Consider the following 222,983-nt stretch of genomic DNA (forward strand, 5'->3'; position numbering starts at 1 on the left):
AGATTTATTTAGATACATGAATTACACTTGTGTGGAAAATAGCTGCTTTTATTTTTCAGGAATTTATAAATAATATTAATTGCCATGAGAATACCTACAAAAATAAAGACCAGCATAACTTGATCAGAATAGGAAAAAAATCACTATAATGGCACTTAGCAGGGTGAGTTGAAATTATCTTTTTACCCTCGTTTTACTATGACACAAACTGTATCCCACTTATCTTTTGATCTTCGGTGTGAAACAGTAAATTCTTGACATGTTCTTTTAAATGAATTAATAAATAAACGGCAATAGGGAAAACCTGTTTATTCCCGACTTCTAATTTATTTGGTTATTCTGCTTATCAGCCACCAGGGGGCATTTGAAGCCTGTATGTTGATCCTCTCTGGGGCTCACTGAAATGTGTTCTCATTTCAACAGGCCCAAAAGCAGGCCAGTCAGCTTTTTCAAGATGAAAGTGTAATTGAATTAAAGCTTAACATGAGGACCTCAGAATGTGCTTCTAGTATAAATTAAGATGAAGCTACACTGAGATGTTATTTTACTGGGATAAGAATAATAATAATGTAGATATTATTTTACTGGGATCATTTTCTGTAGCCAGTTTAGTAATTCAGGCAGCAAATTGATTTAAATAGCATACACCACAACTGAAATGATTCTATTTCAGCTATTTTATCAAGAAAGAAGCACAGTATGTACATTAATAAAATAATTTCCAGTATATTTTCCGTCATGCTCCTCTCTCAGAACGCCCTTTTTTAAAAGGTAATAGTATTCATATTTTCCTTTTTCTTACTATGTAACTTTGTTAAAAAAATATACATATGTGCATAAATGGAGCATTATATAGTTCCAAACCCTGTGGACATTCAATGAACGTTGGCTTATGATGACAGTGGTGAAGAAAGCCAACAAATGAAAGCAGGCAGAACCTGCACTCATGGTGCAATGTTGCTCATAAAAAAGTTTCAAGTACAGCAGCTGGTACTTACCACATCTATAAATGCTTTGGCTTTGTGCCTGGGATCACCAGAATTAAGTGATAATAAATGCCTTTCATTTACTTTATACCATCGTATTCTAAAATTATTTGTGGAGGGCACAGCTTTGAGAATTTATCCTTCCTAGGCAGCTAATTACATCAAAGTTGGGCTTTGGCAGGGTAAGAGGCACTAAATAGAGTAATTGAAATAGAGATGTCCATTAAGCCACAGCCTGTGTGACTGGGTGATTTAGGTAGTGATATACATTGTGTCATTTGGGGAGTGTTCAGTGTGGCTAGTACAGTATGTGAGTGCTGTGGTCTTCTCAGTTCTACCACTATTGTGCTTAAAGACTTCATTAGTCACTTAAATGTTCTACGTGCAGTTGCCTATCAATAACACATCTCCTTTCCGCTAGGGATGCTGGGAGTATAATAAAGTATGGGAATTATGGGCACTCCTCTTCGGAGGTGTGACATAAAGTCAAAGTTATGGTAAAGGACTTTACAAGTCCTTATATATATGCTGTACTTTTCTCCTTGTAACGGTGCTCATAAAACAGTTTTGTGTATGGAGTCTATCTCCCATATTTTACCCCATCCATAAACATCGGGCTTTCAGCAGACTATTTCATGAAAAAGCACTGAGGCTTTCACTGATCAGCTGCATTTCCTATGTTCCTGATACAATTCTTTCACTTTACAGAGACTTTGTAGAGACCTCGTCAGTTATCTACATTATTATCCATCACTCCCTTCATGTTCTCTCTTCCCTCCCTACCCGCTTAGATTTGATGGTTTATCATTAGAACTCCTATACAATTACCCTGAACTTCTCTCTTCTTTTTTTCTAATCTCACACAGTCGTGCTTAAACCTAGTTACCCTGAGCGCTTCCTCGCTGCGTGCACCTGATCCCCTGAACTCTGTTGAGGAAAATCACACAACCCTTCTGTAAGTTCCACTCTAAAATAACGACATTCTCAAAAACAACTGGCAGGAACTTTTCAAAAATGTTACTGTCAAGAAAGAATGAAAGACTAAAAAAAAAAAAAAAAAAGACACAAAGGTCAGGAACCATTCTATGTTAAAAGAGAATGAAGATACATTAGTATTTAAAGCAATGTGTAAATAAAGAAATAAACAACTGTTAAGAACATTATTAGGGTAATTGGAGAACTTTAAACATGAACTGTGGCACTTAAAATTCCTGAATGTTACATTTGTATTCAAGTAGAATGACCTTGTTCCATGGTGAAGCACTTAGGGGTGAAGTGTCACATTGTAACTAACTCTCCAATGGTTCAACAACAGAAATGTATATATATTTAATATGGAGAGAGAGAGAAAGAACATGTGAATCTAACAGAAGAGGATGTAAATGCTTATTTCAGATAGGTTTGAAATATTTCAAAGTAAAATTTTGAAAAGAAGAAATGATCACAAATCTCAATGAACACTTTTCACTGCTTAAGAACTCTCCTGCGCTTTTCTAGTATTGAATATATACATTTTCCCACCCCCATGAAACGCTTATTTCACACTCCTCCCCTGTACTAACAACACTGCCTTATGCTTTATCAAGGGACAGCTGCAATCAGACAAGAACCCAGCATCACCAAAACTACCAGCCTTCCTGAATCTGCACCCACACATCCAGCCTTTCCTATGCCTGTGCTCTGTGCTTCTCTCTCTTTCTCGATGATTGCCCTCCTGTGGTTGTCCCCCTCTTCCGTCAGAAGTTTCTCTCTAGCAGCACAGTCACTTAGCGCAGTAGTGTCCCTCTTTTATAAAAACCATGCCTTGATCACAGATCTCCATCAAGGAACCGCCCCATTTCTCTGCTCCCATTCAAAGCAAGGAAGGCGGCATCACTGAGTTGTCTCTAGGTACTGTCTCCACTTCTTCACCTGCCACTCATTCACTCATGGAAATTACATTCCAGTGAAACTATTCATGTCAAGGTCAAGAGAGACTTACTACCTTAATCAACCTCTTGGCAGCACCGTAACAAGTGACCACTCTCCTTCCTCAGACACATTCTTTCCTTGATTTCTGAGCTACAAAACTATCTGACTTTCCGCCTAACTCACAGCTGCTTTCTGTCTTGTTTGCTGACTTCGGCTAGACCTCTAATTGTTAAGAGTTTCTCAAATCCTAATCACGTGATTTAGTTTTTTCTCTATCTGCACTCTCCCTAAATCAAGGGTTCTTAGCTGTTTTTGTGTTACTTTAGCAGTAAAGTGAAGCCTATGAATTCTCTCCCAGAATAATATATTAAATGCACAAGATAAAATTCTTAGAATTATGCAGGAAAACTATACTAAAATATAATTATAAGATATTTCCAAATAAATGCATGATATTCCTCTTTATTAACGCAAAAATAAGGCAATGTATTTCAAACACAGGTAAGCTTCATGTATTATTATTTTAAAATATCAGTGTAAAGGCTTATTCAAGTTATTTATTAACTTGTATAAGAACATTAAATTGTGAGATGGTATTCAACAGGACAACATATATACATCATCTATACATGGTATGTTGGACATTCCATCAATTTCAATTTTTTGTTTTAATGGTTGCAAGTATTGAAACTCTTGATTGGTTAAGATATATATATTTTTGCAAATGGAGTTAAAGCTTCTTTACCTTACTCTGCAAGGCCAAAAATCTTATCTCAAAGAACACCAGAATTCTCAAAGGCTTTTTGTGTTTAACTCTAATATGATTTGGTTCTAAGATCAAAGGTCATAAGCTAGGACAAAATCTTTTTTTTTAATTAATTAATTTATTTATTTTTGCTGTGTTGGGTCTTCGTTTCTGTGCGAGGGCTTTCTCTAGTTGTGGCGAGTGGGGGCCACTCTTCATTGTGGTGCGCGGGCCTCTCACTGTCGCGGCCTCTCTTGTTGCGGAGCACAAGCTCCAGACGCGCAGGCTCCGCAGTTGTGGCTCACGGGCCTAGTTGCTCCGCGGCCTGTGGGATCTTCCCAGACCAGGGCTCGAACCCGTGTCCCCTGCATTGGCAGGCAGATCCTCAACCACTGTGCCACCAGGGAAGCCCCAAAATCTTTGATAGAGTTTATATCAGGAAGAAAAGGGTTATAGATCTGTGGTTCAGCTTTAATACAATCAAGATAGAAGTAACTTCTGAAGGAGTCCTCAGTAGTTCCTAGGTGTCCATAGATTTCTTTTTTTAGAAAAATTGATAGCCATCTCAGGGTAAAGCACCTTCTCCAGCATTTCAAAGTTTGGAAAGGATGTCAGTCTCTGTTCTGGTCTTCCCAATCAGCTGCTAATCATAGAGAGATTACAATTTTTTATTTTAAAGTAGAAACCATAATGGGCTTTAAATGAATGCTATATCCCATTCATATGATTAAAAACTGCCAGGTGAGTCAGCACAAGGATAAATCATTATTTTCAAGGTATTGAGTGCGGAATTTCTTTTCTTTCAGAAAAACTAAAGCAACTGTCTTTAATTCAAACAAGCCCTTAGGTCTTGTTCTCTGGGAAAGCCAGTGAACTATTTGGTAAAGATGGACTTCCTAACCCGGTCCTCTTATTGACACTCTTAAAAATGCAATGATTCAGAGGAATTATCAGAGGTTAATGTTGATGACTTTTCTGATGGTTGGCAAAGCTTCTCCCAAGATTAGAAGAAAAGTTTTAATTCCTGGTGCATGTCTGTGTAAAAAAACAAGAAGTGATGACATCATGAGGTGCTTCCTATTCCATTAAGGTGGCAATACCAGATATATTACCAAGCATTGCTGGGACCAGTCATGTAAGGAGTATAATGCTTTTTTTCCAGTTGAAGTTTTATTTGGAAAAATAACTTTTAAAAACTAGACCAATAAAACAACTTTTCACCATTTCCAACATGTCAACAGCCTTGATAGTTTCCAAAGAAACTCACAAAATAAGAATTCTTCTTCCAGGTGCATACTCAAGGGGAATGGTGAGGCTGTTAACTCCTCCATTGCTTGTTTCAAAATGTTAAGATATTTCCATAATTCTACAATGTATCAAAACATTTGACATTAGAACCTTTCCTAGATTTCTGTTGGTTTGAAACCTTGGGAGCTAACCAGGTGAAATTTGAAACTGGCCCCCATACATGGAGGGCAAGGAGAGACTGAAAAAAGAGGCAGATGACTCCAGATTGGTAGGTGGAAGGTTTAATAAATAAGGGAACTTTACATGTGAGGCTTATCTTGGGTGGCTTCGAGACAAGTAGATTTCTGCACCTGCCTCCCCCCACCCCCTTTTTTAAAGTTTATATGGAGGCCTTAACGGCGTGCAGTCACATATTCAGTCCAGATGGTCTCAACAACACCTTACTTCTCAAGGCTGCATCCTTGAAAATGGCTCCCACTGTGGGAACAGTGGGCAGAATATATATTCCAAGGACAGGGGTGGGGTTGAGGAGCCTCTGATTGCTTGGGTCCATCTTGAGGGTCAACCAATGGTCATATTCTTGATTCATTGACCTCTTCCAACAATTTCTCTTCTGTTCCAGTCCAAAAACCAACTTGAACATTTTCAGTGCACATGGTTGAACTGAAGTCTCTCTTTAGTTTATAGGATGTTAGAGAAAAGAAATTTGTTAAATGGCAAATCCAAGTTTGGGGAGTATCCTAGCTCTTTGTCTTGAGATTTTCTTGCATGAAAAAGCCTGCTGTTTGCAAGAATTTTTAAAAATAAAAACACTGTGTTGGCACACAAACCATAAAAGAACTAATCGATAAACTGGATTTCATTCAAATTTAAAATTTCTGCCCTGCAAAAGACACTGTCAAGAGAATGAAAAGTTAAGCCACAGACTGGGAGAAAATATTTGCAAAAAAATATTTCCAATAAAGGATTATAATCCAAAATGTACAGGGAACCCCTAAAATTCCACAATAAGAAAACAAACAACCTGGTTTTAAAATGGGCCAAAATCCTTAATAGACACCCCACCAGAGATCTATAGATGGCAAATAACATGTGAAAAGATGTTCTACATCATGTGTCATCAGGGAAATGCAGATTAAGACAATAATGACATACCATTACATACCTATTAGAATGGCCAAAATCCAGAACACTGACAATACCAAATGCTGGGGAAGGTGTGGAGCAACAACAGGAGCCCTCACTCATTCCCGGTAGGAATGCAAAATGGTAGAGCCACTTTGGAAGATAGTTTGATGGTTTCCTACAAAACCAAACATACTCTTACCACATGATCCAGCAATCACACTCCTTGGTATCTACCCAAGGAGAAGAAAATTATATTCTTATAAAAATCTGCACACAAGGGCTTCCCTAGTGGTGCAGTGGTTAAGAATCCGCCTGCCAATGCAGGGGACACGGGTTTGAGCCCTGGTCCGGGAAGATCCCACATGCCACGGAGCAAGTAAGCCCGTGCGCCACAACTACTGAGCCTGTGCTCTAGAGCCCGTGAGCCACAACTACTGAAGCCCACATGCCTAGAGCCCGTGCTCCGCAACAAGAGAAGCCACCGCAAGGAGAAGCCCGCGCACCACAACAAAGAGTAGCCCCTGCTCGCCGCAACTAGAGAAAGCCTGCGCGCAACGACGAAGACCCAACGCAGCCAAAAATAAATAAGTTCATTAATTAATTTAAAAAATCTGCACCCAATGTTTACAGCAACTTTATTCATAACTGCCAAAACTTGGAAGCAGCCATGATGTCCTTCAGTAGGTGAATGGATAAATAAACCATGGTACATCCAGACAACAGAAGATTATTCGGTGCTCAAAAGAAATGAGCTATCAAGCCATGAAAAGACATAGAAGAAACTTAAATCCATATTACTAAGTGAGAGAAAACAATCTGAAAAGACTGAATACTGTATGATTCAAACTAAATGATACTCTGGAAACGGCAGAACTATAGAGACAGTAAAATGGTCAGTGGTTGTCACGGATTTGGGGGAGGGAGGGATGAATAGGAGTGCAGAGGATTTTTAGGGCAGTGAAACTACTCTGTATGAAACTTTAGTGGTGTATACATGTCATTATAAATTTGTCCAAACCCATAGAATGTACAAGGGTGAACCCTGAACTATGGACTTCAGGTGATAATGTATCAATGTAGATTCATCAGTTGTAACAAATGTACCACTCTGATGCGGAATGTTGATAACAGGGCAGGCTTTGCATATGGAGGGGCAGTGGGTATATGGGAAACTTCTGTACCTTTCATTCTATTTTGTGAACTTAAAACTACTCTAAAAATAGTCTATTAAAAAATAACACCACTGTAGCCTTTGTGTACCATCACATTAACTAATGCACAAGTGTCTGAGACAGGAAGAGTGTAGTCATGTGTGGTCTTATTGTGGGTCTAATAATTCCCTTAAGTAGCGATGAGCGTAAATGATGTTTTAAGATACCTCCAACAACTGTAATATCATATGAAAATATCTATGCTTTCCTTGGGTGATACTGATGTTGCAGATACTGAATAAATACTGTGGTTTGTTGTCTACATTAATAATTAAAGGAAATGGAAATTTTCACTTAGAGGAAAGTGAAAATAAAGCTGTAGTTTTTTCCCATCTAAGTTCATGAACATCTGCCCTCAGGGATCTCAGCCATTTTTGTGTTTTTAAATTCCATCTATATGCTGATGAATAACTCCCACATTTGTTCACTTACTTGACATTTACACTTGGTTTGTAAGAATAGTTAGCATTTGTTGAGAGCTTACGATATGCTAGGGACTATTCTAAACATTTTACACTTACTAAGTCATTTACTTCTCAAAACAACACTAATCAGGTAAGTTCTGTTATTCTCATTTTACATAAAAATGTTCAATAGCGGGCTTCCCTGGTGGCGCAGTGGTTGAGAGTCCGCCTGCCGATGCAGGGGACACGGGTTCGTGCCCCGGTCCGGGAGGATCCCACATGCCGCGGAGCGGCTGGGCCCGTGAGCCATGGCTGCTGAGCCTGCGCGTCCGGAGCCTGTGCTCTGCAACGGGCGAGGCCCGCGTACTGCAAAAATTCAAAAAAAAAAAAAAAAAAAAAAAAAAAAAAATGTTCAATAGCTTGTCCAAGGTTTCCCGGCTACTGAGTGGCTGGGTGAAGAATGGAGCCCAGGCACTCTGCCTCCCAAACACGTACTCTTAGCCTCTAAGCAACCCTTCTCCTCATTGGCACCTTGAGCTCAAGTTGGGCAAATCAGGAGTATGGACCTTCTACCCCAAAACAGAACCTCCTCCAGCCTTTCCACATCATAGTAAGTGGCACTGAAGGGCTATGTTCTACTTTGGTAGAAATAGGACTGAATTGATGCCCTGCCATTAGGCCGTAGCGCTGCTAGGATTGCATCGATCTTCCTGTTTGTACTGTTTGTAACTATGGCCCCATCTTAAGTATTCCTAATTGAAAAACAAAGCCTCAGGAAACCGAAACTTAACCAGCCGCTCTCGCTTCTGTAACTATGCTTGCTGAACCCCCTTTTGCAACCACCCAACCAATCAGACGGTGACTAGTGTCTTTGTTTAAAAGTTAACCAATCAGTGACTAGTGTCTTTGTTTAAAAGTTAGCCAATCAGTACTCCCCACCCCTGGAAAGCCCTGCAGAAGGTCCCGAGCTTGTTTGTACCTGTCTATAAAAGAGCTGTACTAAACTCCATCGGGACCTCTTAGCGTCACCAGCAACGAGTGCGCGGAGGTCCAGGTTCGAACCTGCGATAAATGACCCTTGCCGTTTGGCTTTGACTCTTGTCTCTGGTGGTCTTGTGGAGGGGTCTCGCGACCGTGGGCATTTCAGCACCACCATCCACCAGGCATTAACACCCAAAACCTAGAGCATCCCAGGCTTCCCTTACCCTGTGAATCCATTCCAAAAGTTAATAGCAGTGCTATCTCCAACCCATATCCAGGAATCTGCCCCTTTTTTGACAATTCCAGTACTGCCATTCTAGTTCCATCTTCACTATCTCTAGTCTAGACCACCACAACAGCATCCTAAACTGATCTTATTTCCATTCTTGTCTCCAATTTAATCCCTTAACATGTAGCAGCAAGAGAGCATTTTCTGAAACATGAATCAGTCAAGTCACCCACCTCCACTTAAAGTTGGACAACTCCTTACTTGAGTCCTAAAAGCTTTTCTGATTTGCCCCTGCCTCTCTCTCCAAACTCATCTCGCGCTACCTTCCCTCCAATTTGCTATCACCAGCTACACTGGATTTTTTTTCCTTCCCAGTGTTTTTTTTCTCACTCAACCTTCTTTGCCATTTATTTTAAAAGGGAGGGAAGAGGGCAATAGCGACAAATTACAAACCATTAGCACTTACTTGATCAGGAAATACTGTGGAATGTTTCATAATATAAAGTCAAGATTAACAGCTTTTTGTCTACTTTGAAGCATTTGTTTATTACCCTTTGGCAAAAGCTCAAAGGAGGCTGACTTGTTCTCAGTTCTGTACTAGAAAAAGTTTTCTCAGCTAGGATTACCCTACCATGTAGATAGTTATTTGAGGAAGGGAGGCTTAATAACTTTGTGTCTAAAAAAAACTGGGGGTCAATATAGCTTCCATATGTAAATTTATGTAGGGTTTTGGAAAAAAGAAGAATTACCAAGTGATTCAGTCCTCTGAGAACATTGCTTACCTTATTAAATCATTTTACCCAGTGCTGTGTTTTTCAAAATGGTCTGTCTCATTTTCCAGGGCTTTTAAACAAGTTATACTTGTAAAAAGTTTATTTGTTTCTTTCAACTCATATATAATAAAAAGAAATAAGCATGCACAAGAAACTTTTGAGCCACGATACAGGGCTAATTTCTACTATCAGTCCATGTAGCTAGGTACCAATGTGGCTCATTCACTATTACTAATGTTATATTTTTCCAAAATTTGTTCAAGAAAAAGGTACTTGTACTGCTTGCTACAACCATCTAGAGTTCTTCTTTTACATGCCTTTTAATCAAATATTGCATAGTGGTTATAATGTCAGATCTTTTCCATCCTGTCAAATAACGAAATATGAAAATAAGAGAAATAAAGAGAATACAAAACCTCCCCTCCCTCCCTCTAAAAGCATGATTTACTGATAAAAATGTTTTCTTAATTAGAATTTTGGGGGGTTGCAAACAACCGTAACTGACTGGCAAACTACAGAACTATGGAAATTTATAGGAAGAATATCTAAAACTTACATTATCATTGGGAAACCTGGCAAATCAGAATGTGGAAAACAGGAAGGAACTAAGGCATTTTCTAGGACTGCAAGGAAAGAACCTCTGAAACAGTGCTTGTGTGAACAATCTGGTCAGGTCACTTCCAAGGCAATAAACAAACTCCAGCATTCAGACTCCTCTGTTCCTCTGCTTGAGATTCAAGTTCCAGGGAGAATCTGATTGGCCTACTCTAGGTCACCTCCCCCAACACCACACACACACACCTTGACTCAACAGACTATATCTAATGGGGAAGAGATCATTCCACAAAGGAGAAATTGGGATGATATAAAAAAGGGAGAAATAAGAGTGCCCCCCCAAATAACAACTGCCTACTTCAAACAATGGACACAAAAATTCCCAAGGCAGCAATAACCAAAACCAAACCCACAGGCTTGCTCGAGAACAGAAGTTTATTCTATCAGTAGGTTTTAGAGCCTCTTTACGCCTTAACATCTTTCTAGTTTCCTGACTTTTTATCTGAGAATGCTGCTGCTGACAGTGTCATCTTAATATAGGAAAGCGATTTTAAAGTCTAGTGAGTAAAGCCACTAGCTTTCCCAAAGCTGCCTACTCACTTGCTTGTACTTGCACATTTCAAGTAGCTGGAGAAAAAAATGCTACCATTCTCATTGATTGCACTTCAATTCAAGACCACCACCCTTGGCTCCCTGCAGTGACTATTTTTCCCTGGGCTATTGATTTTCCACCTCTTCTAGCTTATCTTGGCAGGCAGCCTCTAAAACATCCCCAATTATCCCTATTCTTTCAGGAATCCACTCCAATCAGGATTTCACCCCCACCACTTTACTAAAACCACTCTTATCAGTTTCCAATAAGCTCCACATTGTTCAATCCAAAGGTGCTCTTCTTGCTTGACATGGCAGGAACAATTGATGGTTATTACTTCTTCCTTCTTAAAATACTTCTCTACTTGGCTTCCCACAATACTCTCAAGTGATTTTTCTGCTGCCTCTTTGATCACTCCTCCCCAGTCAGCTTTGCTTGTTTTTCCTCATCTTTCCCATTACTAAATATTGGAGTTTCCCAAGGCGCAGGCTTCTGATGTTTTCATGTTTCCATCTATATTCTACTCTCTAGGTGATTGCATTTGGTCTCACTGTTTTTAAAATATATGCTCATCATTCTCAGACTGATATCTCCAACCTGGATTTCCCCCTGAACTTCAGATTCAAAACCAAACTTGCTATTTTACATCTCACTTGATGTCTAATAGGTCTTAAACTTGATATGTCCAAAATGAGCTCTTCATACACTCACCCAAACCCACCCCTTCAACATTCTTCCCCTGCAGTTGACAGCCCCGGTACTTCTGGGTGTTGAGGCCCAAACCCTTGCAGTCATGTTAGACTCCTATTTTTCCTCTTACCCTCCATACTCCTTGTCAGCAAATCCTGTTAACTCAGCTCTCAAATATATCCATAATCTGACCACTTCCCACTACCAACACTGTTCCCATCCTGGTCCAAGTGACCATTATTCTTGCCTAGATCATGTGCACTAGCTATTTAATTGATCTTGCCGCGTTTGCCCTTGCCCCAGTGCAACAAAATAGCAGTTGGTGTTTCTTTGAAACCATAAGTTAAAGCATGTCACATTTCAGCTCAATATTCTACAGTGAATTCCCATCTCACTCAGAGTCAAATCCGTGATCCTCCATGACCTGCCCCTCTTCTCATTACTTCTCTGACCTCACATCTTATAGCACCTAGCTTGTTCTGGCCACTCCGGCCACTCTGGTTTTCCTGCCCCTTACACGCCAGGCACACTCCCTCCTCACTCACTGGCATTTGTTCTCCCAGTTGCCTAGAATGCTCTTCTCCCAGATGTCCACGTGGCTAAGCTACTCACTTCAGACATTCAGAACTTTACTCAAAATTCACTTTCTCCACAACAACTTCCTGTTCATCCTATCTAAAACTCCATCACACCCTACACACACACATACACACACTATTCTTCCCTGCTTTATTTTTTTCTCTCTAGCATGTATTACTTCCTAACATACTGTATATTTTACTCATTTATTTTGTTTATTGTCTGTTTCCACTAAAAAGTTCCATGAGAACAGAGATTTTTTTAAAAAAATTACTGCCATATTCTTAATGCCTAGTATACTGAATAATTGTTGAAGGCAAACTATTGTTTTGTAGGTACTTCATTTTGTTCGCCATCTCTCACAATTAGGTGCAGATTCAAAATCAGGCTCCAGCACACAGCTCATTTTCCAAGTCAGTGAATTCCTTATTCATTCTAGTTCTGCAAGAGTTATCACTTTTTCTTATTATGTTTACACTGAAGGATCAACAAGTTAAAAACCTGTCTTTTTTTTTCATCATAAGGGCAGGCAGGACCATCTATATAATTGTGAGATCCCAAACAAAATGAAAATAGAGATTCCCCCTCATTCAAAAAGTATTAAGGATTTCAGGATGGTGACAGCAGAGAACTAAACCAAACGTGGGGCCCTATGAGACTGCACAAGTCATATTCCCATGATGCTGGCCTTATAGGCAGGTTTTTGTTAGAGCTAGATTTTTAAAAAACTTAAAAAGAAGCACATAGTTTGGTAGTTAGGATCCTCTTTTCATGTTTCCCCATGTCCATGTTCCATGGTAAGTCTGTATTGCAAAGGTTTAAAGATTCTAAAGATGAATACAATTTAAATCATTAGTCATGTAAGCTACGTAACCACTTTTTGTGGTTCCAAGTTGATGTTTTAGTTATACAAATTTCCATCTAGTTATTATTTATTGTCACTTATGTTAATTTAAGATAAAAAATCTCACTGCTGTATTTTTCAGGACATTGATTTATCATATAAATACACACTATTTATAATAGAAATGTTAAAGATATTCATTCAAGAAGAATTGAGTAAAAATCTAAAAATGTAAATTACAGTGCCTGGCTCTTTAAGAAATTTACATATTACATGACAGGAAAGCAGGCTATTTGTTGAAATATCAGTTTTCCTAAAGCCAATTAGCCAAATGATCAGTTTGTTGAATGACTAATTTGCCAAGTTTGCTAAATTAAATGAATGCAGTTTAACATAAATACTTAGCAGCTTGAACAAGACTATTTGATTTTGGTTACTGATGGTGAAATATATAGAAAAACTATACACACATTTTTCATATTACAATATGTACTATTCATAATGTCATATTATATATGGATATGTGTATATATTATGTACATATACACATATATAAACGTATGTTTGTATATATATTTGTACATACGTACATATATAGCTAACTTGTTACAAGATTAGGTGTACAGGAAGTAAAAATATCTGGAAGGGACCATTTTAATCTAGAAGGGACCGTGTGGTTAGTACAAGTTAAGTAGAAAAATGAAATAAAACACAATAGGAATAACCATCTTATATATTATGCCATTTGCTGGTGGATGCCATTTGCTGATGGATATACTCAAAGAATTTTGTGAAACAATCTTAAAAATATCAAAAGTTTGGCAAAACAGAAATCAACATTAAAAAGGTCCCTAATCGGGCTTCCCTGGTGGCGCAGTGGTCCGCCTGGCGATGCAGGGGACACGGGTTCGTGCCCTGGTGCGGGAAGATCCCACATGCCGCGAAGCGGCTGGGCCCGTGAGCCATGGCCACTGAGCCTGCACGTCCGGAGCCTGTGCTCCGCAACGGGAGAGTCCACAACAGTGAGAGGCCCGTGTACTGCAAAAAAAAAAAAAGAAGGTCCCTAATCACTTTATTGATATATCCAAAACTTAAGAAAAGTTTTCCTTTTTGTTATAAACAATATAGATCCTTTCTTTAAAGAAAGTCTACCTATTTCAATAATTCCTGATTAGAAATCATAACCTCAGTATATGTCTGTGACAAGATTTTTCACCTACTTCTTTTCCATAATACTTTTGAATGACATTTTCTACTTTTTTAATACTAAAAGAATCGTAAATATTCTTTTTAGTATCATTTAGCTTATGTCTTTTTTTTTTTTTAGCTTATGTCTTATATTCAATTTAAATTTATAAATTTAAAAGCATGTGCAAAAATCAGGATTTTGAATAAAATTGAATTCACTTTTTAGTGAAGTCATCTAAAATTTAATTTAGATTAATTTAACTTTAATATGAAAGCACCAGAAATAAATCAAAATTAACCAAACAATTCCATATAGAAATTCCCACATTAATTTTTATTTTGGTTATTGATATTGAAATATATACTTCTACATATTTCACAGCTAATAACCTAAAGTGAATATTTTTGTTAAAGCTGCTTATTATTTCTCTACAACACTGCAATCTTTAAATTTAGTAAATTTGGCAAATAATGAGCAAATTGGCATTCAATTAGCTGATTTTCTGCTAATTGGTCTGCTTCTAGATAGCAGAGTTCGGGAAGGGTGAAAAAAAAACCCTGCAGGTATACCAATTTCCAAAAGAAGATGGAAGAGAAAAATATTAGAAGTGACTGGAGAAGCAGGAAGAAACCCAAGGCTATTAGGAGGGATGGAATTTCAAGAAAGATGTCGACAGTGTCACATGCTACGGAGAGTTCCAAAAGAAGTAAGGAAGGTCAGGGTACCTTTGCTGGCACTGCTTTCAGTAGAGTGGTGACAGTCCGTTTGCACAAAATTATAAGACGACTATAATTAACTAAATCTAACAAAAAAAATTTAACCCCAATGAGGTAGATAAAACTTCTGAAGAGCAAGGACTTAATTTTATTTATTTCACTGATTTTAAGTTCTCTCTTCTATTTCTTCTCTCTTCCCTCCTAACTAGAGTTGTCAGACTTAGTAAATAAAAATACAGAATGCCGAATTAAATACGAATTTCAGATAAATAATGAATAGTTTTTAGTATGAGGATGTCCTAAGCATTGCAAGCGTTCGCTAGAAGTCTGCCAAATAGGGGCCAGTGGCGGGCGTAAGAGCCCTGGCTCTAGAGTCATTCTGCTTGAGTCCTCGCTGTACACCTATGTATACGGCCTCGGGCAAGTTACTTAACCTTCGCCTCAGTCTACGGCTTGTAACGATGGGGATCATAATAATAGTAATAGTCATTTTGGAACTATTGTGGGTTGAAGTCTCTAAGGCGCGTGTTTGGGGACGTGCCCAGAGACCAATAAACCTTAGTATGATTGTCAATAAAAGGGGGAGCACGAAATTATATGAATGGGAAGGGGGAAACTGTGTGGGGTTTGCGTATTAGGTGGACTTTGAGGCTCACCTGGGGATGATTAATAACCAAGGCAGACCGGCAGAGGAAAGTGTACAGGTCCAGAAATGGCCGGGGGCGGGGAGGAGGGAAGAAGAAGAGAGAATGGAAGGAAGGGAGGAAGGAAGGGGGTGAGAGGAGGGGAAGGACGGGAGGGAGGACAGAAAAGGCGAGATTGTCGGCAAACTTGCCTGTTGACCTCTCTCGCCAAGAAAAAGTGGGGCTCTTACACCTGCGGAGGCAGCCGTGGGGCGTTAGCAACCAACTCTTGAGTGTGGAGGTTCCATGGTTACTGAGGGGCCGGGGCCGGCTGCGTTCCCGGGTGAGGGGGGCGTGCGTCTGCGCGTAAAGCCAGGGGGCGCCCGGGCGGGCGAGGGCGGGGCGGCCCTGGGGCGGCCGAGTCCGCCTGCGCGCGTGGGACGCGGCGGGCGAGCTAGCCAGCAGAGCCGGGGCGCTGGCGGCGGCTGCGAGCGAGCGGCGGGCGTAGGCTCTGCGGAACTGGCGCCGCGATGAGACACCTGTGGCTCTGGGGGACGTGGGCCCTCTGGGGGCTGCTCCTGTGCGTCGCAGACCCCCGCACAGGTAACCCAGTTGGGACGCCAGGGAGGCAAGCCGGAGAGGTCCCTGTAGACACAACCCCCGCTGCCGGGGTCGCGGGAGAGGCTGCACCGTCTGGCACTGGCCCTGGGACGAGGCTGAGCGTGCGGCTGCATGGCGATCCTGGGGACTAGGTTAAACCCTTGCCACGAGGGTTGCTGCTTGAATTATGGAACCTCACCCCCTCCATCCCTGGTCACTCAGTTGAAAAAGAGACGGAAATTTGGCTGGGGCTTGGGGACGCAACCCAACTCCTCCCTTTTCTCACTCTTGTTGGGTCCCTTCCCCTTTGAAGGGAGGACAGGGTCTCCCAGTAAGATAGGAATGGGTCTTTGTGGCGGGTGTCAGTCATTTCCAAGGGCAGCTGCCCAGGGCCTTCAAAGTAATACCCAAGAGAGGGCTGGGAAGAGACTGATAAGATAAGAAATTGGAGTTGTCCGTGGAGATAACGGGGAGGATGAACCTGAGACAGGTGAGGAACCGCGCTTCTACGAGATAGGATCCAGCTCCCTCGCTGGAGTTTCCTACTCTTGGCTGTGGGCTGCTCGAAGTTACAAATGTGCCGGCAGCATGAGCAGCCTTGGAGCTCTTGCCAAAGACAGACCCACAGCGCAGAGTCCTTGGGTCTGGGGGGTAGTCATCTTTATGCTGGAGAGCTTTTGCTATTGTAGGTGAAGTCCACACTAAACTTTTCTCAGGCAGGAATGAACTCAATCATAATTTCTTTACCTTTTTCTCATTCATCCGTTTCAAACAATTTAGGTGGCTTTTCTTTGTGTTCCCACTTAAATCTTTCCACCTATCCTGAGAATTTGTTACTGGATCTAATAATTACCAGATCTGTACAGTTTAAGCAGAAAATAAATCCTTTTAGCCATGATGTAACTTTGAGTTATTTTGAAGCATTAATTTCAGTTCACCAAAGAAGCTGCTCACTCACCCCTGTGTTTGCAGAGGCGCCTCTTTGTCTAGAAGTCTGTCTTTCCCGTAGTTGGTCCAGTCTAGCTAATTCATGTTTGCTCTCCCAGATGCAGCAGGAACACCCTTCTTTCAAGAAGCAGTGTGGATGAAATGCCCCTTCTTAGTCACGTGGCCCCTGTGCTCTCTTCTGTCACTCTGGGCTCCCTAAGCTGAGCTTTTGGAAAGTTGGGACTGTCACAGATTTTTAAATGCCCAGGAACCTAACACTGTTTGTTGAATGAATTAGTGACCTTTACATTAAGAACTCACTGTCAAAAAAAAAAAAAAAAAAACTCACTGTCATCAGAAGGCTAAAAAGGTCCCAGAACTGATCTTCCCTGAAGTCTTACTCTGTCACAGAAAACAATTACTTCTTAAAACACAACATTCCTTTTTTGTACCTAGACTATTCTTTCAATTTACCTGGCTTTGCATTTCTTATGGGCTTTGATAATGACCTATTTCTCCACAGAGCTATTTCTCCAGCGCTGTCTGCTGCTGTGTGGGCTGATAGCTGTAGTTACGGAACTGCAGCTAGCAGAGCACTACATGAAATTAAGGGTCTAATAAATGTTTTATAATATGATAGGTAAGAATAATGAAAATGATCATGTATTATTCCTCTTCTTTGTAGCATGTAAGACAGTGCTTTGCATAAAGCCAGTGAGTATTAACAAAGTTAATGACTGACTCCCTGTCAAGTCACTGGTTAGTAATAGAACCAAAAATAAAACCTAGGTGTACTTACTTTCTGTCCTATAATCTCCGTGATGTTTTTCTTACACCATTGTAATTTGTGGTACAAAATTTGGTGCTTGAAATGAAGTACTTGATGCTTTTACTTCTATTGTACTTTAATATCTTTCAGATGGCTCTAAAATAATTCCCAAAGTCACAGAAATAATACCTAAATATGGCAGCATAAATGGAGCAACAAGGCTGACTATCAAAGGAGAAGGTATTGTTGCCTTTTTTTTTTTCATCAGGGTTGAGGTATTTCAAAGGCTGTTTTACATTTAGATTTACGGTTTTTTAAAAAAAATCCACTAGAGTTGCTTCTCCATTTGGCCAGAGTAGTGAAACTCTATCCTCTTTGACACCTAAAAAAAACCCTGAAAGTCTCTATCAACCTGACCATCTGAATTTGTATCATAATTACTTGCTGAACTCCAAGGTCTGGAATATAATGATTGAATTGAAAGAAACATCTTTAACCCAACTCTGCAGTTACTTACTTTGTTCTTCATGGGTCTAATAACATTTATGTTTATATTAAATATAACATTTTGGGGGGTTCTGGGAGTAGGATGTTAGTAGGAGGGTATGATAGAGAAATAGAATGGTAATGAATGGAGAAAGACAACTGAAAGCAAAGCTTTGGATCCCTTCTTCTGCCACCCAATCCTTATCATATACTTCATCAAAACATGGGTTATGTATAACTCTCCTTCCCTCGTCTTGGGATGAAAACAAAGTAGGCAATTAGGGAATATATTTAATAAGCAACTATTCCTAGGATTAAATAGAAATATGTGGTTCTTTTAGCCATTAGGCCTTTACGATCTAAATGATAGTAGTATTCAGATGCTTACAAATTTTTGAAGGATGGGAAAGAAAAATTTTTTAAGAATATTAATAAAAACTGTTATTTAGTCTTTAAAATAAGAAGAACAGTGAGAAGTTTTTGGAATCAGAAAATTGACAAAGCAAGATATTTAATAATTCTGTTGTATGTATTGAAATGTCTTTCAATACTTCTAAGTAAAATTTCTGTAGAATTTAATCTCAATGATACACTTGAAATGGTTTGAGCCTCTAAATTGTGAACAATATGTTTTGGATTAAAGTGTGTTTTTGTTTTTTTAGAGTTAGACACCTGGAGACAATGTTTGTTAAAGACTTTTAAAAATGTCTTTATCCATAGCTCCCTTATATTGTATATTGCTGTTAACATTTGGTTAGATAGTGTGTTTGAAAGCTATTGGGTTTCTAACAGAGATTTAAATGCCATGAGAGAAATGTCCAAAACAAACAAACAAACAAAACAATAAAATTGCTCAGCTATTTCCTTCTGCCTCAAGACCTGCACTTTTTCTGATCCAGGAACCATGGCTTGAGTTTAGGTACATAAACTCAGAGCATCCCTAGTTAGAAATAGGAAAAAACAAAACAAACCATTCCATTCTTAAGGCATTTTGGAAGAACATCCTTATTAACCTAGCTATAATCTTTGCTCTTTGGTAGACTTTCTGAGGCTCAGGAGTAATCCTCTTACTTAGGAAGCACAAAGTGTCACAGTGACTTTCTAGTTTTCCCATCAGTTTGTATTTCTGGATGCTTTTGGCAAAGAATTATAGAATAGTTAAATCCTATTTGAATTGCAGGTACCTGCACCCCACCCTGATGTGTTTTCCCTCTTCTTGCTTTAACCACACACTATAGGGACTGAAATTGTGATACCTTATGTCTTTCTAAGAGGCTGAGTCTAAATACTGTTTGGGGGGCCCATGATATATACAGAATGTGTGTAAAGTAATGATAATGAATTTACAAAACACACCAGACCTCCAAAGCTACATGAATGTGGTACTTGAACAAAGTTTATTTGGAGGAACTACATTCACATCATCCATCAGTGCTGTGTCTGACTCATACTCCATGTTTAGAATTGAATACAGAGATAATTTATTAATCACAGAAGAACACTTTCTAAATAGAATTGTAAATGCTAGATCACCTACATGTTGGTCCCCTATGACTTTAAAATTTTTTATTTTTATAAAGGCCACAATGAAAATGTAAAATAAATATTTGACTTGAGTTCTCTGAAATTCCACCCTCTGAAAGATCTATTGTTAATGTTTTTGTGTATTCAAATGTCTTTTGTCTATTTTCACACCTAATGAAACTTTACAGGCAAAAACTTGCTACTGCATTACTTTGTTCTAAAGGCTATCTTCAGGAGCCAAAGGTAAAATTTTACAATTATGTAAATATTATGTATTATGTATAATTTTACAATTATGCTGCCCAAGTAAAAGCGTCTTGAGGGCTTCCCTGGTGGCGCAGTGGTTGACAGTCCGCCTGCCAATGCAGGGGACACGGGTTCATGCCCCGGTCCGGGAAGATCCCACATGCCGCCGAGCGGCTGGGCCCGTGAGCCATGGCCGCTGAGCCTGCGCGTCCGGAGCCTGTGCTCCGCAACAGGAGAGGCCACAACAGTGAGGGGCCCGCGTACCGTAAAAACAAAAAACAAAAAAAAAGCGTTTTGAGCAGTGGCATGACCGTGGAAATCATTGTATTTCCTTCTAAGATGACTGATTGGATGAGGAGTGTTATCATTTTGATAAGTTCTGGAGTGTTTCTAACTTTATTGTGTTTATTACTTTATATTCATGCCTTGTATTTCTCAATTGTCTTCTTTGATATTTATCTTTGTTAAAAAAAAAAATCTGTGAGCCGGAAGGAATAACTTTTTACTTTTGGTTCTTTTTTTTCTAGCTATTTCCCTATTACAATGTCTAGCACATATATTGTTGTTTAACTGAAGTGGTGAGTTATGTAATTTTTGCAATATTATGGAAAGCATATAGACTTTAGTCGGGTCCGACTGGCTTTCAGCTCCAACTTTGCCACTCCCACTGGGGGACTGGGACAAGTTTCTTCTCTAAGCCTCAGCTTCCTCATCCGTGAAATGGGATATTAATTCCTACCTGTTGGGTCTATTATGAATATTGAAAAGGATGATGTATCTAAGGCACCTATACATATCTGCTCCATAATTTAGAGCTATTTCATATTATTCTTTTGCATTTATCTTATACAGATGGTTTCATTTTTTAGAAGTTATGCTCCGTCACACTGCACCATTTTTTCCCATTGTTTTGAATGTTACAGCTTTTAAGTAGGTTTATACACTCTCAACCCTGCTTTTTTTTTTTTAACCAGAGAAACCCAAAACAGCCTGCATTGTACATGGCAACTGCTGGCTTTGACAACACATGCATTTTTCGTGATAGCAGCACAGGCTGCTATCAGGAGACCCAGGTTTGGGTGCCTGGCAAATTCTGTCTCCAGTTTTTCTGCAAAAGGAAAAAAATACATCAACATATCAGGAATTTCCATCTGAAGCCTCGACCTTTTCTGTTTCCAGGGTACACCCATCCCTTCCTGTAATCTTTGTGCTTTGGAGTACTTCCAGAGTTATCTTCTTTATACCCAATTATTTATTTAGAATTATACTTTTAAATTAAAATTATTTTTTTAAAGGTGATTCCTTTCTATTGCTTTTTAACTCTTTGGAGCTAGCTACAAAATTAGAAATATTTCTGTAGTTTTTATTTTCACTAAAATTTATAATGAGAATATTTACAAATCTTATTGATTTGGTTCATATTTTCCTATATATTTTACTCCCAGGAAATATATATAGATATATATATATCACATATATATGAGACACATATATGTATGTGTATATATACATACATACACATATAATATTAAAACAACTCCTAAGCTAAAAACAATATATATCATCTTTTGTTGGCATTACTTTTTTAATTGTTTTTTTCTTAGGAATGCTGAAGAACAGATCTGCTGTTACCATATCACTGATGTGACATATGCCTAATAGGAAAACAAACACATGTATCACTTCCTGAGCCACGCTACAAGTAAAACTTTCTATTCTTTAGTTAGTTGCCAGCAGCCCTTCTGTGTATTCCAAACTCAACGTGAACGCCAAAGATAAGCAGAAATTGGCAAAAGGAAAGAGTGGTTTTACAAATAGCTTGCTTTTCTGTGTTTTCATGTATCTTTTCACAATTCCATTTCAGCAGTAACTGCCTTCCTATATTCAATACTGCAAACTCAATGCAAATATGTTTCACATGTTCAATTGGTATGTTTGTACATTAGCCTATTGCTGGATGAGTCCTGTTCGGTTAAGTTTTAAGCTTAGAATAAGAGAGCAGCATTTATTAAAATCCCTATCTTTTGTTGAGTTTCTGCTTACTTCTATGTATAAAGAATAGGAGAGGAGCTAAGAACATAGGGTCTGGAGGAAGTTACGTTGGATAACTGGAAATAGCTTTGTAATGTGCATTTTTTTTTTTTTTTATAAATTTCTGTTTTCATTTTTAATTTCTAAGGACCTCTTTATTTCTTTTTTGATTAGTATTTGTATGTAGAATTTATTTATTTATTTTTTTATTTTTTGTGGTACGCGGGGCTCTCACTGCTGTGGCCTCTCCCGCTGCGGAGCACAGGCTCCGGACGCGCAGGCCCAGCGGCCATGGCCCACGGGCCCAGCCGCTCCGCGGCACGTGGGATCTTCCCGGACCGGGGCACGAACCCGTGTCCCCTGCATCGGCAGGCGGACTCCCAACCACTGCGCCACCAGGGAAGCCCCTAATGTGCATTTTTAAATATTACTTTTCTCTGAATATCACAGGGATGCCAAGCTGGCATCTACAACCTGGGTTCGAATCCTGGCCACCCACTTATTTGTTCTGTTATTTTTTTAAAAACGATATTAATACTGACTAATAATAACTATTTTGTGACTTATTATATAATAAGGATATATATTAATTGAGCTCTTAACCTGTGAGCCAGGGACCATGTTAAGTACTATATATAAATTCTCATTTAGTCTTCCTGATAATTCCTGCTAAGTAGATTATTATGGTCATTTTCCTGGTGAGGAGACTAAGACTGAGAGAGTTTATGTCTAAAACTAATGCTCAAGTTCATACAGCAAGGAGTTCACTGGAGCTGGGATTCTAACCCAGGATGTCAGGGTCCAAATGCCCTTTCCTGTACACAACACTGTCACCTAACATGCAGTGTTAACCAGAGCTGTGGCACAGGGCTATGGCATTTGATGAACATTTGGCATAGCGAAGCCCTACTTCCAGTCCTGTGTTAAACCAGGCAGTATTCATGTTGTCTCATAGACCTTTGTAGAACATTGAAAATGTTCAGTAATTTAAAAAGCCACACCACAAACCTTTGGCAACCCCAGTTCAACCACTTTAACTAGTAAAGGTTAATGTGAGCACATGTTGTAGTGGTGATTGTTTTGTTGAAACATACTTGAAAACTACTGACAATTTAAGGTAAATACCTAATATTTATTTTTTTCTAACATTAATAATGTAAATACTTAGGATTTAAAGAGTTTAGTGTACCTCTCTGGGTTAACCTTTTTTTCCTGCTGATTTTATTATTGTACTGTGGGACAATGTGATCTGTAGCTAATTAAGTTATGACAGTTACATAGCTTATACATTTACATTAATGACATGGATGCAGATCTTTTAGTGTAAAAGAAAATGTTTCATAATTTCAAAAATATTTTAGTCATCAATGTGGCTATACTGTTTTCTTAATCTTAAGAATTTGTGATATTCAGAGAAAAATAATATGTAAAAATGCACATATTTTTAGAACTCAGAATTTAGGAATTTTAGATTTTGAAGTAATCTGGACAAAACATGTTTATTTACTAATTTGACTTTATTCAAAAAATATGTTATAACCTAGACAACTTTGTAGATTCACTGTGCATACTAGAATAGTATTAAGTACCTTTTTAACATTTTTATTAGAATACTTAATTTTAGGATTTAATCAATAGAACATTATCTGATTATCTTACTCATAGGTTTTATTTCTTGGGTTTATTTCAGAATTGAATGTGGTTTCAGCAATATAACATACTTTAAAAATTATTTTATTCAAGTATAGCTGATTTACAATGTTGTGTTAATTTCTGCTGTGCAGCAGTGATGCAGTTATACATATATATGTATATATACATTGTTTTTCATATTCTTTTCCATTATGGTTTATCACAGCATATTGAATATAGTTCCCTGTGCTGTATGGTAGGACCTTGTTGTTAAAATACTTTTATGTGGCATAAAAATAATTGATGTTTACTTCCAAATCTAGTTTGAATTTTCATATATTTATAGTAAGATTAAAATAATCTTCTGCTCTGTTTCACATCATCCATTTCTCAGTTTCTGTTGGATCATACCCATCAGCATGCAAACATACTATTTCACCCACCTGAAAAAAAGCAAAAGCAAAATCATCAACTGTCCCCTTGGTCCACACCGCCCCCTTCAGCTACTCCATTTCTCTGCTTCCCTTTACAGTAAAACTCTTTTAAAGGTTACCAGTATTTGTACTCTTTACTTATTTTCCTCCATCTTCTCTTGAACCCATGCCAAGCAGTCATTTATACATTGCTCACTGAAACAGCATCTTCACCCCTGCCCCCCGTCTATTCTCACCCTGCCCCATTCTATTTCTGGAGCAGCAGCTTGTGAATCTTGAAAAATATATGTTAGATAATACCACTTCTCTGTTTTAAAGCCTCCAATGTTTCCACACTCATAAAAACAATCGAAATGCCTCCATTTCTAATCTCATCTCCTACTGTTTCTCCTGACTCATACTAATGCAACCACACTTGTTAAGCCTTGAATCCACAAACATGCTCCCACCACAGGGACTTGGAACACCCTGTTCTAACTAAAATGTACGTCCCATAGATATTCTCATGGCTTACTCCTTCTGAAAAGCTTCCATGACCATCTATGACAAGTGCCTTCTTGGCATCACCTCTGATATCATAAATGTTGCAAAGTATTCCCTGGGCTCTTAATTTACTTTCAATGTCAGCTTCCCTGGTAGGCAGAGCTGTGAGTAGTATACATGGTCAGTAACTTTATAAGGAGGAAAAGGTGGTCCAAGGTAAAGATATACATCAGCTCCTGGGCTGTGGCAGATGACTTGACTAGTACAAGATTGGAAAATCAGAAATAAGAAAGTCTTGGAAAGAGACTGGTGAATGCACTCACGACAGTGAGCATGCAAATCTATAGGTCTCAAGTTAATTTCCACAAGAGAGTATCCCCAGCAGAGGAAATGGAACAACTAGGTCGATTGGATAACTTGTTCAGGAGCTTCTCTCCTTGGCCACCTGAGTGCTTGTGCAATGGGCCTCTGAACAGAGGGCCATTGGTGAAGGCTGTGCATGGACCAACACCAGGGACTCCCTTTTACCAACACTAAGCTACCTACCGCTGTTGCTGAATACCTGTTCTGTCAGTAGCAGAGACCAATACTGACTGTCAATGGGGACTGTCCCTCAAGAAGTACACCCAGCCACTCAGTGACAAGTCGACTGCATCACTCTCCTTCCCTCATTGACAAGCAGAGATTCACTGTTTCTGGAACTGACACCTATTCCAGATATGGATTTTGCCTTCTCTTTCCACCATGCCTCTGCCAGCCTCATCTTCTGAGAGCATACATTGTCTGAATTACTGCCACGGGATGCCATAAAACAGGGCCTCAGAACAAGGAACATATTTTATAGCGAAAAAGTAGTGATAATGGACACATGACCATGAACCCTGCATCACCCTGAAACATGTGGCCTAATAGAATGATGGAACAGCCTACAAAAGGCAAGACCAAGAACCCAGCTTGGGAGCAACATCCTGTGGAGTGGGACGCTGTGCTCCATCATGTGCCATATGCACTGAGCCAGTGGCAGATCCACACTGTTGTTTCCCAACAGATAGAATACATGGAGCGGGGAGTGAAGGGTTATTCCCTGTCATTATCACTCCCAGTGATCCAAAAATTGAATCTGTGCTTTCTGCCCTTGCAATTTTAGGTTCTGCTGGATTCTGGGTCTGAGTTTCCAGATAGAGGATGCTTCTGCCAGGGGTCCCAATATGGGTTCCACTGAACTGAAACTACCACTACTAACCGATCAGTTTGAATTGAGCAAACATAAGTAATAGACTGGTAGAGATGGTCCATTCTGATGATTGTGAAGAGGGAGGGTTGCTTTCACCTAATGCAGATAAGGAGCAGTATGTCTGGAATTCATGGTATTCCTGGAGCATCTCTTGGCTTCCATGTGCAGTGATAACTGAATAGGCATAGGTGGCAACCACAACCAAACACGGGCAAGGCAACTTTGGGCTCAGATCATCAGGACAAAGGTTAGCATCACTCCATTAGCTGAAGTGCTGGCTAATGGTTAGGGAAATTACAATGGGTGATAGAGAGGGGACATGCATATTAATTATAGCCTCAGGACCAGTTGTATTACTGTGGCCTGTTGCATGTCCCACTAACCCTCTTGTATGAAATCTTTAGCAGAACTCTTAGGTGGCCACTGCCTTGTAGACCTGACAATGGATTGTACTTAAAAGTAGGGCCTGAGCATATCTATATGGTACAAGGAATCAACTGTGTCAGATGCCTTTCTTACTCAGCCTCACATCCTGGTTCCCGCCTCTTATTCTAGCCACAGAAGTGGCAAAAAGTTCCCCATGTACTTTGACTCCATCTGTGCTTCCAGCTCTAGCCTTCAGGTCCCACAGCATGTCTTTGTCCCAGGGCTTCTTTGATGCAGTGACTTGGGACGTTGGAACCCAGATGGCATATACCTATGTGCAGCCTAAAAGTGCAGGAAAAGCCATGTCCCCCACGGGGAACTGTCAGCTCATGGGACAGGATGTGATGAATAAATGCTTCTTCCCATTGATTCTTTGCTTCTGAGAGGCAGTCTATATTTTCCTTAAAAGTCTTTTCCAGCAAGATTGAACCCCAGCTGTTTTCAGTGGTGTCCAGGTTTTCTTCTTCAGGTTTTCTTCTCTCTTGTCCCTAAGGGATCACCACCCAAATAAACTATCTACTTGCAAGTCCTTACCTCAGATTTTGCTTTATAGGTACTCAAGGTAAGGACCCCATGTCTTATAAAATCGTGTTCCCTTTGTCTCCTCTTTCTGTGCCCTTTAGCCTGCTGTTTTCATAGTAGTTATCTCCACTAGACATAGCATCTGGTGGTATATATTTGTATATTGTCTGTTTCTCCACCCCTCGCCACCCTATTACTGGGATATAAGCCATTTGATTACAATGCACTTAACAACCTGACAAATAATAAGTTTTCAAGCATTGCTTTTATGAATAAATTAATTAAAGGCTAATTTTCATGTTTCCAAAGAGGATTACAATCATAGAGGTGAATATGAAATAGATTAATTGCTGACATCAGTACTATTTCTTATTATTTATTCAATGATGCAATACGAAATAAGTGTTGGATCTTTGAAAACAGAGTTCCATTAATAATAATTGAGTGCTTTCATTATTCCAGGTTTTGCTCAAGCAAACCAGTTTAACTATGGAGTTGATAATGCTGAGTTGGGAAACAGTGTGCAATTAGTTTCTTCTTTCCGATCAATTTCTTGTGATGTAGAAAAAGATTCAAGTCATTCAACTCAAATTACATGCTATACTAGGTATGTTTTAAAGTATCTTTAATAAAATGATTTTCATCATATCAGAACCACAGTTATGCATATTAGTATTATAATAGTTTTATCACTCTGGCTATTACAATAATGTTTTTCTGATTATCAGCTATTTTTTTCAGCTATTATTTTTGATTTCATGATGTTTAGACTATTTTATACCTTTATTATATTCAGTTATAATACTCTTTCCACATATTGGCATGATAAAAATACATTCTAGGGCTTCCCTGGTGACGCAGTGGCTGAGAGTCCTCCTGCCGATGCAGGGGACACAGGTTCGTGCCCCGGTCCGGGAAGATCCCACATGCCGCAGAGTGGCTGGGCCCATGAGCCATGGCCGCTGAGCCTGCGCATCCAGACAGAACCTGTGCTCTGCAACGGGAGAGGCCACAACAGTGAGAGGCCCGCGTACCGCCAAAAAAAAAAACAAAAAAAAAACTATATCCTTTCCCAGGTTATTAAAGCTGTTATCATTATTGATCTTTTTTAGAAGATAAATGGCCACTATTAAATTGTGATGATGCTCTTCAAAATATCAAAATTATGCCTTCCTGTCCAGTTTGATTAATTTTGTTCAGAATCTTGACATAGTCATTAAGATTAAAGATGATCATTTTGTAGATTGACATTTCAAGTTCTTTACTATCAGCTCAAATTGATGTTTGTTATTAACAACTTAGGAGAAAAAAATTAATCATTGTAAATGGCAACTTTCAGTACTGAAACAGGTAGCCCAGATTTCAGAGGATTCCATCTACATTAGGCTGTTTTTCAGCTTACTTAGGGAGAAACATTATTAAAACTTTTTAAAAAGTAAAGCATAAAATAATTGTACCGAGATGATATGTTACTATTTTAAATGATTATTATTACATTTGTTTTCCTTTTCAATAAGCACCAATGCATTAGTCAGAATAAGCATTTGCCTGGGGTCTATAATGTTAGAATTTGCAGTACAGAGTTCAGGATGGAGATCATCTTCTTTCCATAATATAAAATTGAATTTAATTGTATAACAATTAGAATTTCAGACACTTCTTTTCAAAAATGACATGTACGTTAATGCTATATATTAAATAACAGAGTTTTGCATTCCTTATGTGTTCTTCATTTGCTTTCCAGAGCAATGCCAGAAGATTCCTACACTATTAGAGTCAGTGTGGATGGGGTTCCTATTGCAGAAAATAATATCTGCAAAGGTCACATCAACAGCTGGGCCTGCAGCTTCAATGTACGTGGCATCTCCTCTCTAACTTACGTATAATCGATAGTACGCTTTCTTTCTTGCGGAACTGGGTTTTTATTTTTTAATTTTACAGATTGTTATCTATTTCCACATTAAATAATTTACTAGCATGTAGCTAAGTTTAATTTCACCCACTGTTAATTATCTTCTGTAGTAATGGAAGCTCTTTTATCATTTCGTGTTTACCTTTTTAGATTAATTTTATTAATGAATTAAACTGGTATACTTCCAAACTATTTTCTTGTTCATGCTGTTTTTTCTCTTTCCCCATTTCTGCTCTTAGTTTGATTTTCCTTTTTCTGTTTTCATCAGACTCACCTTCATTTTAAATAGAGACATAACTCTTTTCCCTTTCTTTGTACTTTCTAATGCAATGAGATAAGATGTGACTCCATGCAGCACAGAGCCATTCAAAATTTAGTTACCCTAAATATAGGTGTTCACTATAATAAATTTTCTTCTAAGGACCATCCCATATATTTTAAAAAATTGTATTTATGCTTTAAGTTGTCAATTACCAAGTGCTGTAACGTTCCAATGTAAGATGAAATGCTGAGGAAATTAGTTATGACTTCTGTCCTCAAGAAGCGTCTACGATTCCCAAATATATTGCCAAATATGAATCCCAAATATCTCTGGCTCCCTTCTCTCTCCTTAAATGTGGAGCCATCTTTTGTTTCCTAGAATAAAATACCAAAATGGCTCCAAAGCAACCTAAATTCAACAAATCTCAAACTGGACTTCTCGTATTCCTCCTTAGCCCTACTTTTTGTCTGGTATTTCTCACACATCTCAAGCTAGAAACCTGTTACATCCTTGGTTTCTCCCTTTCCTTCATCTTCAGCCCCAAACCATGATGATCCTACCCTGCAAATTAGCTCTAAAGTTCGTTGTCCCCTTATCTTCTTTCCTGACATGGCCTTGATTTTGATTCTGGCCTTGTCATTTCTCACCCATTATCGCTGTAGCCTGTTGCTCTCTCTGTCCTTCTTCATTACACTGTTCACATGCAACATTCAAGACCATGCACGTTATTATTCCTTTCCCCTGTTCTAAAGAAGAAACATATTATTTCTAATGTATGTACAAATAATGTTTTATATGATTTTTTGTGATATTTCTAATAATAGGCTTCTTAATTAGAAATATATTTATTGCTATTTCTGAATAAAGTTTAACTATCAATATTATCTATTTATTGATAATTCTTACAATGGAAGATGAGAATTTAGCACCTATATTCTTACATCTATTAACTTGTACTGTGTAACACAACTCGCAAGCTTAGCTTCAAGCAGCAATAATTTATATTGCTTATGTAGCCATGGATCAGCTGTGTGGTTCTTCTGTTCTGGGCAGAGCTAGACTGATCCCTGTTGGACTTGCTCGTGTGGCTGTGGTCAGCTGCGCATTAAGTAGGAGGCTTTGCTGCTCTCGGCTAGGTGCTTTCACATTTGGGAGGCCTCAGCTGGAACAACTGAGCTGATCAGGCTTTGTTCTATATAGTGTCTGTACCCTCCAAAAGTAGCCCAGAGTTATTCATATGATGGAGGCAGGGATCCCTCAGGAGAGCAGAAGTATGCAGGGAGCCTTTAGCCCTGGGCTCAGAAATGTCACGCTCCTAGAACCACATTCTAATGGCTGAAACAAGTTCCAAGGCCAGTCCGTATTCAAGCCTCCATCTCTTGATGGGAAGAGCTGCAAAGACATTGCAGGTGAGGATGCAGAGAGAGGAAAATTATAGCCATGTTTGAGATGAAACTGCTACCCCTTCCCACCTCCAACACACACAGATATCCTCCCACTCCTTCTCTCAATTAGATTTGCCCCAGTTTTGGTTAGATCAATATTCATAACAGGATTATGTCTGTATAAGTAATATTCATAGCTGAAACAAGTACTGTACTGTGACTACATTTCTCTCTCATACAGTATTTTGTTTTGCTTGGAGTTAATAACTGGGTTTTTATGTGTGTGTAGGTATTTGCCTAGTTTTCTGTGTATCAAACTCTGCACCAGAAATATGACATTTTTTCAATGTATTTAAATCATTAGGTAATTTATCAAATCATCTTTGCCTAAAAGACATCACTCCTGAATTCTTTTGTGCTCCTTCTCCAGTCTGGACAGCCTGTTCTCTAGATGTGCTGCACAGCAGTCAATCATCATGGGGTCTCCCTTCACCAGCTTTCTGGGGACTTCCTGCCTCTCTCCCTCATGTCACTACTTGCTCCCTAAATCTTATGTCTTCCTTTTTCTTGATTTACTACTCCCTCATGTTAGTGGAGCAAAGTGTACTTAGAAAATAAACTCCTTCTACTAATAGGTTAAAATAAAATCCTTCCAATACTAAAACTTCCATGCTACTCTCACATTTGGTTGACAGTTTAGTTGGGTATAGAACTCTAGTTTGGAATTTTGAAATCATATCTCCATTGTTTCTTGGTCCTGTGTCTTAAACAACCCATGGTGAAGGATCATCTTTTTTAAAAGTTCCAGTCTGTTGTGGCTCAGTATTATGTAAAATACAATAAAAATGTCACAGCAATGTCCAGTTGTTTTAAACGTCTCAAAGTGCGTACCCTTACTTTTTGTTCTTATCAGGACCAATAACTTTTGCACACTTTTATTGGGTTGTTTAAAACCCTTTACAAAATTGCAGACTTGTAGCATCTAATTCTCATACTATTTTCTGATTTTATCTTTAATACTTTTTATCATTATCCTTGACTGCTGTTATTATTCAGACTAATTATTCTTAATTTTCAGAACCTTCTCCCTCATTTTCTATTTTCTATAAAATAACTTGCTCTGCCATCTTCATTGATTCTTTTCTTTGTAGATCGTGTATTAAATTGAAAATCTGTTTCTAATCTAGCTCCTCAAGTAATAATAGTAACTAATATGTTGTTTAATATGCACTCTTCAATTATTTTTTGCCACAGATGTAATTTATATGAGTACACTGTGGCTTAGAGAGATTGATTTACACACAACTTGGTAGTTCCTCTAGCTTTTCCCTTACTACTTCTAAAAATGATATTTTGCCCAAAGTCCATTTGACTAGGTATTATATTACTTATTACTTTTACATAGATTCTCCATTAACCATTTCTGAAGTGTGAAAGAATGAGTCTGAAGTCATTCTTAGCCTCAAATTTCAAAATTTATCTCTTCTTGGAAGTCTGAAAGAAATCTGTCCTTTTACTTTAAGTATCTGGGCATCTTTCTTTTAGGTTATTCCTGAATGAGAATTGGGGGAGGGGACAGCTGACATTTAGTGAGAGTCTACTTTGTGTTAGGTTATTTTTCTTATATAATTTTTGTATTCATGTAGAGGCCATCTTTTTCGCCACCAGAAACCTTCCTCCTCCAAAAAGCTTCAGTTATTCCTCAAAATTACAGCCCATGTTTCTGTCCTCTTCTGTTTTTCTGAGGTACCCTTGTGTTTGTGCAGATGGACTGTTCTTGATCTATTTCTAGCTTGTTTTTCTCCTACATTATTTGTTTTTAGGTGTAGATGTTGATCTGCTTGTATCCCAGTTATTGAGGAAACTTTGTCTATCAGCTCTGCTTTTTGCCGGTTCAGAATTAACTTTGTTTTTCAAATTTCCCTTTTGTGGTAATTATTTCTCATTTTGTCTTTTAAAAAGAAGTTGGCATATGTTTACTTGAATAATAATAGCCAATGTGTCAGGTGGTGTTCTAAGTATATTTTGTATAATAACTCTAGAAAATTATCGTTAGCTTAGTTACTAAAGCTTACTCTGATGAACTCTTTCCAAGTTTTGCTTCTATGTTTTTGAAAAATGCTTTGTTATTTTTCCTTTATAATCTTAACCCAAAGTAGGCTTTCTTTAATTTTATTCCACCAAATTCTTAAAAGTTTTTACCAGAGAGCCTTATTACTGTGGTTTGACTTACACTGATAACAAAAGGATGATTGAATTTTAAAATTCCAAGTAGAAACACTTTGAAATGAAAGAGGATTTTTAGGGAGTAAGGAAAAGATTTTGAATAATCAGAGTAATATTCTAAACTTTATTTCTCGTATATAAAAGGAATATTTTGACAGTCATATTATGGATATTGTTCAAATATAAATAATGTAAGAAGCTGAGATATTTCATAAAACTAGGACCAAAATAGAGATGACTGCTTATCAACAATATTATTTTACAGGCAAAAAGTTTCAGAACCCCAACAATAAGGAGCATCACACCTTTATCTGGAACTCCAGGTCTGTTACACGACAGCTGAAATATCTTTTTTGTTTATAATTGTTAATTAATTTTTAGTACATAAACTTATTATGATACCTAAAAATTTATAAATAGCATTTTCTGATTATAAAACAACTAAAAAAAATTTTTAATGCTTTTTAATAGCTGCATCTGAATCTATTATAATGTATTAAACTTTCTCTCTATTAAGCATTAGTTTGCTTCCAGTGCTTATTATAATAGCTATAGTTATGCCAATTTATAATTCCAACAGGAATATATGAAAATGCCTTTTTCTATAACCTTAACAATTCTAGGTACTCATTTTATTTCAAGAATTTATGTGAAAAATTCTACTCCTATACCTTCTTCTAGGGTGCTGGCCCTGGCTCCACCCGCTCCAAGCCCAGTGGACACTGGGTGCTGGAAGGCAGGAGGCCTTTTCTCCTTTTGTTTTTTTTTTTAAAAAAGAATTTATGTGAAGCATATAGTTGGGTTTTTTTTGAATATTTCCAGTTCTTTGACTTATGTAATTAATTTTGTATTTATTAACCATCTGTATTTCTTCTTTTTATAAATTATTGGTTCATCTCTCTTTTTAAGGCTAGTCATTTTTTTTCATATTAAGTTGCAAGAATTCTTTGCATTTTAAGAATATTAACCATATATACGTCATAGAGATGGGAAATATTTTTTGAATTTATTGTTTGCTTTTAAAATTTATTAGTGATGTTTCTGTCATTCAGACACTTAATTTTTATTATCTAATCTGTAGATCTTAACCTTTGTTATTTCTCCCTTTATTTTTATGCTGTAGAAGATCCCACCATCCCGATTATACAAATATTATATAAATTTTCACTTATTTTTCAAGAGTTTGTATGGTTTAATTGTTTATATTTAATTTTTATTTCACCTAGAATTTATTTCACTTTTTGGCATAAGGTAGGGATCTTATTTACATTTTTTTCAAATAAATCACCCATGACCCAAGCAATATTTATTGAATAATTCATCCTATCTTCCACGAAACACCTCTTTAAGCTATAAATACTTATAGATATCTCTTTAATACTATAATTATTTGTTCATGGTTTATTAGAACTTTCAGAACAATGCTAAACAATAGTAGTGAGCACAAGATGTAAGCGTCTGGATGCTTGTTTTGTTGGGAAAACCTCTAAAGTTTTCGTATTAAGTGTATGGGTATATGGATAGATAATCTTACACAGAGCTTTTTCTTTGTTTTGTTTTTAGGTACACTAATAACAATCCAAGGCAGAATCTTCACTGATGTCTATGGAAGTAATATAGCACTAAGCTCAAATGGGAAAAATGTTAGGATTTTAAGGTAAGTTTTCGATGTGGAGACGTATTCTTATAATTCATAAATGAGATATGATATCCCATGAATAATGGGTCCAACGATATTAAAAACCACTACAATGTTATGGGATTAACTAGTGGTTTTCAGCCATATTAGAGGAAGAAAAATAGACTGTTGCCATGATTCATTGACAAAGAAGCAATGGCCAGTATACCCTTCTCTTTTAGTATGACATAATTGCTTATTTTTCTATGATGGATTTTATTTATAGAAGGTACGTGGAAGCAAGTCCAATAGTAATTAAGCTAAAGTCACAGAACTTCATCACTGGAGAATTTTGTTACTTAATCTAACTGCCTCATTTTGTACATATTAAACAAAAACCTTGGAAGCCTGGAAGTCCATCACTTAGTCAAGGTCAGGAGGAGAACACAAGTCTGCTAACAGGCAATTTGGCACTTTTTCTGCCACATGTCATGTGTGGGACAGTGCTGAAACTAAAAACTGTCAATAGTTTATTAACAGGCTAGGATGTGAATCCTGGTTCTTCCATATACTAACTGTGGACCAGATGGTAACATTGGCTGGTTACCTAACATCAAAAAATACTAGTTGTCCACCTTTTGGGTAGGAAACTAGCACTGTCACTAGAGTTATCTTCCTCTAGCATAGGTGGGGTTATCTCAGTCCTGCCTTGAAAGACTGAAAGTCCTGTCCACTTCCTACAGAATCAGTATCATAGCTTTCAAGGTGCTTCATGCTTACTGAATACATATGTAAAATGAATAAATGGATAAATAATAACTCAGACAGCACACATACACATACATAAGCATATATAATTTTGTAAAACATGCACTTTGAAAGGTTTTACTAAATGAAATAAAGATAATTTATCTGGCATTCTGTGGAGTAGAACTCTCAGTTAAATCACATTTGTATAAATCTATAATATTCTAGAAATAGTCATGTTGATCTTATAATAAAAGAACTACTAAAATAGAGAAACAAATATTTAACATTTCATATGGACAGTTTAGTATAAATAAAGATTTTGTGTATTTCCATATAGTTGAGTGTTATGAATATCTTTTTTAAAAATTGAAGTATAGTTGATTTATAATGTGTTAATTTCTGCTATACAGCAAAGTGACTCAGTTATACATATATATACATTCTTTTTTTATATTCGTTTCATTATGGTTTATCCCAGGACATTGAATATAGTTCCCTGTTACACAGTAGGACCTTGTTGTTCATCCATTCTATATGTAGTAGTTTGCATCTACTAACCCCAAACTCCCAGTCCATCCCTTCCCCACACCCCCTAGTGTTATGAATGTCTTATATTCCAATTCTTAATTTGGGTTCTCTAAGTCATCCTTTCCCTAATGATGGCAGAAAATAGAAAGTTTACCTTTCAAAGTGATTCCTTTTCTTTCTCCACTGTAGTTGAAGTTTACTTCTGTTTAATACAAAGGAATGGATAAAAATTATTTCATGAAATCACAACATCACAGTCAGAAGAGACCTCAGAGGACAGGCTACCCAGCTCCTATACTCTGGTAACCCTGAGATACTATACATAAATAGAAAAAAATTCACACACCTATTAATAGGAGGGACAAAGGTTTTAGAGCTGCATTTATCTCATTTCTACCACATTCATTGTGACACTGGGGCCCTCAAGGCATTTCACTGTGCCTGAGTTCTGTTACTAGGAAACAATGGGCCGAGTCCTGGGCAGGACGTCAGGAGACCCAAGTGATCAAGCTGCTTTTGCTTCTCACAAGTCTTGTCAATTTGGCCAAATCTCCAAATTCAGACCAGGTGCAAATGATAGAGGACATACAAATGACTGAAGAACCTAGTGCCTACTAAGGCACTTTTGGTCTAAAAGATCAGATGTGAAAAAAAGTTAAATATATGTATTTAAGGCCGAATAGGTTAGTATTACCATAGAAAGGCAAACCCAGACCACTTTGGGAATTACGGGGTGCGGTTAAGAGCACACATTGGAGTAGGACTGTCTGGGTTTGAATTCCTGCTCTGTCCCTTACTGGCTGCAGGCTTGGGCAAACTACTTAACCTCCCTGCCTCAGTCTCTTCATCTGTGAAATGGAAGGGTAATAGTTACTAACCCATAAGGTAGTTGCAAGGACTAAATGTGGTAAGTGCCTGTAAATGTTTGCTGCTAAATGTATTATTTAGTTGCAGCGAGGCAAGAAGTTAGAAAGAGAATATGAATTCATAAATCTCTAAAATGGTTACAGTAATTCAGTTTACAACCTAATGTAATGATCAAATGAAAGAATTTGTGTGTATATTAAAAAGTTCAAAGTTCTCTGCAAATAGAAGTCCCTATTTTTTATAGTTGAGGTTTGTATCTGGCCTTATTTTCAGTGTGGGATTTGCTGTCCCAGAAGCTGGGGGTTTGTTCTGATGGTGCAAAGAATGTGATAGCAGTCAGTTACCTGCAAGCCTCTGATCTCCTTGGGTTCTATCAGCCTTAAAGCAATGGGTCGACCTAGTCAGCTGGGGAAACGTGAAGGCAGATTTTCCTCTCAGCTTCTAATCCTTCTCAGCTTCTTTTTCCCATTTCATTGACACTGATGCTGTTAGACATCCTCTTTATCCAATTACTTTGTGGGACCTCTGCTGTGGGCCTTGTTTAATTCTTATAGTATGAAACTTAACTAGAAAATTATATTTTGTATTTGAATTAATTGAACTTCAGGTGGAAGAGTCCCCATTATCTACATTTTCTATTCCCATAGTATTTATCACTTTCTAACACACCAAATATGTTATTATTATCATGTTTATTGTCATTCTCCCCAAGTTAGAATGTCAGTCCTATAAGGGCAGGGATCTTTGTTCTGTTCACTGATGTGTTCCAGTACCTAGAGCAAAAACTGTAGCATAATAAGTGGTCAGTAGATGTTTGTTGAGTGAATGAATGATGGATAATAATAAGTGATTGGGAAAAAATATATAAGGTAGCAGTAAACTTGGTGGGAGGAGAGCATTTTGAAATAATGTATTAAACACAATTTGATCATTTCCAATAAAATATTTATACAGAGTTTATATTGGAGGAATGCCCTGTGAACTTCTCATACCACAATCTGATAATTTGTAAGTAATTCAATTAATTTTCTTTAGAAAAATAAATAGTAGATACAAACATACTAGTAAGTAATTCAAATAATTTTCTTTAGAAAAATAAATAGTAGATACAAACATACTAGATTTAAATAGTAATTTCTAGCAATATTGCATAGCTGAATGCTTTATAACATTATAAAGATTATAACATTATAATGCTTTGTAATATTTTTACAGTAAATTATCAATCATTTATATAGTTAGATGTAACCTGATATCTACTATCTCCAGTATAGTATGATATGAACTGCTTTTATTTTTTTTTTTTTTTTTTTTTTTTTTTATTTTATTTTATTTATTTATTTATTTATTTATGGCTGTGTTGGGTCTTCGTTTCTGTGCGAGGGCTTCCTCTGGTTGCGGTGAGCGGGGGCCACTCTTCATTGCAGTGCGCGGGTCTCTCACTGTCGCAGCCTCTCTTGTTGCGGAGCGCAAGCTCGAGACGCGCAGGCTCAGTAGTTGTGGCTCACGGGCCCAGTTGCTCCGCGGCATGTGGGACCTTCCCAGACCAGGGCTCGAACCCGTGTCCCCTGCATTGGCAGGCAGATTCTCAACCACTGCGCCACCAGGGAAGACCCTGAACTGCTTTTAGATTATTTTGAGAAAGATGTTTTGAGAAATACCTTTATCAAATAATTGTTTCACTTGGTAATGTTTTAAATTCTTTGAAAGGAATATCAATGGGGATAACCAAATTAATTACAAAATATTTAATTTTCAAATGAAGTTTTATTCAAATAACTTCAACCAAGACTGGGAAGTATTTTCATTTTACAAAAATTTTTGTTGTAGCAACAGTTTCTATCCTGATATATATTCTGAAATTCATAAGATGTTTTTAAGGGAAACACAATATTTTAAAACTTTAGTGTCAATATAAACTTTGAAATTAACATATATATTTTATTAGGTATGGTCTAAAACTAGATCACCCAAATGGAGACATGGGTTCTATGATTTGTAAGACGACTGGAACTTACATTGGTAAGTGTTAGTCGTCATTCTTCATTGTTCTCAGAAATGCCTATTTCCTTGTTTTGTATTCTCTTAGACCTCTCCTATGGCCTCATCCCTTTTTTTTAAAATTAGCATTTCCTCTTTACCTTGGCTTCTTTTCAGTGTCATGTAAGCATGTATGAATTACCTTTTTCTAAGGTTGACATTGAAGTAAGCTTCTTCAAGTTTCTTTTTTCTTTTCTTCTGTCATCCAGATGATTCCATTACTAATTTACCTGTAGCTTTACTTTTACTGTTTTTTTCTCCTTGCTCTATGTACTTTAGACTCATAAACCTTTTAGTTATTGAATGAGCTTTATTCCTTCTGTCTCAGGACCTTTGCAAACTTCCCATCCTGAGAGTTTCAGATAAAATGTCATGTCTTCAAAAAACCCTGATCCCCAGCTTTACATTCTCAAAGTTCGTTCTCCTTCTGATTGATAGCTTTATCACAGTTTTTAGTTCTCTGTGTCATTGCTTTTGACTGACTGTATCCTCCACTTGGCAGTGTGCTCTTTGAGAAGAGCAAACCGTGTGCTCACCCTGCATCTCTCAACCCGTAGCTGAGTGTCTGACTCAATTAAGTAGCTGTTAAATGAATGAAAGAAAATTGAGGGCAATATGGTTACATATATATTCTTTTCTTCTCCTTCATTCATTATTATATTTTGTCAGGTTTTCCTGGTTATAACCTTGAGACATATTATTCTGTATATCTTAAAGTACTAGGTACTTTAAGATATTTCAGTTTTCATTTCTTTGAGGATTAGTAGACGGTTGCATAATTACAGTGTTAATTTTATATTTCTTTTCTTTGTTTTAAATCAGCTTTATAATACAGAGTTATTGTTCTCCTGTGATTGAGAATTTAATTGATTGCGTATATTAATTAATTCCAGGTCATCACAATGTCAGCTTCATCTTGGATAGTGATTACGGAAGGTAGGTCATTTTGTAAATAATAATTTTCATAATTAATTCAACTGGGTAAATAAAATAAAAGTGTACATTTACTTTGTGCTATATAGATCCCTAGATTAAAAAATTAATCCCTTTCTTCCCCCAAATTAACATTTAAGGGATCTGTAACTCCTGTTCACTCATAATTTGTGCCTCAGACATGGCCTTCCAATTGTTGGGAAATCTAGCATTACCTAAAACAATAACTAAAAAAATCTTTGACTGTGATATTATAAAGTGTTATTTTATGTTTTGTCATCCTTCTTATTTAATTAAAATTGTTTTGATAGCTAAGTAATTAAATTTTGATTTGAACTAATGTAAGAATAAATAAAACCTCATGGTTAATATTACCTGATAATGGTTTTCTCTTAAAGTGTCAGGACAAATAGAGTTTTGAAAGATGGTAGTTATAGCTTTTAATTGTTCATTTTAACACCAATGTTAATATATTTATGATTTTTACTAAAACTAGAACTTATTTCCAGATATCCTAATTTCAGTCAGAAAGATCATCACACGCTTACAGAAATACCAGAATATGCAAGTCTCAACACATGTTGCAAATGTCATATTATAGATAATAATAATGAACATTTAGTAGCAGGCATGGTGTTAGGCACTTTACATATATTATCTAGTTTAATACTCCCAAAGAACCTATAAATTGAATGTTATCATCCACCCCATATTGCACACTGAGAAAATGAGGCTTAGGAACATTAAATAATTTGCCCAAGGATATTCAGCTAGTAGGAAGCAGAGCTAGAATGTGAACTCATGCAGTCTGACTCCAGGGCCTAAGCCTTTTATTCCAGTGCTCTGCCATGACTGATGGAGGGTTTCAGTCACAGAACCACATCTCATCAGTATTTAACATCCTGACTCAGGATTCTCTAACATGGTGGGATCACCCCACTCCTGGAGTATTTGCAAATGTTGGGGGGTGGCATTTGTTGGCAGTCCCACTAACTATAGCATGCTAATGGCGTTTTATGGGCAGGACCATGATGTGCCAAACCTAAATGAATTGTTCTTCCCAAAATGTCATAGCATCTTCCACTGGGAAAGTAAGCTGGTTGATAGAAATCCAAATAAGTTACAAGATTTAGCCATGCAGTCCTAATATGTCAGTAGTAGACCAATGATAAAATAGGTCTATTGATTTCTTTTTTGTCTCTGAAGAGAGACTCAGTGCTTAGAAGTTTGGAAAGAGTGGCAATATTGTAATCAGAGTAGATGTTATTCCTGTTCATTGTTTACAGACTGCAAGAGAAGGGTGAGATTTGGTCTCTGCATGTATGGAAATGCAGTTGAGTCGGTGAAACCAAATCCATTATCACTGTATTTAGGCATGAGCTAGTTCTAGACACCTAGAGGCAATATGTTTATTACCAAGTTATAAACCTGGGCTGGACACTGTTTTTTTTAAATTGTGGGTCCCCAAAGCACAGGGACTATATTTTCTTTTTAAAAAAAATTTTTAACAGTTTTTTGGGCTGTGCCACGCAGCTTGCAGGATCTTAATTCCCCGACCAGGGATTGACCACAGGCCCTGGCGGTGAAAGCACCAAGTCCTAACCACTGGACACTTCATTATAGAATAATATATACTGCTCTAAAATCATGAAGAATATTATAATTCAAGATAAGCCAGAGTGGATGATATGTAAATGGTGCTAAGATTTACCTTTATGATTTACATGGGGCAAATGACACAGTCCCATGACTTAACTGTGATTTGCTGCAAGGACATGGCCTACTTACATATAATTTGATAAGATTAGACAATAGGATTTTATTGAAAATACTAGAGAAATATGTCAGAAGCAACAATTACTCAGTTTTAAATTATTTCATGAACTATATATGGTTCTTTTATGCTCTCAATGTCATTCTTCCTAAGGTGAGAAAAGTGACTTCTTAGTCCTGAGTCTGTATGAAAGGTACTAATTGCCAAATCCATCATATGTTTCTCAGAGAAATAATTACCCAAAAATAGAACATTTGAGTGATCAAGCTTGAATGTGATTAATAAGTATACGTAAGTCAATATGTGGCATTAACATGCCCCCAATTTTCAATTTTAAAAAGTCAGAAAATTTGCACACATATAGGCAAAAATATTGCATAAAATTGTTAATTCTGTGATCTTGACTTATAATCATTTTTTTCCTTTTTAAGCCAATGGATTTCCTTTTGTATTAGTGTCTCAGAATTTAAGAAATTGTGTTTCTATATAAAACAATCTTATGAATTTAAGATAACTGTTAAAAATATGACATTTACTACTTGAGAGCCTAGTTTTAAGATTACATGGCATTTAAAAACATTATCACTTTATAAGTTATAAAATCCATATTTTACAAATTTCAGGAGTATTCCTGAATATCAGATGAACCAATTAGACAGTATTGTGGCACCCATTCTGTATTTCTTTTTTTTTTTGAAGTTTAGTTGATTTACAATGTTGTATGCATTCTGTATTTCTTTTAATAACCAACCTTCTCTCTTCTATTACCCCAAGTTCAAACAACAGCTGTTCCAAACTGATAAGGTTTATATGAGGCTCGCTTAATTGAGAAATGCCTAGTCATTATCAATGAATTAGTGAAAATCACCTCAGTGTCATACCAAATAAATTACATTCAAATTTTATTTCAGGAGGCAATTTTCCCACCAACTTAAAAAGCAGAGTTAATTTTTCAGATGCAGGATCTGACCCCAGACAACATTGTCGGAACTGGCATCATTTCAGATCTTTGAGAAATCAGCTGAAAATCTTATAACATAAAAATATAAAATCTAGTATGAACTTCTTAAATAACTAATTTAGCATAAAATATTTTCAGGGACTCTTTAGCTTTGCAAATGCAAATTATAATGCCTGTGTTAGACTTATAGGGAGTTAACTCTTGGTCTCCACCACAAGATTTGCATTATCCTTTTAGATTCCAGTTCATTGTGTTATAATTATGGTGAATGGGTTTAGGTCTTAATATTGGAATTTCTTAACTTTTCTAATTATGAATTTAATTGAGGTAATTAAGAGAACAGCATTTAATTTTAGGATCAGATTCCTTCCTTTCCTAATCCTCTAGACTATGGAAGTGCAAGTATGTATCTGTCAAAAATATGAATAGGTTCTGTGTTTATTAAGGGTGACTTAACTCTGGTGGACTGTTGTGAACTTGCTGTCATCCATTTGTATTCTCATGTAAGTTAGTGGCAAGAGAGGAGAACTGTGTAGTACCCAGGGCTCTGGACTCAAACTGCCTGGGTTCAAATTCTATTTCTGCTACTTACTGTCTTTGTGATCTTGACTAAGATAAAAATTCTCTGAGTTTTACCTACTTCATGTAATATCAAATTGAAAATTTAATAGCATAATAAATTAAAAGCGTAAAAAATCTTAGCTTAAAAGCTTAAAAATCTTAGCATACCTGATAAGTGTTCAATAATGTTAGTTATTCTGACAGTAAATGGGTTATAAGAGCATAGAGCACTCTGGGGTGGTCATCAGTAGAGCCCAGCTTTTATGAAGGGCAGTCCTCCTGTCTGTTTATTTTTTATGTTAATATAAATTCTTACTTTATTGAAGTATAATTTGCATATAATAAAATGTACATATTTTAAGTGTACAGTTCAGTGAGTTCTGACAAATATATCTTCATGTATTTGTGTTATCAATAACTAAATCAGGATGTAGAATAATTTTATCCTCCTGAAAAGTTCTTTCCTGCTCCTTTGTAAATTATATGATTTCTATCACTAAAGTAAAAAAAAAAAAAGAAACAGTTTCCTAAAATAAAGGTCATTTTTAAAGCAAGAATTTTTACTTTTTTTAAACAGGAGTTTACCACAAAAAATGGCATATTTTGTTTCTTCTCTCAATAAAATTTCAATGTTTCAAACGTATGCAGGTATGTGACCTTTCTGTGTGTGGGGTGGGGGGCAGGAGAAGAGATATTTCATCAAATCAAATACAACAGTGACTGTAAAGTGTACTATATTATGTTACGTAATTCTAAGAAAGGAAACACACCTAAGATGAGGAGTGAAATAGGAAGTCCTGACATTAAGCTACGATCCTGAAAACTACATTTCTGGTGTAAGGTTGATTGAGAAATACACTTATCACACTAAAAGAGACAGCAGGGAAACTTGTGCATCTCAACTTGGGCTGTTGATCAAGGGAGGAAAAAAAAATCTCTGCTGTCAATTGAAACCACAAACCAGCACTCTCTGAGATTTATGCTGTCAGTGTGGTCCAAAAGAATCCTCAAGCAGATCATAATTTATTTTAATTTAATGAGGTCTAAGGTTGGTAGTGCCCCTAGGCGAGTGTCAGAAGCAAACACAACCCCTTCTGGAAGAATAATACTTCCTTCCGGGTCTGGGATGATTCAGATTTCAAAGGTGTTCAAATGTGAAAAAAATGTATGTCTTGGAATCAATCAAATATGATCTATCCTGGCTTTTTCTAGAAACTTATTTAATGTGAAACTTCTATGTGAAAATACATAGAACTTCGATAGATTGAACTAATAAGGGTAAATTTTAATAAGAATCTACCATATGTTATGCACTGGGCTATTTTACCAATATACCTAAGACTTTTATATATAAAGCCACAAGAATTCCAATCATAGTTAATATATTAGTATATGAAAAAAATATAAGATGTTGGCCCATAAATTTAAGGAAGATTCATTCTTCAAGAGCATAGAGAAGAGGCTGTTCTCTTTGCCTTCCTGTTTTCTTTTGGAACCAAACATCTATGCTCAGCCCAGGTTTTCCTTGTTCTCTGGATCCTTCTGTTACCAGTGTCTCTTTAGTACTAGTTACCACTAACGCCTGGTCCCCAGAAGATGTAGGTCTCTGTGAAAGCCATGTTTATAGTCCTCTTTGCAGGATTGCATCAGAGACAAAATAATGAAACACCTGATACTTTCATTTGGTAATCCAGTACCTTCACTGTGTTATGTACTATGGCTAGGTAATTTGGAAAATTGGTAAAAATCAAACATTTGTGTTTATGTGTAATATTCATGGCATTGTATTTCTTGTCCTTGCCCTCCCCCTCCCAGAGGTCACTAAGGTTTCACCTTCACAAGGAAGCATTCAAGGCGGCACCATGCTAACAATAAGTGGACGGTTCTTTGATGAGACAGATTTCCCAGTCAGAGTTTTTGTTGGAGGTAATTTTCATGATTTTTAATAAAAGAACCAATCCTTCCTTTTCTTTAATAACATCTAAGAAGAATAAGTCTTTTCTTAATTAATGCTTAATTTAAAAGCTGTGTATTTTCAGATGGGCATTTGGTTCTGGGGCTTGATGCTTTTCCCACTGCAATTCTCCAGTGAGGACCACTCCTTGCAGCCTTATATGACCAAGATGTGGGCTTTGAGGTCAGCACCGAAGGGCATTGCATGGCAGCATCATGGCTGCCATCAACAAATTCCTCACCACACTTAGCGACACACGTACCCTCTACTTAATAGACTCTTAAATTACCTTTTTGAACTGTTATTATTTCTTAAAGGGTTAGGTAATTATGGGAAATTTAAAGTGGTATTTAGGGATACTCTCCTCATCCCCTTGTCATATACGGTGCCTTATCTGGACATCAGTAATTATAGATGGTAACTGGCCTTAGAAAGAGCATCAATTAATGTGTTGTATGTTCACAGCTGCACATCAGGCTTGATTCTCTGGTTATGCATCACTTTTATATGTCTGGTCCAGATCTGTTCAGAGGTAGGGTGCTAGGCAGCTCAAATAGGAAGTTGGGGATGAATGTAACAGTGGGGGTCTTCCCACTCAGTTATAATGACCTTACCTACCTTGACGTGCAGGGGACAGGATATCTGCCCATGCACCTGGCATGTAATTTTTCTGATAGAGCCTGCTGCTTAGGTACTTTCTGCTTTTAAGGAATCTGCTAATGAGCCAGCCAAGATGTGATTTCAAGAAAAGAAATTCATAGAAAGCAACCTTATGTAACATTCATATAGTGTCTTTCCTATCCCCATGAATCCTCCCTGGCCACCTGCATAGGCCAAAAGATTTTAAACTTTCATATAATATGTTATTCTGATCAGATACTATATTTTAAATATTAGAAGCAGGGACATAAAATATTTTTAATATATATAATATGTTTTACGATCTGATAGTATGATACAGCTGATATGCAAAGATAACATGTTAAATTTTTTTATATTTCATTGCCATTAATGTTACAGCCAGATTTGAGATTTTGAATCCTCAATAATTTCTTGAAAATAATGATCAGTTTTTGTATCTTTGCTCCAAACAAAATGGGTTAAGTTAGTTTAATATACTGTTAAAATGTACTGTTTTCTAGTTCAATGATCTTGCATTCACAAAGCATTCAAAATAGTGAAAGGTTGTGTTGAAGTATCCATTTTCCAGGCCACCAAACAAAATGTGGCAAAGATACTTTCCTCCATTTCCCTTGCTTCACTGTTCATGGGTTATTTCCGTTTCAGTAAATAGTTAATGAGGGCTGGCCTTACATGAGGCACTGTGAGGAATACATGGGGGTGTAAAACGTACACTCTTACTGAAGTCTAATTGTGCTTATGTGTACCAACAGTTATTTAGAATCTTGTCTGTTTTGGTTTCCATCTGTCTGTGGAAATACCACTTACAAGTTATTATTCCTTTTGTTTTCATTTGAAAAAGTTGGACAAAACCACCATTAACCTAAGAGGACTGGGATCATCTACTTTTGTAAATTCTGAACATCATTGATTTATTCAGAAACTTTCTCCAAGGAACAAAACATAAGGCTTTGCTTTGTACCCAGATAAAATATTTCACAGTGACATCATTTTATCAAATTTCGTATTTTGTTTCTCTGAAATTATGAAATATTCTAACTCAGACTTGTGAGATTTTGCCAGCAAAATGTAGCCTATGGAAGTATGACAATTGATGAATGCTAAAGCTTTCATGGAGAATATGTAAAGGAAATTAAGACCCTTCAACTTTGCCTCTTGCTTTTGTAACTTAGCTTTAATTGAAAAAGCACTCCAAGATAGGCTGATGTGATTTTCATTCTGAAGCTCTGTAGTAACAGTTCTGCCCTTGCTTCTCTGTAGGTCAAGCCTGTGATATTTTGAATGTCACAGAAAATAGCATATGTTGCAAGACACCGCCTAAACCTGATATTCTCAGAACTGTATATCCAGGTAAGTCAACAAAAGGGAGAAGGACCATTTCTATATTTGCGTAAGAGGAATATTATTGACAGATATCTTTAGTGTCTTAGTCCGTTTAGGCTGTTATAACAGAATACCATAGACTGGGTAGCTTATAAACAACATTGATTTCTCACAGTTCTGGAGGATAGGAGTCAAAGGTCATAGCACTGGCAGATTGGGGATCTGGTGAGGACCTGCTTTCTCACAGATGAGGCCTTCTCAGGGCTAGGGAGAAGAGACCTCTGGGGTCTCTTTCATAAGGGCACTTATCCTATTCATCAGGCCCTACCTCCTAATACCATCACATTGGGCATTAGGTTTCAACATCTGAGTTTTGAGGGGACCCAAGCATTCAGCCCGTAACATAGTAACAAAAAATATTATTTGAATTTTTTAGAATTTGTAGTGAGAATTATAATAAATTTCTTTCTAGTTTTTTTCTTTATACTTTCTGGATTAGGAAATTTTTCTATTAGCATAGCTGCATCAAGGCTGTACCAGTGGAGGTAAACCTGGCCTAAATTACTCAGATACCCTGTGAAAACTCTATTGATAGAGTATAAGGGTGCCTTTATTTCAGATCAAATGATTATTACTAAATTTTGGTACAGGCTACCTGGAAAAATTTAAAATGCTTTATTCCTGGTTAAAAAATAAACGTCAGAGGTTAAATCCTTATTTGTCTAGAATGATTTAGGCATGATCACAGGGATGAGAGACACGGAACACAAAATTCTTTTCAGAGTTTCACCTGTGACCAGTGAAAGTGCATCTGATGGCCTTGCTATCTGCAACTAGACCACCGTGATGCTGTGCATGTGTGTGCATGGATTCTGTATCTCATCCTGTGCACTCAGTGAAATCAGTTTATAATTGTGTCATTGATTGGTATTTGAAGCCAAGTAAATTCATTTTATTAACCTCTTAAATGTCCTTGTTTTGAACAATATTTAAAAATTGACCGGTTTTAAGAGGAGGATTTTGATATTTATAATTGATTACTTTAAAGAAAGTTGTATATACCAGAGCATGCTGCTGCTGTGAAAGGTTGACGTGCTCAAGCTTTTCTCTCACCAGACTCAGGGGAAGAGTAGTACCCATTATTTTCCAGATTCAGGCACTCCAGACAAGCCTAAGGCTGCTGAACCAAGGCCTGAGCCTGATTGTTGTTGTATTTTAAAGAAGAAAAATAAAAAGTGAGACGGCTCATTATGATTAGGAAAAAATTACACTGGCAAGTGTAAGTTCACTTTAATGAGAATGTTCTCTCTCTGATTCTGTCCAAGAAGGAGGAGAAATCCTAGAGCAAAAGTAATGTTAAAAAGAAGAAAAACAAATACTGACAGAAATGTTAAGGCCAACAGTGTCTGTTCTTTGAGCCATTAATTGAGTAACTTTTATTAGAGAGAATAATCAAGGTGAAGTTTTGTAATCAAATGGTCTGAATCTTGAAGTTTTGAGTCTTGACTATATAAAGCAACATCAGTCATATCAAAAATCATAATTATTATATTATTACTATCTTATGTAAAGCATTCACTAAGTACCAGGTATTTTACATATGTATGATATCTAATCCCCATAGTAGCCATGCCAATCATAGTATTATTCTCATTTTACATATGTAGAATCTGAGGGACAGATATGTGAAACAATAAATTGCAGACTGTCTTAACAGCAGTCTATCCTCTAGGTACAGATACACGTAGAGATATGTGTAATTGTTTTGTTTACACACATGCTGTAAAAATGTGAATAGAAATAGAATACCTATAATCACCACCAAAGTAAAAGACATTGAGATACTGCATGAAAATTCTGATGAAAGCTTTCTTTTATTTTTTTACGTTTAGGTGGGAGAGGCCTAAAGCTTGAGGTGTGGAATAGTAGCCGTCCAGTACATCTTGAAGAGATACTCGAATACAATGAAAAAACTCCAGGGTACATGGGTGCCAGTTGGGTAGATTCAGCTTCCTATCTTTGGCCTATGGGACAAGATACATTTGTTGCACGCTTCAGTGGATTTTTGGTGGCTCCAGATTCTGATGTTTATAGATTCTACATCAAAGGTGATGACCGTTATGCTATTTATTTCAGCTGGACTGGACTTCCTGAAGATAAGGTAGGGAAGCCACAGAATACTACTTGATATTATAGAAGCAATATGATAACCTTTATACATATCCCATTTATTCTACACCAAAACCAGTGAATATGTTAACGAATTTATGTGGTGGGTTCTTGGTTATTTTAACACATGTGGTATGAACCATAAAGTTGTTAGAAAACCCATTGCCTAAAAGAAAATGCTTTACCATACCTGAGTTTTCTCTAACAAAAAAACCCCCACATACATTTCCTTTAAAATTGAAGATTATTATTATTTTTTTTTTTGCGGTATGTGGGCCTCTCACTGTTGTGGCCTCTCCCGTTACGGAGCACAGGCTGCAGACACGCAGGCTCAGCAGCCATGGCTCACGGGCCCAGCCGCTCCGCGGCATGTGGGATCTACCCGGACCGGGACACGAACCCGTGTTCCCTGGATCGGCAGGCAGACTCTCAACCACTGTGCCACCAGGGAAGCCCCTGAAGATTATTTTTATTATGAAAGAATTATGGTCACACATAGGAAATTTGGAGAAGAGTCCAAGTATTTCACTATCCTGCTAGATCTGTTTGACTATTACTTGGTCATGAGATTAAAGTCTATTATCTCCTTTTGTCTGTATTTTGTTTCTTACATAAATAGAATCATACATCCAATTTTATAGTCATTTTTGCCATGTATTAGTATTTTCACATATTATTAAATAACTTACGTAACACCATTTTTGATGACTGAATAGTATGCTGTTACATGAGTTTACTACCTTTTCCCATACTAATGAGTTTTTAACTTACTTCTGATTTTTTATGACCACAGATCATACTCAATTGAACATTTGTGTTCATTAAATTGTTCTGTATTTTATGTTATTTCTTTAGGACAGTTTCACAAATGTGAAACTAATGAATCAAATCATAAGAACATTTTATGACTGTATATATGGCAAGGTTGTCTCCCTAACTGGATGAACAAGTTTAAATTCCTGCCCATAACACGTGAATTCCAATTTTACCATAGCTTTTCAGCATGTTTCCTTTAAAGACAGTATAGTTATTTCTAATGGGAAGCCCAAAGTTTTCTCTTTCTAGTATGCAGACCCAATTAGTAATCTCTGGCATCTTTCAGACCTCCTTTTAATGATCTCATTTGGATTAAGTCCCTCAAAGTTCTCAGTAGAACAAAAGAATATTTTATTTAACAATAACAACCTCCTCCCTGTATGGATCTTTAAATTTCCCATTTGCAGTTCTAATTGTGGAAAAGCTATGTTCTGTGTGTGTTCATGGAATAGTGGAGTTGATGTTAGTTAAGGGTGGAAGGGGTGAAGTGAGCTTTGATAATTTTTTAAAATCCATTTCATCATGAAAAACAGATATTACAAGAAAAATGTGAAATATTTTCACATTTTTCTGTTCATAAAAGTTCTAAGACTGACAGAAAAAATAAATGATAAATAAATGCTGAAAAGGCTTATTAATAAGTTCCTTTCTCCCTCTCTCTCTCTGTCTCTCTCTGTCTTTTTGGGATAAGGTGAGGATTGCCTATCATTCTTCCAATGCCAACAGTTATTTTTCCAGCCCAACACAAAGATCAGATGACATTCATCTTCAAAAAGGAAAAGAGTAAGGTTTTTTTCTTTTCTTTAAATTATTGTGTAATATTTAAAAACTATAATTTTATATATAAAAATATTTTCAATTTGTTTTATTGGTAGAAGTGATACTAGTTTATTGGTTTAATTTATAATTGGTCATTCTCTATAATTTGCTAAGTTTTGTTTCTATATTTTCAAGCATACTGGCATTCAACTAACCAGGAAAATTTGAAATCTAAATTATTCCTGTTGCAGAAATTACAATTTTGTGAAATTTACTTAATCCTGCTTTAGTTTGTTATTAGGACATTTCAGTCAATCCAGCCATCTAATTTCTCTTCTCCTATTTTCTCTATTGCTAGTGAAAAATCACAAAAACCACATGGATTTGTACCATAATTAATATATATTTAATATTCTCTTGATTTATTCCAGACCCTGGACCAGGTACTAGAAATTTAATACAAAGGATATTAAAATATATTCCCTGCCCTTAAGGAGTACTTATTTAGTGCTGAAAGGTCATTTCCAGGGAGAAAATGAGGATATTATTCAAATAGCTAATAATCCCATTCAAAAAGTCAATTCAGGATTCCTAGAAAACAGGGAGGTAAAAGATGATATATGCAAAATAGCTAAGTTACATGGAGAACATCAAAAGTTTCACTGAAATTTTCTTCCATTTACCATTTGTATCTGTTAGGTTTTGCTGCATAAGAAACCATTCCCCCAAATTTAGTAGCTTAAAGCAACCCAGTTTTGTGATTAGCTAGGTAGTTCTTTTGATCCTGACTAGTTGGTGATTAATGGTCCAGGATGGCCTCACTCACATATCAGGAGCCTCAGCTGTCCTGATGGGAACTGAGATATCTGAGATGTCTCACTCCACATGGTCTCTCATCTTCAAGGAGGCTAGCCCAGGCTTGTCACAGTGTCCCAGCAGTTAAGAGGGCAATTCCTAATGCACAGGTACTTTTCAAATTCTGCTTGTGTCATATTTGCTAATATCCAATTGGCCAAAGCAAATGGCCAAACTTAGATTCAGTGGGTGAAAAAATGAACTTCACTTCTTGATGGGAGGAGTTTGTTTTGTTTGTTTGTTTTTTCCATTTACCATGTCACCTTCCCAGATATCAATTAGATTATGCTCATAGGCAGCACCATGAAGGTGTGATGGAGCTGGACAGAGAGGGTTGGGATCAATGGTACCTGAGAGAAATCACACTAAGTGTTCTCACTAAAGTCTTAGGAATAATACGCTTTCCATTCTTTTTCTCCTCCTTCTAGCACTTCTTTCTAAACTTAAGCATTTTCTTTTTTAACCAAGTTCACTGGGCCAGTTCAGAGTAAATGCAGCATCTCGTTAATACCTATTGCTATTAAGTGTCAATACGCCTTCAGGCTTTGCCTTGACCTTGGAAAATGAGTTCAATTTACCTGCTTGGCAAGAGCACAGAGCTTGCATGAAAGTGACTTGTAATACATCTTGCCCCTGGTATCTGTGCTTCTGCAAACTAGCTTGAAATTTACACTGGCACTTATAATGTTGGTTGTGTATTCTGAAATTGAGGCCACGCAGGCTGGTTTATTGCACAGTGGTCCCTGGGACCTTTCCAAAGGTAGCTTGTCTTGCCAGTTCATTTTACTCAAATAATATAGCCTTACCTCTAAGTGCATATCGCTTTGGTCACCCCCTTTCTACTTTGAATCCTACCTCAGTGACTAACTTTTAAATAATTTTTCAATCTTTAAGTTCTCTTAGTCTCTGTTATTCATATGATCAAACAGAATAATAATATATATTTTATAGGATTTTGTGAATATTAAATATAATAATGTCTGTGAAGTGCTCAGTTTAGTGTCTAGCACATAGAAGGTGCCTTAAAATATTTTTAAGCTGCCAGTAAGGATACAGAATTTAATGGTTCTTCTCTGAATCCTGCTCCCTAGTTAGTATTGCCCACCTTGATTTGACAGAGCTGGCAAACAGGTTGTCAGGGCAGCCAAAAGCCTGATGTAATCCTCCAGTATCAGTTCTATGGGGGAAATGACCCAGAGCCCCAGCATCCTTGCCAGATGCGAGGTAATAAATACCCCTCATTCACAGTCTTACATGAACTGTGGATACTTATTCTCCATTTACAAGAGTATCTGTTGAATGATGTGAGGCAATTTAAAGGAACTCCTAGCTGGCCTCTCCAACGATGGGAGCGGTGGTTACACAGACAGAGATTTAGATAGGGAAGCAGTAGCTTTTCACTCACCTGTAACAGCTGATTAGTGAACACCTTATCCTGGATAGGCATTTGGATGATGGGCACGGGGCCTCAGGAATCAAGAATTCCAAATTTAAGGTGTGAATCTCATCCACCTTATTAGAGGGCCATCATCAATCTAATCAGTAAAAGTTTCCTGCGGCAGTGTGTTGTTTCCCAAGTTACAAGTGGAGGCAATATTTGAGGAACTTAGAGTAAGAACTTTCATCAGTGACACCTACAACCACTCAGATACAAAATATATGGTATGTCTGGGTCTGCCTGACATTTTCTTACACACGTTAATGTATTTAACCTCTGTGTGTCCTCTGTTTTATGCCAGGAAGTTTATGTTATAACCTACAATGTAATTTTGTTTTAAGATCCTTGAAGATAGGGGATAGTATCTTTTTTAATAAATATTTATTGACAAAACTGAATGAATTCATCGTTCTCTTTATCTCTAATGCAGATATCTTACATAATTCATTTTCTTTTAGCAAACTGCTATGAAACTTAATATTTTAATTGTTAAAATCAGGGATACTACAATATAAATCATTTAACAAGCAGGTGTTTTATATCATATTGAAATTTTACTCATTGAAAGAAAAATTCATGACAAGTGCTCTGGAGAAAAAGTTACATTCTTTAGTTACACTATTTTCCAGATATTACATTGAAATCTTGCTGCAGGAGTACAGACTAAGTGCTTTTGTGGATGTTGGACTGTACCAGTATAGAAATGTCTATACTGAACAACAAACAGAAGATGCAGTGAATGAAGAACAAGTGATCAAATCCCAGTCGACAATTGTCCAGGAAGTACAGGTTTGCTATGATTATAGATCCACTTTGTAGAAAGTAAATGCTAAAATATAGGAGCTCTATTTGGTTATTAATTTTACTAGGTAAGATACTGTTTTGGGGGAAAACAGTCATGGAAAACTACTGAATTGTGCCTTGGAATATCTGTAATTACAAACCAAAGAGTCTGTTATTTGATGACTTACACATTAAAATAGTTTATCATTTGCAATAAGATAGGGCAATGTAGAGGCATTGAATAGCTGACTTATGATGCTTTTAAAATGTATTTTTCCATATAGTAAATATATGCTTTTTTAAATTGGGAAATAGGTTATAACATTGGAAAACTGGGAAACAACTAATGCAACCAATGAAGTGCAGAAGATCATGGTAACCGGCCCATGTGTGGAAGCTAATTTATGTTCACTTTACCAATATAGATTAATCTATAACAAGGAAAAAACTGGTAAGTTGTAAATAATAAGGGAGATTTTATTACTCTTCATGTGTAGACAAAATTATGAAAAGGTATTTGCTCTAGTCAAATTCTACTGGCTGGAAAATATAGTTTTAATAGTATGCTAGACAAAGAGGCAAAAAAATATATCATGAAGAAAACTCTTCAGACTGGGATAGAAAATGGCATCAGTAAAAACAGCTTTCAGATATATACTATTATTTTCTTCTGTAAGGATCATGATAAATGCATATCTAAACACACATAAGGAATTTATGTATCCGTGATTCACAGGTGTAAGTTAATAGGAATTAAGTTCATCATTATAGAGATAGACATTTCAGTTTCTCAAAAGACCTATGAGACACATTTATCTGTTAATGAAGATATTGCATTTCTATATTTTATAAAAAACCCTGAAAAAATAATTTTGCTATTTCTGTTAATTGTTTCAATGAGTAAGTATTGAAGAGTGCTTGCTGTTTGCCAAACACAATGCTTATTACTATGGGAATATTAAAACAATAAAATATGAGCCCTATCCTCAATAGATCACAGTCCAATTAAGCAGCCAATATTATTGAACTTGAATCAATTTCAGAATGTAATTTCATTAAGTGATAACTGATGGTACAGACTATAGGTGCTTTAAAAAATTCAAATATGAGACATCAGTGCTGGCTGTGATAGTGCAGAGATTTCAACTCTTTTTTTCTTTTTATTAAAACCCCTAATCATTTGACTTTAATTTTTTGTTAATTCATCGAAAAGTCTGGCTACCTGCTGACGCTTCTGACTTCATACTGCAATCAGCCTTGAATGACCTCTGGTCTATAAAACCGGATGCAGTTCAAGTAATAAGAACACAGAATCCTCAGAGCTATGTTTACATGGTAACCTTTATATCAACTAGAGGTAAGCATGTATTTCATTTTGCAATTCTGTGAAGTTTTTTCTAGGAAACAAGTTTGTATCCTGCGCAACTCCACTGAAAAAGGTAAAAGCTCCATAAAATGACAGGGGAAAGTAAATGCATATTCATAGCCTTGATCACCTCCAGGAGAAACAGAAATAAATGGTTAATTTTGTTCTACTGTAATTTAAATTTTAGTTTTACTTCAAGGAGTGTACAACTCCAATGCATGAGGTATACACGCTATATACTACAAATACACTATCAGTATAGTAGCCTACTTTACATTTAGCAAAAATTAGTGAAGATATTAATTCTGGAAATGAAATTTAAGTGAATCAGTATTTCTCAGGAGACACTAGTCTGGCTAGATCTTGTTTGATAAAAGGATTCTCTGGTCAAATCCCTGTGGGAAGCTCTGTATACCACAGCTTCTCCTTGAAGGTTGATAGAGCTCATTATAAAATATTAAAATCCCCAAGGACTCTGGCAATGAGCAACAAACAAAAACAACAATAAAAACAAAAACAAAACAAAAAAAGCAGTGCACCTGTATTTAATACAGCATTTTCCAAAATTATTTGACTTCCTTATCCTTTTCAAGTAATGGCCATTAACTTCTTATTACGTTTTCAAGTCTTACAATTTTTTTCTTTTAAATTTTTCCAGTTTTTCTTCTGCAAGTTTTATAGTTTTATTTATTTATTTATTTATTTAATTTGTTTATTTTTGGCTGTGTTGGGCCTTTGTTGCTGTGCGCGGGCTTTCTCTAGTTGCGGTGAGCGGGGACTACTCTTTGTTGCGGTGCATGGGCTTCTCATCGCGGTGGCTTCTCCTGTTGCAGAGCACGGGCTCCAGGTGCACGGGCTTCAGCAGTTGTGGCTTGCGGGCTCCAGAGCGCAGGCTCAGTAGGTGGCACATTGGCTCAGTTGCTCTGCAGCATGTGGGATCTTCCCGGACCAGGGCTTGAACCCATGTCCCCTGCGTTGGCAGGCGGATTCTAAACCACTGCACCACCAGGGAAGCCCTCAAGTCTTACAATTTCAAGTGTCACATTTTCAAGTCTTAAAGCCAAGTTTAGCAACCAATTTGGGTATTTGGGATATTTAGCTCATGAAATAGGTCCCTGAATATGTGTTTCCTTTCTTTGCACAGTCACTATTTTCCAATTCATATAAGTAAACTGTTACTTCAATGTTTATGTCTCATTTTATGAAGTTGTTAATTTGATTGTTGAGCAGAGAGTAAAGAATTCTATTTAACATGAATTGAAGTTATAAAAATTTCCCAAAGGTTAGATTGTCAAAAAGCTATCTAAAGAAGATATGGTTATCTTTGTTCTCTCAGAGAAAGTTAGTAGGATTCCACTGTTAAAGCATCCTCCCAAAGAAGAGAGATATGTGAGGACAAGGCCTTATTTCTTTCAGTGAGATTGTATAAACAAGGTTCGCAGGCATGGGGCTACTTCCCGGAATTCATCTTTGTACTCCATTTGTAACTAAAGAAAATACCAATTTCCCAGGCTAGCCCTTTATACTAAGATGATGGTACCGGAAGAAAACTTAAATAATTTTTGGAATATTTTATTGCCCATTGATTTTTACCTCATGATCCCAATGCCAACTTTTGTTTATCTTACAAAACTTCCTTTTACGCTACAAAAACAGAACCTTAAATATATAGCACTTTATCTGCTGTTTTGCTGTTTCTACTATGGCTAAATCTCAGATTCAAGGATCTGCATCTTCTCCATTTATCCTTTTTTTTGTGATAATACAATTCTAAATAAAACTAGTTTTGCTACCTCTGAGTTTCTATTATGGGTATATTGGTATTTAATTAATTAACTTCTTCAAATTCTGTTTGGTACTTCATTGCAGGAGACTTCGATCTGCTCAGTTATGAAGTATTTGAAGGGAACAATGTCACACTGGCTATTACAGAACAAACCAAAGGAAAACCCAGTTTGGACACATTCACACTGAATTGGGATGGGGTCACTTCTAGGCCTCTTATGCCGCAGTCATCAGAAGCTGAAGTATGCTCTGTGTTAGTTTTTTAAACAGAAAGCCACTTAAGCGTCAGCCTTCTATAAAAACACATTTTAAGGAATAGTAATACATCTCCTCCTTGTCATGGTGGGTTGGAGCCAACTCATAGTGAGTGGAGAAGGGAGGAAATATCACAATGACAGAGGGAGTGAAAGGGGAGTTCTTGGATCTGTGCCAACAGGATCCAGGTATCTGCATATGGTGCAGCTGTTCATGAGGAATGTTTGCTTGTGAATTACTGCATTTCAACAACTACCTGTACAATGAGTTTGAGTTCATATTTGTTTGATGACTGAAGATTGTGCACTATTTTAAGTCCTTAATTCTAAATATCTGTGCTTTGTCAGAGAAATATGGTATGGAAATTATAGACCTCATGAATGTGTGCCAGTTCCTATATAATCCAGAGTTATTATTTCTTAAATAATAGTAAGAGATTACAATATATGTATCTCTTCTTTTGAGAAACAATGCATTGGAGTATATATTTTTTCCAGTTAATTTTGCATTAATTAGGAAAACTATTCATTTGGAATCTGTTTAATTAAGTGCTAATTCATTTAGGTTTGCCTCATTGCTGTCTTTAAAAAGCTACTAAACCAATATGCCTGCCTTATGTAATAACTAAATAAGCTAAGATCAGCCAGTTGGATATAACTATTATCATTCTAAAATAAAAGTCTTGAAACAGTCATTGGATACTGAAATTATCACATATTAACTTGAAATTATTTAGGAAATGACCTCGTAATTATGGCTAACATGGGAATTATGAAATTATTTTTTTAATTAATTAGTAGAATTAGTAGTTAAATTAGTAATGTTCTAACTCTTCATAAAGAAGTTACTAAAGCTCATATTGTTAATTTAGTTTCAGGCAGCAGTGGAAGAAATGGTTAGCGCTAAGTGTCCACCACAAATCGCAAATTTTGAAGAAGGATTTGTTGTGAAATACTTCAGAGGTTATGAAACTGATTTTAACCTGGTATGGAATATTTAATGAACTGTGAGATGGACCAGATAAGAAATCATATAAATGTTTGGAATTTTGTCATTTTTGGAATTAGCATTAATTCCTTTAACATTTAAAGTCAAGTTTCAAGTATAATTTTGTCATACATTTATTGGTAAGGTCTGTTCTAGCATCTTCCTGCATTATAAAATGACTCATTTGTAAAAACACACCTGAATTTTCTTAATCAAGAGAAAGTAGGCAAGATGGGTAAATGTGAGATCTGTAGGTTTTTTTGTTTGTTTTCTTCATTTAGATGCAGAGTATATTCTTTTTCCTCATTGGCTTCAGAGAATACCATTTGTAGTAGAGCGTTATACAGCAAATTGCTTCCCTTGCTTCTGGTCAGTTAGTACAATGCCTGGTCATTATTTACTTCTTGATGAAATACAAAGATTTTTCTTTGATGTACAATAAATTTAAAGTGTACTTAACTTCCTAATTCTTATTTTGAAGACTTGAGGAAGCCAGATATTCACCATTTCCAAATGAATACCATAGGAATAAGAAATATATAGGCTAGTTATTCAATTCAGATCAATACCCCAGAAATGAGTCCTTAAAAATATATATCATGTCATGCTTTATGCAAACAGATTTATTATTGAAGAAAAGGGAAAATCATTTAATGGGTTACGTTTTCAACCTGTTTCAATAAATATACATGTATTTGGGTTCTCCTATCCTGAATGTAGTGCTTGCAGCCAAGACAATTGAACAAGTAGTTTACATTATACTCCTTTCGTACTTCATCTCCCATCATCATCATCATCACAACACACATTCTTGGCTACACTTTACCTTGACTCTTTGAGTTTCCCAGCACCACTCTCTCATGTCCCCACTTTGCACATATTTTACGCTCTCTCTGATGCCCCTTGGCTGCCTTTTCCTTTTAAACTACTCCTGTTTATTCTTCAAGGCAATTCATTTGTTACTTCTCCGAGTCATCTGTTTTGATGCTTTTATGTGAGTTAGATGTCTCCTTTCAGCCTTGGTTTTATAATCCTTGGTTCCTTTGTCCCAAACTGGTAGGCTCCTGTGTGTAGGGATAGGGTTCTTCACTATTTGAACCCTGAAGATTAAACAAAAAACAAGCAAATGAACAAACAAGTAAAAATGTGGCATGGAATGAACACAAAAAAATCATTTGTGGAAGGAGTGGATAAACATCCTTAAGGAGTTCATAATATAAGGGGAAAGAGAGGACTTGGGAAATAGTCAAATACAGGTACAAGGGATTATGAGTATGTATCTAAATGAGTGTTATAGGATGAGAGCCTTAGACTTTCAAAGAAGAGAGAAAACATTTCAGGTTAAAGCAGTTTGGGAAGCAGTGGGATCTGAGTTGAAAATTGAATGACTTCGGTGAAGATATTGGAGAGTAAAGCAGGGCAATAAATCATGTTTTCATTTGAAATATTATTGTTTCTGTAGGAGCATATTAATAGAGGGCAAAAGACAGCTGAAACTGATGCTTACTGTGGTCGTTATTCCCTGAAAAACCCAGCTGTTCTTTTTGACTCAGCAGATGTTAAACCAAACAGACTACCATATGGAAACATTTTATTATTTCCTTATAACCAGGTAAGCTCAACAAAATGATATGCTAATTAAATTAGTAAAATACCTTGGTAATAAAATTTCATGAAGTTTTAAGACAAGGAAAATTGCTTGTCATGTGAAGTCACATCACGTTGGACAGGCACCATGCTTCAATTCTGTGCTTGTGATTTCCTTGTCTGTTGATACTCAAAAAATGAAATTTTAAGGATACGTAGTACCGTGCACATGTATTCTGCTTTATCTTATAATTTCAGAAAAAAACATTATTTGCACACAAATGTAAATACTAAAACAATTTAAAATATATAATCTCATTATTCCTTCATTTATTAAGAAGAAACAAAAATAGATAGCCGTCATAAAGTGATCTGGGGTATCCAGTCATGGAAAAGTAAAGGAGGATCACGAGCAGAGGAGACGGCAGTTTTAGGATAGGTATCTAAGACTAGCAATCATAGATTTACCCTTTCTCTTGTTTTAAAATTCTCAACTTGTAACACATGTTCTAAAGTTCTAAGTTTCAAATATATCTGGCATTTTTAAGGAGTTGTAGACCATTAAAATTAGTATTTAATAACTATTGTATGGTGACATCTCTAAATGTTCAGCTGCATTCACATCCTAGTTAATCTACCTGAATGTTTCTCTGTCTTCTCTGTGTGTAATGGAGTTTTAAATTCATTGAAGAGTTTAGTTAGAACTGGCCTTAATCCTTATATAGCTCCATGGCTACAGGGAGTGAATTATTTCCATTCTTTTAAGGAAATCATATCTAAGAAAACAATAAAAGAATTAATCATTAATTGTGAGGTCACATCAACTCCTTCCTCTTCTATAAAATCTTCCCCAATTCTTCTGCATCTCATTGTCTGAAATTAATCATTCCTTCCTCTGTGTTCTGATACATTTTGTATAAAAAATGCTCAATAGATATTTATTGGATTGGATTGAATTCATTTGAATTGCTACAAAACAATTTAATGGTAAAATATTGTTACTGATTTTTTTTAATGTTTTCCATGTAGTTATGTTTAGCCTACAAAGGATTCTTGGCAAATTATATTGGTCTAAAATTTCAATACCAAGACACAAGCAAGATTACTAGAAGCACTGATACACAATTTACATATAACTTTGCGTATGGAAACAAGTAAGTTACACTATGAATTTGAAATTTTTTAATTATAGTATGTAAACTATGAAGGTAAAATCTGTTTGTTTGTCTGTTTGTTTTTGAGAAATCGTGTGCACCATGGATCTAACTGCAATTTTTTCTGCCTTCTACATAAGCTTCCTAACAGAAACATTTGTGCCAAAAATAAATCTATAGATTATGAAAATAAAAATTGGTCTAGTGTCATCATCACCCATGACCATTTAAAAGACAAAACAGTGGTAAACTTTAGAATTTAAATTGTATATTATTAAATCTAATAATGTTTCTAGATACTGAAGGAAGGTAGAAAGAAACTGCCTTAGTGCAAGATTATCATTAGACCTTGCTCACTGAAAAACAAAATGAATGTGTAAATGGAGAAAATAAAATATTTTGATGAACATACCAAAGTTAAGGGAGAAAACATATTCTTAAATACTTGGTTTGGTTGCCAAAAGTTAGACACATAAAAATGCAGATAGAGAAATATAATGCGAGAAACTAAATGAGTCTAGAGAAAGCTGTTTAATGACTGTGATTGTCATAACCTCAAGCACAATTTAGTTTTGCAAAACGATTTTTGGTTTTCATTAATTATTATATCTTCTGAAATTTGTCAGTCTTGACTTTGAATTTTCATATACAATACACACAAGAATTGTACTTACAATAAAACAATGACGACACATACACACACATACAACTTTTCTATTTTAAAAAGTATTCCTCGGGCTTCCCTGGTGACGCAGTGGTTGAGAGTCCGCCTGTCGATGCAGGGGACACGGGGTCGTGCCCCAGTCCGGGAAGATCCCACATGCCGCGGAGCGGCTGGGCCCGTGAGCCATGGCCGCTGAGCCTGCGCATCCGGAGCCTGTGCTCCGCAATGGAAGAGGCCACAACAGTGAGAGGCCCGCGTACCGCAAAAAAAAAAGAAAAAAAAAAAGTATTCCTCATAAATTTTAAAGTCATGCTTATTGAAGTGCAATTTACATAATGTCATAATTTACTCTAAGTGCATAATTCAGTAAGCATGACAAATGTATACAGTTATGTAATCATTACCCCAGTAAAGATGTAGAACATTTCCTCTCCACAATTTTAGAAGGTGTTTTTTCATGTAAAGTTTATGTCATAAAATACCCATGGTATGATTTCCATGTCTTCAAAAATATTTCTAATACGTTTCTTTTGTGTTTTTTTCTGTCATAGCTGCATAAAAAATCTTCTGTATCCTGTATCAATCTATATAGTTTTCATTGTACTTTAATACATATCATTTAAGTTGCTGCCATTCTGTAATATATAGAGAGGACTTTTCTATTCTCATCATAGGAGTGGGATTATGAACACTCAGAACTGCCGTGTATGGAGCAAGTGTGAGGCAGTCAGTGCCTCGGCTTAACTGTTCAGACAGAAGGGAAGAGAAAATGATCCAAAGTTAGAAATAGAACCAAATGATACCCATAAACAAAACAAAACAAAGACAAGAAATAACAGGTAAGATGATGAGGGAGATTAGAATAACTAGATGGAAAGAAAAGGCAGTTTTTTTCTTTTCTGGCTGCACTGCACAGCTTGTGGGATCTTAGTTCCCCAACCTGGGATCAAACCCGTGCTCTCTGCAGTGGAAGTGCGAGTCCTAACCACTAGACCACCAGGGAATTCCTGAAAAGGTGGTGTTGATGGGGGAGTTCGCTTCTGGATGAAGAAACTACTTCCAACTCCGCAGTTTCAAGCTTCCTGCTTTCTTGATCATCCCAACACTATTTTCAAAATGCAGGGACCAGCTTTCATTCCATACCTTTAGAAATGTGTATACTCCAAAACTCATAGAAATATGTTGGACTATAATGGGAATCTTATTTGTTAATGGTTTAAAAAACTTTTCAGATGGATCCCTCATGAGTTGGGGGAAAGGGGTAAAGTGGGGAGACAACCAGAGTTGGGGCCTGTAGATGCTCTCTCGGAGCTAGGTCCCTGAATTCCATCAGGAGAAAACAAGATGTGCCCGCTGGGTCAGTGACAGAAGCAGTGACAGGCGATGGAACAGACAGGTGGGTGGGAGCACACAGAGCCTGTTGGAACTGTGGGACCTGGACATGGATATCCTTAGATACATCCCCCTCCTGTGCCCCCAGCCCAGCTTTTTAACCTGAAATTTTTAAAGAAGTTTTGCCAGTGCTTATGGCTTTCTCCCTGAAGAAGTGGAATGACCTTTTGTTAAGGGAAGAAGGGAAGTTATAGTCTTCAGCTTTCAAAATAAAATATTGTATTTGATGCATACCCCTCTGGCATCATCTCCTGAACATGTGGCCCTAATGTCCTTCAGATTTTCTGATCAATTGATAAAGTGAGGGCAACTGGAAACCGATTTTAAATATAGGTGTAGAATCTCTAACCATGAGGTAGGTAGCCATAGTTAAAATATAGATACCCAAGAGATGTTTGTCAAAGAGAATATATTTAAGAAGAGTCTTTCCAAGAATTCTTCAGGACACATGAAAATTCTCCCACTGAATATTCCTCAGATTGTTGGAATAAGCATTAAAACATACTTATTTGTGTTTTACCCCATGAATAAGATCTAGACATGCTTCCATAGGATGTAAAGAAAGAAAATTTTTTTACATACAGAGACAGAAAGTTCGTCAGATACTGAAGTTTGGGAAACTTGGAGTGGACTTCAAAGGACAGAGAGCTGAGTGAGCTCTGTGTATGAAGTGGACAGTGTTGGCACGAGCTATAAGAAGCTGCTCCCTGAGAAAGTTGCAGGACACTCTTGGGTTTTGTTTTCTAACAAAAACTTAAGAAGTCAAAACCGATTCCCCACCCACCGCCAATGAAAGAAAAGTAATCTTCCTGAATTAATGCTTTAAAAAAATGTCCTTTTCCTGGCAGTTCAGATTTCACCCTCCAGTGGCATCTGATTAAGCAGTGTATGGCTCCTGTGTTTGCACTTTTGGCATGTTTTATACATTTGATCCGTCTTTGTTTTCCACAGAAGATGAAGAGGAAGATAGGCAGAGAGAGAAGCAGAGACAGAGACAGAAAGAGACAGAGGAGTATTGAAGAGAGTGTTGATTCCCTCTCCCCATGCATAAATAGATCTTTAGAGGCTATTGCACAGTTTAATCCAATATATAAAATGGGATCGAAGTTAGCTCCTGGAATGAATGAAGTGAGTGGGAACAATTCTGCAATTCCCTAGGGTAATTGTTGACTCAGAAGAGGCCACAACTACTCTCTGTTGGCCATCACATAGGAAGAAACAATGCCAGGGGTTAAGACAGTCCTCTCCGTGTTAATAGGCAAGGAGCATGGAAAGTCTATGCACAGAATGAACATATCCCACTGCCTCATACCCAGTTTGATTCAAATCGGGTAATCCCATGATGGATCATTATGAAGTGAAAGTCCTTCTTGAAGGGACATCCCTACGTGCCCAAATTGAACAATGGAATCACAATTTAAATTTTGATCACCACCACCTGTATGCGTTTCACTCTTCTATTGCAACAGGATTTTGGAAGATTTTACAGATCTCACTTCTTCCACGTTAGTCAAACCATCACTTAACCATATCACTAAGTAGGTCCTTCCTTTAGCCTGCAGTTTTTCTGCTGTGCCGTAATTTGAAGATGCCCTACATTTGATGGAGCTAATGGGCTTCCTTTACCCTAAATGCTACAAGATCTTTCAACAAGAATATCATGAGTTTTAAAAGAGGTTGGTTCTCTGATTAAAAACTATTACCAATCAAGGCAACATAAACTCTCCTAGCTGGTATTTCTAGACCCGCTTTTATGTAGGTCAGACAGTCTACTTAGATCAACTAGGTGTGTTAGCATTAGTTTATTTTCAGTACATTATTAGTGTCAAAAAGCATTGTTCTATAACCCTCCAGAACCAGTGATGTTTGCAGTTGTAAATCAAGCTTCAAAATCCCAGAAGTAAAATCTGGTTTTCCTTTGGAAAATGGAATTATCTAGCCACAAAAGCACCATGTGCTGTGTAAGTTTTTTTTTTTTTTTTTTTTTTTTTTTTGCGGTACGCGGGCCTCTCACTGTTGTGGCCTCTCCCATTGCGGAGCACAGGCTCCGGATGCGCAGGCTCAGTGGCCACGGCTCACGGGCCCAGCTGCTCTGCGGCATGTGGGATCCTCCCGGACCGGGGCACGAACCCGTGTCCCCTGCATCGGCAGGCGGACTCTCAACCACTGCGCCACCAGGGAAGCCCCTGTTTAAGTTTTGATATCATTTGTAGTCTCCATTTCTCTTATATAAAGGGCCCTGCTCAGTGTACCATTTTTTCTAAGTAGTTTTTAGAACTTGGGAATCATATAATTAGTAGCAGAAGTCTACTTAGAGGCCCAAAATACTTTTTTTAATTTAAGGAGCACTTTAACTTAATGTAGTTATGCATATAATTTTCTAACATGATGTCAGTCTAAGCTTTGATGCACTAGAGGTGGATCCCATGATGAGTTTGTAAACCATGAAGTTTCAAAATGAGAATAGAAGGTTCCCAAACTAGTCAGTTAATCAGTACAGTGGTAGCTGATGCAAAGATTATTGTTGAACTGTATTTAGTTATTTGAATGGCAGTATTTATCTCTTTATTGCAAACTCCTGTAACGAAATTGCTTATGTAATTTATGAGGTTCCAATGCAGTTAATATTTAATGGAAACTCTGAATCTAAATTATACGTTTAGAAGGCACTCTGCAACCATTTGAATCTATAAATAACTTAGCACCTTTTGTCCCTTAGTTATAGGGGACAATGCAACTCCACTGAGCTCTTCCAGAAGTATTATCAAGCTCCAGTTTTGCTTCTTAGTATTGGATTGAAATTGCTGCTCTGTCCCTGGCACCACTAAAATGGTTTGCTTCATTCTTGTGTCTTGTTTCTGTATGCTTTCCACCAAGGTGCATGCTCCTTAGTTTACTTACCTGTCACTGCAGAATGTTATTTTACATGCCTATGTCTACTGCCAAGGTTACAAATAAAAGAAAACCTATCTTTTGGATACAACATTAAATCTTTCACTGCCAATGTAAAGTTTCTGCTTGCTGTCCCTTGTGGCTGTTTTTTTGTGCTAATAAAGCTTGCTTATGGTCTTCTTGTGGAAAAAGAAAAACTTTTACTGTTCAAGATTTTAATGCTTTTTATAATGTATTTGTTTACATTGAACATTATAACTGATCTATACACCTAATTAAACAACCATATTTCAGCTGGACCTACACTTGTATAGACCTTCTGGATCTCATACAAACCAAATACACTGGGACCAGTTTTTCTCTTCAGAGGATTAGTTTGCAGAAAGCATCAGAATCACAGTCTTTCTATGTGGATATTGTATACATTGGACAGACATCTACAATTGCAGCATTGGATGGTATATTGTATCATTTCATATCTAAAACCTAAACCTTCTAAACCTACTTTGTACTAAAATCTTATTGTGGACGTTATTTATATTCTGTAGGTTAGATAGAAACATTAACCTCTAAATATTGTTATTCTTTCATCTCAATAATACTATGGTTTAAATCATATATTTTTTTAATGAATAGGACCAGGTGATTATTCTAAAGATAAATGCATCCTTAATGTAAACTTTGTCATTAAAGCAGGAATTAGTTTTATAGTCCTGGATTCTGTTTACAGGTAAACTGTGGCAAACATTCTAATTTTGCCTTGTTTGATTTTTGAGAAATCAACTACCAAGATAGAGATCTGTTCCTGAAAGGCAACTGTTGACATTGACGTCTGTCTAGTAAGAATGAGCTGAAACTTTCCATGGACTTTATTGTGATAATTAGTAAAACTGTAAATGAAAACTTTATTTCTCAGAGTTTTAGTGTTTTTTCTAGTTATGTTAATAGACTCATATATGTGAGATATGCTAATAAAATAATAAAAATTAAACTGCAGTCTTTTTAAAAATCAGCCTAACTCCAAACAGTCACCTTAATAAGTGACTATTACCATATTTCAGAGGAGTTTTGGAATCCTTTCCTCTGGAACAGTTTTCAAGTGCAAGGTCATGATTCAACTGGCTAAAAACTAAATGTTACTGTACTCTGAGTCACTCTTTTTGAATCCACTATCACCAGACCTACATTGTGATTGATGGAGCACGTAAGACAGCTGATCTGTGCTGAGATAAAGGTTGTAGTTCCTTAAGCAACAGTCATTTAGCACCTACCATGTGGCAGGCAATGTGTCTAGTACCAAAGAAAGAACAGAGGACCAGGCAGTCCTGGTCCTAACCTCATGGAACACACATCCTAGGGAGCACCACGTTCAGGGACCTACAACAGAGCAAAACTAACTGGCCCACAGAAGGCTGCATAGAACCCAGAGCTTGGTGGCTTTTCAGTATTTTGTTTTACCCAATGAGGCTCATATATCTAAAGACTTTAAAGCTTTATATTCTAGAAGTGAAGGTTTGCCAAGCTTCACAAACTACTTTCCTTAAGGTCTTCTTTCTAAAATTTGATTTTAAACAGCTTATTCCATGACACATGGATATTATTTGATGCTTTTCTTTTTAGCAGCACAAGCTATGCAATTTTATCTTCCATTTACTTTGTTTATTTATGTTCTTTAGAAATGCCAAAGAGAAGACTTCCAGCATTAGCAAATAAAGGAATATTTTTAAAGCACTTTCAGGTGAATCAGACCAAAATTAATGGATCAAGTATGACCAACCAATATTCTGTCACCATGACATCATGTAATTGCAGTTATAATATACCCATGATGGCTGTGAGCTTTGGGCAGGTAAGCTTAGAATTTTATGAGTAGCTATTTTCAACTTATGAAACATTAGCCTTGACCTAGTAAACTTAAAACATTTTTTTTAATGAAGAACTGACACACAGATTAGACATCCTTTAATAGAACAAGACAGTTATTCTAAGGATGAAATGAAGATTTAGAGGCTTGTTGAACTTGAGCATGAAAATTCACTTTAAACATTAAACATTTTTTAACGAAATATATTGATGGGGAAAAAAGCAGGAGGAAATAGCCTTAAGAATCAGCTAGTCAGATGTAAGTAGAGTTTTCTCTGTTGAGGTAAAAGAAAAATTTGTGGGCTCTCCCAGTAAAGATCTTTGAACAGAGATTATTGAAAGAAAATTTGAGATTCCACATATGTTTTAAAATTGTTTCTGTTATAAACACCATTTATTTTTTATTTGTATCAAAATTGATACAAGGGGAAAGAGATGGTTTTCCATAATTCCAAAAGGATCTGGACAGTATTTTGTACTGTTTGGGTATAAGATCTGTATTAAATGTTACAATTATGAGGAGTATGCTTACATTTAATTTTTTACAAAAATATACAATTAGTTAATATTTCCTACAACAAACCAAAACCAAGTATAATAAGTTCAAGATTAAAGGTTAAATAATAATTAAATATTATAATTTGAGTCTCACAGAGAACTTTGTGTTAACAGTTTTATGATTAAAAAGACTGAAAAACTATAAGTGTTCCACGAAAATTGCTTTTACCCTATCCAGGCCCAATGTTTTAGTCTTAGTATATTCAAGATAAATGTCTTGTAAATGTTTTTCAGTCTCTTAGCTCTCTAACAAAATGTAATAACAAAATGTAATAACGTATGTGCACATATGTTAAATGTCCAGATTAATGAATTGTTTTAAAAACTGTAACTTTGAGATAATTGTAGATTTATGTGCAGTTGTAAGAAATACTACATAAATATTTCCATACCCATCACCCATTATCCCCCAATGGTAACATTTATAACTATAGCATAATAGCACAGCCAGAAAATTGACATTGATGCAATTTACCTAACTTATTCAGTTACCAGTTCTACATGCTTTCATTTGTGTGTGCCTGTGTATGTGTAGTTCTGTACAATCTTTATTGCATGTGTAGATTCAGCTGACCACCACAGAACAGTTCCATCACAAGGATCCCTCATGATACCCTTTTATGTAGCCACACCCACCTCCCTCCCTTCAGCACAGCCCTATGTCTGGCAACCACTAATGTCTCTATAATTTTGGCATTTAACAATGTTGTGGAAAAGGAATCAGACTTTATATAATCATCCTAGTATTTAGCCTTTTGAGATTGGCTTTTTTCACTCAGCATAATTCCCTTGAGACCCCTCCAAGTTGTTGTAGGTATCAATAGTTTGTTCATTTTTGTTACTGAGTAACATTTAATGGGATGGATGCACCATAGTCTATTAACCACTTACCCCTTGAAGGACATCTGAGTTGTTCCCAGGTTTTGGGTGTTATGAATAAAGCTGCCATGAACATTTATCTGTAGGTTTCCATGTGACGTAAGTTTTCATTTTCTGGGTTAATTGCCCATCAGTGTAATTATGGGTTCATATGGTAAGCACATGTACAGTTTTGTAAGAAACTATCGTACTCTTTACCAAAGTGGCTGCACCATTTTACATTCCCACCAGCAATGTATGAGTAACCCAGTGTCTGCACAAATTTGCCAGCATTTGGCATTATCACTGTTTTTTATTCTAGCCATTCTGATGGGGTATATACTGTTAGCTGATTTTGGTGTTAATTTGCATTTCCTAATGGCTAATAATGTTGAACACCCATATATCCTCTTCTGTGATATCTGTTCCTGCCTTTTGCCCATTTTCTAATTGGACTATTTTCCTATTATTGAGTTTTTAAAGGTCTTTATATATCCTAGATATAAGTCCTTTGTCAGGTATGTGGTTTGCATATATTTTCTCCCAGTCTGTACCTTGCCTTTTCATCATCTTCATAAGGTCTTTCATAGAACAACACTCTTAATGAGATCCAGTTTATCAAGTTTTTCCTTTTATGAATGGTGCTTTTGGTTTCAAGTCAAAGAACTCTACTCTTATCCCTAAATCCTGAATATTTTTCTGTTTTTGTCCTGAAAGTTTTATAGTTTTACATTTAAGGCCATGATCCATTCTGAGTTAACTTTTGTATGAGATGTGAAGTTTTAGGTCCAGGTTCATTTGTTTGCCTGTCCCTCCAGTTGCTCTGGCACCATTTATTGAAACAGCTATCCTTCCTCTGTTGAATTACCTTTGTACCTTTATCAAAAGTCAGTTGGGCATATTTGTGTGGATATATTTCTGGATTCTCTATTCTGTCCCATTGCTCTATATGTCCATCCTTCCACTGATACCACACCCTTCTGATCACTGTAGCTATGTAGTGAGCCTTAACGTTGGGAAGAGTGATTCCTCTCACTTTACTCTTCTTGTGAAAAATTATTTTAGCTATTCTAGGTCCTGTGTCTTTCCATATAAATTTTGAAATAGGCTTGTTTATGTCTACAAAAATCTTGCTGGCAATTTGGTAAGAATTGCATTTAAACCTATAGATTGCATGTAAACCTATAGAGAGAATTGACACCTTTACCATGTTGAGTCTTCCAATCTATGTACACAGTATGTCTCTCCATTTATTTAGGTCTTCTTTGCTTTTTTTTTGTCCAACGTATTTTGGTCTTCTTTGAACACATCTTGCATTTTGCAATTTCAGGTCAGATTCAGTACATTTTGTTAGATTTGTATGTAAGTATTTCATTTTCTTTGAAGCCATTGTAATGGGTCTTGTATTAATTTCAGTTTCCGCATGCTTGTTATTTATACATAAAAATGTGATTGGTTTTTGTGTATTGATCTGGTATCTTGCAATCTTGCTGAAGTCCGTGCATTTTTACAAAGTAAATGCACTCATGTAATCACTACCCAGATCAAGGTAAAGAAAATCATTAGACCCCCCCCAAAGCTTTCTTTATGCCTTTTCTTTGTCATGAGATTACTTACCCTACACCCTTAGATAACCACTATTTTGACTTCTACTACCATTAATTAGTTTTGCTTGGTTTTACTCTTTTTTAAAAAATAAATATTAAAAAATATTAATAGTAAAATATTCATTTATTTATTTATTTCCCTTATTTTTTTGGCTGCATTGTTTCTTAATTGCAGCACGCCAGATCTTTGTTGGGCAAGCAGGATCTTTTGTTACAGCACAAGGTCTCTTCATTGTGGCACTCAGGCTTCTCTCTGGTTTCAGTGTGCGGATTTCTCTCTAGTTGTGGCGCGAGGGCTCTAGGGCACGTGAGCTCTGTAGTTGGTGGCTCGTGGGCTTTCTCTTTGAAGCACACAAGCTCAATAGTTGTGGCGTGTGGGCTTAGTTGCCCCATGTCATGTGAGATCCTAGTTCCCCGACTGGGATGGAACCCGTGTCCCCTGCACTGGAAGGCAGGTTCTTTACCACTGGACCACCAGGGAAGTCCCTGTTTTTACTCTTCATATCAATGAATAATACAGTGTGTACTCTTTTGCATCTTCTTTTATTTGATAATGTGAGATTCATGCTGTTGCGTATAGCTAGCTATAGTTCATTCTTTTTCATTGCTATACAATATTCCTTGGTATTAATATACAACCATTTATCCTTTCTATTGATGGGCTTTTGCACTATTTCCAGTTTGGGGTTATTATAAATAAAGCTGCTCTGAACATTCTTGCATATGTCTTTTGGCACTTACGTTCACTCCTTTATGTGGGCAATAGAGCTTATAATTTTATTTTATTTTATTTTATTTACTTTTTATAAAATATTTACTTATTTGCTGCACCCGGTTTAGTTGCTGCACACGGGATCTTCGTTGCCGTGTGCAGGATCTTTCATTGGGCATGTGGTATCTAGTCTCCTGACTAGGGATCGAACCCAGGCCCCCTGCATTGAGAGCACAGTCTTAACTGCTGGACCACCAGGGGAGTCCCCCAGAGCTTATAATTTTAAATTCCACAAAATTAGCAGGGATCAGAAGCAGGAGAATGTCATCTTCACTCTTAGAGTTACAGTCTATGAATTTTTATTGCACATGTTTCTTCTGTCAGTTGACTGACACTCCACATTAGACAGGTATTTCCTGAGTCTGGATCAGTCACTGTATTGATCATATACTTCCTTTTATTGTTAGTTAGGTTTTCAAGCTTCCGTATGTTATTTCTCCAAAAAGGTGTTTAATTTTTTGATAGCCAAGACCGTATCTCGTGTTTCTTTGCCTTCCCATTGTGATTAGCATTGTACCTTGAACAGAATGCCTACTCAATAAATATTTGCTCCTTGAGCGATGGTAGGTGCACTCTGAATTAATGAGGTATTACTGTGGTTCCAGCTGATTGCTGCACGGATGACTGAGTTGACTTGGGCCTCATTATCGCAGCTATATAGGTATAGCCTGTGTTGATTTACGCGACTCTCCTTAACGTTCTGAGGAGTCCTGAATACCTGAGGCTCATTTATGTCATGTCACAGGATTGTATGCCGGTGAAATAGCAATCTGGTAGCCATTGTTATGTTTAATCATTTTATCAATATTTATTTTGGAAACTAGACAATCACAAACGAGACAGAGAATGAGTCTGTTTACAGAGGAAATAATTGGCCGGGGGAGTCAAAGATTCGTATTCAAAGAGTTCAAGCAGCATCTCCACCGCTAAGTGGCAGCTTTGACATTCACGCTTACGGACATATTCTCAAAGGTATATGGAAAAAGTTCATAACTTTGGTCTATGTATCAGTTGGACTGTACTGATCTAGACAACCATCATAAACATTTTGGTGTATTTCTTTTTAATATTATTTCTCTATGTAATTTATAGAGCTGAGATTATGTCAGTAATGTAAAACTAAATTGTTCAGAAAAATGACATTTTCACGTTTTCTTCATCACCTCACCAGATATACCAGGTTAAATTCCCAAAAGTTTGTTTCTCCTTTACATCCATAGCTTACTGGTTATCTATAAAGTTAACTGATTTTTTTTTTTAAATATTTGAGCCAAGGCTCAATGTCTGCGGTACGTTACTCATGTAATTTTTGTTTCTCAGAAATATATAAATGTGTTGCCTAAGTAATATGCAGATTTCATTTTTTCTGTATTTGGAGGAGGACAGTTGGTTTACAAGTGATAAAACACATCTCATATATGTTAAGGGTGGCCATAGGTTTGTGAATTTTTGACTCCCGCTGTTTGCCATCCTTCTGCGAGTGCAGGTATTCCCGCTGCTGCGTCAGCTGCAGATTTGCAATTTGCTCTCCAGAGTCTAGAAGAAGTGGGACAAGTCTCAGTTACACGAGAGGGAAGCTGTGCTGGATACTCATGGCACGTCAAATGGAGAAGCACGTGTGGAAAGCAGAATCTGCTGCAGGTTCCCTTACTTCACCTGGTTTCTGTTTTCTTCTATGTGTTCGTTGCTTATTTGCACCCTGCCTCATTCCAAAAAGAACTGGAGACTGTGTGTATTTTAAAACTGCAAGCTATAGCCTAAACAATAATAAAAGGAAACTGAGAAGAAGATTGTTGTAAATTAAGTTGACCGGGCATTCTCTTTCATGGAGAATAGCTGTTGGTGCTTTATTCCTGATCCCCTATGGGGGAATATGCCGGTTAGAAGACCTTTGACAGAGGCAGGAGGGGCACAGGCAGGGGCAGTCTCAGAACTAAATCTGGGTATACAAAAGGGGGGCCAAGCATAACCAGCATCGCTGTCCTTTAATTCTACCACTGTGCACTAGAGCTGTGTTCTTAGGACCTTGGATACTTTTCTGGTTTCAAAGATGACCTTTTCGAGTTCATAACAGAGCCATACCTTAAGAGCTCATCTAATTACTTTTGCTTAGAGTGTGGTTGGGGGCAGGGAGGGAAATCAGGCTCAGAATATGTGACAGAGAAGGGTCTAGAAGAGACTGGGGGCTCAGATATCAAACATCAAAAATACGATGCTTTGTAGTGATGGTGAGAGTGTGAGATGCACTCTCATCCTCGTGCACTCTTGGTGAGACAGTAAATTAGTACGAGCTTTTGGAAGGATAATTTAATTGTATCTGAATATAGATACCTTATGATTCAGCAGTCTCAGCTGTGTTACTCTCTTCTACTGAAATAATAATACAAATATGAAATGAAATCGGCACAAAGTTAGTCACTGCAGCATTATTTGTAATAGTAAAAAAACCTAGAAACCGAAATTCCCATCAATAGAAAAATGGTTGTTAAAATGATACAAACGGTGGAAATAAATACAGAACTCTACGTATAAAACCATTTCGGATAAAACAGAGGTGCTGGGGGACAGGAGATTCAAAAAAAGGTATATAAACAATAAACATAGACTATAACGTACCATACATAGATTGTATGGATGTCATAAAGATATGTGGGTTATTTTAAGGAAACATATGACCAGAAACTAGAATAAGAAAATTCTGCAACTGAGACAGCTCTAGTGACTGATCTCCTCTTGGTCCTCTGCTGGTGCCTGCACACCTACTCCCTTCACTCTTTCCTGACCAGTCTCCTCTGCTTTATTCATCATTTCTGCTCCTGGTCACTTTGGCTCCCACAGGCCCAGCATGGAGACTCCTGTCTCTTTGCTAGACCCTGTATGCATCTGAAGGCTGCCATATTGGCAGCACGATTTTGGAATGACCAAATTATACATATTGATCTGATTTGGTTTCATTTTTACCATTGACAGAAAATATAACTCCATGAGTGGATGAAAAACCAAGAGTAGTTTTGGTAGAGGCCAAAAATGCTAAAGGGGAAACGTTGACTCTCGGGTGGAAAGAGGACTACATTTTTCAATTATTTAAGAATCATTTATCAAAATGGTCATATTCAGAAAGAGCATAGAATATTTTGAAAAAATCAAAATAAGTAAATTCATGTTCCTTAGACATGTTTTATCCTAAATATTCAAGTTAATTTTAGTCATTTAATTCAAGTTGTAATTGACGCAATATATGATACTGCAATGACATTATGAGTTTTTTTCTTGGGTAGATTATGATCATTTTTGAAGAGGCTTCTTTTTCAAAAATGTGATTAAATGGCTTTGAATTTTTTTCATCCTTTGGCTTTTCACTTTTAACCATGCTTAAACTTAAAAAGAAAAACTACTGTGATCATATTTATTATAACCTTTCTAGTAAAATAATCTCGTCTAAAAATAGATCAATGATTCCAACATTTTTGGAGAAAAGGCTAACGTGATGGTTACAAGGATAAAGGAAGGTGGCTTATTCAGACGGCGCATACTGGGAGACCTGCTTCGTACACCCAGCAAACAGCCACAGGTATTTTTGAAAGTTTCCTCCTGATGTAATTTTAAATGTATAACTATTTTGTAATACATTAAAGACCTGGTAAAACAGAAGAGATGACATCTTTATTTTTCATGTGACTATTTGTTAACGGATGATCAACTCAATGATATTATTTTGTGACTTTGGGGAAAATTATCTTCCTTATGATAAAAGATTTTAAGCTCTACTGTTAGTATTTGAAAATATATTCTTTCATTTAATCTTTATAGTAACTCTGTAAAGTAATTATTAATGTTACCACTTACTGATGAGGAAATTAAATTGTATGGAGTTTAGGTGACTTTCCCAAGAGCAACCTTTATTTTTCTTCATAGCACTTATCACCCCCAGGGCATAATGTGCATTTTCTTTTTTTTGTAAGTTTATAGCCTTATGCAAGGCTCTCTGTCCTACCTCCACTAGAATATACGATCAGTAACAACAGGGATGTCATCTGTTTTGTTAAATGTGCTTGATACGTTTACAACTGTGCCTGATGTGTAATGGACACATTCGCTGAATGAATCAATGAAGTGTCAAAACAGAAAAAGTATAAATAGAATAGACTAATTTTTGGAAACCAACAAACCAGCAAACAAGCAAATTTCCATTACTTTTTCTAAATCCTATGCATAGTCTATTTAAGCATGCTACCCTTGTTACCTCTGTGTTTCTTTATTTGAAGGTTGAAGTCTATGTTAATGAAATCCCAGCTAAATGTTCAGGTGACTGTGGGTTTACATGGGATCCCACAACTACTCCTCAAGTCTGGGCCATAAGCCCTTCCCAAGGTAATCTCTTGCTTTCAAACTTAGAGTATGGGGTGGAAGACGATTAGCAAAAATGTAAACTCTGATAATGATTTTTTTATATTCTAACTAAGGCAAGCAGACAGTTCTACATAGTGAAAAAAATCTATCAGATCAGAAAGCTATGGAAAGATCATTAATTATCTTTGCAAAAAATATCACTGTTGAAGTTGGACTCACTAGTATTCTGCTTCTCCAGTTTCACCAACTTCTAGGAGATATAGTACTAAAATGCCAGTAACAAGAGAGCTGCTGTTTAGTAAAAGAAAATAATTAGGTCCTAGATTTGAGAATAAGAGATAGAAAAATTATTGACAAGAACTCAGTCTAGGGGGACACATTGTAAAATACCTTCATAGTATGTGATTGCTTTAAAAAAAAAAACAGATTATATTATGTCTGAACTCCCAAGGATTGAAATAAACAGCATGACCAAGGATTGTAAGGGGTGGCTTTTTTTCAGTCAGAAAGGTAAGCTCAGATACTATAATCATATATTTAGTCTTGTTGACTAGTATGAAAATTCACCTGCTAATTATAAATCAAACAAAAAGAAAAAACCCATTGAAATCTTTAAAATAGCACAACTTAGTGTTGAAAGAATATATTCTTCAGACTTTTTTATAATTATAGTTCTCTCTAAGCACCATGCTCAGTGTTAGTCCCCTACGAACTTCCCCAGAGGCAATCACAGTAATTAATTTTGTGTGTATTCTTCCATGCCATTTTATTTGTTTGATTTTTTTTTTTTTTTTTTTTTTTTTGCGGTACGCGGGCCTCTCGCTGTTGTGGCCTCTCCTGTTGCGGAGCACAGGCTCCGGACGCGCAGGCTCAGCGGCCATGGCTCACAGGCCTAGCCGCTCCATGGCATGTGGGATCTTCCCGGACCGGGGCATGAACCCGAGTCCCCTGCATCGGCAGGCGGACTCTCAACCACTGTGCCACCAGGGAGGCCCCATGCCATTTTAAATACCTTTTGTGTATAATACACATATGGTAATTTTGCCAGTTTTTTAAGTTTACAAATGAGCTATTACATTGCAAATATCATTTGCACCTTTTGTCATTCAGCATTCATTTTGAGAAATATTTATATGGTTTTATGTATATCTAATTCATCACTAAAATACTTCATGGATACACCAATTTATTTGTTCTTCTGTTGATGGACATTTACATCATTTACAAGTTTTTTGTTTTTACACATGACTCTATTGAGCTTTCTTGTACAAATCTACTATAACATACATGGTAGAGCTTCTTTAGGGTTTATACCTACATGTGGATTAATGGGTATATGTGTATTCAGTTCATTAGGTGACCAAATTGCTCCCCAAAATGGCTGTACCTCCAGTGGGTATGAGAGCACCATATTCCCCACATCTTTGCCAACACTTCATATGATGAGTTTCTAATTTTGGTCAATCTGATGAGTGTAAGAAGCTATCTCATCATTGATTTAATGTTGTCTATTCCCTGATTAGTAATGCACAGGAATATCTTCTTGTATGTTTCTTGGACATTTAGATTATTTCTTCTTCTGCAAATTGCTTGTTAACATCTTTTATCCACTTATCAGGTTGTCATTTTTCTATCAACTTGCACTGTATATTGTATGTTATGTTTGCTGATCCTTTGCACACATATTCTCCCAGTATTTCACTTATGATTTTTTTTTAGTATCTTGTTCATGGATACATTTAAATCACTGATTTATTTTAATTTATATATCTTTTCCTTTATGGATAACCATGGCTTTTTGTATCTTATTTAAGAAATCCATCTCTACATTAACGTCATTAAGGTATTCGGTTATGTTTCTTCTAAAATTTTGAAGTTTTGTTTTTCATTCTTAGCTATTTAAATCCATTTATAATCTGTGTTGTGTGTGATGTTATATGAGTCGGGTGACCGTGTCATTTATCGATCAAATCTGGATACCTTTAAGAGTGAATGGAGAACATTCAGTATAGGATGCTGGGCCAGCAAGTATAAACCTGGAATAGCCCAGGCACTTTAGGATGGGTATCATCCCAGATAAAGTAATCATACCCTATTTCAAATGGAAAGTGTCTACTACACTTATTGTACAGTTTATTCTTTTCTCAGGAGTTTGTGATGGCGGTTCTGTCCTAGTCTAAGTTACCATATGGAAATGTCTGTTTAATTTCTTTGTCATAAGAATGATTTTTCCTTTCCTTACAACATTCTATACTTAGATAATTCTTTCCACTAATCCCTATAAACACACAGATTCAAAACACAAAGCACTGTGCAGTAATTCAATGGAAAAAAAGTACCATTGCTAAATAAATGTCTTTTTTCCCTGCTTGCTTATAGGCTTGTTTATATCTTTTAGAAGATAGGCTCACTTTTCTCTGAGAAATACCTGATTTCATAACAACAGATTCTATGTTTTGTCATTTTAATATTGTTATTTAAATTTATCCTTTTCAGGGTCCTATGAAGAAAGCACAATTCTAACCATATCAGGCTCGGGATTTTCTCCTAGTTCAACTGTATCGGTCTCAGTTGGACCAGCAGGTTGCTCTCTTCTTTCTGTGAATGGTAGATTCTTTTAAAATCATTATTTTTCAGTCACATTGTTTTTCTCTAAGAGAAAGTAGAATCAAAGAGCAGTGTTATAATACTGATTTTCCTATAGAGTACCTTTGGGGTTATGAAATTGGCAAACTGCCCTGGATAAATACCTTACCGTTTTAATCTTTGGTTATGACTACAGACTAATTCTTTCACTGTGGTACAGTGTCTTTATCCCATAACAGTTGATTTTTGTTCTTTTTCCTCATAAAGTGATTACATGAAATCTTTCCTTCTTTAGTGTGTCTCTGGGACACAAAAATACATGAATTGCAGCTCTGATATTGCATGGTCCCTTCTGCCCATGCTTTGAAAATGCCTCATTAGTCATAGCAAGAGGACATAGCCATCTTCCTGGACTTCTAGTCCAAACTTCATAGTCCTCTATGTATTAATGTAGAATTTAAAGATCATATTTTCTATTTATGGAAAAATGAGGACCATAATTATTTGTCTCCCTAAAAATTCTCTTTCATAATCCTAGGTATTTTTATTAATTTTAATAAGTTGGAATTACATAAGCAAATTCACCTTCCATATCATTTTAGTTGTTTTTTGTTTTGTTTTGTTTTGTTTGCGGTACGTGGGCCTCTCACCATTGTGGCCTCTCCCACTGCGGAGCAGAGGCTCCAGATGCGCAGGCTCAGCGGCCATGGCTCACGGGCCCAGCCGCTCCGCGGCATGTGGGATCTTCCCGTACTGGGGCACGAACCCTTGTCCCCTGCATCAGCAGGCGGACTCTCAACCATTGTGCCACCAGGGAAGCCCTAAGTTGTTTTTAATTTACATCTTCTATGCATTCTTGAGATCTAATAGTCAGTATTGCACCTGTATTATAAGTGCACATATGCTGTTCTAAATGAAGTGAAGAATGTTTTTCACTTAGTTTTTATCAGTTTTCTTGTTGAAACCTAATATTTTACTCAGTTTGGGACATAAACAATATATTAGACCAAAGTTTTTAGAATTATTCATATAAATGATCTTATAGCTTAGGATTTAAAATTCTTCTTATAGTAACTTTTTTGCCACAGTGTAGTACTCAGGAGCAAATTGTTTACTCCACTTTCATTATTATTTTACCTTACTCTTTTCTAGCCCTGTCTGATTCGTAACATGAGGTAGTTCGTAAAGGTTTTCCTCCCATTAATATATGAGTAGTCTTCCTTAGATATATTTCTTGGAGTATAAAAATGAAGGCCACTGTTTATATTTGAAAATATAAAATTTCAGTAATTTTATCTAACAAAAGCATTTCTTGACCATTTTCTTCTTCTTTTATCACAAGAAAATGAGATCAACTGCCAGATTCTGAATGGAAGTGCTGGACGTTTCCCAGTTGCTGTGTCCATAGCTGATGTTGGACTAGCACAGAATACAGAGGAGGAGGAATTACATTTCATTTATCAGAGCCAGATCTCACACATCTGGCCTGCTTCTGGAAGCCTAGCGGGTAATAGTTAATTGTTCCAAACAAAGAAAATTGCATACATTTCCATCATTTCATTGAACTGTTTCTAGAACAGGGTGAAGGGAGAGGACTCCAAACCTTCCTCATATAGAACAAAGGAGACTCCTCTTTTAGAAGGCACAGCGACTCAGTGGATGACTAATTCTTTCCTTATGAAGCACAAGTCAGGGTGACTGCTTCTACTTACATCTTAGGTTATTGAATTAATATCATCAATTATTACATTTGTCTATAACAAGCTCATTAATTATGTCAAGATAAGATTTATTAGTTATTATTCTGCTTACCAGCTGCTCCATTTATAATCACAGTCTCAGTGGAGCTACTAGACCCAGAAAAAGTTCCAGAAACAAATCAGGGAAAGGGATGCTGACGCAGAAGATGGAAAGAAATAACACATTTTTCCTGTCCTGCTTCATTTCCTTTGTGTTTTGTTTGTTTGTTTGACCATGCTTAAGTGTGGATTTTGTGCTTTGGCCTTGATCTTTTTGGTGTGTTCTGTTTATATATATATATATATATATATATATATATATATTTTTTTTTTTTTTTTTTTTTTTTTTTTGCGGTACATGGGCCTCTCACTGTTGTGGCCTCTCCCATTGCGGAGCACAGGCTCTGGACACGCAGGCTCAGCGGCCATGGCTTATGGGCCCAGCCGCTCCGGGCCAGGGCACGAATCCATGTCCTCTGCGTTGGCAGGCAGACTCTCAACCACTGCGCCACCAGAGAAGCCCTGTTTTTATATTTTATGTTATTTTTATTTTGTTGGGATTTTTTCTTTTACTTAAAGGTATTAAAATTTGGGATTTTGTATGAGTCTTAATTCACTCTCATTTCCCACTGGTTGAGTAAATAGAAATAGCATAATTTCTCTTTAGGATGAAGACACAAAAACAAATGTTAGTTGCAAATCTGTGTTATTTCATCAAATCACTTAGCCCAACCCCTTTACGGCTCCAGACTCCAGAGCTCAGACTCGGGTATGTGGTGATGATTCTATATATCTTGAGGCTGGTGCTTGATCTATTTGCCAACCTGTCTCTTGGATGATTAGACAATTCTTGAGTGATGTTAGATGACTGCCAAAGTGTCTTTTTGTTATAGTTAATCAAATGTGTTTTTGTTGTCTGATTTTGTGTTTTTACTTATGAAGGTGGTACTCTTCTGACTCTATCTGGATTTGGCTTTAATGAAAATTCAAAGGTGTTAGCCGGAAATGAAACCTGCACTGTAATTGAAGGGGATTTGAATAAGATAACCTGCAGAACACCAAAAGTAAGGCATCTGATTTCAGTCATTTTTCTTCTAAGTCTGAAATTGTATGAATTAAGGAACATCTCAGTAAAGGGTTAAACAAATGCCTTATTTACCTAGCAAGTGCAGAGTTTCAGTTATGCTCTTTAACAATTATTTCTTCAACATTTTTTGCCAAGATCCAAATACCAAATATTATCTTCCACATTCTAGATACTTAACATCATTAAGGAAGACATACATATAAACCAATGTTAAATAGTGTGTTCCATTTGAAATGATAGAAGTAGACACAAAATGAAGATAAAATACAGCGGGGAGAGGGTGTCAGGAAGAGTTTCATGGAAAAGTTGATGTCCTATCAGAGGTGGAAGGATGATGAATGGGAGTTGACAAGGTAAATCCAAGGATGAAAAAAATATAGCAGTAATAAATAGTCTAAAAAATTCAGGGAAGCCATTCTAGACATTTTGGGTTTTTTTAAGGAATATATATTTTAAATATGTTAACGTTTCAGTTTGTTGGCAAAACACACACAGTGTAAAGTTTCCCATGGAATATTACATCTCAGGACCAGTCATTGTTCTTTATTTTTTAAAATAGTGTTTAAATTTAAACCAAGACTCTGTTTTACTTACTATGTGCAAAAGGAGCGAATTCAGTCACTAATATTTAAAAACGTAGTAGATTAAGGGTGGGAATTATTATGTAGTTGATGTAGGAAAAGTGAATTTGAGCATGTGTTGGACTGAATGGTGGAGATGAGAATCTGGCAGATATAGTAAGTTAAAGCTTTGTTTAAATTATGTCATTCAATTAAACACTGAGTGTGCACTAAGTACTAGATGGTAGGAAAACGATTTTTCCTAATTGGGAATTGTATAGGTGCTGTATTGGTGAAAGCACCAAATATTTTTCTTAGGTTTTAGTCTTGGATTCTGGAACTATGTCAGCAAAGTTTATAATAATGTCATTTGTCCATGAAGAGGAACAAAAATTACATTCAAGCCTATTTTAAGAGCAAAAAGCTCAAAACTTTAAGTATCGTATGCTTTATTAATTAGAGAATCACTTGTCTAGGGACTTCCCTGGTGGCGCAGTAGTTAAGAATCCGCCTGCAAATGCAGGGGACACGGGTTCAAGCCCTGGTCCGGGAAGATCCCACATGCCGCGAAGCAACTAAGCCCATGTGCCACAACTACTGAGCCTGTGCTCTAGAGCCTGCAAGCCACAACTACTGAAGCCCGTGCTCCTAGAATCCGTGCTCCACAACAAGAGAAGCCACCGCAATGAGAAGCCCGCGCACCACAACAGAGAGTAGCGCCCCCCCTTGCTGCAACTAGAGAAAGCCTGCGTGCAGCAAGGAAGACCCAATGCAGCCATAAGTAAATAAATAAATTTATTTTTAAAAAAGAGAGAGAGGCTCACTTGTCCAGAATATCTGAACTATATTGCAGAACCCTGGGAAATCCAATACTATAGACGCATTTGAATTGATCATAAATACCCACAAAACCAGCTTTATCTAAAGAATTCAAACATGCAACCTGCATTTGACACCACAACTTTCTAAATATCTGATAGTTAACTCTGATTCATGACTTTGAGAAAAAAACATCTTTGGAAGTTTATTTTGAATAATTCCATTTGTTTTTAGCCATTGAATTTCTGTATCTCAACATTTAATATTTTCTAATTGTTTTATTTTTTTCCTCTTATTTCAGAGAATTGAGGGTACAGTTGATATATCAGTTATTACCAGTGGATTTCAAGCCATGGCAAAGAATGCTTATAGCTATAATTGTTTACAGACTCCAGTTATAACTGATTTTAGTCCCAAAGTACGGACAATACTGGGTAAGAAATTCTTCAGTAAGATTAGTCATTTGATATATATGTATGTGTATACCATTTCTAAAAAAGCTTTTGAAGCAGTTTCTCTGCAGTTGTGTTTCTTAAAGCAAAACCTGTCACAGGTTTTCTTTTTTAACCATAAATTGGTCTGTTTATTATATCACTTTGAGCATGTGCAATAATAAGAAAAATATTAATTTTTAAAGTTCTTTGCCATATTTTTCCCTGTTAAACAATTAACCATGAATTTTATCTCCATGTGGCAGCTATCAACTCTTTCATTGATTTTCTTTTACCTCTGAAAGTGTTAGGATTTCCTAAATCCGTTGAAACATAAGAGATGAGTTGGTTGACTTAATATTCAAATTTTGCACTAGATAATACATTGACTCTTTTTGTAAAACTTTTCTTTTAAAATAATAGGAGAAGTTAATTTAACAATTAAGGGTTATAACTTTGGAAATGAACTCACACAAAACATGGAGGTCTATGTTGGAGGAAAATCCTGCCAGGTCCTTCACTGGAACTTCACAGATATTAGATGCCTTTTGCCCAAGTTGTCTCCTGGAAAACATGATATCTGTGTAGAAGTCAGAAACTGGGGTTTTGCGTCAACAAGGTATGGTAATGACCATAAACTTTGACAGAGCTGTGGAACACATGGTGCTAATATATTGAGACAGGAAGAGAAATAGTCATTAACCTTATAATATTTCAGTTGCTCTCTTCACCTTTCTACAATTCTTTTTGCAAAAGATTCTGAAAATATCTCATAACATGCAGTATGATGCTTAGGTTTGAGACCAATACCATTCAGATTAGGTTGTAAGATTTCTCTGCAGAACTAGGTTTATGTATATGTCACATGACTTTCATTCATTCTGGAAATACTTATCAAGAAGTTACCGGGGGGCAGGCACTTTCTCAGTGCTGGATTTATAGTGGGGAATAAGAGGGATGTGTCCCCCACCTTAATGGTGCCCACAGTTTTGTTGGGGAGGCAGATTTCAAACAGATGATTACATCAATAACTGGATTATAAATGAGAAAAAGGATATGGATAAGAGGTCCCAGGTGCTACAAGAACATATAATAGAGCTAATTTTTCCTGAGGGACTGGGGACTGGAAAGAGTTCTCTGAAAAGGTGACAAGTAAGCCAAGAAACAGGTGGGAGCTGCCAGGTGAAGGAGAGGGTGGAGAGAATCCTCCTCCAACTCTGGCTTTCCTTTAAATAAGTGTTTAGTATTTTCTTCCCTGAAGCTGCTTGTCAACTGGTAAAATTTTAGTTCTGGCATAAGGAAGTTACTGGTTTAGAGCACTTAGAAAAAGAGAAAACTGGAATTTAGGGATTAAAAAAAAGGCAAGTAAAAAAAAAAAAAGGGCAAGTAAAACTGATGTCAGAGTAGAAGGAGAGATCATTGTAGAAGAGTCTTGTGGGAGGTGAAGAAAGAAGAGCAACAGTAAACATAAACTTCAGCACTACATCCCCTCTTAGATTCACAGGGCAGAGCACACATGGTTCTAGAAGAGCTGTTGGCTTGTGCTTTGGCTTGATGATATAACGGGCAGAATTGACAGCATACAAAACTGGGTACTTGGGTGGTGGTTCAAAAACTACCAATTCAGTTATGATGAGGAAGTTAGATAAAAATTAACACAAAGACTCATTTGAGTTATGGTGGGAGCTGGGATGTGGAAGTCAACTCTGTATGTCAGGTCAGAAAAGCACTGTACATTTTGATGGCCTCCTAGCAGATACATTGTAACGAAGCAAAATAAATTTAAAACCCTCTAGTTGAAATAGTGGGAAGGGAGATCATGACAAGTTTTCAACAAATATAGAATGATAAATTCAAATTAATTGCACAAAATTTTACTTATACTAAATGTATGGAATTTCATTACTATTCTTTTTTATAGATAATGCTGCCTTTATGGGGTTTTTGGGGTTTTTTTATGCCTTTATGTTTTATTCTAATAACTAGATAAAATATTTTAAAGGATTTCCTGTATTTCTTGTGACCTCAGTTCTCATAACCATATTTTTCCCATAGTATTTTAAGTTCTTCCATCTTAAATTCTCCTGCCATGGGATTTTCAGAAATGTTATTTTCATATTTAGGGAAACAACTATTATATATGTATATGATCCAACCAAATTGAGGTCATGATAATTATCAGATTATCTAGTTTGAGAAAGTAATGTTTTATTAAATATTCAAGTACTTCCTCTTAAATGAATCAGGTCCTAAGAAGAGTTTAACAACATGACCCCATGGAATGCTCATTGAAATATCTATTAATTTTTCTTTTACAGAGACAAATTAAATGCTTCTATACAGTATATTTTGCAAGTGACCAACATGTTTCCACAGAAGGGCTCCTTATATGGTGGAACTGAAATCACTATAATGGGTTTGGGATTCAGCACAATACTAGCTGAGAACACTGTGCTTTTGGGTAAGAGTTTCATCCTCACAGGAGGGCTGTTATCATTTTTCTCATCTTAAATGATGTGCTGTAGGTGCTGTGTTATTACACAAATACTCTCAGTCATGGAAGCTTTGTTTTTCTATTAGCATGTAAAAGATTAAGTGTATTTGGTTAGGTGGTAAAAATAAACTAAATAACTGCTTTTGATTTCAGTAAATAATTACCAAATGTTTAATGTGTATAAAACACTTTAAAAAAGGAGAGGTCTCTGTTCTAAAACTAGTCAGTACTCAAACATGATTGCTATCAGAAAAAAGTACCAAAGATCCTACTATGTAATGGGGAGCTTTTGTAGGGCCTTGACTATTTACTAATTATACTTCTTCTCTATATTTCACAAAAACTATTTGAGAAAATGTTTTTTCCCCCATCCTTTTTCTTTCTAGGGTCCTTCCCTTGCAATGTGACAGCATCATCAGAAAATGTCATAAAATGTATTGTTCATTCAACAGGGAAAGTGTTCAGGATTACCAACAGTGGGGAAGATTCAGGTATCAGACAGCATTTGTCTGCTGTAAATAATGGAGACATGTTACCTTGGAATTAATTTGATTTTTACTTATAATACTTCAGAGTATTCAGAGAATAATTATTGTTATTTCTTTGTATAAGTTGTTAATAGTTTGTCTAGAATTTATCCACTTGACATAGGGGGCCACATATAGAATGAATCAACAAGCAGTAGACTTGAGTCTAGAAGGCTAGGCTTAGGATTTCCGAGTTCAGGAATTGCCACTTGGTTTTACTGCAGTATAGAACCTCCTGAATTACTATAGTTTGTTTTCCATTATGGGTTTCTAAATAAATATTCAAATAGAAATTATATAGATTTTTGCGTGCCTCAATGCCTGAGAAAATTTTTGTGTTTAAAGAATTGATCAGAGGGCTTCCCTGGTGGCGCAGTGGTTGAGAGTCTGCCTGCCGATGCAGGGGACACAGGTTCGTGCCCCGGTCTGGGAAGATCCCACGTGCCGCGGAGCGGCTGGGCCCGTGAGCCACAACTACTGAGCCTGCGCGTCTGGAGCCTGTGCTCCACAACAAGAGAGGCCACGACAGTGAGAGGCCCGCGTATCACCAAAAAAAAAAGAATTGATCAGAGCTTTTAAAAATATTCCATGTGACATTTCTGAACAACTTGTTTATTGACTCTGATCTTTTTCAAATTGCCTCTCGGTCATCAGTTTTGGAGTTGTGTGGTTTATCTTTTCCTTAGCTTCTCATTATGTTACTTTCCATTATTTCTGTTTATTTTTATTATGTGTTTAAAGTAGACATGTAAAAGTTTTACAATGTTAATTAAAAAGTTTTTTCACTCGTGGCTGTATAAAAAGGAAATATTTTCAAAGATAATTATTAAGAATTTTTACTCCTTTTCCTTTTTTCTTTAAAAATATGACTCAATTCTTGCTCCCAGTACACGGATTAGGTTACGCCTGGTCACCATCAGTCTTAAATGTGTCTGTGGGAGACACAGTGACATGGCATTGGCAAGCACATCCATATCTCAGGGGAATAGGATATAGAGTTTTCTCTGTCTCCAGTCCTGGAAGTGTAATTTATGATGGCAAAGGATTTACCAATAGAAGAGAAAAATCTGCATCAGGTATGTTTCCGCTTTGTTGCGTTTTGCATCATGCTTCTTTTTCCCAGATATAATAAAAAGAAATTTGTTTAGATTTAAAATACTTTTGCATAAATCATATATACAAATACACAGAATGATTTAGCTGGCATTTTATTGCTATAGTAAAAATATTACAAATTTATAAAATATTCCAAATGAATGTCAGCAAGGTATTTTATACATCAGAGATGAGTTCTGATATCAGAAATATCTCTATTCATTCTGGAATAATCAACCAGAAAAATATATTGAAACAAGCGAAATACAAAGAAAATTGAAGTATGTGTTTTAATCATACCAATCTGAAAGCAAGTATGAACTTCTGTTGATTGGAATCAGCTTTAAAATCAGTCTTTCTTCTAGGACAACTTAGCGTACAGTGTGCCTTTTAGACTGCCTGTTTTGTTCTACACGTGTAGCAGTTTGAACTTTTTACTCATGAACACAAACTGTTTTTCATTGCATGTTGAGTTTTTCTTTAAGATTCTGTGAATTATGCCAGGTTTAACATGGTTTCTCTAGAAAAATTAATGCTGGATCTTGCCTTCCTAGAATATAATTTCATTATACAAGACAGTGTCATTTCCTTACTACTTCCTGTTGAAATATCACATGCATGAAAAATAAGAAACCTGTCACCTGCATGCACGTTTGAATGATTATTTCAAATTTCTTTTCAAAGATGCATTAATTGCTTGTATTTATTATGTTCAATCTCATTTTATGGTAGGTTCATTTTCTTACCAATTTACTTCACCTGGAATCCATTATTATAGCAGCGGGTATGTTGATGAGGCCCACTCCATTTTTCTCCAAGGAGTCATTAACGTTTTACCAGCTGAAACCAGGCACATTCCCCTGCACCTGTTTGTGGGTGGCACTGAAGCCACATATGCTCAGGGTAAGAAGGTTAAAGGTAGAAACCGTGTCACTTCGGTGACCCAGGGTATATGCAACCTTTCTGGAGTAGAAGGCAGATGACTGGGGCTAACTGTCTCTCACTAGCCGCATGACCTTGAATAGGTCGGGACTGCTCTGAGGCTAGAATTTATTCTATAAAATAAGGGGATCATGTTAATGTTGTCCTGTCAGTCTCCCAGAATCCTTATGTGCCTCAAATGAGATGTTAATGTGAAAAAGTTCTGATACTCTGTAAGTGCCTGAAAATATATTAAAATGTGAGATGATGTTGTTTTATTTTCCCCAGAGGGTCTGGCCTTAGACAAATTGAAAAATAAATTAATTTTTTATTCACTCTTTACTGTATCATCTTTGTCCAGGTCTTTCTTTTAACTTTGAACCGCCTGGGTCTCTTGTCATTTGGGAAAAAAAGACTTACCAGAATACAAACCACCATCATCAAAATTAGAGTAATGCAGTCTGAAAACAATTCTTGTTTTAGAATTTTATCCATGACTTACAGACAATTCTTTTGTCTAAAGGAGGACCCGTGAATTTGCGCTTAGGAAGCTCTGTGACAGGCTGCCTGGCGACAGAACCCCTGTGTGGCCTGAACAGTACCGGGTTTGCACATTCAGATAGATTGCTCTTTGAGCTTTCAAGTTGTTTTTCACCATCTATAAGCAACATTAGTCCATCCATCGGAACACTAAATGAATTGATAACAATTACTGGACGTGGCTTCAGTAATCTCACATGTGCTAATAAGGTAAGAATATAAAGATCTCCTTTTTACTTCTGTATACACAATAAAAGGAAGATGTTTCATCCATAACCTCGTAGTTTAATTTATGACAGCTTAATTGTGATATAATTCACACACCATACGACTCGCCCATTTAACGTGTACAATTCAGAAGCTTTTGGTATGTTCGTAGACTTGTGCATCCATCACCACAGTCAATTTTAGAACATTTTCTTTGCCCCAAAAAGGAACCCCACAGTCCTTAGATATTACCCCCAACCCCTCCGTACTTCCTGGCCCTAAACAACCACTAATTTTTCTGTCTCTGTGGATTTGCCTATTGTGCATATTCTTATAAATAGAATCATACAATATGTAGTCATTTGTGACTAGCTGTATTCACGAAGCATAATGTTTTCAAGGTTGATCCATGATGTACCATGTAGCAGTACTTCATTTCTTTTTATGACTGAAAAATATTCCACTGCATAGTGTATACATTTTATTGATCCATTCATTAGTTCATGGACATTTGGGTTGTTTTCACCTTTTTGGCTATTATCAATAATGTAACTATGAACATTTGTGTATGATCATAATTTAGTTTAAGATTAATCCAAGGTATGCCTTAATCAGCCCCCAAATTAATTTCATGAAAAAAAAGTTTGCACTTGATCGATTTTTTAAAAATTTATTGATTGATTGATTGATTTTTTGGCTGCATTGGGTCTTTGTTGCTGTGCACGGGCTTTCTCTAGTTGCGGAGAGCGGGGGCTACTCTTCGTTGCGGTGCACGGGCTCCTCATTGCGGTGGCCTCCCTTGTTGTGGAGCATGGGGCTCTAGGCGTGCGGGCTTCAGTAGTTGTGGCTCGAGGGCTCTAGAGCTCAGGCTCAGTAGTTGTGGCAAACGGGTTTAGTTGCTCCACGGCATGTGGGGTCTTCCCGGACCAGGGCTCGAACCCATGTCCCCTCCATTGGCAGGCAGATTCTTAACCACTGCTCCACCAGGTTTTTAAATTTAGTTGTTGCTAATACAAAATTTAAGTTCACACTAGAGTAATGTATTGACTTGTTTTCATGTTCATTTTATTTTCAGGTTACAATTGGTAGCTATCCCTGTGTTGTAGAAGAAAGTAGTAATAATTCCATTGTGTGTCATATTGACCCTCAAAACTCAATGGATGTTGGCATCAGGGAAATTGTCACAGTAACTGTCTACAATCTGGGAACTGCTATCAACACACTGTCCAGTGAATTTGATAGGCGATTTGTACTTTTGCCAAACATCGACGTGGTATTACCAAATGCAGGGTCAACTACAGGAATGACAAAAGTGACCATAAAAGGCTCTGGATTTGCAGTTCCTTCTGCTGGTGTACAAGTCCTTATGGGTCATTTTCCATGTGAAGTTCTGTCAGTGAATTATACAGCCATTGAATGTGAAACATCTCCTGCTCCGCAGCAGCTTGTGAAGGTAAATCTTCTGATCCACGGAGTGCCTGCCCTGTGTCAAGGGAACTGCAGCTTTTCATACTTAGAAAGCATCACTGCTTTTGTAACAAGAATCTCCCCAAACACCGTCAAAGGATCTGTAAAAGTTCTTATTGAAGGAGAAGGTTTTGGCACTATCTTGGAGGACATTTCTGTTTTCATTGGAAACCAACGGTTTAGAGCAATCGATGTTAATGAAAATAACATCACTGTTCTTGTGACTTCTCTTCCGGCTGGAATTTATCCTCTTAGTGTTGTGGTGGGAATGAAAGGCTTAGCTCTGGGAAACCTTACTGTCAGCAGCCCCCCAGTAGCATCTGTCACACCAACTTCTGGAAGCATTGGTGGTGGCACTACTTTGATGATCACTGGAAATGGCTTCTATCCAGGCAACACCACAGTCACTGTTGGGGATGAACCTTGCCAAATTATTTCTGTCAATTCCAGTGAAGTCTACTGCCGTACCCCAGCAGGGACAGCTGGAAGGGTCAGTGTAAAGATCTCTGTGAATGCAGTCGCTTATCCACCTCTGTCATTTACGTATGCCTTGGAAGATACTCCACTTCTCAGAGGAGTTATCCCAAGTACAGGTACGCCAATACCTGCTTTTTTGGTGTCTTGATATACTATGATCAGTAATATTTACTAGCATAGAATTGGAATAATGTTTACAAATGATTTTTAGGATATGTTTTTAGACAAACCCTCTTAATCAATACATAGGATTTGAGTTCTGTGTAGTCTCTATTGTGTGATTATTTTTTGCACATTCTTGGGATAAAATTTTTGGCCAAATTCCCATTTCTGTTTTAAAACAAAATCCCCATTAACTTCACCTAAATTTCAAAATGAGGAAGAAATAGATGGATACCTGTGGACTAAAATTGGTTATTAATTTATGTCACTAATGTTAATATGACAGGCAATACCTGTTAAACTTCGTAAGTAGTTCATCTTATTAACATTGAGAATTTTTTAGAGTATCTTGTTTCCAGGAAACTACAATTGATTTTTAACTTTATTAACACAACAGAATTCCTTTTAAGGGGGTAATTGGCCCATTCAGGTGGAAAAAATATTATAAAATAGGATTTACTTAATTATTTAGTATGACTTGGTCTTCTGAGCTAAGAATAGATTGAGATGTCTTCCTGATCCTTTGTCATTATGTTATGCTGTTTCTGATCACCTTCAAGCTATTGGAATGCTTATCATCTATGTAATGATTTCTGAAGAGGCAGCTATAGTCTAATGGCTGAGAACATGGCCTTAATACCTGGATTCACACCTTGGTTCTTCTACTTTCCAGTGGTGAAACTTTGGACGAGTTTCTTAAAATATCAGTTTCCTTACACATGCAGATACCTTCCTCATACGGTTAAAAAATCTCATTCATATAATGCAACGTAAAAGTTTCCTTTAATAAAGAACTTATTAAGGGACTTCCCTGGTAGTGCAGTGGATAAGACTCCATGCTCCAATGCAGGGGGCCCAGGTTCGATCCCTGGTCAGGGAACTAAATCCCACATGCATGCCGCAACTAAGAGTTCACATGCCACAACTAAGGAGGCTGCCTGCCACAACTAAGGAGCCAGCGAGCTGCAACTAAGGAGCCTGTCAGCTGCAACTAAGACCCAGTGCAGCCAAATAAATAAATAAATATTTTTTAAAAAATAAATAAAATAAAGAACTTATTAAATGTTGGCCTTTTAAAAAAAGTCTTTGTTAATTTACAGTGCCAGGAAATGTATCAGGTTTGGGTAAGATGTATTCTGTGCCTTCAAGAAGTTTGCTATTGAAATTTTCTTTTAGACATCAAATTTTCTCATTTAGAATTTTAAAAAGCAAATATTAACAGTAGCAATGGCATACTTCCTCCCATATATTTGCAATCATTGCAAATGAAGAACATATTGGCATATGTTCCTTATTTCCATGAACCATTTCTGTCTCATCTCTCTTTGAATGTATCTTTCAAAACAATGTATCTGAAGATAGACGAGGGCTTCCCTGGTGGCGCAGTGGTTGAGAATCCGCCTGCTGATGCAGGGGACGCGGGTTCATGCCCCAGTCCGGGAAGATCCCACATGCCGCGGAGTGGCTGGTCCCGTGAGCCATGGCCGCTGAGCCTGCATGTCCGGAGCCTGTGCTCCGCGACTGGAGAGGCCACAACAGTGAGAGGCCTGCGTACCGCAAAAAAAAAAAAAAAAAAGATAGATGAGACTTGTAGACAAGTGAGAACTGAGCTATTGGGTTGGCCAAAAAGTGCCTTCGGTTTTTAAGTAAAAATAAAAAGCACATTTTTCATTTTCACCAAGAACTTTATTGAACAACGTATTCACCCTTTTGTTCCAACTACTTTGCCGTTTTTCAGGCAACTCGTAATTCCATCTTCCCAAAACGTTTCGTCTTTTTGAGCAAAGAACTGGTCCAGGTGCCTTTTACAGTCTTCCAGGGAATTGAAATTTTTTCCATTAAGAGAATTTTGTAAAGATCGAAATAAATGGAAATCCAAAGGTGCAATGTCTAGTGAATACAGCAGATGAATCAGAACTTCCCAGCCAAGCTGTAACAGTTTTTGCCTGGTCATCAAAGAAACATTTGGCCTTGCGTTATCCTGATGGAAAATTATGTGTTTTCTGTTGACTAATTCTGGACGCTTTTCATTGAGTGCTGCTTTCACTTGGGCTAATTGGGAGCAGTACTTGTTGGAATTAATCGTTTGGTTTTCCAGAAGGAGCTCATAATAGAGGACTCCCTTCCATTCCAACCATATACACAACATCACCTTCTTTGGATGAAGACCGGCCTTTGGTGTGGTCGGTATTGGTTCATTTCACTTGCCCCACGATCTCTTCTGTTTCACATTATTGTACAGTATCCACTTTTCATCGCCCATCACAATTTGTTTTAAAAACAGAACGTTTCTGTGACGTTTCAGTAGACAACTTCATGTGCAAATATGGTCAAAAAGGGTTTTTTTGCTTAAGTGGAACCCAAACATCAAAGCGATGAACATAACCAAGCTGGTGCAAATGATTTTCAATGCTTGATTTGGATATTTTGAGTATGTTGGCTGTCTCCTGGATGGTATAATGTTGATCTCAATTAATGTCTCAATTTGATCGCTATCAACTTCAACTGGTCTACCCGACCGTGGAGCATTGTCCAGAGAGAAATCTCCAACATGAAACTTCGCAAACCACTTTTGACATGTTTGATCAGTCACAGCACCTTCTCCATACACTGCACAAATCTTTTTTTTGCGTTTCAGTTGGCATTTTTACCTTTCTTGAAATAATAAAGTATAATATGCCAAAAATGTTGCTTTTTTTCTCCCATCTTCAATATTAAAATGGCTACACAAAAATTCACCAATTTTGATGTCTTTTTTTAAATGCACGCTGATATGACAGCTGTCACATACAGTCTAACAAAATTGTTTCAAATGAAGTTAAAGACAACTAAGTGCTACTAGAGCCATCTTACGGAAAAAAACGTTCAAACCTTTTGGCCCACCTAATATTTTATTTACTGAAGAGGCAAGGTATACATCACACTTAGAACACTTCCATATGAAAGGTGAAAATACCAGAGAAGATTAAAAACTTAAGACCTGAAAACATTTTTTAATCTTGTATCTTAAAACTATTCGTAACTTGAAAGATCTCAATATCTATGGTCTTTAAAATGGCAACTTACATTTCAGTGACACTTACTATGGTCAATTATGTAGTTATTTTTACTGTTACTACTTGAATTAAAAGCAAACTAATACGTGGTGACTCTGCATTTGTAACAAGTTATGTTGATTAATAACTATTCACTTATTATTTAGGTACGTAGGTCTGTGTTTGGATGCCCTGTGAAAAATTCCATGTGTGTAATGCCGTCAATGCTTTTTGTCAAAAGAAGGAAGGAAGGGAACAGAAGGATTGAGATACTTTATTCTATGTACATTTATTCAAGGCATTAACATCAACATTCATCTATAAGTCTTTAAATTAATTCCTTGTTTCTGTATTTACTATCTTAGACCTAATTATTTATATATCATAATTTGTTTATCAAGTCATATATATTGAAAATATTTGAATTAAGAAAAATAGTCCATTCATCAGAAGAGTTGCAAATATCAGGAAAGTACCAAAAGTTTTAAAAAGTAAACCTCATCCCTAAATATGCTCTAACCCACCACCCACTGCTCCAGGCATTCATTCATTCTTCAGACATTCTAGATCTTCTCTCTTTTCCATTAGCCTGAATTATTAGTAACTTACAACTTTCATCTGTAGAATGGACAGATGTGCTAGAAAATAATGGACATTGAGATAAATATCTTATAATCAAGATACCATAGACTGCAATGAAATTATAGCCAAAATGTATATGACATGACATGTACTGTTGGTATTTATATTAGTTTTAAAACACTGGATATTATTTTGTTTATGTAAGTACATGGGTATATCTTTAAATGCATGTGCAAGTATTGGAATTTAGGTATACATTTATATTTATATGGTTTGCTTTTTGTTTTTAAGGTCCTCCAGGGACTGAAATTCAGATCAATGGGTCAAATTTTGGTATTGATATCTTGGAAATTTCAGTGATGATAAATAACATTCAGTGTAATGTGACCATGGTCAATGATACTGTATTGCAATGCATTGCTGGAGATCATGCTGGTGGCACTTTTCCTGTTATGATGCATCATAAGACAAAAGGCTCTGCTGTGTCCACAGTCGTATTTGAGTACCCACTTACTATTCACAATATTCATCCAAGCCAAGGTACGCATGAATGTACCAGAACCTAGAAATATTTTATATTGTTTCAGTAAACATTTATTTAGAAAGAAACATATTCTTCAAACCCTGCTAAAATGTGTAGTTCCTATAACACACTAAAATATTTTTGTTTATGCATCAAATTAATAAGCATGCAAGGGTATCAATCATTTCAAAATATTTGTTTAATGCCTATATTTCTCTTGTGCTATATAATTTATTTAAAATTTAATATTATTGACAATGTCCAGGTTTTATTTGGAAATTGTTTTAAAATCATGTTTAGATATCACTGGCCTGTAATTATGTCTATCTAAATAAGTATTTTTTTTCTGTTTGAAAATTATTTTAGTGGTTAAAAACCTTAAGCATAACCAATGTGCTTTTAACTAAAATGGTAACTTTACATTTGTGTTTTGACTACTCAAATTCTTTGTGACATTTCTTTTAAATAAAATTTTAGTTCCTAGAAGTAGTTTAAATAAATGACCAGATGTGACATTTACTCAGTGAAGGTTTTAAAAAACTACAATCAAAAGAGATTCTGTTGCACTAATATAATATAATATAAATAATTTCAATTCTTCGAATCTTTTCATTTAATGAAACTTGCTTCCATTTCAGGTGTTAAAATAAAGTTAAATATATGTACAGAGGAGGTTTTCTTTTCATTAACTTTGTCTTTCCCTTTTATATGTCTTCACTAGGGAGCTTCGGTGGTGGTCAAACCATGACTGTGACAGGCACTGGGTTTAATCCACAGAATTCAGTTGTATTAGTTTGTACCTCCAAATGTGCAGTCAACAGACTGAAATCTAATTGCACAACATTATTATGTGAAGTTCCACCTAATAATGGTAAGTAGTCAGAAAAAAGAATGGAAGTCTTTGAGAACTGTTCAATTTTATAGAGGTGGGTCTGAATTTCTTTTTTCAATTTTTTGTATTCATTTGGGGCAATTGAATCACCTTTATGAATTTCCTGATTTTAAGCAATTTCTTCAGAATTTTGTTTTCTAGGCTTATAATATTTTCCAAGATTCATGACATTTGGGTTAGACTGAATTGTTTTTAGTAAATTGCAGTTTTTCAGTTTATCACATAAAGAACATGCCAAATGGAGAACATGTTTTTAGTTCCTATTGGAGTATTAACTTTCCCTTAAAGGGGGGATAGTATAATGGTTATGAGGATGAACTCCGGTAATTCATTGCCAAGATTCAAATGCAAGCTATGTCTTTGGGCAAGTTATTCAAGCTCTCTGTGTCTTAGTTTCCTCTTCTGTAAAATGAAAATGATCCCACTAGCCTACTTATTGTGAGGCTTGATAAGTTAATGTATGTGAAGTGGATAGAATGGTATCTGAAACATGATATGTGATTTGCTATTATTATTACTCTTATTTATTTTTACTTAGTGGTTAAAAGTCTGGGCTCTAAGGAGCCCCTGAATTTGTTTTGCCACTAACTGTCACCTCAGCTAAGTAACTTACTCCTGTCTGTTTCAGTTTGTCCATCTATTGAATGGAGACAATATTAACCCTAGTTCAGTGGATTACTGTGAAGTTTAAGTATCTGGTATTTTAAGTACACAACAGATTTTAATCATCTAACAAAATTTAAGAAGAACTAAAGAGAATAATATAGATGAATAAAGGATATGGTTTATGCACAAACATTTTTTTAAAACATTAACAAAATGTGATGAAGCTTTTCTAAACGTTTTTGCTTCTTCTGACTTCTTAAAGAATACTGAAGAAAATGTAACACTTTTGTGACTGGGCTTACTTATCATTTCAACATCAGAGTTTGTATTCTGATTTTTTTTTTAGTGCAGTAATGCTATAAAGATTTGTCAAGGTTTGTTTACCTTAACAGTAGCTCCGCTTCTTTTTTCAGCGTTTTTGTATTGAGTTTTTGTAGCTTTTCTGTCTGTTACCTCGCTTTCAGCTGTCAGCGTGCTTGCTATTAGCCGTTCTTCCTTCCGTCCTCTCTAATTTGCAGTGTTGAATCCTCTAGGACTGGAAAACCAAACAGGCAGGTTTGTAGAATTGTCTACAATAAGAGGCTCTGAGGGAGGATCTAAGGGTTTTTCCCCTGTTGATGATGTGTGTGAATTTTGTGATGTGTTTGCCTATTGCTAGAGATCTTTATTACTTCACGTAGAGCCTGTGAAAGTGACTTTGGGAAAAGGAAGATGTTATTAAAAATATTTGGGAGTTTTGGACGTGAATAAGGGCCTAATGGCAGAATCGAACTCAGTTTGATTCCTCTTATCATAGGCAGGGGACCCAAGCAAGCCTGTGAAGTGAGTGTGGTCAATGGGAAGACTTCATCTCAGTCCACGACTCCTTTTATATACACCATGTCAATGACTCCACTCATCACTGAAATAGCTCCCAGGAGAGGCAGTACAACAGGGGGCACCAGACTTACAGTCCTGGGATCCGGCTTCAGGTACTGTCTTCACATGCATATACATCAGTGAATCTTTCCGGACTCCAGCTGTTATGCCTGCTTTCCCGTGCGCCAGGACAGTGTTTGAATATAGTCATGTAAAGTCTACCCACTTGCTCAAAAGCCACACTACATTTACTGACTACATACTCTGTGTCAGGAACCTTTCTACCCCATAGAAACTTCCTGCCTTACCTTCTTAGGTATTGTTTAATACCATTTTATGGCTAGAAGACTAAAATTAGAGAGGCTAAATAACTTGCCCCAGATCTTAGTAAGTAACATCACAGGTGTAAGTCACTTTACTGTTACACTTTCCCCAGAATCTCATCTCCAACCATCATCTGCTTCATTGGCTCAGTGAAACATCTCTTCATCCATTTCACTGTAACTGTTTAGGTTCCTTCTTCATAAACATATTCATTATTTTGGCTCAAATTTTATGTACTGCCCTATCATCATCCCTCAAGTACATTAAGTTTGACTTCACAACCCCAGATCATTTAAATCACAGCGGGCAATGTTAATTCCTCAAGTACCTGTAACTACCTTGGACTTGCATTTTTACATGGAGATTAAATTCCAAAGTCTGTGAATGTGACAAAAAATGTCACATAGGCAAGATAATCGCTGAAAGTGTCTTACATAGGTGCCTGCTTGGAGACCAATGTAGAACTTCTCAATAATTTGAACCCAAGCAGTTTTTCTCCAGCACTGCAATACTTGCTAGTTTGTACAGTTTTATTTCCTGACCTCTCAATCTCTTTGTTTACTTTTTTCTCAACAAATATTTTGAAGTTTTACTACTGAAAAAAAGTGTCAGTCTGCACTTTGATAGCTCATAGGTAAGATCATTAATTTTACAATAATGCGTATGAATAATAGGGTTTGACAATGGGACCTAGACATTCGAGAAAAACGTCAATGTTTTGTTTTCTTTTTTTTACTTTACAGTGAAAATATACAGGATGTTCTTGTTACCATAGCTGAAGCCAAATGTGATATTGAGTATTCCAACAAGACATATATCATCTGCGTGACAAATGCCCACACTCCTTCAGGGTGGGCTCCAGTGCATGTCAACATCAGAAGCATCGGCATGGCCAAACTGGTAACAGTGCTGCTGGATAGAGTAGTCTCAGCAATAGAAAAACTAGCCTTATGGGAGGTGAAGTAATTGGTAATGGAGTTGTTGGGGTTTTTTTGGCTGTGTTGGGTCTTTGTTGCTGCGCATGGGCTTTCTCTAGTTGTGGCAAGCGGGGGCTACTCTTCGTCGTGGCACGCGGACTTCTCATTGTGGTTAATTCTCTTGTTGTGGAGCACAGGCTCTAGGCGTATGGGCTTCAGTAGTTGTGGCATGTGGGCTCAGTAGTTGTGGCTCGTGGGCTCTAGAGCTCAGGCTCAGTAGTTGTGGTGCACGGGCTTAGTTGCTCCACGCCATGTGGGATCTTCCTGGTTCAGATTGAACCCGTGTCCCCTGCATTGGCAGGCGGATCCTTAACCACTGCACCACCAGAGAGGTCCCATTAATGGACCTTTTACTTTGTTAATGTCTCCAAAAAATAACTAAGATGTGACTATAATAAATTTAAAGTAGGTTATTTTTTTTTGCTTGTTACTAAAATTTTATTATTTCAGATTTCTCATTATTCAGGATTGCAGGGTAATTGGTAATAGCTTTTTTAGTTTTTTATTATTGTGAAATTAATCAACAGGCAGCTCTAACATACTTAAAGTAGGTTATACTTAATGAAAATGTTCATTGTTTTAGATTTCTTCATTTTGAGGAATTAAATGAAGAATTGTGATAAAACCTCTAAATTGAAAAGTCTCTCATTTCTATTACAGGATAATGCTGACTTCCTATATGTTGATGCTTGGTCCTCCAACTTCTCGTGGGGAGGAGCATCGCCCCCAGAGGAAGGCTCACTAGTTGTTATTACAAAAGGACAGACAATTTTGCTGGATCAGAATACCCCTATCCTGAAAATGTTGCTTATTCAGGGTAAATTTCTGGAAATCTGTTTATTAGACTCTGCCTGTGAAATGGTTCTGTGAAGTTAATTTATCTTTTTTTTTTTTTTTTTGCGGCACGCGGGTCTGTCACTGTTGTGCCCCTCTCGCTGCGGAACACAGGCTCCAGACGTGCAGGCTCAGCGGCCATGGCTCACAGGCCCAGCCGCTTCGCGGCACGTGGGATCTTCCCGGAACTGGGGCACGAACCCGTGTCCCCTGCATCGGCAGGCGGACGCTCAACCACTACGCCACCAGGAAAGCCCTGTGAAGTTAATTTAATCAAAATTCATGATTATGAGCATCCATAGTTGTATCAGGTTTTGAATACAGAGTTTAGTACTGAGTTCTTTAAATTGAGTATTATAATCCATTTGTGGTTATGAAATTTTTTATTGCATTGCAACCAGAATCTTTTAATGAAATAGAATAGAAAATATCTGAGTGGGGGCTTCCCTGGTGGCGCAGTGGTTGAGAGTCCGCCTGCCGATGCAGGGGACACGGGTTCGTGCCCCGGTCCAGGAAGATCCCACATGCTGCGGAGCGGCTGGGCCTGTGAGCCATGGCCGCTGAGCCTGTGCATCCAGAGCCTGTTCTCCACAACGGGAGAGGCCGCAGCAGTGAGAGGCCCGCATACCCCAAAAAAAAAAAAAAAAAAAAAAAAGAAAATATCTGAGTGTACTGCATCTTTTATATGGGTAAGCATCTTTTAAAGTCAAGTGTTTCATGAAACTTTTGTTTCAATAACTGTGTGTGTGTGTGTGTGTGTGTGTATATACACCAATGCACATGGAGTGGATTACAACAGTAAAAACGTATTTCCCATTTAGAAAAACACTAGTATAGTGGGTCCTATAGGGGTTATAAAAATCATAGAGATTTGTTAAATTCTATACTAAATGACCCCCCTGACTCCTCTTGGATGCCAGGTTGTGATTTAACCTTTGCCTGTGAACCTGCTTTCAACTGTTACATGAAGTTCTCTCTGCTTCTTAATATCTTATTTTTAATACAGCAAGCTAAATAACCAGAACTGTGACAATTGTGTGTAAAAGAAACAATAATTGGCGAGAGTAAAACACTTGAGGCTTTAGTATATAAACTTTGCCATAATGGTTTTAGCTGTTCATAGGCCTTTGCATTTTGTTTTTGTTTTAACTTCTGGGACACCAGCAGTGTTTCAGTTATTTGAAGTTATTAACTACTGAACCTTTGGATAGGTAAAGTTTCACTGTTCACAAATTTACATCAGTCTCTTAAAAAACGTATCTCAGCACATTCTTTAATAACGCTAATCAGGCTATAGCTGTTGCTAGTGCAAATTAGTGGATAAAAGTTCAGACCTAATGTTGGCATTACAATAGTTTATGGAAAGTGTTTTTCTTTTATTTTAATTTTTGGTTCTTAATTTATATTTTGAGGTCCTGTGCTTGTAGAACTAGAATTCATGTAGCTGCACTACTTAATAACATTTAAAATAACAAATGATCAAGGGGGAATAATCTGCCCTGGGGTTTGACTTCCTAGCAGCTCCCTGGGTCTTGTCTGAAGTTTTTTTTTTTTGTTTTTTTTTTTTTTGCGGTGTGTGGGCCTCTCACTGCTGTGGCCTCTCCCGTTGCGGAGCACAGGCTCCGGATGCGCAGGCTCAGCGGCCATGGCTCACGGGCCCAGCTGCTCCGCAGCATGTGGGATCCTCCAGGACCGGGGCACGAACCCGTGTCCCCTGCATCGGCAGGCAGACTCTCAACCACTGCACCACCAGGGAAGCCCTTGTCTGAAGTTTTTATACTTCATGTTGCCAAAGAGCTGAAGTAAAGTGACATGCATAGTGACAGCAGATAGGAATAAGAAGTTAAATTTTAGTGTATAATTTAAGAAATAGCTTTTAATAAGACTATTCCTTGTGATATATTTCAAAATTGTATGGTTTTTAGGTGGAACTCTAATATTTGATGAAGCTGACATTGAACTTCAGGCAGAAAATATTCTAATTACAGATGGAGGCGTTCTTCAGGTATACGAGAGAACTTGATCTGTATTCATTGCTAACCTCTCCATTTCTTTTTAAAATATTATGTGTAAAATGGACAGTTAATTATGCTAAACTCTCACTAGTTTATCTTTGCGTAGGTCTCTGTTCTTAGCATAAAATCTTTTTTCTGGATTTTAAAAGTTCCCTAGAATACTGTTGTGCTTTTAATGGGAAGATAAAGCATATTTTCATAGAGCAGAATTGTAAATAGAGCAGAAAAAAAAATTAGCTCTGAGATGCGGCTAAAGTCAATCAGTATACTTTCCAAAGGTCTGGCATCGCATATTTAGCTGACTGGAAAATGTAAGGTTTATCTTTTGGAGGAAAGATACTGAGAATGGAACAGTTGATTCTCAAAAGAGAGGGGAGAAAAGAAAAGACTTTCCTTTTGAATGATTAGAGTTGTGGATGATGAGTTTTACTTTCTGAATGATGCTTGTGAAATCCCTCGCAGATTGGGACGGAAGCCTCCCCATTTCAACACAAGGCGGTCATTACCTTGCATGGGCACCTGCGATCTCCTGAGCTCCCGGTATATGGCGCCAAGACACTGGCTGTGCGGGAGGGAATCCTGGATCTGCATGGTACGGGCCGAAAGGATTCAAGGAACTGGTCCAGGAGAGACTAGCCAGGAAGCCAGAGATAATCCTCCTGATAACTCTCTTTAAATGAAACCTCGCCAAACTTCTCCTGTCTTTACGTGTTCCCTCTTTACCCCTCTTTATCTCTTCCCTCCTTTATCTGGTTAGATCAACCCCTACAGACCACCAAGAGTCACAACCAAGGTCACTCCTAGGACGCCCTTCCTTCACATCCTTTGCCTAATTTAGCACTTGAAACAGTTCATACTGATTGTTTTCTTTATTCATCTATCTAAACAAAAAGGCATTAAGTCTAGAAGCAGAAATTATAACTTCTTATATTTGTATTTTAAAATGGGCTCTTTCTAAAATATAACTATAAATTTATATTTGCACTGTTCTATAACTATATGTACTGTGGAAAATTATCAGCAAATAAAAATGATTATGATCATGTTTGAGGTATCAGTGTAGCATTATTTAAAGGAAACATGGTGTGAATCCTTTTTATATGAAGTCTTCTACATTGCAATACTCTACCTCTTTTATAAGTTTAGAATATATAAGGATGATACCCCATTTTGATCATAAATGTCCTACATTATGCTAAATATATACACTAATAGAATTTTCAGAAATTTATACATTTCATTTGTCTCCAGATTATCAATTTAAGCAATTCCTATCAACAATGACAAAGATAATAGGCCTCTGCCCATTTTAACAGTAGTATCACACAATTTATATTGAGTTCATATAAAGATTATCATAAATGGGATATGTCATTGCAGAAGGATTTTTTAAAAACTTATAGACCTATACATGTTATTACAAACCTGATTGTTACTTTTATAAAGCAAGCACTCTAAATGTTTCTCTTTTGAGAAAGGTATAAGATGCTAAGGTAAAATGAACTTTCTCAAAATTGATTCAATCCAGGAAAAGATTAAAATGCATGAAACTCTCAATATCCAAGAAAACACATCTGAGGAAATTCTCGGTTTGTATGTTGGCTCCAGGTCTGCCTGTTCCTGTGATTTGGACTCGTTTGGCTCATACTGCAAAGGCAGGGGAAAGGACTTTGATTTTACACGAAGCAGTAACTTGGAAACCAGGAGATGAGATTGTAATTGCAAGCACAGGACACAGGTATGACGTCTTCTGGACCCGCTAATTTTGAATTAGAATAGAGATTTTTTTTAACTGTGTAAACAAGGGATGATTCAGAAGGTCCACAACTATTTAATTTAAATTTGAAACATAGAATAAAGAAGCATGAACAGCCAAATATGTATTTGACAAATATTAACATTGGGTTGACCCCCAGTGTGTTGAGTTTCCACTGACTGAATTTACCATGAGAAAAAGTATAAATATATACTAATAAAAGATTTTAGTCATTTTCATGGTTAAGTTCCCATGTAAGATTTCGTTTGACAAAAGCATTCTGCTATTAAAAGTCAGTTGAAAACCTCTGAGTGAGAGCTTTAGCTAAGTACATCAGTGCATGCAAAAATGTAAATGAGCTTCTTTGTTTGGCGCCACCAAATGACACATTTGAAAGAAGCTAGTGAACTCTTATCTTACAGTCTTGGCAGTGGCTCCCATGGAGCAAAATTGTTAGTAATGATTGAATAAAAGGGAGGAAGGAAATTACAGTATGAGTGATGATTAACGTGACCTTTTACATGTCTGACATTTTACAATCGAGGCTGCTTATGGCCCTTAATTTGTTTAATTATATACTTTAGCAAATAAGAAATAAAACGAACAAAACTAACACAGCTACACCAAGAATACTGGTGGGGAGAGGAAGCAAGAGGAGCCTTATTTTTGCTTTATTGTTCAAATTATAAGCAATAGCAAAATTGGATATAGTCGATGCTGATCAGGGAACAAATAGTAATTTATGACAAGAAACAGCTAAATTATGTTAAGGTCGTGACTCAGTATAGAATTAGAATTCAAGGTGGCATTTTGGGTTTGTCATTTTCCAAGTTAAAAATAGGCTTACAGACATTAGGAAGTGTTAAATATATACTTAGCTTTATAAGTGCTCTTTTTTTCTCTGCCCTTGGAATTGCATAATGGCAAAATTAAAAAGCAGCAAAATGACAGGGCTTACAAATAGAATAGAAAGTCCTCATTTATAGCTTTTCGGGATGAAATAAAAGAGTAAGTTTAGAATTTAGTTTAGGAATATTTCATTTTAAGAAACAAGAATTAAGGAGTTTCCCACCAAATCTAACTCATTGTTCACTATTTAATTCATAAATCCTATTTCAGAGTTTGTAATGCAGGTGGTTAAGAATACTACTTCTAGGGACTTCCCTGGTGGCGCAGTGGTTGAGAGTCCGTCTGCCAATGCAGGGGACACGGGATCATGCCCCGGTCCGGGAAGCTCCCACATGCCGCAGAGCGGTTGGGCCCGTGAGCCATGGCCGCTGACCCTGCGCGTCTGGAGCCTGTGCTCCGCAACGGGAGAGGCCACAACAGTGAGAGGCCTGCGTACCACAAAAAAAAAAAAACAAAACGAAAAGAATACTACTTCTAAAGTCAGTCTGCCTGGGTCCAACCCCCAGCAATACCGCTTACTAGGCCTGAGGTCATGTTATTTCACCTCTCTGTGCTTCTCTAAAATTGGAATGCTGTTAGTATGTATCTCAGAATTACTGTAAGGACTAAGTGAGTTAATATGTGTAAAACAGAGCAGAACTTGACTCAAAGTTAGTGCTAGATAAGTGTTAGATATTATTACAAAGGAAGAAAAGGTGCATTTAGGTGCATATAACATATAAAAATGCTTTTTTAGAAACTTCTTTTGTTTTTGTTTTTGTTTTTTGGCTTCATTGGGTCTTCGTTGCTGCGTGCGGGCTTTCTCTAGTTGCAGCGAGGGGGGCTACTCTTCATTGCGGTGCACGGGCTTCTCATTTTGGTGGCTTCTCTTGTGGAGCACGGGCTCTAGGCACAGGGGCTTCAGTAGTTGTGGCACGTGGGCTCAGTAGTTGTCGCTCACGGGCTCTGGAGCTCAGGCTCAGTAGTTGAGGCGCACGGGCTTAGTTGCTCCACACCATGTGGGATCTTCCCGGACCAGGGATCGAACCCATGTCCCCTGCACTGGCAGGCAAATTCTAAACCACTGCACCATGAGGGAAGTCCCTGGAACCTTCTTTTCTAAAGAAATCTCTGTTCATCTGAATTCAAGAGAATTCAGGAGAGGCCAGTCCAAATCACCTGAGGGATCTTGTACTATTGATACACCCTATCTCAAGCATCCTTAATCTTCACCTCCCCCTGCCCTCTCCCCCTATAATTCCTTCCCTGGGTCTTTTGGAATTATGAGTTTCCCCATCCACCCACCATCTTGAAAAAAATAATAACTTTGGTCGCCTGTCTCTTGTAGCTTCTCTCTCTTTCTCTCTGTAAATTATTGAACTGCTTAAATATTATACCCATTTCTTCCATTTCATTCTCGCTATCCATGTTTTCCCTTTAAATCCTACAGTCTAATTTTGATCCTCATAAAAACTTTCCTAGTGACCTTCTGACTATCATCATTCTTCGCTTCCTGCATATCACCAGGTTCTCTTGGTCCTTCCCTTGAAATGCCTCTCCCACCAGCTTTCCATGCACTCAGTTTAATTTAGACTCTCAGCCCCTCACCCTGGAATATTCCATCATCTTCCTATTTGGGCTCCATTCCTCTACCTTCTTACCTCAGGAATTCATTCTGCATTGATTTATTCAGTCAGGGAAAAACTGTGATTGAATTGTGACACGTACTGGACCAAGTGCTCAGCATACAGAATGATTTAACGGGTGTCTTACCTAGAGGAGCAGACAGGTATGGGAAGGACAGAGAAGTAAATGCGTGGTAGGACTGCAGTGTGGTGACCGTGAGTGCTGATGGGGCCTCACGCAGAGCTTACTGGGAATCCAGAAGAAGAGTTGGGAAAGGTGAGAGAGGTGCCTTTCAACGTGTTTCACATGCGACATTGTTATTTAAACTGGTAGTTAAAGGAGGAAAAAGATTTGCAAAGGGAGAGAGGAATCAAAAAGGAATGTCAGGAAGATACAGAGGTAACTCCTCTAAGGGCACCTCTGTCAACAGCACCAATCGCGCTTTAGTAGTTAATACACAATCAGCCATAGAAACACATGTCTCTCTGAACTCAGGGGCACTTTCTGCTTGGTATCCCCAATACTTTGCTCTGTTCCTAGAAAACAGGATGGACACTCAATAAGTCTTTGTTGGAAGGACTCAGTACATGAATGTGTATATTATAGGTTTGGCCAGTCCTTTCGCTGGAACTTGGTATGTGTTGAAGGAATGGGTAGAAATGAGAACTCCTGAGCTCACCTCAGTCGTTTCTTTTCCCTGCTTAGGAACCTCCAATGGATTCCCTCTGTAAGGGTTTCTCAGTCTCAGCACTATTGACATTTTGGACCAGATAATTCTTTGTTGTGTATCATAGGACGTTGGGGTACATCCTCGGCCACTACCTTCTAGTAGCAACATAGCACCCCCAACAAGTTGCGACAACCGAAAATGTGTCCAGGCATTACCAAATGTCCCCTGGAGGGATGAAAGCATCCCTGGTTGACAACTGTGATCCTCAAAGTTATAAATGAATAGTATTTTTGAATACTTTATAGAATTAGTCCAGTTCTGTGAACAAGTATAGCACTTGGAAAATATTTATTTAATTGAAATGCATCTGTAAAATTTATTCAGTTACTCTAAGAAAGAGTAAAATACCGTCTTGGATTTCCTCTTCAGAATATTGTATGACATAAAAAGTTTTCCTGTTCTACAGATGAGTGTTCAGAATAGCATAAAACAAATACAGCAAAACACTGTTATGTTAATTTATATTAATTTTGAGAGTTTTTGGTTCAAATTTTTACAGACACAGCCAACAAGAGAATGAGAAAAGGACCATTGCATCTGTATCTGCTGGTGGCAGGAACATAACGCTAACTAATCCGCTGAATTACACACACTTAGGAATCACTGTCACCCTCCCTGATGGAACTCTGTTTGAAGCAAGGGCAGAAATTGGAATTCTTACAAGAAATATTTTAATAAGAGGATCTGACAACGTGGAGTGGGATAACAAAATTCCAGCATGCCCTGATGGATTTGACACAGGTAGTCTTAGCAGCCTTAGTGTGTCGCCTAAAATGTTTATAGACACTGCAAAAATCTTCCCTGTGTGCAGAATCAGCCCCTGTTGAGAACTCATGGACTTGGTTATGCTCTAGCAATAAATAAGCCCCAAATCTTAGTGATTAAAAATGATAAAGGTTTATTTCTCATTGATGCTACACGTGTCCAATATGGGTCAACAGGGGGGCTCTGCTCATTGTTACTTTCCAGGGTCTAGGCTGACGGAGTCTTAATCTCAACGTGGGTTTCCATGATCTCTGAGACAGGAGATGAGAAGGCTGGAGAGTTAAGCACCAGCAGTTTGTTACTTTGGTCCTAAAGTGACACGTGTCCCTTCTTCTCAGGTGTCAATAGTTGGAACTGGTTCCATGACTATAATTAAGTTACCACAGTTCTCGTATATATTATATATATATATATGTATTTATAAAACTGTGTATAACCATATAAATGTATGTGTGTAGTTAAGAAACACAGTGCATTTCACAAGTCTCTTTTAAATATTTTATGTAATCACTACTACCATTACAATCCCATAAGTACTTGAATAATAGCTGATATAGCTTAGACACAGCCTTTTCTTCGATGGGAAGCATAAGACAAAGCTTACTGATCAATGTCAAAAGACCTGCGTTCTGATTCCTTTCATCTGCGTGGTCTCACAATGTCCATTGTGAAACCTAGTTTCATCCTGTTTAAAATAAAAATACTTCCTGTTCTGCCAACCTACTATAGTTGTAAGAGTTAAGTGAGATAATGCATGTTCTAATCTTGTACCAGTGTAAGATCGTATTAGCTATGTTAATCCCAAATCTTGGGGAAAATAAATTCAGCGATAATAAAACAAAATACCTGAGTACTTTAGGGGTTGCAAAGGTGAACAAGACAAGGCACTTACCTTCCTTACTATGCAGAGGAGGAGATAATGTGAACGCAAATAATTATGTTCCAGGGTGAGATTAAAATTGTATGTGAATAAAAAGATATTATTAGGTATGAGAAACAGTCTTCATATAATTAGAGGATTTTGACACGGTTTTTCTTTATGATATCTTAAAAAATATTTTTAAAGGTGAATTTGCTACACAGACATGTCTCCAAGGAAGGTTTGGAGAAGAAATAGGAAGTGACCAGTTTGGTGGATGCATTATGTTTCATGCTCCGATACCTGGTGCTAACATGGTAACTGGAAGAATAGAATACGTAGAGGTAAGAGGCATTATCGTTAGCGCTTTGTCCAAAGTTTTCCATACAATTAATGTGAATTGAGCACCTGCTTTTTGCCAGATGCTACTTATAATCTGGTAGAGGAGACATAAACAGATGATTTTAATACATCCAATTACTCACTCACTTAATCATGCCAAATTTTTGTTTCTCTGCTTTTATCACACCCCACATCAAATTCATTAACAAGGTCTATCCACTCTGCCCACAAAATACTGTATCCTGAATGTACTGTTTTTCTACCGTTTCCACCTGGTCCCTAACCCAAGCCACCAACACCTCTCACCTGGTCTACTGTGCTTTTCTCCTAACTGGTCTTCCTGCTTTCACCCTATCTGCAGTGAAGTCTCCACACGACAGCCAAAGTACAATTTTTAAAATGTGAATCAGATCTTGCTAACACTGTTCAGAGCTCTTCAGTGGCTTCCTATTACACCTAAAACAAAAAGTCCAAGCCTTTTCCAAAGGATTCACGTGATCTGACCCCCTGCTGGCCTCTCTCTTGTGTGATCTACCCTTGGCGCCTGCCATGCTGGCCACATAGACCTCCCTGTGTCCCTTGCCCACGTCAGGCACACTCCCGTCTCAGGTTCTTTGCACTTGCTCTTCATCCTGCTTGGAATGCTCCTCCACCAGGTACTTAAATGGTTCACACTCATTTCAGTCAGATCTCTTCTCAAATGTTATCTCTTCAGAGAGGATGTTCCTCACCACTTTTATTTGAAATAGCTGCCCAAACACCTGTTTTCTTTATTAACCCATAACTCCTGATATATTTTTAATTTGATTTTTATCTCTTCCTCTAGAACATAAAGTCAGTTAGTTCAGATATTTTTGTCCTTCTGGTTTTCTGCTGATTCCTCTGTAGCTGGAACAGTACTTAGCCTATAGCAGATTCTCAATTGACTATTAACTGAACAAATATATAAATAAAAGAATAAATATGCAAGTTATGCCCAAGAGATCAGGAGCTCCTCTGTATCTTATTCATATTCAGCCTATATAATCTGGGTTTAGCACAGTTTCTATCAAGTATTCAGTAAAAGGAAGGAATGGAGGAAGGGTGGGAAGGAAGGTTAGTAAAATCCATAAATCCATTAAATTTGGAACAGCTCACTCACCTGCAGTGAGGGTGGCAGAGTCAATGACTGCATATTGTAAAAAATAAACCTTCTCCTAGGTTATGTTACACACATGTAACATCTGGATATGGAGTGGGTGAGGTTGCCAGTGTCGATCTGTATAGTAAATATTAATAGTTAATTTTTATTTTTAGATGAAGAATGAAAATAAATAGATGCCCTACCATTTATTTCCAAACCTTATGAGGTCATATTCCACACACACGCACACACACGCACACGCACACACGCACGCACACGCACACACACAGAGGCATCTTCTGTATTAGCTTATTAGATCGTAGACCTGTTGAAAATATAGCAGAGTGGTTAATAAGAGCACCAACTCTATAATTAGACCAGTGAGTTTAAATGAAACTTTGTGACCATAACAAGATACTCTAAATTTCACTTTCTTCATCTGTAAAATGAAGCTTATGATAAGTGGCTACTTCCTAAGATTATGGTAAAGACTGTGACCATGCATATAAGACATTTAGCAGAATATCTGGCACATGGTAAACATTCAAGAAGTGTTTCTTCTTATTAAAAAAGAATCAAAGTGAAGGAGAAAAAGAAGTCTTTTACGAGGTATTTTGCTGAACACGAAAGTTTCGTAACAGCAAGGTGAAAAGTAGAAGAGTCGAAGATGGCTTTTGTTCATTCATTCATTTGATAACAAGTATGGGCTGTTATAGATTGAATAAAACAAGGTGGGTTGGGGGTCAGATAACATTTTTAAATGATAAACAGGAATAATATGGGAGATATAAATGCATTAATAATAATTAATGTAAAAGTGGCTATTATTTTGAAACAAGAAAGTATGAGCCAGGCAAACTCTGAGTCTGTGTGTATCACTAAATAGCTGTGATTTCTGGGCTTGACAGATATTCCATGCTGGCCAGGCATTCCGGTTGGGGCGATATCCAATACATTGGCACCTGCTTGGAGATTTACAGTTTAAGTCTTATGTAAGAGGCTGTGCAATTCACCAGACCTATAACAGAGCTGTTACTATCCATAACACACATCACCTTCTGGTTGAGAGGAATGTTATATATGATATCAGGGGGGGAGCATTTTTTATAGAAGATGGTATTGAACATGGCAATATCCTGCAATATAACTTGGCAGTATTTGTACAGCAAAGTACTAGTCTTCTGAATGACGACGTGACTCCAGCTGCATTTTGGGTAACCAATCCAAACAACACCATACGACACAACGCAGCTGCTGGTGGCACTCACTTTGGCTTTTGGTACCGAATGAACAACCACCCTGATGGGCCATCCTATGACCGAAACATTTGCCAAAAAAGAGTTCCTCTTGGAGAATTCTTTAATAACACTGTTCATTCTCAAGGTTGGTTTGGATTGTGGATATTTGAAGAATATTTCCCCATGCAGACAGGATCTTGTACTTCTACAGTGCCAGAGCCTGCAATATTTAATTCACTCACTACTTGGAATTGTCAAAAAGGAGCTGAATGGGTCAATGGAGGTGCACTTCAGTTTCATAACTTCGTGATGGTCAATAATTATGAGGCTGGAATTGAAACGAAGAGGATCCTGGCTCCTTATGTTGGAGGATGGGGTGAAGCCATTGGAGCAGTGATTAAAAATGCCAAAATAGTTGGTCATGTTGATGAACTGGGAATGGGGTCTGCATTTTGCACAATGAAAGGCCTGGTTCTCCCATTTAGCGAAGGGTTGACTGTATCTTCCGTACACTTCATGAACTTTGACCGTCCCAGCTGTGCAGCTTTGGGAGTGACGTCCATCACTGGCGTTTGTAATGAGAGATGTGGAGGCTGGAGTGCAAAATTCATTGACATCCAATATTCTCACACAACAAACAAGGCTGGCTTTCGATGGGAACATGAAGTGGTACTGATTGATGTTGATGGTTCACTTACAGGTAATGTGATGTTTTAATTTCTGATAAAATACTTTGGAAATATATTTTTTTGTTTGTGTTAACACAGAGAGTTGAATTGTCAAAGCAGACTCAGATGAATCACAGATCTTAACTGGTGCCAAACTTTCCTAATGACTTAAGGATATAGGTCAACACTAGGCATAGATGAGATATCCTTTTCTAGCAAAGTCTCAAACTATCAGATGCAACCTCCAAATATGTCCCTTTTCTCCTGCATTTGCACTTGGGTTTTGAATTAACAGCAAATTTTGAGCAATATTTATGGAATGTTGATCACAATAGGAAGCCATTTCATTTGAGAATGCCTCCATTTTGTACTCGGTTAATTACGCAGAGGAAACTGCTTACATGACTACCCAGATTCTCCAGCCAGTCATGCCCAATAAATGTATAAATTCCAGGTTTATTTACATAAGCAACAGACTGGATGTATCCTGCTCAAGTACCTTAGAGAGAAGTAATAAGTCACAGGCCTGCTGTTAGCCTTTTTCTTTCCAATCTAAATTCTGAATTTGGAATTGATTCAAAGAATATGGGAACTCTAGTACAAAATTCAACATTCTTTGTAGGTTAAATCTTTTCTACCATTTCAAGTTCAGAGTAAGTCAAATCCTTTTGTAAATAATCATGGTTTCTAGAGTTTAGCATTTTTATAAAATTTTAATGATAATGACTTGGCAAAATCAGATAGGAAGTGTGTGTGTGTGTGTGTGTATGATTCTGCATAATACTTTATAAGAGAGACAATTGACAAGTAAAGCTACAGATATTTGAAAGCCTTTGAAAGATGGAAGGTTCATCTCAATACTCAAAACAGACTGAATTCTCAACTACAGTTGTTGACTTGTCTCCTGTTCTAACTGTGGCTTTAAGAGGGAGAACATTTAGATGGTTCTAATATTCAGAGCTTTGTGTGACCTTTATTCATTTACTTAATTCAGCTTAGATTCTTAAGTTTGTTGACAGTCCATTGGTTGAGAGCGCAAGCTCTGTGTTCAAACTGCCTGGATTCGTATCCTTCCGTGTGTCCTTGGCCAAGTTACTTATCCCACATTCCATCCCCTACTTTGGCTCTCATGGGTGCTTCAGATCCCATGTTTCAGCAGCATCCATGATAAGCTCCCTGACGGAAGAGTCCACTGCAAAGCCTTTGTAGAGGTCCCCTTACCCCATGACAAAAAAAAACCCCAGGAAACTAGACTTTTAGATTGTATTCGTGGCACTATGGGTTATAGTAAATATATGTTTTAGACTGTTTAGCTTTTTAGTTTTCTAACATGAAATAGGAAGTCGGCTGTTTGTGTTCATTTCCTAGGTCACAAAGGACACACCGTCATTCCACACAGCTCATTGCTGGACCCTTCTCACTGCAGTCAAGAAGCCGAGTGGAGCATAGGATTCCCTGGGTCTGTCTGTGACGCCTCGGTCAGCTTCCACCGGCTGGCATTCAACAAGCCTTCTCCAGTGTCTCTGCTTGAAAAGGATGTGGTTCTCTCAGACTCCTTCGGTAAGTAGAACACAATCATTTAAACCACTCATTTAAATATGTTTTCCTCAATTTTCATCATCATCTTCTTGAGAACACTGGGAAAAGCATAATATTTATATCAGTCAGAAACCAGGCAGGAAACAAATATCACATCCCAAAATGGGCTTGTGAGGAGTGTTGAATAAACGCCTGGACCAGCATGACATTCTGCTGATTAAGGAACCTCCAGCCAATATTATGACAGACAGCAGGAATGTTGACTTTAGGATAGCTTTAGGATAGCTTTAGGATCAAGACAGTAAAAATATACCATTTTTTCTGCCACTGAAAGCAAATTATTTTGATTATCTTTGCTGATTGAAATAGGATGGGGGGAGCATCTGCTAGGTCAATAGCTGCACAGAGACTGTTGATTTACTGATTTGTTTCAGTAAAGCTAATGTACCTGGAACACCAGATGGCTTGACATCATTGCCTGACTAGATTGCATTAATTTACTGTCATTATTCATGATGCATCTGGCATATGCACCAGCCAGACAAGCAAGTTAAATGGGGATATAGTAGTAACCCTGATTCTCACATGTCTCAGATTTTTCACTGTGGTGTTAATATCTGCATTTTCCCCCCTCAAGGTTTTAGAATTGCTTTTCTTTTATCTTCGTAACAGGGTGGGGGAGCATGGTTCCTAGAGTGTTCACTCAGTCCTTCCTGCGTGATTTTCCCTCCCTCCATTAGGAATTCTTCCAGTTACTAAGTATATCTATTTTCATCACATCTGACCTGGCCTACCCTGATTGGCTCAGATCTTTATATCATTCCATCCATCCATCCATCCACACATCCATCATCTGTCTATGAATTATTAGTTAAAATATTTATCTACAATTAATCCACTCTCATATCACTGTTCTGACAGACTGCAGATTTTGGAAAATAGGAAAGGCATTGATGAACCAAACATGTGCTATCAGATGATTCTCAAATACAGTTTTCTACATTTTCTGCATAAATCTAAATGATGTAGCTTCTTGATGACAGCGTTCCCAAATTTCCACATTTAATCATATTTACAAGGTAGAAACTTACAATTTGAAACTAAAATTATGTATCTCAATATAGGCCAAGTGAATTTTGAAAACGTGTAGCATAATTATACCAGCCATACGATAACTGCTAAAATTATAGTTGTGAGAATTTCAACTTCTGCCCTTCTTCCAAACAAAGTTCTATGCCTATTCCCACTATACATTTTGGAACTGGAGGAATAACCATAAGATGAGCCAGTGGCCTCAGTGGACCAGGCATGAGACTGAGCAAAGACTCATTCTAGGGCCTGGCCTTCATAAGCTGCCACTCCAGCTGGTAGACCATGGTGGCATTAGGGTGTCTGAGGGTTAGTATCAGTTCAGAGCCAGAAGCTAACAACTCTTGGAAGGTCTGGATAGTTTCCTCTCCTTAGTATGCAGTAGCCTGATAAATGGCCACAGATTTCTCCCACTCAGTGGAGCTGCTTCCAGTCTGTGAATTGTCTTGGATCTAGGAAATAGGTAAGAGGTAGCAAATTTCCACTTGGGTAACTTGAATTAGATTTCTGTCCCCCCAGATCTATATAATTTTTCTGTCTGCATACGCCAAAGGTCACTACCCACTATTAATAGTGCTACCCACTATTCTCCTGGGGGAGCCTCTTTGCATTGCAGTGACAGAGCCTCAAGAGGGCATGTTTCACCCAGCAAGCACTTTTAAGTCTTTGCAGTGTCAGTTCTGCTAATAGCCGAGGGACCAAAGAAGTCACCCAGTATCCACAGAGCAGGGAAGTCTATCCTGCCCTCAAGGAGGGGAGAGGAGTGGATATTTGCTGAATAATCCAAATTATTATGGTTCTTCTCATACTCTGCAGGTCTTCTTAAAAACTGTGAGTTTTTAGTGCCTCTGGTCATGGGCTTTTCAAAACTTAATGCTAATTCATAAGCCAAAGAATTTGTTCCTCCTAGATACTGGAATTTGTTTTGCCTTATCCCCAAAGGAAAAGAATGACAGTTTATTTTGTAATCTTGCGCCTAGCTTCTTCCACCTAACTTTGTAAGGGAAGAGGTTGCAAATTTAACATAAAATTCAATCAGAGATGAAAAGAGAGAGAGAAGGGAGGGAAAGAACAGAATTAATTCATTAATCACAGATGTTTTTCTTTATATTGTGAGAGATCTTTCCAGATCTTCAGCTGAAGTTGTCAGGCATTCTCTCAAATTAAATTTTTTTCCCATTACAGGTAGTTCAGGTTCCAAGTTCATCATTCACAAAATTTAGGGTATCATGGCCAGTGTTAGAGGTAGGTCTACTTTAGTCTAGTTCCTTAAGGGCTCTGTATCAAAGCTTTCCATTCATACTTGCTAGGCTGATTTTGATTGACACAACCCATATAGGAGAATCTAATAAAGTTCAGGACTTATATTTGCATATTTTGCAGATCAAGGATTCTGAAGACTTAAGTTCTTAAAAGAATAGAAATGGAATTATATTTTAGATCAATGTATTTTAAAAATTGCATTGATATATTTAAGCACTTTTGTCTTAGTGGTCATTATTGTCATCATAGTTCAATTTTATTTTTCCCTAAGGAACAAAGCCTCCATCTCAATTCAGAATTCCAAGTGAGAAAGCATTTTATGTTTCAGTTAAGTGTGATATTGAACAGTGGGGCCTTCGGGTAAACAAAGACATTTAGAACATAAGTAATGAAATACTATACTGACCTCTTTAGAGACTTCCGTAGACTAGAGTAATATTTACGTTTGCACTTGTTCATAAGAGAAGGAATTTTCTAGATGTAGAGATTACTGTGATTTGTTTTATGTTCTATAGGCACAAGCATTGTTCCCTTTCAGAAGAAACGACTGACTCATATGTCTGGATGGATGGCTCTGATTCCAAATGCAAAGCACATTAACTGGTATTTTAAAAGTGTAGATCACATAACCAACATTTCGTATACGTCAACATTCTATGGATTTAAGGTAAACAAAGAGTTGCATAATCCATCTTCTAATAATTTTGATTGCATATTACTCAAAAGCAGCCCACACACTCATCCTTACACCAACTGTGAGGCCCAGAATGCCCTTGCCTCACATATTGACCTGGTAAAGTCTGCACACTTTTCATGACCCATCCTAAATCTCAGAAGCAAGCCAAAAAAAACCCCCTCCTTTAAGAATCAGAAGTAAGCCATCTTTCTGCCACATTCCTATAGTACTAAGCTTGTGCCCTGTTATTATTACCATGATAATAACTAACATTTATTCAGTGCTTATGATGTTTTGGGCACCAGTTAAGGGCTTTATTATTTGTATTCTGAAATATAGCAAGTACAGAAAATAACAGGCCGAGTCCTATATTCCCACCACCTAGATCTATCTGAATCTAACATTCTTTGACTATGTACTTCAGACTTTTTTAAAGAAATAAACATTTTTAAGTGAAGTGGAAGTCCTCTGTATGTCTTGCTCTGAAATCAATCCCCACTCTTCACTGCTAATGGTCACCAGTATCCTGAATTGGGTGTTTTCATCCCTGTTCACATTCTTCTACTTGTACTACATATGGGCAGCAAAAAAAAACAATACCTAGCACTGTTTCAAATGTTTTGAAACATTATAGAAACTAAATATTCTCTGAATGTATACATATATATGTATGTGTATGTATATATATATATATAGAGAGAGAGAGAGAAAGAGAGAAAGAAAGAAAGACTTTCATTACCTTAGTGATAGAGTTAGCGTTATTACCATAGACAGGTAAAACGTTCATAAACAAAATATAAATGGAAGATGAAAACCAAACTAAAACCAAAAGTTAAGTTTTAATATGGGGTTAATTAATTAATGTCATCAAAATTAGTGAATGTTGGGCTTCCCTGGTGGTGCAGTGGTTGAGAGTCCGCCTGCCGATGCAGGGGACACGGGTTCGTGCCCTGGTCTGGGAAGATCCCACATGCCGCGGAGCGGCTGGGCCCGCGAGCCGTGGCCTCTGAGCCTGCGCATCCAGAGCCTGTGCTCCGCAATGGGAGAGGCCACAACAGTGAGAGGCCTCCGTACCGCAAAAAAAAAAAAATTAGTGTATGTTATGCAGGATATTAGCATATAAAACAAGTCACTTTTTTGCAAACTTTTATAGGAACAAGACTATGTAATCATATCTCATAACTTCACTCAAAATGCTGATATGTTTAATATCATTGATATGAGGAATGGCTCTTCAAATCCATTGAATTGGAATACTAGCAAGAATGGAGACTGGCACCTTGAAGCCAACACTAGTACTCTATATTACCTGGGTATGTATTCAATAGGCAAAAGTGATTGTTTTATCTATTGCTTCATCTAAAGGAGGAGAAAAATTGCTTAATGGGCAAATGTGTTATATAGTGCCTTGTATATAGCAGGACTCAATAAATGTTTGTTGAATTAAAGAATGGAGACTAAATTTACCCTGGAAGAGGCTTGAGTTGAATTAAGAACTTACATTTTATGTTTGGATGTAGCACCAACACTCATAATTGGCTCCAACATTTATTTCACAAAATTAGAGGAAATGAGTACAATGAACTGTCATATATTTTGTTTCCATTTTTATTATTTAATTATTTTTGGAAAATAAAAATATTTAAGAGTACAGTTTAATCAAGTTCTAAAATATTTGTTTTTGTCAAGGTATTTTGACTCTGCTTCTTAATCAGACGTGTGCATTTTGTCAGAATTTTTTCATACCTATTCCATACATTTGAATTATACCAAGTTACTATCTAAAGAATATTTTCAAATTGCCATATTTTGTTTACATTCAAGTACTTTGATCATCATGTTAGTTTAAACTGCTTTTACTTCACTTTCAGTGTCAGGAAAAAATGACCTTCATCAGAGCCAGTCCGTTTCTGGGACCCTGGATCCTGATGTGAAGGATGTTGTTATTAATTTCCAAGCTTACTGCTGTGTTCTCCAGGATTGCTTTCCTGTACATCCTCCATCAAGAAAACCAATTCCCAGGAAGCGACCAGCCACATATAAGTATACAGGCCTTTTGTTCGTTAATATACTTAAATAGTTCTTGACAGCATCCTTTTCATACGTCATCCTGGCTGAGACACTGGTGCCCTCCTCCTGTACAGTAGGTCCCAAAGCACTTCCACACTCATTGCTTCACTTGAGCCTTACAACCACCCTGATGACAAAATGGAAAAAAACCTCACACAAATTATGTGTGAAAGTTACTGGGAATCTCATACTTGCAGAACGTTAGATCTGGATTTTTAGACCAATTCCCTTATTATATAGGTGAGAGAGCTGAAGCCTGAAGACGTTAAGTGAATTACCTGAGATCACAAACTTCCAACAGCACCAGAAACTATGTCCTCATTGATCCAATGCTTTCTTAGCAGGTGGCATCTCTTTCTCTAGAATAACTGTCTTTTTGTGTCTGTGTATGTGAGTGTTTTTATTTTTATTTATTTTTTTAAATAAATTTATTTATTTATGTTATTTATTTTTGGCTGTTTTGGGTCTTCGTTGCTGCATGGCAGGCTTTCTCTAGTTGCGGCAAGCAGGGGCTACTCTTCTTTGTGGTGTGCGGGCTTCTCATTGCAGTGGCTTCTCTTGTTATGGAGCACGGGTTCTAGGCACGTGGGCTCAGTAGTTGTGGCTCACGGGCTGTAGAGTACAGGCTCAGTAGTTGTGGTGCACGGGCTTAGTTGCTTCGCGGCATGTGGGATCATCCCGGACCAGGGATTGAACCCGGGCCGACTGCATTGGCAGGTGGATTCTTAACCACTGCGCCACCAGGGAAGTCCCTATTTTTTATTGAAGGATAGGTGATTTGCAGTGTTGTGTTAGTTTCTGGTGTACAGCAAAGTGATTCAGTTATATATATATACATTTTTCAGATTCTTTTCCATTATAGATTATTATAAGATATTGACTGTAGTTCCCTGTGCATACTTGTTTTTCTATTTTATATATGGTAGCTTGTATGTGACAATCCCAAACTCTTCACTTATCCCTCCCCACCCCCTTTCCCCTTTGGTAACCATAAGTTTGTTTTCTGTGCCTGTGAGTCTGCTTCTGTTTTTTTGTTTTCTTTTAATTTTAAAAAAATTTTGGCTGCGTGTGTCTTTGTTGCTACGCACAGGCTTTCCCGAGTTGCAGCAAGCGGGGGGCCACTCTTCACTGCGGTGTGTGGGCTTCTCATTGCTGTGGCTTCTCTTGTTGTGGAGCACGGGCTTTAGGTGCACAGGCCTCAGCAGTTGTGGCACACGGGCTCAGTAGCTGTGGCTCGTGGGCTCTAGAGCGCAGGCTCAGCAGCTGTGGCACACGGGCCCAGGTGCTCCATGGCATGTGGGATCGTCCCAGACCAGGGCTCGAACTCGTGTCACCTACATTGGCAGGCGGATTCTCAACCACTGTGCCACCAGGGAAGCCCCGCTTCTGTTTTATAAATAAGTTCATTTGTATCATATTTTAAATAGAATAACAGTCTTGGTCAAGTCTCATAATACAACTTATTTAATTTTATTTCAAATATTCAATTTCCAAAATATATATTAAGTCTTGTAGTTAAAAATAATTTTTGGGCTTCCCTGGTGGCACAGTGGTTGGGAGTCCGCCTGCCGATGCAGGGGACACGGGTTCGTGCCCCGGTCTGGGAGGATCCCACATGCCGCAGAGTGGCTGGGCCCGTGAGCCATGGCCACTGAGCCTGAGCGTCCGGAGCCTGTGCTCCGCAGCGGGAGAGGCCGCAGTAGTGAGAGGCCCGCGTACCGCAAAAAAAAAAAAAAAAAAAAATTTTTCTGTCTTTGAAACTTATAAAGTCCTTTACCTTTATATCTCATATGAAACATAACTTTCTACTTTATATTATAGTAATTACCATACATGATGGTACTAGTACACAACAGTACTAGTCTTTAAGACCCTTAAAGGCATGATCCTGATTTGATGAATATTTGTGTCCCTTATGGGCAAATAATAACCATAAAAATAACGATGGTGATGATAAAAGTTAACAGTTAGTGGGCATGTAAGAGCCCACTACTGTGCATCAAGTACAAATCAATATTATTTATTAAGTGAATTGCGATTTCAGAATATACAGATTCTGCGATAACATTGCACAAAAGAATAATAATTGAATTTGTTTATATGTTCATCCAGCCATTAAAAAATAGCACCTGCTATGTGCCAGGCACTGTGCTGGGCTCTGAGATTCAGTTGTGGACAACATAGATGTGGTCCCTGCCCCCATAACACTCACATTCTGTCTGAAGAGACAGATGCCAACACACGCAAACAAACAAAAAAGTAAGCAGAAAATAAAGCACATGAGTTTGAGTTGTGATAAAGGTTGTAAAGGGAATGGATAAGGGGCTGGGACAGAAGACAACATGGCAGGGGCCTCCTTTGGGTGGATGGTTAGGAACAGCCTCTCAAAGGAGGGGATATTCTAGCTGAGACCCAAAGGGTGAGTAAGAGCTGGCTGTGTGAAGGTTGGGTTCGAGGCCAAGGGGACAACTTGGGCAGAGGCCCTGATGTGGGGACGAGTGCGGCATATCCAAGAACTGAGAGGAAATCTGCATGGCTGGACCCTTGTGAGCAGGGGAGAGTGGCCTGGACATAGCATTGGACATAGGTGGAAATCAGACCATTCAGGTCATGCAGGCAGTTAGTGTTAAGAAATATGAGAAGCCTTTAAATGTTTCAGCTGATAAGTGACATTACATTTTGAAAAGGCCACTTTTACTACTCTGTGTAACAGAGGGACAGTAGAGAAAGCAGGGAGGCTCATAAAAAAGAGTCTAGAGAACTTCAGAAGAAATATGGGCCATAAAGGTTATTGGCCAAAAAGCCCTAGATAGTCTAAGGTAGATAAAATTATTCAATATTTACTTAATATTTATTATGACTCATTAATAGATTTAGATTGGTGTAGACCAGGATGTGATAGAGGTATGTGTTGATACACTACATGTATATGTCATAGGATATGTTTTTCCTCTCACAATATGAGCTCTGCTCACTGGAAATAGCTATAATTGGAATTATAAATTGGTATTTTGCAAATAGCTATCAGTGAAAACAAACAGAATCTTGATCCAAAACTGGTACCTCAGGACTAGAATATACAGGTCTAGCTACACAACACACAAATGCTTAGTTTAAGAAGTACTGGGCTTTTTTTTTTTTTTTCGATACGCAGGCCTCTCACTGTTGTGGCCTCTCCCGTTGCGGAGCACAGGCTCCGCACGTGCAGACTCAGCGGCCATGGCTCACGGGCCCAGCCGCTCCACAGCATGTGGGATCTTCCCGGACCGGGACACGAACCTGCGTCCCCTGCATCGGCAGGCGGACTCTCAACCACTGCGCCACCAGGGAAGCCCGTACTGGGCTTTTTTGATCGTAACAGCGGGCAATTAGTAGAAGAATGTATAACATGTGGTATAGTGCTGCTGGGGATAAGAATGAAAGGCTTGAGAAAAGCTAGATGAACTCAACTATTGAATCTGCACAATCCTGATCAATTTATTTATTTAGATAGATACAACCTTTAAACAAACCTTCATTGAGATTGCGTCATGAAAAATGTATTACTGTGAATCTAAATAATCCTAAATGATCGTGTAATTGCTAACCTCTCTTTTAAATCCATGGAGACAAAATTTTTATGCCAGGATTTTTGATCAACAGAGTTTTTAGTAATACAGCTTAGTAATTCAAATGTGTGAAAAAAATATACTTTTAATGAAACAAACTATATTGGTTATTTGTAAAATTCCTGCATTAGTATCATAGAATTTTTAAACATTTTTACTAGGTCAGGAGAGCAACCCCTGTGAACATTTTTAAATGGGAAAATGCAATCAACTTTATAATAACATTCTTTGTAACAATTTGCACTGAGATAGTTTCAAGCAGGCATAGTGATGGAAAGTGGAGACCGTCTCTCTTCCAACTGTGCTTTCCATATTTATTTCAATGTAACGTAACCTTCACTCTGGTTATAGACCTGCCGTCCTGCCCACAGCCCAGCGGCTTACCCTCATTGACCCATCCTTGCCTATTCACAGACCATTCTTCCAGCCTTCCCTTCATAGAATCTAGGCAACTATATACCCTCCTGTCCCTTTCCCTACGAAATAGCACCATACGTAAGGGTCTTTAAATGGACAAAGGATGCATTTCTTTTCACTTTTCCACCATGTGAAATCTTAGGAGGAAGTTAAGTTATTTACATTTTAGACAAAATTAGGGTATCACAATAAGGATTTAGTAGGAGAAAATGTGATTCGGATTGTGGGTGGAAAGGAAGTTTTCTTCAATGGAGAAAAAACTATATATGTAATTGTGTGTGTTGAGTACCTTACTAATAGCGTACATTAGCTTGTCTATTTACTGAAATTACAAACTATCCAATTTGCATTCTGTCATCCCTAAAACATCTAGTATAGTGCTACACTCTAAGGAGATGCTCATTAAATATACAGAGATAAAACTTAATGGAAATACTTCTTTTCTCTTTTCAGCTTATGGTCAAATGATTCTTTTTGGCAGTCATCTCGAGAAAATAATTATACCATACCTCACCCAGGAGCAAATGTTGTTATTCCTGAAGGTAAATGCATAAATGTAAATAAATAAAACACTGTGTTTATACCACAATAGTTAGCAGTTAGGGTAGATACCTTTATGCAGCACACCTTGGAGAAAGAGAAAATGTGAAGAGATGGATTCAGTTGTGTCCTGGATGTCAGACGTTGCTTCTGGGTTTTATGTGGATTTAAACCTGAATATTAAGAATAATGGATTTTCTGAGAGAGACAAGAATTAGTCATTGTGTGGAAAAAGGCTCACCAACTTCTAAATTAGGACTCACTGATAGGGCTGTCAGTGTTTTATCTATAGGCTATAGTCTATGGATTATGTTATATTCCTTATATTAACGTCTTGTTTTATAGGAACATGGATTGTGGCAGACACAGATATTCCACCAATGGAAAGACTTGTTATTTGGGGGGTTCTAGAATTGGAAGATAAACATAATGTGGGAGCTGCAGAGTCTTCTTATAGAAAAGTTGTTTTGAATGCTACCTACATATTACTGCAGGTAAGAGTGACAGTCTTATAATTTATAGCCTTATTTGCCAAATGCTAGAATGTTGGAGATTTACTAAGCAAATTATAAGAAAGCATATGCACCTGATGTGATTAAAACACAACTGGCTTTACCGCATGAAATGCAAGCCTAAGTTCAATATATTTCTGCTCTCCTTTAAATATTAATGACACATTCCTAAAGCAGTAATTATCATGCCAATTTTTAGTGAGGTTTGCTCATTTTCAATCCTTTAGAATATTTGTATTATTATTAGGTAAAGTTAAACTCACAGCTTGCTGCAACTAACAGAGAATCCACTGGAGTTCTGAGAAAAAAAAAGATTTCAAGCCTTTTTTTTAAGAAAACAAACAGTGTTTCTTAAAATGAATGGATGTAGGTGGGATTATGAAAACCAGGAGCAGACTAATAAAAATATTTCAGTTGTTTGGAATAATCACCTCATTCTCTCATAAACCTCAGATGGTCTTGAACATGTAATAGTTTAATCAGTTTAATTGTTCTGTCAGTCTTTTATTGGTGTTCATTTAAAAGAATAGCTTAACCAAAAGGGTATTAAGCACCACTAAAGAATAAGTGGGAGCCTTTCTTTCATAAAACTAGGCCTTTAATGCTTTAAAGGTGTTAGAGACAGAGCTTAGAGGTAAATTAATGCTACGATTGAATCCTTACCTCACTGTTTAATAGTTTGGTAACAGGTTACGTTATCTGACTTCTTTCTGCATCAGTTTTCTCACCTATGAAATGAGAATAGTAATTCCAATTCATGGGTTTAGTGTAAAGTTTAAATGATATAAAACATGTAAAACCTTGCATGTTATGCCTGGCATAGAATCAGCAAGCATTTAGTAATAGCAATTTTTATTAACAGTGATGGCTCATGAATAACATAGCTTAGATATAAATAGAAGAGTATATTTTATATATGCCGCATTATTTTAAAGTACAGTGTGATCTGTTCAAACAGCACTAGCTTAGGTTTTAGGAGGTCTCAGTTTCAGGTCCAGTTCTGACAGTAGGTAGATGTTGAATTTGACCTTGGAAAAATCATTTAAACTGCCCATCCCAAAGTGGCTGGGTTAAATTAAGGTCACTTCTAGTTACAGTACTGTTCTTTTTAAAACAAAAATTCATTCATTTTTACTAGGGGAGGCTGCCAGTCTTCCTAATTCCTTTTTTATGGGGAAATTCTTCCTGCTCAGTTTTGAAGTATTAACAATTTTCTGCTTCACTGCAGGGAGGTAGATTAATTGGTGGCTGGGAAGATAATCCTTTTAAAGGAGAATTACAGATTGTTCTTAGAGGGAATCATTCTACTCCAGAGTGGGCTCTTCCAGAAGGACCAAATCAAGGATCAAAGGTCCTAGGTATGTGTTTCCAGATACCAAAAGAGTCATATTAGTTTTGCAAATCTACTTTAGAACATGTAGCACTAAAAGACTTGTTATGAGTTCATGATGTTACGGTTTCAGAAGTTTTTACAGACATTGATTTGTAGTAACAGGTTATAGAAGTTGCTGAGATTTTAAAAAATTAAATCATGTCACATTAAAATAGATACAGATGTGCATATTTCCAAAATGTAATTTATTGCAACACTAACGAATCACTCCATATGTATATTGTTTCTCTAATCTGGTTTTCTTCATAATCTTTCTTTTATATAAGCAATAATATTTTTCATATTTTAGTACTTTTCCCCTAAAAGGTAACTTTCTTATGCATTATTCCTACACAGTATTAAAAATCTGTGGATCAGTTGGCTCTGTTATTGATCTCGGGTGTTGAAGCAGGGTTTTGGTTCCCCGCCAGTGATTAAGGTCGTGTCGCAGTGGTGACAGCACCAAATCCTAGCCACTACACCAGTGGTCAGTAACAAGGCCCTGGCCCTACGGCTTTACAGAAAAAGAATTCCCACAAAGATGGAAAGTAGTGAAACAAGTAAAGTGTTTATTAAGAGAAAAAAAGAGTACAGTACTTTTGGATAGACACACGGGTGGACTCAGAGAGAGAGTCGTACCCTCGTGGCAGTTTGAATCACTTTTATGGGGCATTTCTTCCCTGTTTCCTTTGACCAATCATTTTGACTTGCCTGGTTCAGAGTCCGTATTTGGTGTATCTCAGGATTTTCCCATGTGTGCGCGTGCATCTCTTAGCCAAGATGGATTCTACCGAAGAGGCCTGTGGGTAGTGAGCATTAGTTGCCATCACTTAGAATCACTCCCTTTTGACCTCCAAGGAGCCTTTCTGCTCATGGGTAGTCGGGGAGGTCTCCTGACTTCAAGAATGAAGAATATATGGTCTCTTATCTTCTATCTGGGCAGGACCCAGCCTCCTCTCTTCAATTGTCCTGTTATTCCCACCTCGGAGTATCCGTCCACAAGGAATGAACTCAAACCATTTGTCCTGGGGGCCCTTATGTCTCCTGCCTCGCTATCAGTTATCCAGTCACAACTGTTGCTAAGTTTTAATTTTCCGGTTGCATTTGTGTGGCTGTACATATTCCTATTCAAGCCTAGAAAGCAAAGGACCGGAGAGGGTTTAATTTGGTCCTAATAAATAAATGCTTTTATTAATACCACTGCACATTTATTTAAAAGACACATAAATGTGCTTCAGTTGCTCCGATGTACAATTTCTAAAACAGTGACAATAAAAAAGGGGATTAAAAAGTGGTTTAGAATTGAATTAGCTCTTGCGAGACAGACAAATTCAAATCTTAAAGAAAAATTTCCTGAGGCAAACAAATTCAGTCTTAAAAAATTTTTGTTTGCTTTTATGTGTTTATTTTTTTATTTCAAAAATAACATTTCTAGCAACACAGAACCATATCAAGAGAAAACGTACATCTTCTACTCTCCCCTTGAGGAAACTAACATTAGCAATTTTTACATGTGTTTTTCGTGCTTTTTATCTATGCCTGTATTCATATTACATAAAATGACTTGTGGTGCCTTATACAAAAACATGGTCGAACTAAATATATTTCTGCGCAATTTTCTTGTTAACATATTATGAATATCTTTCCAGATTGATACTTAGCATGTAACACTCTTCATTTTTATAGCACATTACACTACAGTATTAGTAATATATTCTAATTTACTCCTTCATTCTTATAATGATATACATTTGGATTAATTCTAGTTTTTCTAATATTTCCAAATATTGTTGTATTAAACATCCTCATTGATGTATCCTTGTATACTAATTCAATTTATAGAGACCAGATTCCTAGAAGTAGGGCAAAGGGCCAAAGCCTTCTTATATAGCCCTGAGCAGATAACCCCAATTCTTTCCATTCATTCTAAAATGTTCAGTCGCTTATTAAAATATATCTACTAACTGTTTCATTTTATACTAGCACGTAACTCAGTTCTATGCAGTGAATAAATAGGAGTGTGTTTTTCTCCTGTAGGGGTGTTTGGTGAGCTGGATCTTCATGGAATTCCACGTTCGATATATAAAACTAAGCTCTCAGAAACCGCAGAGGCAGGTTCCAAAGTCCTCTCTCTGATGGATGCTGTGGATTGGCAGGTAGAGGAATTACTATGTGGTGGAAAGTGAAAACACGCCATGGGTCAACTTAAGGTTTCTTCTTTATTCCAATGGACATTTATTTTGTCACATGATTAGCCAGTAGAGAAATGTATGTTTTGCAATTAGCTTGCACTCAGAAAGCTGACTTGATAGCAGGCATTCAAAAATTGTGGTGTCAAAGGTTCTTCAGAACATATAAAGAACATTATGTATATATTAGTTATGAAAGGAAAATATGAAACTTTGGGGGTAAAAAATATTTATTTACAAATTCTTGCAAAAGAAAAAAGAATTATTTTAAATACATTTTATTGTTATCTTGGTTATCTCTTTACTTCTAATTTGTGATTTTACATGTTAAGCATTTGGGAAGAAAACAAATCCTGATGCCCAGTGATATTCAAAACATGCCTGAGTTAAATAAGAGATTTTGGTAAAATATGAATGGTGGCAATTCCGATCTCTACTACACTCCCAGGCTTGCATAGGCCACGGACTCACATGTTTTACAAATACTCTTTTTAATGCAAAAGGGTCAAGGAAATGGATGGATTACTTTTCCGGACTCTCAGATTTCAGCCAGTTCCTTTCTGCTGAGAATAAGCTATAAGGTCACAGAACAAAGTGAGGCTTAGTCTGAGTAAATGAATACAAATCATCAAAACATATGGGGTTGGCTCTCTTAATGTAGTGTAAAATCAATAAATAGAAGGAGGATTTATTGAGAGTTATTATAAGCTACTTACAATATATTCATATTTGTGATAGTTGAGGTGTGATTACTTTTTAAAAGGTGATTAAATGATTTAAATATCCCTATTATTTATCCAATTATCATTTATTAGTATTTATCCAGTTAATATTTTCTGCATATTATTTATATAATTAATATTTAGCCTAATGTCAGACATTTTCTAGGCATAGAGGATTCATTTGTGAAGAAATTGGTCAAACTATAGGGGAAATTGCATTTAAGTGGGAGAGGCAGACACTAAATGAACAGATAAATGTGTGTTATTTCAGATTATAATCTTTGTGATGAAGGAAATAAAACAGGGATGATAGAGACTGCCATGGTAGAGGGTGGCAGATAACATTAAATAGAGTGGCCAGAGAAAGCCTCTCTCAAGGATATGACAGGGTTCAGGACATGCTAACCCAAAATATGAATAGTTTAAGGGAAGAAATTTCTGCACGTGCAGGAAGGACTTTTTGGCTTTCCCCTGAAGCAGGTCACAAAACCTTCATGTGAGAGTTGCCCTCCTTATACCCAGAGGAAAGAGACATCCTCAGCTCTGAAGACAAAGTAACACAGAGAAGAATCTGAATGGCCAACCCTTGCTGTTTCTCCCAGTTTCCTACACTTAGCTCATACCTATCACAATTTTCCTCTACTCTCCACTCTTCCATGAAAATGCTCAGGTTTAACCATTTCTTCAGGGCTTCATTTCCCATGTCATGTAAAATTTATATCGAATAAATCTATATGCTTTTCTCTTGTTAATGACTTTTGTTACAGGGGTCCCAGCTGAGAACTTGGAAGGGTAGAGGAAAAAGTTATTTTTCATCCCCTGCAAGTACTTTTGAGCAGAGACTTGGTTGACAAAGAGGAGCTTGTCATATATGATATACAGAGATTCTAAGACTTGACCGTGCCCTGTCACTTATCTCTGCCTTTCTTACCTTTCAGGAATATCCAGTGATAGTTAACTGTGTAAAAAAAAAAAAAATCTGGGGGAAATTTTTTAAGTCTTAAGAGTATTATCCTGACCAATTTTTAATAAAAATATGAATATATTTGCTTTGATATATCTAATTTTAAAAATGTATATCACCTGTGATTTTATTAAGTGACTGAATTCAACTTAAGGAAATGTTGAGATAATTCAAAATATAGAATTCTTGCTATCAAACAAAAGCATATTTATTTTAGAGACCTAAATGTATGATTTGTTCTCGCTGATAATACCATGGTTGTAACCAATGTAAGTTAAATTAGAATTATTTGATAGTTATTAAGAAATATAAACCTATTTTTTAAAAATTGTTCTTGAATTTGGCACTTGAATTTTTCTAAGGAAGGAGAAGAGATTGTGATAACAACCACAAGCTATGATTTCCACCAGACTGAAATTAGAAGTATCGTTAAAATCCTGCATGATCACAAAATTCTCATTCTCAATGATACCCTTTCCTATACTCACTTTGGTAAGTGGCTGTTCTTTAACCAAATAGATATATAAGTTAAATGTCTCGAAATATTCACAGTTTAGTGCTCTCCTCTGTAATTACAATCATTTGATAAAACATCTCAGATTTTTAGAGGAGCATTTCACTTAGATTGGCACTGGTACCCAAAGGATGCTACTGTTTGTGTGTTGGCTGCAAAGAGTCCCTGCTGTGTGTATTAATTCAGTCAGCAAATATTCAGCAGTGACCATTACATTCTATGGGATAAGGCTGACACTTTCTGTTTTAGGGAAGCTTCTAGAGATTCTTATGCACACTGAAATTTGAGAACCCTTGATCCAAGAGCATCTTTGTCCTGATTTGTTTCATTGACACATTCCTCAGCGGTAACTGCACTTAGACAAGCTGCAGCAAAATGGTAAAACTCTAATTCTCAAGGAAAGAAGGAATTAATCAGAATCAACTGAAGATGACCTTTCAATTTGTAGTATCAGGGCTTTCCCAGCACCCCAGCCTTTCCCCATTTCACATGCTACCTTCATCTGAATCCCAGGAAGTGGAAGCAGACAGGAGTGTAACGTTAGAAAAGCCATTCAGATACTTCTGATGCTCCTGAGACCTACAGCTAAGGTGGCATTATGCACTGGTGGATATCAGACCTGCATGAAAAAGAAACTTAAAAGAACTTTTTAAAGCAGTATTTTGATAGAAGCACGTGTCTGTCATTCTATATCACATATTTTTTCTTTAAATCAAAAGAAAAAGGTTTCTTTGACGAACATTTTAATCGTAAAACAGTGTTTGAAGTTCAGCAGTATAGATTCTTTCATTTAAAGTACCAAACACTTCTCTCTGCTTGAAATGTACCTGCTTGTCTTAAAGTTTTGGGTAAGACTTCTAGAAATGTAGAATGTAATTTAGGTTCTGTTTTTTAAATTTTTATTTATTTATTTTTGGCTGTGTTGGGTCTTTGCTGCTGCACGCTGGCTTTCTCCAGCTGCAGTGAGCAGGGGCCACTCTTCATTGCGGCGTGCGGGCCTCTCACTACGGTGGCCTCTCCTGCTGCGGAGCACGGGCTCCAGGCGTGTGGGCTTCAGTAGTTGTGGCACGTGGGCTCAGCAGCTGTGGCTCGCGGGCTCCAGAGCGCAGGCTCAGCCGCCGTGGCGCACTGGCCTAGTTGCTCCACAGCACGTGAGATCTTCCCGGAGCAGGGCTCAAACGCGTGTCCCCTGCATTGGCAGACCGACTCCCAACCACTGCGCCACCAGGGAAGCCCCTAGGTTCTGTTTTAAAATTATTAAGATGTAAATGTACAGACTATGTTTGATATACTACTACATATTTATAAAGAATTGTAGTTGGTACAAAATATGTCACAGGAAAAGAGGAACAAACCAAGGTTTAGGCCTCAGGAGAGGTAATACCTACGTATTGCTGACTGTCTACATGGCCCTGGGCAAGTTCATTTACTTCTCTATCTCATTTCCTCATCTGTTAAAATTACAGTAAGCGTCCCACCTTGTCTCAAAGAGTGTTTTTGTGTATAATTTGAAGTGTTTGCAAAATACCTATGAAGCAGTGACTTTGTAAGTGCTGATTATAATAACCTTTTTGCTGTAAATAGGAGAAATACTTTTGATTATATTTATTTTATAAATAAAAAGGTATAATTTCCGACTGCCATCTGTGTACATTTAAGCGTGTAACTCTAATCAATTCATGCATTTGTGTTGACTTTTGGCATATTAGAAAGTTACGTGGTCTGTGAGCTGCAAAGAAACTAATAAAGACAGGTATTTCTTAGTGTTGGTAATAATCTAACTGTCCTTCCGCTGCAGCTGAAAGATACCTTGTTCCTGAAACCAGTCAGAGCTACACGTTAGCAGCTGATGTTGGGATACTGAATAGGAACATCAAAATACTTGGTGAGGATTATCCAGGTTGGCTGAAGGAATCTTTTGGTGCACGCGTCCTAGTCAGCTCATTCACTGAAAATATGGTGACATTTAAAGGTTAGTACAAATTCAGTTTATTTTTCTAAATGAAATATAGCAGGGTCTCTTCTGTGTTTAGTTCTTAAATAATCCTCACTCCTTTATAGGATCATTTGTGTTAAAAAACAAAATCCAACTGAGGAAATTTTAAAGATCTTACTGGCTTTATTCAAGGATTCATGAATCGGGCAGCATCCAATCTAGCTGATACAAAGGAGCGTCAAAGAGCTGTGCAAAATAAAAGACTTTTATAGGCAGAAGGGAGCAGGAACAAGGTAGTTTTACTAGGCAAAAAAGAGGATTGGTTATTGCAAGGTTACTTCCCGTGTAGGGGGCAGAGGTTTATCAGGCAGATTACCTAACCCATGCTGATCAGGCAATTCGTGATGGACTGGTTTAAGGTTCCATTTCAGAACTGAAACTGTAATTAAGTCTGTTTGATGATGGAGGGTTTAGCACAAGTGACTCCATTTTGGGCCTGATGTCTTGTTTTTAACACACTGAAAAATAAAGGCTTGAGAGGGATTTTGCAGTCAGGTACCACCCTCCAGAACCAAATTCCTAACATTATTCTACTAATTTTATCTTTATAGGCAAAATAATTATCAAATTAACAAGGACCTTAGGTAACAGCTAGCCCAACCTTGCCCTCAAACAGAAATCGTTTCATAACAAGCACACTGATATGTTATTTTTGTTTGAAGGAAAATTTCAAATATATTTCAAAGATAGAGAAATGTATAATATAATGCTTATCATCACCAATTACCACAGGTATCAACTTTGGCCAGTCTTGTTTGAGATCTGAGCTCACCGGCTTTCTTCAAGCCCACGGATTATTTTGAAGCAGCAAGCATATATTTTTTAAGATATATTTGACATATAACAGTATGTAAGTTTAAGGTCTACAATGTGTTGATTTGATACACTTATATATTACAATATGATTACCACAGTAGCGTCAGCAACATCTCTATCATGTCATATAGTTATTATTTGTGTGTGTGTGGTGAGAACAATTAAGAGCTAGTCTCTTAGCAACTTTGAAGTTTATAATATGGTATTTTTACTGTATCCCTAAGCTGTACATTATATCTCCAGGACTATTTATCTACTAGTTACAAGTTTATACCCTTAAACAGCTCCCTATTTCTCCCACCCCACAGGTCCTGATAACCACCCTTCTACTCTCTATTTTTATGAGTTCAGCTTTTTTAGATTCCACATATAAATGAGATCATACAGCATTTATCTTTCTATCTCTGACTTATCTCACTTAGCATAATTCCTTCAAAGTCCATCCATGTTGTCCCAAATGACAGGATTTCCTTCTTTCTCACTCATGGCTGAATGATATATGTATACACACAGTGGAATGTTTTAGATAGATAGATAGATAGGGAGGTATCTCACATCTTTATCCATTCATCCATTGGTGGACATTTAGGCTGTTTCTATATCTTGGCTATTATGAATGAAGCAACCATGTATTACTTCATCTAGAAATAGTTCAGTGTGTAAATCTAAAAGACTTCTTTAAAAACATCTCTAAGAATCAGATTTTAAAATGTTAGTAATAATCTCTAAACATCAAATGATTGTTCAGAATCCTCCAGTTCACTCCTTCTTTCCCTTCCTTCCTCCCTCCTTCCCTGCTCCCCCTCCTCTTTCCTTCTTTCTTTCCTTTCCTTCCTTTCTTTCTTTCCTTCTTTCTTTCACTGTCTTTGTTCAAATCGGGGTCTAAATAAGATCCATGTTGCAATTGGTTATGAATCTTAAATCTCTAATTAATTTCTCTTTCCTTGCAATTTATTTATAAAAGAAGTTAGGTCATCTGTCCTATAGTGTTTCCAATAGTCTGAATTTAGTGATGCATCCCTAGAATTTAACTAGTCCCTGCCTCCCTTGTATTTTCTATGCATAAGTAGCAAATTTAGAACTAGCAAATTGACCAGACTGGGACTCAATTTTTAGGCAATAATTCCTCATAGTTGGTTGTTATTTTTCCATTAATAGGCACATAATGTACGATTGTTTTTCCTTTTGTGATGTTAGCAGTTATTAATTATCATTGCCTGGATCTATTGAATCACTGAGGTTTAAAATGGTGATATTTTAATTCTACTATTCCCTACTCAGTTATAATCTCAAATATTTCTCTAAAGAGAAGCTTCCCCAGACCACTGTTTGACTACCCTGAAGGATAGTTTAGATAGAAAAAATGTTTGATTCTTTCCTGTTATTAACTAGTTTTTCAAAACAATGAGTTGGTTGCCAAGCATCCTCCAAAGGTAACAAGGAGTTTTCGTTTTGTTTTGTTTTGTTATTAGTATCATTATTAGTTCCATGGATTTAAACATATTTGATATGTTCTAATCCATTGTGAACGTTAACCTTATTGATACTGAAAATGCCCTCTCGTTGACCTTCAGAACCTTTTCATGTTGGTGCCTAAGTCCTCCTCCTTATGACTGTTGTTTTTTTTTTTAATTACAAATTTATTTATTTATTTATTTTTGGCCACATTGGGTCTTCGTTGCTGTGCGGCGGCTACTCTTCCTTGCAGTGCGCAGGCTTCTCATTGTTGTGACTTCTCTTGTTGTGGAGCACAGGCTCTAGGCATGTGGGCTTCAGTAGTTGTGGTGCGTGGGCTCAGTAGTTGTGGCACAGGGGCTTAGTAGCTCTGCGGCATGTGGGATCTTCCCAGACCAGGGATTGAACCCATGTCCCCTGCACTGGCAGGTGGATTCTTAACCACTGCGCCACCAGGGAAGTCCCTGACTGTTTGGGGTTTTTTTTTTAGCTTCTTCACTTTCTGATATGACAAGCACATGTTGTAATTTTTTTTTTTTTTTTTTCTTGCTGAGACTGGGAGTAAGTTCTTCCTCCAAGTAACCCTGGTTCCTTTTTTTGGAAGCTGATGTTTCAATCTCACAATCTGGGTACCAGGAGTAATCCTCTATTCTTGACTTGAACTGTTTCAGCAGGAGCTCACTTGGTTACAATACTGCCTATTCCATTTTGCAACAGCTCTCATTTTAGAAAATCTTTATATTGAGCAAGCAGCTGTCCCACTAGAACTTCTACCTATTGGTCATAATCTGCCAACAGAAGCTTAACTGATGAGGAGAATAGTAATGATGATCATAAAGTAATACAAGATTCCAGACACTGTGCTAAGGACTTAACACATATTATGTCATTCAGTCCTCATAGTATTATGGCATAAATATTGTCCTCTTTTTAAAGATAAAGAATTAGATGATTAGAGGGATGAAATTACTCTGATCTTGGATACTTAAAGTCCCATAATGGACCCTATTCACATGTCAACCTTTCCTTGCTCCAATAAATTATTTTGTGATGTAAGTAAACAAAATGCATCAATGGCTTTTGTAGGCCCAGGGTCTGTAGTAATCATTTCTTCTCTGTATCTATCTTATTAATCTTATGTTCTCCACCATACACCTAATCGCTGGCTCATGGATTTCCAGACAGGCTTTTCCCTTCTAGTATAAAATAACTCTTCTCCAATGTAATTTATTAGATATCAGTTTTTGAAACAAGGAATACCCTCTACTGTATTTTTACCAGCCATGAATCTCTGTGCCTCAGTTTCCTTGTATAGAAGACAGGAATTATAAAAGTTCCTAAGTCACAAATGTTGTGTGAGAATTAAACCACACATTGCCTGTTAAGCACTTAGTACAGAGCTTGGCACAGAGTCATGGCTCATGGATAGTTATTGCTGTTCTTAATAATCTATGAAATTGCCTTTTGTCACTTCAGTGGCACTTGTGACAAACTCGATCAGCAGATACTTGGCAATGCATATTCTGGAAAAAATTATGTAAAGATTATATCCATAACAGCTCTTTAGAGCATCAAAATTGAAATGTCAGGTAAATTATAACTTGTGCCTCATGCCATGCATTCTCAACAGGGACTATATCACTACCAACAGGTGAAAATTGACTCTTGGGGGAAAACAAAACGTAACCAGTTTGTGGTCCTCCAAAGGGCCTCCATACCTTGACAGATATGTAGTATATCTGTGGTATTAAAATGTCATGGAGAGGGAACGCTATTCAGAAAGAGAAATGTCTAAAAAGGTTCTTGTGAGGGGCAGTAAAAAAACAAATTCAGAAACATTGCCTTATTTGGATTAAAAGGGCAAAGAAAAATGAATACAGTTTTCATGAAAAAGTTGAATACAAATTTGTCATTTGGAAAATTACAAAAACTTTAGTAGTTTTTCAAAAAGTTTTATTCAGCTTCAAGGGAAAAAAATGTGTAACTCTTTTCCCCACTAGGAAATGCAAGAATAAGTAATGTGGAATTTTATCACAGCGGTCAAGAGGGCTTCAGGGATAGCACGGATCCAAGATACGCTGTAACATTTCTTAACCTGGGACAGGTTTGTACTTTATTTTAATTTTTACATATACCCAAAATTAAGTATTTTGATTTTGATTTGATTTTCATTTAACTTTATTAAATGCCCATATCTTAGAATTGCTAAGACTATAATCTAATAAAACTTTCTTAGATGTATTTCCCATTAACGTTTTTAGACTACAACAGTATTTGATTCCAACCATTTCATGCATTATTTAAGGTCAGTAAAAAAAAAAAAAAATGGAAAATGGAGAACAAAAGGTGAAAGAATTGGAGATCTATAATAGTATTTCACATCTCTACTTTACTTTACAATGACCAAAAATATTTCCAAACAGTTACTATTAAACAAAGTGAGTGTTGCTTAAATTTCTCAAATGAAAAGCATGTCTGTATATCCATGCCTCTTTCAAAAGTGGGAAAATAAATATGCTTAGAGGGCTGCTGATTTAAGAAAAAATGAGAAAGAGCATATTTCTTATATAGAATTTGAAAAAGAATAGATACATGTATAACTGAATCACTTTGCTGTACACCTGAAACTAACACAACATTGTTAATCAACTATACTCCAATATAAAATAAAAATATGAAAAGTAAATAAATAAAATAAGATTAAAAATATATATATTATGGAGGGGAGATAAATTGGGAGTCTGCGATTAATATATACACACTACTATACATAAAATAACAAGGACCTACTGTATAGCACAGGGAACTATACTCAATATTCTTGTAATAACCTATAATGGAAAAGAATATGGAAAAGAATAGATATATATGTATAACTGAATCACTTTGCTACACTTGAAACTGACACAACGTTGTAAATCAACTATATGTCAATAAAGATAAATAAATAAAAATTTTAAATCATGTAGGTTTGTAATTGAAACCCCTAAACTACTCATTGACTGTTTCCTACAGACATTTGAATTGTAACCCCTGCCTTGAGTATCGACTTCCGTGGTTAAAAAAAAAAAAATCCCTGCTCATCATATAATAAACTGTTATGAAAAATAATTTTTAGTTCCTTAGCATTTTGTAGGTAATGATAGAAATATAAATGCATAGAAAAGCACTTGAGAATTTTTAATTCACATTTAAAATAAGCATTTCTTTTTGGCTCTTTTTAATCATAAACCGAAGATATATGGAAATTTCCCAGCATTAAAAGGTCTGCTGGGTGGGGGGAAGCAGCCACAAGGCACAGGGATATTAGCTCGGTGCTTTGTGACAGCCTGGAAGGGTGGGATGGGGAGAGTGGGAGGGAGGGAGACGCAAGAGGGAAGACATATGGGAACATATGTATATGTATAGCTGATTCACTTTGTTGTAAATCAGAAACTAACACACCATTGTAAAGCAATTATACCCCAATAAAGATGTTTAAAAAAAAAAAAAAAAAAAAAGGTCTGCTGGGAAGTCATCTTCTTTCATGGAATGTAAATTGAGTATTTTGTTTATCAAGATTTGTTTTCTGAAAATCACCTACTTCAAATTTTTTTCTTTAAATATCCTTTAACTTTGTTTTTAAAATGTTCACTGAATCCTGATGTTTTATAGATTCAAGAACGTGGCTCATCTTATATTCAAGGCTGTGCTTTTCACAGTGGCTTTTCCCCTGCAGTTGGTGTATTTGGGACAGATGGATTGGACATAGATGATAACGTGATTCACTTTACAGTGGGGGAAGGTAATATGATATTTCGGTCCAATAACATGTCTTCTGAGACAACCTTGTCTGCAAACTCTAGAGCCAGGGTGTCCAATTGATCTTTCTTCAAGAATGGAAATAAAGGGTCTGTGTTTGTGCTAACATGGCAATTACTAAACTGCATGTGGCCATTCAACACTTGAAATGTGGCTAATGTGACTGAGAAACTGGATTTTTAATTTTAATGGTACTTAATTATATTACTTTACATTTAAGTAGTCACATGTGGCTATGGCTGTCATATTGGACAGTACAGCTCTAGAAGAATTATTTACCAGACCATGATCTTATGTGAGTTATTTAATCACCAATAGTTTAAATTACTGACTTTTAACATACTTCTCACATATAAAACAAAAGGATTATTCACAAATAAAGATAATTTTTAAAAAATATATATTTGATTTGATTTAGGGGGTTGTCCTTTCTTGAATATCAGTCTAAAGCATAATACAAATTCATTTAAGGTGTATAAAATTTGTGTGTATATTTGTTAAAATCTAAGGTGGAGCCTGTGAACCCACATATTTAACAAAAGATTTTAATTCAGGTAGTCTATTAAAGAGGTAGAGTATCAAAGAGTTCAGAGGGTTCACTCTCAAATCAAAAGGGTTTGTTTGTCAGGTTCAAATGAGAAAACTAATTTCATGGAAGAAATGAAAGACATTCCCTATAGTACTCATTTGGGGGAATTTTCTTTTTTTCCAGGCATGAGAATATGGGGGGATGCCAACAGAGTCCGAGGAAACTTGGTTACGCTTTCAGTTTGGCCAGGAACCTATCAGAACAGAAAAGACTTGAGCTCAACTCTCTGGCATGCAGCAATTGAGGTAGTGTGAACAAATTTAAAATTATAAGTAGACAAAATTATAATTTGTAATTCCCTTATTGAAGATTATAATTTCTGTATAATTTGTAAATCTCAAAATGTCATTGAAAATGATTTCTTCTTAGATAAAGATTGTGGATAAAGTGAGCTGATTAAAGGAGTGAATGAACTTTCTTTAAAGATGTTGTGAGCTCCAGTAGCCATTGGATTTTTCTCTGTGTTGACGTCCATTGGTTTAAATAGTTCTCTTATTTACTTGCTTCTCCAACATTAATTATTGCTTTCAAGTTCCATTACAGGGTCTCTCTGCTTCTAATTGACTGAATGCCTTACACATTTTACTGTTTAACTCTGAATTTAAATGCAAAATTATAATGATAGACTATAAAATCTCTAAAATCCATTTCTCATCTAAAACTATTATGATTCTATATGCAAGGTTATTTACTCTTATCGGATATTACTAATTGGACCTTTCTTGTTTCCCGTGAAGTTTCTTCAATTACTATAGGTATTTATTTAGATGTAGAGTGAGATTGTAAGCAAGAAAATAGAAAGTACAGAGAGGATTTAGAGGAAAGATAGCTTCCTCTTGTTTTTATCTTACTTACTTATACCATAGGAAAGAAAAGGAATTTAAAAAGCTCTCTTTGAAAGATAGGGTAAGGATTGAATTTTGTTTTTGTACAACTATTAATAATTACCTTAAAGCAAAATCTGAAAGCCTGGAACTTAGTATACATTTATAAGGTAATAATGTTCTCTTTTTGTCTATTTATAGATGTTAGAATGTAATCAAATGTCAATTCCAAATCTTTAAAGTTATCTATATCTTTTGAAACCATTTTTTTTAGTTTTATGAATTCCATTTGACTCTATTTTTATCATAATCTTTAAAAATAAGGCTGTTTAACATGCTTTAAATAAGTGAGATTTGGACCGTTTTGCTGATTCTGTGTAGGCAAGAACTAAACCTTCTGTGCTCCATACTTTTCATTTTCTACCACTCTGATTTGGCTCATAAAATAAATTTGTTTAGTAATTACCTACTTGTTCTAACCCAGTTTTTTATTATAGCAGATTTTCTTTAATGAATGCCTCTACTGAATTTTATGGTCCACTGTAATTGCCTTAGTTGTCTTTTTCTTAATAAATCAAATTGGTAACAGAATATAACCAAAAAAGAGTGATAAAATTTTTGTAGCCTTGTTATAATACTGGAATTTTGTCTATGGCTTGTTAATATTCAACCACGTCCAGTGGATTCTGTGACTGAAATGAAAAGTAATCTCTTTAATGTACTTTTATAATGAAATCTAAAGTATAGTATCTAGTGGCAGGTTTACACCAAGAAGCTAAGGTAATTTCAGTACTTCATTTGTATTATAAATTTGAATGGGGTGAATGTGAATTAAATTTTTACTCCTGGAAGTATCGTCATAATTAGTTTTCCAGTGTATGTTGCATACCTGCTCTCATTGCATAATTGTGTAAGAGCCTGACCCAAAGCATTTTCTTTATCGTTATACTAGATAAATAGAGGGACCAATACAGTCTTACAAAATAACGTAGTGGCTGGATTTGGAAGGGCAGGATATCGCATCAATGGTGAACCTTGCTCAAGTAAGTCTTTGGCATAGAGTCACTAAAATTAGGAAATAACTTGTCCAAATTTGTTCGAAACAAATAATTATTGTTTGTGAGTTGAAAAGTAATATTGCTTCTTCCTAGGCACTGAAAGAACTCAACAAACTAAATTATTTCCATATAATATTGGGTTTAAAGAAAAAATTAAAACCAATTTTCTTCTCATCCTTCACCCCATCACCCTTCTCCGGCAGCCCCAGGATGCCACGCTCTTCCCTGGCCCTAGGACACTGCAGCCCCAGGACCTCTCTTGAGACCCCGTCCCCATCCTCACCCTCCTGAGACCGGGCCTTGCTGCTCCCCAGGCCTCCCCTTCACAGTCACTGCCTCAGGGAGGTCCCTGAGCCCCAGGCTGAGGAAGGTGACCAGCCCTGTCCTCGTGATACCCTCATGTCCTTCTGTCCAATCCCATGCCACTAGCTGTGCCTGCCACAGCGTGTTTTCATTCCTGATCCCACTGGACATGAGCTCTTCCTTGACAAGGGTATCTTTATTCTATCCCTGTGACTGTAGAGGAGATGAGAAGAAAAGAGAAAATCAGAGGGATAACCAGGGAGACAGAGTGAGCCAGAGAGTGTAAGGGAGAAAAAGAGGGGGTAAAGTAGAGAATGGTGGACAGTTGGGTCTGATGGACTTGGGAAGACAAGAGTGAAAGAGAGTAATCCGGCGAGAAGCAGTGGGATGAAAATAAACAAAAGGGATCAGCAGAGAGATGGGGGAGGACAGAATAGGATAAGTTGTGTTGACTAATAGTATCAAGGGAATAAAAGAAGGATAGATCCTTTAAAAACAGGCTTTTAAGATAACTATTTTCTATGTTTATGATCCAAACACTCTTAACAATAGCTTCAGTGCTTGTTTGATGGTGCTGAACAGTGATTATCTTATCCCACCATCACTTTCCCAAAAGCAACTTGTAAGCATAGAGATACATGCCTATAGGGATATGTCACTACTTCATGCTTCCGCTTTAAAGGAATACGTGCTCACTATTCATATGATAAAGCCTGCAAGCATGAAAAAAATCAAAGGACATGAACAGAGGGTTCTCAGACACATTTCTATCAGATTAGTAAAAATCAAGAATTAACTGAACAACTGCTCTCCTGGCAAGGCTGTAGGGAAATAGTAACATTTACACTTTGCTGGTTGAAGGACAAAATGATATAACCCCTACAAAGGGGAATCTGGCAATAGCTACCAAAATTATAGAGGCATTTACCTTTGACTCAGCATTTCTACTTCCTGTAATCTAACAGTTGCCTCTACAGCAGTTAGAAAAAGGGCTGTGAACAAGGTTATTCATCACAGCGTTGGCCTGTACTGGCAGAAAATGGAAAGCTACCCTGTGTCCAGTTACTGTGGGCTAGTTGTATAAAGCCAAACACTGGAACACTGGGCCCCTCTAAAAAAAAGAAGGAAAAAAGATGCATACTATGTATTAATATGGAGAAGTCACCAGAACATTCTAAAATGATAAGTGGAGGTTACTTAGAAAGGGAACAAAAGAATATGTATGGTATATGCATTTACATAAAGAAACACTGAAAGTGTAAAAGCAAAAAGTCATTGAAGGTGAGTAGGAACAGGGTGACTGGTCACTTATTACTGTATAACTTTCTATAAACTCTTGACTTTTAAACCAGATAACTTAATTATTGAATCAAAAAAGTCAAAGAATGCTAGACCTGCTGGCTTTACCTCTTGGGAAACTTAGCTAAAGGAAATGGAATTTTATCTGAAAAATGTATAGCCCTTCTACAGTTGATTTTTTCAATCTCTATAGGTATTTTTGAAATTCTTTGAATAAGCATTTTTTTCTGTAAATTCAAAAATTATTGGACTTCAGCTAATTTTTTTCTTGTGCAAAGTACATTTTGAAGGAATAAAACAACTTCGCCACAGATATAACTGATTCCTTGGTGTATGTTCTTTTTAAATATTTTAGTTCCCAACAGCTTAAAGTAGCTTTTCTTTGACTTAAATTTTTAAAATATAGGGCTTCCCTGGTGGCACAGTGGTTGAGAGTCCGCCTGCTGATGCAGGGGACACGGGTTCGTGCCCCAGTCCGGGAAGATCCCATACGCCGCAGAGCGGCTGGGCCCGTGAGCCATGGCCGCTGAGCCTGCACGTCCGGAGCCTGTGCTCCGCAACGGGAGAGGCCACAACAGTGAGAGGCCCACGTACTGCAAAAAAAAAAAAGAAAAAAAAAATTTTAAATATGTAATTTCTCTTCAACTTCTTTGAAGTATTGTTGTGTTTTTTAATCAAAATATGACCTGTGAATGTGAATATTTACTAATATGTATAATGCCACATAATGCATTTTTCACTGAATATATTGATCTTCCTAAATAATCGGGAGTGTTTATGAGGAGCAACTGAAATATGAGGCATCACAGAGGAACTGAGGGTTTAAGTTCCCGGAATGGGACATCAATTTACACAGTTCATCTCCCTAACAAGGAACAGGCTGGGATGCTGGGAAGGGAGCTCTGCCACACGTGGGTCCAAAGGTGGAGCCATCCTTGTCCATGGGGCTACATTGTGCAGAACCAAGGTGTAGCCATGCAGACAGCTTCTGAGGGAGGAAACAATAGAAACCAGGCCGACGACCGTAGGTGAAATGTCAGTCTCAAAGGACACTAGGAAGAAGGGAAAAGCAATCGAAGATGGAGGAAGTCAGATCCTGGGGAACTTGGACAAGAGAGCTGGTACAAAGTACAGTTTAGGAGGCAGTGCTGCTCTTTATGGGGAATCCTCAAATTTATGCATGGCTGGGACGAGTTTTTAAGGCCACTGATCTGATTTGTACATAAGCAAAACTTTCGTGAAAATCCACTTTAATTATCCTGTATATTAATAATGGGTATAGCTTCCATTTATTGAGGCACTTTATGTGGGTTATTTCATTTCATTTTGAAACAACCCTGAATTAGACATTATAATTTTTTATATATGAGGAAATTTAAGTTATAAAATGCTAAGCAACTTTCCCAAGGTCATGCGTACATTAATTCAAGAAGTATTTGATGAGCACCTACCTCTGCATTACCTTCTAGGCTCTAAGAATCTGGCCATGAAGGAGCTAGACAGTTTCTTCTTTCATGAAGCTTACGTTCTTATAGGAGAGAGGAGATGAATAATTCACAAATAAGTAGTAATTAAATATCAAAGTGAAAAAAATTTTAATTGCCATGTTAAGTAACTGAGGTGCTAACTATGAATCCGGTAGTCAGAGAAGGCCTTCTAAGGAAGTGACACTTAACTTGAAAATGGGCTGACCAGAAGGAACCAGTAACATTTATAGACAGCAAGTGGTATCATTGTGTTTTTCAAGTTTAGCCTTGTTTGAATTCAAACTTCATAATCTTTCTAAAGAAATTCATGTTTAACCAGATATAATAAGTTAAGGGTGCTAGCACTAAAGTAAACTTTTGCAAATGAATATACAATTATTCTGAGTAACATTGAAGAGACAAATTAGATAAGAGAAATACTAAATAGAATAAACTGTAAGTAGCTGAACCATACAAATATTTGATCATGTTATTAAAATTTGCATCAGACTCATATATTTAACTTTTAAAAGAATTTCAACTTTAACTGATACTGCTTATAACTCTATGACTTGATTCATAATGTTAATTTACTGGTTCCATATTTCCTTCAAAGGTCAGTCTTATTCTCTGGAAAAGTGGTTTGACAATGAAGCCCATGGAGGTTTATTTGGTATCTATATGAACCAAGATGGCCTTCCTGGATGCTCTCTTATACAGGGATTTACCATTTGGGCATGCTGGGATTACGGAATTTATTTTCAGGTAAATGGATCCCAAAACAGTGATTGTTTATTTTCTTTTATGATTATATTTCATACGATGTAACCTCCAAGTTCTATTACAGACCACGGAGAGTGTGCGTATCTATAACGTGACCCTGGTTGACAATGGAATGGCCATTTCTTCAATGATTTACACGCCACCTGCTATATCTCACAGAATTTCCAGTAAAACAGTGCAGATTAAGGTAAGAATTGAACGCAGCCACACAAAGCAGAAAGAGCAACTCTGACAAGGGTAGAATTCTTGAATACAGATGATTTTCTTGACCTCTTTGCCCTACTAGCCACACCTCCTGCCTCTGTGCTCATTGCCTTCTGCCAAGAAGCTCTCCGTCCTTCCCTCTCCCCACTCCTTCCCTCAGCTCTTCTTGCTTATCACCTGCTAATCTTGCCACAATTAGTTAAATTTTCACTATCTCTACAAAGTCTTTCCTGAACCAGCTTAGGTAGTTTTGACACTCCCTCCTCTTTTTGTTCCTACTTGCCTTGCACATATTCCTATCATGGAAACATAACATCTCTTTAAATATAATTATTTACATGCCTGTCTCCCCCATTTGACTTTGAATGTCATCCACTTGGGGCAAAAATCACATCTTTTTTAACTTGGTTTAATGAATGATCCACTTCTCAAAGTTATACAGGTTGTGTTTTGCTACAGTGGCATTCATTATTATTCATTATTATGTTTTCTTTTAAGAAAAGTTATTAATAAAGCTTACTGTTTGAACTTTTTTTTAAAATAGAACTCATTAATTGTTGGAAGTAGCCCTGAATTTAATTGCTCTGATGTCCTAACTAATGATGATCCCAATATTGAACTGTCTGCTGCCCATCGAAGCTCTAGACCTCCCTCAGGTAAAGATTTTAGAACTTTAAATTTTGGGGTTCATATGAGTGCATATTCAAATTTCACTAACTTTCTTCTTTTTATAAAAGGTGGGAGAAGTGGGATTTGCTGGCCTACCTTTGCTTCAGCACATAACATGGCACCGCGGAAACCCCATGCAGGGATCATGAGTTACAATGCCATCAGTGGTCTTTTGGACATCTCAGGCAAGTTTAAACACAGTCTTTGAAAGTCTACTCAGTTAAGTTCTGTAAAGAATATGTAGAATATAACTAGTGATGTTTCATTGTTAGTTAAAAAAAATAATGATTAATTTAATCTGCTCAATACGACAAGCAAAGAAACCAGACATCAGAGTCAATTTCAAGAATAGTTCCCTGGCAACATTCATACATATAAAAGAACTGACATTTCATTTTCTTTTTAAAACAACAGAAAAAGCACTGGAATAGTGATTTAATATTAATTAGTTTCTCTAAATTGTAAAGCCCTTTTATATAATTAGGGTTTTATTTTATTAGAAGCTTTTATGACTGCAGAAATTTTAGTTCATAGAACTTAAATGTTTTGCCAAACTCCCACAGCTGCTGGCAGAACTAGGATCAGAATCAAGATCTTTTGACTTAAAATCTGCTGCTTTTTCACTGAACCAGGCTGCATCCTTAAAAATGTAAAATAATTAAAATAGATGTAGCAAAAAAAAAAAAAAAAAAAAAAAAAAATAGATGTAGCAAACATACCAAGTATTTTCGCTTTGCCCATTAAATACACTGAGCCAGCAAATCTCCCTTTCATAACTTTAACCAGTGTCACCTGAAAGAAAGCAGTTCAATAAATTAGACATCTAAGTTTTGACATATTATTTCTCATAACTTTAATTCCCAGAAATGCAGAACAAATTATCATTTTTTAGTGTTACTTGTAATGATACCCCTGCCAAAAATTATTTAACATGCTACATAGGTTTAGGACCAATAAAGGAGATCTACACAGGGAACAAACCGCATCTATTACTATAGTATTTTATTGATACTCATCTACAGGCTTATATTCATGTGTATACAATATTTTCTTAGGAGAAAATACAGTCAAGCAGGGTAGTATATAGCACATAACTAATTTAAGAATTTTTTGGACTCACTTTTTGCTGTTTTCAGTTTTGAGTTACTGGATTTTAAGTGCAAAGGGGATCATTTTTTGATCTAATCAGTTTTATCTTTTGGCCACATAATATATGCAATAAGACCAAGAGAGCAATAATATTTCAGTTAGCCTTTGCTGCATAACAAACCATCCCCAAAATTCAAAGCCTCTAAACAACCGTTTATGAGCTCATGATTCTGTAGATTGGCAATTTGGGCTTTGTTCAGCTCGGTGATTCTTCTGCTAATCTTACCTGGGATTATTCACTGAGCTGCCATCACTTTACAAGATGTGTAGAGGCTGGTTAGTCTGGGATAGTCTCACTTCTATGTCTGGTGGCTGGTGCTGGCCCTTGATGGGGTAATGAGAGTGACTGAGCCAAATGTCTCCTAGGCATATTCACATGCTGGTAATCACAGAATTCCCCAAGAACACCAAGAGAGAGTGAGCCCTAATATGCAAGCACTTTTCAGATCTGTTTATACTACAATTGCTCTTGTCCCATTGTCCAATGCAAATCACAGAGAAAATATGCCAAGCTCAGAGGAAATATGGGAGAGGACTACTCAGTGGTGTGGATACAGTCCACAAATAGTGGTGGACTTATCTGCCACATAAGGTAAGAGTTCCATGTTCAAGGTAATGTTAAATGATTGGTGGAATATACATGAAATGAAACTGATTTTACCCTTTCTCTATAGGAAATAATTGTTTTTCTATTATTTATGTTTTAGGTTCCACATTTGTTGGATTTAAAAATGTTTGTTCAGGTGAAACTAATGTGATATTCATTACTAACCCTTTAAATGAGGATTTACAGCATCCAATCCATGTGAAGAACATACAGCTGGTTGACACTACTGAACAATCAAAAATATTTATACATAGACCCGATATAAGGTAAAATATATGATAACTCAGTTTCTTCTTTTCTGTCATCACAGTTTTCCATTGTTTTCTCCCCCTGCCATAGATCTGAGAAAGCTGCTAAATTTAAAGTAACTGTTTATGTCTATGAAATTTCAATCAACATTGTGAAAATTAAGAGTATTTAATATATCTGTGTCTTCAAGTAAGTTGAACAAGCTAGGCCTTAATATGTATATTTTCTCATACTTTTTTTTCCCCCATGTATCATACATAGCACCATCATTAAACATAAAAGAGAATGGGCCAGAAGTATATTTGTACATTAATATCTCTCCATTAATAGTCATTAGGAATGAAAGTCATGTCTATCATTTCTTCCCTTTCCCTTACCTCTTTTGTTTCCTTTTGCTTTACAAATATCTTATTATATGCATCCCAACATGTACTTGGAAATTAAACGGGAATCATTATAATCATTGTGACTAAAAATATGCAGAAACTTTGAACAGTGATTTTTTTTTTTCAATCACAGAGGTTAGTTGGTGTCAGAATATTTCTAGAAGCTAACCACGTAGATTCTAAGTCTTGAAAGAATATAGCCAATAACTGCTACTCTTCAAAAGACATGCAGACCAGGAATTTAGATATAAGACAATATTGGAGGAAAGAAAGTTTCCATTAGAGCTCTTTGACCATTTTCAGTATAGAGAGAAGACAAGAAATAATGCTAATTAGCTATGCATCTCTTCAGAGAAATGCAGTGTTTCATAAATAGTTTGACTTCATCTGATCTTATTTTGATGACAACCCTATACCTCCTCATTTAATAATTGTTGAACTGCAGTGTTTTTTGGCTCAGTAGAGCTTCTCCCCACTAGAAAGCTGTTACCTCCTATTTAGTTATCATTGAATCTTTCAAATTTAATATATAATTTTAACATCTAGGTCATGAAGAAAATATTACATTTAAAAATATGTCTTTGAGTCCTGTGCTTTTATTGGGATACTGTTGGCACAATCCCAGATCCCTTTTACTGAGTAGCTCACCCAGTCCCCAGATGCTCTAAATGTTGGCCAATAATGACCTACATTTTCCTGCTTTTCCAGAAGACTGCTCTTAGCCAAACAGGAATAGCTGTGAGAGGCTAAAGCTCTCCCTACCACTGCCTTCTTGTAGTCCACAAAAAATGACGAATTTATGCAGAGGACGGAAGGGCCAGCCCCCTTGTCTCAAAGTGGAACAGCTCTGGGTGTAGTTAGTGATCAAGAGATTCTCCTGGGATCAGATTGAAGCTAGTCTATAGACCATAGTCATCTCCCTTTTCTTTCCCTTGCCCTATATGGCTTCTCTCCTTCCCTTTTCTCTCCTTCCCTTATTGAGGACTCCCTTAATAACTCACTTGAACAAAAATCCACATCTCAGGCTCTGTTTCTTTGGAACCTGAAGTAAGACAGAGCCCTAAACCATAATGTAAGAGTGCCACTGGGCAGTCTATTCACAGACTTGCTCACAAAAACACTCTGCACACACTTGAACACAAAGAACACATGACCCACAGAAATATTTACTCAAATCATCTCCAAAACTAATACAGTAGAGTAAGGGATAAGTTATAGCTTCACGTCTTTCTTTGCAAAAAGCTCAGATCTATTAGATAGTATTTTGCTGCTATAACTGTAGAATGAATTTCTATTTCCCCATGGTGTATATCATATAGTGTAAGTATGCTGTATACTATATATAATATACAATGTATAGTACATTGCAAATTAAGCAGCCATTTTATTATTATAACCAGTTAACAGTCAACACTCCAGGTAGTTCAGAACGAAGGCAGAATACCTTCTACGATTGAACTGCATGATGAGTTTATAGTATTTCATCTCTTACAGTTCAGGTGTCTACAAAATGGTTATTAAAATATATAGCATAAAAATCATAATTTAAGTATATCTGTTTGTATATATATGTAGGTAAAAGTCTACAAGAATATATACTAATCTGTAATTGGTGGTGAGCCTAAGAGCTTAGGATAGAAAGGTGAAGGGGACTGAACTTATATTAAGTATTTAGATTATTTTATAAAAAGCATATGATACATTTATAAATCTTACAGACCCATTAAAAAAAGAGAAAGAAGGGAAAAATAAAGACTTCTCTGCTAACACAAGGATTTTGTATGTCTGCACAACTGAGTAATTTACCTGTTCTTTGGGCAATGTTAGTATATTTTGAGCAATGCACAAATACGAAATCTATCATTCGACAAAATACGGAATAGCAAAATGGAATTCTAATTTTATTTCCCACAGGTACAATTTGTCCTTTTGAAATGTTAATGGATTCATAATAATAGACCAAATCAACACAGTGGAAAATCAGGCCTCATTACAATGCTAATTACATATGCTACTTGGTCCCACTTTGAATCCTTTCTGAAATAAGATTCAATCAATTAATTTTTTTGATACTCTTATCAAATGCGCAAGTATATTCAAATGCTCTCTAGAGACAGGGAGGTATACCAAATCTAAGTATTCATGCATTTCACCTTTTCTTCACAGTAAGGTGAATCCATCTGATTGTGTAGACATGGTTTGTGATGCCAAAAGGAAATCTTTTCTTAGAGATATGGATGGCTCCTTTCTGGGGAATTCTGGTTCAGTGATACCTGAAGCAGAATATGAATGGAATGGAAATAGCCAATTTGGAATTGGAGACTATAGAATTCCTAATGTGATGCTCACATTCCCAAATGGAAGTAGAATTCCTGTCACTGAGAAAGCACCTTATAAAGGTTTGTTGGATCTTATTCTGTTAGTCCTCTGGTTCATGAAACAAAATATATCTTTTATTTTTAATGATTGATGTACTCAACTAATTTATATTTTCTACTTATTAATGTTATGTAACAAGCAAAAGATAGTATGTGGAAGCTTTTGTAAGGAGATTCTGTTTCATTTCTAAATGTGTATTCCTATGTTTCTAGGAATTATTAGAGATTCAACCTGTAAGTACATTCCAGAATGGCAGAGCTATCGGTGCTTTGGGATGGAATATGCAATGATGGTTATTGAAAGCCTGGATTCCGACGCAGAAACTCGCAGACTCTCACCAGTAGCTATAGTGAGCAATGGTTATGTTGATCTCATTAATGGTAGGTATTCAATGTAAACAAACTAGAGTTACTCAAGGCATTCACTATTTACTACATTCATGGACGTGTCTCATAAATTATCTATCACATAAAACTAGTATACATAGGGATTTCCTTGCCTTCTGTTTGTAAGATCTATGTGCAGGAGAGAGACTTGACTCTTCAGCAGTCCCCCACATTAGAAAGCCAGGACAATTACTCCAAATTGACCATTAGAAAAAGAAGAGGACATAGGTATATGTATAACAGATTCACTTTGTTATAAAGCAGAAACTAACACACCATTGTAAAGCAATTTATACTCCAATAAAGATGTTAAAAAAATAAAATGCATTAATATCAAAAAAAAAAGAAAAGAAGAGGAGGAAAGTTATTCCTTGAGTAATCTTTATAGGTATGAAGGTGGCATAAATATATTTAAGAAAAAATTGATCCAAGAGTCTGCAAAAAAAACAATTTTCTTTACATAAATTTAAAAAATGATAATATGATATTTGGAATACTTGAGAATGAATATTCTCAGCCTGCTTGTTTTTCATTCTCATGAATACTTGGAAGAATTAATCTTGAATCAGCGTGTTGTGGGGTTTTTTTGTTTGGTTGGCTTTGGTCTTTCTCATTCCTAATTCCTTTAACTGTCATGACTATGTTGTCAAGCTCCACAGTCTAGGTCTCTTCCATTCTGGTCCTTGGTGGCTGTTAGCCCAAGGAGAGGCAATGGTCTCCATGAGTCTTGTCATTCAAGACTTTTTGAATAAATAGGTGAACTTCTAAAAGTTACTGAAAACAGAGGGCAGGGACTCATTGTCTATTCCTGAAGTGCCATTGGGGGCGCAAAGATTAGTCTCTAATCAGGCTTAGAGTCTTTGAAGTGCTGAAGAGGCACATAGCCTGGATCGGAAAGGTCTCTCTGTCCTGACGATGTCACAACATGTACTAAAATATTCTAAGATTCCTAAAATAGTCAATACCCTACAAGTTCATTTTTTTTTAACTTGCTGAAGAGAATAGAATGAGCTAAATCAGAAGTGTCTCAAAGTTACATGATTTTAAGTCACTCCCCACTTCTGCCCCAACATGCAGTCTGCCTGGTTTCTATGACCTATGATCAACCCAATTTCAAATGCTGCCTTTCAGATCTTATAAAGCAGAGACTGTGGGAAGAATTTTAGGCCAGTCGGTGAATAATGAAGATGTTTTCGAATTGCTCTGTTTTATATGGTGGAGAAAGGTTTCATTCTATTTGTTATTACATTTTCCTTTTCTGAAAGGCCATATGAGTTTTCCATTTACAATAGTGATATGACATTTCTCTTTTAAATAAATTTTTTAAATGTCTCAATTTAATGAGAATGTAATTTAATGATAATGTAAATGATAGAAGCATGGCAAAAATTATGTAGGTGTTAGAAGGATTCTTGAAGCTTGGGATGCACTATACTAGGTGGAAAGAAAAATTCCCAAGATAAAATTTGTACATACCACTAGAGTTTCCCTTTAAATTTTAGTACTCAATTTTATTTTTAAAATATGGCTTTTATCAGTCTAAATTTTTCATTTTATACATAGAAATTTCTATTTTCAAAACCCACAATGAAGGTTTCTTCAAAAGTGGGATTTATATTTTGGATAATAAAGGATAGGTTATGCTGTACTTAAGCTTCAGAAGTTTATATTGGTTTAAAATTCAATCAAACTTCATTTATAAATATTGATAATAATTCCAAGCAAGCTAGGAAATTAAGCAGAGCTTATGAATAAATACATCAAGAAAATTCATCATTCCATGTCTCACTCACTGTTTTATACTTTAAAACTGAGTGAAATAGAGAAGTTTTCTACAGCAGTCATGTTACATGTGTTCTGGATTCAGGTGCAAAGCATCCACTTTCTTTTGGTTTTCTAGAAGGTTTAATGGAGTGTTATTTCTCAGATTGCTTCAGTTATTTAATGACGTTGACCCTCCAATAGTACCTATAATCACAGTCTTTAACAAAAATTTATTAAAATAACAGTGGAGGAAGGTTAAAGGCAATAAAAAAACACAAAAGAGTTTGTCGAATTTACAAATTAATGAACAAATGAGTGAAAGAAATAATTAATAAATCAGTGGTTCAGACATACAAATGTCCCTGTTTTCTATGTACAGGCTTTATTTTTAACAAATTATCTCTGTTATAGCATAGTTCTCAGCAAAGAGTCTGAGAAAGTTGGTTCCCCACCCAAAGTCACACTTGTGAAATAGGAGAAAGCATCAAGCATTTTCTTCCTCTCCATGGGGCCTGGACTTAAATGATTATTTAAGTAGAGATACAAGTAAATCTATTTCCTTCAGTGACCTTCCAGCACAAATCCTCAACATATACCCTTCTGACCCTGGGCAGTCTAAAAGTAAGGATAGTAGAGAGGGAGTTGCTTCCCTGCCTTCCTTTTTAAGGCAAGGTTTGAGAAATAGCTTAGATCACTGAATGGATGGGTGGATGGATAATGGCTGTAAATGCTGAACTTGACCACTGCAATTTATTTTTAATACAATTACTCTTCGGGCTTTGCACTAATAATATTCATAGCACAGAACATGAACTTTCATTTGTTTGGATGTAGGCCCACAGGATCATGGCTGGTGTGCCGGGTACACATGCCAGAGAAGACTGTCCCTGTTTCATAGCATCGTGGCTCTGGGCAAATCTTATGAGGTCTACTTCACTGGCACTAGTCCCCAGAATCTTCGACTGATGTTGCTTAATGTTGACCATGACAAGGTAAGGCAAGATAGAAATTATTTCTTAAGAGTAATTGGTTTCAGGTGCACAGACAAGTGATTGATTCAGTTATACTAATACGTGTATCTATCTGAAACTAACACAACGTTGTTAACTACACTCCAATATAAAATAAAATTTTTTAAATAAAAAAAAATTATTGATAGCTATGTAAGAAAATAATAAAAACATAAAAATTATCTATTTCATTTATTGACTGTCAAGAAATGCACTTTGTCATTCAGTGATTCTATGAAGATTATTTCTGTTCAATTATTTGAAGTAATAAATTTTTTAAAATCTAAAAAAGAAAAAGAGTTATTGGTGTCATGTGCATATATTTCTATCTGCTAAGGACTTTATCTCCTTCCCTGTCCTCTGGAACATCGTCAGCCTTACAGCTCATTTTCAAGGACCAGTAGGGTACCATAAAAATACTGAGTCCAGACAGTTTTCGTCAGCCTGAGAGCACATATGAATTCCAAACACCTCTCCCCATATGTACTTGTTTGTGCTTCTACATTTGAGGGGTAAGAGTGATTTCTGACTTGTGTGATTAGCAAGCACACCTGAACCTTTACATAAAAATAGCATGCATCTAAAACTGGTCACGCGGGATTATATTTTCATTCTTCCATGCTGCTATTATTTATATGTGTCAGAAATACACCTTTGGAATTTACTTCAGAGATCATAGCACATTATCTGAAGTATCTTCAATAATGTCAACTCTGCTATAAACAGAATTCAGCCGGGATGATTAACTTTATATACGCTATGTCAGTGGAAAACGAGTATGAGGTCAAGCAGAAGTCTCATAATATAGATTTTCTTTTCTAAGAGTATGAGATTTGAAAGTCCCAGAGTAGAACGTGAAGAAAGGACACTGATAAGAGGAAGCAGAGAGAGGAGTAAGGAAAGGAGACACCTGAGAATGGTGATAGCAGTTCTGTCCTTTCAGCTGCTCAAGATAAAACCTTGGGATCAGTCTTTTTTTTTTTTTTTTTTTTTGTGGTACGCAGGCCTCCCACTGCTGTGGCCTCTCTCGTTGCGGAGCACAGGCTCCGGACGCGCAGGCTCAGCGGCCATGGCTCACGGGCCCAGCGGCTCCGCGCCATGTGGGATCTTCCCGGACCGGGGCACAAACCCGTGTCCCCTGCATTGGCAGGCTGACTCTTGACCACTGCGCCACCAGGGAAGCCCTGGAATCACTCTTGATTCCTCTCTTTCTCTCACATTCCTCATCTAGTCCATCTGCAAATCCTGTTGAGTCTTCCTTCAAAATAACCAGAATCACCACTTCTCACGTCCAGCGCTACCATCCGGTTTGAGCCAACATTATCTCTTCCCTGGATTAAGGCAGTTGCTTCCCAACTCCTCCTCCTGCTCTGCCTTTGTCCCCTCTGCTGCCTGTTCTCACATCATTAGCCACCGAGATACCTTCAAGACATAAGTCAGAGCAGGCCATTCCTGTGCCCCAAACCCTGCAATAATTTCCCTGTTGGCCTTTGCACAAGAGCCAGAGTCCTCACAATGGCCTACAAGGCACCCTGAGACTCTCCCCCAACCCTTAGCTCTCTGACTTCTTCTACTCCTCCAGCCATACTGGGCTCCTTGCTGTTCCTCAATATACCAGACATGCTATCACCGGGGCCTACGCTTCCAATGGTGAGTCTGCCTGGAATATTCTACTCTGGGTGGCTGACTCCCCCACCTCATCAACTCCCATTCTCCTCAGTAGGCCTACCCTGACCACCCCTCTGTGCCTGGCTCACCCAATTACTCAGACTCTGATCTACCTTTTTTTTTTTTCCATAGAACTTATCACCTTCTAACATGCTTCATACTTTATTTTTTATTTTATTTATTGTCTCTCCTTATTCTAGAATGTAAGCTCAAATAGGGCAGAGACTTTTGAGAGTTCCTAAAATAGTGAATGAAAGAGAATCTTTTTAATTTTAAAAATAAAAATGGTAACTCTGAAGTAACGTGACTGTTAATATTCTGAGCCTCTGCAAACAATCTCAAAAGAAGATTCCAAAACTACCTGTAGCTTATTAGATTCCTTATAAATTCCTCCCCACCTTTGCAAAAGCTAAGTCTCCTCACTTTATGATTATACCTGATAGCATGAAATGTGGGGAATGAACATGAAAAATGACCAAAATTTAATGAGCATAGTTTTTTTTTTTTTTTGAGCATAGTTTTTTGACTGACCTTTTTTTAGTCTTATTACCAAAATCAGAGATAAGCATTTTTTTCAACATTAAGTGCCTAATTGTGTGTGGTTGCATTGTACAGAGCACTTGCTAACTCTCCTGTTTCCCCTGCCCCTAGAGTTGAAAGCCTGTATTGAACATTATCTTTTAAAGGAACCCTCTCTTTAATTTAGAGATTGTCCTCTAATATTTTTTTCTTACATTACATTCTTTTCTATGAATGGTTGAATGTAAATCTGTTTAAAATTTTTAACTCAATATGTATCCTGAATCCATAAAAGTTAGTTTTAATATTCTCCAGAAGGCATGTATAAAGGATATTTTTTAAGTGCTAAATTCTAAATATTCTGTTTCATTGCTCTCTTAAGATGCAAAAATGTTGTTTATTTTTAACAGGCTGTTCTGGTGGGAATTTTTTTCCCCACACGTCAACGTTTGGATGTCTATGTGAACAATTCATTGGTCTGCCCCCAGAATACAGTATGGAACTCCCAAAAGAAACACTGTGAACTTAATCGACATGTGTATACAGGTATTTCCTCAGAAAAATACAGCATACATTGTATATGTATACTTAATTATGCATAACATTCTTTATAATGTTTCATTATAATATTTTTAGTTCCTTAGCCCTTGACAAATACAAGAGAAAATAAATTTTTACCCATGGTCCACCAAACACTAAAATGTGTTCATTTATAACATGTGTGTCCTGAAAGATCACTCCAGATGGAATTCTTATCTATCTGCACAGATGCAGATAAAAGTTTGTGCGTGTGATGGATATTCCTTTGCCTCCCGAGAACATTTACATTCTACACATTTAGTTCACTTATTCCTGCGTACAGAAGAGATTTTTTTGCTTAAAATTTTCACCCTATCTCTGCTTTACTTCTGTTTCATAGAGGTCAGAACCTAAGTTCATTGGCAGTCACCAGAAGTATTGCCAAGAAAGCTAGCATAACATTAGTTGAGCACCATGAGGTAAATATTATGACGTAAACTCTGGATTTAAAGGAAATACATGGAAGAAGCTAACTTACCCATTTACCAGTGTTGCAAGACCAGGATTTATCTCTATACATTGAATTTTTTTATTAAACAGGTACTAATAAGGCCAATCCATTCCTTTCCACATGTGCTACTTATCATCATTTTTTAGCTGTGCCCCATAATCTTGGCTAACGATTACATAAATGTGTGCTGTAGATCATAATATAAGCTTGACAGGAGAGTATGAATGGATACCTGTATTCATTACTATCTGCGAAGCAAGTCCTACTTCTACTAATAACATGAACATCTGATATTTCCAGAGACATTACTGTGTGTCAGGCACTGTTCTAAGTGCTTTGTATATAATAACTAACGGTTACTATATCCTAATAATAACACTTTGAGGTAGGCGCAGATGAGTAAACTGAGACACAAGGGGGTGAAGTAGTTTGCCATGCTTTCTGTCTTAGCTTGGGCTGCCATAACAAAATGCCGTAAACTAGATGGCTTAAAAACAAATTTCTTTTCTCATGGTTCTGGAGGCTGCTAGTACGAGATCAGGGTACCAGTATGGTCTGGTTCCAGTGAGAGCACCCCTCCTGACTTGCAGATGGCTGCCTTCTCGCTGTGTTCTCAGGTGGCAGAGATAGGAAGTGAGGGAGAGAGAGAGAGAGAGAGAGAGTGCCCTGGTGTCTCTTCTTATAAGGGCATTAATTCATCATGAAGTCCCCTCCCCACCCTCATGACTTCATCTAAACCTAATTATTTCGCCAAGGCCCCTATCTCCAAATACTGTGACATTGGGGGTTATGGCTACAGCACATGAATTTGGGGGGGCACAGTTCAGTCCAGAGCAGTATCAAAGGTGGTAGGGGCAGAGCAAGGTACCGATCACAGAGAGTCTAGCTCTAGAACCCACGCACTTAGCTATTATGCTACATTGCCTCTTTAGAAGCTAAGAGAGTGTGTTATTTTTACGTACAAATGATTGCACATATTTACAGCTTAATTCTCATAAATTTTAACCTTTTTTAAAACGGTGCTTTTGGCACAAAGTACTCTATCGTTCAAGTCAAGAAAATAAAAATTATCTCAACAGGCAGAATTTAATACAAGAACTGGTTACACAAGGCTGCAAAACAATACCACCACTGCCCTTTTAGAATTATTTTTTTCTGAAATAGCATTGCTTTTGGATAAACATTTTGCTTTGATACTTGGAATGGAAAATAATATCCCTGTATTATGAATCTATACATATCTTTTTAGATTACCCAAAATGTTTATTATTATCTATATCTCTGATTCCTTCCATTACTGTGAAGACATGAGAAAGTTAGCTTGGATACGTGGTGTACGCACCTGTAACAGTAGCTTGAGAGCAGCTTCAATTTATAATACAAAAACGCATTTTTCAGATTCACAGAATGTTTAAGCCAAATTGCATCTAGAACTTATACTAGAAGATATTTTTTAAAATGTAGTAATAATGAAATAGCTTCTTAATGCCATTGCTATGAATGTTTATTACATTAATAAGAAATTACCTCTTTATTCTAAGATTCTAATTCCTTTTTCTTAGTAAGCCTCACCATGAAATGTGGTAAGAAGCTACATGTCACATTCCAGTATTACTATACAGTCAGACTTTGGGCTCAATATGTGTTCGTGGATTTATTACTTCTTGGACGTTGTTTATACTCTGCCCTGAAATCAGTAATATTTATTCATTACATACATATATATGTATATATAATCTCAATCACTTTTACAAAATTCAGTGCCCTAGTAGAATATTTGTGTTGACCGTTTTCAGGCTGAAATGTAAACTTCTTTTATTGATGTAAAAGCCTTCTGAGATGTTTTAGTATATACTTCATTTGTATTACATACTTTTGTCCTTAGTAAAAATAGAAGCACTGAATCATCATTTTTCCTTAAGAGATAGCACTGCATAAACTAGATGGCTGTTAAACTTACATTTTTAAATTACCAAATGCCTTTGGTCAGGGCTTTAAAATTCTGAAAATGTGAATAGTGTTACAACATAGGCTCCTGGTTCATAATTAGATTTTATTTCTCATTTGTACGTGTCTATAGCTAATTGATTTTTAAAATAAATTTCATGTATAATTATTAATGGTATTATTTTTAAAATTGACTTTAATTTTGCATGTCAGTTCTATAAGTGTTTTTGTTTTTAATATGCACATTTTCCTATGAAAGAATGATAATGTTGAACTTTTTCGAAATTTCCTAGATTTAAACAAATATTAAATACTGCATGGTAATTATGATAATGTAAATAAATTTAACTGTGCTATTTTGGCTTTTTTCGTTCATAGAGCAATCCCTTCCTAACCTGAATTCCACTGTCCTTGGTGAAAACTACTTTGACAGAACGTACCAGATGCTTTACCTTTTGGTTAAAGGAACTATACCTGTTGAAATCCACACCACTTCAGTCATATATGTCTCTTTCCAGTTACCTGCTGTAACAGAAGATGACTTTTACAGTTCTCATAATCTGGTTAGAAATCTTGCCTTGTTCCTAAGGATATCAAGTGACAAAATCCGTGTCAGCAAAGTAATACAAGGGGAGAGTCTGCGAAGGAAGAGATCCACGGGGCTCACAGTTGAACTGGAGATTGGAGATTCTCCCCCTCAGTTCATAACCAATGACACTACAGGTATGAAAAGTAGACATTTGAGACAGAGTAATGTAATTCAAAACCACATCCATAAATAACCCTATCAAGGCTTGGTAAACCGGGCCTCAGGAAATCCCACCAACCCCACATCCTGAACCCTATAAGGGCCTAGAGACCCTTCTCCCTGCTCTACTCCCAAACTATTTTGAATTATGAAGGAACTTCAACCTTTTTTTTTTTTGTTATTGTAGCAGTTAATTACTTCAACAGAAGGATTTGACCTAACATAAAAGATCCTAGAGGTGACCTAAGGAAGTGACCTTTATAGCTGAGAGATTAAGGGTGAAAAGAGCTGGTCAGTGAAAAGTGGGAGGTGAGAGGCTGGAGGCTGAGGAAGTAGTTGGTGAGTTTGGTACATTTGAAGAACTGGAATGGACCCAATATGTCTGCAGCAAAGGCATCAGGAAGGACAAGCTGCCAGAGACAAGGCTGAGAAGGAAGCAGATGCTAGATTGTGGGAAACCACAAGAAGTTCTCCCCTTTGTAAGCGAAGAGAAGGACAGTGGATGTTTTCCTAAGGGACATAATAGACGATTCTGAGAGGTCGGGTGGTGGGTTAGATTTCCAGAGTAAAGTCACATATTTATACTAACAAGTGCAAATGTACCAGAATATGTTGTCTTTAATTTCTATGATTGACCTAATCAGCCTTACCAGCCATCACCCCTTTCTCTGTCCCTCACTCCTCATACCCTATTTCCTTTTTTAAAAAATTTATTTATTTATTTATTTATGGCTGCATTGGGTCTTCGTTGCTGCGCACGGGCTTTCTCTAGTTGCGACGAGCGGGGGCTACTCTTTGTTGCAGTGTGCGGGCTTCTCATTGAGGTGGCTTTTCTTGTTGTAGAGCACCGGCTTTAGGCGCATGGGCTTCAGTAGTTGTGGCATGCGGGCTCAGTAGTTGTGGCTCACGGGCTCTAGAGCACAGGCTCAGTATTTGTGGTGCACAGGCTTAGTTCCTCCACGGCATGTGGGATCTTCCCGGATCAGGGATCGAACCCGTGTCCCCTGCATTGGCAGGCAGATTCTTAACCACTGCGCCACCTGGAAGTCCCTCATACCCTATTTTCTAGGTATCAGAGATAAAAATAAACTCAGCTATCCCATCAGAGGAAACTTTGTTGGCTTAAATTATGATTTCCTTAAGGTGACTCAGTTTGGTTGGGCATTTGGGTAAATGTTCAACCCTTCAGATTTTCTTCCTCTCCATCTGTTCAAGTTGGTATCTGAATACCAAGGGGCTTTCCTGACCTCAGGCCCTCTTGTTGCCCTCTTGTTTTCTTAGTCTTTGCGACAGCATGGGTGGTCTTCTCTGCTCTGTATCAGCCTCTCTTGTGGTGCAACTGAACTTTTCTGGCCTCTTGACATGGAATCGCATCCCCAGCTGCTAATTCCCAACTGTACCATTGTTTCTAGTGGTCAAGCACAAGTACTCTCACCTAGGCATACCCCTCTCTGAGAAGATGAGATCTGGGTCTCTGTCAGAGGAATACTACCATCCAGCTAATGAAGCTTAAGATAAAAGACCCTTTACTTGTACAAGTCCTGGGAGGGGCTTTAACTTTCAAGGCCCTGGGAGAAGGGTCCACTTAATAATGTGGTCAAATAATTGACTGTTACTATAAAAGTTGCACAAATAAGACTTGTTCATAAAGAGAGCCTCCACGCTGTATAAATTTCAGACTCAGAAAATCCTGATCTACCCTATTCCTGTCCAGCATCTTTTTCATTAAACTCCCAGGCTCTCTTATGTGTAAACTTAGGTACTGGGTGAAGTTCTCATCTTCTGCCACTGGGGGTCATCACTTATTTCTCTAGGAGGTTTGCTTCTGAGCTTTAACCCCATGCATCTGCCACATTGCTGTTCTGGAATTCTACCAGTTAGGCAGGCAGCAGGTTCTTCCCTTGTGGGGATAAGCCTGTGAAAAGTCTTGTGTGAATGGAATGAGGTGCTCATCAACTCTCTTTGTTGAAGGAAACAGGAAGCATAGGCTTGTGCTGCAACCAGATCTTACAGTGATGTTCTCTGCCCAGTCACAGGTTACTTTCCTTCATCAAACTTGTATTTCCTTGTAGCTACAGAATCAGGGCTTTGGGCTCAACATAGTCTGTTAATTTAGTCTAGGAGTTGTAGCAGGTCCATGCCACATATATAGATTGCTCACTGACTCTTAGAAATCCCTGGTAAACTCTTATTCAACATAGTTTTGGAAGTTATAGCCACAGCAGTCAGAGAAGAAAAAGAAATAAAAGGAATACAAATCGGAAAAGAAGAAGTAAAGCTGTCACTGTTTGCAGATGACATGATACTATACATAGAGAATCCTAAAGATGCTACCAGAAAAACTACTAGAGCTAATCAATGAATTTGGTGAAGTAGCAGGATACAAAATTAATGCACAGAAATCTCTGGCATTCTTATACACTAGTGATGAAAAATCTGAAAGTGAAATTAAGAAAACACTCCCATTTACAACTGGAACAAAAAGAATAAAATATCTAGGAATAAACCTACCTAAGGAGACAAAAGAACTGTATGCAGAAAATTATAAGACACTGATGAAAGAAATTAAAGATGATACAAACAGATGGAGAGATATACCATGTTCTTGGATTGGAAGAATCAACATTGTGAAAATGACTCTACTACCCAAAGCAATCTACAGATTCAATGCAATCCCTATCAAACTACCACTGGCATTTTTCACAGAACTACAACAAAAAAATTTCACAATTTGTATGGAAACACAAAAGACCCTGAATAGCCAAAGCAATCTTTTTTTTTTTTTTTTTTTTTTTTTGCGGTATGTGGGCCTCTCACTGTTGTGGCCTCTCCCGTTGCGGAGCACAGGCTCTGGACGCGCAGGCTCAGCGACCATAGCTCACAGACCCAGCCGCTCCACGGCATGTGGGATCTTCCTGGACCGGGCCACGAACCCGTGTCCCCTGCATCGGCAGGCAGACTCTCAACCACTGCGCCACCAGGGAAGCCCCCAAAGCAATCTTGAGAACGAAAAATGGAGCTGGAGGAGTCAGGCTCCCTGACTTCAGACTATACTACAAAGCTACAGTAATCAAGACAGTATGGTACTGGCACAAAAACAGAAATATGGATCAATGGAACAAGATAGAAAGCCCAGAGATAAACCCATGCACATATGGTCACCTTATCTTTGATAAAGGAGGCAGGAATGTACAGTGGAGAAAGGACAGCCTCTTCAATAAGTGGTGCTGGGAAAACTGGACAAGTACATGTAAAAGTATGAAATTAGAACACTCCCTAACACCATACACAAAAATAAGCTCAAAATGGATTAAAGACCTGAATGTAAGGCCAGACACTATCAAACTGTTAGAGGAAAACATAGGCAGAACACTCTATGACATAAATCACAGCAAGATCCTTTTTGACCTAGAGAAATGGAAATAAAACAAAAGTAAACAAATGGGACCTAATGAAACTTCAAAGCTTTTGCACAGCAAGGAAACCATAAATAAGACCAAAAGACAACCCTCAGAATGAGAGAAAATATTTGCAAATGAAGGAACTGACAAAAGATTAATCTCCAAAATTTACAAGCAGCTTCAATAACAAAAAAACAACCCAATCCAAAAATGGGCAGAAGACCTAAATAGACATTTGTCCAAAGAAGATATGCAGATTGCCAACAAACACATGAAAGAATGCTCAACATCATTGATCATTAGAGAAATGCAAATCAAAACTACAATGAGATATCATCTCACACCAGTCAGAATGGCCATCATCAAAAAATCTAGAAACAATAAATGCTGGAGAGGGTTGTGGAGAAAAGGGAACACTCTGCACTGTTGGTGGGAATGTAAATTGATACAGCCGCTATGGAGAACAGTATGGAGGTTCCTTAAAAACCTACAAATAGAACTACCATATGACCCAGCAATCCCACTACTGGGCATATACCCTGAGAAAACCATAATTCAAAGAGTCATGTACCAAATGTTCATTGCAGCTCTACTTACAATAGCCAGAACATGGAAGCAACCTAAGCGTCCACAACAGATGAATGGATAAAGAAGTTGTGGCACATATATACAATGGAATATTACTCAACCATAAAAAGAAGCGAAATTGAGTTATTTGTAGTGAGGTGGATGGACCTAGAATCTGTCATACAGAGTGAAGTTAAGTCAGAAAGAGAAAAACAAATACCGTATGCTAACACATATATATGGAATCTAAGAAAAAAAAAAAAAGGTCATGAAGAACCTAGGGGTAAGACGGGAATAAAGACACAGACCTACTAGAGCATGGACTTGAGGATATCGGGGAGGGGAAGGGTAAGCTGTGACAAAGTGAGAGAGGGGCATGGACATATATACACTACCAAAGGTAAAACAGATAGCTAGTGGGAAGTAGCCACATAGCACAGGGAGATCAGCTAGGTGGTTTGTGACCACCTAGACGCTGGGATAGGAAGGGTGGGAGGGAGGGAGACGCAAGAGGGAAGAGATATAGGAATATATGTATATGTATCACTGATTCACTTTGTTATAAAGCAGAAACTAATACACCATTGTAAAGCAATTATACTCCAATAAAGATGTTAAAAAAAAAAAAAAGAAATCCCTGGTAAGCCCTTACATGTATTGGAGTCCAGTATTTACTACACTAGCCACTCAGATGTCCAAAGAAACTGTGATTTATTTCCTCTATGTGATCTAAACTGCTTCACACACAACTTCTCCCACTCTCTACTCCCTTAAAGCAGTTTTATCTTGTTAGATTTGTCCAGATATAGGCATAATACAGTCTAAGAACATGGAAATAGGGGCAGGAGGAAGGACAGATCAATGACCTATTTCCCAGACTTAGACTGAAGTAGGGTTTGAGGTCTTGAGGAAAGCCCTACAACCTGGCAAGGAGTGACATCACAGCAAAATATTGGGAAGTGGCAAGAAAGATGTGCATGTATTCATAGTAATACTCCTAACTCCCCATAGCCTTCACATAGTGTCAGGAGATCCAGAAGTTCCCAGATGTCCTAGAAAGCAGTTACTTAAGTACTGAGGGGACCTCTGGATAAAGAGTCATGTCAGGAATAAGAGCTCTTCAAGTTAAGGTCTTTGGTTTCTAGAAGGCAGTCGGCAGAAATGGATGCCTTCACACATCAAATGGTCAGAGAGAACCTGTTAGTGCAGCCTGGTCAGACTGGCCACCCTGCACAGAAAACCAGTGAGGAGAGGTGGTAGTAGTAGTGTATGGACGTGAAGCTCCTTTGTACTGCTGCTACGTGAGCCCTCCTACCTGGGAAGCCATCTTGCAGGAGAGTGTGTGGAGGGAGTGGCGGGGGGAGCCCGCTAGACTGCCATTTACCCCAAAGAGTCTGAATCAACCAAGAGACCTTTCCAAGGGACAGGGACTGAAATTCCCCAAGGGTGTGATTTTGAAAGTGTCGTGTGAGACCTGCTGCCCAAGAGTGTTGCCTCCTTCTTCCCGAGCACACTAAGCTTCAGGGCTTAGCCTTCATGGAAGAAACTCAACGATTGAAGTCCGTAAGGCATGACTCTGGATGTGGAAGGTGCTAGAATCGTAGAAACAGTACACCAAAACATCCTGGCTGCGGTTTCTTAAACGATCACTCTGACTATAGTGTATGGAACGGAGTGCAAGAGGGAGAGAATGGATACAAGAAAGCCAGTTTAAAAGCTGTTTTAGTATCTCTGCTGCTGATGGGTTAACTAGGATTTGCGCAGTGGAGGCAGATTTAGAAATTGAGAACTGATTAAATGGTGTGCAAGAGAGGTGAAGTAGAAGAAGGGTTCAAGCAAGAGTTCCAGGCTTCTGACAAAAGGAGTACAGCGTGTAGAGGTGTCCCTTCATAACATAAGGAGCGTTAGTGGGGCAGTAGGTTTAAGAGGAACTGCCAAACTAGAAAAAGGGAACAGAAACTACCTACCATGTTAGAATTAACCTTGAAAATTGTCAATGTCCCAAGCAAATAACAATTTTTTGTTAGTAATTTAATGCTAACGTTAGCAACTGATTAATTCATACTATAAATTCGATGATGTTAATTATCCTTCCATTCCACAATTAACATTCTATTGTTAAAAAGTGATATGCGGGGCTTCCCTGGTGGCGCAGTGGTTGGGAGTCCGCCTGCCGATGCAGGGGACACGGGTTCGTGCCCCGGTCCGGGAGGGTCCCGCGTGCCGCGGAGCGGCTGGGCCCGTGAGCCATGGCCGCTGAGCCTGCGCGTCCGGAGCCTGTGCTCCGCGACGGGAGAGGCTACAGCAGTGAGAGGCCCGCGTACCGCAAAAAAAAAAAAAAAGTGATATGCGATGATAGACATACATGATAGTACTTCACTTCTAAACAAAAGATGACATAGGAAAGTAGTTTTCTCAGCATGCTCTCACTCATTTTTCTTGAATTTATTTTATCTACCTTTGTTTTTTCTTTAATTCCAGCTTAAGAAACATATTCTACTGAGTTTTTAATTTTCCTGACCTCCTTAGTATGACTTAGTCATGTTTAGCTCATGTACAGTTAGAGAGCTGTAAAATTCTATAATTTGGATGGAGCAAGCAGCACAAACAAAAACGAAAGTGAGATATTCTCACATGTTCTCACTATTCCATATTCTTATAATCCACATGTCATAACACTGTTTCCTCATAGGTCAGATGCAGTTATCTGAACTCCAAGAAACTGCTGGTTCTCTTGGACAAGCTGTAATTTTAGGAAAAACCAGTAGTATCCTTGGATTTAATATCTCTTCCATGTCTATTACCAGTCCTATCCCCAGCCCAAGTGATTCTGGCTGGATTAAGGTAAGAAAATGTGACTAGAAAAATGCATTTTAGCTATTTAAAACGTTGCTTATTTCTTATTTTAACTATTTTTCTATTTCAATACAATAATTTAGAGGGCATGTCTTTCTAATTTATTGTTGATTATTTTTTTACAGTATTACTAAAATGATAAAGTAGTTGAAAAAGGAGCATCTCTTCTAAAAATTATGTATTGGTATAAAATGTGCTTTGCTTTGACTATTTACAACAATGCTTCATAAATTTGCTCTAGAGGAAATATTATAATAATATTGACTTAATGTATTAAACATACTTTTAAATAAACAATGATAAAACATTTAGCCTGGCTAAGACGAGTTTGCTACTGAATGTAGTTTATCATGTGAAAACCACTTCATCACTCGTGACCATTTACAGGTGACTGCCCAACCGGTTGAAAGGTTTGCATTTCCTGTTCATCATGTGGCCTTTTTGTCCTCGCTGTCAGTGATCACTCAGCCGGTGGCAACACAGCTGGGACAGCCACTTTCTCAGCAACCTTCCATAAAGGCAGTAGATTCTGATGTAAGTTATAACTCAAAGATTTATTTAAGTGGAAGAATTAAGCTATAAATTCTGGAGGGTGAACCGACTTCACTAATCCTGGTAGACTGGCAACCTAAGGATTGCACTGCCTCTTCAAAGTTGGACTAATATCTATGACTATCACCTTTTACTGTTTTAAAAATGTTTCTTTTCAGTGAATTTGCTCCAGTGCCCAAACTCTTTGTGCAGGAAAAGGAGCTTCTATAGATTTAAAATTTGAAATGAGGCGTTAAAAAAAATAAAGTTCCAAATATCTTTCTTAAAAAAAGCATGGGAACAGGACAATTGTTATAATTCTCTACTATTTTTTTCTTTAGGGTAATTGTGTATCAGTTGGGATTACTTCACTGACTTTGAAGGCCGTACTAAAGGACTCCAGTAATAACCAAATCAGTGGTCTTAGTGGAAACACAACAATTCCATTTAGCAGCTGTTGGGCCAACTACACAGATCTTACTCTTCTTAGAACAGGTGAGTGTACTATTTTGGATCCTCACATACATACCCAACTTTGGGACAATTATAATTTGCTTTTAATGAACAAAGCAGTCTATACTACACTGGTCAATAAATTATAGAAATCAGAATGTCTGGCTTACAAAAATACATTTAATATGCAAAACAAAGTGAAAAATAAAATAAGCAATTAAGGGAATTAAAACAGGTAACTTGGGCTTCCCTGGTGGTGCAATGGTTAAGAATCCGCCTGCCAATGCAGGGGACGCGGGTTCGAGCCCTGGTCCGGGAAGATCCCACGTGCCGCAGAGCAGCTAAGCCTGTGTGCCACAGCTACTGAGCCTGCGCTCTAGAGCCCGCGAGCCACAACTACTGACGCTCACGTGCCTAGAGCCCATGCTCCGTAACAAGAGAAGCCACCGCAATGAGAAGCCCGCACATCACAACGAAGAGTAGCCCCTGCTCGCTGCAACTAGAGAAAGCCCGTGCGCAGCAACAAAGACCCACCACGGCCAAAGATAAATAAATAAAATAAAATAAACAGGTAACTTGAGGATGTACATCAAAATTCGTATTTTCTTCTTTATCCATGTGTGTACTTTTCTAAATTTTCTCACTATGTATGACATTTATAATAAGAAAACTTAATATATAGATTTTTCAAATTCAAGAAAAGAAAGGATAATATAGTGTCATATAATTTTAATGGCCCATGCAGGAATTCAGAGTTGGGCTGGAAGGTGGGTTCTAGTCTTTCTGAAAGCCAATGCAAAGGAGAAAACATGAGCATTACCATGATTCACAGTCCTCTGCAGATAGACCAGTTGCTGTGGAGAATCACAACTTGCTCTGAGGTCAGAACAGATGTCTCCTATGAGTTCTCATGAAGTATACTCATGATATCGCCAACACGTAAATACATGATATCTTCAACAGTAAATACGGTCATAACTTCCACAGTGAGGTTTCTTATATTATCTTCATGTGGATTGATGGCATAACTCCAACTGGTAAAAGCCTTTCTACCAAGGCAAAAATATGTCCACAAAACAGGTCTCTACTGATGATAGATTATTCAGTATCGAAAAGAATGAAATACACTGGGAGGGAAAACGGCCTTATGGATGATGCTTACCCATGGAAGGCAGAAAAAGCAGGTCATCAAGGACAACACAGAGCCACTGGATCAACCTCCTCTGAAGTTCAAACAGTCCCCAGAATTAACAGATTTGACCTCATCATTAAATAGCTACAAACTGAAAAAAAAAAGAAAAGAATGAAATAGACTCCTTGTACTGGAGACAGACCTCCGTTAATCTGTTTACCTCAACCTTTATAGGCCCTAACTCCTGCAAAAGTTTTATGGTGGTCCTCACTCTTCTAACCACTGTTATTTCAAACATACACACACACTACAGGTGAGAATAAAAGCCAAAGTAAAGAGTAAGAGAAAAAAAAAAAGGAAAAAAAAAAAAAAAAAAAAAAAAGAGTAAGAGAAGTTAAAGAATATCTAACAATAATCTGGGGGGTTTTTTCCATAAGAACTAAATATCAAAAGCTAAAATCATTCCAAAAGAATTTTTTCCTTATTTGTTGTTTCCTCGTGCTTTGATGATGCCCTACACCAGAAAAGTTTGATCTGCCTACTGGGCAACAATATCTCAACCTAGAGTTTGATGGGAATCCAGTGGCAATGAGTTCAACATTGTGCTCTGGGACAAGTACCTGGAGTGTCCAGTAAGCCTGGTGACTAAGGACACAGCCTAATTCGTTAACAGTCAGCCTAAATGGCGGTAGGACTGGGAACCTTTTATGGGAAATGAGGAACTTGACAAGAACCCTGCCTGAGAGAAGGTTACCCACCTCCCCAGGAAGGTGGACTCAAGAGGTGCGCAGTGACAAAGACCCAACCTGAGGATCAAGGTCTCCAAACTACCACTTCCAAAGGCAATGTTCCAAAGTAACGAGGGCCACTGGAGTGCTGAAGCAGTAATGTAGGTTTTGACGTTTTTATAACAAAATAGTGCTCTCCTTTTATCCAGTATATTTTCTTTAAGAGTTCAAAGCTTCCCTTGGAGTGTCTATCTTATTTGCTATGGAGAACAGTCATTGTTTCTAATTCCCTTCCTTCCTTCCTTCCTTCCTTCCTTATTTCTTGCTTTCTGTCTTGCTTTTTTTCCATCAAGCGTAGGGTTTCAGTTCTCTGGTTGTGTATAGTAAGGAAGGTCAAATATAGTTATCTCTTTATTATTTTTAAATCAGTTAGCTGGTTTTTAGATTAACTGTAAAACTGCAGTAACAAAGCAAATGAATAAAGCGTCTTGTAACACTTTCTAGTAGGTATCCCACTTAATTACTGCACTGTGGGAAATCCCCTTGCAGATTAGGCGAGCCTGACTGTGTGGCACCACACCCTCTTCTACTTATAGCTCCGTACAGAGCAAGGCAGGGGCCACTGGGTAGAGAAGGCATGGGTCTCACACAGAAAATAAAGATGTGAGAATTAGGTAAGAAAAAAATGCAAGAAGAAAATAAACAGCTGAGACTGCATCTTTTGAGCAATCTGGATTCAAATAATATTACTAAAGGATAATAACATTGGGGACACGTTTATTTAGCAACCTATGTGATACACAGCACTTGTTTGAGTTTCTAATGCTACTTAACAAACCAGCCCTAAATCTGATGGCTCAAAACAACAACGATTTCATTTGCTCACAATAACGAGGGTCAGGAATTTGGGATAGTTCACCTCTGTTTGATGATGTCTGGGCCTTCAGCTGGGATGGCTTGATTGGAGTCGTGTCACTGAGGTTTTGAACTTGGATTTTGGCTGAGTTCTTCACTTCTCCTCCATGCAGTGGCCTCTCCACTAGCCTACCTTGGCATTCCTCACAATACCGCAGGAGAAAAAAAACATAAAAACAAAGCAAAAATATCTAAATTCTTCACACATCAAAATCTTTAAGAAAATATATACCTGCCACAAAAATTCAGTTTTTTCAAACTGAAAAAAAGGAAAGACTTAAAAACACCATTGTCATGAATTGTAACAGTGGCAGAATATTCTACGGAACAATGTCTATCCACCTTGAAAGTTACAGAATGCATTCCTATAGAAAGCACAATGTGGTCAATACATTCTCTCCTGAAAAAGAAAAGACGAATGAAAACAGAAATTATTTTTTTTAAGATAATAGAAAAAAAACAGAAGAATGAAAACTTTGGAATTATGCCAAGTATTGCACCTTCTGCTCTGTATGGTAACTACTTTTTTTTTTTTTAGTTTGGCAGTTCACTTTATTTTTATTTTATTTTTTTTACATCTTTATTGGAGTATAATTGCTTTACAATGTTGTGTTAGTTTCTGCTGTATAACAAACTGAATCAGCTACGTGTATATATATATATTCCCTCCCTCCCTATCCCACCCCTCTAGGTGGTCACAAAGCACGGAGCTGACCTCCCTGTGCTATGCAGCTGCTTCCCACTAGCTATCTGTTTTACAGTAACCACTATTAATGATAGCAGTAGTCCAAGAAGAAATTACATCATGGAAAAATATATTGGTTAACTGATACTCAAAACTATGGGAAGATTTAACATATGGATTAAGAAATATTTAGATGAGTGTTTCACACTCTAAATATATCTAGCATGTGTTTCCTCAAGCTTGTCTACCTTGGGTAAAAGGAAAGGGATCACTATCTTGCAACACGAAAATAGCATCTGACTTAAAGCAAATGTGGAAAACGGTTAAAAATTGTTGAGTCTAAGTCGAGGGCATATGGGTGTTTGTGGTACCATGCTTTCAACTCTTACGTTTGAAGTTTTTCAAAATAAAAAGTTGAGTGTCCATCCGCACCTACCCCAACTGAGGCTGCAGCTTCTTCACTCCTCAGTCAAGTGTATGGGGATCAGACAGAGGTTCAGCACCCTCACCTCCTTCCCTACTGTCCTTCATTTCAAACAGCCTCTGGGCACTAGGAAAGAACCCCTAAGAAGTAGGTACTGGTGCTGCAGAAACAAAATCTACCCAGAGTCCTCCTGCCCTTAGTTGTTGGGCAGATAGAACTCTTCTGACTCTGAGACCCTCTCTACACTTGTTCATACTTTAATTTATTTGACTCAATTTCCAAAAATACTTCGTTAAGGGTTACACAGTATTTGTAAGTCAATGAAAACCCAACTGGAATTGTACGAAAACAAACAAATAATAAAAGGAAGTCAGACACTGTGATGATTTTTTTTTTGCCCTAGGAAAAAATTTTAAGATTGAATTTATCCTGGATGACATCGTTCAGGTGGAGTCCAGGACTTTCAGCCTAGCCGCGCAGTCTGTCTCTAGCAGTGGCAGTAGCGGCAGCGGCGGTGGCAGTAGCGGCAGCGGCGGTGGCAGTAGCGGCAGCGGCAGCGGCAGTAGCGGCAGCGGCAGTGGCAGTAGCGGCAGTAGCAGCAGCAACAGCAAAGTGTCTACTGTGGGCACAGCTACCCAGATAGTGACTACAGTAGTTAGCTGTCTGGTGGGAAGAGTGTTGCTCTTGGAAATATTTACGACTGCAGTTTTGATTTTGAACTGAATTCTCGGTAAGCACAGTTCACTTTTTCTATGTTTGTCTCCACATACTGAGGTACCAGAAAATGTTTACTAAATAAAGACTGAGTGCAGCATAGCACCACAGACAGAAAGACACGATCTCAGCCATTGAGAAAGTTAGAGCTTCAATGGTAGAGACAAGACCACCCTATGGAAATGTTATTCACACTGTAGGATGGCGTTTTAAGAGTGTGGGGAAAAAAAAAAAAAAAGAGTGTGGGGAATGAGAAATGCAGGTTACATCCGGACTCTTTCAGTTGCAAAGGGCAGAAGCTCAGCTCCAATTGGTTTAGGCAATAAAGTGAACTCACTTAATTGGGAAGTCCAGAAGTAGTCTGATTTCTGCCATGGTGAGAACCAAGGGCTCAAATGACATCATCTAGAACCTGTGTCTCTCCATCTCTCAGCTCCATTCTTCTTGGTGGCAGATTCACTCCCAGGCAGACTCTTCATCAGGCGCCCCAACCCTCATGGTACAGGTACCACTAGCATCTTCATGTTTACAGTCTACTGGCCCAACAGCTAATCCAGAAAGAGCAAACCTCTTTCCCAGCACTTCCAGCAAAAGTCCCAAAGCTATGTCATTGACCTGGCTTGGGCCACATAACCATTCCTGAACCAGTCGCTTTGGCCACGAGTTGCCGTGAATTTGAGATGGGGTAATAATTTAGAAGAATACTGAAGTATTTCAGTAGTAGAAGCCAAGACTAGATTTTAAATTTAAAAATGAAGAAGGTCAGGATGAAAGGAAACAATAAGGCTGGTTCTGGGAGTAGCAGAACAACTGGAGGCTGGGGCTTCAGGAAGAAATAATCCGTCCTTCCCTCCTCATGGTAGAAACTAATTAGAAACCAGCTGTCAAGGGAGAAGGACGGTTTGAAGAGACCCAGCCCTGGCCTCTTGAAGCTAATACAGCAGGGTGGGTTTGGAGCTGAGGGACAAAAGGTAAAGACCAACACACAGTTATTGTATTTTAATGCCTGTTTTCCTGTCTCCAGAATTCTAATAAAAGTAAAACTTGTTGTCTATTTTATAATAGCATGATAGGTATTGCTTAAGTTCATTTGTTTCTTCCCAGAAGCATTAAAATATAAGGTATAAGTACTCCTTATTATATATTTGTTCATTTTGTGTTTCCTCATTAAATGCATTTTTTCCCTAATTATCTTCACTGACTTTCTTCCTACTCGTACTTGACAACTTTGGGATTTTACAAAATTCAGAAAATTCTATTTTCAAGTCATTAGTAAATGATATTCTTCTTGGTGTTTTTTAGGACATTTTTTCCAGATAAAAAGTTAATCAACAGCTTCCCCTTTGCTACTAAATAATCTATCATTCTTCAGTTAAGACATAAGAAGACTTAAACACTATTGTCTTAGTCCTTTCAGGCTGCTATAACAAAATACCAAAGACTGAGTGGCTTAAAAACAACAGAAATTTATTTCTCACAGTTCTGGAGGCTGAGGTCAGGGTGCCAGCATGGTCAAATGAGGCCCCTCTTCTGGGTTGCAGACTTGTCACTGCATCTTTACATGGTGTAAGGCGGGGGTTCTGTGGGGTTGCTTATAAAAATACTAATACCATTCATGAGGGCTCCACCCTCAAGACCTAAGCACTTGTCAAAGGCTCTACCTCCTAATACCATCACATTGGACATTAGGCTTTAAAACATATGAATTTGGGGGTGGAGCATGTTCAAATCATAGCCCATTGATGAAATGAAATTATGGGTTTTTTATAACTTTGCATTCTGAATTAACAGTATTTTACTTTTAAGAGAGTTATGAAATTATACTAAATAAAATGACAAAACTTGAATGTGAAAAATACAATATATAAGCACCACTATTCTCTCTCCATGGTTCCACACAAAAGCACATTAAATTGGTAAACTCTGAAATACTAAGTTTTGCCTTATTAACTATACCATGAAATATTAGAAAAAGTTAAAATTAATAAAACATTTTAAAATCACACTATATTTTCTTAAAAATGTTTGTATTGTTTTCGCTTTTCAGGAAGCAACTGAAGTGCTATTCTGAAGAACAGGTTGAAAACACAAACACAAGAACTGCTTATTTAAGAGGTATTTTGTTGCACAATAAAAAGTCTGTAGCATTTTCAAGAAAATATACTAAAAATATTTTTGTAATATATAAAATGTATTACTTAGTTTTAATCACAAAAATCAAATTTCTTCAAAATACAAATTTCTTTTGATTCCTTATGTTTGTATGTACTTATTTCATCAAAAAAAAAACCTTTTAGAAATTTTTGATTTGTAAGCAGATATACCACCTCCAAGTTGCTGTACCAACAAATCATGAAATACTTTAAATAGTTGAAAGAGCTTTCTAGTTTTGACTTAACTTCTTTAGATCAGATTGGAAGCATTCTGAATTTCTGTATGTACTGGGGGATCTGCTTTTCTCTATCCATTCATAAGACTCTAATTTTCATAGATCTAAGCCATTTTCATTTCTAAGGATTTTGGAGAAATGAGATTGTTTTAGACAATCTCATTTCAGATTGTCTAAATTGCTGTTTTTCAGATCCACAGGAATTCTAGATTATCCTAGATTTCTGGGCCTGCCAACACTGGCCAGTCATCTAAGAAGAGTTTCATTGGTGTCCCTTGTTTGAACAAGTCCAGACTCCTCTGCTTACCCCTCCTTCCCACTCAAAACTGTCACTACTAAGAGTGTGACCTCCTGCAGCCCAAGGCTACACCAGAAGAGATACTTATTTTCAAAAGGATAAAATTAGGGAATGTAAAAAAAAAGCCACAAATTAATGTAGCTAAACTAACCAAAAGCTCTCATACTATAAAAATTGAAAAGAAAAGTTGAAAAAGAAAAATTGAAATAGAAAAGTCTAAAGGAAATGCTATATTTAGAGGAATAACCCCAATCAAGGCTTTGTGGCCATGTCCTGAGCAAGTAGAGTTGGTATTCACAAAAGTTACCTTCCAGCAAGTGACACTCAGGAAGCATTTGGAACAGCTGAGAGAATTCAGCGAAACCCAGAGCTTTTTCTACTGTGTACCATTTCCTAGAATGCGCGCCCCAGGTCATTGTTAACCTTGCTTAACAAAAAATTATTAACATTTACCATGTAGTAAATCCAAATATCTTTGTGAATATTTGGCATTTTGTTCAGTCAAACAAGCATCTATTTAACATTTGCTAGATACCAAGGCATTCTAGTGAGACTGCAAGGAATAAGATGCTGTCTTCACCTTCCAAGGATCTACAAGGTAGTTGAGGAAATAGTGGTGGAAAAGGTGATACACAAAACAGAGATACAGTATCACATGTGAGAGAAAGAGACATAGGGTGCTGTAGGGGCACAGAGGAGGGGCACTTGGCTGGGGGTAGGAGCATCCTGTGAGGATGGAGATGGATGAGGGACAGATTGCAGAATATGATGCCTGAGATGAGTGGTAAGGAACAAAGCATGAGATTAGCCAAGGAAGAGTGTCCTGACAGAAGGTGTGGGGGTAAGAACAAAGGCTGAAATACCATTAGGTAGTTCCTTGAAGGCAGTAAGGCTCTTCCTTAGTAAGCATTTCTCTTGCCCTCTTACGAAATGTCTGGCACTAGTAGATGCAGACTCACTGTTTAGTGGATGAATGAAGCATGGAGCACGGGGAAATCAAGAAGCCGTCTCATGTTACTGGAGCACCAGTACACTCCCTTCAGTAGGAACAGCTTTCATGTCCAGAGAGCACGAATTAGACCACACCACTGGTTAACTGAGGACTCTCATACTTCCCTCCGTTCCAACCTCAGAGGTATGAGAAAACTCTACCACTCAAATGGGGAGGACAGAGAGACCCAACAAGAAAGACTTAACAATCAAGTTTTCTAATGCAAATTCAGTTTACTCTCCATTTCAGGACATTTCCTTTCACTGAGAAAACTGAATTCCAAGAACTACAATTGTAGCATCTATGGAACAAATTCCTACATTCGGTTTCTGGGAGATGCAAAAATATTCTTCACATCTGAACACTGTGAAAGCCACAAAATTGGCCACTATCTGTAATCCTTCCTTACCTCAAGTTTTAATTCAGTCCACTGGAAACTTTTTGTCAAAATTTTTCCATTGGGGCTTCCCTGGTGGCACAGTGGTTGAGAGTCCGCCTGCCGATGCAGGGGACGCGGGTTCGTGCCCTGGTCCGGGAAGGAAGATTCCACATGCCGCGGAGCGGCTGGGCCCGTGAGCCATGGCCGCTGAGCCTGCGCGTCTGGAGCCTGTGCTCCCCAACGGGAGAGGCCACAACAGTGAGAGTCCCGCGTACCGAAAAAAAAAAAAAAAATTTCCATAGATTTTTAATAAAGAACTTTTCAAACGTAACAGAGCAAGGGCTTGTGGGCCTGCAGCACAAAAAGCCAAACTCTGACAGGGGATGTTTGCTGCAAAGTAAGGATTTATTTGCAGGGTGCCAAGCAAAGAGAAAGGGCAGCTTAAAAGACTCCCAAACTCCCTGATGGCTTTTAAGCAAGTGTTAGGGGAGAGGGTCTTAGGATGCCTGATCAGCTCCGGGACATTCTGGCTCATTGGTTGGTGGGGAGGTGATGTTTCCGGAATCTCATTGGTTGGTGGCTCCAGTCAGTCTGGGGGGTATGTGCTTGTAGTCAGCACGTAGTCACCATCCTCCACTGGGTGGGGGGTGGGGGTCTTAGTTTTTACTAAACAACTCATAGATATGCATCTGATTGTTATTTATATTCCTTCAGCAGGAACTAGGAGTCGAGTCTTGTGACTCTGTTGTTCTAATCATCAACTGCTCCAGTCTGCTCTTTGGAACTTAGCAAAGGCCTAGAAGCCTAAAGCCTTTTTTCTGCAAATAAGAAATGGGGGACAGGGAGGGACTTTTGTACCTGGGAAGGCCCCACAGGGTCCTGCTTGGTTTCAGTCCCCCTTTTTCTTTGATAGTCCTCCATCCTGAGGGGAACAGGGATGGGACAAGAAAGGGAATAAGGTTTTAGATAGATTAACCATAAACTTCGCAGGGGAGCTCGGTTTTAAGGGGACTGGGGTTCACTAATACAAGTCCCTTGAGAATAAAAGGAATTTCTAAATTTTTGCTTCTTAGCCACAGACTTTGTTAAAAAGTTCCTGATTTAACTTCTTTAGGTTTCTGGCTGTCTGCTTTTAAAATTTTTCTAAAGTTATTATAGTACATACCCATAATTATTTATGCCAGATAAATTACAATTTTAACTACTAGTGTTTTTTTTTTTTTACAGCTTTATTGGAGTATAATTGCTTTACAATGGTGTGTTAGTTTCTGCTTTATAACAAAGTGAATCCGCGATACATATACATATGTTCCCATATCTCTTCCCTCTAGCGTCTCCCTCCCTCCCACCATGACCTATCCCACCCCTCCAGGCGGTCACAAAGCACTGAGCTGATCTCCCTGTGCTATGCGGCTGCTTCCCACTAGCTATCTATTTTACGTTTGGTATTAACTACTAGTTTTTAAAATGCCTAATTGTTCAAAATCCGTGGGCAATATGGCTTCACATAGCCTTCATTCACAAGCTGGCCACTTTTTTTTTTTTTAATAATGTTTCTGTGAACAATCCTGCCTTAGAAATTTGTGTTTAAATTTTTAAAAATACTTCTAAACGTAACAAGTGGGTATTTAGCTATTGAGCAAGTCATTTAAAAATACTTTGTGTGTTAGTACTGTTTCTCCAGGATCTGAAAGATTCATAAAGTTAATATGATGTTCCCATTTTGGTCAATATAAGGAAGAGAGAATAAAGAGGTAGTAAGAATATCTTCCTGTATTTCTGATAATAAGTAAAACATTTATGTCTTGTACTATTGTCTCTACTCTTTTCTCAGCTGCATCACCTTCTGATCATTGCAATGATTTCTAGGTGGTCTACCTACCTTTTTTTTTTTTTTTTGCGGTATGCGGGCCTCTCACTGTTGTGGCCTCTCCCGTTGTGGAGCCCAGACGCGCAGGCTCAGTGGCCATGGCTCACGGGCCCAGCCGCTCCGCGGCATGTGGGATCTTCCCGGACCGGGGCACGAACCCGTGTCCCCTGCATCAGCAGGCGGACTCTCAACCACTGCGCCACCAGGGAAGCCCCGGTCTACCTACTTTTACCTCTTCTCCATTTTATCCTGAAGAGTGCTAGCTAAAATACTACTAGTACTACTACTAATAGTAATAACAATAACCATAATTAAAGATTTACCACATCTTTACTACACTGAGTGTTCTACGTGGACTCTTTCCTTACATTTATGCTATGAAGATATTATCCCCTTTTCCAGATGAGGAAACAATACATAAAAAGATTAAATTAAATGCCGCAGTTCACAGAGCTTTTAATGGTAAAGCTGGGATTCAAATCTAACTCCAGATCTCAGCTCCAACATTTAATTGCCTCCCACTTTTCCCCAAGCAGGAGAAAGTGTTTCACTGTGAAGAGAGTTTTCAGAAAAACATATTTAGGTCCAAATTTATGTTCAAATTCTAGTTTAAATTTTACCACCTCTATGCCCTCAGGCAAGTTCTTAGTCTCCTTTATTTTCAGTATCTTCACCTATAAAATGTGGGAAATATCTACCTTGCAATGTGGTATTTGAGGACCGATTATCATATATAAGGCACCTAACCCAGTGCCCAAGAGGTGGTAAGCTCTCAGTAAAAGGTAGCCACTCCTGTTATTGTTATAACCATAATGTTGCCTATATTATGTCATTCTCTGGCCCGTAAACCATTAGGCTCCTTATTGTACCAGAACAGTACCTAGCATGTAATGAACACAATGTGAGTGTTAATTATTAGAAACACTGGCCAGGTACAGGGCCACGAAGAACAAAGACTTTCTCAGCAGTGAGTGCAGCGAGAAATGACCAATTTGTGTACAGTGAGGGGTTTTTTTTGTTTTTTTTTTTGTGGTACGCGGGCTTCTCACGGTTGTGGCCTCTCCCGTTGCGGAGCACAGGCTCTGGACACACAGGCTCAGCGGCCATGGCTCACGGGCCCAGCCGCTCCACGACATGTGGGATCTTCCTGGACCGGGGCACGAACCCGTGTCCCCTGCATCGGCAGGTGGACCACTGCGCCACCAGGGAAGCCCTGTACAGTGAGTTTTTATAAACAATTTTGTGGCATATTCTAGGAACTTTCCTTAAAAGATGGCTATTATGCATCCCTTGGCCCTTCTGCATCCTTTCCTGTTTTTCCCGCCTAATGGAGCAAGACGTCTCCTTGCACCAGGAAAACAAATGCCAGCCCCTTTGGGGAGGGTATAGAGAACTCAGGTAAAAAGAGTTTGGGCCCCTGACCATACCAGCCTTTGCTGTTTCAGGGTTTCATTGCTACTCTGCCAGAGTCTTAATCCTAACTGATACATCTCCTGGTTTCATCAGATTCCTGAGGTGGCAAAACATGAAAGGAACAAGAGAATAGGGAATTCATCCTTTCTACAGGGGAAGGTGGGCAGAGGCAATGCCAGGGCAAGGAAATTGTTTCAAATAGCTCATACTTTTTTTTTTTTTGGCTGTGTTGGGTCTTGGTTGCTGCACAAGGGCTTTCTCTAGTTGCGGTGAGCGGGGGCTACTCTTCGTTGCGGTGCGTGGGCTTCTCACTGCGGTGGCTTCTCTTGTGGAGCACAGGCCCTAGGCGTGTGGGCTTCAGTATTTGCAGCTCGCGGGTTCTACAGCGTAGACTCAGTAGTCATGGTGCACGGGTTTATTTGCTCTGTATCATGTGGGATCTTCCCGGACCAGGGCTCGAATCCGTGTCCCCTGCACTGGCAGGCAGATTCTTAACCACTGCACCACCAGGGAAGTCCCAGCTCATACACTTTTGAAGTTATTATCTGTATCCTCCAAAACAGAGATGCTTAAACCTTGATCTGAATCCATGTGTATTTGGTTTGGGAAACCCATCAGAAACCATTGGAGGGGAATTTCTCAGGTGGTCCAGTGGTTAAGAATCCGCCTGCCAATGCAGGGGACACGAGTTTGGTCCCTGGTCCGGGAAGATCCCACATGCCGTGGAGCACCTAAGCCCATGTGCCACAACTACTGAGCCTGTGCTCTAGAGCCCACCAGCCACAACTACTGATCCCACTTGCTGCAACTACTGAAGCCCGCATGCCTAGAGCCTGTGCTCTGCAACAAGAGAAGCCACCGTAATGAGAAGCCCGCGCACCGCAACGAAGAGCAGTCCCGGCTCGCCGCAACTAGAGGAAGCCCGCGCGCAGAAACAAAGACCCAACACAACCAAACATAAATAAATAAATTTAAAAACATTAAAAAAAAAAAAAAAGAAACCATTGGAGGGTCACACCCTTCTTCCATTCTCATCAGTGGACATTTTCAGCTTCCTCAGGTTGCCACCAGCTGGCAAGAAGTGTTCAATCTCTAGTGAAAGAAACATAAAGATTTATCCCTGCCAACTTTACCTCCCCAGAGAGTAGCTACAGACACAATGTGTAAGACCAAAAAAGAAGGGGCCTGCTGTCAGCGTTATAGTAGGTATTGATACTCGAATACTTGTGGGCAGTCTGCCCAGTTACAAACCTCTTACCACACTAGTTGCAGGCTCTGATCCACTACTCTAGTTATTATGATCAGATCATGCTAAAATTAGAAAGCTCTTTAGGAAAAACTGTTCTTCCAGGAATTCTGTTTACCCTTGACAAGCTGACTTTATTAGGGAAATTCCTTTCAGTTAAGGGCTGTGTGTTCTACTGATTCCTCTAACATGCTTAGCACACACTGTGCCCATGGTAAGTGTTGAGTAAACTGTTTAATTAAGCAAGTGAATAGACAGCATGATGAAACTTTTCCTCTATGAGATTTTTGAGATAAAGAAACCCTACCAAAATATAACAGAAATTGCACTTTACCTTGACTTACTGCCTTAACATTTCAAATAACAGTGTATAAAATTCACACCCAGTTAGAGACCACTAGTTACGATTGCCATGGTAATGGGCTCTGTGCCTATGAGCAGAAAAAAATAATTCCTTTTGGGCAGGATACTTATGAGTGTGTCTGGCTATGTGGCAAGATATTTTCCTTTTGTTTTTCTTTAGAGTAATGTATGTATTTAAGCAGATGATCCTTTATACATGTAAATTCTCCCTAGGAAGAGAGAAAATAAATAAGTTCTTTATACCGAAAACTTCTAGGATGATTATAATATGGATTTAATTCTCACTTATAAAGGGTTTAATTTCAAATAAAATTAGAGCAAGGAATACATATTTCACTGTGAGAAGGTAATTTTCACTGTATGAAATGTACATCTTAGACAGATACCTTTAACAAGAATTGCTGATATGTCTAATATTTTAAAGGGCAAGAGGTGGTCAGAGAAGGATCCAAGAGCAGCACTTTTTTTTTTTTTTTATAAATTTATTTATTCATTTATTTATTTTTGGCTGTGTTGGGTCTTCGTTTCTGTGCAAGGGCTTTCTCTAGTTGTGGCAAGCGGGGGCCACTCTTCATCGCGGTGCGCGGGCCTCTCACTGTCGCGGCCTCTCTTGCTGCGGAGCACAGGCTCCAGATGCGCAGAGCTCAGTATTTGTAGCTCACGGGCCCAGCTGCTCCGTGGCACGTGGGATCTTCCCAGACCAGGGCTTGAACCCGTGTCCCCTGCATTGGTAGGCAGACTCTCAACCACTGCACCACCAGGGAAGCCCCAAGAGCAGCACTTTGAAATTAAGAGATTAAAAAGCAACAGTCAAGGGACTTCCCCGGCGGTCCAGTGGGTAAGACTCCTTGCTTTCACTGCAGGGGCCGCGGGATCGATCCCTGGTCGGGGAACTAAGATCCCACAAACTGCGCAGCCGAAAAAAAAAAAAAAAACCAAAAGCAAAAATCGAGACAGTATCCTCCTAAGTGAATTTGCATTAATGGGCGACAACAAATCTCTATTTTGAACAGGAGCGTTAGCATGAAGAAGTATGTGCTTGAAAAATATTTCTATTAATCACGCGGTGACGTACTGAGCTGAACTAGAGGATCAAAGATCATTATGATAATCCTGGTGTGCTAAAATAATAGACACTGAGAAGAAAAAATGGACGAAATTTGGCAACAGATAGTATTTTGAGAAAAATATCCAGTGAGTAGTGAGAAACAGCATGAAGAGGGAAGGGTAGGGCTGTAGGTGCTTTTGTTCTAATAGCTGCTCTCTCACCCTATATCTTTAAAGCAAAGAGGCAAAGGAGGTGGGGGGTGAACTCAGAGCACAGCTTCAAAGTTGAGTGTTCCTTCCTCTTTTCCCCTTTTTAACGTGTTACTAATAAATACGTCTATTTCTGCTTGCTGATGACACAAAATTCACCTCTGTTTTCCTTAGAAGTACTATTCCTTGTTGTGAGCTAAAAGAACATTCAGGGACTTGAAGAGGATAAACCTGTACATCTAAGAGCTTTCATTGATTTTATTGCTTTGTTTCCAACACATTTCCAGGTACATTATGCCACTTACTTTGCCAAATAAATCCATAAGGCAGGAATTATTAGCCTGATTTTGCAGGTGAGAAAAGGCTCAAACTTGTTCAAGATCAAAGCCATAATGTCCATCATGCTATAGCTGAATGGAGTAAGCTTTCATTGTTGATTCAGTGTTGCTTTAAGTTTTCAATTCACATGTTAGTCATGTTATAAACTGTTATGTTATATTGGTTGAATGAATCATATTTACTGTTAGAAATAGTAAATGGCATTAGATTGCTAATGCCAGGTCCGCTCAGATCAAGTCTACTTAACTCATAATATAGCTGAATTATATTATAGCTCTGATAACAATATGGACAGTGCCAAGAGGTATTACACTGCTGAACCTCACTACTGAAACATAATAATGGAGAGTTCACCCCATTTTTTCATATGAATCCATTTCTGAAAATAAGACATGGATTATTTTTCTCCATTCCTATCCAGGCATCTTCTGAAGGGACTTGGTTAACTCTTAATTATTCTTAAACCTTGAGTCTTCCTGTATTTAGCAATAAAAATTACTACTAATTGAAGATATGCTATAGAAATAATGATGAAACATATTTATTTAAATCCTTCACAGAATGTTAATTTTCTTTTAATAGAAAAGAAATTAAAAAGCTGCTTCAGGGTTTTTGGTTTCTCTATTAAGCAATTGATCCTAACTATTAAATGGTGATTATGGATATTAAGAAATAAATTATGGTTTTCCATAACATTAAAATGTACTATTTTGAAAGCAAGCAAAATTCTCTAGAAAAGAAAGATCAATAAATCAATCCATTAAAATTATCACCAGATAATCCTTTGCTTTCAAATGTATCTGTTCAAAACTGTCACTCTATAAGCTACAAGGCTTTGTTTTGCTTGATCAAGAAATGAATGTGACTTTACGATCCGTATTCAACCGTGAACAGCTGCTCATCATAAAAAGCCACTAATGTCCAAGTCAGAACAGCAGGTCTAAGATTGTGCTTAAGGAAAAAACCATCCCTTCAGTGAAAACCCAGGGAACTGAGTTGGGAAAGACCTGGAAGCCCTGGGCTGTGTTTGCAAGGTCTGCCCTACCTCCCAGGCAGGGATGGGAGGTCAGTTGACAAGACACTATTCTCCAGAGCCAGCTAGAGAATTCAGAACAAGGAAGCCTATCCAGGCTTTGAACTGTGAGAGTTAAGTGGTGTGTTGGAAGCTGATAGAATGAAAATAATCAAGCTTGGTGATTGGGGATTGGGCAGGCAAATCAGAAGACTTAAAGTGGGCAAAATGGTCCTGACACAGAGCAGGTATAATTAACTGTACCCCATGAAAAAGAGGCAATCCAAAAAGAAATATTTCATATATCAGGTTCTATCCCTTATGCCCCTCCTACTTGACATTTGGTGGTCCTCCCCCCCACTCCACCCAAGCCTTGGGCAGAGAACAGGACTGCAAATTGCACACTGCCAAGAGTGGTCCCCAAGCAAGACCCCAAATTATTGGACTTATGATCCCCAACTGTGGGATTACTACTCAACAACTAAAGATGATTTTTATTTTTATTTTATTATTATTTTTTTTTGCGTTACGCGGGCCTCTCACTGTTGTGGCCTCTCCCGTTGCGGAGCACAGGCTCAGCGGCCGTGGCTCACGGGCCTAGCCGCTCCGCGGCATGTGGGATCTTCCCGGACAGGGGCACGAACCCGTGTCCCCTGCATCGGGCAGGCGGACTCTCAACCACTGCGCCACCAGGGAAGCCCTAAAGATGATTTTTAAGTATTCTTTTATAGGTATTCTTAAATTTTAAGTTTGCAGTCTTTAGCAAGCTTTCTGTTTGTTTTGTTGTTGTGCTGGAAAACAAGTATTCACTTTGTTTCTGGAAAAATATGTACCTTTTGTTTCATTTGCAAATGGAAAATTTAATAAAGAAAACTGAGGAATAATTAAAAAAGAAAAGGAAGAAAAGACCATAGGGATATAATAAATAACTTGAAACAAAGATACACATCACTAAGGAAAAGCATTTTGAAAACATGCTCATATCAAGATGTAAACTAGCCTGGATTTTTGATTTTGGGAATCAAAAAAAAAATTCTAGAAATTTTGAATTATTGGAATTTAGGCATTTGAAGAGTTTAAGGGCTAGAACAGGTGTTTAAGGGACTGTGGAGGGTCGAGTGGACTTAGGGAGCTGTAGTTACTGGGAATGATTTAGTAGTAATGTAGTACTAGTAGCAGGCAGTAACAGCTCTTATTTAAGAATGCTTGCTATGCACCAGGGTCTGCCCTAAGAGCTTTGTAAGCATTGGCCATGAAGTAGGCACTATTATGGCCACTTTACTGATGAGGAAACTGAAGTTTAGGGGTATAATAACTTATCCAAGGTTACACAGAATAATTCCAGAGCAAAGTCATAAACATTCTTTTTCTTCCCCTCCTGAGGATAAACAAGTTAAATTATTAATAGAAATGTGGTATAGACTGGGGTGGGGGGAGGGGGTGGAGGTACTGGAAATTTAAGTGGGTAGGTAAGTGCTGGTCAGGGTGACAGAACGAAGGTAGTTGTAGCCAAAAAAGAGGTTAAAAAAAAAAAAAAAAGGCTGGTTGAGGAACAATTTGCATGAACAGCTTTCAGTCTTTGACCAATATAAACTTCTAACCTCCCTCACCAGTCACTTTACAACAGTGGAGCAGATACTTTTCTGAGGGCCCCTTACCCACAATAGCAAAGGATCCTAGCCTTTTAACAGCATACAGGATGAAAAGAAACAAAAAACAATCAGGCTTCAAAGACAGAACCATAGAAAAAGAACACCTTAATTTGGAAGAGTGGCTAGCTCGGTAAGCCAGGAACAAATGCAGGGACACAGTGAAGTGCCACTTTTTAACTTCCAGTTAAAGGAAATTCAATCAAAAATTACCAGCAGGAGCCTAAATTCTGAATTAAACTCAGCGCTTCGCACCCCTAAAGTTGTGGAATGATTGAGATCTGGCCAGATCCATCATTTTGAGACAGCTACGACTCCCTCATTTTTTGCAATCTAAACACGTATTTCTCTTGGTCCCATCTGGTAGGGGGATTCTGTGGATTTACGGAAAGGGGGCATGGTTGGAGCGGAGGCACTGTGTATAGAAACTAGAGCAACACGGGACGAACCCAGACACGCAGCAAAAAAACAGTCTGTATAGCCAGCAACGGTCACAAAAATCCTACTCCAGACCAAGCCCAGGCAGCTGCCACGCCGGCCTCCGCCACTCACCCCGCCCCCCAACGCTCATTGGCTCTCATCCCCGACGCCGGACCCGCAGCCTCTCGCCTATTGGGCCAGACAGGACCTGGGGCGGGGTGCGGAAACAAGAGTTTGGGACTACTGAGAGCCGCCTTCGAGGGCTAAGGAGAGGCAGGAGGTGGGACTGGGGGAGGGTTTCCCGACGAGAGGGCGACTATGGCAGCTGCGCGGCGGCAGCGGCGGCTGAGACGGAGCGCGCGCCCGGCTTTGAATGAGCGGGGCTGGGACTGAACCGGCGGAGCGCAAGCTCGAGGAAGCGACCGGCAGCGCGCGTGCGCGCGCCCTGTGTGCGCGCGCAGCCCGCGGCAGCTCGGAGCCTCCGCCGGGCGGGCGGGGAGGGGGAGGGGCAGGTGAGTGTGTGCGGCTCGCGCGCCCTCGAGGGGCTTCCCTCCCCCACCCCCATCCCGATCCGGACCCGGGTCTTGGCGGGGTGGTGTCCTCTGCCCTTCCCCAGTTAGCCCTCGTCTCCGCCCCGCACTTCCCGCCCTCCCACCTTCCTTTTCGGCCCTCCACCCGGTTTCCCCCTACCGAGGCCGACTGCCACTCTATGGTACTGTTTCCGGGTCAGGGTGACCTCTGGGGTGAGGGAACCGCGACCCGGAGCGGGCCCCGGGCGTGCAGCCCTCACCATGCGGGCTCACGCGTGGGAGACCGTGCTGCGGGGCTCCAACCGGAATTCCCAGGTCCCCAGATTCGTCCCCCACTGGGAAATTTGCCCGTTCTTCCTGCCCTTCCTCTACAGGCCTTGCTCCTTCCCAAGCAGATTTTTCTAAAATCCAAGTCCCAGTCCACTTGGTACCCACTTGGAGCAATTGAGAGCGTTTTCACCAAACGCCGTACATATGGCGTCGGATTGTGCAACCTGGAAACGCTCCTGTTGTTTTTCGCATCTGTACAGTGGGTATGATTTTTTTTTATCAGACTATTTCAAGTGGGTAATCTGAAGTTAAAACATTTTAGTTATGAAACTCGTTCCTTTTGAGCCTTTCAGGAGACTTTACTCTGCCTTTGTAAGAGCCTCAGTGGTATTTGAGGGCCTGACTTTGAGTTGCCTTAGATGGTCCAGTGTTCGCCCGCTCTCACGTTCTACTTCTAGTTCCCCTTCTCTTGCCGCTACCGAACTTCGGTTTTTCAAATTTAAGTGAGGTCAGGTGGTTTTATTTTTGGAGCCTTGTGATATACCTTAACCTACTTCAGAGATTTACAAACTTAATTTGAGGATATTCTGTACTGTACTAGATTATATGGTGTTTCAAATTTTGGTATTAAAAACATTCAAAAATATAGTTTTAGAAATACAGCAATTAGTGACTTGTTTAGTGTGTACCAACATAGATTTTGGCTTGGCTTATTTAACAATTTGTGAGATAGTGACTCTACTGAAAAGATCTCGCCAGCAGTTTACATGGAATTACAGGGAGGAAGGATACATTTAATCTTTCAGTTTCTAATGCATTTTTTTTAAAATTGTAGGTGAATCTTTTTCACTTGACACAGCCAAGCTGTCATTCCTGTTGACTTCCTAGAGATGTCATTTGTCCAAAAGCGCTGAGGGTAGGTTGCTTTATGGTTCTGAACCTTATTTCGGCTATATCTCAAGTTTTTGTATTTTTGTAGTAATTTTTAAGGAAACTTTAATTTTAAAATTAGATTATATTAGCATTTCTCAGTTCTAGAAAGTATTTCGACAGTAAAAATGCAAGTAGCTTGAGATGTGTACTTCTCAGATTGGTGATCTAGAGAGCGTTTCAAAAATCAACTGAGGCAATGAGTGTAAAATTTAAGAGGTTTCTTAAATGGGATATGGTGTGGGAAGAGCCTGGGCTTTGGGGTCAGTCTCTTTAACTTCTGGGTGAGTGAATGTGAACTTCACTGGCAGTTGAGCCTCATCTGTTAAATGGGAATAGTGAAACTCACCTCCTTTGTTTGTCTTTAGAATTCCAGTGAGGCCATAGAAGGTACATTGTCTAGAACTATATTGAGTGCTCAAGGAATGATAATTTCCCTTCGTTCAACAAATATTTGAGTACCTACAATGTGCTTAGCATTGGCTAAGACCTAGAAATACCAACTGAGCAAGACTGATGGGGCCCTGCCTCCCTAGTTCCTTGCATCGTCACTGGTTTGTGACAGTTGAGCAGCATACACAGGGTTTCTGTGTACTGGGTCAGTAGTGTTTCCCATCACCCGGGGTAGTATCTGTTACATAGTAGGTGCTAAATATATGTGTGTGTGATACACACACACACACACACACACACACACAGAAATGAATTGGAACATTAAGTAAATATGGGTCCCAAAGAACTGATTCCTGCCTTCAAGTCAGTGTAATTGATAAAATCAAAAGTGTTGCTTGATGGTTAACATGATTGCATTTTCCCCCATTTCAGTTGCAGTTGGTTGGAAAATTTATCTTGGAAATTATAATACCATCACTGAATTACTAAAAATGTTTATTATTAGTGAGGTATTCTTGGCTTTTGAATTAGATAGACCTAGATATGAATCTAGATCATTGGGTGTGGGAACATGGAAACATGAGCTTATGCTCTGCTTCAATTCTATGAAAAGAGAGCAATAATATCTATCTCATAAGATGGTTTTCTGGTGAGATAATACTTAAGTAGTGCTTGGCACATAGTAGCTAGTCAGTGAATATTAGTTTTTCTCTTTTATTAATCACAAAAGCAACTTTTCCACAGAATGAGGATATTCTTAATTGCTAGGGAGAGAATTCTATTCTGGTGTCAATAATAGTCCCACTTTCTGATTTACTGTTGGAACAAAACTTTAAATTTTATTTTTAGTTACCATTAAAGTCATTCAAGTTGAGAAATACTTATTGAACAATGACACATAGCAATATTTGTGGCAGAGCGATGACCGTTGTTACCAAGCCTTTATATGAAACTTATTCTCAACTCTTCATTCATGTAAATCCTGAGACCGACTCTTTTCCCCAGTCCTTAAATATTAAATGTCTTCTCCCTTCAAAACATCCTGATAGAGTATCTCCTCAACTCTTTCCCCTTTTCTCCCTAATGCCACATGCTCTACGGTCTCTTTTCTAGCTCTTTTTTTGTTTATAATTTTTCTGAAAATTTAGGCTAAATCTTCATTTAGGGAAGTGTGCTTTCTTTTGGTTGAGAGTTTTATTTTTGACAAATTAGCTTTAAAATGAAGCTTTTGTTCATCACCTTAATTGTTCACATCATTCTGCTCGTACTGAAGCAATCAAACCTTTCTTTCACGTCTTATTTTGCAAGTAGTAACTGGAGGTAACAGATGAATAAGATCCTCATGGGAAGGATTGTACAGGATGAATACAATATATAGAAATAACTATGGTACAAAATAGAAAATATAGGTGCAGTAAGAGAAAAATACTGCAATTAAAAAGACTTTGCAATAGTTCAGCAAGAAGTAATAAAGGCTTATGCTAGGGAGATTGCAGTGGAAATAGGGAAGAATGTGGATAGTATTTAGGAAATGGAATTAGGTCTTTTTGGCAGTTTGCATGTAAGGGGATAAGAGAAAGGAGGAGTCAAAAACGTTGCATTTTTTGAATCCTTTTAAATTGCTGTTTGGGGATGTTTTTGACAGAAATATTTTAGTTACTTGAACAGTGAAATTGTTAATATTTTCTTCGTTCAGTTTATTTTAGAGTCACGTTCTTTTCATCCTCTCAGTTAGTAGGCCAACTCCAGGCATAGGCGTTCAGAAAATCATTCAACGCATATGGCAATACAACCTGCACATGTACAAAATGCATGAGCATTGCTAAGGGAGCCTTTTGGAACTCTTCTTACTGAAAAGAGTCTACTCGCCCTTTACACCCTTCTAACCCTAGGAGTAGAAAGTGTTTTGCCTTTCTTTAGAAGGGATTGGCAATAGTGGCTCTACAGAGCAGTTTAGGATCAGGTACTGCAAGAGTTAACTGCATTTTCCTTGCTTTCTGGTTTTGTTTCGCTTTTATTATTTTTGTTTTGTTTTGAACTTTCATATCAAGGTATAGTACACAAGCAGTGTATACAGTAAAATAAACTGGTGTTGCCACCACTCAAATTGAGATACAGACCGTAGTTCCCTCATGCTTCTATACCACCCCCCCAATCAGAGGTGAACACCATCTTTTATTATGTAATTTTTAACCAGTCAGTGTAATATCTTACTAGTTGAGAAAATTATTACATGCTCTTTTCAAGACTTTAGGAGGTTATTGCTCATATCTAGTAATTGAAAGCAAAGCAGTGCTCTCTCCTTTAATCCACTTGAAATACTTTTTAAAATAGCATATTAGTACAGTGATGGTGTATTTATCCAGGGAGATTTAAATATTTATGTTATATTTTAAATTTCATTGCTTATCTTATATCCATATAAGATAATTTTAAAATAAAAGTCAGCATCTCAGTTTTGCGTAGATGGAACATACAGCTATCTTTTTAATTTGGCTCCATGATCATTATTACTTAAGTTACATTTTATTCCCTTTTAAGTAAATATGTATAGAACTGAAGTCCAAATATACTGTTGATGTTTTCTTATTTTGGAAAAAAATATTAAATTATGTTTTCTTTTTTTGTTTTATGGAATCACTCTACTCCAAATATTGGTGTTAACCGACTATAATGATTGCTTGGAAACTTTCTACTGATGGCCTAGGAGTAGGATAAGTTTTAGTTGTGACTTTGTTATTGGTTTTTGCCTCACCTTGAACAGAAAAGTTAACTTCAGTGTATCTTAAGTCTGCTAGTTGAGAAAGCTAAGAAGTTGGATGATACATTGATATATTCAAATTACCCCAACATAAGAGTCATGATTCTAAATGCTTACTCAGTAATTTTCCTCCTTTGACAGATGAAAGGCAAGGAAAAGCTAAAACATAAAATTCCATTGTCAGAAACATCATTCCTCTGTGTGTGTGTGTGTGTGTGTGTGTGTGTGTGTGTGTACATACCTGTAATTTCTTGTGACTTGATTTAACATGTGATCTACTCTACCTCTACACTGGAAAAATAACCATCTCTCATGAATTAACAAATTTTAGTTTCCTTTTACCTCTTGTGTATTTATTTTGAGTCTCTGAATGAAAAAACTTATGGTTACTTAATATATTTAACTCTAACTTATGCCAAAACTCATTTTAAGAAATATTTAAATTAGTGATTGTTAGGATAATATATGTAGTACATATATGGTATAGGTGACTAAAATGTGTAAAGAAATATTTGGAAATAATGACCATGTTTAAAAGGCTAGCAAAATGATACCTGTTTTGCCATTTTTGAGAATTTTTTTTATCCTGTGGTTGCCACGGCTTTAACTAGTTCCCAGTTCCTTAGCATTTCTTTTATATAAATCATATCTTTTGATTTAATCATAGGGAGGCAGTATGAGTGTGATCTTTTAGGACTCAATCATTAGACTACCTGGGTTCAGATTCCACTTTTGTAACTTAACAGCTCTGTGTCTTCGGGCAGCTTACTTAACCACTCTGTGCCTTGGTTTCCCTATCTAAAATAGGAATAAAATAGTACTTACCTCCAGTCCTTCATAGGGTTGTTCTGAGCATTAAACGAGTTACGACATGTAAAGCACTAAGAAAGCTTGTATTAGAGTAAGAGTTAGCTATTATGGTATGTTGAAATGCTGCTGTGAAATCAGAGTTCCATTCCTAGAGAAATTCTGTAATATGTTTCTTGTCACTAATTGACTTAGTTTCCTACTGAAAATTGGCTCTCCATAGTTGCAACTAATCAATATAAAATAATGGTATTAATGACTTCTTTTAAGATTCTAATCAGAATCTGAAAACTCATGACATAATACTGTTTTTTTAATGTCTTATTAGATTGTTTTTACTAGATTTTTGAGCTACAGTTGACACAAAATGAACTGCACATTTTTTAAATGTGAAATTTTATCAGTTTTGATTAATATATACACTCCTGTGAAACCGTCACCACAATCAAAATAGTAAGTATATCCAGTACCTCCAGTACTCATGCTCCTTTGTACTTCATCCTTCCCACCCCTTCCTGCCCCATCTCAAGTCACCACTGATCTATTTTCTGTCACTAGAGATTTGTTTGTATTTTCTAGAGCTTTTTTTTTTTAATAAATGGGATCATATAGTATATATTCTTTTTTTGTCTGGCTTCTTTTCATTCAGCTTAATTGTTTTGAGATATATCCATGCTATTGCTTGCAGTAGTAGTTCATTCTTTTTTATTGTTGAGTAGTGTTCTATTATATGTATATACCACAATTTGTTTATCCATTCACCTGTTGATGTACATTTGGGTTGTTTCCAGTTTGGAGCTATTAAAAATAAAGCTGCTGGGCTTCCCTGCTGGCGCAGTGGTTGAGAGTCCGCCTGCCAATGCAGGGGATACAGGTTCGTGCCCCTGTCCAGGAAGATCCCACGTGCCGCGGAGCGGCTAGGCCCGTGAGCCATGGCCGCTGAGCCTGCACGTCCGGAGCCTGTGCTCCGCAGCAGGAGGGGCCACGACAGTGAGAGGCCCACGTACCGCAAAAATAAAAAAAAATTTTTAAATAAAATAAAGCTGCTATTCAAAAACAACACGTTTTTGAATGGGTGTATGGTTTCATTTATCTTGGGTAAATTCCTAAGAGTAGAATGGTTGGGTCATATGCTGCATGTTGGTTTAACTTTGTAAGAAACTGCGAACTGTTTTCCAAAATGGCTGTATCATTTTACCTTCCCACTACCAGTGTATGAGAGTTATGGTTGCTTCACATCCTTGACAGTACTTGGTATTTTTAATTTGAGCCATTTTAACATGTGTGTAATGGTTTTTAAGTGTTTTTCTTTTTAACATCTTTATTGGAGTATAATTGTTTTACAATGTTGTGTTAGTTTCTGCTGTATAACAAAGTGAAAAAAAAATGGAACGCTTCACGAATTTGTGTGTCACCTTTGCACAGGGACCATGCTAATCTCTGTATCGTTCCAATTTTAGTGTATGTGCTGCCAAAGCGAGCAATAAGTGTTGTTTTAATTTGCATTTCTCTGATGATTAATGATGTTGACCATTATTTCAATGTACTTATTTACCATTGTATATCTTCTTTGGTGAAGTGTCTATTCACACCTTTTGCCCATTTTCAAAAAATTAAGTTGTTTTCTTACTGAGTTTTGAGAGGTTCTTATGTATTCCAGATACAAGTTCTTTATCAGATATGTGCTTTGCAAAGATTTTCTTCCAGTCTGTGTGGCTTGTCTTTTTATTCCCTTAACAGTGTTTTTGAATTGTAGAAGTTTTAAATTTTGATGAAGCCCTGTTTATCCTTTTTTTTTCATGGATTGTGCTTTTGGTATCGTATCTAAAAAAATATTTGCCTAACCCAGGTCACAAAGATTTTGTCCAATTTTATTTTTCTAGAAGTTTTGTAGTTTTAGTTTTTGTTTTTTTTGTCTGCGTTGGGTCTTCATTGCTGCTCGTAGCTTTCTCTAAGTGCAGCAAGCGAGGGCTACTCTTCTTTGTGGTGCTCAAGCTTCTCATTGTGGTGGCTTCTCTTGTTGCAGAGCACAGGCTCTAGGTGCGTGGGCTTCAGTAGTTGTGGCATACAGGCTCCGTAGTTGTGGCTTGCGGGCTCTAGAGCACAGTCTCAGTAGTTGTGGCGCATGGGCTTAAGTTGCTCTGTGGCATGTGGGAGCTTCCCGGACCAGGGCTCGAACCCATGTCCCCTTCATTGGCAGGCAGATTCTTAACCACTGCACCACCAGGGAAGTCCTAGTTTTAGGTTTTATATTTACATCTGTGGTCCATTTTGAGTACTTTTTGTAAATGGTGTGAAATATGGATTGAAGGTTTTGGGGTTTTGGTGGCTTTTTTTGGCATATGGGTATCCAGTTTTTCCAGCACTATTAGTCAGAAAGACTGTCCCTTCTCCACTGAATGGCCTTCACATGTTCATAAATTTCAGTTGTTCATATTTTGTGGGTCTATTTCTATACCTTCCGTTCTGTTCCATTGATCTATTTATCAGTCTTGACTCCAGTACTACATCATTTTGATTACTGTAGCTTTATAATGAATCTTGAAATCAGGTAGTATTAGCCCTTCTGCTTTGATTTTTTTCAACATTGTTTTGACCATTATAGGTCCTTTACGTTTCTATATGAATTTTAGAATTAGCTTATCAAATTTTAGAGAAAAAAGCTTGCTGAGATTTTGATTGGGATTTCACTGAATCTGTAGTTCAATTTAGGGAGATTTGATATCTTAAAAGTATCAAGTCTTTGAGCCATGAAAGATCTTTAAGTTAATAAGGGTCTTTTAATTTCTCTCATCAATATTTTGTAGTTTCTAATACATAAGTCTTTCATTAGATTTGTCCCTAAGTACTTTATATTTTCTGTACTCTTATAATTTTTAAAAATTTTAGTTTGTGATCATTTGTTGCTAACATAAAAATACAGTTGATTATAGATTCCATTGAATTTTCTACATAGACTATAGATACAGTTTTACTTCTTCCTTTCCAGTCTGAATGCCTTTTATTTCCTTTTCTTGCTTGATTGCACTGGCCAGAACCTCTGCTACAGTGTTAAGCAGAAGTGACAAAAGCAGATGTGCTTATGTTGTTCATAATCTTAGGTGGGAAGTGTCCAGTTTTTCACCATTAAGTCTCATGTTACTATGGGTTTTTCATAGATGTCCTTGGTCAGGTTGAGAAAGTTCCCTTCTATTTCTCGTTGGTTGTTTTTAAGGAGTTTTGTGTCTGTTCATAAGATACAGGTCTCTAGTTTTCTTTTCTGATCATGTCTTTGGTCTAGATTAGTGTCAGTGTAATGGTAGCCTCAAAGAGTGAGTTGATAAAAAATCCCTCTCCTTCAGTTTTCTGGCAGTGTGTGTAGAATTGGTATTACTTCTTAAGTATTTGATAGAATTCACTCATGAAGCCATCTGGGCTTGGGGGATTTTTAACTACAAATTCAATTTCTTTAATAAATACAGAGATTTTCAGGTTATCTGTTTTTTCTTGCTGTGCTTTCATAACTTGTTTCTTTCAAGGAATTTGTCCATTTCATCTTGTCAAATATAGGCATAAAGTTATAATACTTTCTCAATATACTCTTCTATTTGCAGGCTCTCTAGTAATGTCACCTCTCTTTTTTTTTTTTTTTTTTTTTTTTTTTTTTATGCGTTACGCGGGCCTCTCACTGTTGTGGCCTCTCCCGTTGCGGAGGACAGGCTCCGGATGCGCAGGCTCAGCGGCCATGGCTCACGGGCCCAGCCGCTCCGCGGCATGTGGGATCCTCCCAGACCGGGGCACGAACCCGTGTCCCCTGCATCGGCAGGCGGACTCTCAACCACTGCGCCACCAGGGAAGCCCCACCTCTCTTTTTTGATATTGGCATAATTTGTTATTAGGGACATGTGTTTTGGGTTCTTATGTACTTTTGATTAACTGACCCCTTTATCACTATGAAATGAACATTTTTATGTCTGCTAATATTATTTTCCCTAAAAATCTACTCTGTGACATTGAAATAGTCAATTTAACTTTCTTTCAGTTAGTGTTAGCATGGTATATTTTTCTGTCATCCTTTTGCTTTTAACCTATTTGTGTTTTTATACTTAAAGTACATTTTTTGCAGGCAGCGTGTAATGATATAATTCATTTTTTTATCCTATCTAACAATCTCTGGCTTTAAATTTGCATTTAATGAGATTATTGCTCCAGTTAGATTTAATTCTATCCTCTTGCTATTTGCTGTTCCATCTAATATTTGTTCCCCTTTACCTTGTTTTCTGCTACCTTTTCTATTGAGTATTTTCTATCTTCTCTGTTGGCTTATTAGCTATAACTGGACTTTACCCCTCAGAGAATATGATTTAATTGATTTACTAGGGGTGGGCCCAGTTATCATTATTTCTTTAAATATGTGTGAACTACTGGACTAGATGATCTCTACAGTTCACTTCCAGTTTATTAGCTATGTGCCCATAAGTTATTTGACCTGTCTTAATTTCCTCATCTACAAAATGGGTATGATAAAATGTATCTATCTAGAAGTTAAAAGTTTTATATATTTTGAATAGTATTAATATGTTCATATGATTCAGATTTCAAAAGGTGCAGAAGACTCAGTATATACTGTTTTATACTTTTTTGATTTTTCATTTTTTAATAGAAAAATTATAAATACATTGTAAATAGATGATTTAAGTACAATTTAAAAAAACATTCTGAGAGTAGTTTGAAAAGGTTTTTTTTCCTCCCAACTATTCAAAACTCTTCAAAACTTTCTTGTCAATATGATTTACATTTTAATTTTTAAATTTACTGTGTTATATTTGTACTTTCTAAAGGAAAGTAAAAAATATGTCTGATTTTTACAGTTCATAGTAGGACTTTTCAGGTTGACTTTAGAACATGAGTATAGCTTATGAAATCACCTTAATGCATTTATTTTTGTGCTTTTTTCCACAGGTTTTGATTCCCACCATGGCTATCACACAGTTTCGGTTATTTAAAGTTTGTACCTGCCTAGCAACAGTATTCTCATTCCTAAAGAGATTAATATGCAGGTAAAGAAATTTTATGTTCAAATTGACCTGGTTATCTTCTTGCTGATTTTAGATACCTTTGTAACTACAAAAAGGCAGGACATACTATATTTAAGCTAAATATCTTGATTGCAATATTCATTTATTAATCTCTAGTATTTTTAATATTTTTTTCAGATTTTTATATATTTTTTCAAATCTAGAAAGTAGAGGTTCAGTTCTTTTCTTTCAAATTCTTACATCTTCCATTAAAATAACATTCTTAGTACTATAGAATTTCAGAGATAAACTAACTTTCATTGTTGTAATCATCAGAAAGTTTTTATGTACATAATTGTTTTATTATCAGGATATTTTAAGATGGTTAGGTGGAATTAGGCATAGGTATTTCTTTTTTTTTTTTTTTTTTAATTTATTTTTGGCTGCATTGGGTCTTTGTTGCTGTGTGCAGGCTTTCTCCAGTTGCAACGAGCGGGGACTGCTCTTCTTTGTGGTGCACGGACCACTCATTGCAGTGGCCTCTCCCATTGCAGAGCACAGGCTCTAGGCACACGGGCTTCAGTAGTTGTGGCTTGCAGGCTCTAGAGTGCAGGCTCAGTAGTTGTGGCACACGGGCTTAATTGCTCTGTGGCATGTGGGATCCTCCGGAACCAGGTCTCAAGCCCCTGTCCCCTGCATTGGCAGGCAGATTCTTAACCACTGCGCCACCAGGGAAGCCCCCATAGGTATTTCTTTACATATTACATTATGAGTGTTATTTTTCTGTTAAAAAAAAACAACAACAAAAAAACCACTTTAACAGAGAAACCCCAAACAGAATAGATTTTTTTTTTTGTCTCTTAAATAATATTCCAGAATGTACAGGTCGTCCAGGGTAGATAAGTCCTTCTGCTTCAGTAAGTCATTCAGAGACTCAGATTCCTTCTATTTTGTCATACTACCAGACCCTAGAGCTATAGTTCCTAAACCGTATGCCAAGGTACTTCAGGGCTTGCATTACACTCATGGGGTACTGTAGGATACTTCAAATTTTCCAACAAAACACAATGAATGTGATAGTGTCTATTAAACACTAAACAAACTGTTGGCTCAAGGTAGTTCACATTTGCAACATTAGATCCTGCAGTATGTTTTGATGATGTTCTTGAATATTTGAGATAAGTTTTTGTTTACTTGTATTTTGGGTGACCTATCTTTGCAAAGCTAGGTTGTAATTAAAAGCAAGTACTAAACCAAAATTAATATGGAACAGAAAATAAGGGTGAATCCAAGGCTTGAGGAGCTGTGCAATATCCAACAGGCACACACGTTCCATTAATAAGTAATTGTGGTTATTAAAGAGTGAAATCAACATATTATTTTTCCTTTAAATTCATATGTATTTTTTTCTAATGGCTACTAAGCAGATAGGACATACATAAGTATTAAATTGTTTGGGCCTAGCTACTTAATCAGTGGAATTGTTAGGTATTTCTTTTGGCCTAGGAGTACTGTGAAAAAAGTACCGACACAGTAAGAGTAGGATAAAATAAAAGAGGAAATGGAGGGCAATCAGCTCTTATTTTTAGTGGATATGATTTAGAAGTTACACACAATTCTGTTCATAGCCTATTATCCAGAACTTAGCCACCTAGCTGCAAGGGAGGCTAGGAAATGTAATCTCAAGCTAAATGGCCATTTTATAGCTACTAAAACTCTGAAGATTAAGTGGCATTGAATTTATTGTTAGAAGTAGCATAGCCAGAAAAAAACTAGGTTAAAGCAGGATGAGTGTGGGTATTAATGCCAGGAGGCTGGAGGTTAAAAAGAAGTAGTTGTGTTAACAGTGGTGGTAAATTATAGGTGCTTTTCTCTTTGCATCTGTTATTTTCTAAAACTTTTGTTGAATATAGATTACTTTTAGTATAAGATACTGCCTTTGATTTAAAAATATTAAGGACATTTTTGTTGTCACTATGAACTTATCTTGTCAACGTAAATATGTTTAGGATTGATTGTATGTTCAGTTTGAAAGAAAACTGACCCTTTGTTAGAATAAGCTTTTCTTGTCAGAAAGAACCTAGATCATGTGTTCTAAAATACCAGGTTAACATCATAAATTTAGTAGTAGACTGTATTACTTTTTTTATTCATCCTTTAAACAAAGTATGATTTCTAAACTTAGCTGACTTTACCAACTAGTTCTAAGCAGATGCTTCATAGATTATTTGAAATGAAGCAAGTGACTGATCATTTATAATAGCTACCAGTTTTTAATGTGTTATTAAAAAGCAGGCACAGTCTAGTGTCTAGCTATTTTAAATGTCAGTTAAATCCTCACAACAACCTTGCAAAGGTAGGTTTGAATACCTGCCTTTTACAGATGAGGATACTCAGGCCGAGAGATAGGTAATTCTATCTAGATTCATAATTAATAGAAGTAACATTGAAAACCATGGTTTACACAGATTCCATAGCCCATGCTCTTAACAACTCTGTGACAATACTTATCTTCTTTAATATAGTACTTTTCCCATTAATCCTTAAAACTTGAGTACAGTTTATAGTTGAACCCAGTGATTTTCAAACTTCTTAATAGTAATCTTAATGAGAAACCAACTATGTAAAGCAAAAGCCAGGCCACCCTGGTTAAAACAGGATAGGTATCCGAGAGCTTCACTTACAGAATTCACAGTACTCTTAGGAGCATGGTTTGAAATCAGTTTGTGTTTTTGTTTTTGGCTTTATATTCTTCCTGAATTTGACTATAATTCTGAATCCTAAGCCAAAAAGCTGTTGGGTTATCCTGTCCAGTATTTTTAAAATATTTAAAAGATATTTGATACATGCCTTTTCTTTTCATATCTTAACAGATTTTTCTTTTCATATCTTAACAATTGTTAATTATTAAAATAAATAATTCAAAAATTGAAAAAGACCTTCTCTTATAAGCCTTAAGTTACTGTCCGTAGTGCTTTTACCCATGCTTGTTTTGGTAGTTTCTTGAAATAAATTATTTCATTTTTGTTTTAGATCTGGCAGAGGACGGAAATTAAGTGGAGACCAAATAACTTTGCCAACTACAGTTGATTATTCATCCGTTCCTAAGCAGGTAATTTTTTTTTTCAATGTTGAATAAGTGTTCCAGAACCATATTTTTCAAACTGGATTGCCGACTATTAGTATGTCATGAAATTAATTTGGTAGTCAGGGTCAGGATTTTTATTGTTGTTACTAAATTTTTTTATTCTAAAATTTTTATTTTGTTCTTTATTTTCTGTTTCTTTGCTGAGGATTTCTTTTTTTTTATTGGTTTTAAGAGTGTTTGCTATTGCTTATTGAAGAATTTTTATAATAACTATTTTAAAGTCTTAGATAATTCCAACATTTATATCATCTTGGGTTTTGTGTCTGTTGATTGTCTTTTTCCATTCAAGTTGAGATTTCTTCATTGTTCATTTGCAGGTTCCTTCATGGATATGTTGAATATTATGTTTGGGACTCTATCTTATTTAAATACTATAAAGAATGTTGTTATTTATTATTTTATCAGGCAATAAACCTGGTTAAGGTTAGATTGCAAGTTCCAAGTCTCCTTCTGTGGGCTGTAGTTTTAATGTCAGTTCAATTTTTAAAGCAAAAAAATTTTCTTTTCTTTTGTTGTTTGTATTTTTTTAATGGGTAGAACAGAAGTCCAACTCATAGAATATTTTTTTTAAACTTTTCATCTAGTTTTGGTATGTGGTATAAAATTTGTATTTTCCCATTGGTCAAAGAAGTTTGAATAACCAATGTTTTAGAAAGCTCATTTTGCTAATAAATGGTGAATTAAATTTAGACAGATGTTGAAGAGTGGACTTCCTGGGATGAAGATGCACCCACAAGTGTAAAGATTGAAGGAGGGAATGGGAATGTGGCAACACAGCAAAATGCTTTAGAACAACTGGAACCTGACTATTTTAAGGACATGACACCAACTATAAGGAAAACCCAGAAAGTATGTTAAAGATTTGTGCTTTTGGAGATAAAGCTATTAAACCACTCTTCAGATTCCTATAATTAAAATTAGTATAATTGGTATTTGTTAGAAAGCCTATTTCTAATTAGCAATTGTGTTTTCTGTCATGTTAAAGAAGCTTATATATTCAAGTGACCTGGACACAGATCTAGTAAATTGTACCCCCAAGTCTTTTAAAATTGTGTCTAAGCATTTATAGAAATCGTACTGTATGTCATATTCTAGACTCCAGTCTCTGCTATGGAGACTAAGCTGAATAAGATACAGTTCTAACCTTAAAAGATTAGTTCACAGTTTAGTGCTGTCTACAAACTGATAAGTAGTTTCCATTGTTTATAACCATTATCAAACTGATGCAAGGCTCTGAGAACTTAGTGTAATCGTTGTGGGTTTGTGTAGTCATCCACACTTTATTTTATCCCTTTTGAGTTATATAGTTATATATGGACAATCACTTAAAGATGCAGGGAATTATTAGAAAAAGAACAACGGCTGAGTATTTTCCTTTCTTTTTATCAAAATAGTACATGTACATTTGAAAGTTGTTTTTAAATTTATTTATTTATTTATTTTTGTCTGCGTTGGGTCTTTGTTGCTGTGCGCCGGCTTTCTTAGTTGCGGCGAGCTGGAACTCCTCTTCATTGCGGTGCGCGGGCTTCTCATTGCGGTGGCTTCTCTTGTTGTGTAGCATTGGCTCTGGGCGCACGGGCTTCAGTAGTTGTGGCACACGGGCTTAGTTGCTCTGTGGCACGTGGGATCTTCTTGGACCAGGGCTCGAACCCATGTCTCCTGCATTGGCAGGCGGATTCCTAAGCACTGTGCCACCAGGAAAGTCCCTGAAAATTGTTTTTAAATCAAAGAATATACAAGAGCTTATAATGAAAAGCAATAGGGCTTCCCTGGTGGCGCAGTGGTTGAGAGTCCGCCTGCTGGCCCCGGTCCGGGAAGATCCCATATGCCGCGGAGCGGCTGGGCCCATGAGCCATGGCTGCTGAGCCTGCGCGTCCGGAGCCTGTGCTCCGCAACAGGAGAGGCCACAACGGTGAGAGGCCCGCGTACCGCAAACAAACAAACAAAAAAAAAAGAAAAGCAATAGACTTCTGCCCCATTATTCTTCATACCAGTTCTCCTTTCTAAAAGCAGCCACCCATAACTTTTTCTGTTTGGGCTTCTAGCATTATTCATCATATCTGCATATAGTATTCTTATATTGCTATGTCTTGATTTACCAATCACAGATATTGTCCACTGACTGCATACTATGGTAAACGGGGGTTTATTTCATACCCTCTTACCCCCTTTCAAATACTGTAATGTTTTTATTCCAGTCTACCTCATCAGTCATCCTGCTGTTTTCAAAAGAAAAAAATACTTAAAGTTCCATTGTTCAATCAAGCATAGAAAATATTTTTTATAAATATACTTATAAAATGAGGACATTATTTATTCCACAATTCTCTAATAGGGTTTTTCACCCTCTTCTAGCTTCCAGCCAGTTTCATCTGTATATTTATTTTTAGATTTTCAAGGCTGATAACATTTACATGCTGTAATCATAGTTGTTTTTGTTGAGTTGTCCAAATACATTAAGTGGTATATTTTTCAAGGAGTTTTAAATGAATTTCTTAGTAGATGAGTACCTTTTATTTTGAAAGTCTATTTTGCTGCTCTTAATAGGAACTCAGTATATTGCAATAGTACCTTAATAAATTAGTTAGAATGAAAATACTTTTAAGCTACAAAACTAATACTACTGGCCTGAAAGAGTTAATGTATTCATAGATACCCACATGCTTAGAGAACTGGTTATACTTCTGGTAGGATATGATACATGTTCTTGTTTAATACAGTGACTAAAAATGCCTAATTATATTTTGGGGGGTCCAGGAAAAGTAGGGAAAGAGGAAAGAGGAAGAGGAAAATTTATTGTTTTAGAAAAAAGTGAAATATAATTTTTCTTAGTATGCAACTGATTTGTGTGACAATTGCCTAAGAATTTTGGTACTCTATATAGACTTTAAAAAAATTTTTTTTACATTTTAAATTTTAAAAGGAGAAAGGTAGAACATATTTTAAATAATTATAAAATGCTTTGGTCAGTTAATTTGTCTGTGTTTATATAGTGATGTGTAAAATGTTCTTATAATTCTCTTTCGATTAATCTTTCAGATCATTATTAAGAAGAGAGAACCATTAAATTTTGGCATCCCAGATGGTAGCACAGGTTTCTCTAGTAGACTAGCAGCTACACAAGATATGCCTTTTATTCATCAATCTGTAAGTATGCTAATGGTATCTAGGCAAGAGCTTTTTTTTCATTTCTATTTTCTTAAAAGAAGAAGAAAAAAATTAAAATGAATTGAACATAGTATTTGTATGACTTTGAAACAGGTGTAGCAGATCAAGAGACGTTACCAATCCTGTCCTTTTATGAGATTATAAATTATATCAGATATGAAGATCAGGGTCCATTGTACACATAAAAGATAGAGACAAAAATGTTGTTGAAAAATATGACCTTTACATTTTTAAGTCTTTTGTCATTTACAGACAGTTCTGGGTGTACTCTGATGCTTTCGCAAAAATGTTCCTATAAAAGGGTATCATCGTCAAGGAATTCATGGAAAAGACTGTGACAAGTACAGGTTTCTGGTAACTGCCTATACTGCTGAACTGAATGAATAAGCATTTTCAGAACTCTAATGGAAAACTGATGCATTCATAAAAGTGCTAACAAAAGATCAAGATGAAAAAAAAATTACATGGGACTGAGTGAACTGATGAGGATGATTATAATTTTTGTGACTTTCTGTTTGAATAAAAATAAAAAAATCCCACAAGGACTCAGAGGCAAAAAATATACAAATCAGTTTTCACTGCAAAGTAAAGGACCTGTTACGGTGGAGGATTACTGGACTGAATGTCAATATTATGACATAGTGTGAGTGTGTTTAGTGTTTGGTAATTGCAGTCGTTGCTTTTGTTGTGGTCATCCATTTACAATGCTTGGTGTCAGTTTATTTATCTCTTGTAAAAATAAAATACAGTGTGTGTGTGTGAAAAAAAAAATATGACCTTTAAAGAGATTACCACTAAAATTTAACCTTAATAGCAGGTTATTTTTAAGTAAGTTATGAATTGTTTCCCTAGTAGAGTATATTTACATTTAAAGTGTGGTTTAACTTAAAATAGATTTGACTTAAATACAACACTTCTATGGACAAAAGTAGTGAGGAAAGTATATAGCTGTGATTTTCAACCTTGGAGGCTATCAGAATCAGCTTTGAACTTTTTTTTTCTTTTTTTTTATTGATATAGAGATGTCACATTTAATTTATTTGAAACAAATTAAAGGGAAAAATCATTGTGGAAACTCTCCTATAAATGACTGAAATTCTTATATCAAACTAAGTCTTTTTTTTATCTAGTGTTGATATGAGAAAACTCTTTTCTCAGTAGAAGTGCTCTATTTCTTAAGTTAGCTCCATAAATCTCTACATCCTTTCCAACTGATTAAGACAAGTTCACATTTGGAATATGAGGAGTCTGAAATGGAAGTCGAAGGTACTCAAAAGTATATATAGGGGCTTCCCTGGTGGCGCAGTGGTTGAGAGTCCGCCTGCTGATGCAGGGGACGCGGGTTCGTGCCCCGGTCCAGGAGGATCCCACATGCCGCGGAGCGGCTGGGCCCGTGGGCCACGGCCGCTGAGCCTGCGCGTCCGGAGCCTGTGCTCCGCAACGGGAGAGGCCACAGCAGTGAGAGGCCCGCGTACTGCAAAAAAAAAAAAAAAAAAGTATATATAAAGTACTTTCTAGACTAAAAGCTTTCCTTAGAACTGCGATATAAAAAGCAGTGACTAAATATATAAAATGATAGCCAGATTACCAATAAGTGTACGTCTCAAACGCAAACCATTACTTTGCATTTAGGGAAGAAAAATATTAAATTCTTGCATCTTGCTTAATGTTCAATCTGCTTATGTAAGTAGATGTTGGTTTTTTGGGGGTTTTTGTTTTATTCAAATAGAAAGTCACAAAAATTAAAATCATCTTCATCAGTTCACTCAGTCCCATGTAATTAATTTTTTTTATCTTGATCTTTTGTTAGCACTTTTATGAATTCATCAGTTTTCCATTAGAGTTCTGAAAATGCTTATTCAGTCAGTTCAGCAGTATAGTCAGTTGCCAGAAACCTGTACTTGTTAGTCTCTTCCATGAATTCCTTGAAGATGAAACCCGTTTATAGGAACATTTTTGCAAAAACATCAGAGTACACCCAGAACTGTCTGTAAATGACAGAAGACTTAAAAATGACCACGGTTAAAGATTTGATGAAAGTTCATGATGATACAATTGACAAGGAAATTTAGTTATTTCTGAGATATACATTTTAAAGTAATAACTAGGATTATAACTTATAACATTCTACCAGTACATATAAGATTTTTAGGAATTTCATGTAATGTCTGAAACATTTATATTAATATATTTCCATACAAATAACCCAAAGAAAGCTTAGTTTTTGTTTTTAATAAATTTATTTATTTATTTATTTTTGGCTGTGTTGGGTCTTCGTTGCTGTGCGCAGGCTTTCTCTGGTTATGGCGAGTGGGGGCTACTCTTCGTTGCGGTGCGCAGGCTTCTCATTGCGGTGGCTTCTCTTGTTACGGAGCACAGGCTCTAAGCGCGCACGCTTCAGTAGTTGTGACAAGTGGACTCAGTAGTTGTGGCTTGTGGGCTCTAGAGCTCAGGCTCAGTAGTTGTGGTGCACGGACTTAGTTGCTCCGCGGCATGTGGGATCTTCCTGGACCAGGGCATGAACCTGTGTCCCCTGCATTGGCAGGCAGATTCTTAACCACTGTGCCACCATGGAAGCCCTTTTTTTTTTTTTTAATTTTTAAATTTAATTTTATTTATTTTTTTATGCAGCAGGTTCTTATTAGTCACCAGTTTTATACACATCAGTGTGTACATGTCAATCACAATCACCCAATTCAGCACACCACCATCCCCACCCCCCCACGGCTTTCCCCGCTTGGTGTCCATATGTTTGTTCTCTACATCTGTGTCTCAACTTCTGCCCTGCAAACCGGTTCATCTGTACCATTTTTCTAGGTTCCACATGCATGCATTAATATACGATATTTGTTTTTCTCTTTCTGACTTACTTCACTCTGTGTGACAGTCTCTAGTTCCATCCACGTCTCAACAAATGACTCAATTTTGTTCCTTTTTATGGCTGAGTAATATTCCATTGTATATATGTATCATTACTTCTTTATCCATTCGTCTCTCGATGGACATTTAGGTTGCTTCCATGACCTGGCTATTGTAAATAGTACTGCAATGAACATTGGGGGGTGCATGTGTCTTTTTGAATTATGGTTTTCTCTGGGTATATGCCCAGTAGTGGGATTGCTGGATCATATGGTATTCTATTTTTAGTTTTTTAAGGAACCTCCATAATGTTCTCCATAGTGGCTGTATCAATTTACATTCCTGCCAACAGTGCAAGAGGGTTCCCTTTTCTCCACATCCTCTCCAGCATTTGTTGTTTGTAGATTTTCTGATGATGCCCATTCTAACTAGTGTGAGGTGATACCTCATTGTAGTTTTGATTTGCATTTCTCTAATAATTAGTGAGGTTGAGCAGCTTTTCATGTGCCTCTTGGACATCTCTATGTCTTCTTTGGAGAAATGTCTGTTTAGGTCTTCTGCCCGTTTTTGGATTGGGTTGTTTGTTTCTTTAATATTGAGCTACATGAGCTGTTTATATATCTTGGAAATTAATCCTTTGTCCGTTGATTCGTTTGCAAATATTTTCTCCCATTCTGAAGGTTGTCCTTTCGTGTTGTTTATGGTTTCCTTTGCTGTGCAAAAGCTTTGAAGTTTCATTAGGTCCCATTTGTTTATTTTTGTTTTTATTTCCATTACTCTAGGAGGTGGATCAAAAAAGGTCTTGCTGTGATTTATTTCAAAGAGTTGTGTCTTCCTATGTTTTCCTCTAAGAGTTTCATAGTGTCTGGTCTTACATTTAGGTCTCAAATCCATTTTCAGTTTATTTTTGTGTATGGTGTTAGGGAGTGTTGTAATCTCATTCTTTTACATATAGCTGTCCAGTTTTCCCAGCACCACTTACTGAAGAGACTGTCTTTTCTGCATTGTGTATCCTTGCCTCCTGTGTAAAAGATTAGTTGACCATATGCGTCTGGGTTTATCTCTAGGCTTTCTATCTTGTTCCATTGATCTACGTTTCTGTTTTTGTGCCAGTACCATATTGTCTTGATTACTGTAGCTTTGTAGTATAGTCAGAAGTCAGGGAGTCTGATTCCTTCAGCTCCGTTTTTTTCCCTCAAGACTGCTTTAGCTATTCAGCGTCTTTTGTGTCTCCATACAAATTTTAAGATGTTTTGTTCTAGTTCTGTAAAAAATGCCATTGGTAATTTGATCGGGTTTGCATTGAATCTGTAGATTGCTTTGGGTAGTATAGTCATTTTCACAGTATTGATTCTTCCAATCCAAGAACATGGTATATCTCTCCATCTGTTGGTATCATCTTTAATTTCTTTCATCAGTGTTTTATAGTTTTCTGCATACAGGTCTTTTGTCTCCCTAAACCTGCATACAGGTTTATTCCTAGGTATTTTATTCTTTTTGTTGAAATGGTATATGGGAGTGTTTCTTTAATTTCTCTTTCAGATTTTTCATCATTAGTGTATAGGAATGCAAGAGATTTCTGTGCATTAATTTTGTATCCTGCAACTTTATCAGATTCATTGATTAGCTCTAGTAGTTTTCTGGTGGCATTTTTAGGGTTCTCCATGTAGACTATCATGTCATCTGCAAACAGTGACAGTTTTACTTCTTTTCAAATTTATATTCCTTTTATTTCTTTTTCTTCTCTGATTGCCGTGGTAGGACTTCCAAAACTACGTTGAATAATAGTGGTGAGAGTGGACATCCTTGTCCTGTTCCTGATCCTAGAGGAAGTGCTTTCAGTTTTTCACCACTGAGAATGATGTTTGCTGTGGGTTTGTCGTATATGGCCTTTATTATGTTGAGGTAGGTTCCCTCTATACCCACTTTCTGGAGAGTTTTAATCAAAAATGGGTATTGAATTTTGTCAAAAGCTTTTTCTGCGTCTATTGAGTTGATCATATGGCTTTTATTCTTCAATTTGTTAATATGGTGTATCACATTGATTGCTTTGCGTATATTGAAGAATCCTTGCATCCCTTGGATAAATCACACTTGATCATGGTGTATGATCCTTTTAATGTGTTCTTGGATTCTGTTTGCTGGTATTTTGTTGAGGATTTTTGCATCTGTATTCATCTGTGATATTGGTCTGTAATTTTCTTTTTTTGTAGTATCTTTGTCTGGTTTTGGTATCAGGGTGATGGTGGCCTCATAAAATGAGTTTGGGAATGTTCCTTCCTCTGCAACTTTTTGGAAGAGTTTGAGAAAGATGGGTGTTAGCTTTTCTCTAAATGTTTGATAGAATTCACTTGTGAAGCCATCTGGTCCTGGACTTTTATTTGTTGGAAGACCTTTTTTTTTTTTTTTTTTTGCGGTACGTAGGCCTCTCACTGTTGTGGCCTCTCCCATTGCGGAGCACAGGCTCTGGAGGCGCAGGCTCAGCAGCCATGGCTCGTGGGCCCAGCCACTCCGCGGCTTGTGGGATCCTCCCGTGCCGGGGCACGAACCTGTGTCCCCTGCATCGGCAGGCAGACTCTCAACCACTGCGCCACCAGGGAAGCCCTGTTGGAAGATTTTTAATCACAGTTTCCATTTCATTACTTGTGATTGGTCTGTTCATATTTTCTATTTCTTCCTGGTTCAGTCTTGGAAGGTTATACCTTTCTAAGAATTTGTCCATTTCTTCCAGGTTGTCCATTTTATTGGCATACGGTTGCTTGTAGTAGTCTCTTAGGATGCTTTGTATTTTGGTGGTGTCTGTTGTAACTTCTCCTTTTTCATTTCTAATTTTATTGATTTGAGTCCTTTTTCTTGATGAATCTGGCTAATGGTTTATCAATTTTGCTTATCTTCTCAAAGAATCAGCTTTTAGTTTTATTGATCTTTGCTATTGTTTTCTTTGTTTCTATTTCATTTATTTCTGCTCTGATCTTTATGATTTCTTTCCTTCTCCTAACTTTGGGTTTTGTTTGTTCTTTCTCTAGTTCCTTTAGGTGTAAGGTTAGATTGTTTATTTGAGATTTTTCTTGTTTCTTGAGGTAGACTTGTGTAGGTATAAACTTCCCTCTTAGAACTGCTTTTGCTGCATCCCATAGGTTTTGGATTGTCGTGTTTTCATTGTCATATGTCTCTAGGTGTGTGTTTGATTTTCTCTTTGATTTCTTCAGTGACCTCTTGGTTATTTAGTAACATATTGTTTGGTCTCCATGTGTTTGTGTTTTTTTATGTTTTTTTCCCTGTAATTCATTTCTAATCTCATAGCGTTGTGGTCAGAAAAGATGCTTGATATGATTTCAATTTTCTTAAATTTTCTGAGGCTTGATTTGTGACCCAAGATGTGATCTATCCTGGAGAATGTTCCGTGCGCACTTGAGAAGAAAGTGTAATCTGCTGTTTTTGGATGGAATGTCCTATAAATATCAATTAAATCTATGTGGTCTATTGTGTCATTTAAAGCTTCTGTTTCCTTATTTATTTTCATTTTGGATGATCTGTCCATTGGTGTAAGTGAAGTGTTTAAGATCCCCACTATTATTGTGTTACTGTCGATTTCCTCTTTAATAGCTGTTAGCCGTTGCCTTATGTATTGAGGTGCTCCTATGTTGGGTGCATATATATTTATAATTGTTATATCTTCTTCTTGGATTGATCCTTCGATCATTATGTAGTGCTTTTCCTTGTCTCTTGCAACATTCTTTATTTTAAAGTCTATTTTATCTGATATGAGTATTGTTACTCCAGCTTTCTTTTGATTTCCATTTGTATGGAATATCTTTTTCCATCCCCTCACTTTCAGTCTATGTGTCCGTAGGTCTGAAGTGGGTCTCTTGTAGACAGCATATATATGGGTCTTGTTTTTGTATCCATTCAGCAAGCCTGTGTCTTTTGGTTGGAGCATTTAATCCATTCACATTTAAGGTAATTATCGATATGTATGTTCCTATGACGATTTTCTTAATTGTTTTGGGTTTGTTTTTGTAGGTCCTTTTCTTCTCTTGTGTTTTCCACTTAGAGAAGTTCCTTTAGCATTTGTTGTAGAGCTGGTTTGGTGGTGCTGAATTCTCTTAGCTTTTGCTTGTCTGTAAAGCTTTTGATTTCTCCATCGAATCTGAATGAGATCCTTGCCAGGTAGAGTAATCTTGGTTGTAGGTTCTTCCCTTTCATCACTTTAAGTATATCATGCCACTGTCTTCTGGCTTGTAGAGTTTCTGCTGAGAAATCAGCTGTTAACCTTATGGGAGTTCCCTTGTAGGTTATTTTGTCATTTTTCCCTTGCTGCTTGCAATAATTTTTCTTTGTCTTTAATTTTTGCCAATTTGCTTACTATGTGTCTTGGTGTGTTTCTCCTTTGGTTTATCCTGTATGGGACTCTCTGTGCTTCCTGGACTTGGGTGTCTATTTCCTTTCCCATGTTAGGGAAGTTTTCGACTATAATCTCTTCAAATATTTTCTCGGGTCCTTTCTCTCTCTCTTCTACCCCTGGGAACCCTATAATGCGAATGTTGTTGTGTTTAATGTTGTCCCAGTGGTCTCTTAGGCTGTCATCATTTCTTTTCATTCTCTTTTCTTTATTCTGTTCCACAGCAGTGAATTCCACCATTCTGTCTTCCAGGTCACTTATTGGTTATTCTGCTATTGATTCCTTCTAGTGTAGTTTTCATTTCAGTTATTGTATTGTTCATCTCTGTTTGTTTGTTCTTTAATTCTTCTAGGTCTTTGTTAGACATTTCTTGCACCTTCTCGATCTTTGCCTCCATTCTTTTTCCGAGGTCCTGGATCATCTTCACTATCATTATTCTGAATCCTTTTTCTGGAAGATTGCCTATCTCCACTTCATTTAGTCATTTTTCTGGAGGGTTATCTTGTTCCTTCATCTGGTACATAACCCTCTGCCTTTTCATCTTGTCTATCTTTCTGTGAATGTGTTTTTGTTCCACAGGCTGCAGGATTGTAGTTCTTCTTGCTTTTGCTGTCTGCCCTCTGGTGGATGAGGCTATCTAAGAGGCTTGTGTAAGTTTTTTGATGGGAGGGACTGGTGGTGGGTAGAGCTGACTGTTGCTCTGGTGGGCAGAGCTCAGTAAAACTTTAATCCGCTTGACTGTTGAAGGGTGTGGCTGGGTTCCCTCCCTGTTGGTTTTTTGGCCTGAGGCAACCCAACACTGGAGCCTACCTGGGCTCTTTGGTGGGGCTAATGACAGACTCTTGGAGGGCTCACGCCAAGGAGTACTTCCCAGAACTTCTGCTGCCAGTGTCCTTGTCCCCACGGTGACCCACCGCCTCCCGCCACCTCTGCAGGAGACCCTCCAACACTAGCAGGTAAGTCTGGTTCAGTCTCCCCTGGGTTCACTGCTCCTTCCCCTGTGTCCCGATGCACACACTACTTTGTGTGTGCCCTCCAAGAGTGCAGTCTCTGTTTCCCCCAGTCCTGTCGAAGTCCTGCAATCAGATCCCACTAGTCTTCAAAGTCTGATTCTCTAGGAGTTCCTTCTCCTGTTACCAAACCCCCAGGTTGGGAAGCCTGACGTGGGCCTCAGAACCTTCACTCCAGTGGGTGGACTTCTGTGGTATAAGTGTTCTCCAGTCTGTGAGTCACCCACCCAGCAGTTATGGGATTTGATTTTACTGTGATTGCGCCCCTCCTACCGTCTCATTGTGACTTCTCCTTTGTCTTTGGATGTGGGGTATCTTTTTTGGTGAGTTCCAGTGTCTTCTTGTCGATGATTGTCCCTTTGAACTTTTTAAAACACATCACTGTCCAGACCCCTCCCCAGACCCTAGCTTTTAAGTATGTTTTGATTAGTTAATTATTGATTAGTAATTATTGACTGCTTGGTTACATTAGTTATCCATTGTTGTATAACAACCCCACACTTAGTGGCTTGAACAACAATAAATATTTTTTTTATCTCATAGTTTCTGTGGATTAGGAATCCACAGAATTCCTAATTCTGTGATAGCTCTTTTTATACTAAGGATATTAACTCTTTTCTGTCATCTTTTACAATTTTATTATCGGCTTTATAATTTGGTTTGGATGTTTTTGATGGGCAGATGTATTTAGTTTTTAATGTAGCAAATCTGTTAATTAAAACCTTTTATTTTTTACTTAGAAGACCATCTCTACTAAAGGATCAGTTACTCTTTTTTTTATGGTCTTAGTCATTTCACCTTTTTTGTGTCTAAATGTTTTATACACTAAAAGTCAAACACCTCAGTGGAAAAATGGATAAATTTACAAATAAGAAATAGACATAACATGATAACATGAAGAAAAGTTTGGTCTTACTAGTTCTCAAAGAAATTCAAAGTAAATTAACAAGACACCATTTTAAATCTTAACATATTAGCAAAGATAGAAAAGACGGCAATTACCTACTCGTATTGACAAAAATACAAGGAAACAAGACTTCCACCTACTGCTGTCAGGAGAATAAGTTGGTATAACTTTTCAAGAGAGTCATTTAGTGACTTAGAAAATCCTTTTCTTTGATTTAGCCAGTTTACTTTTAGAAATTTACATTAAACATACAATCAGAATTTTAAAAAAAATTTTTTTAACAGAGGATTGTATCTCATTTATGGTTAAGAGCAGAAAATTCAACACATTTTATTTCGGTTTTAGGTCTAAGTACTCAAAAGAGAATATAATAAATCTGTTCACAGCTTGGTGCCAGTTATTTTATGCATGTAATTATTTCCCCACCAACTAAACATTCTAGAATGAGCATTTTCATTGTTTGTGGAAAGAAGAAGTGAACTTTTAGAGGTCTGGCCTGGGGAATAGTAGAAGGTAGTGTGGCCAGCCCGGTGGTATCAAGTAAGTAAGACAGGCAAAGGGAAGCACAATATAGAAGAAGTACTCCAATAAAGAGTAAATTTTGCCTGACCTGTCATTTTTGCCTGGGACCCAGACAGTAACTGCCTCTGAAAAATCTAGAAAATTACTTGTGCTTAAATGGAGATGACTATGCTAGTTTGGAGACGTTGGTTCTTCCAGTTCATCTCCCCAGCACAGAGTAGTCCAGTCAGGCATCTCTAATCCAGCCTGGGATCAGTCTGTCTCTTCTCTTTCCTTCACCCGCCACTCCTTCTTCTTATTGAGAAGAGAGATAACAGAGAGAACAAATGTTCTATTCTTGTCTATTCCAAACTAAAGTAGGCAAAAAAAGAAAAGTTAATATAAAAGGAGTATCGTTTAAAACATAAAATAGGAAGAAAGCTGGACTTGCCAGGACTGTTGAGTATGGAAGGTCATGCGTCTCAGGAAATCCCTCAGTTCCAGGCAAACCAGGGGCAATCATTTGAGCCTATATAGGATGTGTTAAGAAAGTGGAGAAGATACAGGGCAATGACAAGGTCTGAGTTATGCTTTAAAAGATACTCTTCTTGGGCTTCCCTAGTTGCGCAGTGGTTAAGAATCCGCCTCCCAATGCAGGGCACATGGGTTCGAGCCCTGGTCCGGGAAGATCTCACATGCCACAGAGCAGCTAAGCCCGTGCACCACAACTGCTGAGCCTGTGCTGTAGAGCCAGCGAGCAACAACTACTGAAGCCCACGCACCTAGAGCCCGTGCTTCGCAACAGGAGAAGTCACCACAATGAGAAGCCCACGCATCGCAACAAAGAGTGGACCCCGCTCACTGCAACTAAGAAAGCCGTGCGCGCAGCAATGAAGACCCAACACAGCCAAAAAAAATGAATAAACAAATAAATAAATAATAAATTCTTTTAAACAAAAATACTGTCTTGACCACTGAGTGGAAAAAGGATGGCTCTTGACCATTGTAATTTTGCTTTGTTTTGTTTTATTGTAGCCTGAATTAGGTGACTTGGATACCTGGCAGGAAAATACCAATGCATGGGAAGAAGAAGAAGATGCGGCCTGGCAAGCCGAAGAAGTTCTGAGGTATTTGAGTAATATTTACACTGCAGCCTGAGTAGAAGAACTGGTTTTGTTCATGTCGCATTTAAGGTCAAGAAAGCTTACTCTGCCAAATGTATTTTTCGTCATTCTCATTTGAACCTTGATAATATGGGATAGTTTTTTTGTATTTCAGACTACATATGCTATTCTATATGATTAAAACCTCACAGAAACCAACAATTTAAAGCAATATAGATACAAAAGAATAATTTATTAATGGAGAATGAGACCTCTTACATATATACACCATATTGAACTATATGCTTTATACTTCATTCCCTATAACATATATTTATCTCTTGAAATTGTCCTACCGTGAAATGTGAGTCACAACAATGTATGTTCTCTAGGTCAGAAGTTACACCTTTAGTTTTGTTTCCTCGTGGTCTGGCATAGTGCCAGCACTGCTCATTTGAATAGAGCAGTGAATAGCACTGCTATTTGAAAATAACTTGTATTGTACTCTACATTTGTATGTGTACTTCAATTTATGTACTTGAAAGCCCTGAGGTAGATAACATAAGTCATATACTTACTGCCTGCTCTACAGAAAATATTATTCTGGAGGTTTTCAAGTTTATTTTTGTTGGTTATGTTCTTATTTTTTTGTTTTTGTGAGCAGTAAACTTAATTCTTGCTACTACCACATTAGGTCAAAAAGAAAATTTACCTTGAGAGAGTCTGTGACTGTCATCACTGATGAAAACTCAGATATGTAAATGTATCTAAATTACTTTTGCATTTTTCAAGATGATAAAGTAGAATATAGCAATGTGTTTTTTTCAAATATGGCTTTTATAATTGGATAGAAAATGAATTACTCTTTATTTGACTATCTTAACGAAACAACTGATTTCATTTTTGTGTTGTCCTTTCCTGTCTTTACCGGTAAATTATAATTACCTTGAACAACCAGCAGGGGGTGTAGTTAAATAACTGGGAGTTAAGGCTGACCTTTTTTTGATCTTATCCTTACTGTTTTCAGCATTTTTTTTTAAACAGGAAGGGGTCACATTAGTAAATTTGTGAGAGTTTTAAATATTTAGTTCCTGCTTGATAATTATTCAGTATAAAGGAAATAGTTTTTAAATTGTAAACATTTATGTTGCATGGATTTCAAAAAAGGTGTCACTTATTTTTTCATTTTTTATTTTTTACTCTGTTTCTTTTGGATAAGTCATAGATACAGAAGTCTGGGTATTTTAGAACATTTTGGGGATTCTAGTGATGATTGGTGTCATCAACCACAAGGATGATAAAGGAAGGAGCTATTCATTTTGAATCCAGTAATCTTAATGCCAACACTGTAGAGTTTATGAGTTCACAAGTAGCTGAACATTCACTGTACAAAAACCTTTTCTTTTTCACCCTATCTTCTTGCACCCTGAGCAAAACAAAACCAAAAAACTCAAACTTAGTGCTTTTGATATGACGGCTTGGGAGAGGGAGCCTATTAGTCAGTAATAGACATGTTTCTTGCTTCAGGTTGCATAAGCAGAGCCAAGAACACTTCCATATGTTGTTACCGCCCTCAGGATAACACTGAGAATTTTAAAAGTGTATCTGTAATCCATAGCCTCTAACCTAGCCTGTTCCCCATTGCCACTTTAAATACTACCAGTACTATGATCAGTATCATTAAGGAAAAAGATTCTGGTACCTTAGTGATTCCAGACATGTATCTGGACGGGAAAAATATATTTTGTCTGCATTAATGTCTAAGTTGCCTCTTGTACCAGAAATATTAATTGTTGATGTTTATATATCAGCTAGTAACTAGGTCAAAGCTCGATTATCTTATTTGTTTGTAACCTAGCCAGCCCTTTTTAATTCTTTTTCTCTTTCTTTTTTTGCCACAGACATTTTGATGTTTTTAGTGCAGATATCAGTTTTGCTTGAAAGTGAGCAGAGCAGAGTGAGAAAAGTAGATTTTTAAAAACTATTCTTTTGAAATTTTAGTTAATTGATGGTGACGGTCAAAATGTTGCGTAAACTAAGTCTCTCTGCTTTCTTGAATTTTGGTCATCCATACCTCTGCTTACTCCCATTTGTAAGTATGATTGAGAAGTGTATATACATTTCACTCACTATAGCCAGCTTTGAGCTGTCCCACATATGGGTAATCCACACTAGATTTTTCTCTATATAATCCAGTGTTGCCTATCTGCTGCCCAGCTGTGCCCTACAGCTTCCTTCCTCAGTTTTGTGTGCTTCTTGACTTACTTTCTCATATCCTAAACCTTCAGACCCAGGACCAACTTCTGTGCTTCTTTCTCCTATTTCATCACCACACTCCTACTCCCACTTCCCATACAAATCAATAAGATAGAGCACTTAGATGTGGAATCTAAAATATGACACAGGGGCTTCCCTGGTGGCGCAGAGGTTGAGAGTCCGCCTGCCGATGCAGGGGACACAGGTTCATGCCCTGGTCCGGGAAGATCCCACATGCCGGGGAGCAGCTGGGTCCGTGGGCCATGGCTGCAGAGCCTGCGCATCCGGAGCCTGTGCTCTGCAACGGGAGAGGCCACAACAGTGAGAGGCCCGTGTGCTGCAAAAAAAAAAAATAATAAAAAAAAAATAAAATATGACACAAATGAACCTATCTACGAAACAGAAACAGACTCACAGACATAGAGAACAGACTTGTGGTTGCCGGGCGGGGGTGGGGGTGGATTGAGACTTGGAGGTTAGCAGATGCAAACTACCATATATAGAACGGATAAATGACAAGGTCCGACTGTATAGTATACAGACTATATTCAATATCCTGTGATAAACCATAATTGAAAATAATATTTTAAAAAATGTATATATATGCATAACTGAATCACTTTACCATACAGTGGAAATTAACAGAACATTGTAAATCAACTCTACTTCAATTTAAAAAAATCAATAAATATAGAGGGGTTTAGTGATTCTAGATCAGTGGAGTTAGGGAGGTACTGGGGGGAAGGTATTTCATAATGTGTAATTAGTAAATACCCACCATTCTGCCCCTTCATTAGTAGAACTAGTCAAATCTTTAAATAGATTTCTAGCTTCTAGTTGGAAGTCATGTCTTAGGTTTCCATTTTCTCTTTGCTTTGTGCTCTGTACATCTGTGTTCTTGACATCCTTTAGCTGACTATTTTTAACTATTATAATAACAATATTTAATCCTAAATATCAGGCTTTTCTGAATGGTACCAAAAAGAAGGTGTGGTCCAATGGTAGTAGTGTTTTAGTGAAAATAATCTGAAGAAGAGGGATCAGGAGATGTGGATTCTTAACCTTAATCTTATGATTTTGGACATTTCACTTAACCTGAATGCCCCATTTTACTTTTTTTTTTTTTTTTTTTGCGGTACGCGGTCCTCTCATGTTGTGGCCTCTCCCATTGCGGAGCACAGGCTCCGGACGCGCAGGCTCAGTGGCCATGGCTCACGGGCCCAGCCGCTCCACGGCATGTGGGATCTTCCTGGACCGGGGCACGAACCCGTGTCCCCTGCATCGGCAGGCGGACTCTCAACCACTGCACCACCAGGGAAGCCCCCATTTTACTTATTTTTAAAACAGAGATAATACCTTTTTTATTTTGCAAGTCATGTTCTAAAGATTAAAAATATATATACTGTTTTTGAAAATCTTTGAAATTTCAAAACAGTGAGAAGAATGCAGACTTTTTAAACTTAAATTTGTTGATAATAAAAGGGCAGTGCTGTTTCTTTCTGGAATTTATTCGCCATTTTACCTGTGTAGTGTTTTCTAAAAGTAAAAATACGAATATGTTTCTTTTCAGGCAGCAGAAGATAGCAGACAGAGAAAAGAGAGCAGCAGAACAACAAAGGAAGAAAATGGAAAAGGAAGCACAGCGGCTAATGAAGAAGGAACAAAACAAAATTGGTGTGAAACTTTCATAACAAAATGTCCTTCAGATGCATAGTGCCAGTGGGAGAAATATGAGCTCCACAACCCAAGCAACATTTGTATGGAGCTAAGAGTATTTTCAGAATACAAATACTCTGCTTGATTTTGATGCATTCATCAGACCATACAGGACACCAGGATTCTCTCAAAGTCCCTTGAACTCTTGGTGATTGAGACTCAAAGAACACAAAAGACTTGTGAGACAATATTTTCTTCAACATGTTCCAACTGTAAGACAATTGTTTGCTGTAGATAAATTATTACAAATGGAATATATCAGTACCTCTTCAAGCTAGTGTTTCTAGCTAATTAAATGGGTGTAAATTTTATGGTGGGAAAGAACTCTGCTGGTCTATAATGCTTTCCTTCAATGTGCATAATGATAAAATAAATAATTTTAAATATTCTTTTGTTTCCATGATTACCTGACCTAAATCAGACAGACTTGCAGAGCTTTAACTTCTTATTTTTGTTGTCAGAAGCTGGTATTGGCACACATTTCCTTTAACTTGAACTGGTAATCAGTAGGGATCTGGTAATTTCAGTTTTCAAGAAAATGACATCAAATGCAATAATTTTATTTAGTACAAATATTTTGTACATCATTGTTTTCTTTTAGACGGTGTTACACATATTTGTCATTTATATTACATGTATAAACATATTGAAAATCAGTTAAAATGGCAAATTTGTTTTACATTATTATAACTTGTGAGTTTTAAAAGCTAGTATTAGTAGTTTTTCCCTGTCATTGTAGATTTTAAGATGTTATGGTATCTTTAAGTACCTTAGTTCCTCCCCACCAAAAGGTATTAATTTACAAATGCATATAGCCTTCAGTTTTACTATTTCAAAGCTTTTAGATAATTTCTGTATCAGTTTTATATATCTGACATAATACAGGTTACCTATGTTGTTGACTAAGGTAACATTATTGATTTATTAAAACAAGATAGGAATAATAATACTTCTATTCTCAGATGTTGACTAGCTCCAGAATAGTTTTCAGGAAATAGATATAGACTGTGTTCATAGGGAAAAATGTAGATTTGATAGTTTAAAATCTCATTAATTTTGTCTCCACAATTAAAATACATCCAGCCTGACCTTCTATGGCTTTAGAATTTAATATTTTTAGTTTCTTAAAAGCTGTTGCCCAAATGAACATTTTGTAGATTTTGAAAATGTCGTAAATACTCTACAGGCCAAATACTGCTAATTTATTTGAATTAAAGTGATATTTCATGGTAAAATCACAAACTATACAATGAGCTAAGTTCTTACCCTAAGCTTCCAGACTAAATTCAATTTATTTTTTATTTTTAAAAAATTTTTATTGGAGTACAGTTGATTTACAGTGTGTTAGTTTCAGGTGTACAGCAAAGTGGAATCGGTTGAAATTTAACTTTGATAAAAAAACTTCCTGTTATAGCCCCAAGCTATATTTTCAGTTATGTTTATTAGAGAGTTTTTGCCAGTAAGCTCCCAATTAAATAGAATTAGACTCAAATTTTTAATAATAAATGAATTATCTTATGTCATTTGTATTTATTTTAGTTATTATAGGAATGCTACATGCTTTCTCTAAATTGGGGGTTCGAAAGGATAATTTCTCCTTTAGTACAATCAGTCTTACTGTTTTTCCCCCATAGTTTTTTTTTCTTTTTTTTCCCCCATAGTTATTGAAGTCTGCTTTGGTCATGATTTTCATGTGTGAGATTTTGTTTTTTGTTTGGTTTTTTATTTTTGTTTATTTAGAAATAAAGACTGGATAGAGATTATAGTCTGTATAGATTAATTAGGATGAAAGAGATTTTTCTCATGGAAAGAATAGATAGGAATTCTTGAATTTTTTGACCTCTGTTGGTATGTAAACTAAACTCCTATATTAAATTGGGTATATTGTTCCAAAAGAAGTCATGGAGTTAAGTACATATGATAAATCCTTTAGTAGCAAACTGGCTCCTTTAGCTTCTAAATTTATGGTTTCTTAATTTTAGCAAAGGATTATCAGTTTTCGAAGCTTATTAGTAGAAGTGAAAAAGAAATATGGATAGGCATAGACAGAATTAGTGAAGTGCTACCCATCATCTGAATTGTGCATTTCATGTACTGAGATAACAAATAATCAAAAACATGTGAAACTTATTCTGTGTTTTTTATATATATATTTCATGGTTTCTAGCCATCTCCTTTTATTAAGCTTTAGCTAGGGATATCCTCTAATTGAATCCTGGCTCTTTTTTAGTAGCATCTTTAATTGAGTCAATATTCAGCATCTGAATTCCTCAGTTTCAACATGTACTCGCCTCTGGCCAGGGCAGTGACTGTTCCTGGATGAAGATTGGTGGTCGGGAAGAAGGTGGTAGCTCTAGAAACTGGCATCTGGATTGATCTTCAACACCACTCTACAAGCTTACCACTAGAGTATAAATTTAACCATGGCCAATGTTCCAAAAAGCCTAAACTTTGTCAATACAGGTATACCTTGTTTTATTGCACTTTGCTTTGTTGTGCTTTGCAGATACTGTATTTTTAACAAATTGAAGGTTTGTGGCAACCCTGTGTTGAGCAAGTTTATCAGCACCAATTTTCCAACAGCCTTTGCTCACTTCTTTACATTTTGGTATTTTCACAGTATTTCAAACTTTTTCATTATTGTATTTGTTATGGTGATCAGTGATTTTTAATTTACTGTTGTTTTTGGGGTGTGAACCATACCCATATAATACGACAGTGAACTTAATTGATAAATGTTGTATGCGTTCTGCCTGCTTCACCAACTAGCCCTTCCCCCATCTTTGTCCCTCTCCTCCCACCTCCCTATTCCCTGAGACACAGCAATATTGAAACTAGGCAAATTTAAAACCCTACGATGGCCTCTAAGTGTTCAAAAGAAAGGAAGAGTCATACATCTCTTACTTTAAGTCGAAAAGCTAGAAATGATTAAGTCGTGAGGAACGCATGTTGAAAGTTGAGATAGGCCCAAACTAGGCCTCTTGTGCCTAACAGCCAAGTTGTGAATGTAAAGGAAAAGTTCTTGAAGGAAATTTAAAGCGCTACTCCAGGGAACATACAGATAAGAAAGCTTTATTGCTAACATGGAGAGTTTTAGTGGTCTGGATAGAAGATCACACTACCCACAACATTCCTTTAATCCAGAAGCCTTATCCAGAGCAAGGCCCTAACTCTCTTAAATTCTGTGAGGACTGAGAGGTGAGGCAGTGGTAGAAGAAAAGTTTGAAGCTAGCAGAGATTTGTCCATGAGGTTTAAGGAAGAAGTTATTTCTATAACAAATGTGCAAGGTTAAGCAGCAAGTGCTGATGTAGAAGTTGCAGAATATCATCCAGAAGATCTAGCTGAGATGATTAATGAAGATGACTGCAGTAAACAACAGATTTTCAACGTAGGTGAAACAGGTTTACATGGGAAGAAGTTGCCATCTAGGACTTTCATATTTAGAGAGAGATCAATGCCTGGCTTCAAATCTTCAAGAGACAGGCTGACTCTCTCGCTAGGGGCTAATGCAGCTGGTGACTTTAAGTTGAAGCCAATGCTTATTTACCATTCCCCAAATCCTAGGATCTTCAAGAATTATGCTAAATCTACTCTGCCTGTGCTCTACAAATGGAACAGCAAAGCATTGATAACAGCACGTCGGTTTACAATATGGTTTACTGAATATTTTAAGCCAACTGTTGAGACCTACTGCTCAAAAAAAAAAAAAAAGATTCCTTTCAAAATATTACTGCTTATGGACAACGCTCCAGCTCTGATGGAGATGTACAATGAGATTCATATTGTTTCCTAGCCTGCTAACACAGCATCCATTCTGCAGCTCATGCATCAAGGAGTAATTTCCATTTTCAAGTCTTATTATTTAAGAAATACATTCTGTAAGGCCATAGCTGCCATTGGTAGTGATTCCTCAGATGGATCTGGGCAAAGTCAATTAAAAACCGTATGGAAAGGATTCACCATTCTAGATGCCATTAGGAGCATTCATGATTGATGGGGAAAGGTCAAAATATCAACATAAAAGCATTTGGGAGAAGTTGCTTAAAACCCTCATGGATGAGTTTAAAGGGTTCAAGACTTCAGTGGAGGAAGTCACTGCAGATGTGGAAATAGCAAGAGAACTAGAATTAGAAGTGGAGCCTGAAGATGTGACTGAATTGCTACAATCTCATGATAAAGCTAATTGGATCTGGAGTTGCTTCTTACAGAAGAGCCAAAGAAAGTGGTTTCTTGAGATGGAATCTGCTCCTGGTGAAGATGCTGTGAAGATAGTTGAAGTGGCAGCAAAGGATGTAGGATATTAATTGATAGAGCAGCACCAGGGTTTGGGAGGAGGGACTCCAATTTTGAAAAAAGTTCTACTGTGGGTGAAATGCTATCAAACAGCACTGCATGCTACAGAGAAATAATTCCTAGAAAGGAAGAGTCAATGCATCAAACTTCATTGTTACCTTTAAGAAATTTTCACAGCCACCCCAGCCTTCAGCAACCACCAACCTAATCAGTCAACAGCCATCAACATCGAGGCAAGACGCTCCACCAGAAAAAGATTATGACTCACTGAAGGCCCAGATGATGGTTAGCATAGTTAGCAATAAAGTATTTTTAAGTTGAGGTATGTACACTTTTTTGACATAATGCTATCGCACACTTAATAGACTACAGTATAGGATAAACGTAACTTTTCTATGCACTGGGAAACCGAAACATTCCTGTGACTTGGTTTGTTGCAATATTTGCTGTATTGTGCTCATCTGGAGGATGTATTTACTAAAGGCATGCTCTGGGCCACATAGAGCTAACATTTACATTTTCTTCAATCCTTTGTAGTTCAGCTTTGAGATAACCTACTGAAACGATTTTCACACTCCTTAGCCCCTTGTTCAGAGGAAACCTTTCATAAGTGTGTCGGCAAATACAGCAGTTACCAAGGTGGGTGCTTCTGGCTGAAGTCAAATTGGGAGGTTGGGGTGCTCTAGGGCCTGCAGATGGCTGCAGACGAAGGAGCTTCTCCCCTCTCTTACAGGTAAATGGAGGGCTGAAGAAGATGGTGGATCCATTAAGAGCTCATTTTAGTAGCTAATAACTTAACTTGTTTTTCCCATTATGCAGATTTTTAAAATTTAAGTTGTTCTCTCCTAATATCAAAGACAGCTTTTTTTTTCTTTGTGTAATTTACTTCCATTTTCTTTAATACAACCAAGGCTGTTTCAAGGTTACATCAACAGCTAGTACTTTCTTTCACTTTGCTTTCTTTTTTAAAAATTATTATTTATTTATGTTTTATTTTGGCTGTTCCAGGTCTTAGTCGCGGCATGCGGAATCTTCCTTGCAGCCTGTGGGATCTTAAGTTTCGGCATGCGGACTTCTTAGTTGCGGCATATGGACTTCAGTTGCAGCATGCATGAGAGATCTAGTTCTGTGACCAGGGATCGAACCCGGGCCCCCTGCATTGGGAGCATGGAGTCTTACCCACTGGACCTCCAGGGAAGTCCCTCTTTTACTTTGCTTTCTTTTTTTTTCCCTTAAATTTGTGTATTCATTTATTTTATTTTTGGCTGTGTTGGGTCTTCGTTGCTGTGCGTAGGCTTCTCATTGCCGTGGCTTCTCTTGTTGCGGAGCACGGGCTCTAGGCGCATGGGCTTCAGTAGTTGTGGCTCGTGGGCTCTAGAGCGCAGGCTCAGTAGTTGTGGCACACAGGCTTAGTTGCTCCACGGCATGTGGGATCTTCCCGGACCAGGGCTCAAACCCGTGTCCCCTGCACTGGCAGGCAGATTCTTAACCACTGCGCCACGAGGGAAGTCCCTACTTTGCTTGCTATCTTTTATTTTCAGTGTCCCTTAGTCGTGGCCATTGGACTGCTCAGTAACTAGAGTAAGTTTTGAGAGTAGTTAATTTGCTTTTTCACCAGAAGCCTCAATCTCCTAAGCTGGAAAGAGACACCTTTCTAGAAGACCCCTCATCCTCCACCCCATACGACAGATTTCTACCCTTGCATAACTGCTGTTGCAACTGCTAATCCACAATCAGGAGTGTTACAGAGAAACTCACTAGAAGTCTTTGACCACCCAAGACAATCTCAGCCTTTCCCTTCAGGGAACTTCCATGGCTATTTTTGCAGGGACCTTGCCTGTATACTGCTCTGATCACATCAATTTTGAGAGCTTCTCAGAGTTCTCCAGCTGCTGCAGAGATGGGGCAGTATTAAACAAATCGCCTGTGATTGCAAATCTTTTGAATGGTGGTGGTGGTTTTAAGGGTTAACTGAGACTGAGTGTTCATTATAGTGCCTGGCAACATATAAAAGTGCTCAACAACGGTAGTTGTGAGCCCCTGCACACACTTCCTTATGAGCCCCTGCACGCACTTTCTCATGGGATCCTGTGCACACCTCCCACCTCTCACCACACACTGACGTTGCAGCCCCTTCCCTGAGGAGAGTGGGAGAAGTTGACTGATCTTACAAAATTAATTTTTACATGCCTTTAAGTTGAACTGCAAGTCTAATGAGAAGGAGAATCAACATTGACTTTGTGGCTCGGCACCATCTGAGAATTTTAACTATCAGTGACTCCTCACATCCACTGAGGTGGACGTTATCCCCACTTGACATGTAAGGAAACCAAAGCTTAGAAAGACAATTGTGTGCCAGCTTAATGGAAAGGAAAATAGCAGGCTTTGAGAGCAGCTATATTAGTGTTTAATCAGCATTCTAAATAGACTATGGTTTCCAAGGCCTACCTTCACTTGATGAAACTACGAGCTGCCAGAGAGTGAGCTTTTAGTCATTCTTCTCTGGTTCTTAAAGAGCTCAGTGATGTTACAAATGATAGTAGATAATGTGTTTCTAAGAATTTATTTAATAAACATGAAAGAAATTAGCTTGGCTTTTATTTTCGTATAAATAACAACTGTGGTTGAATGTCAATGCCATAGAATTATGTATTCCCAGGTTACTTGGGTCAGATGTTATAATCAAGGCAAAATGAAGTGTGGTTTATATTCACACATTTACATAGGCCAATTAGCTCACCTGATTGGGTCACATTTCAAATGAGGCCAAGGTCACAGGTTTCATACATGTGCAGACCAGTACTACACCCAGAGACTTTCCTGCTACAAATTGTGTCCCTGACCTTGTCCGGGTATCTTCCTGACACGTGTCTTCAGGATCTGGTTCAGAGAGTGATTGGCACAAAAAAAATCATCCCCGTGAACGGGAAATTCAAAGGACATAGTCTGAGTTGGTGGTGTGTTGAGAGAAATTGCTATAGTTTCTTATTCTGGGGTCAATTTTGGCTCATTATAAGATATTAATATCTTCTGGTAATTGGTTTCATTTGTTAAAATATTCAGACCTTAATTTGAATCCTTAATTTATACAGCAATGCAGTTTCCAAACCTGTTGACTATTCCTGGGTAAAATGAGTGGTTACCTATTTTATGGAGAAAAGTGACATCATCATTAGATATACTGGCCCTTGAAATAAATGAA

The 222,983-nt window shown here is 37.4% G+C and overlaps 2 protein-coding genes and 1 non-coding gene across 6 annotated transcripts; 2 read left to right on the top strand and 1 right to left on the bottom strand.

Moving 5' to 3' along the window:
* Positions 1-15,934: 15,934 nt before the first annotated feature.
* Positions 15,935-172,276, top strand: PKHD1L1 (PKHD1 like 1). The gene is made up of 79 exons (XM_032610093.1): positions 15,935-16,007; positions 17,851-17,940; positions 27,181-27,325; positions 28,463-28,571; positions 32,769-32,826; positions 34,067-34,160; positions 37,221-37,274; positions 38,215-38,288; positions 39,200-39,242; positions 43,113-43,183; positions 44,351-44,461; positions 46,392-46,481; positions 48,347-48,615; positions 50,131-50,222; positions 53,121-53,280; positions 53,590-53,725; positions 54,488-54,631; positions 56,510-56,667; positions 57,552-57,665; positions 59,130-59,279; positions 60,284-60,408; positions 65,651-65,814; positions 67,033-67,205; positions 71,839-71,986; positions 72,501-72,655; positions 74,463-74,585; positions 75,280-75,385; positions 77,861-77,971; positions 79,293-79,457; positions 80,632-80,753; positions 82,457-82,589; positions 83,010-83,205; positions 84,905-85,047; positions 85,467-85,571; positions 86,495-86,683; positions 87,435-87,605; positions 88,147-88,373; positions 89,446-90,430; positions 94,385-94,633; positions 95,338-95,487; positions 96,911-97,085; positions 98,040-98,196; positions 98,934-99,090; positions 101,033-101,112; positions 101,585-101,714; positions 102,731-102,860; positions 106,622-106,863; positions 107,954-108,090; positions 110,120-111,149; positions 112,486-112,677; positions 115,524-115,675; positions 116,838-116,997; positions 117,556-117,727; positions 122,233-122,321; positions 122,665-122,813; positions 124,060-124,189; positions 126,241-126,359; positions 128,441-128,570; positions 130,391-130,564; positions 134,860-134,963; positions 136,514-136,643; positions 137,373-137,494; positions 139,026-139,116; positions 142,816-142,964; positions 143,047-143,169; positions 143,731-143,842; positions 143,924-144,040; positions 145,712-145,877; positions 148,413-148,645; positions 148,838-149,005; positions 151,610-151,767; positions 154,383-154,518; positions 157,328-157,672; positions 164,358-164,509; positions 164,909-165,055; positions 165,394-165,547; positions 169,793-169,888; positions 169,979-170,119; positions 172,151-172,276. Exons 1-78 carry the CDS (start codon positions 15,935-15,937, stop codon positions 170,110-170,112), a joined length of 12,717 nt encoding a protein of 4,238 aa, XP_032465984.1. The 3' UTR covers positions 170,113-170,119; positions 172,151-172,276.
* An 11,705-nt stretch (positions 172,277-183,981) lies between these two features.
* Positions 183,982-216,758, top strand: EBAG9 (estrogen receptor binding site associated antigen 9). 4 transcript variants are annotated; one of them, XM_032610369.1, is made up of 9 exons: positions 183,982-184,241; positions 185,365-185,445; positions 189,749-189,873; positions 194,362-194,459; positions 197,451-197,529; positions 198,256-198,414; positions 200,605-200,712; positions 211,448-211,539; positions 215,342-216,758. In XM_032610369.1, the coding sequence occupies exons 4-9, from the start codon at positions 194,377-194,379 to the stop codon at positions 215,460-215,462; spliced, it is 642 nt and encodes a 213-aa protein (XP_032466260.1). In that variant the 5' UTR covers positions 183,982-184,241; positions 185,365-185,445; positions 189,749-189,873; positions 194,362-194,376; the 3' UTR covers positions 215,463-216,758. The 4 variants fall into 4 exon arrangements, with proteins under 4 accessions (XP_032466260.1, XP_032466263.1, XP_032466262.1 ...); XM_032610370.1 differs by lacking the exon at positions 183,982-184,241 and adding an exon at positions 184,497-184,792; XM_032610372.1 differs by lacking the exon at positions 189,749-189,873 and having other exon boundaries at positions 183,998-184,241.
* LOC116742808 lies at positions 190,801-190,904 on the bottom strand. Its single transcript, XR_004346588.1, has one exon. It is a non-coding gene; the product is annotated as a U6 spliceosomal RNA (small nuclear RNA).
* Positions 216,759-222,983: the final 6,225 nt, after the last annotated feature.

This window comes from Phocoena sinus, chromosome 17 (genome assembly GCF_008692025.1).
Source record: "Phocoena sinus isolate mPhoSin1 chromosome 17, mPhoSin1.pri, whole genome shotgun sequence".
Classification (NCBI taxonomy): Eukaryota; Metazoa; Chordata; class Mammalia; order Artiodactyla; family Phocoenidae; genus Phocoena; species Phocoena sinus.

What these genes read in the sequence shown, in the direction of transcription:
- PKHD1L1 (XM_032610093.1), top strand. Translation starts at nt 15,935, where the DNA reads ATGAGACACCTGTGGCTCTGGGGGACGTGGGCCCTCTGGGGGCTGCTC. An exon ending in TGAAGTTCCACCTAATAATG is followed by an intron (nt 95,488 to 96,910) that starts GTAAGTAGTCAG and finishes CTCTTATCATAG; the next exon opens with GCAGGGGACCCAAGCAAGCC. An exon ending in CAGATGGAGGCGTTCTTCAG is followed by an intron (nt 101,113 to 101,584) that starts GTATACGAGAGA and finishes AATCCCTCGCAG; the next exon opens with ATTGGGACGGAAGCCTCCCC.
- EBAG9 (XM_032610369.1), top strand. Translation starts at nt 194,377, where the DNA reads ATGGCTATCACACAGTTTCGGTTATTTAAAGTTTGTACCTGCCTAGCA. An exon ending in CTAAAGAGATTAATATGCAG is followed by an intron (nt 194,460 to 197,450) that starts GTAAAGAAATTT and finishes TTTTTGTTTTAG; the next exon opens with ATCTGGCAGAGGACGGAAAT. An exon ending in ATTCATCCGTTCCTAAGCAG is followed by an intron (nt 197,530 to 198,255) that starts GTAATTTTTTTT and finishes AATTAAATTTAG; the next exon opens with ACAGATGTTGAAGAGTGGAC.